The 288,358-nt window shown below is 43.5% G+C and overlaps 1 protein-coding gene across 4 annotated transcripts; it reads left to right on the top strand.

Moving 5' to 3' along the window:
- Positions 1–46,603: 46,603 nt before the first annotated feature.
- On the top strand, positions 46,604–218,555 carry sugct (succinyl-CoA:glutarate-CoA transferase). Of its 4 annotated transcripts, none has more exons than XM_046356278.1 (14): positions 46,605–46,795; positions 50,798–50,846; positions 51,042–51,115; positions 52,984–53,069; positions 56,400–56,450; positions 60,380–60,500; positions 64,553–64,644; positions 65,359–65,502; positions 79,607–79,702; positions 97,943–98,014; positions 98,219–98,316; positions 98,396–98,432; positions 190,339–190,402; positions 217,587–218,555. In XM_046356278.1, exons 1-14 carry the CDS (start codon positions 46,660–46,662, stop codon positions 217,748–217,750), a joined length of 1,284 nt encoding a protein of 427 aa, XP_046212234.1. In that variant the 5' UTR covers positions 46,605–46,659; the 3' UTR covers positions 217,751–218,555. The 4 variants fall into 4 exon arrangements, with proteins under 4 accessions (XP_046212235.1, XP_046212234.1, XP_046212236.1 ...); XM_046356277.1 differs by lacking the exon at positions 98,396–98,432 and adding an exon at positions 105,971–106,073 and having other exon boundaries at positions 46,606–46,795; XM_046356279.1 differs by lacking the exons at positions 98,396–98,432; positions 190,339–190,402; positions 217,587–218,555 and adding exons at positions 105,971–106,073; positions 135,084–135,395 and having other exon boundaries at positions 46,604–46,795.
- Positions 218,556–288,358: the final 69,803 nt, after the last annotated feature.

Here is a 288,358-nt window from a genome sequence, read left to right as displayed (position 1 = left end):
TGTTTCTCCTTTTCTATTGACGAAGCTTTTGTCCGGTTTAAATATTATTGATTATTTATGACAAAAACAACCTGAGGATTGATTTTAAACAATGTTTGACATGTATCTACAAACTTTTATTGTACATTTTGGACATTTTGTCTGGATGTTGAGAGCGCGCTTTGTGCCTTTGGATTAATGAACTAAACGTACCAACAAAACTGAGATTTTTGGACATAAAGAGGGACATTATCGGACAAAACAAACATTATTTTTTTTATTTCATCAATGTTTATGATGAGTATTTCTGTAATTTGATGTGGCTCTCTGAAATTGCACTGGATGTTTGTTTGAGACAATGATTACTGTACATAACGCGCCAATTTCAACTGAGGTTTTTGGACATACAGATGAACTTTATCGAACAAAACAACATGTATTATGTAACATGAAGTCCTGTGCATGCCATCTGATGAAGATCATCTAAGGTTAGTGATTCATTTAATCACAATTTCTGACTTTTGTGAGCCCTCTCCTTGGCTGGAAAATGGCTTTATGGTTTTCTGTGACTAGGCGCTGACCAAACATAATCACATGGTGTGCTTTCGCTGTAAAGTGGTTGGATTTACAATACATTTATCTTTAAAATGGTGTCTAATACTTGTATGTTTGAGGAATTTTAATTATGGGATTTCTGTTGTTTTGAATTTGGCGCCCTGCAACTTCACTGGCCGTTGTCGAAGTGGGACGCTACTGTCCCACTGGTACCAGAGAGGTTTTAAACCCCAACAACAACTGCTCTGTGGATATTTCACTTCAAAGGCAGCCTGGGAAATGTGCAAATAAATCTTTAAACCCTACAGCAAGACCACAATTCTGGTCCTATATGGCCAAAACATTTCTGGTTTTGGAAAAAAAAAATCCCATTTACGGTTCATCAGAGACCCTAAAATGGTTCCCCTATGGCATCGCTCTCAAGAACCTTACGGTATTTGGTTCCAACTTGCACCTTTATTTTTAAGAGTGTATGGAATAGACTGACCAGGTGAATCCAGGGAAAATCTATGATCCCTTATTGATGTCGCTTATTACATCTGCTTCAATCAGTGTAGATGAAGGGTTGGAGACAGGTTAAATAAGGATGTTTGAGACATGGATTGTGTGTGTGTGCCATTGAACAGGGTATGGTAGTAGCTGCCAGCTCAGCACTTTGTGTCAGGAACTACAACACTGCTGGGCTTTTCACACTCAACAGTTTCCCATGTGTATCAAGAATGGTCCACCACCCTAAGGACATCCAGCCAACTTGACACAACTGTGGGAAGCAGCGGAGCATCTCTGTGGAACACTTGACACCCTGTAGAGTCCATGACCCAATGAATTGAGGCTGTTCTGAGAGCAAAATGGGGAGGGGTGCAACTCAATATGAGGAAGGTTTGTTTTAATGTTTTGTACAATCAGTGTAGATATACTGTATTTACAGAAGTAACTTGAACTCACAGGTCCTTTGTTTTCCTCTAGCTACCCCATCCATTGGCCTTTCAATGTTAAAACTGTGATTACATCATTACTCCAGCAGCATAACACACACACACACCACCAGCTCCCTACATTAGCCTATCTAATAACATTTTAGGCAATCCACAAAAACAATGTTATGCTTCTGCACAAATGCACTCCGGTACAATACATCTGGTTCAAGTTTCTAGTGATTTACAGGGGAACAAGGCAGTTTTTATACCTTTTGAAGCCTCTCCAATTCATGGGAGTTTGTAATCTCTCCCTTCCTGAATTTGGTAATAATTGACATTCCTCCCTGCTGTGTTTCTTTGGGTACTGCGCTGCATCCCAAATGACACCCTACATAACAGAGCCCTATGGGTCCTGGTCAAAAGTAGTGCACTATTTAGGGTATAAGGTGCCATTTGGGACGCAGTCTTAACCATCAGCTTAGCTCAAGCTGGAAAACCTCAGCTAGGCTGATTACCTCTGGGTGGTGTGTGTGTGTGTGTGTGTGTGTGTGTGTGTGTGTGTGTGTGTGTGTGTGTGTGTGTGTGTGTGTGTGTGTGTGTGTGTGTGTGTGTGTGTGTGTGTGTGTGTGTGTGTGTGTGTGTGTGTGTGTGTGTGTGTGTGTGTGTGTGTGTGTACAAAAAATATCTAGTTAACAGAAGAAAGAAAGACAAAATAAGGACAAAAGAAGGACAGAAGAAAAAGGAAAAGAAAGAGGACCATAAAGTGAAACAGTCAGCACTTCTATTGCAACTTCGTATTTCGTCGTCCTAACGTAGTCTACACTGCTATCTGCCCAGCAGCTAGCCAGCTAGCAAACGTCCACCATCTACCGAATAGCAGCACTGTAGAAACTATTACACTCAACTGAACGACTTGATCAGTGTAGTGTTAGCTAGCTACATAGTTGTCTTTGCTGTCTTCGTATCCAAGATAATTGTGTAGTTTAGAGCGTGTAGTCTTAGAGTGATTATCTTAATTTACCGAGGTTAGCTAGCCAGCTATTTGTCGTCCTTAACGTAGGAGACACTGCTAGCTAGCCAACAGCTAGCCAACGTCTACTGAATAGAACTTCCGCACTCAACAACCCGGTCGCATTCCGCTTCGCTCCACAGGTAGTATCACATTTTCATTTCATTTCATTACAGCACAACGGTTTGATTTGTTTGATCGTAGCTTGCTACATAGCTAGCTACATAGCCGTCTGTGTATCAAAGATAATTGTGTAGTCTAGAGCGATTTTCTAGGTTAGCTAGCCAGTTATTGTCGTTCTTTTAACGCAACGTAACGTAATCAACACTGCTAGCTAGCCAGCTAGCCCCCGAATAGCAGCACTGTAGAAACTATTACACTCAACGGAACGACTTGATTAGTGTAGTGTCAACAACGCAGCCACTGCCAGCTAGCCTACAAAGTCAACAACGCAGCCACTGCCAGCTAGCCTACTTCAGCAGTACTGTATCATTTTAATCATTTTAGTCAATAAGATTCTTGCTACGTAAGCTTAACTTTCTGAACATTCGAGACGTGTAGTCCACTTGTCATTCCAATCTCCTTGCATTAGCGTAGCCTCTTCTGTAGCCTGTCAACTATGTGTCTGTCTATCCCTGTTCTCTTCTCTCTGCACAGACCATACAAACGCTCCACACTGCGTGGCCGCGGCCACCCTAATCTGGTGGTCCCAGCGCGCACGACCCACGTGGAGTTCCAGGTCTCCGGTAGCCTCTGGAACTGCCGATCTGCGGCCAACAAGGCAGAGTTCATCTCAGCCTATGCCTCCCTCCAGTCCCTCGACTTCTTGGCACTGACGGAAACATGGATCACCACAGATAACACTGTTACTCCTACTGCTCTCTCTTCGTCCGCCCACGTGTTCTCGCACACCCCGAGAGCTTCTGGTCAGCGGGGTGGTGGCACCGGGATCCTCATCTCTCCCAAGTGGTCATTCTCTCTTTCTCCCCTTACCCATCTGTCTATCGCCTCCTTTGAATTTCATGCTGTCACAGTTACCAGCCCTTTCAAGCTTAACATCCTTATCATTTATCGCCCTCCAGGTCCCCTCGGAGAGTTCATCAATGAGCTTGATGCCTTGATAAGCTCCTTTCCTGAGGACGGCTCACCTCTCACAGTTCTGGGCGACTTTAACCTCCCCACGTCTACCTTTGACTCATTCCTCTCTGCCTCCTTCTTTCCACTCCTCTCCTCTTTTGACCTCACCCTCTCACCTTCCCCCCCTACTCACAAGGCAGGCAATACGCTCGACCTCATCTTTACTAGATGCTGTTCTTCCACTAACCTCATTGCAACTCCCCTCCAAGTCTCCGACCACTACCTTGTATCCTTTTCCCTCTCGCTCTCATCCAACACTTCCCACACTGCCCCTACTCGGATGGTATTGCGCCGTCCCAACTTTCGCTCTCTCTCCCCCGCTACTCTCTACTCTTCCATCCTATCATCTCTTCCCTCTGCTCAAACCTTCTCCAACCTATCTCCTGATTCTGCCTCCTCAACCCTCCCCTCCACCCTCTCTGCATCCTTTGACTCTCTATGTCCCCTATTCTCCATGCCGGCTCGGTCCTCCCCTCCCGCTACGTGGCTCGACGACTCATTGCGAGCTCACAGAACAGGGCTCCGGGCAGCCGAGCGGAAATGGAGGAAAACTCGCCTCCCTGCGGACCTGGCATCCTTTCACTCCCTCCTCTCTACATTTTCCTCCTCTGTCTCTGCTGCTAAAGCCACTTTCTACCACTCTAAATTCCAAGCATCTGCCTCTAACCCTAGGAAGCTCTTTGCCACCTTCTCCTCCCTCCTGAATCCTCATCCCCCCCCCCACTCCTCCCTCTCTGCAGATGACTTCGTCAACCATTTTGAAAAGAAGGTCGACGACATCCGATCCTCGTTTGCTAAGTCAAACGACACCGCTGGTTCTGCTCACACTGCCCTACCCTGTGCTCTGACCTCTTTCTCCCCTCTCTCTCCAGATGAAATCTCGCGTCTTGTGACGGCCGGCCGCCCAACAACCTGCCCGCTCGACCCTATCCCCTCCTCTCTTCTCCAGACCATTTCCGGAGACCTTCTCCCTTACCTCACCTCGCTCATCAACTCATCCCTGACCGCTGGCTACGTCCCTTCCGTCTTCAAGAGAGCGAGAGTTGCACCCCTTCTGAAAAAAACTACACTCGATCCCTCCGATGTCAACAACTACAGACCAGTATCCCTTCTTTCTTTTCTCTCCAAAACTCTTGAACATGCCGTCCTTGGCCAGCTCTCCCGCTATCTCTCTCAGAATGACCTTCTTGATCCAAATCAGTCAGGTTTCAAGACTAGTCATTCAACTGAGACTGCTCTTCTCTGTATCACGGAGGCGCTCCGCACTGCTAAAGCTAACTCTCTCTCCTCTGCTCTCATCCTTCTAGACCTATCGGCTGCCTTCGATACTGTGAACCATCAGATCCTCCTCTCCACCCTCTCCGAGTTGGGCATCTCCGGTGCGGCCCACGCTTGGATTGCGTCCTACCTGACAGGTCGCTCCTACCAGGTGGGGTGGCGAGAATCTGTCTCCTCACCACGCGCTCTCACCACTGGTGTCCCCCAGGGCTCTGTTCTAGGCCCTCTCCTATTCTCGCTATACACCAAGTCACTTGGCTCTGTCATAACCTCACATGGTCTCTCCTATCATTGCTATGCAGACGACACACAATTAATCTTCTCCTTTCCCCCTTCTGATGACCAGGTGGCGAATCACATCTCTGCATGTCTGGCAGACATATCAGTGTGGATGACGGATCACCACCTCAAGCTGAACCTCGGCAAGACGGAGCTGCTCTTCCTCCCGACGAAGGACTGCCCGTTCCATGATCTCGCCATCACGGTTGACAACTCCATTGTGTCCTCCTCCCAGAGCGCTAAGAACCTTGGCGTGATCCTGGACAACTCCCTGTCGTTATCAACTAACATCAAGGCGGTGGCCCGTTCCTGTAGGTTCATGCTCTACAACATCCGCAGAGTACGACCCTGCCTCACACAGGAAGCGGCGCAGGTCCTAATCCAGGCACTTGTCATCTCCCGTCTGGATTACTGCAACTCGCTGTTGGCTGGGCTCCCTGCCTGTGCCATTAAACCCCTACAACTCATCCAGAACGCCGCAGCCCGTCTGGTGTTCAACCTTCCCAAGTTCTCTCACGTCACCCCACTCCTCCGCTCTCTCCACTGGCTTCCAGTTGAAGCTCGCATCCGCTACAAGACCATGGTGCTTGCCTACGGAGTTGTGAGGGGAACGGCACCTAAGTACCTCCAGGCTCTGATCAGGCCCTACACCCAAACAAGGGCACTGCGTTCATCCACCTCTGGCCTGCTCGCCTCCCTACCACTGAGGAAGTACAGTTCCCGCTCAGCCCAGTCAAAACTGTTCGCTGCTCTGGCCCCCCAATGGTGGATCAAACTCCCTCACGACGCCAGGACAGCGGAGTCAATCACCACCTTCCGGAGACACCTGAAACCCCACCTCTTTAAGGAATACCTAGGATAGGATAAAGTAATCCTTCTCACCCCCCCCTTAAAAGATTTAGATGCACTATTGTAAAGTGGCTGTTCCACTGGATGTCATAAGGTGAATGCACCAATTTGTAAGTCGCTCTGGATAAGAGCGTCTGCTAAATGACTTAAATGTAATGTAATGTAATGTGTGTGTGTGCGTGTCACGAACCGGCTCAAAGCCCGTAACAAAGGGAGACAACGTGGAGATAAGGAGTAGCAAAATATGTATTTATTAACTAAAGCAACTAAGTATAATATACAATGGTGTGTGTAATCAGTAATCAGTAGTGTAAGTGAGTGTTTTTGCATGCATGAATGTGATAATGCAGGGTGATGAAAGGTGCCAAAGCAAACAAACAAAAGGCCACCAAGAACCACAACACAATCTACAACGGGTGTCTGCATGGAGAGAGTCTCCTCCATGAATGTGGAAGAGGTCTATTTATCCTGGGAGACACCTGGCCCAGGTGTTTCCCATGTAGCTGACGACCCTCTCAACTCCGCCCACCGGCATCCTAATAAGGAAACAAGAACAAAGACAGAATACGGCAGACAGAGTGGGAGGGTCGTCACAGTGCGTGTGTGTGTATTTAGTCTCAGGTTTAGATGTAACTTAGTAAACTAAAATCCGAGACACTCAAATTAGTATGGTATTTTACTTTTGGTATGGTATGTATTATTTTGTGGATGTCCATGATATGTTATGAAGTACAATTGTTATGAAGTACAATTCTTATGATATGTTACGAATTGCAATTCGTACAGTATGTTACAAATTGTAATTCGTATTATATGTTACAGAGGGGTTAAGGCTAAGGTTTATGTTAGGAGTCAGGGAAAGGGTTAGCTAACATGCTGAAATGTCGGCTTTTTACTATTCATGTTTCCCCACATTAAATTTTCAATTTTCATAAACAGATAAAAATCCGGTATGCTATAGCCTATAGGTAATATTCTGCCCATATTAACACATTTATTTTAGGCCATATAAAGAACAGTTATGCATTAATTAATTAAAAGCTACATACAGACATTGAGCCTTTTATTAAACTCAACATATCTCGACGAATGAGCGAGGGGGGTCTGTGTGCCATATACAGTGTTTAATCCCAGGGTCCTTAGTTTAGTGATGAGCTTTGAGGGCACTATGGTATTGAATGCTTAGCTGTAGTCAATTAACAGCATTATCAAGGAGGTGTTCCTTTTGTCCAGGTGGTAAAGGGCATTGTGGAGTGCAATAGAGATTGCATCATCTGTGGATCTGTTGAGGCGGTATGCAAAGTGGAGAGGTTCCAGGGTGTCTGGGATGATGATGATGTTGATGTGAGCCATTCAAAGTATTTCATGGCTACAGATGTGAGTGCTACGTGCGATAGTAATTTAGATAGGGACTATGGGCACAGGGACTATGGAGGTTTGCTTGAAACATGTAGGTATTACAGACTGTCAGGGAGAGGTTGAAAATGTCATTCTATGAGATCAGGCTGGTGTGTGAAACTACTTCTGGGTGGGGGTAAGATGATCCAAGAGCAGCACTGAGCACATGCTGATGTTCCTGTGAACAGAGAAACCTAGTATGCTCCTGTGCCGGTGTACATCTTGCGGTAGTATACAGATGTGTACAGTATCATATGTGACCCAATTCAGGAAACTAGGCATATGTTGCAAGTCACGACTTCACAGGAGAGCCATTTGAACAAAAAATATTTTCTTAATCAAAATGCGTTTTTTGGCAGAAATGCCTTCTCGAACATGTGAACTTTCTTGTGCCTTAACAACAAACTTGTATGCCATCTGTAAATTCAAATAAAATGGTTAAATTACCAGCCTTCTTGGATAAGCCACAGAAAAAGCGAGCAACTGGATTGGATAATCCGGCGCCGACAGAGATGGCCGCCTCGTTTCGCATTCCTAGGAAACTATGCAGTATTTTGTTTTTTTTACGTGTTATTTCTTACATTGGTACCCTAGGTAATCTTAGGTTTTATTACATACAGTAGGGAGGAACTATTGGATATAAGAGCAATATCAACTCACCATCATTACGACCAGGAATACAACTTTCCCGAAAATGATTCTCTGTTTTGCCCACCACCCAGGACAATGGATCACATTCCAGCCGGCGAACCAAAACATTGACGCCTTAAAAGAGGCAGACAAAGCGGTCTTCTGGTCAGGCTCCGGAGATGGGCACATCGCGCACCACTCCCTAGCATACTACTTGCCAATGTCCAGTCTCTTGACAACAAGGTAGATGAAATCCGAGCAAGGGTAGCATTCCAGAGAGACATAAGAGACTGTAATTGGAGACAGTACAGCCAGCTGGTTTCTTCACGCATCGCTCCGACAGAGACAAGCATCTTTCTGGTAAGAAGAAGGGCGGGGGGGGTATGCCTTATGAGTAACGAGATGTAGTGTGATAATAACAACATCGAGGAACTCAAGTCCTTCTGTTCACCTGACTTAGAATTTCTCACAATCAAATGTTGACTGCATTATCTACCAAGAGAATTATCTTCGATTATAATCACAGCCGCATATATTCCCCCCCAAGCAGAAACATCGATGGCCCTGAACAGTTCACTCTATGTAAACTGGAAACCACACATCCTGAGGCTGCATTCATTGTAGCTGGGGATTTTAACAAGGCCAATCTGAAAACAAGACTCCCTAAATTCTAACAGCATATCGATTGTGCAACCAGGGCTGGTAAAACCCTGGATCATTGTTATTCTAACTTCCGCGATGCATATAAGGCCCTCCCATCCCTCCCTTCGGAAAAGCTGACCACGACTCTATTTTGTTGCTTCCAGCCTATAGACAGAGACTAAAACAGGAAGCTCCCGTGCTCAGGTCTGTTCAATGCTGGTCCGACCAATCTGATTCCACGCTTCAAGATTGCTTCGATCAAGTAGACTGGGATATGTTCCGCATTGCGTCAAACAACAACATTGACGAATACGCTGATTCGGTGAGCGAGTTTATTAGCAAGTGCATTGATGATGTCGTACCCACAGCAACTATTAAAACATTCCCAAACCAGAAAGCGTGGATTGATGGCAGCATTCGCGCAAAACTGAAAGTGCGAACCACTGCTTTTAATCAGGGCAAGGTGACCAGAAACATGACCGAATTCAAACAGTGTAGCTATACCCTCCGCAAGGCAATCAAACAAGCTAAGCGTCAGTATAGAGACAAAGCAGAGTCGCAATTCAACAGCTCAGACACAAGAGGTATGTGGCATGGTCTATAGTCTGCAAAAAGAAACCAGCCCCGTCGCGGACCAGGATGTCTTGCTCCCAGACAGACTAAACAACTTCTTTGCCGGCTTTGAGGACAATACAGTGCCACTGACATGGCCCGCTACCAAAACCTGTAGGCTCTCCTTCACTGCAGCTGACGTGAGTAAAACATTTAAACGTGTTAACCCTGGCAAGACTGCAGGCCCCGACGACATCCCCAGCCGCGTCCTCAGAGCATGCGCAGACCAGCTGGCTGGAGTGTTTACAGACATATTCAATCAATCCTTATCCCAGTCTGCTGTCACCACATGCTTCAAGAGGGCCACCATTGTTCCTGTTCCCAAGAAAGCTAAGGTAACTGAGCTAACCGACTACCGCCCCGTAGCACTCACTTCCGTCATCATGAAGTGTTTTGAGAGACTAGTCAAGGACCATATCACCTCCACCCTACCTGACACCCTAGACCCACTCCAATTTGCTTACCTCCCCAATAGGTCCACAGGCGGCGCAATCGCAACCACACTGCACACTGCCCTAACCCATCTGGACAAGAGGAATACCTATGTGAGAATGCTGTTCATCGACTACAGCTCAGCATTTAACACCATAGTACCCTACAAACTCGTCATCAAGCTCGAGACTCTGGGTCTCGACACCGCACTGTGCAACTGGGTACTGGACTTCCTGACGGGCCGCCCCCAGGTGGTGAGGGTAGGTAACAACATCTCCACTCTGCTGATCCTCAACACTGGGGCCCCACAAGGGTGCGTTCTGTACTCCCTGTTCGCCATGCACGCCTCCAACTCAATCATCAAGTTTGCGGCCTACAGGGAGGAAGTGAGGGCCCTCGGGGTGTGTTGTGGTGAAAATAACCTCACACTCCACGTCAACAAAACAAAGGAGATGATCGTGGACTATAGGAAACAGCAGAGTGAGCACCCCCCTATCCATATCAACGGGACAGTGTAGGTGCATCAAAGCAGGGACCGAGAGACTGAAAAACAGCTTCTATCTCAAAATTGAGTGGCTGCTGCCAACATACTGACTCCACTCGAGCCACTTTAACAATGGAAAAATGTATCACTAGCCACTTTAAACAATGCCACTTCATATATTGTTTACATACCCTACATTACTCATCTCATATGTATATACTGTACTCGATACCATCTACTGCATCTTGCCTATGCTGTTCTGTACCATCACTCATTGATATATTTTTATGTACATTTATGTATTCTTCATTCCTTTCCACTTGTGTGTATAAGGTAGTTGTTGTGAAATTAATAGGTTAGATTACTCGTTGGTTATTACTGCATTGTCGGAACTAGAAGCACAAGCATTTCGCTACACTCACATTAACTTCCGCTAACCATGTGTATGTGACAAATAAAATTAGATTTGATTATTTGACCTTCCCTCTATCCATGATTGGCTGAGATAATGAGTGGGCTGAACATGTCGAGTTCAGAGTTCGGATTGGTCTTCGGTATAGAAGTCTTCTGTCTATTTGAGCTTGTGTTGGTAATCCTGTTGAACACAGTTTTTTAAATGTTTTGGGTAGTGGAGCTTCATAAGTGTTGCTCTCCACTTTCTGGAGGATCAAGTTTTGAACCCAATGGAATTAGAGTATGTTTTCTGTAGAGATGGAGAAAACACCTGTCTTCGGTTACATCTTCAAAGTAAGGGCAACCGTAGTATGGCATTCCTGACAGAGAGACACATCCATCATGCATGATGATGTATACAGGTAAGATAGTCTAGCATTAGCTAGCTACATTTTAAGATATGACACGTTTCTAATTTTCATTTCAAGCTAAAGTGTAGTGTTAGCTAGCTAGTTAATGTTTGCTGGCTGGCTCCCTAGCTGACTTTATTATTCGTATCCCAGAGCTGTATTTCATGCAGGGTAGTAAAAACAAGGTTTGGCACTGTGTTCATTGTTGTTTAACTAGCTAACATTAGCTGGCTGGCTGGCGGAGGACAACATTGCCACTTGCTCCCATCTGCTAGCTCAGGGGGTTGTACAACTCTCACTGTGTAGATTTCTAAGTTGTGCGGGACACCATCAGAGCCATGCAAGACGAGTATCTTGTAGCCTAATTTGTTTGGTTTTGATGGCAGGTATTGGTTCAATCTATTTCTTCCCTTGAATGGGACCATTTGCTCACTGTCCTCATTGTCACTCTCCTCAAGCTCACTGCCCTCACTGTCAGAGGGAATGACCCTAACTGTTCGATTATGTTCCTTTAGCCCATAAAATGTTTTTGTGTCCAATTCCTTTAAGTATCAGTAGATAATATAGTAAAAACATTGACTACAGCTCTCCTAGTGGCCGGGGACTTTAATTCAGGCAAACTTAAATCAAATATTTACCAGCATATCACATGTGCAACCAAGAGGAAAAAATCATAGACCACCTTTACTCCACGCACAGAAGCATACAAAGCTCTCCCATGCCCAAAATTGCACTCCACACAGCCCTTTCTCACCTGGACAAAAGGAACACCTATGTGAGAATGCTGTTCATTAACTACAGCTCAGCGATCAACACTATAGAGCCCACAAAGCTCATCACTAAGCTAATGACTCTGGGATTAACCACCTCCCTCTGCAAATGGATCCTGGACTTGCTGACGGGCCGCCCAGGTGGTAAGAGCAGGCAACAACACGTCTGCCACGTTGATCCTTAACACTGAAGCCCCTCAGGGGTGTGTACTTGGTCCCCTCCTGTATTCCCTGTACACCCACGACTGCATGACCAAACACGACTCGAACACCATCATTAAGTTTGCTGATGATATAACAGTGGTAGGTCTGATCACCGACAACGATGAGACGGCCTATAGGAAAGAGGTCAGAGAACTGGCAGTGTGGTGCCAGGACAACAACCTCTCCCTCAACGTGATCAAGACAAAGGAGCTGATTGTGTACTAATGGAAAAGCCAGGCCGAACAGGCCCCCGTTAACATCGACGGGACTGTAGTGGAGCGGGTCGAGATTTTCAAGTTCCTTGGTGTCCACATCCCCAACGAACTATAATGGTCCAAACATACCAAGACAGTCGTGAAGAGGGCATGACAAAACATTTTCCCCCTCTGGAGACTGAAAATGGGTCCCCAGATCCTCAAAAGGTTCTACAGCTGCACCATCGAGAGTATCCTGACCGTTTGTATCACCGCCTGGTATGGCAAATGCTCGGCATCTTACCATAAGGCGCTACAGAGGGTAGTGCGAATGGCCCAAGTCACTGGGGCCAAGCTTCTCGCCATCCAGGACCTATATAATAGGACGTTTCAGAGGAAAGACCATAAAATTGTCAGAGACTCCAGTCACCCAAGTTATAGACTGTTCTCTCTGGTACCGCACAGCAAGCGGTACCGGAGCGCCATGTCTAGGACCAAAAGGCTCCTCAACAGCTTCTACCCCCAAGCCACAAGATTGCTGAACAATTAATAAAATTGTTACCGGACAATTTTCATTGACCGCTACCCCCCCTCCCCCCATTTGTACATTTGCTGTTTTTTTTGTTTGTTAGTTTTTAAATTTATTGAATATTCGAAACATACAATATACTTGCAATGAAGCCGCTCAACAACTCCATCATACCAGTCATCCGACAGATTCCCAATCAGAGCGAAGAAAAATAACAAATAAAATGTATTACATTCCCCACCCCCAAGAACCCCCCAATGCACCAACAACCAAGAGAATGAACTAAAGAGAAAAAGGGAAAAGATTGGGATAGGGATAAGGAAACAGCAAACAACAATGCAAAAAAATAAAAGAAAATAATATTTTTAAAACAAATGACATCAAGGACAACTAAAATAATAACAGCAATGCCAACTGTATATGCTTGTGTGCAAGTCTGGCACTATTACATGTACAGTATATGTGTTGTAAAAACACTGCCAATTAGTGTCATTCATTGTATGTTTATTTGGACTTTAAAAAAAAAATTTTTTTTTACTTTTATCTCCCACACAGCAACTCCACTCCCACATACCAACCTTCAGCTTCACTCGCTGTTTAAAAAAAACCAATATGCATAGTCACATAACAACAATAACAACCTATCCCTCAACGTAACAAAGACTAAGGAGATGATTGTGGACTACAGGAAAAGGAGGACCGAGCACACCCCCATTCTCATCAACAGGGCTGTAGTGGAGCAGGTTGAGAGCTTCAAGTTCCTTGGTGTCCACATCAACAACAAACTAGAATGGTCCAAACACACTAAGACAGCCGTGAAGAGGGCATGACAAAAGCCTAATTGTCAAAGACCCCAGCCACCCCAGTCAAAGACTGTTCTCTCTACTGCCGCATGGCGAGCGGTACCGGAGTGCCAAGTCTAAGACAAAAAGGCTGCTCAACAGTTTTTACCCCCAAGCCATAAGACTCCTGAACAGGTAATCAAATGGTTACCCGGACTATTTGCATTGTGTGCCTCCTCCCAACCCATCTTTTACGCTGCTGCTACTATCTGTTTATCATATATGCATAGTCACTTTAAATATACATTCATGTACATACTACCTCAATTGGGCCGACCATCCAGTACTCCCGCAGCACAGTGGCTAAACGGGCTCTCTGCATTGTGTCCCACCCACCACCCGCCAACCCCTCTTTTACGCTACTGCTACTCTCTGTTCATTAGATATGCATAGTCACTTTAACCATATCTACATGTACATACTACCTCAATCAGCCTGACTAACCGGTGTCTGTATGTAGCCTCGCTACTTTTATAGCCTCGCTACTGTATAAAGCCTGTCTTTTTACTGTTGTCTTATTTCTTTACCTACCTATTGTTCACCTAATACCTTTTTTACACTATTGGTTAGAGCCTGTAAGTAAGCATTTCACTGTTGTATTCAGCGCACGTGACAAATAAACTCAGATTTGATTCGATTTGCCCTCATCTACATGTACAGATTACCTCAACTAGCCTGTACCCCCGCACACAGACTCGGTACCGGTTCCCCCTGTATATAGCCTCGTTATTCTTATTGTGATACTTTTATTATTACTTTTTATTTTAGTCTACTTGGTAAATACTTTCTTCATCTTGAACTGCACTGTTGGTTAAGGGCTTGTAAGTAAGCATTTCACGGTAAAGTCTACACTTGTTGTCTTCGGTGCATGTGACAAATAAAATTTGATTTGATTTTGATTTGAATTAAGCATCCAAGCTTTAGCATCCATACCATAGCATGCTATTGCCCCAATAAAAGGGGTCTAACTGCCCTGAGGCAACGAACCAAAAAACACAGTTTTAGTATATAAATGAAACCAAAATAAGTCTTTAAACAATCAAACATACTTCTTTGCATACTCATGCATATCATTTTTAAAATATAAAGTCATTCCAATTTAAACATGTTAAAAAGTGATTTTATCTTACCAATTGGTGGCACTGTGTCCCATGTGGCTTTGCTTCCTGAAAGGACTGCTCCACCACCAGACAAAACGCCACACCCACTTACACCCCTCATTTCATTGGACACAGACATGTCAGGGGATATTTTATATATATATATATATATATATATATATATATATATTAAAGTATTAAAGGGGCGGTGTGAGGTCCAAAAAGGTAGTTTGTTGCCTGAGGGCAACACCATGCCATAGAGGATTAAGCTAAAGTGTACGGTTACGTTAGCTGGGTGGCTCCCTAGCTGACGTTATTATTCGTATCTCAGAGCCGTTTTCTTTTCTAGTTAGAGCCTAATGTTAGCTAGCTAACATTGAACATGGTTAGTTAATTCCCAGAACTGTGGCATTGTTGGCACTGTGTTCGTTGTTGTTTAACTAGCTAACGTTAGCTGGCTTGCGCATTAGCTAACGTTACGTGATGTGTGTACAACACCCGTTGAATATGGCCGGTGTCAGTAAACGTCTGCAAAAAGGCCTAATGAAATTGTTGCAACCATTTTGTAGCTCTGAGTCTCTACTTTTATTCAGTGTAAAAAACACCATTTCAAATTTTGATACATAAGACCGAATCCAGGTGGTACAGTATAAGTACGTACTGAAACATGAATCTCTGTATCCTGTACTGAAGACAGGTTATACAGTATAATATGATCGGTAGGTCCTCCAAACTAAATACTGTGCAGTTCTCCAAATGGCTTTTTTCTTTTTTAAATCCCTCTAAAAAACCAAGCAGTCTCTCTCGATCCCCCCCTCTATTTCTTTCTCTTTGTCTGTCTGTCTCTCCCCCTTCTCTCCATTACTAACCAATCCTGACTGCCCTATAAGTTATATGTCTACAGGTCTGAGAGGAACAGAGGGACACTTCATACAAACAAGGATCATTTGTCAAACGAAAGACAGTAAAGACTAAAAGCCCCAGGTATTAAAGACAGAACAACTGCCAAGCGAGGGAATGAAGGACTGAATTATCTGCTATGCGATCAGCACAGCTCTAGAGAAATGCTCAGCCTGCAGCTATACAGAGCTTGCGTCCAAAATGGCACCCTATTCCCTATATTGTGCACTACTTTGGACAGGGCTCTGGTCAAAAGTAGTACACTAGGTAGGGAATAGGGTGCTATTTGGGATGCATGCTCTGTATAGCTGCAGGCTGAGCATTTCTCTAGTGTTTTCTCCACCCCCATTGAGGATTGCACAGCCCTGGCCTGGCTACCCTGAGGGATCGTCTGAGACCAGCCACCAGGACAGCTGATGAAACTGTGGGTTTGCGCAACCAAAGAATTTCTGCACAAACATGTCAGGGAAGCTCATCTGCTTGGTCGAAAAATTACTGAGGATAATAGCGAACGATATTGCCACTCCTATTTGCTATATCTTCAATTTAAGCCTACTAGAAAGTGTGTGCCGCCAGGCCTGGAGGGTAGCTAAAGTAATTTCGCTACCTAAGAATAGTAAAGCCCCCTTTATTGGCTCAAATAGCCGACCAATCAGCCTGTTACCAACCCTTAGTAAAGTTTTGGAAAAAATGGTGTTTGACCAGGTAATGCTGTTTTACAGTAAACAAATTGGCCACTGACTTTCAGCACGCTTATATGGAAGGACCTTAAACAAGTACGTCACTTACACAAATGACTGATGATTGGCTGAGTGAGATCTGTCATAAAAATATTGTGGGGGCTGTTTTGTTAGACTTCAGTGCGGCTTTTGACATTATTGATCATAGTCTGCTGATAGGTGTTAAAACTTAGGTGTTATGGCTTTACACCCACTACTATATTGTGGATAAAGAGTTACCTGTCCAACAGAACAGAGGGTGTTCTTTAATGGAAGCCTCTCCAACACAAACCAGGTAGAATTAGGAATTCCTTAGGGCAGCTGCCAAGGCCCCTTACTTTTCTTATCTTTACTAATGAAATGCCACTGGCCTTGAGTAAAGCCAGTTTGTCTATGTATACAGATGACTCAACACTATACACGTCAGCTACTACAGCCAGTGAAATCACTGCAACACCTAAAAGAGATGCAGTTAGTTTCAGAATGGGTGGCAAGGAATAAGTTAGTCCTAAATATTTCAAAATCTAAAAGCATTGTATTTGGAATAAATCATTCACTAAACCCTAACTAAATCTTGTAATGAATCATGTGGAAATTGAACAAGTTGAGGTGACTAAACTGCGTGGAGTAACCCTGGATTGTAAACTGTCATGGTCAAAACATATTTATACAACAGTAGCTTAGATGGGGAGAGGACTGTCCATAATAAAGCGCTACTCTGCCTTCTTGACAACGCTATCAAGAAAGTAGGTCCTACAGGCTCAAGTTTTATCGCACCAGGACTACTGTTCAGTCATGTGGTCAGGTGCCACAAAGAAGGACTTAGGAAAATTGCAATTGGCTCAGAACAGGGGAGCACGGCTGGCCCTTGGATATACACAGAGAGCTAACAATAATATGCATGTCAATCTCTCTTGGCTCAAAGTGGAGTAGAGATTGTCTTAATCACAACTTGTATTTGAAAGGTATCGACAGGTTGAATGCACCGAGCTGTCTGTTTGAACTACTGGCACAGAGCTCGGACACCCATGCATACCCCACAAGACATGCCACCAGAGGTTTCCTCACAATCACCTAGTCGAGAACAGACTATGGAAGGCCTGCAGTACGACATAGACCCATGACTACATGGAGCTCTATTTCACATCAAGTAACTCATGCAAGCAGTAAAATTAGATTTAAAAAACAGATAAAAATACACTTTATGGAACAGCGGGGACTGGGAAGAGACACACATATGTACATGCGTATACACACACACGATAACATATGCACTATACAAACACATGTACACATAGATTTTGTGTTGTAGATATGTGGTAGTAGACTAGTGGCACACACTTAATATTTTGTGACTGTATTTTAATGTTAAAAAACATTTATAACTGTGTTCATTTTGCTGGACCCCAGGAAGTGTAGCTGCTACCTTAGCAATACAAATATAAACCTGTATGCTCGTCGTCCTCACCCGGGCCTTGACCTGACTGCAGTTCGGCGTCTTTACAATTTTTGACAATTGCTTACACATGATTTCTGAAACAATGTCTTTTTCTCTAGGCTCTACACACAAAACCCCAAAACATCACACATCTCTTGCAAAACCAAACACTTCATTCAAAACTATTTAAACTCTTGTCAAAATGGTGTTTTTGCATCAAAACTCTACACAAAAACCATCAAATGATTAGCTCTTATACACGCCAACAACACACGGATGTGACAAACGTAAAACACTACTATCTTGTGTCTTTTGCATGTTCAGTGGACTCCATGGCAGTTTGTCATAGCACTCACACGTACATGTATGTGCACAAATATACACAGTATGTATGCATATTCAGTATATATTTATACTATAAACAGAAATGTAAGGGGGGGAAATAAAATGTATTTCTTTCTGAAAACATATTTTCATCCAGTTTTCAGGATGAACAGAAACAGACAAAACAAATACAGTAGAAGATTAACAAATAGGCTTGTCCTTGTCCTCCTCCTTGCCCTCGTCCCCCTCTTACTCTCACTCCTCTTCCTCTAACTCTCCTTCAAATCAAATCAAATCAAATCAAATATTATTTGTCACATACACATGGTTAGCAGATGTTAATGCGAGCGTAGCGAAATGCTTGTGCTTCTAGTTCCGACAATGCAGTGATAACCAACAAGTAATCTAACTAACAATTCCAAAACTACTGTCTTATACACAGTGTAAGTGGATAAAGAATATGTACATAAGGATATATGAATGAGTGATGGTACAGAGCAGCATACAGTAGATGGTATCGAGTACAGGATATATACATATGAGATGAGTATGCAGACAAAGTAAACAAAGTGGCATAGTTAAAGTGGCTAGTGATACATGTATTACATAAGGATGCAGTCGATGATGTAGAGTACAGTATATACGTATGCATATGAGATGAATAATGTAGGGTAAGTAACATTATATAAGGTAGCATTGTTTAAAGTGGCTAGTGATATATTTACATAATTTCCCATCAATTCCCATTATCAAAGTGGCTGGAGTTGGGTCAGTGTCAATGACAGTGTGTTGGCAGCAGCCACTCAATGTTAGTGGTGGCTGTTTAACAGTCTGATGGCCTTGAGATAGAAGCTGTTTTTCAGTCTCTCGGTCCCAGCTTTGATGCACCTGTACTGATCTCGCCTTCTGGATGATAGCGGGGTGAACAGGCAGTGGTTCGGGTGGTTGATGTCCTTGATGATCTTTATGGCCTTCCTGTAACATCGGGTGGTGTAGGTGTCCTGGAGGGCAGGTAGTTTGCCCCCGGTGATGCGTTGTGCAGACCTCACTACCCTCTGGAGAGCCTTACGGTTGAGGGCGGAGCAGTTGCCGTACCAGGCGGTGATACAGCCCGCCAGGATGCTCTCGATTGTGCATCTGTAGAAGTTTGTGAGTGCTTTTGGTGACAAGCCAAATTTCTTCAGCCTCCTGAGGTTGAAGAGGTGCTGCTGCGCCTTCTTCACGACACTGTCAGTGTGAGTGGACCAATTCAGTTTGTCTGTGATGTGTATGCCGAGGAACTTAAAACTTGCTACCCTCTCCACTACTGTTCCATCGATGTGGATAGGGGGGTGTTCCCTCTGCTGTTTCCTGAAGTCCACAATCATCTCCTTAGTTTTGTTGACGTTGAGTGTGAGGTTATTTTCCTGACACCACACTCCGAGGGCCCTCACCTCCTCCCTGTAGGCCATCTCGTCGTTGTTGGTAATCAAGCCTACCATTGTTGTGTCGTCCGCAAACTTGATGATTGAGTTGGAGGCGTGCGTGGCCACGCAGTCGTGGGTGAACAGGGAGTACAGGAGAGGGCTCAGAACGCACCCTTGCGGGGCCCCCGTGTTGAGGATCAGCGGGGAGGAGATGTTGTTGCCTACCCTCACCACCTGGGGGCGGCCCGTCAGGAAGTCCAGTACCCAGTTGCACAGGGCGGGGTCGAGACCCAGGGTCTCGAGCTTGATGACGAGCTTGGAGGGTACTATGGTGTTGAATGCCGAGCTGTAGTCGATGAACAGCATTCTCACATAGGTATTCCTCTTGTCCAGGTGGGTTAGGGCAGTGTGCAGTGTGGTTGAGATTGCATCGTCTGTGGACCTATTTGGGCAGTAAGCAAATTGGAGTGGGTCTAGGGTGTCAGGTAGGGTGGAGGTGATATGGTCCTTGACTAGTCTCTCAAAGCACTTCATGATGACGGAAGTGAGTGCTACGGGGCGGTAGTCGTTTAGCTCATTTACCTTAGCTTTCTTGGGAACAGGAACAATGGTGGCCCTGTTGAAGCATGTGGGAACAGCAGACTGGTATAGGGATTGATTGAATATGTCCGTAAACACACCGGCCAGCTGGTCTGTGCATGCTCTGAGGGCGTGGCTGGGGATGCCGTCTGGGCCTGCAGCCCTGCGAGGGTTAACACGTTTAAATGTCTTACTCACCTCGGCTGCAGTGAAGGAGAGACCGCATGTTTTCGTTGCAGGCCGTGTCAGTGGCACTGTATTGTCCTCAAAGCGGGCAAAAAAGTTATTTAGTCTGCCTGGGAGCAAGACATCCTTGTCCGTGACTGGGCTGGGTTTCTTCTTGTAGTCCGTGATTGACTGTAGACCCTGCCACATGCCTCTTGTGTCTGAGCCATTGAATTGAGATTCCACTTTGTCTCTGTACTGACGCTTAGCTTGTTTGATAGCCTTGCCGAGGGAATAGTTACACTGTTTGTATTTGGTCATGTTTCCAGTCACCTTGCCCTGATTAAAAGCAGTGGTTCGCGCTTTCAGTTTCACGCGAATGCTGCCATCAATCCACGGTTTCTGGTTAGGGAATGTTTTTATCGTTGCTATGGGAACGACATCTTCGACGCACGTTCTAATGAACTCGCACACCGAATCAGCGTATTCATCAATATTTCCATCTGACGCAATACGAAACATGTCCCAGTCCACGTGATGGAAGCAGTCTTGGAGTGTGGAGTCAGCTTGGTCTGACCAGCGTTGGACAGACCTCAGCGTGGGAGCCTCTTGTTTTAGTTTCTGCCTGTAGGCAGGGATCAGCAAAATGGAGTCGTGGTCAGCTTTTCCGAAAGGGGGGGCGGGGCAGGGCCTTATATGCGTCACGGAAGTTAGAGTAACAATGATCCAAGGTTTTACCACCCCTGGTTTGGCCTCCATTGTTGTCCAAAACAAGAAAGCCAACATGAAGCATATTTATAGTGCTCAAGCTCTGATTTATAAGCGAAGAAATTAACTATGTGTTTTCACACGTCAGCACTGGGTGCAGGTAATCAGTAAATGAGTGAGGCATTTTGAATGGCAGTGTTTTCCAAACGAAACACAAGACCTGTTAGTTTTGAATGATGTGTCTAATGTAGATAACTGTGTTTAGTGTTTTGCAAAAAAAGTGTGTTTTACAATTGCAAACTGAGTGTGAAGCAGATAATGTTTCTTGAAGTTTTGCAGACTTGGTCTGAAGATTAGTTACATGAGTTAATGGTTTCACTGAGTTTTGCCTCAAGTGCCACTTTATATGTAAGCGATTGTAAAAAAAACTGTAAATTATTTGAGTGGGCAAATGCTCATCTTCGATGGCCACTTGCACGCTGGCGAAGTGTGCTCTTCATGGATGATTCTCGCTTTCAACTGTACCAGGTAGATGGCATTGTGTGGGCGAGTGGTTTGCTGATATAAACGTTAGGGTCATGCATTATGATGCTGAAACACGACGATGATAAAATGCAATTGTGTTCATTGTCCATAGTTTATGCCTGCCCATACGATAACCCCACCGCCACCATGGGGCACTCTGACGAGATCCTGAGGCCCATTGTCATGCCATTCATCTACCGCCATCCCTTCACATTTTAGCATGATAATGCACAGCCCCATGTTCCAAGGATCTGTACAAAATTCCTGGTAGCTGAAAATGTTCCAGTTCTTCCATGGCCTGCACACCTCACCAGACATGTCACCCATAGAGCATGTTTGGGACCACAACCCTACCTTTTTTTAAAGGTATCTGTGAACAACAGATGCTTATCTGTAATACCTGTCATGTGAAATCCATAGATTAGAGCCTGATTTCCTGGTGTGAATGTTTTAAAAATAAAAACCTATTGAAAATTGGGATGATTGTCTCTTTTTCCTTCTTTCTATCTGTTAAACGTGTGAAGACCTTGATGTTTTCCTGAGGGTGGTAAATCATTGAAAGTTTACAGCCTGGAGCTACAGAATATAAAGTAATTTTTGAATATAAAGCCAAAGTAAGATTCATGTCCTCCTGGCTGAGTTACAACCTTAGCATTTCCTGAAGTCATTCTGGCAGAGGAAGGCCCTTTTGAGTGACTTAATACATGTAGTCATTTATCGCATGGAATGTATGCCTCAAGTTGTCAAGCAGACACTCACATGCATGCGCGCACACACATAGTAATTTATCAACATCATACTCGAAGTTGTCACATTGCATGTAGTACAATCCTGGTTTCTGAAAGTCACCCTGACCCATCAACCAAGTCCTAACTTGTCCACACACACACACACACTTCCCAATTTTAGCTTTCTAGTGACGTTCGGTACATGCACTCTAAAAAATGCTGGGTTGTTTGGATGACCCAATTCCTGGATTGCAGGTATTGGGTCACTTAGTTGGTTTGTTTTCTTAAAACAAAACAAGGTTGGCTTGTTGAGGCTGGGTTATGGATGCTGGGTTACTGAGATATGACCCATCAGGTCAGATCAGAAGATTGGAGTTGTGGCTTAGTAGGGGTGTGTTTTTCTGATAATTCTTATTGGCTCAAGTTGAGAGTAAATATCATTCCAGTTAACTTGTTAAGGTTTAACACTGACATTTGTAGCTTTCCTGAGTGTATGAGTTGAAGATCCAATGCAAATGCAAATGTTGGGCTAATTATCACTGATACAATATGCAAACAATAGTTTTATTATTATATTAGAGTTTTGTAATGTTCTAAAATATTAAAGGAAAATGTCAATTTGCAGTGTACAAAGTTAAAGGTCCTGAACAGGCAATCTGAAAAGGAGTTTTTCTCGTGGCTAACTACCAGGAAGTTTATAAAGACAAACTGAGTGGGCGGGGAGCTTTTATTCATGAGCTCACATTGACTGACAGCACTTTGAAACACCTATGTCAATTAACGTGGATGCAGCGTTGCAGTACCAAAGCAACTCAAACATTGAAATTGCATCAGTTCTATATTTTTTTATGTCTCCCATTTGGATTGTGGTTCACAGCAGCACTGACGAATGTGTTGACTTAAAAACTGCATCGGAGTTCCTGTTCCATGCTGGCTGAAGACCTAGCTAGCCAGTAACCAGCTAACAACAGGCACAGATGAAAGGGGAAATGTATTATATTTGCAGACATGAGTAGAGTACATATGTATCGAACCACGCCTCTCTGCAAACACGCCTTCTCCGATGTTAGTTACAAGGTGGTACTTATTTAAATTAGGTAAGAGAATATCATGTTACCATGGGTGTATTAAAATGAAAGTTAAGTTGATGTCACCTTGTCCCCTGAATAATTAATCTAATTGTTTGACATGGGAGAGGGGACCAGTAACTTTATGATCAAACTTTACCAGCGTAAAAGCAACAGTAATTTTTCATACTTTGATTTATTATCTAATTTCATGAAAAACATGATTGACTGAACAGGAATTACGTTTACTCTCACGGGTGGCCAAAAATAACTAGCCCATAATAAGCCAAGCCTCGTGAAAATAACCTAAGGATTCCATTTAAAAAAAATACCCAGCTGCTGGGTCAACACGGTATGAAATCGAGCTAATGGTTAAATGAACCCATGTTTGGGTAATCCAAACCAACATTTTGGGTTATTCAAGCAACCCAACTGCCTGGGTCAAAATAACCCTGTGTGTGTTCTGTCCAATACGTTGATATTTTTCATAATGACTAAAAACACAGAAAATGTAGTGTTTCTCTATGTCAAACAGTTTTGCTTTATTTCAGTCTTCTGTGATTTTTATCAAGTGTAATATCGCAAAGCAAACTCAAAATTGAATACATTTCAACTATATTTGACATGGTACAGGTGTCCTTTTTTTCCAGGCCATAACCATGTGTGTGAGATATATATTATTTTGTTTCAAAGTAGATTTAAGACTACCAAGAAACACTGTGACCCTGATTTAGCCCACTACAGTAGAAGGTTAAGGAGAGAGTTCACTAAAATTACAAAATTACACTGTTTCCTTACCCTGTAGCCAGTCTATGGACAAGGTATCCACCAATGTGTTATTGTGTAATTTTGGTGAACTATCCCTTTAACACAAGCAATCTTCTATTCAGATCCCACTTCATCATCTTAGAGTGAGGGTGCACACACACACACACACCCACCGTCATCTCCGAGCAGCAGGAGTTGATGAGCGTCTAGAAACACTTGAACCGTGTGACACTCCACTCTGCCACTCTTGTGAGAAACGTCCCCGACCGACAGCTTGACAGAATCACTCTAAAAATGTATGGATCAAGGATAGATGTTCTTAAACCTCCTATGGGTTTTACACACCCCACTGCCCACAACACATGCCTGCATAAAAACAGAATGGGCCAAATGGCATCCTATTCCCTATTTAGTGCACTAAATTTGACCAAGTTGCATAAGGCTCTATGCTGGGGCATGGGGTGACATTTGGGATGAAAGCACTGCACACAGTGAAGGAAAATGATTTAAAGCAAGACACTTTCCCAAAGGTTCCCAATCAGGGTTGGCACTAGCTGTTTTTGGCACCCTGCTATGTGGAATCATGTGTGGCATGCACACATTAGTGTGACCCAAATGGCACCATATTCCCCATTTAGTGGAAAACTTTTGACCTGAACCCTCCACTATATAGGGGACAGGGATCCATTTGGGACACAACCAGTACCTCTGTTATACCACCAGGAGCATCAGACAGAAATACCAATTATTTCTAGCCACCCTTGAGAGCTAAACCCCCTTGAGAGCCAATCATATTCAAATTCACCCATCATGTACACTTCATAAAAATAAAAACAGTAGCCCGAGTGAGAATGCAGTCTGTCCGTTTGTGAGATATGAAATTTGAGACCATTGAGGATCTCGATCACTCTCTCCGCCTCTCTTCCCAACATCCCAACTCTGAGGGGAAATCATACCGTTCCACTGAAGAAGCCCAAACTTCCTCCCTGCCTGCACTGGGTTATGTTGTCAGATTTGTCAAAATAAACTTTCCACTCACCAGTCCCCAGACATAATTTGAAACTTGTTAAAAATATATATTTTTATGTAAACGATTTTTGTCTATGATTCCATTTCAAACGATGAACAAAAGTTGATCTTTCTTCTGTCTGAAGATGGGACATTGTGGTGCTGTTCTGGGAGGAAGACTCCATAAGGGGGCGATGAAGAGAAGAAAAGCATCTAAGGCTTGAGAAAAGAAATGAGAAGTTGGTCTTTCGCAAATTTGATTCCCTCATTTTAAGAACAGGTGACTCTAGGTGAAAGCTATAATCCCTTATTGATCCAATTCTTTCAATCCAATTCAATCAGTGTAGATGACGGGGAGGAGACAGAAGGATTTTTAAACCTTGAGACAATTGAGACATGGATTGTGTGTGTGCCATTCAGTGGATGAATGGGCAAGACAAAGAACTGAAGTGCACTCTTTGGAAAAAAAGGTGCTATCTAGAACCTAAAATCATTAAGCATGCACCAACCAATAATTAATTCAAATAACTGCAACTCTTCCAACTATGGAATTCTTTCACAACTGCCTCCAAAACATTCACAACAAAGATGAATAAATAAATGTGTAAAAAAATATAAAGGATATCTAATGCTGAAATCCTCATTAAACAATGGTATTCACCAAGTTGATGGTATATATTTAGAATAATATTTTACAGCTTTGTCATTCTATTACTTTTGCTTGAAACTCCTTTAATATATTTTACATGTGATTAGGTCACAGAGGGCCAAAGATAATCTGATGTACTGCAAAATGCCACTAGAAGTAATTGTATTATTTCTTACTTGAAAGTTACCAAAATTCAGGTAGTTTACTGGTAAACTTAGGAAGTTTCCAGTAATACGCTCTCCCTTTGCTACCCTAATTTGGGCCCTTGACTGTCCCAATCAACAAGCAAACAAAAACAAGCTCTGCACCAAGCATTGTAGTCAAGGGTTTATTGGACACAATAATATTTAATACATAGTACATATATTGTGAGCTTTAAAAGTTAATTTATAAAATGTGTAGAAGCTAATACATAAAAAGTGCATTCACGTCACTCTTGTGAAAACCACCATCTTGTCTTTCCTGTGAAGGAGGAAAACAGAAATGTTTCAATTTAACAAAAGTGTGGAACAGGTTGATGCCCACTGTTTGGTAAACATAGGAATGAGGCTGTTGACAGTATTCTACTGTTGTGACTTGGCTTTCATTAATCTGATGACTGTTATTTATTTAATCCACTAACCATGTTTAATTGTTACCCGATTAAATTACTCATGTAACAATTAACTCATTAGGAATTTGGGGCACCATGGAAGAAGTTTTTTTAACGATTACCATCTCCCAAATTAAACTCTAGAAGATATATGTTTTGTTTTTTTTGTGAATTTTACCCCTTTTTTCTCTCCAATTTCGTGGTATCCAATTGTTTTAGTAGCTATTATCTTGTCTCATCGCTACAACTCCCGTACGGGCTCGGGAGAGACGAAGGTTGAAAGTCATGCGTCCTTCGATACACAACCCAACCAAGCCGCACTGCTTCTTAACACAACGCCATCCAACCCGGAAGCCAGCCGCACCAATGTGTCGGAGGAAACACCGTGCACCTGGCAACCTTGGTTAGCGCGCACTGCGCCCGGCCTGCCACAGGAGTCGCTGGTGCGTGATGAGACAAGGATTTCCCTACCGGCCAAACCCTCCCTACAGTCCTCTCTAACCAGAGAGGAATTTGTTAAATGGCCCAAGCGTTATGAGTTCCCTGAGAGGTCAAGAGCATTTGCCTCCAACACAAATTTCCCTGGAGTCATTGGAGCCATACATGGCACAAACATCCCCATACCAGTACCAACAATTAAGATACATACATAGATACGTACATACATGATGAAAACAATGTGCTTCTTGGACATCTATACTAGCTGGCCAGGCTCAGTGCATGATGGAAGAGTTAACAGAAAAGTGCCTTCTTTACATCCACCTCAAACACACACAGTTTCACATCCTGGGCGATTCTGCATACTCTCTGAAAACATATCTCCTCACGCCATACCACAATAATGGGGCGGCAGGTAGCCTAGTGGTTAGAGCGCTGGACTAGTAACCGAATGGTTGTAAGATCGATTCCCTGAGCTGACAAGGTAAAAATATGTTGTGCTGCCCCTGAACAAGGCAGTTAACCCACTATTCCTAGGCCTTCATCGAATATAAGAATTTGTTCTTAACTGACTTGCCTAGTTATATAAAGGTATAATAATGGCCATCTAACTGCACAACAGGAAAAATACAACACAGTTCCACCCAGGTTATTATTGAGAAGGCCTTCCCTTGAGAAAACTATTGTCTTTAGAGCTGCATGCATTCTGCACAATTTCATCCTGAAGGAGGAAGCAGAAGACATGGATAAGGATGAATGGGGGTCAGAGCAAGCTCTCCCTGTTGCCCCAGAGAGAAGCGCACAGGCAAATAGTTTTTACCTGGGATTTGCCCCTTTCATATTTATTTTGGTCCTGACTAAACTCCCCAGTCCCTGCCAGTGACAAGCATACCAATAATATGATGGTGCCCTATCCATATATTCTAAACTTATATATTCTCATCCCATTCCTTTACTAGATTAGGTTTTGTTGTGGAATTGTTAGATGTTATCTGTTAGATACTGATGCACTGTCGGATCCAGAAGCATAAGCATTTCGCTACACTTGCAATAACATCTGCTAACCATGTGTATGTGGCCAATAACACTTGATTTGATTTAGATTTGATTTGAACCAAATCAAACCAAACCAGATTTTCTTTTTGCACAGACTTTCACTCTGTCCCACAGGCCACTAATGTGGAGTGAATGTGATGTTGTTGATCTATGCACAGTTTTCTCACAGCTCGAATTAACTCTGTGGCCGTTTTAAAATTATATTTGGCATCATAGTGATATTCTGAGCAGATTCCATGCTCTCCTGCAGCTCAGTTAGGAAGTATGGCCAAATCCTCGCAGTGCCAGGGTGATATGATACCCCATGAACAGATTCATTACCATACTTAACCATACACAGGGATATTCAGTGTCTTGGAATTATTTTGTAACCTCTGATCTGTGCCCATCTAGAAATGTATCTCTGACATGTTTTTAGTTAAATCTAATTTGTGGCTAGGAGGTCCAATTTAGGGACCTTACGGAGACAGGGGAGGTTATTATTAAATCCTGAGAAGCACTACTTTTACAAACAGATGGACGCCATTCAATAAATTGTGATTATAGGCTCAAAATTATAAGGTTCCACTGTTGAAGGTACATCCATCCTAATATTCAGGGTCCTCCCACTGTAATGTTGATACCAATTGTCTCACAAATTTGCGCCTTTACAATATCCAACCTTTCCCTCTGCACGTCTAGCATTGTCATTTGGCCTCTAAATTCTTCCAAATACTTATTAAACCACTTCAGAGGATGCTGGGATGGTCTTTTTCAGAGGGTGGATTGCCTAGAAAGTTGTATTTGTATTTAGTAAGGATCTCCATTAGCTGCTCCCACTCTTCGTGGGGTCCAGCAACGTTAAGGCAATTATGTACCATTTAAAATATGTGACATTTCATAACACTTTACGCAATACATGTACTGTATACCCTCAGGCCTCTGCTCCACTATCACATATTTACAATACAATACCCACATGTACGTGTGTGTAGATTGCATGTCTTATCATGTGTGTCTGTGCATGTGTGTGTCTCTTCACAGTCCCCGCTGTTCCATAAGGTGTATTTTTATCTGTTTTTAAAATCTGATTCTACTGCTTGCATCAGTTACCTGATGTGGAATAGAGCTCCATGTAGCCATGGCTCTATGTAGTACTGTGCGCCTGCTATAGTCTGTTCTTGACTTGGGGATTGTGAAGAGACCATTGGTGGCAAGTCTTGTGGGGTATGCATGGGTGTTCAAGCTGTGCCCCAATAGTTTAAACAGACACCTTGGTGCATTCAGCATGTCAACACTTCTTACAAAAACAAAAGGTTAGGACGATTCTATGGGCATATGACTGACAGGGGCCCTAAAAAATCATTAGAACATTAGGTAAAAAAATGTTTTTTAATTATTAACCTATCATCATTAATATAATAAAACGAATGGTTTATTTTTCTTTTCTTGTATTTTGGCAAACCCCCCACCCAAACCATTTTGCCATTTTGCAAGCTATTCATAGATCATAAATCAGTTGTCCCTGCCCGGTGCCAGGCCCCAACAGATGCAGCTTTAAGCTCAGCAGCCCTGTCTCCCTATCCCCATACCCCTGAACCAGCCCCACTCCCAACTGAAGAAGGAGGTGAGCAGCATTATGTTAAATTACATGTCAGTTGGCATAATTGTAGGGGGTCAGTGGGAATTTATTTTTTTATTATTATGAAATAAATTACATCATTAAATCCTTTTCAATTATAATATTTTATTTTTCTCCGCATAATGATCATTATATGAAACAAAACAGCCTATAGTCTGTATTGGATGCTGGACAGTTTGAAGCATTAACTGACTCAGTCTTCAGAAGTGACAGCCAATGTTAAAATAATACCTTCAAGTCATATGGCCAAGGTATGTCTCCATGGCTTTGATGCAGACTGAAATATGGTCATTTCCTGACATCTAGTGGTGGTGATACACAACTGCAGGTAATTTGGGTCAATATTCTGCAGGATTCAGTGGTGTTTCATTTTTTCTGTGGTGCATGCAGTTATTTTAAATCAACAAAATGGTAGTAACTGAAATACTGGTTATGATGTTATTACAAATGGTATTATATCACATATCACATGCGTCATATTCACTCTACAGAGATAGGACCCTCAAGTGATACAGTTTTGTCAGGGAGTGTGGAAGTTTTTTATTTTTATTTTTATTTTATTTCACCTTTATTTAACCAGGTCGGCTAGTTGAGAACAAGTTCTCATTTACAGCTGTGACCTGGCCAAGATAAAGCAAAGCAGTGTGACATAGACAACAACACAGAGTTACACGTGGAATAAACAAGGCAATAACACAATAAACAAGTCAATGACACAGTAGAAAAATAAATAAAGTCTATATACAGTCTGTGCAAAATGCATGAGGAGGTAGGCTATAAATAGGCCACAGGAGCGAATAATTACAATTTAGCAGATTAAAACTGGAGTGATAATGAGCAGATGATGATGTTCAAGTAGAGATACTGGTGTGCAAAAGAGCAGAAAAGTAAAAACTGTATGGGGATGAGGTAGGTAGATTGGGTGGGATATTTGCAGATGGACTATGTAGAACTGCAGCGATCGGTTAGCTGCTCAGATAGCTGATGTTTAAAGATGGTGAGGGAAATAAAAGTCTCAAACTTCAGCAATTTTTGCAATTCGTTCCAGTCACTGGAAGCAGAGAACCGGAAGGAAATGCGGCCAAATGAGGTGTTGGCTTTGGGAATGATCAGTGAGATATACCTGCTGGAACATGTGCTATGGGTGGGTGTTGTTATCGTTACCAGTTAACTGAGATAAGGCGGAGCTTTACGTAGCATAGACTTATAGATAACCTGGAGCCAGTGGGTCTGGCGATGAATATGTAGCGAGGGCCAGCCGACTAGAGGTCGCAGTGGTGGGTGGTATAAGGTGATTTGGTAACAAAATGGATGAGACTGTGATAGACTGCATCCAGTTTGCTGAGTAGAGTATTGGAAGTTATTTTGTAGATGACATCGCCGAAGTCGAGGATCGGTAGGATAGTCAGTTTTACTAGGGTAAGTTTGGCAGCGTGAGTGAAGGATGCTTTGTAGCGAAATAGAATGCCGATTCTAGATTTGATTTTGGATTGGAGATGTTTAATACAAGTCTGGAAGGAGCGTTTACAGTCTAACCAGACACCTAGGTATTTAAAGTTGTCCACATATTCTAGGTCGGAACCGTCCAGGGTGGTGATGCTAGTCGGGCAGACAGGTGCGGGCAGCGAACGGTTGAAAAGCATGCATTTGGTTATACTAGCGTTTAATCAAATCAAATCAAATGTATTTATATAGCCCTTCGTACATCAGCTGATATCTCAAAGTGCTGTACAGAAACCCAGCCTAAAACCCCAAACAGCAAGCAATGCAGGTGTAGAAGCACGGTGGCTAGGAAAAACTCCCTAGAAAGGCCAAAACCTAGGAAGAAACCTAGAGAGGAACCAGGCTATGTGGGGTGGCCAGTCCTCTTCTGGCTGTGCCGGGTGGAGATTATAACAGAACATGGCCAAGATGTTCAAATGTTCATAAATGACCAGCATGGTCGAATAATAATAAGGCAGAACAGTTGAAACTGGAGCAGCAGCACGGTCAGGTGGACTGGGGACAGCAAGGAGTCATCATGTCAGGTAGTCCTGGGGCACGGTCCTAGGGCTCAGGTCCTCCGAGCGAGAGAAAGAAAGAGAGAAGGAGAGAATTAGAGAACGCACACTTAGATTCACACAGGACACCGAATAGGACAGGAGAAGTACTCCAGATATAACAAACTGATCCTAGCCCCCCGACACAAACTGCTGCAGCATAAATACTGGAGGCTGAGACAGGAGGGGTCAGGAGACACTGTGGCCCCATCCGAGGACACCCCTGGACAGGGCCAAACAGGAAGGATATAACCCCACCCACTTTGCCAAAGCACAGCCCCCACACCACTAGAGGGATATCTTCAACCACCAACTTACCATCCTGAGACAAGGCTGAGTATAGCCCACAAAAGATCTCCGCCATGGCACAACCCAAGGGGGGGGGGTGCCAACCCAGACAGGATGACCACATCAGTGAATCAACCCACTCAGGTGACGCACCCCTTCCAGGGACGGCATGAGAGAGCCCCAGTAAGCCAGTGACTCAGCCCCTGTAATAGGGTTAGAGGTAGAGAATCCCAGTGGAAAGAGGGGAACCGGCCAAGCAGAGACAGCAAGGGCGATTCGTTGCTCCAGAGCCTTTCCATTAACCTTCCCGCTCCTGGGCCAGACTACACTCAATCATATGACCCACTGAAGAGATGAGTCTTCAGTAAAGACATAAAGTTTGAGACCGAGTTTGCGTCTCTGACATGGGTAGACAGACCTTTCCATAAAAATGGAGCTCTATAGGAGAAAGCCCTGCCTCCAGTTGTTTGCTTAGAAATTCTAGGGACAATTAGGAGGCCTGCGTCTACCGTAGCGTACGTGTAGGTATGTACGGCAGGACAAAATCAGAGAGATAGGTAGGAGCAAGCCCATGTAATGCTTTGTAGGTTAGCAGTAAAACCTTGAAATCAGTCCTTGCTTTGACAGGAAGCCAGTGTAGAGAGGCTAGTACTGGAGTAATATGATCAAATGTTTTGGTTCTAGTCAGGATTCTAGCAGCTGTATTTAGCACTAACTGAAGTTTATTTAGTGCTTTATCCGGGTAGCCAGAAAGTAGAGCATTGCAGTAGTCTAACCTAGAAGTGACAAAAGCATGGATTCATTTTTCTGCATCATTTTTGGACAGAAAGTTTCTGATTTTTGCAATGTTACGTAGATGGAAAAAAGCTGTCCTTGAAATGGTCTTGATATGTTCTTCAAAAGAGAGATCAGGGTCCAGAGTAACGCCGAGGTCCTTCACAGTTTTATTTGAGACGACTGTACAACCATTAAGATTAATTGTCAGATTCAACAGAAGATCTCTTTGTTTCTTGGGACCTAGAACAAGCATCTCTGTTTTGTCCGAGTTTAAAAGTAGAAAGTTTGCAGTCATCCACTTCCTTATGTCTGAAACACATGCTTCTAGCAAGGGCAATTTTGGGGCTTCACCATGTTTCATTGAAATGTACAGCTGTGTGTTATCCGCATAGCAGTGAAAGTTAACATTATGTTTTCGAATAACATCCCCAAGAGGTAAAATATATAGTGAAAACAATAGTGGTCCTAAAAGGGAACCTTGAGGTACACCGAAATTTACAGTTGATTTGTCAGAGGACAAACCATTCACAGAGACAAACTGATATCTTTCTGACAGATAAGATCTAAACCAGGCCAGAACTTGTCCGTGTAGACCAATTTGGGTTTCCAATCTCTCCAAAAGAATGTGGTGATCGATGGTATCAAAAGAAGCACTAAGGTCTAGGAGCACGAGGACAGATGCAGAGCCTCGGTCCGATGCCATTAAAATGTCACTTACCACCTTCACAAGTGCCGTCTCAGTGCTATGATGGGGTCTAAAACCAGGTTTTGCTTTTTCAAGAGAGGCTTTATTACTGCCACTTTTAGTGAGTTTGTACACATCCGGTGGATAGAGAGCAGTTTATTATGTTCAACATAGGAGGGCCAAGCACAGGAAGCAGCTCTTTCAGTAGTTTAGTTGGAATAGGGTCCAGTATGCAGCTTGAAGGTTTAGAGGCCATGATTATTGTCATTGTTGTGTCAAGAGATATAGTACTAAAACACTTGAGCGTCACTCTTGATCCTAGGTCCTGGCAGAGTTGTGCAGACTCAGGACAACTGAGCTTTGAAGGAATACGCAGATTTAAAGAGGAGTCCGTAATTTGCTTTCTAATAATCATAATATTTTCCTCAAAGTTCATGAATTTATCACTGCTAAAGTGAAAGTCATCCTCTCTTGGGGAATGCTGCTTTTTAGTTAGCTTTGTGACAGTGTCAAAAAGGAATTTCCGATTGTTCTTATTTTCCTCAATTAAGTTAGAAAAATAGGATGATCGAGCAGCAGTAAGGGCTCTTCGGTACTGCACGGTACTGTCTTTCCAAGCTAGTCGGAAGACTTCCAGTTTGGTGTGGCGCCATTTCCGTTCCAATTTTCTGGAAGCTTGCTTCAGAGCTCGGGTATTCTCTGTGTACCAGGGAGCTAGTTTCTTATGAGAAATGTTTTTAGTTTTTAGGGGTGCAACTGCATCTAGGGTATTGCGCAAGGTTAAATTGAGTTCCTCAGTTAGGTGGTTAACTGATTTTTGTCCTCTGGCGTCCTTGGGTAGACAGAGGGAATCTGGAAGGACATCAAGGAATCTTTGTGTTGTCTGTGAATTTATAGCACGACTTTTGATGTTCCTTGGTTGGGGTCTGAGCAGATTATTTGTTGAAATTGCAAACGTAATAAAATGGTGGTCCGAACATTAAGATCCACAACATTTATTCTATGGGACAAAACTAGGTCCAGCGTATGACTGTGACAGTGAGTGGGTCCAGAGACATGTTGGACAAAACCCACTGAGTCGATAATGGCTCCGAAAGCCTTTTGGAGTGGGTCTGTGGACTTTTCCATGTGAATATTAAAGTCACCAAAGATTAGAATATTATCTGCTATGACTACAAGGTCCGATATGAATTCAGGGAACTCAGTGAGAAATGCTGTATATGGCCCAGGATGCCTGTAAACAGTAGCTATAAAAAGTGATTGAGTAGGCTGCATAGATTTCATGACTAGAAGCTCAAAAGACGAAAACGTCATTTTTTTTTGTAAATTGAAATTTGCTATCGTAAATGTTAGCAACACCTCCGCCTTTGCGAGATGCAATGGGGGATATGGTCACTAGTGTAGCCAGGAGGTGAGGCCTCATTTAACACATTACATTCATCAGGCTTAAGCCATGTTTCAGTCAGGCCAATCACATCAAGATTATGATCAGTGATTAGTTCATTGACTATAATTGCCTTTGAAGTAAGGGATCTAACATTAAGTATCCCTATTTTGAGATGTGAGGTATCATGATCTCTTTCAATAATGACAGGAATGGAGGTGGTCTTTATCCTAGTGAGATTGCTAAGGCGAACACCGCCATGTTTAGTTTTGCCCAACCGAGGTCGAGGCACAGACACGGTCTCAATGGTGATAGCTGAGCTGACTACACTGACTGTGCTAGTGGCAGACTCCACTATGCTGGCAAGCTGGCTAACAGTCTGCTGCCTGGCCTGCACCCTATTTCATTGTGGAGCTAGAGGAGTTAGAGCCCTGTCTATGTTGGTAGATAAGATGAGATCACCCCTCCAGCTAGCATGGAGTCCGTCACTCCCCAGCAGGTCAGGCTTGGTCCTGTTTGTGGGTGAGTCCCAGAAAGAGGGCCAATTAGCTCATCACTCCCCCTAACTGGGAGGGGGCCAGAGACAATTACTCGATGCCGACACATCTTTCTAGCTGATTTACACGCAGAAGCTATGTTGCGCTTGGTGATCTCTGACTGTTTCATCCTAACATCGTTGGTGCCGACGTGGATAACAATATCTCTATACTCTCTACACTCTCTACACTCGCCAGTTTTAGCTTTAGCCAGCACCATCTTCAGATTAGCCTTAACGTCGGTAGCCCTGCCCCCTGGTAAACAGTGTATGATCGCTTGATGATTCGTTTTAAGTCTAATACTGCGGGTAATTGAGTCGCCAATGACTAGAGTTTTCAATTTGTCAGAGCTAATGGTGGGAAGCTTCGGCGTCTCAGACCCCGTAACGGGAGGAGTAGAGACCAGAGAAGACTCGGCCTCTGACTCCGACCCGCTGTTTAATGGGGAAAACCGGTTGAAAGTTTGTCGGCTGAATGAGCGACAGCATTTCCTTCCAGAAACCGTGAGAAAGTTGTCCGGCTGCGGGGACTGTGCCAGGGGATTTATACTACTATCTGTACTTACTGGTGGCACAGACGCTGTTTCATCCTTTCCTACACTGAAATTACCATTGCCTAACGATTGCGTCTGAAGCTGGGCTTGTAGCACAGCTATCCTCGTCATAAGGCGAGTACAGCGACTGCAATTAGAAGGCATCATGTTAATGTTACTACTTAGCTTCGGCTGTTGGAGGTCCTGACGAATCGTGTCCAGATAAAGCGTCCGGAGTGAAAAAGTTGAGGGGAAAAATATATATATATATAAACGGTAATTAAAAAGTAAAAACTGTCAAGATGTCAGGTAGCAAAATAGGTTGGCAACAAAACGCACAGCGACTCGAAAACAAGTCTGCAAGTTGTGACCGGAAATGACGCCAGGCCATAGTCATTACAGATGAGAGCAGTTGGAGGCCACGGAAGGAGTGTTGTATGGCATTGAAGCTCGTTTGGAAGTTAGTTAACACAGTGTCCAAGGAAGGGCCAGAAGTATACAGAATGGTGTAGTCTGCATAGAGGTGGATCAGGGAATCGCCTGCAGCAAGAGCTACATCATTGAGATATACAGAGAAAAGAGTCGGCCCAAGAATTGAACCATGTGGTACCCCCATAGAGACTACCAGAGGTACGGACAACATGCCCTCTGATTTGACACACTGAACTCTGTCTGCAAAATAGTTGCTGAACCAGGCGAGGCAGTCATTAGAAAAACCAAGGCTATTGAGTCTGCCGATAAGAATACGGTTATTGACAGAGTCGAAGCCTTGGCCAGGTCGATGAAGACGGCTGCACAGTACTGTCTTTTATCGATGGCGGTTATGATATCGTTCAGTACCTTGAGCGTGGGATTTGAAATGGTCAGTGATCTGTTTATTAACTTGGCTTTCGAAGACTTTAGATAGACAGGGCAGGATGGATATATGGGTCTGTAACAGTTTGGGTCTAGGGTGTCAACCACTTTGAAGAGGGGGATGACCGCGGCAGCTTTCCAATCTTTAGGGATCTCAGACGATACAAAAGAGATGTTGAACAGGCTGGTAATAGGGGTTTCAACAAAGGCGGTGGATAGTTTTAGAAAGAGAGGGTCCAGATTGTCTAGCCCAGCTGATTTGTACGGGTCCAGGTTTTGCAGCTCTTTCAGAACATCTGCTATCTTGATTTGGGTGAAGGAGAAGCTGGGGAGGCTTGGGCGAGTAGCTGCGGAGGAGATTGGAGTAGCCAGGAGAATGACATGGCCGGCCCTTGAGAAATGCTTCTTGAAATGTTCGATTATCATGGATTTATAGGTGGTGACCGTGTTACCTAGCCTCAGTGCAATGGGCAGCTGGGTGGAGGTGCTCTTGTTCTCCATGAACTTTACAGTGTCCCGAAACCTTTAAGATTTAGAGCTACAGGATGCAAATTTCTGCTTGGAAAAGCTAGCCTTTGCTTTCCTGACTGAAAGCGTGTATTGGTTCCTGACTTCCCTGAACAGTTGCATATGGCGGGGACTATTCAATGCTACTGCAGTCTGCCACAGGATGTTTTTGTGCTGGTCAAGGGCAGTCGGATCTGGAGTGAACCGGGGCATGCTTTTCTAAGATCAAATAACTTTTTATTTGTCACATACACATGGTTAGCAGATGTTAATGCGAGTGTAGCGAAATGCTTGTGCTTCTAGTTCCTACAATGCAGTAATAACCAACAAGTAATCTAGCTAACAATTCCAAAACTACTACCTTATAGACACAAGTGTAAGGGGATAAAGAATATGTACATAAAGATATATGAATGGGTGATGGTACAGAGCGGCATAGGCAAGATACAGTAGATGGTATTGAGTGCAGTATATACATATGAGATGAGTATGTAAACAAAGTGGCATAGTTAAAGTGGCTAGTGATACATGTATTGCATAAGGATGCAATAGATTATATAGAGTACAATATATACGTATACATATGAGATTAATAATGTAGGGTATGTAAACATTATATTAGGTAGCATTGTGAAGTGGCTAGTGATATATTTTATATAATTTCCCATCAATTCCCATTATTAAAGTGGCTGGAGTTGAGTCAGTGTGTTAGCAGCAGCCGCTCAATGTTAGTGGTGGCTGTTTAACAGTCTGATGGCCTTGAGATAGAAGCTGTTTTTCAGTCACTCGGTCCCAGCTTTGATGCACCTGTACTGACCTCGCCTTCTGGATGATAGCGGGGTGAACAGGCAGTGGCTCGGGTTGTTCTTGTCCTTGATGATCTTTATGGCCTTCCTGTGACATCCGGTAGTGTAGGTTTCCTGGAGGGCAGGTAGTTTGCCCCCGGTGATGCGTTGTGCAGACCTCACTACCCGCTGGAGAGCCTTACGGTTGTGGGCGGAGCAGTTGCCGTACTAGGCGGTGATACAGTCCGACAGGATGCTCTCGATTGTGTATCTGTAGAAGTTTGTGAGTGCTTGTGGTGACAAGCCAAATTTTTTCAGCCTCCTGAGGTTGAAGAGGCGCTGCTGCGCCTTCTTCACAATGCTGTCTGTGTGGGTGGACCAATTCAGGTTGTCTGTGATGTGTATGCCGAGGAACTTAAAACGTACTACCCTCTCCACTACTGTTCCATCGATGTGGATAGGGGGGTGTTCCCTCTGCTGTTTCCTGAAGTCCACAATCATCTCCTTAGTTTTGTTGACATTGAGTGTGAGGTTATTTTCCTGACACCACACTCCGAGGGCCCTCACCTCCTCCCTGTAGGCCGTCTCGTCGTTGTTGGTAATCAAGCCTACCACTGTTGTGTCGTCCGGAAACTTGATGATTGAGTTGGAGGCGTGCATGGCCACACAGTCGTGGGTGAACAGGGAGTACAGGAGAGGGCTCAGAACGCACCCTTGTGGGGGCAGTGTTGAGGATCAGCGGGGTGGAGATGTTGTTGCCTACCCTCACCACCTGGGGCCAGCCCGTCAGGAAGTCCAGTACCCAGTTGCACGGGGTCGAGACCCAGGGTCTCGAGCTTGATGACGAGCTTGATGACGAGCTTGGTGTTAAATGCCGAGCTTTAGTCGATGAACAGCATTCTCACATAGGTATTCCTCTTGACCAGATGGGTTAGGGCAGTGTGCAGTGTGGTTGAGATTGCATCGTCTGTGGACCTATTTGGGCGTAGGGTGGAGGTGATATGGTCCTTGACTAGTCTCTCAAAGCACTTCATGATGACGGAAGTGAGTGCTATTCGGTTAGCTCAGTTACCTTAGCTTTCTTGGGAACAGGAACAATGGTGGCCCTCTTGAAGCATGTGGGAACAGCAGACTGGGATAGGGATTGATTGAATATGTCCGTAAACACACCAGCCAGCTGGTCTGCGCATGCTCTGAGGGCGCGGCTGGGGATGCCGTCTGGGCCTGCAGCCTTGCGAGGGTTGACACCTTTAAATGTTTTCCTCACGTCGGCTGCAGTGAAGGAGAGTCTGCATGTTTTAGTTGCCGGCCGCGTCAGTGGCACTGTATTGTCCACAAAGCGGGCAAAAATGTATTTAGTCTGCCTGGGAGCAAGACATCCTGGTCCGTGACGGGGCTGTTTTTTTTTGTAATCCATGATTGACTGTAGACCCTGCCACATACCTCTTGTGTCTGAGCAGTTGAATTGAGATTCTACTTGGTCTCTATACTGACGCTTAGCTTGTTTGATTGCCTTGCGGAGGGAATAGTTACACTGTTTGTATTCGGTCATGTTTGCCGTCACTTTGCCCTGATTAAAAGCAGTGGATCGCGCTTTCAGTTCCACGTGAATGCTGCCATCAATCCACGGTTTCTGGTTTGGTTTCTGGTTTGGGAATGTTTTAATCGTTGCTATGGGAACGACATCTTCAACGCACGTTCTAATGAACTCGCTCACCGAATCAGCGTATTCGTCAATGTTGTTGTCTGACGGAGTGTGGAAACAGATTGGTCAGACAAGCGTTGAACAGACCTCATCGCGGGAGCTTCTTGTTTTAGTTTCTGTCTTTAGGCAGGGATCAACAAAATGGAGTCAGCTTTTCCGAAAGGAGAGCGGGGCAGGGCCTTATATGCGTCGCGGAAGTTGGAATAGCAATGATCCAAGGTTTTTCCATCCCTGATTGCGCAATCGATATGCTGATAAAATTTAGGGAGTCTTGTTTTCAGATTAGCCTTGTTAAAATCCCCAGCTACAATGAATGCAGCCTCCGGATATATGAATTCCAGTTCGCAAAGAGTCAAATAAAGTTTGTTCAGAGCCATCGATGTGTCTGCTTGGGGGGGAATATATACGGCTGTGATTATAATCGAAGAGAATTCCCTTGGTACATAATGCGGTCGACATTTGATTGTGAGGAATTCTAAATCAGGTGAACAGAAGGACTTGAGTTCCTGTATGTTGTTGTGTTCACACGTTAACCATGAAGCATACGCCCCCGCCCCTCTTCTTACCAGAAAGATGTTTGTTTCTGTCAGCGTGATGCGTGGAGAAACCAGCTGGCTGCACCGACTCCGATAGCGTCTCTCCATTGAGCCAGGTTTCCGTGAAGCAAAGAATGTTACAGTCTCTGAGTTCCCTCTGGAATGCTACCCTTGCTCGGATTTCATCAACCTTGTTGTCAAGAGACTGGACATTGGCGAGGAGAATGCTAGGGCGTGGTGCACGATGTGCCCGTCTCCGGAGTCTGACCAGAAGACAGCTTCATTTTCCCCTTTTACGAAGTCGTTTATTGGGGTCGCCGGCTGGGATCCATTCCGTTTTCCTGGGTGAAAGCAGAACACAGGATCCACTATGCGAAAGTCATATTCTTGGTCGTACTGATGGTGAGTTGACGCTGCTGAAACCTAAGATGACCTGGGGTACCAATGTAAGAAATAACACATAAAAAAACACAAAAAACTGCATAGTTTCCTAGAAACGCAAAGCGAGGCGGCCATCTCTGTCGGCGCCGGAGGATGGTGAGGAAATTACTATTAAAGAATGACCAGGTATCCTCGACTGATGGGACGAGGTCAATACCCTTCCAGGATACCCGGGCCAGGTCGATTAGAAAGGCCTGCTCGCAGACGTGTCTTAGGGAGCATTTGACAGTGATGAGGGGTGGTCGTTTGACTGCGGACCCATAGCGGATACAGGCAATGAGGCAGTGATCACTGAGATCCTGATTGAAAACAGCGGAGGTGTGTTTGGAGGGCAAGTTGGTCAGGATAATGTCAATGAGGGTGGCCATGTTTACGGATTTATGGTTGTATCTGGTGGGTTCCATGATGATTTGTGTGAGATTGAGGGCATCTAGCATAGATTGTAGGACTGCCGGGGTGTTAAGCATATCCCAGTTTAGGTCACCTAACCGAACGAACTCTGAAGTTAGATGGGGGGCGATCACTTCACAAATGGTGTCCAGGTCACAGTTGGGAGCAGAGGGGGGTCGATAGCAGGCGGAAACAGTGAGAGATTTATTTCTGGAGAGATTCATTTTTAAAATTATTAGTTCGAACTGTTTGGGTATTGACCTGGAAAGTATGACAGAACTGTTGTAGTTGGGTTTGGAAATCTCAGTATTTTTGGTGGTCTTCCCAAGCCAGGATTCAGACAAGACAAGGACATCAGGGCTGGCGGAGTGTGGTAAAGCAGTGAGTAAAACAAACTTAGGGAGAAGGCTTCTGATGTGAACATGCATGAAACCAAGGCTTTTTCCATCACAGAAGTCAACAAATGAGGGTGCCTGGGGATACGCAGGACCTGGGTTTACCTCCATTTCACGCGAGGAACAGAGGAGGAGTATGATGAGGGTACAGCTAAAGGCTATCAAAACTGGTCGCCTAGAGCGTTGAGGACAAAGAATAAAAGGAGCAGATTTCTGGGCGTGGTAGAATATATTCAGGGCATAATGTGCAGACAGTGGTATGGTGGGGTGCGGGTACAGTGGAGGTAAGCCCAGACATTGAGTGATGATAAGTGAGGTTGTATCTCTGGACATGCTGGTTGAAATTTGGTGAGGTCACCGCATGCGTGGGTGGTGGGACAAAGGAGGTATCAGAGGTATGATGAGAGAACTAGGGGCTCCATTGTAAACTAAAACAATGATAACTAACCTAAACAACAGTATACAAGGCATATTGACATTTGAGACATACAGCGAGGCATAAAGTAATCACAGGTGTTGATTGGGAGAGCTAACTAAGATAACAACGGGTAAGACAACAACAACTAATCAGCTAAAACAACAACAACAGGTAAAATGGCGATGAATGGGCAGAGAGGGTCGGTTAACTACACACAGAGACTGAGTTTGCGGCTGAGGCCGGCAGATAATCAAAAAAGTAAACAGAATGGAGTACTGTGATTAATGGACAGTCCAGCAGGTATCAGCTATGTAGCCAAGTGATCATAGGGTCCAGGGGGCTGCAATAGATGGAACAGGAAAGCTGCGGAGTAGTCGCTAATATGCTAGCATGCGGGCGACACAGCATTTAAAGTTAGTAGCCCGGGGATTGTAGAAGCGTCTGTCCGACGTCCGACGAAGGCCAGTTGAAGGCAGAACAGTCATGGTGGTGCGGCAGGGCGCCGTGTCGACAAAGGATCCAAGCCAGATGGCGAAAGAGGCATTGTAGTTGTAGTAATTTAGTTTGCTAGCTGGGAGATGCATCTGGCTCACGGCTAACTGGTGCTAGCTTCGGGGCAGGGACATTAGCCACTATAGCCACTCGGTAGCAGCGGTGATCCAGTGCCAAGGTCCAGAGCTTACGGCAAGGATCCGGTGCAGTAGTGGGTTCTAGCCGTGTTTGGGTGGAGTCCGGTTGAACAACTGAGTAGGCCGGGAGGTGGGCCTCAGGGATTGCTTCGGTACTGGGTAACTCGGTGGGTGCTAGCTAGCTGTGAAGGTCAGGAGTAATGGTCCAGGGATTACGGCAGGAATCCACATCATTTTTCTGCCTGATGATAAAATCTATTTTATGAAGTGCACCAGTCCCTCCTGCAGCAAAGCACCCCCACAACATGCTGCCACCCCTGTGCTTCACATTTGGGATGGTGTTCTTTGGCTTGCAAGCGTCCCTTTTTCCTCCAAACATAATGATGGTCATTATGGCCAAACAGTTCTGTTTTTGTTTCATCAGACCAGAGGACATTTCCCCAAAAAGTACAATCTTTGTCCCCATGTGCAGTTGCAAACTATAGTGTGGGTTTTTTATGCCGGTTGTGGAGCAGTGGCTTCTTCCTTGCTGAGTGGCCTTTCAGGTTATGTCGATATAGGACTCGTTTTACTGTGGATATAGATACTCTGTACCTGTTTCCTCCAGCATCTTCACAAGGTCCTTTGCTGTTGTTCTGTGATTGATTTGCACTTTTTGCACCAAAGTACGTTAAACTCTAGGAGACAGAACGGGTCTCCTTCCTGAGCGGTATGATGGCTGCGTGGTCCCATGGTGTTTATACTCGCGTACTGTTCTTTGTACAGATGAACGTGGTGCAATCAGGTGTTTGGAAATTGCTCCCAAGGATGAACCAGATGTCAAGCAAAGAGGCACTCAGTTTGAAGGTAGGCCTTGAAATACATCCACAGGTACACCACAGGTACATGTCAATTAGCCTATAAGAAGCTTCTAAAGCCTTGACATAATTTCTGGAATTTTCCAAGCTGTTTAAAGGCACAGTCAACTTAGTGTATGTAAACTTCTGACCCACTGGAATTGTTATAGAGTGAATTATAAGTGAAATAATAGTCTGTAAACAATTGTTGGAAAAATTACTTGTTTTATGCACAAAGTCGATGTCCTAACCGGCTTGCCAAAACTATAGTTTGTTTACAAGAAATTTGTGGAGTGGTTGAAAAACGAGTTTTAATGACTCCAACCTGAGTGTATGTAAACTTCCGATTTCAACTGTATATACACTTGTTCTGAAAGGCCCCAGAGTCTGCAACACCACTAAGCAAGGGGAACCACCAAGCAAGCGACACCATGAAGACCAAGGAGCTCTCCAAACAGGTCAGGGACAAAGTTGTGGAACAGGAATGGGATATAAAAAAGTATCAGAAATGTTGAACATCCCATGGAGCACCATTTTTCAAAGTTTTATTTATTTATTTATTTATTTATTTATTTAACCTTTATTTAACCAGGTAGGCTAGTTGAGAACAAGTTCTCATTTGCAACTGTGACCTGGCCAAGATAAAGCGTAGCAATTCGACACATACAACAACACAGAGTTACACATGGAATAAACAAAACATAGTCAATAATACAGTAGAACAAAATAAAACAAAAAGTCTATATACAGTGAGTGCAAATGAGGTAAGTTAAGGAAATAAATAGGCCATGGTGGCGAAGTAATTACAATATAGGAATTAAACACTGGAATGGTAGATCGATGAATGTGCAGGTAGAGATACTGGGGTGCAAAGGAGCCAAATAAATAAATAAATACCAGTATGGGGATGAGGTAGGTAGATAAATGGACTGTTTACAGATGGGCTATGTACAGGTGCAGTGATCTGTAAGCTGCTCTGACAGCTGGTGCTTAATGCTAGTGAGGGAGATGTGAGTCTCCATTAAACCCATTATAAAAAATTGAAAGAATGTGGCACCACAACAAACCTGACAGACAAGGCAAGGAGGGCATTAATCAGAGAGGCAACAAAGTGACAAAATAGGACCACTTTAAGTCGTACACTCCACAGAGCTGGGCTTTACGGAAGAGTGGCCAGAAAAAAATACATTGCTTTACTTCTTCGGGATAGGGGGCAGCATTTTCACTTTTGGATAAATAGTGTGCCCAATTTCAACTTCCTGCTCCTCATCCCCAGATTATAAAATAGAAAAAAAACATTGCTTATCGAAAAAAAAAGCATACACATTTGGTCTTCGCCAAAGCCATGTGGGAGACTCCCAAAACATATGGAAAAAGGTACTCTGGTCAGATGAGACTGAAATGTAGCATTTGGCCTACAAGGAAAACGCTATGTCTGGCGCAATCCCAACACCTCCTATCACCCCAACAACACCATCCCGGCAGGGACTGGGGAACTGGTCAGAATTGAAGGAATGATGGATGGCGCTATATACAGGGAAATTCTTGAGGGAAACCTGTTTCAGTCTTTCAGTGATTTGAGACTGGGACGGAGGTTCACCTTCAAGCAGGACAATGACCATACTGATAAAGCAACACTGGAGTGGTTTAAGGGGAAACATTTAAATGTCTTGGAATGGCCTAGTCAAAGCCCAGACCTCAATCCAATTGAGAATCTGTGGTGTGACTTAAAGATAGCTGTACACCAGCGGAACCAATCCAACTTGAAGGAGCTGGAGCAGTTTTGCCTTGAAGAATGGGCAAAAATCCCTGCAAAAGGTGGCTCTACAAAGTATTGACTTTGGAGTGGTGAATAGTTATTCACGCTCAAATTGTTTATTTGTCTTATTTCTTGTTTTAAAATATTTTGCATCTTCAAAGTCGTAGGCATGTTGTGTAAATCAAATGATTCAAACCCACAAAAGAATATATTTTAATTCCAGGTTTTAAGGCAACAACACAGGAAAAATGCCAAGTGGGATGGATACTTTTGCAAGCCACTGTTGGATGTTGGATGAGTGTTTTGGGGGCAGCTCGCCCCGGCCCCCTACTAGGAGGGCTAATTACCTGTTTATGGTTATGAATGTGTGTCTACCTGGCATTTAGACAATTTCTTACCCAGTTGGCGCTAGTTTATGCTAGCTTGTTAGCATAAGCTGCTTGGAGTGCTAGCTAGCCACCTTACTACCAGATCGTCTGAGGTAAAATATATAAAAAAGATAATGTAACTCAATTGCATTAGTAAATGTTTCCAGTAGTGACTGATATATTTAATGTTACTTTAAAGCCTTTTAGATATTTTAGACAGCATGTTATGTCATATAGCTAGATAGCTAGCTATGTTTTAAGAGAGCATTTCAATCGGCATCTCTCCCCGTTTTCAGTCACAGGTGGGGACTGGATTAGGTGTGAGCAGTGTAGAAGGTAGGCTCATGAGTTGTGCTCTAATTTTACTGGGGATAGTTTAATTTATTGGTGACCTATGTACAAATTAAAATCGTGCACGAGCATAAGAGAGTTGCCACATCAATGTTACACTGAATTAGTTACTTAAGTTATTGTTATTAAGTGTTATATTCCAATTGTATTTAATGTTATTAGTTATATTCCATTCCAATGTTATATTCCAATTCACATTTTTTTAAATTAATTAAAAACAACTATTGAAAACCTTTTGCTCCTGAATGTAATTTTAAAGACTGCTGGGATTTAAAATCTTGCATTATTGAAATAATATTTAGTGCAATTGTACATAATGGATGGTATTGAAAGGGAACAACAAACAAAGAACAAAGAGCATGCGAGTTAAAAAGAGGGACTTTTACATCACATCTCCTCATAGTGCAGATATTAATGGTGACATCTGCGACACCATTTCAGCCGAATATTTTATTTAAATAAGTAAAATTAAAAAAGCTTAGCTTTTAAGTATTTCTTACTAAATAATTTCTAAATAGAACGGATATAATTGATTTTAATACACTTGTGTGAAACCCTATGCCATAATCTTCTACCGGTACCTGGCACCTCCGGTACTTAAAATGATCTTCCCCTTTTCTAAAAACAACAGTTCATGAAAAAACAAAAAAAGTGTAAACTGTAGCCATTTATTTCCCTTTATAGTTTATTCGCCTATGCATGACCTTCATCCACCTACCATTTTTTTTCTCCAAACGTTGCTTTTTGTGTCAGCAATTAGACATTGTTCTTAGCTGGTTCTGTTACCCCGTATTACCCTATCCATGTGGGGGAAGCAGAACCAAGGCGTGGACCCCGAACTTTTCTTGCTGTCTGTGATTGTCTTCTACCTACAGCACTAGACATTACAAAAATGACTTAATTAAGAAATTAGACAATCTTTTTTTTTTTAACTGTCTGTTCAAATCACCACTTCAATATGCAATGGTATTGTGCCGGTAAGAGTAGAATGTGTATAGTGTGTCTTGAACGCACCCAAGAGGAGGCAGCGCTATTCAATGCCTTCTGATAGGCTAGTGTAGGCCTAACACTCCAACACGGACATCGCTCTGAATAAAGACTCCAAAAACATGTCGAAGATACCAACACGCGTCAAGTGCGGTGCATTTGTTCGACTCTTGGCTAGCGGGATTCAGCCCTGTATGTTTCGACAACATCAAAGTATTCGCACTAATCTCAGGCGGCTGCTTTCCAACACACAGCCAGGTATTTGAGCTGAAGTGTCGTTTTCTTGTCCTACACTTGCCTACAAGTACGATAGCGAATTAATGTGTCATTAAACTTGTCGCCGATAGTATGCTGCTATTCAGCAATTATCAAATAGTTGGATATCCTTATCTAAGTAGGGTCTAAACACCATGAACAAATATTTGATATTGTGTAGTGGACAAATACTGGTAGACTTTTCACTCATCAACATGTTGATGACCTAGGCATATGCATGGTTTTAATCAACACGCGACGTTTCAACAACCTAGCGTTTCTATTGGACAGGTTTAGTAAATAGGGCGGGACCTACCCGAATCTGTCCAATGGAAAACTGTTTGGAGTACCCATTACACCCCATGCCAAGAAGGTTAGTTACCCATAAAACCGACCATGCGCAGCTATCGGGCAAAACCAATGTTGTTTTTAAACCCTGGATTGCTGATGCTATGTATTGTCCATTGAGAGGCTTTGAAGCCACTGGTCGGACATATTTGCCCACCCTAGTAGGCGCAGTCCTCCATAGGAATTAATTTAATTCTACAGTATTACTATTACATGTTTTAAGGACAAAATTATGTATTAAAGTATTTTGCAGTATTGGGGACAGTAACATTAGTACTCAAAAAAAAAAAAAGGAAAATCTTTTTATATATATATATTTGTATGTTTAGCTTACATATTGTAATTTAAAAGTATACACTAAGTCTGTAATATAAACGTGTCAAATTATTGTAGACATTAATAAATGCATTTCTATAGCTTCCCAAATCTTTTTTTCTTTTTACAATTGAGGAGAACCAAGATGGATGTGTGGTGGCTTCAATACAGAGCTCCCTGTCAGTCATTGAGTTTATAGACCCTACTCCTATGTCTATCTGCAGACCACGTTCCCACCACCATTGAGGCTGCTAGCAAGCTACAGTAGGACACTGCACACAGTGTCCTTCGCCCCAGCCCTCCGAGCACTGCTTTCTCACAGTTATTTTAATGGTGCTACACAGGGTTTTTGGTTGTAATTTCAGGAAATGTACCTAAAATATATATGGTGCAAACAGTGGAATGATAGTGTTTCACAGTATTACTTACCTGCCAGTGTTGTGGTTGGCTGTGATATTTGCCTAATGATTTCTCCCGCCGGAGCAGCATCTGTTGTCAAAACTGGGAAAGCTGTTCGGCCTTTCTCTGTGTTATCTAGTGTCTGGGCTGATGAGACAGTGGATTGTGCAGTCAGATGGAACAGAGTAAATATTAATTTTAACGTCATAGATTTAGCTGGTGATAACTTGTGGAATAGACACCGGCTGGAACCAATTAGGATTGGACCCACATGTTGTATAAATTTAAAACAAAAAAATTGTCAGTTTCTCCTTAGCTGTGTTTGAATACTCATACTAACAGTACTATTTGTGATGTAAATTGAGTATGTAGTATGCTTATTGGTCATAGTATGGATATAGTTAGTATTCCAAAAGTTCACAGATGTTGTACTACATTTGCCAAAATACGAAGCATTACAAGCAGTGGACACTACTTACGGGCTTTTAGGGCCCATAATGCAATTCTTCATCAAATGGGCGTGGCTTCAACATTTTCAAATTTGAGGAAAATATGCAGCTGAATTCCAACGAGAGCGGATACCAAGTCATTGCTTTAACTAATTATGACAAAATGTTAAGAAAATGTTGAGCAATGTAATAAAGTAATGACATTTCAAATAGGTTACGTTACACGTTATGTTGGCTGACAATTTGTTAGTTATGCTATCTTTATGAACCGCATAGCATATAATTACACCAGTATGTACCGGTATGTTAGCTAGCTACCTAATGTTAGTGGGCTACTATTACGTTGAACTTTGCAGTATATTAACTATAAGCAATCTAACTACTCAACTTTTATTGACTTGATTATTCACGTCATTCTTAGCTAAGTGGTATAGTTGTTGTGTGTTCTCAATGGACATTGTGCATTCGGGTGCGTTTGCAAAAATTTGCTCTGGCTATCTACTCTGATTTCAGAGCATTCTCGTCTGTGTGCCAAAGCGCAGAATAGCTGTTGAATTTACAAACACACGTTGGCAAAAAAGCGTAATTAAATTGTTGCCAGCAGCACAGTCACCAACGCTCTCTGCTAGGGCGAGTAAAATGGTCAGAGTGTGGTGTTCTGTTATGTGTCTGGAAGTAGCTAGCCAACTTTAGCCAATTAGCTTGGGTGCTTGACTGCCGTTGTGAGGGAGGTCAGAAGGCTCTGATCAACCCTACTCCTCGGCCAGAGCGGGCAGTGTGCGCCCTGAACAGGCTGAATTTATGAACACCCATGCACACTCTGGCACTCCAGATTGAAATTACGAACACACCTAAAGTCGTAAAATGTCTAGCTAGTAATTTCTTATGCTAACAAGCTAGCAAGAGGTTGCGTAGCAACAGCAGCAACTTCTGGTAGACAGGCGAAGCTCTAGTACGCTCAACTGAAAGGATGTCATTTGTTTGCAGTATACTAAAATGAACTCAGAATTTATTATTTACTTTTAGCCAAAAGAGAGACTGGCATGCATAGTATTGAATTTGATATGAACCCTGTGATAGTGAAGAGCAAGACAACTGCTCAAACGTCCTGTTTTGAATGGTAAATGCCTAAATAACTTAAATCAATTTGTATTTGTCGCATGCGCCAAATACAACCGGTGTAGACTTTACCGTGAAATGCATGCTTACGAGTAATTTCCAACGATTGTTTAACATGAGGAATAAAATACACAAGAAAGGAGCAATGGACTACCATACAGCCTAGTCCCGATTTATCCAACCATTTGGATCAGTTATGGGTCTATTAAGGTCCATAAAGGTACTTTAGCAGGCTACACATATGGTATATTTTGATCTGTCTCTCTCTCTCTCTCTCAAAATTCAAGGGCATTATTGGAATGGGAAACATATGTTAACATTGCCAAAGCAAGTGAAGTAGATAATAAACAAAAGTGAAATAAACATTAACAGTGAGCATTACACTAACAGAAGTTCCAAAAGAATAAAGACATTTCAAATGTCATATTATGTCTATATACAGTGTTGTAACGATGTGCAAATAGTTAAAGTACAAAAGGGAAAATAAACATGGGTTGTATTTACAATGGTGTTTGTTCATCACTGGTTGTCTTATGGCAACAGGTCACACATATTGCTGCTGTGATGGCACACTGGTATTTCACCCAGTAGATATGGGAGTTTATCAAAATTGGGTTTGTTTTCAAATTCTTTGTGGATCTGTGTAATCTGAGGGAAATGTGTATCTCTATGGTCATACATTTGGCAGGAGGTTAGGAAGTGCAGCTCAGTTTCCACCTCAGTTTGTGGGCAGTGTGCACATAGGCAGACCTGGCTCTCAAGAGAAGATAGGCTATGGTGGCCTTTCTCAATAGCAAGGCTATGCTCACTGAGTCTACGTAGTCAAATCTTTGGGTCAGTCACAGTGGTCAGGTATTCTGCCACTGTGTACTCTCTGTTTAGGGCCAAATAGCACTCTAGTTTGCTGTTTTTTTTGTTAATTCTTTCCAATGTGTGAAGCAATGATATTTTTGTCATGATTTGGTTGGGACTAATTGTGTTGTTGTCCTGGGGCTCTGTGGGGTCTGTTTGTGATTGTGAACAGCACCCCAGGACCAGCTTTCTTAAGGGACTCTTCTCCAGGTTCATCTCTCTGTAGGTGATGGCTTTGTTATGGAAGGTTTGGGAATTGCTTCCTTTTAGGAGGTTGTAGAACTTAACGTCTCTCACACTCCTCCAACATCCGATTTTTAATCCATACATTTTTTACAGCATTGAGGAACCATCTCCTTTAGACTCCAAAATGCTGACATTTTGAATCCCGACATAAGTCTCAGGCCTACCTTGATGTCCTTTATGCTAATCAAGGCATATAGCCCACCAACAGGCTCTATTGTTGCAAGTTATTATGCACCCGGTGCTGTACTAGTCTAACCACTCTATTTGTCTGACGCAGGAGAGAATGTTCGACCACTGGAGGGTGTTAAAGTCCTAGACCTCACAAGGTATATTCACATAGCCTACTCTTTTTAAATTTTTTAATAAAAAAAATAAAAAAAATGTTCTCATTCAATTATCCTATATAATCTATTGTTCTTCGCTTGTTATCCATCAGCCTTGAGGTTAGGGAGATGGGCCGGAAATTGGTTGTCGTTGTGTGTGTGTGTGTGTGCGTGCATGATCTATTTTCTTTTTTTCAGGGTCCTGGCTGGCCCATTTGCCACAATGATACTGGGAGACCTGGGTGCTGAGATTATCAAAGTCGAGAGACCAGGCAAGTGATGAGATACATTCTGTGTTACATTCTGTAAGGTTTTGGAAAAATATTGATTGTTGTCAGTGGAAAATGTAAACGTGCAGTTACGAAAGGTGCTCACTTTGACACTATCCCAGACTAGAGTATTTGTTGACGTTGTTCTGTTTTCAGTGACTCTGACAATCAGCAGCCACATGGTGTCACTGCTGTGTAAGACTAAAGTGAACATATTTCATGAAGTTTTGTGAATATTTTTAAGGCTCTGTTGGATCGCATCCTTCCTCAAAGTAATCACTGCTGTAACATCATTTGATAGGCGTAAGCAAGGCTTCCACGGCGTTGTTTTCACCAATCATGAGTAGCCCTTTAAACTAGCTCCACATAATAAAGCATTTATAACGGATTACTATATAGTTTTTAAGAATTTCTTAATAATTTCTCCCACATATGTAAATGTTGGTAACCTAGTTATTTACACATATATAACAACTTTTAAATGATTTAATAATGATTCATAACATGTTTAACAACAGTACACAGTTAGTCACTCACCCATCTAGAGAACTTGAAACAGACTAACCAGATCTTGTGTTTTGAAGTCGCCTAGGCTAGCTAGTGCTAGCCAACTTCTTTCACCAAGTAGCTTCAACCAGCTGTTGTGGAACCATGGCAAAGTCGGTTTGACATTAGATAGCCTATCTCTGGGGCTAGTACCGTCAATAAATTGCACTGTAAATGGGACAATATTTAAATATTTCATTTTTTTTGTGGCCTCATTAAATGCTTTCAATATTTGTATATGCATTTCTACAATTGATAGTTGTTTTGAGGTTTTTAAGGCATTAGATTTGTAGCTATTGAATGAAAAAAAAACATTTTATCCTCATGTAGATTGTGTAATTTGCCCCTTAGGGATATCGAATGTCCAACCAAATTGACTGTGGGCGTTACGATGGTGTCACATGCAGCTGCACTCCGAATGTATGATTACTTGGGTGCTGCCAGATGTTGGGTTCATTTTAATCCTTCCCACACGAAGAAAACTGTTACATTACCCTTCATTCTGTAACATACTATTTGTTTCCTATCTCACAAATCTCAGTTTTGGACGAGACTGACTTTATTGCCACAATTCTATTTCCACTTTGCAGTACATTTTGACAATAGAATAAATGTTTCTGACTCATATCGATGCCACATACAGTAGGCCATTTTAAAAATGAGAAGTTGCTTTGTATGGGCAGTCGTTCTAACATCCTGTGGTGTGTGCATATTATTTTACCATTGAGGCTGTTTTGAGACATTAAAGAGCGTCAGGTACTGCTGGAAGGTCTATCAATGGCATGTCCATCTTTTTGTGAGAAATTACACTCAAAACATTTATAAAGTATAAAAGGCCCACACTTTAGATGAGGCCTGGTAGAAAGACTTAACAAATGATTAGTAAATTGTTTATAAGGACCTAATATTAAACGTATTATGAATGGAGTAATGATGAATAAATGATGAATAAACTATTTACTATTAAATCCATAAAATACTTTTATTACTTGGAGTTATTCTAAAGTGCTTCCCAATCATGTCAGATCAGCAACAACATAAAAGAAGGGTGGAAGGAATGATGTTTTAATTTAATTAAGAAGGTTTTAAGAAGGATATTGAACTTTCCTTAGCATAGGCAATGGTGATCATTGGCCAATGTTTCACTGACATCTTAATAATGTAATGACATGTAATTATAGTGAAATCCATCAGACCTGGGTTCAATTCAGTTTTGAAGCAATTTTTATATTGGTTCCATTGCACCAGGAAACCTCAATCAAGCTATAAAGTATTTAAAATGATTAGAAATAGTATTTTTTCTGATTAGTGATCATTTCCGACAGGTGCTGGGGACGACACCAGATCATGGGGACCTCCGTTTGTTGGTGATGAGAGTGCTTATTTTCTCAGTGTGAACAGAAACAAAAAGGTACAACCCTTGAATTTGATCCCATTTTGTTGTGTGACAAAGTTGAATTTTTAATGGATTTAGTTGTCATTCTATGTAATTGAGCTACACACAATACTCCATCATGTCATAGTGAAAAGACAATTCCACAAATGTTAATAAATTAAATAACAAATGTTGTTTCAAACGTATTCACCACTTTTTATTTTATTTTAGGCGAGCCTAAATCAGTTCAGGAGTGAAATGGATGTACCCCATGATGTGGCTTAACAAATCATATTTTATTTGACTAGGCAAGTCAGTTAAGAGCAAATTAGTATTTACAATGACGGCCTACCAAAGCCCTCCTGCGGGGACAGGATAAAAAAAAGATATAGGACAAAACACACATCAGGACAAGAGAGACAACACTACATAAATAGAGACCCACGACAACAAAATAGCAAGGCTAAAATAGCAAGGCTATTGGGCACAGACAACAGCACAAAGGGCAAGACGGTTGAGACAACAATACGTCACGCAAAGCAGACACAACTGTCAGTAAGAGTGTCCATGATTGAGTCTTTGAATGAAGAGATTGAGATAGGTGTCCAGTTTGAGTGTTTGTTGCAGCTCGCTCCAGTCGCTAGCTGCAGTGAACTGAAAAGACGAGCAATCCAGGGATGTGTGTGCTTTGGGGACCTTTAACAGAATGTGTCTGGCAGAATGGGTGTTGTATTTGGAGGATGAGGCCTGCAGTAGATATCTCAGATAGGGGGGAGTGAGGCCTAAGAGGGTTTTATAAATAAGTATCAACCAGTGGGTCTTACGACAGGTATACAGAGATGACCAGTTTACAGAGAACTATAGAGTGCAGTGTCCTGCATTGGTGGCAAATCTGATTACCGAATGGTAAGGAACATCTAGCCGCTCAAGAGCACCCTTACCTGCCGATATATAAATTACTTCTCTGTAATCTAGCATAGGTAGGATGGTCATCTGAATCAGGGTTAGTTTGGCTCCTGGGGTGAAAGAGGAGCGATTACGAATGAGGAAACCAAGTCTAGATTTAACTTTAGCCTGCAGCTTCGATGTGTTGAGAGAAGGACAGTGTACCGTCTAGCCATACTCCCAAGTATTGTATGAGGTGACTACCTCAAGCTCTAAACCCTCAAAGGTAGTAATCACATCGGTGGGGAGAGGGGCATTCTTCTTACCAAACCACACAGCCTTTGTTTTGGAGGTGTTCAGAACAAGGCTAAGGGCAGAGAAAGCTAATTGGACACTGAGAAGGATTTGATGTAGAGTGTTTAACACAAAATCCAGGGAGGGGCCAGCTGAGTATAAGACTGTATCATCTGCATATAAATGGTTGAGAGAGCTTCCTACTGCCTGAGCTATGTTGTTGATGTAAATTGAGAAGAGCATGGGGCCTAGGACCGAGCCACAATAATGGAATGGTCTATCGTTTTGAAAAGCTTTGGCCAAGTCAATACAAATGTCACCACCCCATTGCTTAGAACAAAGGGCAGTGGTGACACCATTTAGGACCTTTTACGTCACTTTGTAACTGTGTCCTTATTTTCAAGCATGGTGGTGGCTGCATCATGGTATGGGTATGCTTGACATCAGCAAACACTGGGGAGTTTTTCACTATGGCGCTAAGCACAGGCAAAATCCTAGAGGAAAACCTGCTTCAGTCTGCTTTTACACCAGACACTGGTAAAGGAATTCACCATTTAGCAGGACAATAACCTATAACACAAGGCCAGATCCACACTGGAGTTGCTTACCAAGAAGGGTGAATGTTCCTGAGTGGCCAAGTTACAGTTTTGACTGAAACCTGCTTCAAAATCTATGGCAAGACTTGAACATTGCTGTCTTGCCATGATCCCCAACACATTGACAGAGCTTGAATACTTTAGAAAAGAATAATGGAAAAATATTGCACAATCCAGGTGTGCAAAGCTCTTACGGACTTACGCAAGAAGACTCACCGCTAATCACTGCCAAAGGTGTTTCTAACATGTACAGTGAGCTCCAAAAGTGTTGGGACAGTGACAGTTTTGTTGTTTTGGCCCTGTACTCCAGTACTTTGGATTGTAAATTATACAATGACTGTGGTTAAAGTGCAGACTGTCAGCTTTAATTTGAGGGTATTTCCATCCATATTGGGTGAACCGTATAGAAATTACATCACTTTTTGTCCATAGTCAAAGAGTGAAATGAACACTCAGTGGTTCAAATCACCACATTATTAGTATTAATAACCAGAGTTATTGTTCTACTCTGTGGAGAGTAAAACATTCCCATCAAAATCACACCCATCATTATCCTATTTCCCATGGTCTACTACAGGAAGATTTTATTTTGGGGGGGGATTGTTTTTAATATCTGTTTTTGCATGTACATTGATTGTTTGGTTAATCTTAAAAGCCCAGTGCACAGGAGTTGTAGTAATACTGTGAAAATTATGATAATGCCCTTTTAGTGTAATAGGTGTTTGAAAAGACCTGTTTCAGCAAAATTCTTGCCAGTCCTAGCAGAATTCTTGCATGACAAATGTATCTTTGCTAAGAAGCTATTTTTGTTTCTTTTTGACCATTTGCAATTGCAAATAATTTCAGTGAGGTACTTAATTCTTACCCCAAAATTATTTGATATTGAGATAAAAACAGCTGCGTTGGACCTTTTCTTAAGCTACACAAAGATAAATAACATACCTTTTTCTAAACTAACCCAATCAGTTAGATTTATTGCACCTGTTACTGAAATGGTTCTTCCAGTTTAAATGGTTTAGGTCGTCTCCTTTTTCAATTGTCCTAACATTGACAGTCATTCTTAATGCAGGTTGTTGCAGGTGAATACAATTCCAACTGTTGGATTCTATTGGAACTCTGGATTCCAATAGATTCACCAATCACTTTGCAAGACAGCTTAATGTGACTTGCAGGCCTAATGTAGCCTGTAAACCAGGAAATTCCTAACACCCCTGTGTTAGGGTAAAACTAGGCCATCAAAGTAAGGCCTTATGATGTCCCGTATTGTCAAAGTTAGGTTTTTATGATAGCTTTCGCCTAGGAACTAGCTCGGTGAAGGCCACAGGACTTAAAATGGATCAAATTCAACAACCGTGTCTCTGTCACTAACAAATATGGTCGTGGGCGGTAACTCTACTAACTATACTACTACTAGTGTACACAGCTCACTAGATCACATCAGTTACATGTACAAGAAGCAGTGTCTAGTATTGTCACATTGAAAGTTGCTATTGTTTGCTTTACTTCACCATTCGCTTTATCTGATGTAATCTGAATTTTGCCTGAAAAATCTTTTATGTTTGTTTTAACAATGTATTGATTCTGTTTGTAGAGCGTTGCTGTAAATCTCAAAGACCCAAGAGGAGCCAAGATAATCTTAGAGGTAGGAAAATGATTGGGAATGTGCTATTTCTCAGAATGGTACATTTCATTTGAATTCCACACACATTGAATGGGCCGAAACAGGCTGCTGTTCTCAAGATCGTTATCAATAAAATGTTGCTAAGGTGCAGATCATTCCATTTGCCTCTTGGGGTGTAAAGGAGACCCGGGGTAGCTCCACCCACTGCGTGCCATTTTGAAAGGGATTGTTGAATAAATGATTGTAACATTGTTGTGTTCGAGACCAACTAAAGTGAGACCGATTCAAGACCATTATTGCAATTTTGTTAAGTCACCACAATAATAAAAGTTCAAAATGTCCAGTATTTCTGTGTTCATATTTCAAAACAACATATGGCTTCTTTGGACATTCAAAATGGTGAAGAAATACATGCCGAGAGGAAAATAAAGTTAGTTTGATTGTAATTGCCATTCTCAGCCTTAGTTATATCCGTCGTTTTTTTTTTGTCCAGAATATTGTGTCATTTAAACTGAAATAGTGTATCCCGAATGGAGGCTGCAAACAATGTACCAGGCCAGCTGTGATTTATAACGCGATGGCAATATTTTTGGACTACCAAGAAATGTATTGGTGAATTAAATGAATCATGCATTGAAATGCATCTGTCTATTCTGCCGAAAATGGCTTAGTGTACGTCACGGAACATTGAGTCAAATACAAACTTATTTTTAACACCTCTTATAAAGTTGGTTTTGTAGCACAAAGTGGGAATTTGAATTTTTTACTAATATTATGATTGTCTGTTTGTTTCATATCTGCAAATTAGTTCAAACGCAGTCAGTTACACATTAAACTTTAGGTCACCGGTTACTTTGTGTGCTAAACGTGAAATGTTTTTTTGGTTTGAGGAAGTAATAGTTATATATTTCAATTGGGAAATGCTTAATGGTTGTGTTTTTGATTGGGACCTACTGGCGTATTATGTCTGAGTTTATGTACTGCTTTAGCTTTAACATCATGCTGTGTGTGACTGCTGTCTTTCCATTGGCCCTATGCAGTGGTGTAGGGGTTCCTGGAGAAGTGTGTGTACAAACATTTTTCCAAAAAGTTCCCAAACGGCACGCCCATCGAAGGAAAGGCACCCTGCGAAGGAAAGGAACCCTTACGTTTAAAAAAATAAATCACGTTTTCCTATAGATTTTTCAGGTTTTCACTCTCAAAATCACACCCATTTTTCTTTTTTTTCTATACTACTTTTTAGTTTATTTTTACATAGTATTTTTTCTATGATTTGATGGTTTAAGTCCACAACACTACTTAAACCACACAACTGATTTGATCGACCTCGGGACCTGGCTCCCCAGTGGGTGGTCCTCCGACCACCCTGGCCCATGTCTATCCATGTCAATGCCCCTGATGTGAACAGTGCATGATGACATTTGCGCATCCCACGTAGCCTACTAACCAACACTTCAGACTAAACCTTTTCAATACCTGGTTTGCATACCCATTGTTGCCAGAGTTAGCATTAGATTTTACTGGTGGAAACTGCTTTCCTACCCTACCGGCTACTGATGTCATTCTTCTGTGAGATACTCCATGCCAAAACCAGTTGAGAGCTGCACACTTTTGCTGCCTGCAGATGATATTCCGATGACACTAGGCTATGTGTGCTGCACTCATGTGAATATATTTAACGTGCGTTGCAATTGTAAATCTAATTTTATTGGTCACAAGCACATGGTTAGCAGATGTTAATGCGAGTGTAGCGAAATGCTTGTGCTTCTAGTTCCGACCGTGCAGTGACATCTAACAAGTAATACAACAATTACATAACAACTACCTCATACTCACAAGTGTAAAGGAATGAATAGGAATATGTACATATAAATATATGGATGAGCGATGGCCGTGCGGCATAGGCAAGATGCAGTAGATGGTATAGAGTACAGTATATACCAATGAGATATATGAGTAATGTAGGATATGTAAACATTATATAAAGTGGCATTGTTTAAAGTGACTAGTGATACATTTATTACATCCAATTTTTTATTGCTGTGGCTAGAGATTTGAGTCAGTATGTTGGCAGCAGCCACTCAATGGTAGTGATTGCTGTTTAACAGTCTGATGGCCTTGAGATAGTGGCTGTTTTTCAGTCTCTCGGTTCCAGCTTTGATGCACCTGTACTGACCTCGCCTTCTGGATGATAGCAGGGTGAATAGGCAGTGGCTCGGGTGGTTGTTGTCCTTGATGATCTTTATGGCCATCTTGTGACATCAGGTGGTTTAGGTGTCATAGAGAGCAGGTAGTTTGCCCCCGGTAATTCCATTGTGCAGACCTCACTACCCTCTGGAGAGCCTTACGGTTGTGGGCGGAGCAGTTGCCGTACCAGGCGGTGATACAGCCCAACAGGTTGCTCTCGATTGTGCATCTGTAGAATTTGAGTGTTTTTGGTGATGAGCCAAATTTCTTCAGATTGTCTGTGTGGGTGGATCATTTCAGTTTGTCAGTGATGTGTACGCCGAGGACCTTAAACTTTCCACCTTCTCCATTACTGTCTTGTCGATGTGGATAGGGGGGTGCTCCCTCTGCTGTTTCCTGAAGTTCACGATCATCTCCTTTGTTTTGTTGACATGGAGTGTGAGGTTATTTTCCTGACACCAGGTTACTTTGTGCATTATTTCTCTATTGTACTTCATACTTGATAAGTCGTATAACTACACTACTTTGGGAAGTAGACCTAATGTACTTTTTTTCTTCAACCAATGTAGCTAGCGCACATCCCATTTTAAAACATGTTTGTTAATAAGTGTTTCACCGTTGCTGCTGACAGACATGATAGGCTACATTGATTGATGGACCATGTCAGTATTGCTAGTTATTAACAAGCTAACAGCCATCTAGTTTATCCCTGGAAATCTAAATATTGTTTGATTTGCTTTCCTATAGTGGTGATGGCGGTAGTCCGACTGACTATGTCTACCAGGATGAGGATTTGCCGACGTCAAGCTCTTTCGATGCCAATGTAGCTCTCTTTCAATTGGCATTGAACATCTTAAGACTCCTAGGAAGGTGGGGCGATACTGATAATCGATAATTGAGAAGAGAATTGTATTGGATTCAGCGTTTGTGTACCATGTCTCCTAGAGGTTTGATATCAGACCATTTCTTACATGAATGTGTCACTTTGATTTGTCTTGCCTTCCAGGTTACCCACTTGGTCATTTGGTAAATACATATGCTATTTTCTGGAACTACTACATGTACCTATCTCATTGTCGTAAAATGATTAGAGATACACAAATTGTTTTTGCACCCACCATGCGTCGTGTCCGCAATGGTCAGGTGTGATGAAACGTGTATATTTTCGAATGTGCATTGGGAGCTTTAACCGTGTGCGGGCATTCTTGTTCTATACCAATACACGTTTACTATCATGAAAATGCAGTTACTTGCTGTATAACTCATACAGTTCAGACTGTGATCGTCTTCCAGAGGTGACTATATTAAAACCAAAGAGTTATAGCTAACATTCATTTAACAATCCCTTGAAAACGAAACGCAGTTGTCAATGGTTTTAGCGCAGCTGGGGGTGTCCTTGCCCCCCCCCAGCAGCCAAATCAAACGCTCTGCACCGCATTGTGACTTTTTATTGATAATCATGCTAGAATGATATATATATATTATATATATATATGCCATTTAGCAGACGCTTTTATCCAAAGCGACTTACAGTCATGTGTGCATACATTGTACGTATGGGTGGTCCCGGGAATCGAACCCACTACCCTGGCGTTACAAGCGCCATGCTCTACCAACTGAGCTACAGAAGGACCAATGACCTTCGCATTCCATTCCAATCTTTCTCCCGATGATGATATGTGGGTGCATTGACATTTCGAATGACGATTTGGGTGACAATATACAGCACAGGAGAAACTGACGTAATGGGCTGTATTCCTCAGCTTGCAGGGATGTGTGATGTCCTTGTGGAAAACTATCTACCTGGAAAGCTTGATCAGATGGGCCTTGGCTACGACGATGTACACAAAGCAGCCCCGAGACTGGTGTATTGCTCTATTTCAGGTACCTACCCCTGGCTCTGTGCTCATTCCTCTCCACCCATCTTTCAAATTATTCCAGCATTATATTGAACCCCCACCTTTCTGCAACTCCATTTCTGTGATCAACATGTATGAAATATTTAGCATCAGAAAACCGAATAAAGTCTCTGAATCGTTTTGATTGGAATTCTGTTTCCACACCCTGAATGTAATGTATGGAAAGGGAATTGACCCCAACTCTGGGTTTTAGCTAGTCAACGTGTGTGTGTATGGTGTGGGAGAGCTCTAGTTTATGGCTTGCAAATCCTTAATTAAGGAAATGTAATGACTGGTTGACAATTTCTACTCCATTATGTTGATGCCTCTAAAGAGTGTTTTTTTGTTTGTTTTGTTTTGTATGCTGTCAATCTTTACTATCCATGTTTTCAATTAATTTTGAGACCTTGTGAAAAGGCCCATTTCAGTTTACTGTCTGCATTATTCACTCGTAAAGCAAGTGAGGCTTCATGCGAAAATTGCTCCGTTGCCACACTAATCTGTAACTGATGGCGTATGTCCCCACGCTAGAGATTGATTTTGCGTGTGGTCAAGCTGTAAATCCCGGAATCTTGTCACACTCTGTTCAAAAGCCCACGTCACCGTCTCCTGTGCAGTGATGTCGTGTCACCTTGGCATACCCTTCTGTGTTGAAGTGGTATTGCTATATATTATCATGGGCCTTTTGTGTCAAATCAGATCAAAGTAAATGCCTAAAGTTCTCATTGATGGTCACTAGAGGGAGCCTAACACCCTCGTAAACATGCATTTCTCTGGATTTCTAGTTTCTTCAAACACCACAGTGTCGAAATAAAGTGTCAACCATTAGTTCATACCTCCTGTCTTAGTACCCAGATACATCAGATGTGGTGAGTTGGTTTAAGATTTGCCATTTTATTCCCGGTGGTAAGGAAAGCAATGAATTGCAGATCGTTTTAATTTCCCCAAGTTTTGTTGGAAGGTGACTTATGTTGCCAAATTTCCAAGCCCGCTTTCTTGTTAAATGCTGGAAACATTACCCACGAGGCCTTGGTAAATTGTGGATGGTAAACACGACAGTGAAATTGGAAAGATTTACAATGCTCATGTTGAAATGTTTAATTTAGCTGGATTTAGACAACTTCCTTTTGTGAATCTGTAACTAATGTGTTTTGATTAGGTTCATGTGGCCTTTGCCTCATAAACCATTTGAGTTTTTTGATGTCTCCAGATATTTATAGAATAGATTTTTCAACCTTATTTATATCCATACACAATTTTCAATTTCAAAGTTGTTTTAAGTGTTCTGATCTTTAATTTGAGCAGACCTCCTAGCTCTTTCTTTCAGTATTAAGCCATTAAAGTTCCAGGATAAGACACACTTTTAGGAAAATATACATTTTATCCACCTCTGCAATCAAGTGAAAAGGAAACCATTTATGCCTGTGAAAAGGAAACCATTTATGCCTGTGAAACGGAAACCATTTATGCCTGTGACAGTGGAAAATACATTTTAGTTCACTTAATGAACGTGCTTGCTTTATGTGCAGTGAGCCTCTTGCAATGATGTCATCATTTGATTTATTTTTGCTTATTGGTTGATTGCCTTGGAGACATTTAGTGACCTCGTGGCAATTTTGAGTAGCCATATTTTATGATTTCTTTTTTAAAACGAAGCAATAACACATGGAGTATGATTGCTTATGTAATCTTTCAGATCCCAGTGATGGCGCATATCGGCAGGCCCGCTCATGGAAACAACTTAAGACAGAGTGCCCACTTTGCAAAAGACTCGGCAGTTTTAGTATTGGAAGTGGTAGAAATCTTCCAATATATTTAGCCTGCTGTTTCTAAAAACGACAAACTGTAGCCTTGCATGTTAAGTCCTTGCCAGTAACTTCAATGGTATTGTCACCCAAAAATATACACTTTTTCTTTTTCTTAAAAGGGTTATGCAGACACACATAGTCAAGCTATGTTGTGACCTCTGTACAGGATGCTTTGCTCCTTACAAAACATGGCTTAAACACTTTGTGGCCACACGTCTGCCCAGTTTTTTCCAATAATCTAATTCGAAGACCGTGAAATATGGTTCGATTTTTTTATTATTATTTTTCTCCCCCTGGAGTGCTTATTTTGATTGGGCTGCAGTGGCTATAGCGTAGTACACGTAAACACTCTTGATTTTCTTCTGCAATGTCTGTTTTTTGGCCTCAATCAAACAAGACCAATATTCCTTTTCCCTGTTTTAGTTAGTTCGTGTTATGTCTGCATAAGGTGGGACCTTGTAAGCTAAAAGTTACTTGCTATTATTGAATTAATTACGTCTTGAGCTGACACATCTTAGTCCCTGAAATCGGATAGTAGGCTGTTTATGGAAAAAAAATGATTTTGTTTTTATTGTACTATATAAAACTGTCAGAAATATAAGTATGACATATGGCTGGTTTCAGCTTGCCGCTGTGCTTCAAATTATGTGCATTATACTGTAGTACAGTGGATGTCAGCGATACTACATGACCTAGTTTCATAAGAATCCCTGCTAAATGTGTGATGCTCATGTGATTTCCATATTTCTGTGTCAGGCAGAGAGAAATGCAAGATAAAGTTTTACTCGTCTGTTCTGGGGGAATATAAAAACATGCATTTCGTCTCTGTAGAAATTTATATTTATTTACCCCCCAGACTTCTTGAAGGTAGATTCCGCTATATGGCGTATCTACTGTATCTATCTTTTTAAAATAATTTCATAATACATTTTAAAGGTATAAGACAAATAATCCGTCATGTCATGAACCCTCTGTTTGAAATAATATTTGTAAAGGATTTAAAGGGTGAAAATACTTTTTCATTCACATGAATAATTCATATATTTTTTTTAGTTGATACTTAAGATTTTTATAGAATTTTTTTAATCATTTGTTTCATGTATTTGAGCCTGTGCTGTGCCAATCCAGTAAGTCTTATACAAATATGGACTACAGCTCCCAAGCTTTCTGTAGATATAAGGGTTTACTAGTCTATTCTTTATGGCCCTCTCTATACTTCCCGGCAAATATTGGTTAAAATCAAAGGCTGTCAGCTCAAGATTATATTTGTCCAGTGTTGACAACAGAGTTGCAATTGTGTTTACTTTATGTAAAGGGGTTAATTATTTTGTGTGACTTTTCATAGGGGTTAATACCATGCTGCTGCTGTATAGTACAGAGGGGTTAGATGGTTTGTGTGTGTTTCACATTGGGGTAAAACATTTCTGCCATGATATAGAGGTGGAAAGGCTTCGTGCTGAGGCTACGATGTGACCTTTTTGGGGGCGACCAACCAAATTCACATAGACATGTGAATTATAGATATGTCATTATCATTGAAAGCAAGTCTAAGAAGCGGTAGATCTGTTCTATGTGTGCTATTTCTATGCTTTTAGTTATTAGTGGCAATATGTAACTTTTTGGGAGATGCTGACCAAATGCACATAGGAATGTAAAGTTATAGATCTACCATTCTACTTGAAACCAAGTCTAAGAAACAGTAGAGCTGTTCTATATGCACTATTTTTATGCTTCCCATTCTTAAGTTTAGTTTTCACTTCCTTTTATTTTCGGTTTTGTACACCAGCTTCAAACAGCTGAAAAAACAAAATTTCTGGTTATGGAAAATATATCTTTCACAGTGGTTTCGATGGTACAATGATTATCTACACTTGCTTATTTTGTCACATAAACTGTAATTAGGTGAACTATTAAAAGTTTTGGCAACCAGGAAATGGCAGAGTGATTTCTGCATAGTATACTTTAATAACCCATCACTTGTTAGTGTGCTTCTGTCTTAATCTATGAGCATGATCAGTTGGCTCTAGGATTCGAACTAGCAACCTTTTGGTTACTGGCCCAACGCTCTTAACCGCTAGGCTACCTGCCACCCTAATATTAGTAGAATTAAGCAATAAGGCGTGAGGTGCATGATTTATTGTAAATATTCCATAGCCTAGGGGTGTTCTTAGGCATGAAGCCAAAGTCCAGCTATGGGAAGGTCATAAAGTGTGTGTGTGTTGGTTCCAAGGCTATGGACAAACTGGGCCGCTGTCCCAGCGACCAGGGTATGACTCAATCGCCTCTGCTGTCTCTGGCATGATGCACATCACCGGCCCTGAGGTGAGTATGTTTCTCTCCCCGATATATACACAGTGTACAAAACATTAGGAACACCTTCCTAATATTGAGTCGCACCCCTTTTTCCCCTAGACACAGCCTCAATTTGTTTGGGCATGGACTCTACAAGGTGTCGAAAGCGTTCCACAGGGATGCTGGCCCATGCTGACTCCAATGCTTCCCACAGTTCTGTCAAGTTGGCTGGATGTCCTTTGAGTGGTGGAGCCAATCTTGATACACGCGGTAAACTGTTGAGCATTAAAAACCCAGTAGCGTTGCCGCTCTTGTTGTTTTGCACATTCACCACAATCCAGCACACATACACAATCCATGTATGAGTTGTTTCAAGGCTTCAAAATGATTATTTAACCCGTCTCCTCTTCATCTACACTGATTTAAAGTGGATTTAACAAGTGACATCAGTAATGCTAACCTGGTCAGTCTATGTCATGGAAAGAACAGGTGTTCGTAATGTTTTGTATGCTCGCTGTACGTTGTTTTCAACATACATATTTTACTTTTTACTTTGACATACGTGACTACATTGTTTATTTATAAAGTAATTATAACTCGCCGTGTCCTCACCTGGGATTTTAACTCACAACTCATCCATACGAAGATTTATACATTCACTACTGTAAGTTGCTTTGGATGGAAGTCTGCTTAATGGTTTCTCAATATATACGTATATATTTTTTTACTTGCTCTGATGCGCAGGATGGGGACCCAGTTAGGCCGGGCGTCGCAATGACTGACCTGGCCACAGGACTCTATGCCCACGGAGCCATCATGGCCGCCCTGCTGCAGTGTCACAGGACAGGAAGGGGCGTTCACATTGACTGCAACCTGCTTTCCACCCAGGTAACTCACGATTACCACCAGTCTGGTTGAATCCAGTCTCTTAATAATATAATGCTCTTGAATGATATGGCAAAATGAAGATTTCTGCCTAAATAGACATACCCAAAAGTAATAACTTGTAATGCTGCATATTTTGTCTAATTTGTTATACAGGTGTTTTTTTAATTTTTTTTTTATCTGTTTGAATTATGCTCTGCTCCACTTTCCCACTGTCACGTCTAGTCAAGGTGGGTGGAATCAGGCGCAGAGAGCAAATAGTGAATAGTAGTTTATTCTCCGGTGAACAAAAATAAACACGGACAACCCAAAATACAAACAGGGTGAAAATATCCAAAACAGGATAACAGACAAACCGGAGAATAAATAAACACAAAAACACGACAGACGAAACGAAATGACAAAAACAAACAATCCCGCACAAAACAAGGGCGGGACAACCTACATTATATACAGATACTAATTAACTAACACACAGGTGAAAACAATCAGACAAAACCAACAGATAACCGAAAAGGGATCGGTAGTGGCTAATAGGACGGTGACGACGACCGAGCACCGCCTGAACGGGCAGGAGAGCCAACCTCGGCGGAAGTCGTGACACCCACTTACAAACTCTGCCATTCAAAGCAGCCCTGCGTTAGGCTATCAAAGAACTGTCAATGAATAATCATATCAGTGTATGGAATACGTTAATTAATGGCTGCAGCAATCATTACATGGTTTGACAAGCTGCATTACAAAATTATTATTGGACAAAACAACAATTAAGTCGTTCAAATGAGATGACTTAGTATCTTTTATATATTATATATTCTATTTTTAACTAAGTTGTTCGAACAAGATACTAAGTTATTCAAATGAGAATTCCAAGAGTATATTTGTATTTATTTTTTGGCTTTTGATTTCAGGGCTTCTGTGAAAGGGATATTTGTTTCAATTCTACAAAATTATTTTGTGTGTTTTCTTTTTGAGAGCTATAAATCTGCCTGAGAACATCCCAGCAAAATGAAATTACTATTGTTACGTCTGCTACACTGTCCCATTTCATATGCACTATTGCAAGCACAGCTGTGAGTTTTGCAGGCATGATCCCTTAAAATAGCACATTTGAATCGTGACAACCAGCACTTTTAAGGAACAACACAACAGTAGAGGTAGTATGCATGGAAATAATTAACTGTATTTACAGTGCCTTCAGAAAATATTCACACCCCTTGACATTTTCCACATTTTGTGTTACAGCCTGAATTTAAAATGGTTTAAATTTAGATTTTTTTTGCATGGACTTACTCTGTGTGCAATAAGTGTTTTTAACATGATTTTTACATTTACATTACATTTAAGTCATTTAGCAGACGCTCTTATCCAGAGCGACTTACAAATTATGACATCCAGTGGAACAGTCACTTTACAATAGTGCATCTAAATCTTAAAGGGGGGGGGTGAGAGGGATTACTTTTCCTATCCTAGGTATTCCTTAAAGAGGTGGGGTTTCAGGTGTCTCCGGAATACTACCTCATCTCTGTACCTCTGTACACATATACAATAATCTTTAAGATTCTCAGTCGAGCAGTGAATTTCAAACACCGATTGAACCACAAAGACCAGGGAGGTTTTCCAATTCCTCGCAAATAAGGGAAGCTATTGGTACTACAAATTTTGAGGCGTATTTCCTAACTCAGTTGCCGGAGAGGAAGGAAACCACTCAGGGATTTCACCATGAGGCCAATGGTGACTTTAAAACAGTTGCAGAGTGTAATGGCTGTGATAGGAGAAAACTGAGTATGGATCAACAACACTGTAGTTTCTCCACAATACTAACCTGATTGACAGAGTGTAAACAAGGAAGCCTGTACAGAATACAATCAATTCTAAACATCCAACAAGGCACTAAAGCAATACTGCAATCAATTTGGCAAAGTAATTTAACTTAAATCTCTTTGAAAATCTATGTCAAGACCGGAAAAATGGTTGTTTAGCAATGATCAATAACCAATTGGACGGCGTTTGAAGAATTTAAAAAATAATAATGGGAAAATGTTGCACAATCCAGGTGTGGAAAGCTCTTAGACATACCCAAAGGTGATTCTAACATGTATTGACTCTGTGTTGAATACTTATCTCATTTTGATTTTTTCTTTGACAGATAATACAGATAGTCTCTAAGGTGCAGCTAGGATTAGCTGTTCAGCAGTCTGATAGCCTGGTGGTAGAAGTTGTCTTGGAGCCTTTTGGTCCGAGACCCAATGCACCGATACAGTCCGTGGTTCGGAATACTGGAGTCCTTGTCGATCTTTTGGGCCTTCCTCGCCTGGTGTAGATGTACTGGAAGCCAGACAGCTGCACCGCCCTCAACTGGAAGGCTCTACAGAGGGTGGTGCGGACGGCCTCAGTGATGTATTAGGCCGTCCGCACCACCCTCTGTAGAGCCTTCCAGTTGTGGGCGGTGCAGTTGCCGTACCAGGAAGTGATGCAGTCGGTCGAGATGATCTCGATTGTGCATCTGTAGAATTTGAATTTCTTCAGCTTCTGTTGCACCTTCTTCACCACAGAGAAGCATTTATCTTGGCACCACTCTGCCAGGGCCCTTCCTGTTGGCTGTCCCGACATTGTCGGCGATCAGGCCGACTACCTTCATGTCTGCAAACTTAAAAAAGCCCAAATGATGGTGTTTGAGTACATACAGTGCCTTCGGATATTCAGACCTCTTGACTTTTTCCACATTTTGTTATTTACATTTACATTTAAGTCATTTAGCAGGGAGTATCCAGGGTTGAATATTTTCCCTGACATCCAGTGTTCCATCCGTATTTTAGAAGAAATCACTTTTCTCCCAGGTAACCCGCTGTCCTGGCGTCGTGATTTTCCCCATTGGGGAGCCAAAAACAGCCCAAATGATTGTGGTAGGGAGACGAGCAGGCCAGTTATCCAATACATACAGTGCCTTCGGAAAGTATTCAGACCTCTTGACTTTTTCCACATTTTGTTATGTTACAGCCTTATTATAAAATGGATTAAATAGTTATTTTTCCTCTTCAATCTACACACAATACCCCATAATGCAATGATACAAAGCCAAAAAAACAGTGCCCTTATTTGTTCCCCTCAGGTACTGAGCGTTCCCCTCACAACTCATTAGAAGCACCATGGTCTTGAGCTTCAACTGGAAGTTTTTAGACATTTTTGTGAATGTATTGAAAACGGAATAATCACAGTTTACATAAGTATTCAAGCCCTTTACTCAGTACTGTGTTAAAGCACCTTTGACAGTAATTACAGCCTCTAGTCTTCTTGGGTATGACGCTACAAGCTTGGCACACCTGTATTTGGGGAGTTTCTCCCATTCTTCTCTACACTCTCAAGCTCTGTCAGGTTGGATGGGGAGCGTCACTGCACAGCTAATTTTCAGGTCTCTCCAGAGATGTTCGATTGGGTTCACGTCCGTGCTCTGGCTGTGCCACTCAAGGACATTCAGAGACTTGTCCCGAAGCCACTCTGTGTTATCTTCGCTGAGTGATTAGGGTCGTTGTCCTGTTGGAAGGTGAACCTTCACCCCAGTCTGTGGTCCTGAGTGCCATGGAGCAGATTTTCATCAAGGATCTCGCTGTACTTTGCTCCGTTCATCTTCCCTCAATCCTGACTAGTCTCCCAGTTCATACCGCTGTAAAATATCCCCACAGCATGATGCTGCCACCACCATACTTAACTGTAGGTATGGTGCCGAGTTTCCTCCAGGCGTGACGCTTGGCAGTCAGGCCAAAGAGTTCAATATTGGTTTCATCAGACAAGAGAATCTTGTTTCTCATGGTCCGTGTGCTTTTAGGTGTCTTTTGGCAATCTCCAAGCGGCTGTTATGTGACTTTTTACAGAGGAGTTGCTTCTCTGGCTACTCTGCCATAAAGGCCTGATTTGGTGGAGTGCTGCAGACGGTTGTCCATCTGGAAGGTTCTCCCATCTCCTCAGAGGAACTCTGGAGTTCTGTCAGAGTGACCTGGTTCTTGGTCACCTCCTTGACCAAGGCCCTTCTCCCCTGATTGCTCAGTTTGGCCAGGGGGATGGAGACCACTGTGTTCTTGGGCACCTTCAATGTTGCAGAAAGTTTTGGTACCCTTCCCCAAATCTGTGCATTTACACAATCCTGTCTAGTTGTTCTGCCGACAATTCCTTCGCCCTCATGGCTCTTTTGCTCTGACATGCACTGTCAACTGTGGGACCTTATATAGACAGGTGTGTGCCTTTCCAAATCATGTCCAATCAATTTCAATTTACCATAGGTGGACTCCAATCAAGTTGTAGAAACATCTCAAGGATGATCAATGGAAACAAAATGTGACTGAGCTCAATTTCAAGTCTCATAAAAAGGGTCTCAGTACTCATGTAAGTATTTGTTTTTTATTTGTAATACATTTGCAAACATTTCTTGACATGTTTTCGCTTTTTACATTATGGGGTATCATTTGTAGAATGATGAATTTAAAAAAAATCTATTTTAGAATAAGGCTGTAATGTTACAATGTGGGAAAAGTGTGTAGACAGCCGTGATACAAACTGATGTGAATTCTCTCGTGAGATAATGTGGTCAGCATTTGATCGTGATGTGTTCCAGGTCAGAGAACAGAATGTTTTAAAGGTTTTTACAATACTACCTTCACACCATGAGTTGTTGATTATGAAACATACCCCTCCTTTGCTCATGGTGGAATGAATCCATTCCCGCTAAGCATATAATTTGAGCCACAAGACCAAAGAAGAAAGCGATACTTGGGAACATACATAAATAATCTCTGAATGACTGTGTGAGGAAATCTTTTTTTGCTGTCTGACCATATGCTGTTTTATTTCATTGGATGTTTTTAGAGATCAAATCAATTTGTCACATGCGCCGAATACAATAGGTGTAGACCTTACAGTGAAATGCTTACTTACAAACCCTTAACCAACAATTCAGTTTTAAGAAAAATACCCCCCAAAATATTTTAAATAAAAGTAACATAATTAAAGAGCAGCAGTAAAATATCAATAGCGAGGCTAGATACAAGGGGTACTAGTACAGAGTCAATGTGCGTGGGCATAGAAGCCTCTTGGACCTAGACTTGGCACTCTGGTACGGCTTGCGGTGCGGTAGCAGAGAGAACAGTCTATGACTAGGGTGACTGGAATCTTTGACAATGTTTAGGGCCTTCCTCTGACACCGCCTGGTATAGAGCCCCTGGATGTCAGGAAGCTTGGCCCCAGTGATGTACTGGGCTGTACACACTACCCTCTGTAGTAGAGGTCGAACGATTTATGATTTTTTTAACGCCGATACCGATTTATTGGAGGACCAAAAAAAAGCTGATACCGATTAATCTGACAATTTATAAAAAATAAAAAAAAATAAAAAAAATGTATTTGAATGAATGCTTACGAGCCTGCTGCTGCCTACCACCGCTCAGTCACGCTGCTCTATCAAATATCAAACTAGAGACTTAATTATAACATAATAACACACAGAAATATGAGTCTTAGGTATTTAATATGTTAAAATCCAGAAACTATAAAATAAAATGTTTATTCTTTCAGTGAAATACGGAACCGTTCCGTATTTTATCTAACGGGTGGCATCCATAAGTCTAAATATTCCTGTTACATTGCACAACCTTCAATGTTATGTCATAATTACGTAAAATTCTGCCAAATTAGTTAGCAACGAGCCAGGCGGCCCAAACTGTTGCATATACCCTGACTCTGCGTACAATTAACGCAAGAGAAGTGACACAATTTCCCTAGTTTAATATTGCCTGCTAACATGAATTTCTTTTAACTATATATGCAGGTTTAAAAATATATACTTCTGCGTATTGATTTTAAGAAAGGCATTGATGTTTATGGTTAGGTACATTTGTACAACAATTTGCACACGCTTTTGTTAAATCATCACCCGGTTGGCGAAGTTGGCTGTCTTTGTTAGGAAGAAATAGTCTTCACAGTTGGAAACGAGCCAGGTGGCCCAAACTGCTGCATATACCCTGACTCTGTTGCACAGAATGCAAGAGAAGTGACACAATTTCCCTTGTTAAATGAAATTCAAATCAAATCAAAGTTTATTTGTCACATGCGCCAAATACAACAGGTGTAAACCTTACAGTGAAATGCTTACTTACAGGCTCTGACCAATGGTGCAAAAATAAGTATGTGTGTGTGTGTGTGTGTGTGTGTGTAGGTAAGTAAAGAAATCAAACAACAGTAAAAAAACATTTGAAAAAAGAGTATCAAGGCTATATACAGACACCTGTTAGTCAGGCTTATTGAGGTAGTATGTACATGTAGGTATCGTTAAAGTGACCATGCATATATTATGAACAGAGAGTAGCAGAAGCGTAAAAAGAGGGGTTGGCGGGTGGTGGGACACAATGCAGATAGCCCGGTTAGCCAATTTATGTAGTATGTACATGAATGTATAGTTAAAGTGACAATGCATATAAGATAAACAGAGAGTAGCAGCAGCGTAAAAGAGGGGTTGGGGGGGGTCACACAATGCAAATAGTCCGGGTAACCATTTGGTTACCTCTTCAGGAGTCTTATGACTTGGGGGTAAAAACTGTTGAGAAGCCTTTTTGCCCTAGACTTGGCACTCCGGTACCGCTTGCCATGCCGTAGCAGAGTAGAGAGAACAGTCTATGACTGGGATGGCTGGGGTCTTTAACAATTTATAGGGCCTTCCTCTGACACCGCCTGGTGTAGAGTTCCTGGATGGCAGGCAGCTTTGCCCCAGTGATGTACTGGGCCATTCGCACTTCCCTCTGAAGTGCCTTGCGGTCAGAGGCCGAGCAATTGCCGTACCAAGCAGTGATGCAACTGGTCAGGATGCTCTCGATGTTGCAGCTGTAGAACCTTTAAAGGATCTCAGGACCCATGCCAAATCATTTTAGTTTCCTGAGGGGGAAAGGCTTTGTCATGCCCTCTTCACGACTGTCTTAGTGTGGACCAATTTAGTTTGTTGTTGATGTGGACACCAAGGAATTTGAAGCTCTCAACCTGCTCCAATACAGCCCCGTCGATGAGAATGGGGATGTGCTCGGCGCTCCTTTTCCTGTTGACCACAATCATCTCCTTGGTCTTGGTTACGTTGAGGGATTGGTTGTTATTCTGGCACGACCTGGCCAGGTCTCTGAACTCCTCCCTAGGCTGTCTCATCGTTGTCGGTGATCAGGCCTACCACTGTTGTGTCGTCAGCAAACTTAATGATGGTGCCTGGCCATGCAGTCGTGGGTGAACAGGGAGTACAGGAGGGGACTGAGCAAGCACCCCTGTGGAGCTCCAGTGTTGAGGATCAGCGTGGCAGATGTGTTGCTGCCTACCCTCACCACCTGGGGGCGGCCCGTCAGGAAGTCCAGGATCCAGTTGCAGAGGGAGGTGTTTAGTCCCAGGATCCTTAGCTTGGTGATGAGCTTTGAGGGTACTATGGTGTTGAATACTGAGCTGTAGTCAATGAACAGCATTCTCACATAGGCGTTCCTTTTGTCCAGGCGGGAAAGGGCAGTGTGGAGTGCAATAGAGATTGCATCATCTGTGGATCTGTTTGGGCGGTATGCAAATTGGAGTGGGTCTAGGGTTTCTGGGATAATGGTGTTGATGTGAGCCATTACCACCCTTTCAAAGCACTTTATGGCTAAGGACGTGAGTGCTACAGGTCTGTAGTCATTTAGGCAGGTTGCCTTTGTGTTCTTGGGCACAGGGACTATGGTGGTCTGCTTGAAGCATGTTTTGTAGTAAATAAATTCATAATATTTCGTGAATATTTTTATACAAAATACATGGCATGTTTCTCCCCACAGGGAGAAGCAACATTAAGCTGCTCTTAAGCAGCTACACAGTAAGATTTGGCAATGCACAACCTTTGTTCCACCGTATTGTTAGTGCCCACAATCTTTCTGGTCCTATAGTTTCTGAGCAAAACTTTGGTTTTGCTGTTAGGATGACTGTCCATTAGACCCTGTCGCCACAATGCCTGAGATCTGAAAACACTCAGCATACACTAGACCTGATTCAGTGACTATCAATAGAGATTCTTTCTCCTGTTGAGAGCGGAGACCAGACCATTCCGGCGCCAAGAACGTAATTCCATTTAAATCAATGGAGTGTGAAGAACGTCCGCGTATACATGTCGGCCCGGCACTTTCTCTCCTGACAGCATGTTGCCGTGATCTCTCAGACAGGATGAGTTCAAAGCTGGATCATGTTAGGCTCCTTGGCTGCGTATTCATCTGAGGGATGACACTGTTGCTTTAGGAGAATGGTTTATGTCGTGCTCACGTTTCTCTCACATCGTAACATGGGACCCATGTGACAATTAAGCTTCATTCGGGTACATTGATAAGGCATGCAGAGTAATCGGTCTTAGAAGCAGGCTTTGTTTAAATAGAACTTGGTGCTTTTTAAAATTTCACAAGATGGATCGATTTAATGTAGGCTTAACTGACAGGCAATTAGTGAACTAATTATTCAACTGTCTTGACATTGCTGCAGGGTATCGGTAGATATTCGTTTTGTAGCAGTCTTTACACATTTTCATGGCTATGGTTGCTGTACCCTGGAGGCCCCACTGAAGTTAAGGATCCCAATCCTTCGAATGCGAGCGGTGTCACTTGCACTACTAGGCAAAGAGGACATTTGAGATTTACTGAAGCCTCTACAAATAAATGTCCTCCTGGAACAGTATGAGAGCACATCGTATCATCTTTGTGAAAAATATCTCTATTTTCCTCCCACCAACGCCTGAAACATTCCAGTGTAACCTTTTCTATTGTCTTATCGTGGCAGTTCGAGGGAAAAGTAAAGCTCAACAAATATTTGCGAGGCTGTTTTCTGCAGATTGCAGTTGGATTGAACCAAAATACACAAATTTAAGGGGTTCTTAGGGAACTAACCCTAATTCACCCCTTTCCCACAGCAGATCTGATGTCCTTGTTCTGTGCCATACATCACTTGGCCAGGGACTGTTAAGTCATACAATGCATTCAAAGTATTCACACCCCTTAACCTTTTCTACATTTTGTTGTGTTACAGACTGGAATGGATAAAAAAACAGATTAAATTGATATTTTGTCATTGGCCTACATACAATACCCCATAATGTCAAATTATTACAAATTAATTAAAAATGAAACTCAGAAATGTCTTGAGTCAACTATTCAACCCCTTTGTTATGGCAAGCCTAAATAAGTTCAGATGTAAACATTTGCTGTAAACATTTTAACAAGTCGCATAATAAGTTGCATGGACTCAATCTCTGTTCAATAATAATGTTTAACATTATTTTAGATTGACTACTTCATCTCTGTACCGCACACATACGATTAACCTAAAGGTCCCTCAGTCAAGCAGTTAATTTCAAACACAGATTCAACCATAAAGACCAGGGAGGTTTTCCAATGGGTAAAAATAAAAAGACATTAAATATCCCTTTGAGCATGGTGAAGTTACTAATTACACTTTGGATGCTGTATCAATACACCCAGTCACTACAAAGGTACAGGCCACCTTCCTAACTCAGTTGCCAGAGAGGAAGGAAACCGCTCATGGATTTTGCCATGAGACAGGTTAGAGTTAAACGGCTGTGATAAAACTGAGGATGGATCAACATTGTAGTTACTCCACAATACTAACCTAAATGACAGATTGAAAAGGAAGCCTGTACATAATAAAAATATTCCAAAACATGCATCCTGTTTTGAAACAAGGCACTAAAGGAAAACTGCAAACAACGTGGCAAAGAAATTGACTTTGAGGCCTGAATACAAAGCGTTATGTTTGGCGAAAACACAACACTGAGTACCACTCTTAATATTTTCTAGCATGGTGGTGGCTGTATCATGTTATGGGTATTTTTTTAACCTTTATTTATGCTTGTCATTGGCAAGCGCGAGGGAGGTTTTTTTTTTGGCGTGAAAAGAAACGGAATAGAGCTAAGCACAGGCAAAATCGTAGAGGAAAACCTTGTCTGCTTTCCAATAGACACTGGGAGACATTCACCTTTCAGCAGGACAGTAACTTAAAAAAAATGCCAAATCTAGACTGGATTTGCTTAGCAAGACGACATTGAATGTTCCTGAGTGGCTTAGTTACAGTTTTGACATAAATTGGCTTGAAAATCTATGGCAATACTTAAAAAATGGCTGTCTACAACAACTTGACAGAGCTTGAATAATTATTTAAAATAATAATTTGCAAATATTGTACAATCCAGATGTGTACAGCTCTTAGAGACTTACCCAGAAAGACTCACAGCAGTAATCACTGCCAAATGTGATTCTAACATGTATTGACTCAGGGGTGTGATTTACTTATGTAAATGAGATATTTCTGTATTTCATTTTCAATAGATTTGCAAAAAATATATAAAAACATTCTTTCACTTTGTCATTATGGGGTATTGTGTGTCGATGGGGGAGAAAAAGTATACATTTAATCCATTTGAATTCAGGCTGTAACAACACTATGGAAGAGGTGAAGGGGTGTGAATACTTTCTAAAGGCCCTGTACATCTCTAAATTAACGGTAGGTTTTCCACGTAATACACTTCTGAGGTACAAGATAAGGAGGTATATATACATCAAATGCAGGTATCAGATTAAGTTCATATATGTGTGCTAGGGAGTGCAGCTTTCACGCAATCAGATGTCATAGAATCATAAATTGGCTATCTACCCACAGTATAAAAACTGCAGTATGCCTGTTTTATAAATAGTTTTTAGCTTTTATAAATAAATAAAAAGGGGCTATTATTTAAAAATATTTAGTTTTGAACTATTACATTTTAACAGTGTACATTTCAATTTTCAAAACTGCATTTAGATTTAAACAATTTGTTCCTGCTGAATTTTTTGGGGGATTTTGACTCTGATTGTTGATTCCCGCAATTTGGATTTAGTTCAATAGGGGCTTTGATTATTTCCAGGAATCTATGTTAGAAAGTTGACTTGTATTGCCCATCCTCGCTTGTGAGCCTTCATATTGTATCAGACCATGTTGCAGAAATAACCATTCAGACTCTGTGTCCTTGGATGATACAAATTCCCACAAAGGATGTGGTTTTGGGAGGTAGCTCCAATAATACAATTGTTTGTATCCCTATGTTTTGGGTCAGGGAATTCTTCCTTGGAAGTTTTTATCCACCCTTCATACATTTCTAAATGTATGGTGTTGTGTGTGGATTGTGGTCGATGCATAAAGTCACATCTGAGGCTTTTAGGTCATGGTTGCTGTGGTCGACCCCTGGGCTGCCAGAGATAAATATATGACCCATCCCCTCCATGTCCAATTGTGCATTCCTACTGATGTCTTGTGGCCACAGTAATCTAACCTCTGAGCAATTTGATGGTGGCTGGACACAAACGAGCATAAAGGGATGGCCAATCCAGATGACCTTTTATTCCCAATCCATTGGCGAAAAGGGTTGCAAGATGCATAATTATCAAACATATTTTTAAAACCTTTATTTTAAAATCATTTTTTGCAACATTTCCACCTGCATGTAGCGCCAACTGTCAATTACATACCAGTAGTAGCAAAGGATTGGAAATCCACGAGGGAACGTTTTAGAACGCAGCGTGATACTGCAAATTACTTTTTTTTCCCCCCCGTGACTAATCGGTCCAACTATTGTTTTGTGTACAACTTTGTATATTATGATAGGTTCCCATTCTTGATATCAAAAATGTTAGCAACACAATTTTGGATCATTATATGAAGGTTAGAAGCAGCACTAAGACATTTCAGGTTGTTCTAAGCAGTGTCTTAAAAAAGAAAATGACATTTAAGTTATGGCTAAAATATTACTTATTGCTCCTTTTAATATATATGCATTATATAACTTTTGCATTTATATATAGTGTATTTCCAAATTGAAATGAGACACTTCTGCAATTGGCTATCAGAGTTCGGTGTATATTAAACCAGCGGGTTAAATTTGCCATGTAACATATTATAATTATGTGATTTTCTGGTTGTTAACTGATTTTGTGGTTGAGAAGAAGACGTTTTCCTAAAAATACAAACAAATATTATGCAACCATTGTTCAACCTGAGCATGACTGTCATTGCAACCAGTTTACCACTGTTTGTCACAATATCAAGTGGTTCTTTAAAAATCAGAAACAAATCCTTTCGAAATAACATCTGTTAATACTCTGAGGTTAATGTAAGGATGAGCCTTTTACAATCGTGGTTTGGAATAAAGACACGCACATGAAATGTGTAACCATGATTGCAGGATTGGCTTTTTGAGTGCAAACAGTTCTCATGATATAAATGTAAATGTAAATGATATGGAGATGTCAGTGCCAAGGCAATGCAGCCTTGAATCTGCTCACAATAGGGATATTTAATTCTATGAAACATTTGAACACACATCTGAGTATATTCTTAAGGTTACAGAATCGAGACTTTATTTGATATAGTTCTCCAACCATGTTTTGATTTCTATGGATGGATACGTCAAATAATCCAACTCTATGATTTAAGTAGGAACATGTCATGCAGGATGCTGAACTATGTGGATGCAATGTGAGCAGAGGGACAGTTGGCTCTGGAAGAGCTCTTGTGCGATATCCCTGACAGGCCTAAGTGGCTGGGAGAGTGACTGCTGTTCTGGGACCACATTTCTGTTTCAGCCAGTAAGGGTGAACTCTTTATGGCTTACACTTTGTGGGACAATTACAGGACTTGAACCACACCAGCGGATAGTGGAATCGGACCAAAATTGGGACCAGTGGAGGACTAAGACTGACCTATCAGAATGGAGTGCAGGCACAGGGAGGGACACAAGCTCAGCTTTTTAAAGGCTTGTTTCTATTTGACCTCATTGCCTCGACTTCAGTAATTGACTCCCTTGTAGACCATTTTTTAAAATTTGGTATCGTCATCATGGCCGCCTTGTGGTTTCTGTCAGGGAAATTCATACCCTTCCAATCTAAATTAGGATAGCTCCTGGCAGGCAAGTAGCTCAAATAAATACAAGTTAGAATGAATAGCTTAGAGAAGTCGAAAATTAACAGAGCTGAAGTCATGGCTGTCTGAAAAGCGTACAGTAATTTATTCTTCTGCCAAAAAGCAACAGTGTGGAGCAAATGATAGGCATTGGAATTGCTACTTGGTTCTTGTCCTGTGGAGTAGTCTTGCGGTTCTTGGCATGAATGACCACCCCCCATCCGAACGAAGTCCCGACACAAGACACAGTATAAACTTGAGACATTTGGATTTAATTGTAATCCAATGCTAATCCAATGCTATTCATATGGCATCCTCTATTGTCATAATCGATCTTGCTATTATTACCAATTTACACAGATGTTTACACACTTTCAGGTGTGATTGTTTAACTTTGTTGAGAGTCCGTTAAAGAACAAACTATAGAAGTCAAGAAGTTGACCAGTGTTATTTAAACACGAAGAGAGACAGTATGTTCCAAAATTGTGCAAACAGTGGACAATTACCTGAAAGTAGAAGCTGTTGGAGATGGATAGGCCCGACTCATGGCTGTGTGCCAGGCCAGGCTTGCTGTGGAAGTTGGAATGGGGCTTAGAGGAAGAATGCAGATGCTGTGTGGAGACCCTCTATCCCATTTCTGATATTAAATCATCACTACAGGGCTTTGATCTTGGCAAACTCGCCGAATGTTCCTTTAAACATTTGCGTCAACAGCTTCTAAAAGCATCAGTGTTTACATAGCTAAATATTGTCTCAGCTGCAGAGCCTCTCAAATGAGGTTTCATCTGGGCATTGTCAACTCACCCCGGGAGTCTGCCATTGACACAACAGGAGATACTGAAATGCTACTCTTAGTGCTTAAAACCTTCAAAATGTCTAATATATATCAGCTGACAATAGACAGTTGCTATTTAGTGAATGATAAATCGAAAATGAAAAGTAGAGGTGAAGCATGTTGCAAGACGTGGTAGAGCTGTTGCTTGTTTTCACAACAAAGTGCTGTGAAGGTTTGAGTTAACTGGACTCACTAAGCAGCGGGGTATAATGAGCTTGCTGACAGGTCATAGATTTCAAGCTCGGCTCTCACTGTGCCCTTCTCTTGCTCTCTCTCTCTCTCTCTTGCTCTCTCTCTCAGGTGGCTTGTCTCACACACATTGCTGCAAATTACCTCAATGCTGGGAAGGAAGCCAGGAGATGGGGAACAGCCCATGAGAGCATCGTTCCATATCAGGTGCAGTGCAACTAGCGTGCTTTCCACTTTACCAGGTTTCCTTCATTTATACCCTTCAGTCTGATACAGTAGCATTACCTGTGTCTTTGAGACCGGTGGCTTGATCGGTTGCAAAGGTTTCCAATATGCATAGAAAATGGATATGCATGGCCTCGTGACACAATGGTGAAATGTCAACACAACTGGATACACCCGTCATTTTTGACAGGTTATAATTGATACGGCAACGCTACAGTACCAAGCAAAAGAGTGTTGAAACGATTGCTAACTTACTGTAAACAATTTTAGCTTGCTAGCTAAGCATCTTAGCTAATTGTGAGGCTAAACAATTAACTTATTTAGCATTAATTTGCCACTGCAAATGTCAGTGCTAGCTAGCGCGACGGTGTCTCCTAAACGTACATTTTTTAACGTTCTATGAGGTCTCCACTTTCCAAGCACATTAGATACTGGAGGACCGGTCTTGGTCTCAGGCCAAAATGTTAACAACTAATGTTCAGAGGTAAAATCAGGTGTGGAGAATATTTTTTCACATTTCTACAATTTAAATGATTTGATACCTACCGTAGAAGAACGTTTTAATTGCATAATTGTTGAATTTGAAAACCTCTCAGTAAAAACAGCTCAGTAGTTTGGCTGGGAGAAAGTGCTTATGAGGAGATTTGAAGAAAGAGCTCACCAGCCTTCCAAACGGGACACAACAAACTATTTAGTGTGATTTACAGTAGATTCTGTTATTGAAGTAGATCATGTGGTTAGGAACTCAACTGAAGTTTATGACGTGTCATGCCACTAAACCAGACTGCCCCCAAGCTGGTTTCAACTGTCACTCTCAGTTGGATTCTAATCACCATTACTTTTCAGTAAAGCAGAGGGCCCTTCTCAATCCACGTTTTCGTTATTGTGCACTGCAATAATATCCGTTTTGGATTTGTTTGAAAGCAATGTTAACTGTGGCAATGTGGCTCAGGTAGTTCAACAACCTCACACTTTGAACATTGTACTAACTTATGTTTCTCCTTCCACTTAAGCCGATTCATTCTTCACCACTTAGTGCATTCATGAAACTGTTCCTGTTTGGACCCTGTTCATGCGACCATCATTCATACCACATTAAATGTATTGGTCACATACACGTATTTAGCAGATGTTATGGCCTGTGTAGCGAAATGCTTGTGTTTCTACCTCCAACAATGCAGTAATATCTAACAATTTAACAACAATACACACAAGTCTAAAGTAAAGTAAAGGAATGGAATTAAGAATATATACAGTTGAAGTCAGAAGTTTACATACACTAAGTTGACTGTGCCTTGGAAAATTCCAGAAAATGATGTCATGGCTTTAGAAGCTTCTGATGGGTTAATTGGCATTATGTAAGTCAATTGGAGGTGTACCTGTGTATGTATTTCATGGCCGATCTTCAAACTCAGTGCCTCTTTGCTTGACATCATGGGAAAATCAAAAGAAATCAGCCAAGACCTCAGAAATGTTCTTTTAGACCTCCACAAGTCTGGTTCATCCTTGGGAATAATGTCCAAACTCCTGAAGGTACCACGTTCATCTGTACAAAGAATAGTACGCAAGCATAAACACCACGGGACCACGCAGCTGTCATACCGCTCAGGAAGGAGACGCGTTCTGTCTCCTAGAGATGAACGTCCTTTGGTGCAAAAATTGCAAATCAATCCCAGAACAACAGCAAAGGACCTTGTGAAGATGCTGGAGGAAACGGATGCAAAAGTATCTATATCCACAGTAAAATGAGTCTTATATCAACATAACCTGAAAGGTCGCTCAGCAAGGAAGAAGCACCTGCTCCAAAACTGCCATACAAAGCCAGTCTACGGTTTGCAACTGCACATTGCGACAAAGATCGTACATTTTTGAGAAATGTCCTCTGGTCTGATGAAACAAAAATAGAACTGTTTCGCCATAATGACCATCGTTATGTTTGGAGGAAAAAGGGGGATGCTTGCAAGCCGAAGAACACCATCACAACCGTGAAGCACGGGGGTGGCAGCATCATGTTGTGGGGGTGCTTTGCTGCAGGAAGGACTGTTGCACTTCACAAAATAGATGGCATCGTGAGGCTGGAAAATTATGTGGATATATTGAAGCAACGTCTCAAAACATCAGTCAGGAAGTTAAATGGTTAAATTGGTCTCAAATGGTTCTTCCAACTGGACAATAACCACAAGCATACTTCCAAAGTTGTGGCAAAATGGCTTAAGGACAACAAAGTCAAGGTATTGGAGTTGCCATCACAAAGCCCTGACCTCAATCCTATAGAAAATGTGTGGGCAGAACTGAAAAAGAGAGTGAGAGCAAGGAAGCCTACAAACCTGACTCAGTTACGCCAGCTCTGTCAGGAGGAATGGGCCAGAACTTATTGTGGGAATTTACCCGAAACGTTTGACCCAAGTTAAACAATTTAAAGGCAATGCCAAATACTAATTGAGGTATGTAAACTTCTGACAACCTGGGAATGTGATGAAAGACATACACGCTGAAATAAATAATTCTCTCTGCTATTATTCTGACATTTCACATTCTTAAAATAAAGTGGTGATCCTAACTGACCTAAAACAAGGATTTTTTTACTAGGCTTAAATGTCAGGAATTGTGAAAAACTGAATTTAAATGTATGTAAACCTCTGACTTCAACTGTAAATATTTGTTTGAGCATTGTCATAGACTAAGATACAGTATATACATATGAGATGTGTAATGCAAAATATGTAAACATTATTAAAGTGGCTAGTGTTCCATTATTTAAGTGGCCAGTGATTTCAATCCATGTATATAGGGCAGCAGCCTCGAATGTGCTAGTGATGGCTATTTAACAATTTGATGGCCTTGAGATAGAAGCTGTTTTTCAGTCTCTCGGTCCCAGCTTTGATGCACCTGTACTGACCTGGCCTTCTGGATGATAGCTGGGTGAACAGGCAGTGGCTCGGGTGGTTGTTGCCCTTGATGATCTTTTTGGCCTTCTTGTGACTTCAGGTGCTGTAGGTGACCTGGAGGGCAGGTAGTTTCCCCATGTGATGCTTTGGGAAGACCGCACCACCCTCTGGAGAGCCCTGCGGTTGCGGGCGTGCAGTTGCCGTACCAGGCGGTGATACAGCCCGACAGGATGGTCTCAATTGTGCATCTGTAGAAGTTTGAGGGTTTTAGGTGACAAGCCAAAATTCTTCAGCCTCCTGAGGTTGAAGAGGCGCTGTTGCGCCTTCTTCACCACTCTGTCTGTGTGGGTGGACCATTTCAGTTTGGCAGTGATGTGTACGCCAAGGAACTTGAATCTTTCCACCTTCTCCACTGCGGTCCTGTCTATGTACACTACTACAAAAAATAAAGGGAACACTTAAACAACACAATGTAACTCCAAGTCAATCACACTTCTGTGAAATCAAACTGTCCACTTAGGAAGCAACACTGATTGACAATAAATTTCACATGCTGTTGTGCAAATGGAATAGACAACAGGTGGAAATTATAGGCAATTAGCAAGACACCCCCAATAATGGAGTGGTTCTACAGGTGGGGACCACAGACCACTTCTCAGTTCCTATGCTTCCTGGCTGATGTTTTGGTCACTTTTGAATGCTGCCGGTGCTTTCACTCTAGTGGTAGCATGAGACGGAGTCTACAACCCACACAATTGGTCAGGTAGTGCAGCTCATACAGGATGGCACATCAATGCGAGCTGTGGCAAGAAGGTTTGCTGTGTCTGTCAGCGTAGTGTCCAGAGCATGGAGGCGCTACCAGGAGACAGGCCAGTACATCAGGAGATGTGGAGGAGGCCGTAGGAGGGCAACAACCCAGCAGCAGGACCGCTACCTCCGCCTTGGTGCAAGGAGGAGCAGGAGGAGCACTGCCAGAGCCCTGCAAAATGACCTCCAGCAGGCCACAAATGTGCATGTGTCTGCTCAAACGGTAAGAAACAGACTCCATGAGGGTGGTATGAGGGCCCGACGTCCACAGGTGGGGGTTATGCTTACAGCCCAACACCGTGCAGGACGTTTTTAATTTGCCAGAGAACACCAAGATTGGCAAATTCGCCACTGGCATCCTGTGCTCTTCACAGATGAAAGCAGGTTCACACTGAGCACGTGACAGACGTGACAGTCTGGAGACGCCGTGGAGAACGTTCTGCTGCCTGCAACATCCTCCAGCATGACCGGTTTGGCGGTGGGTCAGTCATGGTGTGGGGTGGCATTTCTTTGGGTGGCCGCACAGCCCTCCATGTGCTCGCCTGACGTAGCCTGACTGCCATTAGGTACCGAGATGAGATCCTCAGACCCCTTGTGAGATCATATGCTGGTGCGGTTGGCCCTGGGTTCCTCCTAATGCAAGACAATGCTAGACCAAGAGGAAGGCATTGATGCTATGGACTGGCCCGCCCGTTCCCCAGACCTGAATCCAATTGAGCATATCTTGGACATCATGTCTCGCTCCATCCACCTATGCCACATTGCACCACAGACTATCCAGGAGTTGGCTGATGCTTTAGTCCAGGTCTGGGAGGAGATCCCTCAGGAGACCATCCGCCACCTCATCAGGAGCATTCCCAGGCGTTGTAGGGAGGTCATACAGGCATGCAGAGGCCACACACACTACTGAGCCTAATTTTGACTTGTTTTAAGGACATTACATCAAAGTTGGATCAGCCTGTAGTGTGGTTTTCCACTTAAATTTTGAGTATGACTTCCAGCTGGTCTGCGCATGCTCTGAGGACATTGCTAGGGATGTCGTATGGGCTGGCAGCCTTACGAGGGTTTACATGCTTAAATGACTTGCTCACGTCGGCCACGGAGAAGAAGGCCGCGTTGGTGGCAATGTGTGTTAACCTTGTCCGGAAGCAAGACGACAGTGTCCACAACGTGGCTGGTTTTCCCTTTATAGTCCGCGATTGACCCTACCATATATGTCTCGTGTCTGAGCCGTTGAATTGTGACTCCACTTTGTCTCTATACTGTTTGATTGCCTTACGGAGGGAATAACTACATTTGTTTGTATTCTGACATATTCCCAGTCACCTTGCCATGGTTAAATGCGGTGGTTCGCGATTTCAGTTTTATTCGAATGCTGCCATCGATCCACGTTTTCTGTTTAGGGTAGGTTTTAATAATCACAGAGGTTACAAGATCTCCAGATAAACTCAGTCACCATATCAGTGTATTCGTCAATGTTATTCTCGTAGGCTACCCGGAACATATCCCAGTCCGTGTGATCAAAACAATCTTGAAGTGTGGATTCCAATTGGTCAGGTATAATTTATCTACAGTGAGCTCCAAAAGTATTGGGACAGTGACAAATATGTTGTTGTTTTTGATCCATTCAGACAAGGCTTACTGCTTGAACTTTCATACCTACATTAGATTGAGACATGTATACCTCTAATAATGCCACTTTGTTTTGGGGTTTGTTTTCTTTCAAATACTGACATAGCAACCTCATATGGGAGTAATTGTATTTACCTCCCCAGGTTGTTCTTAACAGTGCATTTTGTCTTATTTATACATTCCAATATTTGTCACATCTATTGTGCTAAACATTCCATGCACTTACTTAAACGTTACTATGAAGTTGCAAACGCTTGGCCTTGCAGGCTCAGCAGTAGTTTTAAAGTCTGTTGGCAGCATGTGCTGGTTTGCTAACCCACTGAATGCAAAGTTACGTGCCAAGCAGTGATGAATTGGGTCCCATTTTACAGTCTTTGGTATGACTTGGCCAGGGATCAAACTCCCAACCTTCTGATCTCATGACAGACACTAACCACAAGGCCACTGAGTTGGTACTGATCAAGGCCCACTCATTAATTTGAGAAACAACAAAATGGCAGACTCGGCACTTGATTAGTATTAGTACACTATTAGGTCTACCTCCTACTATCACTTGTTTTGATGTTTGATTCTCATACAAAACTACACCTGAAAGAAGAAACTTCACCACCCTATTTTGATATTGGTCTTATTTATTTTCTATTCATATTTCACCTTTATTTTAGCAGGGGAATGCCCATTGAGACCAAAGTCGCGCCTAGTCTTTTTGTCTCACTAAATCAAGATGCGTTATTTGTTTTGTTGCACTAGAAAACAGCCCCTCCAACTCTTGAGTCCATTCGAAATTCATTTGAATGGGTTCAAGAGGGAGCTTGGCCTTGGTTCAGGTTGCTTGCAGGGGAAGCTTGAGTGAGCTCTCATACTGCTCTTTTTATTAAGCAAAGACACTGGGAGGAACGGCGCACTCCATTTTGATCTCAATAAATATTTTTTTTTACACTGCACCTCATAGAGATTTATGCAATCGGCGAAGTCATTTTTTAAAATGTTGTCTCATTTTGATTATAGTGTTTTATGTTAGAGTGTTATTTAGACAATTATCATAAAACCTAACTAGTAAACCAATCAGAGACTACCATCGGATAGATAAAGGAGGTAGATGCGTCATGTAAAAAACAATTGAACATTGAGGGTAGATTTCAATCACAAAATATTAGTGTGAATTACTTTTGTCCTTGCGTTATTTTTGTGGGAAAAAAATTGCTATTTTGCTTGAGGTGTAGTTTTTCCCCTGATTTCCTGTACTTAGCCGTTATTGTACTTACAATTTCGATTACATTTAGAATGGGGGCAATAAAGAGGTGTTTTGTTCCTCATCCAAATCAATGTTGTCATTTTTATTATACATTGAGCTGAGCAGCGTATTTATATTATTCTGTCCCATCTGCTTTTTGAGCAATCTGGGTTACACTGTGTGTTGGTAAGCGGTAGAGTGTCCCTGTCAAAAGTTTGGACACACCTTCTCATTCAAGGGTTTTCCTTTATTTTTAATCTTTTCTACATTGTAGAATAGTAGTGAAGACATAAAAAAATTGAAATAAGACATTTGGAATCATGTAGTAACCAAAAAATTATATTTTATATTTGAGATTCTTCAAAGTAGCCACCCTTTGCCTTGATGACAGCTTTGCACACTCTTAGCATTCTCTCAACCAGCGTCACCTGGAATGCTTATCCAACAGTCTTGAAGGAGTTCCCACATATGCTGAGCACTTGTTGGCTGCGTTTCCTTCACTCTGCGGTCCAACTTATCCCAAACCATCTCAATTGGGTTGAGGTCAGGTGATTGTGGAGGTCAGGTGATTGTGGAGGCCAGGTCACCTGATGCAACACTCTCATCACTCTCCTTCAAATAGCCAATACACAGCCCGGAGGTGTGTTGGGTCATTGTCCTGTTGAAAAAGAAATGATAGTCCCACTAAGAGCAAACCAGATGGGATGGCGTATTGCTGTGGTAGCTGTGCTGGTTAAGTATGCCTTGGATTCTAAAGAAATCACAGACATTGTCACCAGCAAAGCACCCCCACACCATCACATCTCCTCCATGCTTCACAGTGGGAACCACACATGTAGGGATCATCTGTTCACCTTACTCTGTGTCTCACGAAGACACGGCGGTTTGAATAAAAAATCTCAAATTTGGAATCATCAGACAAAAGGACAGATTTCACCTGGTCTAATGTCAACTGCTCGTGTTTCCTTACCCAAGAAAGTCTCTTTTTCTTATTGGTGTCCGTTAGTAGTGGGTTCTTTGCAGCAATTCAACCATGAAGGCCTGATTTCATGCAGCCTCCTCTGAACAGTTGATGTTGAGATGTGTCTGTTACTTAAAATCTGACACATTTTTTTTAGCTTCAATTTCTGAGGCTGGTAACTCAAATGAACGTATCCTTTGCAACAGAGGTAACTCTGGATCTTACTTTCCTGTGGCGGTACTCATGAGAGCCAGTTTCATCATAGCGCTTGATGGTTTTTGCGACTGCACTTGAAGAAACGTTCAAAGTTCTTGAAATGTTTCCGGATTGACTGACCTTCATGTCTTAAAGGAATGATGGACTGTCATTTCTCTTTGCTTATTTGAGCTGTTCTTGCTAAAATATGGACTTGGTATTTTACTAAATAGGTCTATCTTCTGTATACCACCCCAACCTGTCACAATACAACTGATTGTCTCAAACGCATTAAGAAGGAATGAAATTCCACAAATGAACTTTTAACAAGGCACACCTGTTAATTGACATGCATTCCAGGTGACTACCTCATGAAGCTGGTTGAGAGAATGCCGAGAGAATTCCAAAAGTGTGCAAAGCTGTCATCAAGGCAAAGGGTGGCTACTTTGAAGAATCTCAAATATATTTTGATTTGTTTAATAGCTTTTTGGTTACTCCATGATTACATATGTGTTATTTCATAGTTTTGATGTCTTCACTATTATTTTACAATGTAGAAAATAGTAAAAATAAAATAAAAACCAAACGTTTGACTGGTATTGCATAATGTTTTTATAATGACTGATATGTTGGAGATGCGTGAATGGATTCATATAAATGTCATCCAGCCAGGCCAGTTCAGCTTTGATTTCTGTTTCTTTCGGTTTCCTTTTTGCTGTTGTGATTACTCTTGGGGAGATTAACTTCAGATAGAAGGGTGGAGAATTGGTCCAAACCTTGCCACTTGTCTGGTAAATTTTTCTGGATTTTGAGCCTTTAGTGGTAATACATATATTCCTGCACTATAGGTCAAGTCTTGCCCAGACACAGCAAATAACCGATGTCTCTTTTTGAAACATATCTCATGTGTTTGACTGTGTCCATGTATGAGAGCAAAGCAATATTGTCAAGTACTGTAGGAAGAATTGTTTTTTATCCATGTAGATTTTTTTTAATGCATTTTCAGACTAAACTGATTAATAAACCCACATAGGCATGCAAAATGTGCTAAAATGACATAATTGCGGTGCGTTTTATGTAGTTGTGGTCAGCCGCGGTCTTTCCCCTGATGTCTTAATCTTGTCATGAAAAATACATCTTTATCTGCTTGTAACAGACCAGTTGGTCGTAATATGCTTATATGAGGTCTTCTCAACTAGAACACCCATTTACAAACCGAAAAGGACGTTGTGCCAAATTAAGTCAGCCGTGTATTTTATTATGGCACAAGAGGGATCATGCGGTTTGTTTTAATTCTGGTATTGGAGTTTGTTTAAGTGCCTGGGCCCACAAAATAGGGCATATCTGTGGACGGAAAGATTTTTGGTTTATCAGAAAATTAATCATGTGGGTTTCCCCATCTGACATTTACATGTAATTCGATAGCTGTGTTTTACTCGCCGCAAGTAGGCCTACTGTGGGAATGGCCGTAATTTATATTTTTCCTATAACCGTTTGGTCTCTGTATTGGGATAGAATAATAAAATAGAGAACATATATATCAATGTGGTGTGTTAGTGTGTGGGAATATGCATGACTGTTGTGATTCTGTATGTTTAAATGAGTAAATGTTATGGATTTGTTTCTGTGTACATATTTTCAAATGCTTCTGTGCATGTCTTACATGCATATATTGCCAGTTTGAGAATTGATTTGAACTATATTATTTTCTTTGAATGTCAGTGTTGATATCCAGTACATGTTTAGTTTATGTCCCCGCACATCTGTTTTTAGTAGGAGGAAGAATGTACATTCATTGGGTTGGGTCTTATTGGGTGAACATGATATTAAGGCCAGTACTTTGGTCCAATGAGTGGCCCTTGTAGCGGCTCTCCCTAAGTGTACACTCTACCCACAATGCCATTCTCTCTTGGGCCTGGGATGAAACCGTGGCTTTGGTTTGGATTATGGTTGGGCTGTGTTATGTGCAGTGCGGCCAGTTCCGGTCCACACAAGAGAGGGGATGCGGCCTGCTTAACAGGGTATCCGGTTTTAGGATCAAGGAGACGGGTTCTCCTCTTGTTTTTAACTCTTTGCCCCGTAGCTGTGTGTATCATTGACTAGTGACTTTTATGGAGGGGGAGGAGAGACATTAAACTCGTTCCACAGAAGTGGGAGACTTTAGAAGGACCTTCATAGGAAACAGTTTCTGCAGACTTCTCTTTCATCTGGTGCTCTTTGTCTGCACACAGTTCACAATCTGATGTAAAGTGATGACCTCTTCTGCTTTACTTCCGTATTCAGTCCCATACTGTTATGAATTGGCTTCAAGATTATATCATCATTATAGTTTTGATTTGCATCTTAACCCAGATAATTCATGCAGTGGATGATTTGACAGTCCATTGTTGTACTAGTGAAAACAGAATATTGTCAAATTTGATTACATTGTAAGTGGCAGGCTGTTGCAGATATTGTCCTGGAAAAACCTTGCATCTAAATTGCAGTTATTTTCAATTCATTACAATAATGTGTCATGACTCTAATGCCAATCAAAGTAATTTAGGTCTTACATAGAGGTTTCACATATCGTCAGCATCCTGGAAAAACCTATTTTCCAAAACTTTTTCAGGTGTAGAGAAAACTGTAAAACAAATTTGGCCCCAGCCTTTGTCAGAGACTGAGCTTGCCTCAGACTGCTCATGAGTCATTTGAGAAGATGACCTGGAAGTAAAGCAAGCAGGGTGATGTTCCCAAGCCTTGTGGCCTTCTTGTTTCAGCTCAGCTCCAAACCTTAATGGTTAGATACTGTTACCTCTATATCTAGTCACAGCTGCCATAGTCTCTCACTTTCAAATAACCAGACTACTAGACTCACTGATGCCTCAGGGATTAAAAAAATAATAAGCGTAGACTCTTGAATTACCTCATTTGTTTTTTACCTTAACGTACCTCAACGTAAGTTGTTGGAACAACTTTGTATCTCAGTCGACCGACTTTGTATCGCAGACAAACAACTTTATCTCGTTTGAATAACTTCTTACTTAGTCCTTCAAATGAGATACTAAGTTGTTCAAACAAGATACTAAGTCGTTTGAACAACTTATTATCTCATTTGAACGACTTAATTTGTATTTTGTCTAATAGGCCTCATTTGCAGCTTGTCAGACCGTGTAATGGTTGCTACAGCCTTTTCATTTTTAGAGCACATTTCCCACACTCAATGCACAGGTGAAGCTTGTTGGTGCTTGCTTCTTTGCACAAATCATTTGGCCGCTGCAGTTTGAGTTTATTTATTCCTTTTTATTTATGAAAATAAATTAATACTGGCCTTTTATTATTTACAATTTACTTAAGATGTTTTTAGCTTAATTGATTTATATTATGGTGTTACTATTCCAATATTTTTTTTAAATATACATTACAGTAGCCTATGTATTGCATACCTAAAACCTCTGTTAATACATTTGAAGTCCTTCAAAATAGAAACTACATATCCTAATGTTAGAAAGTAGAATATAAATTAGATTTAGATACTGTGGGTGGGGTAGGCTAAATAATTACAAACTAATAGGCTTAATTAAAATAATGGAAGGAAAGGAAAAATGAAAAGGAAATTAAAGGAAATGAAAAATCTTAGACAAAGCATTCCCAGAGCTTGTTGCTGAGCGTTACCAGAGCACAATTGGAATGGGAGAGAAGGCCAACACCATTTTTTAAAAATCTGCTCAAATTATTCTCAATTATATGCTCCTGGCATACAAAATAAGCCCTGCTTTAGGCTATCAAAGAACTGTCCCTGAATATTCATATCAATGGATGGAATCAGTAAATGCATGGCTGAAACTATCATTACATGGTTTGACAAGCTGCAAAACAAATGAGACCTAATTTGACAAAATAACAATTAAGTCGTTCAAACGAGATACTAAGTCATTCGAATGAGATAACACCAAGAGTCTAGTTCATTGTTTTTTTTGGGTGGGGGGGTGCTTGGGCTTCAGGTTACTTAGCAAAATTCACAAAATCAAACACTCAGGTAATTGAATGTTTTACCTATATATGATGTAGCATGGGGATTATGGGACTGGAGGATTATTTTGTGTTATGGCCCATTCAGAGGGATAATACATTTTGTCAGGGAAACTAGTTGTTGGAATGTGAAAAGTTGTCCAGGTTTAAATATTTCATAATTCATTATTATCATGAAAACCAAACTATTGGGCTGTTCTGTGAGTGAAGTGAGTTTAGCCTATTGTCCAATGAGCCAGCCACGGAAACGGACGACTCCATTTGAACACTGTTGTTCCTCGCTTCATGCCAGCATGTGAGGTGCCCTGGTGGGAGGACAATCGAGGGAACTTGCATTAGGTCAGAGAGGCATCAAACTGGGCCTGTCTGTCTACAAAGCTGTCTGAGTCTAAAGTGTTCCAGAGCAGTTTAAAGGGCGATTGTCTGGGCCCAGTGGGAAACTGGTTTGTCTCCCCTCTCTTTTCTGCCACAGTCCTCCACCATCGCTCCCCTTCCTTAATTTGAAATAATTTGATCTGATGGCTAAAAGTTTGTCAAAACAAAATCTCATTAACCACTGTCTGTGCACTTTGTTCCCTAGTACCCTTTGTGCCACTGGCTGGCAAGGAAGATGAGCTGCAAAAATGTGGGGGCTAAAAGGGGATAGCAACATGAATTGAAGCTTTGTTTTAAGGTGTATCACCCCAGACAAACAATGAAGCATGTCTTGATTTACTCCAGAGTGAGGGAGGGTTGAAAAAACTTGAGGGGTTGCCGGGTGGTTGCAAGGTTATGCCTTTTAAATCACTCCCCGTCGAGACAGCACTGTCAACAAATGCAAGACAGAAAGCGGGAAGTTGATGACTGTTTTGTCTCTTGAAGTAGTGTATGGGAATTGGGAAAGAAACTACTGGATCTCCACCGAACTCTCAAGGACGTTTCGGTTCAAGGGTCAGAGGTTCCTTGTTGTCATCTGTTGTTTTGTCCTCCATACATGTTACCACATCATTGTCTCTGTGATTTAGCGAACCAAGTAATGTCCAGATCAGTAGCCTGATTGGTTCCCCCGAGAACATCTGGATGGTGAACTCATGGTCTCTTGCTCTGGATCTGTACGGAACCTTTAGAGGGGTTACTAAACCTTAAAGGGGTGTTCCACTCAAAATACAACATAACTATAACTAAACGGGAAAAAAATGAATTCAACATGTAAAGTGTTGGCTCCATGTTTCAGTAGTTGAAATAAAAGATACCAGAAATGTTCCATATGCACAAAAGGCATATTTCCCTAAAATGTTGTGCACAAATTAGTTTACATCCCTGTTAGTGAGTATTTCTTCTTTGCTAAAATAATCCATCCACCTGGCAGGTGTGGCATATCAAGAAGCTGGTTAAACAGCATGCTCATTACACAGGTGCACCTTGTGCTGGGGACAATAAAATGCCACTAGAATGTGCATTTTTGTCACCTAACACAGATGTCTCAAGTTTTGAGGGAGCCTGCAATTGGCTGCTGACTGCAGGAATGTCCACCAGAGCTGTTGTCAGAGAATTTAATGTTCAGTTCTCTGCCATAAGCCGCCTCCAACGTCATTTTAGATAATTTTTCTGGATATTCCAACCAGCCTCACAACCGCTGACCATGTGTATGGTGTCGTTTGGGTGAGCTGTTTGCTGATTTCAACATTGTGAACAGAGTGCCTCATGGTGGGTTATGGTATGGGCAGGCATGAGCTACGGATAATGACACCAATTGCATTTTATCAATGGCAATTTGAATGCAAAGAGATACTGTGACGAGATCCTGAGGTCCATTGTTGTGCCATTCATCCGCCGCCATCACCTCATGTTTCAGCATGACAATGCTCTAGTTAAATAATCATCTCCTTACAACGAACATTGTTGCATAAAATAAATGTTGCCCTTAGTCGATGACTGAACAAACCGGGATTTAACCAAAGCAATCATTTTAAAACAAAATAACCACTCTCTCTGCTTCTCCGCCATAGTTTATTTGTCTATTACAGATCAGTCTCTCCAAATTATTGCTCCTTAAACTACACTACATGACCAAAAGTATGAGGACACCTGCTTGTCGAACATCTTATTCCAAAATCATTGGCATTAATATATGTTTGGTCCCCTTTTGCTGCTATAACACCGTCCATTCTTCTGGGAAGGCTTTCCACTAGATGTTGGAACATTGCAGCGGGGACTTGCTTCTATTCAGCCAACAGCATTATTGAGGTCGGGGACTGATGTTGGGCGATTAGTCCTAGCTCGCAGTCGGCGTTCCAATTCATCCCAAGAGTGTGCGATGGGGTTGAGGTCTGGGCTCTGTGCAGGCCAGTCAAGTTCTTGCACACCGATCTCGACAAACCATTTCTGTATGGACCTCGCTTTGTGCATGGGGTCATTGTCATGCGGAAACGGGAAAGGGCCTTTCTGCAAACTGTTGCCACAAAGTTGGAAGCACAGAATCGTCTAGAACATCATTGTGTTCGGCAGCATTAAAATGTCCCTTTACTGAAACTGAGGGACCTAGCCCGAACCATGAAAAACAATCCCAGACCATTATTTCTCCTCCACCTAACTTTACAGTTGCGCTGTACATAGGGGTAGGTAGTGTTCTCCTGGCACCCGCCAAACCAAGATTTGTCCGTTGGACTGCCAGATGGTGAAGTGTGATTCATCACTCAAGAGAAGGTTTTTCCACTGCTCCTGACGAACAGTTCTTGTGCTGACTTTGCTTCTAGAGGCACTTTGGAACTCGGTGAGTGCTGCAACCGAGGACAAACGATTTTTACGCACTTCAACGGTCCCATTTTGTGAGCTTGTGTGGCCTACCACTTCGCGACTGAGCCATTGTTCCTCCTAGACGTTTCCACTTCACAATAGCCTACTGGGGAACAGTGAGTTAATTGCCTTGTTCAGGGGAAGAACGACAGCTTTTTAGCTTGACAGCTCAGGGATTCGATCCAGCAACCTTTTGGTTACTGGCATAATGCTCTAACCACTAGGCTACTTGCCGCCCCTCTTACAGTTGACTGGGGCAGCTCTAGCAGGACAGAAATTTGATAAGGCCATTCTAATGCCAATGTTTGCATGGCTGTATGCTCGATTGTTATACAGCTGTCAGCAACGGGTGTGGCTGAAATAACGAAATCCACTAATTTGAACGGGTGTTCACATACTTGTTGTATATACCATGATTTCGAAAGGTATTCAGACTTTTTCCACATTTTGTTACGTTACAGCCTTATTCTAAAATGGATTAAATCAATTAACATCCTCAGCAATCTACACACAATTCCCCAGAAAGAAAAAGCATCAACAGGGTTTTTAGATTTTTTTTGCATATGTATAAAAATGAAAAACAGGTACCTTATTTACATAAGTATTCAGACCCTTTGCTATGAGACTTGAAATTGACCTCAGGTGCATCCTGTTTCCATTGATCATCCTTGATGTTTCTACAACTTGGAAGAGTGGTCAGACGGAAGCCACTCCTCAGTAAAAGGCACATGTCGGCCCGATTGGAGTTTGCTAAACGGCGCCTTAAACTATCAGACCACGAGAGACAAGTTTCTCTGGTCGATTGAAACCAAGATTGAACTCTTTGGCCTAAATGCCAAGCATCACTTCTGGAGGAAACCTGGCACCATCCCCAAGGTGAAGCATGGTGGTGGCAACATCATGCTGTGGGGATGGTTTTCATTGACTGGGACTGAACATCTCTGGAGAGACCTGAAAATAGCTGTGCAGCAATGCTCCCCATCCAAACTGACAGAGATTGATAGGTTCTGCAGAGAAGAATGGTAGAAACTCCCCAGGTACAGCTGTGCCAAGCTTGTAGCATCATAACCAAGAACACTTGATACCAAAGGTGCTTCAAGAAAGTACTGAGTAAAGGGTCTGAATACTTATGGAAATGTGATATTTCAGTTTTTATTTATTTATAAATGATCAAAAATGTAATTTTTTTTTGCTTTGTCATTATGGGTTATTACAGTTGGGCAAAAAGTATTTAGTCAGCCAACAATTGTGCAAGTTCACCCACTTAAAAAAGATGAGAGAGGCCTGTAATTTTCATCATAGGTATACTTCAACTATGTCAGACAAAATTAGAAGAAAAAACTCAAGAAAATCACATTGTAGGATTTTTTATGAATTAATTAGCAAATTATGTTGGAAAATAAGTATTTGGTCAATAACAAAAGTTTATCTCAATACTTTGTTATATACCCTTTGCTGGCAATGACAGAGGTCAAACGTTTTCTGTAATTCTTCACAAGGTTTTCACACACTGTTGCTGGTATTTTGGCCCATTCCTCCATGCAGATCTCCTCTAGAGCAGTGATGTTTTGGGTCTGTTGCTGGGCAACACAGACTTTCAACTCCCTCCAAACATTTTCTATGGGGTTGAGATCTGGAGACTGGCTAGGCCACTCCAGGACCTTGAAATGCTTCTTACGAAGCCACTCCTTCGTTGCCCAGGCGGTGTGTTTGGGATCATTGTCATGCTGAAAGACCCAGCCACGTTTCATCTTCAATGCCCTTGCTAATGGTAGGCTTTGTTACTTTGGTCCCAGCTCTCTGCAGGTCATTCACTAGGTCCCCCCGTGTGGTTCTGGGATTTTTGCTCACCGTTCTTGTGATCATTTTGACCCCACGGGGTGAGATCTTGCGTGGAGCCTCAGATAGAGGGAGATTATCAGTGGTCTTGTATGTCTTCCATTTCCTAATAATTGCTCCCACAGTTGATTTCTTCAAACCAAGCTGCATACCTATTGCAGATTCAGTCTTCCCAGCCTGGTGCAGGTCTACCATTTTGTTTCTGGTGTCCTTTGAAAGCTCTTTGGTCTTGGCCATAGTGGAGTTCGGAGTGTGACTGTTTGAGGTTGTGGACAGGTGTCTTTTATACTGATAACAAGTTCAAACAGGTGCCATTAATACAGGTAACGAGTGGAGGACAGAGGAGCCTCTTAAAGAAGTTGTTACAGGTCTGTGAGAGCCAGAAATCTTGCTTGTTTGTAGGTGACCAAATACTTATTTTCCACCATTATTTGCAAATAAATTCATTTAAAAAACTACAATGTGATTTTCTGGAATTTGTTTTCTCATTTTGTCTGTCATAGATGAAGTGTACCTATGATGCAAATTACAGGCCTCTCTCATCTTTTTAAGTGGGAGAACTTGCACAAGTGGTGGCTGACTAAATACTTTTTTGCCCCACTGTATGTGTAGATTGATGAGGGGAAGGAAACAATTTAATATGTTTCAGAATAAAGCTTTAACCTAAGAAAATGTGGATGAAGTCAATGGGTCTGAATACTTTTCGAAGGCACTGTGTGTGTGATAGATATATACGCTACCATTCAAAAGTTTGGGATCACTTAGAAATGTCCTTGTTTTTGTCCATTAATAACATACGATCAAAGTGATCAGAAATACAGTGTAGACTTTAATGTTGTAAATGGCTATTTTAGTTGGAAACGGCAGATTTTTTTATATTTTTATGGAATATCTTACACAGGCCCATTATCAGCATGAGTGTTCCAATTGAACATTGTGTTAGCTAATCCAAGTTGATCATTTTAAAAGGCTAATTGATCATTAGAAAACCCTTTTGCAATTATGTTAGCACAACTGAAAACTGTTGTGCTGATTTAAAGAAGCAATAAAACTGGCCTTCTTTAGACAAGTTGAGTATCTGGACCATCAGCATTTGTGGGTTCGATTATGGCCAAAAACAAAGACCTTTCTTCTGAAACTCGTCAGTCTATTCTTGTTCTGAGAAATGAAGGGTATCCCATGTGAGAAATTGTCAAGAAACTGAACATCTCCTACCATGCTGTGTACTACTCCCTTCACAGAACTGTGCAAACTGACTCTAACCAGAATAGAAAGAGTGTGAGGCCCCGGCACAACTGAGCAAGAGGACAAGCACATTAGGGGGGTAGTTTGAGAGACCGACACCTCACAAGTCCTCAACTGTCAGCTACATTAAATAGTACCCTCAAAACACTAGTCTCAACGTCAACAGTGAAGTTACGACTCCGGGATGCTGGCCTTCTAGGCATGATGGTCTGTCATTTCTCTTTGCTTATTTGAGCTGTTCTTGCCATGATATGGACTCGGTCTTTTAACAAATAGGGCTATCTTCTGTATACCCCCCCATATTGTCACAAAACAACCTATCAGCTCAAACGCATTAGGAAGAAAAGACAATTCCACAAATTAACTTTTAACAAGGCACACCTGTTTACTTGAAATCATTCCAGGTCTACCTTATGAAGCTGGTTGAGAGAATGCCAAGAGTGTGCAAAGTTGTCATCAAGGCAAAGGGTGGCCATTTTGACGAATCTCAAATATAAAATACATTTTGGTTTGTTTATCACTTTTTTTTAGTTACTACATGATTGCATATATGTGTTATTTCATAGTTTGTCTTCACTATTCTACAATGTAGAAAATTGTAAAAAATAATGAAATGCCTTGAATCTTGTTTTCAGGGTTTCAGAACCAAAGATGGATACCTGGTTGTGGCTGCGGGCAACGACAAGCAGTTTATCAAAGTGTGCAAAGTAAGTAGCATGACCCTTCATGCATTATCAAACAGCATAAAATAAATAATCTTGCAATTTCATATTGGGCTTAAATGTTACTTTTAGTTAATCTTTTCTGTCGAAGTTTGCTATTCGGGTTAGTATTTCACAGTGCTACTAGTATCACTGAACTGTCACCCAGAGTCCCTTCCAAGTGACTTAGTATAGACTTTGTGTTTCCAGATGCTAGGCCTGAATCATCTGTCTGACGAGCCCAAGTACAAAAGCAACACACTCAGAGTGCAGCATCGCCAAGAGCTGCTTCACATCCTCTCCCAGAGGTAAAGCCTCCCTCTTCACAGTAAACAAAGTTTTTTTATTTTTAAATCGGACTTATGGCAATTATTACTTTTTTTTTAGCTGGAGGCCTTCCTCATCTATATTCATGTGTTGTTTGGTAAGTCTGCAAGTTCTCAGTTTGGCCAGAGAGCCTGTAACGGATGTGGCGTAGAGAAAAGGCAACAGGACACAGAGACCACTCACACAGATGTTTTCATCTGCCCTCCCTTCTAGTCGCTTTGTCATGAAAAAGCACTCGTTGGGCCCCAGGCCCAGTCGGCTGTTTCCTCTCTAAGGGGTCAAGGGGCGTGATGGGATCGGAGGCATTTAACAATGGGACGTTATCTAACACCACCGGAGGAGGGTGACTCGTCGCATGACACTGAGCGTGTCCGAAATCTGGCTTGTCTACTACTTGTTTAAACTGCATACTGTGTACTCAGTTGACTGCATACTATGTAGAATGTACTGTTAAGTAAAAACTAATGAAGTAAGCAACAAATAACATTCCAGTCTCATGCTACTTAGAATGTGTCAGCTAAGGCACAATTGTGTTGATTCCCGCCAATCGTTAATTTTGGTACAAGTGCATCCCCAGAGCTGATTGTCAGCTGTGGTCAGACACACATGGGTCTCAAAATACAATTCTCTACCTTAATATGTCCAGCTAATTGTACTGGATCAAAAGTATGACATCCTGGCATTTAAAGCATACACATTCTTTTCAATTTCACTTACTATAAAAAATAAAAAAAATGTGAAAATGGCTGCTATTTAGAACGCTGGTATGGGTATTTGGACATGACCTTATCAGACAGCAGTGTAAAATCAAATCAAATTCTATTTGTCACATACACATGGTTAGCAGATGTTAATACGAGTGCTTCTAGTTCCGACAATGCAGTAATAACCAACGAGTAATCTAACCTAACAATTCCACAACAACTACCTTATACACACAAGTGTAAAGGGATGAAGAATATGTACCTAAAAATATATGGAGGAGTGATGGTACAGAACGGCATAGGCAAGATGCAGTAGATGGTATATACATATGAGATGAGTAATGTAGGGTATGTAAACATTATATTAAGTGGCATTGTTTAAAGTGGCTAGTGATACTTTTTTACACAGGTTTTTCCATTATTAAAGTGGCTGGAATTGAGTCAGTATGATGGCAGCAGCCACTCAAATGTTAGTGGTGGCTGTTTAACAGTCTGATGGCCTTGAGATAGAAGCTGTTTTTCAGTCTCTCGGTCCCTGCTTTGATGTACCTGTACTGACCTCACCTTCTGGATGATAGCGGGGTGAACAGGCAGTGGCTTGGGTGGTTGTTGTCCTTGATGATCTTTATGGCCTTCCTGTGACATCGGGTGGTGTAGGTGTCCTGGAGGGGAAGGTAGTTTGCCCCCGGTGATGCGTTGTGCAGACCTCACTACCCTCTGGAGAGTCTTACGGTTGTGGGCGGAGCAGTTTCCTTACCAGGCGGTGATACAGCCCGACAGGATGCTCTCGATTGTGCATCTGTAAAAGTTTGTGAGTGCTTTTGCTGACAAGCCGAATTTCTTCAGCTTCCTGTCTGTGTGGGTGGACCAATTCAGTTTGTCCGTGATGTGTACGCCAAGGAACTTAACTTACTACCTTCCCCACTACTGTCCCGTCGATGTGGATGGGGGGGGGTCCACGATCATCTCCTTTGTTTTGTTGACATTTACATTTACATTACATTTAACCTGTTAAGACTCTAGGGGCAGTATTTCATTTTTGGATAAAAAGACAGACGTGCCCGTTTTAAGCGCAATATTTTGTCACGAAAAGATGCTCGACTATGCTTGGAATTGATAGTTTTGGAAAGAAGACACTCTGACGTTTCCAGAACTGCAAAGATTTTCACTGTGAGTGCCATAGAACAAAATCTACAGGCAAAACCAAGATGTTTGAGTGACCAGGAAATCAACAGGATTTCTGGAGGCACGTTTTCCATGATCTCCTTATATGGCTGTGAATGCGACAGGAATGAACGGACACTTCCTATTGTTTCCCCCAGGTGTCTGCAGCATTGTGACGTATTTGTAGGCATATCATTGGAAGATTGACCATAAGAGCCTACAATTACCAAGTGTCCCGCACGGTGTCTGCGTGGAAATTGGTGCGCAAAAGTCAGGTACCAGTATTTTTCCATCCGAATCAGAGAAGAATGCACGCTTCCAGGGAAGGGATTTCAATGAAGAGATATATGACAAAACACCTTGAGGATTGATTCAAACAACGTTTTCCATGTTTCAGTCGATATTATGGAGTTAATTCGGAAAAAAGTTTGACGTTTAGGTGACTGAATTTTCGGTTAGTTTCGGTAGCCAAATGCATAGTAACAAAACGGAACGTTGTGTCCTACACAAGCATCTTTCAGGAAAAACTGGACATCTGCTATGTAACTGAGAGTCTCCTCATTGAAACATCTGAAGTTCTTCAAAGGTAAATTATTTTATTTGATCCCTTTGCTGGTTTTTGTGAATGTTGCGTGCTAAATGCTAACGCTAAATGCTAAGCTAGCTATCACCACTCTTACACAAATTATTGATTTTCTCTGGTTCTAAAGCATATTTTGAAAATCGGAGACGACAGGATTGTTAAGAAAAGCATAAGCTTGAGGACAGGCATATTTATTTCATTTAATTTGCAATTTTCAGAAATCGCTAATTTTGCGTTATGGTAATGAGCTTGAGGCTGTAGTCACGATCCCGGATCCGGGATGGGGCGGACTAAGAGGTTGTCATTTAGCAGACGCTCTTATCCAGAGCGACTTACAAATTGGTGCATTCACCTTATGACATCCAGTGGAACAGTCACTTTACAATAGTACATCTAAATCTTAAAGGGGGGGGGGGGGGTGAGAGGGATTACTTATCCTATCCTAGGTATTCCTTAAAGAGGTGGGGTTTCACGTGTCTCCGGAAGGTGGTGATTGACTCCGCTGTCCTGGCGTCGTGAGGGAGTTTGTTCCACCATTGGGGGGGCCAGAGCAGCGAACAGTTTTGACTGGGCTGAGCGGGAGCTGTACTTCCTCAGTGGTAGGGAGGCGAGCAGGCCAGAGGTGGATGAACGCAGTGCCCTTGTTTGGGTGTAGGGCCTGATCAGAGCCTGGAGGTACTGAGGTGCCGTTCCCCTCACAGCTCCGTAGGCAAGCACCATGGTCTTGTAGCGGATGCGAGCTTCAACTGGAAGCCAGTGGAGAGAACGGAGGAGCGGGGTGACGTGAGAGAACTTGGGAAGGTTGAACACCAGACGGGCTGCGGCGTTCTGGATGAGTTGAAGGGGTTTAATGGCACAGGCAGGGAGCCCGGCCAACAGCGAGTTGCAGTAATCCAGACGGGAGATGACAAGTGCCTGGATTAGGACCTGCGCCGCTTCCTGTGTGAGGCAGGGTCGTACTCTGCGGATGTTGTAGAGCATGAACCTACAGGAACGGGCCACCGCCTTGATGTTGGTTGAGAACGACAGGGTGTTGTCCAGGATCACGCCAAGGTTCTTAGCGCTCTGGGAGGAGGACACAATGGAGTTGTCAACCGTGATGGCGAGATCATGGAACGGGCAGTCCTTCCCCGGGAGGAAGAGCAGCTCCGTCTTGCCGAGGTTCAGCTTGAGGTGGTGATCCGTCATCCACACTGATATGTCTGCCAGACATGCAGAGATGCGATTCGCCACCTGGTCATCAGAAGGGGGAAAGGAGAAGATTAGTTGTGTGTCGTCTGCATAGCAACGATAGAAGAGACCATGTGAGGTTATGACAGAGCCAAGTGACTTGGTGTATAGCGAGAATAGGAGAGGGCCTAGAACAGAGCCCTGGGGGACACCAGTGGTGAGAGCGCGTGGTGAGGAGACAGATTCTCGCCACGCCACCTGGTAGGAGCGACCTGTCAGGTAGGACGCAATCCAAGCGTGGGCCGCGCCGGAGATGCCCAACTCGGAGAGGGTGGAGAGGAGGATCTGATGGTTCACAGTATCGAAGGCAGCCGATAGATCTAGAAGGATGAGAGCAGAGGAGAGAGAGTTAGCTTTAGCAGTGGATACAGAGGAGAGCAGTCTCAGTTGAATGACTAGTCTTGAAACCTGACTGATTTGGATCAAGAAGGTCATTCAGAGAGAGATAGCGGGAGAGCTGGCCAAGGACGGCACGTTCAAGAGTTTTGGAGAGAAAAGAAAGAAGGGATACTGGTCTGTAATTGTTGACATCGGAGGGATCGAGTGTAGGTTTTTTCAGAAGGGGTGCAACTCTCGCTCTCTTGAAGACGGAAGGGACGTAGCCAGCGGTCAGGGATGAGTTGATGAGCGAGGTGAGGTAAGGGAGAAGGTCCCTGGAAATGGTCTGGAGAAGAGAGGAGGGGATAGGGTCAAGCGGGCAGGTTGTTGGGCGGCCGGCCGTCACAAGACGCGAGATTTCATCTGGAGAGAGAGGGGAGAAAGAGGTCAGAGCACAGGGTAGGGCAGTGTGAGCAGAACCAGCGGTGTCGTTTGACTTAGCAAACGAGGATCGGATGTCGTCAACCTTCTTTTCAAAATGGTTGACGAAGTCATCTGCAGAGAGGGAGGAGGGGGAGGGGGAGGAGGATTCAGGAGGGAGGAGAAGGTGGCAAAGAGCTTCCTAGGGTTAGAGGCAGATGCTTGGAATTTAGCGTGGTAGAAAGTGGCTTTAGCAGCAGAGACAGAGGAGGAAAATGTAGAGAGGAGGGAGTGAAAGGATGCCAGGTCCGCAGGGAGGCGAGTTTTCCTCCATTTCCGCTCGGCTGCCCGGAGCCCTGTTCTGTGAGCTCGCAATGAGTCATCGAGCCACGGAGCGGGAGGGGAGGACCGAGCCGGCCTGGAGGATAGGGGACATAGAGAGTCAAAGGATGCAGAGAGGGAGGAGAGGAGGGTTGAGGAGGCAGAATCAGGAGATAGGTTGGAGAAGGTTTGAGCGGAGGGAAGAGATGATAGGATGGAAGAGGAGAGAGTAGCGGGGGAGAGAGAGCGAAGGTTGGGACGGCGCGATACCATCCGAGTAGGGGCAGTGTGGGAGGTGTTGGATGAGAGCGAGAGGGAAAAGGATACAAGGTAGTGGTCGGAGACTTGGAGGGGAGTTGCAATGAGGTTAGTGGAAGAACAGCATCTAGTAAAGATGAGGTCGAGCATATTGCCTGCCTTGTGAGTAGGGGGGGGAGGTGAGAGGGTGAGGTCAAAAGAGGAGAGGAGTGGAAAGAAGGAGGCAGAGAGGAATGAGTCAACGGTAGACGTGGGGAGGTTAAAGTCGCCCAGAACTGTGAGAGGTGAGCCGTCCTCAGGAAAGGAGATTATCAAGGCATCATGCTCATTGATGAACTCTCCGAGGGAACCTGGAGGGCGATAAATGATAAGGATGTTAAGCTTGAAAGGGCTGGTAACTGTGACAGCATGGAATTCAAAGGAGGCGATAGACGGATGGGTAAGGGGAGAAAGAGAGAATGACCACTTGGGAGAGATGAGGATCCCGGTGCCACCACCCCGCTGACCAGAAGCTCTCGGGGTGTGCGAGAACACGTGGGCGGACGAAGAGAGAGCAGTAGGAGTAGCAGTGTTGTCTGTGGTGATCCATGTTTCCGTCAGTGCCAAGAAGTCGAGGGACTGGAGGGAGGCATAGGCTGAGATGAACTCTGCCTTGTTGACAGCAGATTGGCAGTTCCAGAGGCTACCGGAGACCTGGAACTCCACGTGGGTCGTGCGCGCTGGGACCACCAGATTAGGGTGGCCACGGCCACGCGGTGTGGAGCGTTTGTATGGTCTGTGCAGAGAGGAGAGAACAGGGATAAACAGACACATAGTTGACAGGCTACAGAAGAGGCTACGCTAATGCAAAGGAGATTGGAATGACAAGTGGACTACACGTCTCGAATGTTCAGAAAGTTAAGCTACGTAGCAAGAATCTTATTGACTAAAATGATTAAAATGATACAGTACTGCTGAAGTAGGCTAGCTGGCAGTGGGTGCATTGTTGACACTACACTAATCAAGTTCTAGACATGCTGACGATGAGTGTGAGGTTACATTCCTGACACCACACTCCGAGGGCCCTCACCTCCTCCCTGCAGGCCGTCTTGTCGTTGTTGGTAATCAAGCCTACCACTGTTGTCGTCTGCAAACTTGATGATGAAGTTGGAGGCGTGCATGGCCACGCATTCGTGGGTGAACAGGGAGTACAGGAGAGGGCTCAGAACGCACCCTTGTGGGGCCCCAGTGTTGAGGATCAGCGGGGTGGAGATGTTGTTACCTACCCTCACCACCTGAGGGTGGCCCGTCAGGACTTCCAGTACCCAGTTGCACGGGGTGGGATCGAAACCCAGGGTATCGAGCTTGATGATGAGTTTGGAGGGTGCTATGGTGTTAAATGCTGAGCTGTAGTCGATGAACAGCATTGTCACATAGGTATTCCTCTTGTCCAGATGGGTTTGTGCAGTGTGGTTGCGATTGCGTCGTCTGTGGACCTATTTGCGTGGTAAGCAAATTGGAGTGGGTCTAGGGTGTCAGGTAGGGTGGAGGTGATATGGCCCTTGACTAGTCTCTCAAAGCACTTCATGATGACGGAAGTGAGTGCTACGGGGCGGTAGTCATTTAGCTCAGTTATCTTAGCTTTCTTGGGAACAGGAGCAATGGTGGCCCTCTTGAAGCATGTGGGGACAGCAGACTGGGATATGGATTGATTTAATATTTCCGTAAGCACACCAGCCAGCTGGTCTGCGCATAGCTGGGGATGCCATCTGGGCCTGCATCCTTGCGAGGGTTAACACGTTTAAATGTTTTAGTCACATCGGCTGCAGTGAAGGAGAGTTCACAGGTTTTGGTAGCGGGCCCGTGTCAGTGGCACTGTATTGTCCTCAAAGCGAGCAAAGAAGTTGTTTCAGTCTGTCTGGGAGCAAGACATCCTGGTCCGCGATGGGGCCGGTTTTCTTTTTGTAGTCCGTGAGCCGTTGAATTGTGACTCTACCTTGTCTTTATACTGACGCATAACTTATTTGATTGCCTTGTGGAGGGAATAGCTACACTGTTTGTATTCGGTCATGTTTCCGGACACTGGTTAAAAGCAGTGGTTCTCGCTTTCAGTTTTGCGCAAATGCTGCCATCAATCCACGGTTTCTGGTTTGGGAATGTTTTTAATAGTTGCTGTGGGTAGGACATCGCTGATCCACTTGCTAATAGACTCGCTCACCGAATCAGCGTATTCCATCAATGTTGGTGTTTGACGCAGTGCGTATTTGTTTTGGGTTGCGTATTTTTCTTTCTGGATTCATAAAAGGCAAATCAGGCAAGTGTTTCTTTATCCCGAAGTCCATGTGTGTAGGCGAGTATGCACGCCTGTGTGTGTGGTGAGTGTACAACTGCTGGGGATTGTGGGTGAAGAGAGAGCAAGTGCGAGAGAGAGTGCCTCACTCTTGCCATCTTAGGATATTCTGCGATCGAGGGCAAGGCAGTAAGCTGAGTGCAGGGTCTACATATGACCACATACACTTGCTGGAGTTGTTGTGTCTCTGGAACAGCTCAGGCTGTGGCCTCCGACTACTCGTCCCCTGCTGTAATTTTGAAAGCTTCACTTTGCGGTCTCTTCAAACCACAACCCTCCCCCCTTTCTTCTTCCTCCCTGGCTCCCAGGTTCTTGGAAGAGTTGACAGGCGAGTGGCTGAGGAGGTTTGAGGGGACAGGCGTGCCCTGCGGCCCCATCAACAACATCCAGCAGGTGTTCTCCGAACCACAGGTCAGTCCCCACAGTGCTTTGGCTCACATGGCCTCCGAGTCAGTTTCATCTGAGACTCACCCCCTCCTCTTTGTTATTTTAATTTGATTAAATGTTAATCAATACAGGTAAGTGAATTAAGAACAGATATATTTTTTTGCAATGATGACCTGTCAGGAGGCGAGCACAGCAGGTAGGGCAGGGTCTTACAGTTGATCTCTGTAATGACCATGGGTCGCGGGTTCCAAATTCTTCTATTGATGTACACAAATAGCTATTGATTGGAAAAGCGAGCACATTATTCTCATATTTGGATTAGGTAGGTGCCAGAGGGAGTTGTGAAAATGAAAAACCACTTGCTTGATATCTCGTTATCACCACAGCTCCTCAACCTGGTTTTTGTTATGAGAGATCTTCAAAATAGTTACCCCCGACATCTTTAAATGGATCTCTATGCTAAATGAGAGTGGGTAAAAAATAAGTGATTGAAAGAGATTACTGCGGACAGTGTTTCTATGATGACAGAAAAACATATATTTGATCTGTCACAGACATTAATTAAAAGCTTAAATGCTTAAAAGAGTGTAGAAAACTAATGACAAACAAGGTATTATTGTGGATCTTCTGTCCAGGCTGTCATTGTAAATGTAAAATTAGTTCTTAATTGACTTGCCTGGTTCAATAAAGGTTAACAAAATATATACACACTACCCTTTGGGGTCACTTAGAATTTTATTTTGTTGTCCATTTTTAAAATAACATCAAATTGATCAGAAATACAGTGTAGACATTGTTAATGTTATAAATTACTATTGTAGCTGGAAACGGCGATATATCTTTTTTTATGGAAAATCTACATAGGCGTACCATTAACAGCAACCATCACTCCTGTGTTCCAATGGCACGTTGTGTTAGCTAATCCAAGTTGATAATTTTAAAAGGCTAATTGATCATTAGAAAACCTTTTTACAATTATGTTAGCACAGTTGAAAACTGTTGTGCTGGTTTAAATAAGCAATAAAACTGGCCGCCTTTAGACTAGTTGAGTATCTGGAGCATCATGATTTGCGGGTTTGATTACAGGCTCAAAATGGCCAGAAACAAAGACCTTTCTTCTGAAACTCATCAGTCTATTCTTGTTTTGAGAAATTAAGCCTATTCCATGCGAGAAATTGTCATCAAACTGAAGCTCTCGTACAACGCTGTGTACTACTCACTTCACAGGACAGCGCAAACGGACTCTAACCAGAATAGAAAGAGTGGGAGGCCCCGGTGCACAACTGAGCAATATGTCATTCCTGGACCAATAGAGAAATTATAAGTTTTGAATCCGGCATTGCTTTGCGTATCAGTTCATAAACAATGTGCCATGAAATCGGTACATCGAAAATCTCTTCCAAACTATTTTGCAATCTATATGGCACAGCTCTAAATGTTTTGGTCCTTAAATTAAACTGTGATACTTTTTTATTCATTTATTTTATTATTATTTTTGTACCAATTATGGTCTTTAATGCAGGGTCGACAGAAAAGCTCCTTACTTTTTCCCCCTTCCACTATCCTCTCCATTTTTGCTGTAATGCTGCAATTAGTTGGTTGTAATATTTGGTAGAGCCGACATTTCCATATATTTTTGTTAGCTGCATGTGTGACATACAGTGGGGCAAAAAAGTATTTAGTCAGCCACCAATTGTGCAAGTTCTCCCACTTAAAAAGATGAGAGAGGCCTGTAATTTTCATCATAGATACACTTCAACTATGACAGACAAAATGAGAAAAAATAATCTAGAAAATAATAATACAAAAAATCTAAACAGTATTAATAATTTTGTAATGGCATAAGCAAAGCCTTTCAATTACATTGTGTCTTCTTTCGAGGACTACATTCCCAATTATGACAAAGCACCAAGACGGAGAGCATTTGTGAGAGCCGGATTGAGTAAAACACACATGAAAACTTTCACACTGGAACATTGCAATATATCTCTGTCCTCCTACTTTTTCTTTTTCCCAAACAAAAGCAAACACGCCTGATTAACATGGTAACAAGCCAGCCTGGCGGAGATGGCAAACCTGCTCCTCATCCAGTCCAGTCAGCTGACATGATAGATTGATCTCCTCACTTTTGCCAGCCTATTACACTGAAGTGGTATGTTTTGTCCCTGCCCTCCAAGTGTAGCAGTTAAGATGCTCCGCGATTCATCTGTTTTCATTGGCTTTCTGTGCCAACTGTTAGATTGATCCAGTTTGGATTGGATCAAAGTGTTACTTAGGGTTTGGGAGCAGCAGCTTTGTCACCACCTGGCCCGCAATGAAATGTCATATTCAGAAGACGTCCATTATATGACTCGTTGACATGTTTCTCCGAGGGCTGTGCGTGCTGTGAACCGTCTGAGAAAGTCATATTGCCTTGTGCTTTGAGTCACAATGTTACCTAAGCTGCTCGTTGACCGGCCTGCGTCTCCATCTTGTTGTTCTTTGAAACGTCCATAGAGAGCAGATCGGGCTGTGGCTTTCCCAGGCTGCCGCAACGCCTCTTTGTCGCGGCGTGTAGACCACATCCCCCAGACAATGCCCCAGAACATTCACCACCACAACAAAGACGACTTTGGAATGCTGCTTTGCCGAATTGACACTGGAACCGAGCCTCCGGGGAAAGGCTGCATCGGTTTCACAGTGTAATACCACGCCTTGTCGGAGAGCACACGTGTGCCGGAAACCCAGGCTATAGGCCAACAGAGAACAATACAGCGAGTCTCTCTGTGAATAATGTATAGACATGGAACCACAGCACCATAACAAAGTGGCACACCGCCGTGCCTACATCTGCTGATTGACCGTTGACACCAAATAGTGCATCTGGACCATATAACTGCCAGAGAGAGGTACAGTGTATCTCTCTATTACTATATTCCCCTGCAGAGAAAACTCCAACATCCTAATTCACTTTTGAAATCGGTGGTAGCCATCTGCTCAGACAAAGAAAAGACCCGGTCAGAGGGCGAAGAAGAGTGATTAGCTGACAGGAGAGGGGATTGTTTAGGCGAGAGTGCAATTGAATAAAAGAGACTGCAAAAAAATAAGAAAAAAGATGGAATAGAAGAGAGGGAATGCAAAGAGAAGACACAGAGAGAGTGGATTGAATGAGTGGGAGAGGTTAGTATGAGGAAAGCAGATTTGGGGTGGGGGCGACCTGATGAAAGTTGTGCGAAGCCCTTCAGGTTGATGAAGGGACAATCTTGGGCAGAGACAAAACAAGTCCTGATCTGTCCACAGAAATGTAGGCCAACATAGTGCCTACATAATCAATCAATCCCTCATGGAGAAACCTCATGAATGTCACGTGATAACATGTGACAACATGTGAAGCAACATATGATGACATAGAACTCCACACGTGACAACATGTGAGAACATGAACTCATGAAATTAATGTGAAATAAATGTGTAAACACAGGGATACAACATGTGATTCTGTGAAATTACATGTGACAACAGTTGAGCACATGTGAAAGCCCAGGTGTCAAATGTAATTTAGAATATTTTACTTTAAAAGGCATAATTTAAACAGACATGTTTCCATGCAGGTATTGTCTAGTTCCCGGTTTATTCCAGGGATGTCCCCAAAGGTGTTTTTAGGATGTTCTCCGAATGTTGTGTCATCGTCCCATGGAGGTTTTTGTCTAGTTGCGTTGAAAATATGGTAAATTTACAACAAGTTACTCTAATTTTACAGCTAAATGAAGGTGTTAATGTGAATGGACAGTATACTACCATATGCTGATTACTTGGGACTCAACCTCACTTGGAGTTTGAGCTCACAACCTCTTGGTTGCTAGCTACCTAAAGTTCCTGCTGGACCACCAGGTATGTGGACATAATGGATATTGGATATATATTTATTGACAAAAATACATTTCTGCACTTTTTCTAAAGTTGCAGTAAAAAAATAAAGTAAACATATACAACTTGGTGTTATTTCTATAAAATGACAGTATGCTGCCTTATTCTGATTTCAATTACTTTAAAATATTGTAGAATTTTGTACTGTGGCCACAATTGGGACTCTGCAGCTACACCACCAGGTCTGAGAGCATATATGAGAGATGGCTACAGACTTATTGGCAATAACACATTTCTGCACTTTACAAAAAGCTGCCCACGATAAAGTAAATAATTGTCCAATTATCACCACCAACATTACATCAATGTAAAACTATCAGTGCTCAAGGACACTTGACTTAGAGTATACATTACTGACTCTCTTGCACTGTCTCTGCACACTCAATATACTCGACCCACACACTCACACATGCTACACTGACTCTCCAACACACGCACTACATATGCTCACACACACATGCATATTGACACACACACACACACACACACACACACACACACACACACACACACACACACACACACACACACACACACACACACACACACACACACACACACACACACACACACACACACACACACACACACACACACACACACACACATAGTCACACTTCACATATACTGCTACTACTTTTACCCCTTCCTACATGTACAGTGTATTCAGAACCCTTGACTTTTTCCGTACTTCGTTACATTGCAGCTTTATTCTAAAATTGATTAAATTGTTGTTTTACTCATCAATCGACACACAATACCCATAATGACAAAGCAAAAACTATTTTATATGTATAAAAAAAACAACCGATGTGACATTTACATAAGTATTCAGACCCTTTACTCAGTACTTTGTTTAAGCACCGTAGGCAGCGATTACAGCCTTGAGTCTTCTTGGGTATGACGCTATAAGATTGGCACACCTGTATTTGAGGAGTTGCTCCCATTATTCTCTGCAGATCCTCTTAAGCTCTGTCACGTTGGATGGGAACAACTATTTTCAGGTTTCCAGAGATGTTCGATTGGGTTCAAGTCCGGGCTCTGGCTGGGCCACTCAAGGACATTGTCCACTCCTGCGGCGTCTTGGCTGTTTGCTTAGGGTCATTGTCCTGTTGGAAGGAGAACCTTTGCCCCTGCCTGAGGTCTTGAGCACTCTGGAGTAGGTTTTCATCAAGGATCTCTCTGTACTTTGTGCTGTTCATCTTTCCCTTGATCCTGACTAGCCTCCCTATCCCTGCCACTGAAAATGCTGCCACCACCATGCTTCACTGTAGGGATGGAGCTTGGCATTCAGGCCAAAGAGTTCATTCTTGGTTTCATCAGACCAGAGAATATGTTTTTCTCATGGTCTGAGTCATTTAGGTTCTGAATACTTATGTAAATAAGGTATTTCTGTTTTATATTTTCAATACAATTGAAAAATAAATCTAAACTTGTTTTTGCTTTGTCATTGTAGGGTATTGTGTGTTGATTGATGAGGGAAAAAAAACATCTGTTTATCCATTTGAGAAAAAGTCTGTAATGTAAGAAAATGTGGATAAAGTGAAGGGGTCTGAATGAATACTTTCCGAATGCACTGTAGTCCCATGATGCTTGTGGGGGTCATCAATCAAAACAGATTACACCATCTTGTTCGTGAGAGCCATCTTTCCATAATGTTTGTTTGCAACACCATTCGGAATCTACAGACACTTTTGTGAGAAGACCGATTTTCGGGATGTCTCATGGTTTGACAAACACCGCTCTTCCACCTTTCACCGCAGGTGGGGGGCGTCGACATTGGTGGATGCAGTGGATTGAGACGCAGCCCATGCAAATAATATCTCTGGCTTAAACTGACAGATTTAAATCATTTAAATTATTACGCTAATTACATTTCTAGAGGCTAAGATAAGTGCATGTGATATTTAATTTATACCTAGTCACCATGTTATTGTAATACTAATGTTCTTCCTAGACCATCAGTTCAGTGAGTATGACGGATTGGCAACAGTAAGTTACTGTGACTTGTACAATAACCCACCTGCAACTACTTCACAGTAAGCTATTGAAAATTAAACATTTTACTTTCCCTGTGGCCCAGCTACCATTAAGCTACTGGAAAATACACAGTAACATCTTAACATTGCAGTTCTTACAAAGCGATTGCAGAGCTGACAGTGTCAAAAGAGGTGCTCAACCTTCATCAACATAATGATAAAACAACTTAAACTGGTACAACATTTCCACTGACAGTTGGCACAAATACAACACATTTTAAACCATACAGCAAATACAACATATTCCAGGACATTGCCCCTGACAGCTGTAGAAATACATTCAAAGTTGTTCCACTATTTTCATCACTACTCAGTAGCTTGTAGTTTCCTGTAAAATTCTATGATTATTTTTTTTAATCCAAATAATTTTTATGCAATATCAAGTGAGGCATGCCAAGCTAATTGGCAGACATTAAACATACAGTACCAGTCAAAGGTTTGGACACACCTACTCATTCAAGGGTTTTTCTTTATTTGCACTATTTTCTACATTGTAGAATAATAGTGAAAAAATCAAAACTGTGAAATAATATGGAATCATGTCGTAACCAAAAACATGTTAAATTAGCCACCCTTGCCATTGACATTTTTGCACAGACTTTGCATTCCCTCAACCAGCTTCATCTGGAATGCTTTTCCAACCGTCTTGAAGGAGTTCCTACATATGTGACCGACCACCTTGGTTTGGTCTTATGTAGCAACATTTTAATATATCTTTTTTTTTTTACAATTGTTAAAAGCAAAGATACAGAGCTACACAATGGTATATTTTACACTGTATTTGAGGATCAATGGGAAAGTTAATTTTGCTTTGAAAGTTAATAAACTTGTCACCTCACTTTTGAGAAAATTGACTTTTGAATGTTTTGGTACTTACTGGAAAGCTATTCATTGTCTACACCCATTCAGCATCGTTCACACCCTCTTAAGCTTTAGCCCCACCCATCTCTTTAAGGGTTGATCTGCACGTTCTGTCCCAACAACAGTGAAGCACCCAAGCTAATGTTGGCTAGCTTGCAAGCTACTTCCAGACACAAATGAGAGAACAGCTAACTGACCATTTTACTCGCATTAGCTGAGCTGGTAAGGCTTTTTTTATGGTATCCAGAGCATTGGTGACTGCAAGAGTGCTGCTGGCAATAATTTATTATTTTTTGCCAAGGTTTACTGACACCGGCCATATTCAATGGGTGTTGATTATTTGTAAATTTGTCAGTTATTCTGCGCTCTGGCACTCTCAGACGAGAGTGCTCTGATATCTGAGTAGATAGCCAGAGCAAATTTACCAGCTACGTCTATCAACAGCTGTCTTGGTGACATTCTATTGAAATGCTTACTTGCATAGTGGGGTCTTTTTTCTAAGACATGTAGCTAGCTAGCTAGCTAGGTAAACAATGAACCATAATCACAACTCATGACGTTACCTCCCTGCATGAATCTGCATAGTAGACTATTTTAAGTATTACTTTCCGATACATTTTTGTTTTTAAAGCAGCGTTAGACAGGATAACCTACACATACTAACCAGCTCAAATAGACAGAATCATGCTATATGGCAGATCAATCCAAACTCATATCTTGGCATGTCCAGCCCACTCATTATCTCAGCCAATCATGGCTAGCGGCAAGGTTGCAGATTTTTTCTGTGGCTTAACCAACTAGGCTCGTAAATTAACAATTGAATTAGTATTTACAGATGGCATACAAGTTTGTTATTAAGGAACATGAAAGTTCACATGTTCTAAGAGGCATTACGTTCTAACGGCTCTCCTGTGATGCAGTGTCCTTCGACTTACGCCTAGTTTCCTGAAACAGGTCACATATGCTGAGCACTTATTGGCTGCTTTTCCTTCACCTTGCGGTCCAACTCATCCCATCTCATTGGGTTGAGGTCGGGTGACTGTGGAGGCCAGGTCATCTGATGCAGCACTCCATCACTCTCCTTCTTGGTCAAATAGCCCTTACACAGCCTGGAGGTGTATTGGGTCATTATCCTGTTCAAAATCAAATGGCAGTCCCACTAAGCTCAAATCAGATGGGATGGCATATCACTGTAGAACGCTGTGGTAGCCATGCTGGTTAAGTGTGCCTTGTATCCTAAATAAATCACTGACAGTGTCACCAGAAAAGCACCATCACACTACCTCCTTCATGCCTCTCGGTGGAAACCACACATGCGGAGATCATCCATTCATCTACTCTGCGTATCACAAAGACACAGTGGTTGGAACCCAAAATTAAACATTTGGACTCATCAGACCAAAGGACAGATTTATACCGGTCTAATGTCAATTGCTCAAGTTTTTGGGCCCAAGTCTTTTCTTCTTATTTGTATCCTTTAGTAGTAGTTTCTTTGCAGCAATTTGACCATGAAGGCCTGATTCACACGTCTCCTCTGAACAGTTGATGTTGAGATGTCTGTTACTTGAACTCTGTGAAGCATTTATTTGAACTGCAATTTGAGGCTGGTAACTCTACTGAACCTATCCTCTGCAGCAGAGGTAACTCTGGGTCTTCCTTTCCTGTGGTGGTCCTCATGAGAGCCAGTTTCATCACAGTGCTTGATGGTTTTTTGCGACTGCATTGAAGAAACTTTCGAAGTTCTTGGAATTTTCCGGTTCGAATGACCTTCCTGTTTTAAAGTAATTATGGACTGTCGTTTCTCTTTGCTTATTTGAGCTGTTCTTTCCATAATAGGGACTTGGTCTTTTACCAAATAGGACCACAAATTATTGGCTCAAATGCATTAAGGAGGAAAGAAATTCCACAAATTAACTTTTAACAAGGCGCACCTGTTAATTGAAATGCAGGTGACTACCTCATGGTAGCTGGTAGGGAGAATGCCAAGAATACAAAGCTGTCATCAAGGCAAAGGGTGGCAGCTTTGAAGAATCTGAAATATAAACTTTTGTTGATTTGTTGAACACTTTTTTTGGTTACTACATGATTCCAATTGTGCTATTTCATAGTTTTGATGTCTTCACTATTATTGTACAGTATAGAAATTAGTCACAAAAAAAAATACATGTAAAATGTTTTAACACATGCTGCTTTACATGTCACGTTATCACATTAACTTCACAAAATCAAACCATTATAATTGAAGTAATAAAATTGTATGGGGATTTTAAATTAAATGGTACACTGTTCAGCTAAAATATGACCCCGTCTGGGATTTGAACGCTCAACCTCTGGATTGTGATACATTGCTCTTTCTGCTGTGGTACAAAGTCTAACATTTCCCTGCACATTCATGACTTATACTTTGGCACTCTTTTTCTATGTGCAAATTGCTAATTTAGTTATCAGTTGTTCTGAATATTCTCTCATCATTTAATTAATCTACTTATTTCAGCAAGCTCGATTATGGTGATATGTAAACTATGAACATGTATCTTACGTTCTATGAGTACCAAAGCGGTTTTCACAGTTTTCATGTTTGGTCACCTTCGCCTTTGGACAGAGAATATCATATCAAAAGAACTAGCTGGAGACATACCCAAAGTACAAAATACACAAAGTACAAAATGTGAGTTTGGAGTGCTCAGTTTACTCGTTCCAACCATCAGTTTTAAAACGACAGCCAAACGTTTCACACTTAAGTTCCTCCCGATGTAGCATGTGTGCGATATCACATTGCTCATGTTCCATCTCGATAAGTCATACATATGGCACTATGTTTAGGTATGGAAAAATGCCTGGCTATTGCGAGCTCAGTGGAACGTGGGCTGCTCTTACCTCTTCCACCAAAAGTCAGTGTTTCAAAGTGAAGCTGGTTGTCGACCGACTCCCTGCCAGGACCAACACCAGGTTCCAGTCCTGGACAATATTTGATATTTCCTATGCACTGGCTCCATCGCATCAGGCTGCAGGCCTAGATGTTGGACATTCACAAAATGGCTACCAGATGTGTGAATGGATGGAAAATGGGGTATTCTCATGCACGCAAGCAGACAAAAAGGGAAGGCTGACTTTTTTTTAATGCTTTTGTTTCACTAGGACTTTTTTTTATGATGCTCAACTCATTTGGGCTGTAAGCCCTGTCTGATTTATCCTCTCAGCAGCTCTTTCTGGACTGTGTTACGAGAAGAACAATCCATCAATCCATATTGACGTGTGTAGGCTTGCAGTAAAGGTCCAGACAACGCCGCATTGTACTGTAGTCATTACATGTCTTATATCCAACTGTCTAGAGAGCGAGTTTTTCATATATTTGATTCTACACACACCAGCCATTTGCTAGTTCCCCCCACCCCAAGCTGGAAAACATGTTTTCCACCACTTGCCACCTATCCCGTAAGCCCCACCCTCCCAAAACTTTCGAAGTTGCTCCCGCCATCTAAGGGCCAACATATTTTTTTTGTGGCCGTGCTGCCTGCCAACAGTAATCGTCTGATCGATTGACAGATTCAAAGAGCTATCATCTTGAAGTAACATAGTAGATTCAACGCAATTAATATTTACAGTGCATTCGGAAAGTATTCAGACCCCTTCATTTTTTCCACATTTTGGTACATTAGCCGTATTTTAAAATGTATTCAATAATTTATCCTCAACCTACACATAATACCCCATAATTAAAAAGCACATTTATTAAAAATAAGCAAAAATACCTTATTTACTGAAGTATTCAAACCATTTGCTATGAGACTCGAAATTGAGCACAGGTGCTGTCACGTTCTGACCTTAGTTCCTTTGTTATGTCTTTGTTTTAGGTTGGTCAGAGCGTGAGTTGGGGTGGGTAGTCCATGTTCTTTTTTCTATGTTTTTGGCCTAGTCTCTCAATCAGAGGCAGGTGTCGTTCGTTGTCTCTGATTGAGAATCATACTCAGGTAGCCTGTTTTCCCCATTTTGGTTGTGGGTGTTTAATTTTCTGTTTAGTGATTTTCTGCACCTTACAGGACTTTCGTTTTTTTTAGTTTAGTCACGTTGTTGTTTTGTATTTCAGTGTTCCATTATTAAGATCATGAACATGTACCACGCTGCGCTTTGGTTCACACCTTCTTCCACCTACAACAGCCGTTACAGAAACACCCACCAACCAAGAACCAAGCAGCGTGGTATCGACCAGGAGCAGAGGGTTCTGGACTCCTGGACATGGGAGGAGATTTTGGACGGAAACGGACCCAGGGCACAGGCTGGGGAATATCGCCGCCACAAGGCAGAGCTGGAGGCAACGAAAGCTGAGCGGCGGCGATATGAGGAAGTAGCACGGCAGCGCTAGAGGCAGCCCCAAAACTCTTTTGGGTGGGCCACACGGGGAGTGTGGCAGAGTCAGGATGGAGAAATGAGCCCACTCCTCGTGCTTACCAGAAGAAGCGCAGTACTGGTCAGGCACCGTGTTATGCGGTCAAGCGCACGGTGTCGCCAGTACGCGCTCATAGCTCGGTGGGCTATAGGCCAGCCCCCCACAAGTGCCATTCGAGAGTGGGCATCCAGCAAGGGCATGTTGAGCTGGCCCAGCGTGTTTGGTCTCCAGTATGCTGTTTCGGCCCAGGGTATCCTGCGCCGGCTCTGCATGCTGTGTCTCCGAGGCGCTGGGAGGGTGCAGTGCGTCTTATTGAGCCTAAGGGAGAGGTGCTGGTATGCACCAGATCTCCAGTGCTCACCCACAGCCCGGTTCAACCTGTGCCTGCACTCTGGAGGGTCCGGGCTAAAATGGCGATCCAGCCGGGAAGAGTGGTGCCAAGGCTGCGCACCAGGGCTCCAGTGCTCCCCCACAGCCCGGTCCATCCGGTGGCAGCCCCACGCACCAAGCTGTCTCTCCGTCTCCTCCCTTCAGAGCCGCCCGTCTGTCCTGAGCTGCCAAAGCCGCCCGTCTGTCCTTAGCTGCCAGAGCACTGAAATACAAAACGTGAATAAACGAAAAAAACGAAACAGTCCTGTAAGGTGCAGAAAAACACTAAACAGTCAGGAGCTGCCGGAGCCACCCGTCTGTCCTGAGCTGCCGGAGCCACCCGTCTGTCCTGAGCTGCCGGAGCCCCCCGTCTGTCCTGGGCTGCTGGAGCCCCCCGTCTGTCAGGAGCAGCCGGAGCCGCCCATCACTCCAGCGATGTCGGAATCTCCCGTCCAATCTCCCGCGGCAAGGGTCCCCAGTCCGAAGTCGGCCGCTCCCAAGACGCCACTTAAATGGGCCGAGACTATGGTGGAGTGGGGTCCAAGTCCCGCGCCAGAGCCGCCACCGCAGACAGAGGCCCACCCAGACCGTCCCCTATAGGTTCAGGTTTTGTGGCCGGAGTCCGCACCATTGGGGGGGGGGGTACTGTCACATTCTGACCTTAGTTCCTTTGTTATGTCTTTGTTTGAGGTTGGTCATGGCGTGAGTTAGGGTGGGTAGTCTGTTATTTTTTCTATGTGTTAGGCCTAGTGAGAATATTCATATAATTGACAGCTTAGGATAGAAAACACTCTAACAGTTTCCAAAACTGTTGTCTGTGAGTATTTTATTTTTTACCTTTATTTAACGAGGCAAGTGAGTTAAGGACAAATTCTTATTTTCAATGACGGCCTAGGAACAGTAGGTTAACTGCCTGTTCAGGAGCAGAATGACAGATTTGTACCTTGTCAGCTCGGGGGTTTGAACTTGCAACCTTCCGGTTACTACTCCAACACTCTAACCACTAGGCTACCCTGTCGCTCCGTATAAGATAAATGATATTGCAGGTGAAAGCCTGAGTAAAATCCAATCAGGAAGTGACTCTTCTTTTGATTCCCCTGTCTTTCTATGCATCCCTATTGCCAATTGAAAGGGTTATCAACCAGATTCATTTTTCTATGGCTTCCCTAAGGTGTCAACAGCCTTTAGACATAGTTTCAGGCTTTTATTTTGAGGAATGAGCGTGAACGACCACATTGCGTAAGTGGACAAGTGGAGGCTCTCAGAGTGATTTGTGTGCAAAAGAGCGAGGTGGCCATTGTTACACCTGGTCCTAGTGAAAAGCCAACTGTCCCAATTGATATATTATCGAATAAATATTTGAAAAACACCTTGAGGATTGATTATAAAAAACGTTTGACATGTTTCTGTGTACATTATTCGATATAATTTGTAATTTTTGTCTGCGTTGTCGTGACCGCTCTTTCCGGTGGATTCCTGGGCATAATTGCACCAAACTAACGGAGGTATTTGGATATAAAAAATATCTTTATGGAACAAAAGGAACATTTGTTTTCTAACTGGGAGTCTCGTGAGTGAAAACATCCGAAGATCATCAAAGGTAAATGATTAATTTGATTGCTTTTCTGATTTTCGTGAGCAAGTTACCTGATGCTAGGTGTACTTATTGTTTTATTGTGCTATCGATAAACTTACACAAACACTTGTATTGCTTTCACTGTAAAGCATAATTTCAAAATCTGAGACGACAGGGTGATTAACAAAAGGCTACGCTGTGTTTCGCTATATTTCACTTGTGATTTCATGAATATGAATATTTTCTAGTATTATTATTTGACTGTTGCACTATGCTATTCTGCGTTGCTAATGACAAATATACCGGATCCGGGATGGGTGGTTCTAGTTAACAGCTTCTACCCCCCAAGCCATAGAACTCCTGATAAGCTAATCAAATGTCTTCCCGGACTATTTGCATTGTCCCCCCCACCCCCATACGCTGCTGCTACTCTCTGTTATTATCTATGCAAAGTCACTCTACCTACATGTACACATTACCTCAAATACCTCAACGAACTTGTGCCCTTGCTCATTGACTCTGTACCGGTACTTATTGTACAGTTGAAGTCGGAAGTTTACATACACCTTAGCCAAAAACATTTAAACTCAGTTTTTCACAATTCCTGACATTTCATCCTAGTAAAAATTCCCTGTCTTAGGTCAGTTAGGATCACCACTTTTATTTTAGAATCTGAAATATCAGAATAATAGTAGAGGGAATTATTTATTTCATATTTGATTTCTTTCATCACATTCAGAAGTTTACATACACTCAATTAGTATTTGGTAGCATTGTCTTTAAATTGTTTAACTTTGGTTAAACATTTCGGGTAGCCTTCCACAAGCTTCCCACAATACATTGGGTGAATGTTGGCCCATTCCTCCTCCTCTTGACATTGCTGGTGTAACTGAGTCAGGTTTGTAGACCTTGCTCGCACACGCCTTTTCAGTTCTGCCCACAAATTTTCTATAGGATTGAGGTCAGGGCTTTGTGATGGCCTCTCCAATACCTTGACTTTGTTGTCCTTAAGCCATTTTGCCAAAACTTTGGAAGTATGCTTATGGTCATTGTCCATTTGGAAGACCCGTTTGCGACCAAGCTTTAACTTTAACTTTAACTTTAACTGATATCTTGAGATGTTGCTTCAATATATCCACATAATTGCCCCTACTCATGATACCATCTATTTTGTGAAGTGCACCAGTCCCTCCTGCAGCAAAGCACCCCCACAAGATGATGCTGCCACACCCGTGCTTCACGGTTGGGATGGTGTTCTTTGGCTTGCATGCCTCCCCCTTTTTCCTCCAAACATAAGGATGGTCCTTATGGCCAAACAGTTCTATTTTTGTTTCATCAGACCAGAGGACATTTCTCCAAAAAGTATGATCTTTGTCCCCATGTGCAGTTGCCAACCGTAGTCTGGCTTTTATTATGGCGGTTTTGAAGCAGTGGCTTCTTCCTTGCTGAGTGGCCTTTCAGGTTATGTCGATATAGTACTAATTTTACTTTGAATATAGATATTTTTGTACCTGTTTCCTCCAGCATCTTCACAAGGTCCTTTGCTGTTGTTCTGGGATTGATTTGCACTTTTTGCACCAAAGTACGTTCATCTCTAGCAGACAGAACGCATCTCCTTCCTGAGCGGTATGACAGCTGCATGGTTCCTTGGTGTTTATACTTACGGACTATTGTTTGTACAGATGATCGTGGTACCTTCAGGCATTTGCAAATTTCTCCCAAGGATGAACCAGACTTGTGGAGGTCTACCATTTTTTTCTGAGGTTTTGCCTGATTTCCTTTGATTTTCCGCATGATGTCAAGCAAAGAGGCACTGAGTTTGAAGGTAGGCCTAGAAATAAATCCACAGGTACAATCAGAAGCTTCTAAAGCCATGACATAATTTTCTGGAATTTTCCAAACTGATTAAAGGCACAGTCAACTTAGTGTATTTAACCTTTTGTTGGAAAAATGACTTGTGTGTCATGCACAAAGTAGATGTCCTAGCCGACTTGCCAAAACTGTAGTTTGTTAACAAGAAATTTGTGTAGTGGTTGAAAAACAGCCTCGCTACTTTTATTTTATTGTTGCTCTTTAATTATTTGTTATTTTTTCTGTTTATTTTAGCAAATACTTTCTTAAAACTTATTTTTCTTATCTGCATTGTTGGTTAAGGGCTTGTAAGTAAGTATTTCATTGTAAGGTCGACACCGGTTGCATTCGGTGCATGTGACAAATAAAATGTGATTTGATATGATTTTAGATGGCTCATGTTCAAGCCTTACCATAGAGTAGCATGGCTGTATGTTGCATGTAGGCGACAAGGCTAACATTAAGAGATATCGTTGTGCTGCTAGGACTCTATTACCGATTAATAGAGCTTGTGTAGTGCCTACACAATGTCACCGTGAACATTATTTCACAGTCTTTTTCCTCCTACAGAGAAAGCTGTTCGTGAGTGCAAGTGTCCTTGGCAATAGTACCTTTCCGTCCACAATTTGTTTTTTATTGGGCTGGGAACTTTTGTGTCACCTGTCAACCCTAGTTAGCTATCACTGAGAGATCATTTTTATTTTATAAAATACATTTATTTAAGGGACATGGTTAATCTTTCTGTGATGTTGTGTTAGAATACAATAATTATATTCCTCCAGTACATCCGAATGTACATATTTTCCCCTTGGGTAGGAGGTGGCATCAACTGTATAACTAGTGTATACCATGAGTGTCAAGGAATTTACCGTCTTAAAGCAGATCTTGGGAAACAACATTAGTCCTTCATTGAATGGGTTAAAAGCTCCCGTATATCACCTTTCAACTGCAACGTCAGTATTTTACTGCCATTTGTGGTGCTTTGTGGGCCATAGTTACAGGAGGAAACAAGTTCACAATGATCCGTTTGAAGAATGTCTCATATGAGTAGCACACATGAGTAATGACTTCAGAATCTTTTGGGCTTCTGCTCGTATTTGTTTTGAAAGGAGCTGTGAAAATAAAGTGTAACTTTGACCATGCAAATGTGTCTTTTAGCTGTATACACAAGGCTTTGTATCATTGTTATGGTTCTCATTCTCTGCTATGAAAGGATAACCTGCGTGCTTGGTAACTCAATATGACTGCCCGTTCACCGTTACGATATAAGCCCTATGGATTGTCTTGACCTCTTGCTCACATTGCTCCGCATTTTGTATGACCTAATGCCTACAGTGCCTTCAGAAAGTATTCATACCCCTTGACTTATTACACATTTTGTTGTGTTACAGCCCAAATTCAAAATGGATTTTAAAAAAATGCTCTAGACACAATACCCCATAATGACAAAGGGGAAAAAAATATTGAAATGTTAGCAAATTTATTGAAAATTAAAAACATTTCTAATTTAAATAAGTATTCACAAATTCACCATGCTCAACTTTTCATTTTTAAAAATGGTATTGTTTTTTACCCATCTACACTAGGTACCCTTCTTTTTGAGACATTGGAAGACCTCCTTGGTCTTTGTGGTTGAATCTGTGTTTGAAATGAACATTTTTACTGAGGGAACTCACTGATAATTGTATGTGTGGGGTACAGAGATGAGGTAGTCTTTTAAAAATAATGTTAAACTATTATTTTACACAGAGTGAGTCCATGGAACTTATGTGAGTTGTTACGCACATTTTTGCTCCTGAACTTATTTAGACTTGCCATAACAAAGGGGTTGAGTACTTATTGACTCAAGACATTTCAGCATGGGGTATTGTGTGTAGGCCAATAATGAAAACATTATACAATTATTCTATTTTAAATTCAGACTGTAACACAACAAATTGTGGAGAAAGTCAAGGGGTGTGAATACGTTCCGAAGGCACTGTATGTTTCGGTTCACAAGCATAAAGAACAACACAGGGAGTCATTTGTGTATTATCCAAACAGCTGAAACTGACCCGATTAATGACACTAATGATGGACATCAATGCGTTGAGTAACAAGCCGCAACCAGTCATTCTTGCTGCCAAGATCGGTGTTGGACCTCACAGGATTTGTCTTCAAGCTTTGAAAATCAGCCATTCTGTTTGTACAAACGGATAACCAAGCTTTGTTTTTTCTCTCTAGCCCTGCAGCAAATGTGGCCAAAATAATGAAACCCAAACGCTAATAATAAAAAGAAAAACAATCCAATTGCTTTGAATGTGTTACAGTCAATATATCTCAGGCAAATAACCTGAATGGCACGGCTCCCAGGGTGTTAGCTTTCGACATGATGTGTTGTTTTAGGACATGGCCACTTGAAGGATTTGAAGCACAGACAGGGAGTGATGGGAGTTTTTGGGGAAAGCAGCGATGCATCAGGGAAGGGTCTGGTGTGAATTAAACAGGAATTCCCGAGAACTGGATTTTCCAAAAACCAAAACCAAATCCAAAGTCCTGACACTGATATTGTTGTATCGGGTTGCTTTTGATGAACTTAAAAATATAGATAAGGGCCACAATCAATCAGCAAAGGCTTATAGTGATAAGAATAAGGGAATCTGTTGAAGTAATTTGCAATGGAAATGTTATCTCGTCATGTTTTGTTGAACGTAAAAAGTAAGAAAGTAAGCCCAGGAACTGACACTTTGAATTGGATTTTGAAGGTATAGTTTTTCTTATTGTGTTTGACAAGATGGAGTGCTTGAACCCTCGTTCATTGTTTCACACTCTGTTATTCCTTGAGTCTCTGAGAGTATGTGAATGAGTGCCTCGTCGGTTCCAAACATTTGCTGTGATGGCTTTGAGCTTTAATACTGCTGGCTCCAGTGGCTGAAAGCTGGAGTGAATTAGATTGCAGTCAAGGGACCGTCCACTCGGCCAGCCTTCCATTCTCTTCCTCTCTCTGTGAGTCACCGTGCGAAAGACTCTTACCGGCCCTGAGAAGATAATTTGCCTGACGCCTCGCCGGAATATATATCCTCAGGATTTCCAGGAGAGGAAGAGACGAGGATGAGCAAATGAATGAAAGCATTAGAAAGGGAAAGGGGAAGATTTGACTTGTGTGCAACACAATGGAATCCACCCTGTGGTCATCCTTAATTAGCCCAAGCAGCTGCCTCCAGTAAAAAGAGTAACAGTTGTCTAATGGTTTTGTACTGGATAAAAAAAAAGATAACTTCAATGTTCACTGCCACATTCTAGTAGTTTACAGGAACTGCAATGCGAAAGACCCTTTGCTTTTCATTCAAAGCACTGAGCAGACCATTGTTTACAATTTTGGCTGGCCAGACATGGGTGCTTCTAACTCGACTGAGACAGGATTACAAAAGAAAAAGCATCTGCAAACAATAGAAATGCCTTATTAAGGATACTTGGAATTTACACAGTGACCACCTCCCCGATACGGAAATAATTTATAACCACTTTCTTGTGGTGGGACATTTTATATGTCCAAGTAGTCCTGAAATCTCCCAGAAACCCGCTGGGGGAAAGGAGGGAAACGGTAAACTGTGCCCTGGAAGTAGACTTTGTGTGTCATACCGGTGCTGTAAGTGTCAAACCTCGGGGTGGAAGTCACACACATGCAAGCCCCGTGAGTGCTTTTACGCCTGCATTGAAAGACACAGGGATGCCCCTCTCTAATGGTTTTGCCCGCCCGTGCCTCCCCCCACAAACACACGCTTGTCTTTCCCCTGTAGTGGAGGAAGGCTTTGCTTTAATGATCAAGGGTCGCTGGCTGTGGCAGGGGCTTGTACAGCTGTGTGGGGTGGCCTTGCCATGAGCTACAGGTGAAGGCCATTCACCTGGGTCTCTCCCCTATCTTGGCAGCTTCCCTCCCATTCCTTCCTGTTCTCTCCCTACCTAAACATGGGTTCTCCTCCAGGTCAGCCACAGAGACACTTCCTGATCAATGCTCTGTGTGTGTGGGAAGCATCTTCATGAGAGATTACGACGGGGAGAAGTCCAAAGGAGGGAGGCTGTTGCCTTTCGGAGGACATGAGCAAGATCAACGTATTGTGTGTGTCCCTGTCCCGTCCCTCTCACAGCTGGGTCACAGCACAGGACAGACGGAAGCCGAGACCCCTAAGGGAAGGGATTGAGAACAAACACTCATACACGCACGCGAGATAGGATGGTCATGGTCACAGCGGCGGGGGCTTAATGATGCCCTGTGTGAATGCTAAGGGTTAGTTGGCTAACCTCTATGGCATGGTCAGTGGTGGGAGGGAAACCATTGACGAGGTCTTTAAGGTCTCAAGATCATTAGCATTTTAGTGCTCATCAGAACTGATTTCAGACTGAAAGGCATGGTCATGAAGCTGTAGTCATTCCAAAATGGGAAATGAAAGGGACGTCTCTCTGTCTGTTGGTCTGTCCGTTTGCCTAGCTCGCTCACTCACTCACTCACTCACTCACTCACTCACTCACTCACTCACTCACTCACTCACTCACTCACTCACTCACTCACTCACTCACTCAAAAGGTTATTCTGCTGTCCCCATAGGATATCCCTTTTTGGTTCCAGATAGAGCCCTTTTGGGTTCCATGTAGAACCCTCTGTGGAAAGGGTTCTACACTATATATACAAAGGTCTGTGGATACTTCTTCAAATTAGTTGATTTGGCTAGTTCAGCCACTCCAGCATTCTCTGGAGTGATGAATCCCGTTTCACCATCTGACAGTCAGACGGGCAAATCTGGGTTTGACAGGCAAATCTGGGTTTGGCGGATGCCAAAACTCCATCAAATACTTTTGGGATTAATTGAAACGCTGACTGTGAGCCAGGCCTAATTGTCCAACATCAGTGCTCGACCTCACTAATGCTCTTGTGGCTGAACGGAAGAGGCGAAATGAGACTTCTCCACTCTGGTGTTCGTGAGAGCTGTCCTTGAACGACCTTCAGACGTCATTTCCTTGCCATCGCTTGTTATTTCATGACTGTTGTTTTTTTTAAAACCTTTATTTAACCAGGCAAGTCAGTTAAGAACAAGTTCTTATTTTCAATGACAGACTAGGAACAGTGGGTTAACTGCCTGTTCAGGGGCAGAAAGACAGATTGTCAGCTCGGGGGTTTGAACTTGCAACCTTCCGGTTACTAGTCCAACGCTCTAACCACTAGGCTACCCTGCCGCCCCAGGCGAGATGAGATGTGCCAACATCTAATGGAAAACTTTCCCAGAAGAGTGGAGGACCAACTCCATATTTTTTACTATAATTTTGGTGTTGATGTTCAACGAGCAGGTGTACACATACTTTTGGTCATCAACTGTAAATGGAACCAAAAAGGGCAATCAAAATATTTTTTTCTAGGAGTGCAGGCAAGTTCAAATCATATCAAATCAAACTTTATTTGTCACACGAATACAACTAGTGTAGACCTTACCGTGAAATGCTTATTTTCAAGCCTTTTACTGACAGTGCAGTTCAAGAAGAAGTTGAATGCGCAAGTTGTTTTTTAAGCACTCAAAGATGTTTAGACCATGCATGTGTAAGCAATGGTTAAGTGCCAGTGTATTATGGACTGTTGCAGAGGGCATTTGTTTATAAATGGGCTTCTCCGCTCTGGTGTTCATGAGAGCTGTCCTTGAACGACCTTCAGACGTCATTTCCTTGCCATCGCTTGTTATTTTTCATGACTGTTGTTCAGGGCACCTGGGAAACATTTGGCAGCTCCAACAAACATCTGTTTGAATTTTTTGGGGAAAAAACATCCCTCTTTTGGAAGTACTCCTCGGCTTCAGACATCAAAACAGTTAGGGAGTGACGTGGAATTTTATTGACTCGTATCACAGTTTTCTCCTTCCACTGTGAGAATCTGATGCTCGGCTGTTTTTTTCCTCCCACCTGGCTGGCTTTGATATGGTTTTCAGGAAAGTGTGGTGGCTACATTTTAGGGAAACATTTTTGAGGATTCCAAAAGTGTAGCTCTCATTAAATATGCTCAATAGTTCACATGACATTCACTGCATTTTGAGACAAGTTTGGAATGCAACAGTGTAGTGGGTTGCTTCAAGAGACTTACATTTCCACAGTACAGCTGCATTCAGCCCACATGAGTTATTGCTGTCTTTGCATGGACGTTTAAATATACAATGCCTTCAGAAAGTATTCACACCCTTGGAATTTTTACATTTTTTGTTGTGACAGCTTGAATTTAAAATGGATTAAATTGAGATTTTGTGTCACTGGCAAAGTGGAATTATGTTTTTATTTATTTATTTTTATTATAAAAAATGTCTCGTGTCAATATTAAATATTCAATCCCTTTGTTATGGCAAGCCCCCCAAAAATATAGAGTAAAAATGTGCTTAACAATTCACATAATAAGTTGTATTTAATGTGATTTTTGAATGACTAATTTATCTGTAAGTTCTCTCAGTCGAGCAGTGAATTTCAAACACAGATTCAACCACAAAGAACAGGGAGATTTTCCAATGCCTCTCAAAGAAGGACATCTATTGGTAGATGGGTAGACATTTTGAAAGCAGACATTGAATACAGTGCATCCGTTTTTCCACATTTTGTTACATTACAGCCATATTCTAAAATGGATTAAATAAATAAAACATTTCTCATCAATCTACACACAATACCCTATAATGACAAAGCAAAACAGGTTTTTAGACATTTTTGAAAATGTATTAAAAGTAAAAAAAAAAACAGATACCTTATTTACATAAGTATTCAGACCCTTTGCTTCGAAATTGAGCTCAGGTGCATCCTGTTTGCATTGATCGTCCTTGATGTATCTACAACTTCATTGGTGTCCACCTGTGGTAAATTCAGTTGATTGGACATGATTTGGAAAGGCAAACACCTGTCTATATAAGGTCCCGCAGTGGACAGTGCATGTCAGAGCAAAAACCAAGCTTTGAGGTCGAAGGAATTGTCTGTAGATCTCTGAGGCAGGATTGTGTCGAGGCACAGATCTGGGGAAGGGTACCACAACATTTATGCAGCATTGAAGATCCACAAGGACACAGTGGCCTCCATCATTCTTAAATGGAATATGTTCGGAACCACAAAGACTCTGCCTAGCTGGCTTCCCAGCCAAACTGAGCAATCTGGGGAGAAGAGCCTTGGTCAGGGAAACCCAATGGTCACTCCTAATTGTCACTCCTGGTTCTCCTATCTCCACAGAGCTCCAGAGTTCCTCTGTGGAGATAGGATAACTTTCCATAAGGCCAACCATCTCTGCAGCACTCCAGTAATCAGGCATTTATGGTAGAGTGGACAGACAGAAGCAACTCCTCATTAAAAGGCACATTACAGCCTGCTTGAAGTTTGCCAAAATGCACCTAAAATCCCTTACCGCGAAAATAGATTCTCTGGTCTGATGAAACCAAGATTGAAAGTTTTGGCCTGAATGCCAAGCATCACGTCTGGAGGAAACCTGGTACCATCTCTACGGTAAAGAATGTTTTTTTAGCGGCAGAGACTAGGGGACTAGTCAGGATCGAGGGAAAGATGAACAGAGCAAAGTACAGAGAAATCTTGGATGAAAAATTCCTCCAGAGCATTTACATTACATTTAACATTTACATTTAAGTCATTTAGCAGACGCTCTTATCCAGAGCGACTTACAAATTGGTGCATTCACCTTATGACATCCAGTGGAACAGTCACTTTACAATAGTGCATCTAAATCTTAAGGGGGGTGAGAGGGATTACTTATCCTATCCTAGGTATTCCTTAAAGAGGTGGGGTTTCAGGTGTCTCCGGAAGGTGGTGATTGACTCCGCTGTCCTGGCGTCGTGAGGGAGTTTGTTCCACCATTGGGGGCCAGAGCAGCGAACAGTTTTGACTGGGCTGAGCGGGAGCTGTACTTCCTCAGTGGTAGGGAGGCGAGCAGGCCAGAGGTGGATGAACGCAGTGCCCTTGTTTGGGTGTAGGGCCTGATCAGAGCCTGGAGGTACTGAGGTGCCGTTCCCCTCACAGCTCCGTAGGCAAGCACCATGGTCTTATAGCGGATGCGAGCTTCAACTGGAAGCCAGTGGAGAGAACGGAGGAGCGGGGTGACGTGAGAGAACTTGGGAAGGTTGAACACCAGACGGGCTGCGGCGTTCTGGATGAGTTGAAGGGGTTTAATGGCACAGGCAGGGAGCCCAGCCAACAGCGAGTTGCAGTAATCCAGACGGGAGATGACAAGTGCCTGGATTAGGACCTGCGCCGCTTCCTGTGTGAGGCAGGGTCGTACTCTGCGGATGTTGTAGAGCATGAACCTACAGGAACGGGCCACCGCCTTGATGTTGGTTGAGAACGACAGGGTGTTGTCCAGGATCACGCCAAGGTTCTTGGCGCTCTGGGAGGAGGACACAATGGAGTTGTCAACCGTGATGGCGAGATCATGGAACGGGCAGTCCTTCCCGGGAGGAAGAGCAGCTCCGTCTTGCCGAGGTTCAGCTTGAGGTGGTGATCCGTCATCCACACTGATATGTCTGCCAGACATGCAGAGATGCGATTCGCCACCTGGTCATCAGAAGGGGGAAAGGAGAAGATTAATTGTGTGTCGTCTGCATAGCAATGATAAGAGAGACCATGTGAGGTTATGACAGAGCCAAGTGACTTGGTGTATAGCGAGAATAGGAGAGGGCCAAGAACAGAGCCCTGGGGGACACCAGTGGTGAGAGCGCGTGGTGAGGAGACAGATTCTCGCCACGCCACCTGGTAGGAGCGACCTGTCAGGTAGGACGCAATCCAAACGTGGGCCGCGCCGGAGATGCCCAACTCGGAGAGGGTGGAGAGGAGGATCTGATGGTTCACAGTATCGAAGGCAGCCGATAGATCTAGAAGGATGAGAGCAGAGGAGAGAGAGTTAGCTTTAGCAGTGCTGAGCGCCTCCGTGATACAGAGGAGAGCAGTCTCAGTTGAATGACTAGTCTTGAAACCTGACTGATTTGGATCAAGAAGGTCATTCAGAGAGAGATAGCGGGAGAGCTGGCCAAGGACGGCACGTTCAAGAGTTTTGGAGAGAAAAGAAAGAAGGGATACTGGTCTGTAATTGTTTTCATCAGAGGGATCGAGTGTAGGTTTTTTCAGAAGGGGTGCAACTCTCGCTCTCTTGAAGACGGAAGGGACGTAGCCAGCGGTCAGGGATGAGTTGATGAGCGAGGTGAGGTAAGGGAGAAGGTCTCCGGAAATGGTCTGGAGAAGAGAGGAGGGGATAGGGTCAAGCGGGCAGGTTGTTGGGCGGCCGGCCGTCACAAGACGCGAGATTTCATCTGGAGAGAGAGGGGAGAAAGAGGTCAGAGCACAGGGTAGGGCAGTGTGAGCAGAACCAGCGGTGTCGTTTGACTTAGCAAACGAGGATCGGATGTCGTCGACCTTCTTTTCAAAATGGTTGACGAAGTCATCTGCAGAGAGGGAGGAGGGGGGAGGGAGGGGGAGGAGGATTCAGGAGGGAGGAGAAGGTGGCAAAGAGCTTCCTAGGGTTAGAGGCAGATGCTTGGAATTTAGCGTGGTAGAAAGTGGCTTTAGCAGCAGAGACAGAGGAGGAAAATGTAGAGAGGAGGGAGTGAAAGGATGCCAGGTCCGCAGGGAGGCGAGTTTTCCTCCATTTCCGCTCGGCTGCCCGGAGCCCTGTTCTGTGAGCTCGCAATGAGTCATCGAGCCACGGAGCGGGAGGGGAGGACCGAGCCGGCCTGGAGGATAGGGGACATAGAGAGTCAAGGGATGCAGAGAGGGAGGAGAGGAGGGTTGAGGAGGCAGAATCAGGAGATAGGTGGGAGAAGGTTTGAGCGGAGGGAAGAGATGATAGGATGGAAGAGGAGAGAGTAGCGGGGGAGAGAGAGCGAAGGTTGGGACGGCACGATACCATCCGAGTAGGGGCAGTGTGGGAGGTGTTGGATGAGAGCGAGAGGGAAAAGGATACAAGGTAGTGGTCGGAGACTTGGAGGGAGTTGCAATGAGGTTAGTGGAAGAACAGCATCTAGTAAAGATGAGGTCGAGCGTATTGCCTGCCTTGTGAGTAGGGGGAAGGTGAGAGGGTGAGGTCAAAAGAGGAGAGGAGTGGAAAGAAGGAGGCAGAGAGGAAAGAGTCAAAGGTAGACGTGGGGAGGTTAAAGTCGCCCAGAACTGTGAGAGGTGAGCCGTCCTCAGGAAAGGAGCTTATCAAGGCATCAAGCTCATTGATGAACTCTCCGAGGGAACCTGGAGGGATAAGGATGTTAAGCGATAAATGATAAGGATGTTAAGCTTGAAAGGGCTAGTAACTGTGACAGCATGGAATTCAAAGGAGGCGATAGACAGATGGGTAAGGGAGAAAGAGAGAATGACCACTTGGGAGAGATGAGGATCCCGGTGCCACCACCCCAAAGCTGACCAGAAGCTCTCGGGTGTGCGAGAACACGTGGGCGGACGAAGAGAGAGCAGTAGGAGTAGCAGTGTTGTCTGTGGTGATCCATGTTTCCGTCAGTGCCAAGAAGTCGAGGGACTGGAGGGAGGCATAGGCTGAGATGAACTCTGCCTTGTTGACCGCAGATTGGCAGTTCCAGAGGCTACCGGAGACCTGGAACTCCACGTGGGTCGTGCGCGCTGGGACCACCAGAGTAGGGTGGCCACGGCCACGCAGTGTGGAGCGTTTGTATGGTCTGTGCAGAGAGGAGAGAACAGGGATAAACAGACACATAGTTGACAGGCTACAGAAGAGGCTACGCTAATGCAAAGGAGATGTAATGAAATGAAGAAAATGTGATACAGAAATGAAGACGTTGGCTAGCGTTAGCTAGAGAGTCTCCTATGCTTGGCTGCTTACCTCGGTATGACAAGTAACCAACGAGTAATCTAAATCCTAAAAATGTCACAACAACTCAGAAAGTAAAGGGATGAAGAATATGTACGTAGAAATATATGAATGTGTTGGTATGACAAGTGGACTACACGTCTCGAATGTTCAGAAAGTTAAGCTGCTCTCGACTCTGTAGCAAGAATCTTATTGACTAAAATGATTAAAATGATACAGTACTGCTGAAGTAGGCCAGCTGGCAGTGGGTGCGTTGTTGACACTACACTAATCAAGTCGTTCCGTTGAGTGTAATAGTTTCTGCAGTGTTGCTATTCGGGGGCTAGCTGGCTAGCTAGCAGTGTTGTTTACGTTACGTTGCGTTAAAAGAACGACAATAGCTGGCTAGCGAACCTAGAAAATCGCTCTAGACTACACAATTATCTTTGATACAAAGACGGCTATGTAGCTAGCTATGTTAATCCTCTGTTCTGTCTCCTTCTCCCGTGGCTTCTAACTCTGATTCAGATCCTAATAGTTCCAACCCTCATCAGACCATGAGGCTGCCTTGAGAGACTTGCCCATTCATCATCCAGTGGATACTGCAGCCTGCTTTAGTCCACCGGGCGCCATCGCCCTCCTGTCCTTGAGGGGTTTGCGAGGCAAAATAACCTCCTCAGGCATTGCACCAGCTGTCGTCATCGGCAGCTCTTTTGTAAGGAACAACTTGGTTCCTGGGGCAAAAACCCTGTGCTACCCAGGAGCACGAGTACAGGACATTACAAGGCTGCTTCCGACCGTTCCACAACAGGGAGATAATGCTGTCATAGTTCATGTGGGGTCAAACAACCTCAGGACTGCTAGCTCATAACTGAAAATTGATTTTAAAGAACTGATTCTAGAACTGAAAGAATCCAAAAAATGGCCAACCATTTCCAGTCCTGTTCCATCGTTGGGTTTGTGATCATGGAATATTGTGTGTAAATGGTGAAAAAAGTCATATATGTAATCCATTTTTAATTCAAATGTGGGATATTTCAAGGGGTATTATTACTTTCTGAAGGCACTGCAAATGTCAATATTAAACAGTTGTGCTCTGGAATGATAGTATTCAATATTTATATACAATTGAAGTTGGAAGTTTACACACACTTAGGTTGGAGTCATTAAAACTTGTTTTTCATCCACTCCACAAATTTCTTGTTAACAAACTTTAGTTTTGGAAAGTCAGTCAGGACATCTACTTTGTGCATGACACAAGTAATTTTTCCAACAATTGTTGACAGAGTGATTCATTCACTGTATCACAATTCCAGTAGTAGTTTACATTCACTAAGTTGACTGTGCCTTCAAACAGCTTGGACAATTCCAGAAATTAATGTCATGGATTTATGTTTGAGTCAATTGGAGGTGTATCTGTGGATGTATTTCAAGGCCTACCTTCAAACTTAGTGCCTCTTTGCTTGACATCATGGGAAAATCAAAGGAAATCAGCCAAGACCTCAGAAAAAAATCTGTAGACCTCGATAAGTCTGGTTCATCCTTGGGAGCAATTTCCAAATGCCTGAAGGTACCACGTTAATCTGTACAAACAATATAATGCAAGTACAATCACCATGGGACCACACAGCCGTCATAGCGCTCAGGAAGGAGACGCATTCTGTCTCCTACAGATGAACGTACTTTGGTGCGAAAAGTGCAAATCAATACTAGAACAACAGCAAAGGACCTTGTGAAGATGCTGGAGGAAACAGGTACAAAAGTATCTATATCCACAGTAAAACTAGTCCTATATCGACATAACCTGAAAGGCCACTCAGCAAGGAAGATGCCACTGCTCCAAAACCGCTTTAAATAAAAGCCAGTCTACAGTTGGCAACTGCACATGGGGACAAAGATTGTACTTTTTGGAGAAATGTGCTCTGGTCTGATGAAACAAAAATAGAACTGTTTGGCCATAATGACCTACCTTATGTTTGGAGGAAAAAGGGGGATGCTTGCAAGCCGAAGAACACTATCCCAACCGTGAGGCACGGGGGTGCGGACTGGTGCACTTCACAAAATAGATGGCATCATGAGGAGGGAAAATTATGTGGAGCTATGAAAGCAATATCTCAAGACATCAGTCAGGAATATAAAGCCAAATGGACATTGACCCAAAGCATACTTCCAAAGTTGTGGCAAAATGGCTTAAGGACAATAAAGTCAAGGTGTTGGAGTTCTCATTTCAAACCCTGACCTCAATCCTGTGGGCAGAACTGAAAAAGTGTGCCCGAGCAGGGAGGCCTATAAACCTGACTCAGTTACACCAGCTCTGTCAAGAGAAATGAGACAAAATTATTGTGGAAGCTTGTGGAAGGCTACCTGAAACGTTTGACCCAAGTTAAACAATTTAAAGGCAATGCTACCAAGTACTAATTGAGTGTATGTAAACTTCTGACTCACTGGAAATGTGATGAAAGAAATAAAAGCTGAAATAAATCATTCTCTCTACTATTATTCTGACATTTCACATTCTTAAATTAAAGTGGTGATCCTAACTGACCTAAGACAGGGACATTTTTACTAGGATTAAATGTCAGGGATTTGAAAAAACTGAGTTTAAATATATTTGGCAAAGGTGTATGTAAACTTCCAACTTATGTATTTGGTGAATGTAGAATCTCCTCTGGGTCAGTTTAAAGCATTATTCATTAACAAGTGCAAATGTTTTTTGTGCTTTGGAAATTCCTCCCCAAGAGCAATATCGAACACACACTGATTCAATAGTCCAAGTGTGAATAAACTCAACACTTTTAGAAAAAAAGGTGCCATCTAGAACCCAAAAGGGTTCTTTGGCTGTCCACCCTTTGAAGAACCCCTTTTGGTTCCAGGTATAACCCTTTCCACAGAGGGTTTTACCTGGAACCATGAAGGGTTATTTTATGTGGACAGCAAAAGAACCCTTTTGGAACCCTTTTTTCTAAGAGTGTAGGCTACAATATGACTGGATAAATGACTACTCCTCTTGGTAGTCAATACATTATTCAAGTTGTTTATCATCCCCCAGGATCAAATACATTCTAAATCAAAGTATCGCTATCCCATTGTTTTTCTTAGACAATGTAATTATGCAATTTTAACCACTGCTGGTCCGGGTCCCATATTCTGATCCACTCTGCTGGTAAATGGGAAGTGACTGAGCTGGTTGTTTTTCTTTGAAACATAGTCGATATTTAGATGCAATCTGTCTTCCTGTCCATAGAGGTCCCCTGTGCTCCTGCGGATGAAGCTTTTTCCCAATGGAGCTGCAATCAGAATGGGTGCAACTGCTCAGTGACGTGTAAAAGGAAAAGGTTGCAATGCAGAATATTGGCTATAACAAGGACATTTATGCTTTTGATTATTGTATTATTTTATGGCCATGCAGATGCATTGACAGTTATAGATTTTGTGTGACACTTTTGCAGTGGTGAAGCAGATTTACGTTCTTTCCGGTACAAGGCTTCTACGTTTTGTACATTTTTCAGTGGGTCTAATCATGGAATTACATAGAATCCCTGTTAATTTAGAATGATCTCCGTGGTCTATTAGGCCTAGTAAAGATCTGTCGTATAACTGTTATTATGTGTTATCTTTTTAATGTGACACAAACACAACTACACTGTGGTGGTGGCGTAGCCTAGTGGTTAGAGTGTTTGACTAGTAACCAAAAGGTTGCAAGATCAAATCCCGAGCTGACAAGGTAAAAATCTGTCATTCTGCCCCTGAACAAGGCAGATAACCCACTGTTCCTAGGCCTTAACTGACTTGCCTAGTTAAATAAAGGTTAAAAAAAAATTTAATCAGTCATGATGTTTTCATCTGACTGACAAATAATCACTTCAAAAGGCTCTCCTGTTGGCTGACTGCGCACATTTGGCCACTAACAAATTCCAGCATCCAAACAGCACAACTTGATGAATGGAAATGGACATCTATAAAAGAGTAATGGCATTTGGTGATTGTCATTTGGCCCACGACACTTTTAGCCAGAATTGATGCACATCTCCGCCTTGGCAAAAGTTTGTCTAGTTTTGATTTAGATTTGGTTGAGTTATCAACTAACGTGAAATCAACCAACAATTTCACCCTGTCATTGGATTTAAGTTAAAAATATTACATTTCCTTACGTTCATGACTTTTTGCTAAATCAATCAGTTTTCCACGTTGATTCAACATCATCACATAGTTTTTTTTTGATGAAATGACATGAAAACAATGTTGATTCAACCAGTTTTTACCCAGTGGAATGTTAGTGTTCTCGTTGAACCACAATGCAATTTGGAGGGTAATACCACCCATTTTCAAGTCAATTTGCAAATTTTCATGCAGCTGACATATGGCAATTTTAAATAATGGAAAAATGTGTTTTCTTGCCATTTGTTTTAATTATTGTGATTGGCACACATTTTCCAAGTACGCCGTACCGCCACTATTTATTTTGCCAGGTGCCGGACCGGACCATTCCGGTTTACTTTCACCCTTGCACTTATCCAAACTTTCCCAGGGTCATAATTTGGCATGAGCAGCAGGAATGCAGAGTCCAATTAAGGCTGACACTGGTGGTGGTGCCAGAGACGGTCAAAACTTCCAGAGAGCTCTGGAACAACATATCTATGGCCTGTCTCGGCCCTCTTTGATCGGCCGCCCATCCATGCCCTCGCTTAATCGAATGTTAACCGTAACCTCCGCCAATCACGTTCGGTACATCTGTCCCCATGAACCTCAGAACAGCCCCTAAAAGGGCTACCTCCCTACTGTGGCTTATGATGATTAGGGACCACCAATTCCCTTGCTTTAAGACTACTCCTCAATTACTGATGTTGTTTCTGGACACCAAATCATAAAATTGTTAATGATGAGGATCTCAACAGTCATGCACCGATAAAGGAGTCTGAGGAGAAGGGTTGTCTCTTTTTGTTATGACTAATAGAACACACCAAACAACACAAGTCTACTCATGACAAAAACAAAGTGTGCAGGAAAGGGAACTTCCCAGGAGGTTGGTTGAGGGTTGTCAATGAATAATGGTGTTGTGTCATGTTGTTTATGCATAACAATGCACCAGAGAGAAATGGGAGAAGACTTGAGATGAGGTAAATGTAGTAACCTCACAACACTAATAGATTCAGCAACAAGTAAAGATTCCGTCAAATAGCAAAAAAGAGACGGACGTATTGTGTTGGTACAAACCTACATTTGAGATTTTTCTGTGACCCAGCAAAAGAGGGTTGTTAAAACTTAAGAATTGACCCAAGATGAATTGCAGACACACCAATGGGTCCAGAGGCACCATTTGGAAAACTGAAACAAATGACAGGAATGAATATGAGAAATCGGAGCCATAAAATTGTCCTATGAAGTGTGTCCATCCAGTGGCAGTGAGAAGACTGGGAGGTGTGGTGGCACGTTCCCACTCCGAATGACCTGACTGGCATTCCTCCCTTCATCTGATTGGTTGGTTAATCTGATTGGTTGGAGAAGAGCTGGATTGCACGTCTGAGGGAATCCCTCTTCGAGCTGCCTGTGGCGCCCTGTGGACCATCCTCAACACTGGGATTGTATTTTAATATCTTTATTTATTAATGTAATATCATCCAGACTACAGGAATCACAATACAATAAAATCCCACATTTGAACCAAAATTAAACATTTTCGGTGGCCACTGGAAATGGTATTGTTTTGTCAAATTATCTTGATCGTGTACAGTTGTTAGTTTGATTGTTGCAAAACATTGCATCCAGCTTTTTGCAGGGCTGTGTTTTACAGGTGTAAATCACAAGAGGTATAATCTGAAAATTTTAATTTGAAAATTAGGGGGGTTTGACTGAAGGATAACATCTTGAGATGTCATTTAGGCTAGTGTGTTTTGTGAAGCTTGGTGGCACTTCAATGCTCTCCTCTAAGTATTGATGTGTAAAGGCACGTTGCATGTTGTGGGTTTAAAGGGTTGGTGGAAAAATCAAACCATGTAGAGAGTGGGTTGAAATCAGTTATCAATAAATAGACTTGTGAAGTGTTGCTGCATTAGAACAGCAATGTAACTATTTAGTATCTGTAAAACATGAAACAACAATAATGCAGTGTTTATTTTTGCCTCGTGACCCTTTCATAATGATTTTTTAAATTTTTTGCCTCCGATCCACTGAGCTATATTTCAACAACAAGAACGATAATGCCACAGTGCACCACAGTACATTGTCACAATGAAATTTTAACCATGTGTAATGGAAGAAAGAGCACAGTTATGTTTAGATGAATAAATTATATTCAATCAATTATTGAACGACGACAGTGAAGTATTCATAACTAAGTTACAGATCCTAAAAATGAAGTGTTAAATGTGTATGTGTTTCTTGGCACATTCCAAACCTATATACTGCAGTTTCCCATCTGTCCTTGTAGTCATCTTCAGACTAAGCCACACTCTCTCTGTCCTTAATGTGTGCGATCTGGGGGATGAATCTTACACGAGCCACGAGCACTTAGAAGCCTGGCACGTGTGCCTTCCGCATCCCATGGGATCTGATCAGTCTGCTCTGAGAGACTGAGGCCAACTCGCCTACTCACAGGTCTCGTCAGGTCAATGTCCTTTCACTCAGTGGCACCACACAGACAACGTTCTGTGACCAGACGATGCAGCACTTCTCCTCGCGTACCTCTGAGTTCAAGCAGACACACCTGCATATTTTGACTGTACAGATGTAGGATTCATTTTAGCCAGCTTGCTGCAGCAGGAACATAATCATGCAGCAACAGCAAATGTGAATTATTATGTGGATTATAATTAATGGTCATTTTTATAGGGGTAGATTCATTTTCTGTAAGGGAAAATCAAGTCTACAATTTCAATGTGGAATTACAAACTTCCGAAGCCTTTTTAAACCTCAAATACACTACAAGTTTTAAATGTCCTGCATTGCAGGAAAGTTCTCCTGCAACAGGGTGATCAAATTAAGATCCTACATCTGCACATTATGTTATTGTGGTGGCTGGTGGCATTGGAGGATGTAAATGGAGGGAATGACTTTGAAGAGGTCATTTAAGTATACACTTGAGGGCAATGCTTTAGAATAAGTTACTCGATATTGTGTAACTTAATTGGTAGGAGTGGAGTAGCATAGCTAGCTACCTACTACGGAGTCCAGTGGCAACGGAGCTCAAACTTCATCTCTTGAGTCCTACTACAGAGAAGCCATAGACGACGGGAATGGTGAATGCACAAGATACTATGCTACCTACCTGCCCCAAGACCTTAACTGCATTTTATCATAATTATCTCTCTCTGCGTTGGTTGGTGGAGAGCTTTGCCATGGTGTGGGCACTGAGGCGGACACCCATTGAGAGAGGAACAATCGGAGGCCCCCAGAACGACGGGACAGGACAAGAAAAGAAGTGGAGGGTCTGGATCTATTTTCAGAGCAGGAACAGAGGCTCCCCTGTCACAAGCTCCTCCATGCGGACAGCAACATTGAAACGGGTCCCTGAGCAAACAGTGACAGAAGTGTGGTCAGTCTCCCCGCCAGAGCCATGTGTATCTCTCTCTCTCTCTCTCTCTCTCTCTCTCTCTCTCTCGTCAGCCATGGTACTGCTCATTCTGGAAGGCATTAAGAGCTTTTATAAATACCAGAAAGAGAAGTTGGACAAATGAGCCTTGTAACAACAGTTAATGTAATAACTTTTTCAAATGTACAGTACCAGTCAAAAGCTTGGACAAACCTACTCATTCAATAGTTTTTCTTTATTTCTACATGGTAGAATACTAGTGAATACATCAAAACTTTGAAATAACACATATAGAAACATGTAGTAACCAAAGAACTGTTAAACAAATCAAAATACATTTTATATTCTTCAAAGTAGCCACTCTGTGCCTTTGCACACTCTTGGCATTCTCTCAACCAGCTTGACCTGGAATTATTTTCCAACAGTATTGAAGGAGTTCCCACATATGCTGAGCACTTGTTGGCTGCTTTGAAGTTAGGAGAGTGAAGCACTGCATCACTCTCCTTCTTGGTCAATTAGCCCTTACACAGTCTGGCGGTGTTTTTGGTCATTGTCCTGTTGAAAAACAAATGATAGTCCCACGAAGCACAAACTAGATGGGATGGAGTATCGCTGCAGAATGCTGTGATGAACATGCTGGTTAAGTGTGACTTGAATTCTAAAAAAATCACTGACAGTATCACCAGCAAAGCACCATCACACCTCCTCCACCATGCTTCACGGTGGGAACCTCACATGCGGAGATCATCCATTCACCTACTCTGCATTTCACAAGGACAGTGTGGTTGTCAAAGGACAGATTTCCACCGTTCTAATGACCATTGTTTCTTGGCCCAAGCAAGTCTCTTCTTCGTATTGGTGTCCTTTAGTAGTGGTTTCTTTGCAGCATTTCGACCATGAAGGCCTGATTCACGCAGTCTCCTCTGAACAGTTGATGTTGAGATGTGTCTGTTTACTTGAACTCTGTGAAACATTTATTTGGGCTGCAATCTGAGGTGCAGATAACTGTAATGAACTTATCCTCTGCAGCAGAGGTAACTCTGGCGGTCCTCATGAGAGCCAATTTCATCATAGCGCTTGATGGTTTTTGCGACTGCAGTTGAAGAAACTTTCATTGTTACTGAAATGTTCTGGATTGACTGACTTTCATGCCTTAAAGTAATGATGGACTGACATTTCTCTTTGCTTATTTGAGCTGTTCTTGCCAAAATATGGACTTGGTCTTCTGTATACCACCCCTACCTTGTCACAACACAACTGATTGGCTCAAACACATTAAGATGGAAACAAATTCCACAAATGAACTTTTAACAAGGCACACCTGTTAATTGAAATGCATTCCAGGTGACTACCTCATGAAGCTGGTTGAGATAATGCTAAGAGTGTGCAAAGCTGTCATCAAAGCAATGGGTGTCTACTTTGAAGAATCTGAAATATAAAATATATTTTTTATTTAACACTTTTTTTGTTAAAACATGATTACATATATGTATTCACTATTATTCTACAATGTAGAAAATAGTAAAAATAAATACAAATCCTTGAATGAGTAGGTGTGTCCAAACTTTTGACTGGTACTGTAATAACTTTTAGATTTTTTGATGTAATTAAACCTGTTAATGTATTAACTTGCCGGTTAACGTGATAAAATGTTGAATGGTTAATGCAATACTTTATTACAATAAGCACACATGACCACACATGCACATAATATGTTATTACATTAACCGGTGGTTATTACATTATCAGGTGAGTAATAACTTGTTTTTAATTAATACATTAACCGGTGTTATCATATCTACTGTTGTCTAATTTATCTAATTTTCACCAGACAACCAGTTTGATATCAGTGGGTGTTCTAGTGTTGCCGTTCTGTTATTCCAAGATAATTCCTCACTCCAAATGGAAGTGGCAGCAGAGCAGTCTTGCCAATATACCAGTAAGCTCGTAAAAATTCTAAATGTATTCATGACGGTGAACACTTCTCACATTGTAACTTTTTGAGTTCAAGTGAATATCAAACCATAACATAATGCTGTTGGGACAGCCTTTTCCTTTAATCCTTAACCACAAGCACACACTCAATTTCAAAGAGCGAGCCCGGGGAAGCACGTTGTGCAACGCTATAGTTCCCCACACTGGGTTTTCTTGGGGCATTGCCGAAACCGAGGGAGGGCTATGCGATAAAAGTACAAGTTTGGGGAATTTATCCACGGCCTTGAATATTAGGCACTCCTGATATAGCATTTAGCCTTTGCGCTATAGGTGCAGTTCTTTTTCATCAAACTGTGTGCTGTGCAACAGATGTGGGTCTCGACTCGACTGCCAACAACCGATCTTCCCTCCAGGCCCTCTGGTTGCACTCCAACTGATCCTGGAGATTTCTGAAGTCGTTATTCAATCATCGTTAATGGCACTTCAAAAGATATAACAGAAAAGTATCTCCACTATATCTGAATCAAGATCAGATCTTACATCTGGTGCAATTAGTTATGTTTGATTGATCTGTGCACCGGACTTGTAGTATTTTGTAACATATCGTGAACGCGTACAGGATCAGCTAATGCAAATGTGAAACAAAGCGTGAGTGTGTCACCCAGAGCCAACTGAGTGAAGCAGGTCTCGACGTGAGGGGACAGCTCCTGCCCGAGGGGCCCTTCATTCACAGGGAGTCGGTAACTGACAGTGTGTCCACCTGTGACACAATACTCTCAAAGTCGAGCGTCATACCAGACCCAGGCTGTCCGCGAACACCCATTTTGTCCAAAAAGGCATGGTTTATATGAGGATAAACGTCTAATAATATAATAATAATAATAATAATATAATAATATAATATATGCCATTTAGCAGACGCTTTTATCCAAAGCGACTTACAGTCATGCGTGCATACATTCTACGTATGGGTGGTCCCGGGGATCGAACCCACTACCCTGCCGTTACAAACACCATGCTCTACCAACTGAGCTACACAGGACCACGTCTCAGCATACATTCATTCAAAAAGGTCATCCATTCATGGTGCATCAAAGCTCTCTCCTGGTGATAGACTTTACTTAACTTTCAACTCTGGGAGCTTCTCTATACAGGGATTGGCAGTGGTGTCCACATTGTTTTTACAGGCAGGTGAAATATGCAAGAATTTCAAAACATGGTTATCCTCCGGTGAGGTCAGACAAGGAGGAGGAGACTCCAGGCGAGCGACATTGAGCTATAGTTTCAAACAGAGCTCTGAACCGTATCTGGTTCATTTTCATCTCCTGTCCTCACCTCACCTCCACAAACCGCCTCACCATCCCTTGCTCAATCGATCCATTAAATGGGCTATTGACTTGAGCCAGGATGCGGCACAAATAATAAGGTCTGTGCGTGTGTTTCTGTGTGTGTTTATGGGGCTGGTCGATACTGGTTGTGTGTGCGTGAGTGCGTGCATGCGTGCAATTGTGTGAGAGAATGAGTGAGTGTGAAACCGTTTTCTCTGAAAGATTGATGTTTTGCTGTGAGTTTGCCAGATATGAAGGGCAGGCTTTCCGGAGGCCTTCTATGTTTATGTGCAGAGACAAACGAAGACATACCGCTCGGACAGCATTCTGTTCTCACTTAGACTTAATCTGAGTTGACCACAGAGTTTTGCTCTGTCCACAGTCAAGCCACAGGAATTTGAGAAATTATTGTGGATTACGAGCATAACATGATCCATGAGAATTATTTTGGTGGCAGAAGTCAAAAGGCTTCTCATGGATATACACTACCCTCCATATGTATTTGGACAGTGAAGCTAAAAAAAAAAAAAATTTGTCTCATATATTTCCAGTTGCGTGTATTCATGGTTGCCAATGGAAGCCAGGCTTCGCCAAAATATTGACCCAGAAAAAAAGAAAAAAACATTGAATAATTTATCTTTTGTCTCTCTGTTTCATAAATGTCCTTAAATTCGCAAGACGTTAGAATGTATATCAGCGGAGAAAGCATCTGAGCAAACGAAACAGCACCCTTCTGTCTCTGTATGTGTAGTGTATCTATCTGGTGCTGGCTGGTCAGAAAGAGTATGAGATTATTGCCGCCCGTAGCATTGAATGCAAGGGAAGGCAGTGAGCATTTGGCATCCCTTGATAAAATGTTTTTAAAATGTTTAAAAAATAATAGCCAATCAGCATTGAGCTAAACTGAGTGAGGTCAGCTGTGAATGGTCCTGGCACAACAACAAAAAAGTTTCAAGGGAAGCCCGTTTGGATTTGGCTTCAGACCAATCACATCATAAGACAAACATCATTATTGACTGAAAAGAACTTGAGATGTTGCATTTCGTTGTGTTGTCCTCCGAAGGCTAGCTTGCTAGCTAAAATGGTCCCTTTGCTAAATTCGCCATGGAAGGAGATAGGGATTTCGACTTGGTTTTACTTAATTCTCCTTACTGGCCAATGGTTATAATGGTGATTCTGATCCAACCATAAATTCATAAACGGTGCCCCTGGTCTGAAAGGATGGAAGTTCAACATGTAGCTAGATGTAGTATGCTTAGCTAGCTGGCCTGGCATATCGTTGCCTATGAAAGGAAGATAGGCTAGCGAGCAAGTATTTTAGCCAGGTAACCTAGGACAACAAAACTCAAAAGTGACATAAATGGTTTAGGCAACATGAAAGAGTGGAGGATGGCATGTTTTTTCTACTTGCAGGCACACACACACAAAGAAATCAGTACAATGGACTGGCACATTATATTTAGTTTACATTGATTGGACTAAATATATTTTGGGGTATCTTTTAGTTGTCACTGTATTAGATTCAGCATAGCTGATTAGATGTGCTTCTAAATAAAAAGTTGTTTTGTAGTCCAAAAATGTCGGAATCAATACCTTGCTTAACGATGCTGTTGGTGGTGTAGCTGTTTTCGGGCTGACCCCAATTAGTTGACTGGTCGATTGTTTAGTCGTTAGGCTGTTGGTCGACCAAGATGGTTTTAGTCAAGCAGTAACAAATATATATTAGAGTACCAGTCAAAAGTTTGGACACACCTACTCATTCAAGGGTTTTTCTTAATTTTTTTACCTTTTTCTACATTGTGGAATCATAGTGAAGACATCAAAACTTTGAAATAACATGTAGTAACCAAAAAAGTGTTAAACAAATCCTAATATATTTTATATTTCAGATTCTTCAAAGTAGCCATCCTTTGCCTTGATGACAGCTTTGCACACTCTTGGCATTCTCTCAACCAGCTTCATGAGGTAGTTACCTGGAATGCATTTCAATTAACAGGTGTGCCTTGTTAAAAGTTCATTTGTGGAATTGTGTTCCTTAATGAGTTTGAGCCAATCAGTTGTGTTGTGACAAGGTAGGGGTGGTATACAGAAGATAGCCCTATTTGGTAAAAGACCAAGTCCATATTATGTCAAGAACAGCTCAAATAAGCAAAGAGAAACAACAGTCCATCATCACTATAAGACATGGTCAGTCAATATGGAACGTTTCAAGTACTTTGAACGTTTCTTCAAGTGCAGTCGCAAAAACCATCAAGCGCTATGATGAAACTGGCTCTCATGAGGACCGCCGGAGGAAACGAAGACCCAGAGTTACATCTGCTGCAGAGGATAAGTTCAGTAGAGTTACCAGCCTCAGAAATTGCAGCCCAAATAAATGATTCACAGAGTTCAAGTAACAGACACATCTCAACATCAAGACTGCGTGAATCAGGCCTTCATGGTCGAATTACTGCAAAGAAGCCACAACTAAAGGACACCAATAATAAGAAGAGACTTGCTTGGGCCAAGAAACACAAGCAATGGACATTAGACTGGTGGAAATCTGTCCTTCGGTCTGATGAGTCCAAATTTGAGATTTTTTGTTCCAATCATTGTGTCTTTGTGATACGCAGAGTAGGTGAATGGATGATTTCCTCATGTGTGGTTCCCAAGGTGAAACATGGAAAAATGGAGGAGGTGTGATGGTGTGGGGTGCTTTGCTGGTGACACTGTCAGTGATTTATTTAGAGTTCAAGTCATACTTAACCAGCATGGTCACCACAGCATTCTGCAGCGATACACCATCCCATCTGGTTTGCCCTTAGTCCCACTATCATTTGTTTTTCAACAGGACAATGACCCAAAACACAACTCCAAGCTGTGTAAGGGCTATTAGACCCAGAAGGAGAGTGATGGAGTGCTGCATCAGATGACTTGGCCTGTACAATCACCCAACCTCAACCCAATTGAGATGCTTTGGGATGAATTGGACTGCAGAGTGAAAGGAAAAGCAGCCAACAAGTGCCCAGCATATGTGGGAACTCCTTCAAGACTGTTAGAAAAGCATTCCAGGTGAAGCTGGTTGAGAGAATGCCACCCACCCACAAGGATGCGTTCTGAGCCCTCTCCTGTACTCCCTGTTCACCCACGACTGCGTGGCCACGCACGCCTCCAACTCAGGCGTGCGCCTCCAACTCAATCATCAAGTTTGCGGACGACACAACATTGGTAGGCTTGATTACCAACAACGACGAGACGGCCTACAGGGAGGAGGTGAGGGCCCTCGGAGTGTGGTGTCAGGAAAATAACCTCACACTCAACGTCAACAAAACTAAGGAGATGATTGTGGACTTCAGGAAACAGCAGAGGGAACACCCCCCTATCCACATCGATGGAACAGTAGTGGAGAGGGCAGTAAGTTTTAAGTTCCTCGGCATACACATCACAGACAAACTGAATTGGTCCACTCACACTGACAGCGTCGTGAAGAAGGTGTAGCAGCGCCTCTTCAACCTCAGAAAGGCTGAATAAATTTGTCTTGTCAACAAAAGCACTCACAAACTTCTACAGATGCACAATCGAGAGTATCCTGGCGGGCTGTATCACCGCCTGGAACGGCAACTGCTCCGCCCACAACCGTAAGGCTCTCCAGAGGGTAGTGAGGTCTGCACAATGCATCAACGGGGGCAAACTACCTGCCCTTCAGGACACCTACACCACCCGATGTTACAGGAAGGCCATAAAGATCATCAAGGACAACAACCACCCGAGCCACTGCCTGTTCACCCCGCTATCATCCAGAAGGCGAAGTCAGTACAGGTGCATTAAAGCTGGGACCGAGAGACTGAAAAACAGCTTCTATCTCAAGGCCATCAGACTGTTAAACAGCCACCACTAACATTGAGTGGCTGCTGCCAACACACTGTCATTGACACTGACCCAACTCCAGCCACTTTAATAATGGGAATTGATGGGAAATTATGTAAAATATATCACTAGCCACTTTAAACAATGCTACCTAATATAATGTTTACATACCCTACATTATTCATCTCATAGGTATATGTATATACTGTACTCTATATCATCTACTGCATCTTTATGTAACACATGTATCACTAGCCACTTTAACTACACCACTTTGTTTAAATACTCATCTCATATGTATATACTGTACTCGATACCATCTACTGTATCTTGCCTATGCTGCTCTGTACCATCACTCATTCATATATCTTTATGTGCATATTCTTTATCCCCCTACACTTGTGTGTATAAGACAGTAGTTTTGGAATTGTTAGTTAGATTACTTGTTGGTTATTACTGCATTGTCGGAACTAGAAGCACAAGCATTTCGCTACACTCGCATTAACATCTGCTAACCATGTGTATGTGAGAAATAAAATTTGATTTGATTTGAGTGTGCAAGGCTGTCATCAAGGCAAAGCGTGGCTACTTTGAAGAATCTCAAATATAAATATATTTTGATTTGTTTAGCTCTTTTTGGTTACTACGTGATTCCATATGTGTTTTTTCATAGTTTTGATATCTTCACTATTATTCTACAATGTAAAAAATAGGTATATATTTTTATCAGAATATTTCCCTGCCTGCAGGCTACAATGTTTTTATTTATTGGCTTCATGTAGGCTATTTTTATGTAGTTGGCAATGGCAGTAGAATATAGTTTTTAGGTTTGTATCATTTTCTTTTAGATTTGGGTAGAATTTTGATTCATCACATGAAAATGATTGTGAGATATGAAGACGTTATTATAAATTAAATTAAACTGTTTAATGTAAATTTACATATGAAAACCATAACTAGTACACAGATCGGTAGAAATAAGAAGATAAATTGGTATTCCGCATGAGACTCCTCCTGTAGCCTATTACCGGAAACTTTAGGAGAGTAATGACAGAATCCTTAAATTGATTAAATAGTCCCCCCCCCCCCGCATCCATACACACAATACCCAAAAATGACAAGAGCAAAAGAACAGTTTTATTATTTTTTAACCCTGAAATGTCACATTTACGTAAGCATTCAGACCCTTTACTAAGTACTTTGTTGAAGCACCTTTGGCAGTGATTATAGCCTCGAGTCTTCTTGGGTATTATGCTACAAGCTTGGCTCACATGCATTTGGGGAGTTTCTCCCATTGTTCTCTGCAGATCCTCTCAAGCTCTGCCAGCTTGGTTTCGGAGCATCGGTGCACAGGTATTTTCAGGTCTCTCCAGAGATGTTCGTTCGAGTTCAAGTCCGGGCTCAGGATGTGCGACTCAAAGATATTCAGAGACTTGTCCCGAAGCCTCTCCTGCGTTATCTTGGCTATGTGCTTAGGGTCGTTGTCCTTTTGGAAGGTGAACCTTCACCCCAGTCTGAGGTGCTGAGTGCTCTGGAGCAGGTTTTCATCAAGGATCTCTCTCTACTTTGCTCCATTCATCTTTCCCTCAAATCTGACTTGTCTCCCAGTCCCTGCCTCTGATAAACATCCCCACAGCATGATGCTGCCACCACTATGCTTCACCGTAGGGATGGTGCCAGGTTTCCTCCAGACATGATGCTTGGCATTCAGGCCAAAGAGTTCATTCTTGGTTTCATCAGACCAGAGAAGCTTGTTTATCATGGTCTGAAAGTCTTTCAGTTACCTTTTGGCCTGTCATGTGCCTTTTACTGAGGAGTGACGTCCTTCTGGCCACTCAACCATAAAGGCCGGATTGGTGGATGCTGCAGAGATGGTTGTCCTTCTGGAAGGTTCTCCCAACTCCACAGAGGAACTCTGTATCTCTGTCAAAGTGAGCATTGCGTTCTTGGTCACCTCCCTGACCAGCTTCTGACCAGCTCTAGGAAGAGACTTGGTTGTTCCAAACTCTTCCATTTAAGAATGATGAGGGCCATTGTGTTCTTGAGGACCTTCAATACTGCAGAAATGTTTTGGTACCCTTCCCCAGATCTGTGCCTCGACTCAATCCTGTCTCTGAGCTCTATGGACAATTATTTCAACCTCATGGCTCGGTTTTTGCTCGGACAATGCCTTTCCAAATCATGTCCAACCAATTGAATTTACCCCAGCTGGGCTCCAAATAAGTTGTAGAAACATGTCAAGGATAGTCATTGGAAACAGGATGCCCCGAAGCTCAATTTCGAGTCTAATAGCAAAGGGTAAGGCCCAAAATGTGGAAAAAGTTAAGGGCTCTGAATACTTTCCAAAAGGACTGAATATGTATTTTGCCACACTATGTGGTTGGAATAATACTGTGAAATTATGCAAATAATGATGATGCCCTTTTAGTGTATTAGCTGTTTGAAAAGTACCTGAATTTTCAGCCTGTTTTGGTCGGATGGAGTTTTTGCCTGCCTAATGACATCACCAGGTGGTAAGTTAGTTAATACACCAATAAGAAAGAGAGTTCCAAACCTCTCTGCCAATAATAGCTAGTTTTCCCCTCCTCACTCAGACTACCCCGAGACAGTCAGAGTAAAATTATTGCATGAAATTATTGCATTTAGATCCATTTTGTTTCAATTATGGCCATTAGATTACTTTTTAACTGTGATTTTGCTACAGACTTTGCCCCATGACATAAAAAGTACCATTCCAGACTCGATCACAAGCCCAGAGGATCGTTTGATTGTACTGCCACAAAACCAACACTAAAATCAAAGCACATCAGCCATGTAAGTGTTATGTATGTTTCAATGACAAGCTTAGGATCAGACATAAGGATATACATATTACAGACTCCTCTGAGCAACATGGCTACCCACCTGCTAATCAGAAACAGTGTTAACCCAAACGCCCTCTCTCTTCGGTGTGGATTCATTTATTTTATTTGATTTTACCTTTGTTTATCTAGGCAAGTCAGTTAAGAACAAATTCTTATTTTCAATGACGGCCTAGGAACAGTGGGTATAGCTGTCTGTTCAGGGGCAGAACGACAGATTTGTACCTTGTCAGCTCTGGGTTTTGAACTTGCAACCTTCCGGTTACTAGTCCAACGCTCTAACCACTAGTACTTCCAAATGCAGGAAGACGCTGACATTAGAAATCAAATAAATGTCTTTCATGTAATGTTTGGAGGTCCGTTAAAAGAGGTTGCTGATTGGGTCCTTAATCTCCAAATGATGTTCATGTGCTCACCTGCATTGAGTGTTTCGGGAAAATGTTGTTTGTTTTGACTACAGTAATGACTGATTTTAATAAGCCCTGTAAATCTAAATAATTTTTGGGTGAACCTTTCCACGGACTTAACTATACAACAACATGCCTCCTTACATGGTAAAGTACAGTAAATGTAAAACCCAGGTGAATGGAATATACTGTTCTCGTAATTCATTTGTTCTTATTGTCTTATAGTATGTCAAAGCTCTGTTGAAGGATGACAGTGGAAGGAAAGTGACCGAGAGGATAATCGGGTATTTGTCTGTGTGAACGGATCTGTACTTAGTATAATTGGAGACCCACAATAGCAGCTTGACAGGCTCAATTACAGGAGGGTCCTCTCCTCCGCGGGTTCCTTGTCTTGTAGTCTCTCTCTTTCACACACTCCAATACACGCCGGGGTCTTAGTGTGACATGGTCTTTTGCTCTTAGCCAATGCACATACGCTCACACACAACGATGTGACTGAGGTTATGACAACCAAAAATGACAAACCAAAATAGCCAGTGTGTTTAGCCTGTCAGAATTTGGTCTCCACCACTAATGTAGATTTATATTGTCACAAATATTAAAAAAAAAATGTATTCCACACAAGCTTAGGTTCAGGCAGTCTAAAAAAACATGTCTTTCATCAAATCCAATGTTATTTGTCACATGCGCCAAATACAACCTTACAGTGAAATGCTTACTTGCAAGCTCTTAACCAACAATGCAGTTTTAAGAAAAATACCACTCAAAATAAGTAATAATAGTAACAAATAATTAAAGAGCAGCAGTAAAATATCAATAGGGAGGCTATATATAGGGTGTACCGGTACAGAGTAAAGGTGCGGGGGCACCGGTTGTCGAGGTAATTGAGGTAATATGTACATGTAGGTAGAGTTATTAAAGTGGCTATGCATTGATAATATCAGAGTAGCAGCAGCGTAAAGGGGGGTGCAATGCAAAAAGTCTTGGTAGCCATTTGATTAGATGTTCAGGAGTATTATGGGTTAGGGGTCGAAGCTGTATAAAAGCCTCTTGGACCTAGACTTGGCGCTCCGGTACCCTTGCCATGGGTTAGCAGAGAGAACAGTCTATGACTAGGGTGGCAATTTTTAAGGCCTTCCACTGACACCGCCTGGTATAGAGGTCTTGGATGGCAGGAAGCTTGTCCACAGGGATGTACTGGGCCATACACACTACCCTCTGTAGTGCCTTGCATTCGGAGGGCGAGCAGTTGCCATACCAGGTGGTGATGCAACACGTCAAGATGCTCTCGATGGTGCAGCTGGAGAACCTATTGAGGATCTGAGGACCCATGCCAAATCTTGTCAGTCTCCTGAGGGGGAATAGGTTTTGTCGTGCCCTCTTCACGACTGTCTTGATTGAGGGAGAGGTTTCTTGTCCCTGCACCACACGGGCAGGTATATGACCTCCTCCCTATAGGCTGTTTCATTGTTGTTGGTGATCAGGCCTACCATTGTTGTGTCATCAACAAACTTAATGATGGTTTTGGAGTCGTGCCTGGCTGTGCAGTCATGAGTGACATCAGGAGTGGACTGAGCACGCACCCCTGAGGGGCCCTGACGCTTTGCCTGGTTGATGGTTCGTCAGAGGGCATCGCGGGATTTCTTTTAAGCTTCCGGGTTAGAGTCCCGCTCCTTGAAAGCAGCAGCTCTACCCTTTACCTCAATGTGGATGTTGCCTGTAATTGATGGCTTCTGGTGTCGGTATGTATGTACAGTCACTGTGGGAACAATATCATCAATGCACGTATTAATGAAGCCAGTGACTGATGTGGTGTACTCCTCAATACCATTGGAAGAATCTCGGAACATATTCCAGTCTGTGCTAGCAAAACTGTCCTTTAGCTTAGCATCTGTTTCATCTGACCACTTTTTTATTGACTGAGTCACTGGTTTTATCAATAAGTACATTGATGGCAAGTTGCAATAGATGGTATAAAATACAGCAAATCCATATGAGATGTGTATTGCAAGATATGTAAACATTATTCAAGTAGCATTATTTAAGTGACTAGTGATCAATTTATTTAAAGGGGCCAATGATTTCAAGTATGTATGTAGGAAACAGCCTCATTGTGTTAGTGATGGCTGTTTAACAGTCTGATGTCCTTGAGATAAAAACTGTTTTTCAGTCTCTCGGTCCCAGCTTTGATGCACCTGAACTGACCTTGCCTTCTGGATGGTAGCGGGGTGAACAGGCAGTGGCTCGGGAGGTTGTTGTCCTTGATAATCGTTTTGGCCTTCCCATGACATCGGTTGGTGGCGTAGGTGTCCTAGGGGCAGGTAGTTTTCCCCCGGTGATGCGTTGTACAGACTGCACCACCCTCTGGAGAGCCTTGCGGTTGTGGACAGTGCAGTTGCCATACCAGGCAGTGATGCAGCCCGACAGGATGCTCTCAATTATGCTTCTGTAAAGGTTTGTGAGGGTTTTAGGTGACAAGCCACATTTCTTCAGCCTCCTTAGGTTGACGAGGCGTTGTTGCGCCTTCTACACCACACTGTCTGTGTCAGTGGACCACTTCAGTTTGTCCTTGATGTGTACGCCGAGGAACTTAAAACTTTCCACCTTCTCCACTGCTGTCCCATCGATGTGGATACGGGGGTGCCCCCTCTGCTGTATCCCGAAGTCCACTATCATCTCCTTTGTTTTGTTGACATGTTTTTAGTTTGTCCAATTACTTATCCAGCGTTTGTTCATTGGCCAGTAGTACCGATGGCAAAGACAGGTTAGCCATTCGTTGCCGGATCCTCACAAGGCACCCCAATCTCCTTCCGCAAAACCTCTGTCTCTTTCTCCTGCGAATGACAGGGATGAGGGTCTGTTCAGGTATCTATTGTAAATCCCTCTCGTCCGACTCATTAAAGAAAAATTATTAGTCCAATTTAAGGTAGATAATCACTGTTCTGATGTCCAGAAGCTCTTTTTGGTAAGAAGAGACGGTAGCAGCAACATTATGTACAAAATAAGTTACAAAAAAACAAAATAGCATGGTTGGTTAAGAGCCCATAAAACAGCAGCCATCCCCTCCGACGCCATTATCCTCAAATGAGGACACGTGTTACAGTTACATGCGATTACTCCGTTGTCAGAACACTTTTGTTGAGGATAGGGAAGGATTTAAAAAGAACAATCACTAGAGACTGAGGAGGCAGGGTTTTTGTGAATGATAAAAGTGAGGGAAATATCTTGTCTGGCTTAAACAAGTTATGCAATTTCATGCACCTGTTTGCCCTGAGCTCTGCTGTCAAGTGAGTCATCTGACCAGAGTGCCTTTCCCTCTCAGGGATGGTCAAAAAATATTACCAAATGGCAAAGTGTAATGTAGTTCGTCTGTTGTTTGAAGAGAGTCAGACCGAAATGCAGCGTGTAGGTTACTCATGACTTTTAATGAAGAATAATGCGGTACATGAAATAACTGAAAATACAAAAACAACAAACGAGTGAAACTAATACAGCCTATCTGGTGACTAACACTAAGACAGGTACAATCACCCACGAAATACAACGCGCACTCAGGCTGCCTAAATACGGTTCCCAATCCGAGACAACGAGAATCAGCTGACTCCAATTAGGAATCGCCTCAGGCAGCCAAGCCTAACTAGACACACCCCTAATAATACACACTCCCAATTAATACAAACCCCAATACGAAATACAACATATAAACCCATGTCACACCCTGGCCTACCCAAACATATAACAAAAACACAAGATACAATGACCAAGGCGTGACAGAACCCCCCCCCCCCCCTAAGGTGCGGACTCCGGGACGCACCTCAAGAGCATAGGGAGGGTCCGGGTGGGCGTCTGTCCATGGTGGCGGTTCTGGCTCGGGACGTGGACCCCACTCCATAAATGTCCTAGTTCCTCCCCTTCGCGTCCTAGGATAATCCACCTTCTCCGCCGACCATGGCCTAATAGTCCTCACCCTGATCCCCACATAACTGAGGGGCAGCTCGGGACCGAGGGGCAGCTCGGGACCGAGGGGCAGCTCGGGACAGAGGGGCAGCTCGGGACAGAGGGGCAGCTCGGGACAGAGGGGCAGCTCCAGAGGGGCAGCTCGGGACAGAGGGGCAGCTCAGGATAGAGGGGCATCTCAGGACAGCAGGGCAGCTCAGGACAGAGGGGCATCTCGGGACAGAGGGGCAGCCCGGGACAGAGGGGCAGCCCAGTACAGAGAGGAAGCCTAGTACTGAGAGGAAGCTCAGTATTGAGAGGAAGCTCAGGCAGGTAGTACTCTCCGGTAAATCCTGGCTGGCTGGTGGACCTGGATGATTCAGGTTGTCTGGCCGATCTAGAAGATCTTGGCAGACTGGCACTTCTGGCGGATCCTGGCAGACTGGCACTTCTGGCGGATCCTGGCAGACTGGCACTTCTGGCGGATCCTGGCAGACTGGTGACGCTGGGCCGACTGGCGGCGCTGGGCAGACAGGAGACTCCAGCAGCGCAGGAGAGGAGAAAGGCTCTGGCTGAGCTGAACAGGCGAGGCGCACTGGACGCGCTGGGCCGACTGGTAGCACTGGTGGCGCTGGACAGACAGGAGACTCCGGCAGCGCAAGAGAGGAGAAAGGCTCTGGCTGCACTAAACAGGCGGGAGACTCTGATAGCGCAGGAGAAGAGAACAGCTCTGGTTGCACTAAACAAGCGGGAGACTCCGGCAGCGCAGGAGGGGAGAAAAGCACTGGCTGCGCTGAACAGGCGAGGCGCACTGGAGGCCTGGTGCGTGGTGCTGGAACTGGTGGTACTGGCGCGAGGACACGCACAGGAAGCCTGGTGCGGGGAGCTGCTACCGGAGGACTGGTGTGTAGAGGTGGCTCTGGATAGACCGGACCGTGTAGGCGCACTGGAGCTCTTGAGCACCGAGCCTGCCCAAGCTTACCTGGCTCGATGCCCACTCTAGCCCGGCCAATAGGAAGAGCTGGTATGTGCCTCACCGGGCTATGCTCCCGCACTGAAAACACTGTGCGCTCCATAGCATAACACGGTGCCTGCCCGGTCTCTCTAGCCCAACGGTGAGCACAGGGAGTATGCGCAGGTCTCCTACCTAGCATAACTATTCTCCCTTCTAGCTCCCCCCCAATAATTTTTTTGGGCTGTTTTTCCGGTTTCCTTGCCAACCGTGTTCCCTCGTATCGTCGCTCCTATCTCCCGCTGCCTCTGCTCTCCTTAGTGCCTCCACCTGTTCCCATGGGAGGCGATCTCTTCCGGCCAATATCTCCTCCCAAGTGTAACAACCTTTACCATCCAACACGTCTTCCCATGTCCATTCTCCAAATAATTCATTCTCCCTTTGCTGCTCCAGCTGTCGCTGCCTGTTTAAACCAGCGCCTCTCCGTTTTTCCGGCGTGTCTTTTTCGTTGATTCGATTCCCCTGTAGCCCTCCTCGCATTGCTGTAGGGAATCCCAGGCGGGCTCCTGCACTCGCTCTCTGTCGGCCGCCCACCTGTCGATTTCTTCCCACGTAGTATACTCCTTGCTTCTGCCGTCCATAACGTCCTCCTTTAGATCCTGCCAGTTCACACGCTGCTCGGTCTGTGAATGGTGGTGGGTGATTCTGTAATGTAGTTCGTCTGTTGTTTGAAGAGAGTCAGACCGAAATGCAGCGTGTAGGTTACTCATGACTTTTAATGAAGAATAATGCGGTACATGAAATAACTGAAAATACAAAAACAACAAACGAGTGAAACTAATACAGCCTATCTGGTGACTAACACTAAGACAGGTACAATCACCCACGAAATACAACGCACACTCAGGCTGCCTAAATACGGTTCCCAATCCGAGACAACGAGAATCAGCTGACTCCAATTAGGAATCGCCTCAGGCAGCCAAGCCTAACTAGACACACCCCTAATAATACACACTCCCAATTAATACAAACCCCAATACGAAATACAACATATAAACCCATGTCACACCCTGGCCTACCCAAACATATAACAAAAACACAAGATACAATGACCAAGGCGTGACACAAAGACATTCTGATTCTATCATAGACAGGTCAGGAAGGACATTTTAGCTTATCAACCTCCAACCCTGATCCATCAGTGTTTTCACAATTTACCCCGAACCTCCAAGAGCCAGCAGCTTCTCCCATTGTTTTTTAGCCTGTGCCTGTCCCATCAGAACAGGGAGGACTGGGGATCCTGTTCACTGCCTTTATCACCTCTCCTCCATCCCTTTCTCTCATTCCCTCCTCCTTTTACTCTCGTATCATTCTCTTTCCAGACTGAGCCTCCCTCTGCCAGTTGTATGGCTGTATTGTGTACAAGCCCACCTGCATACACAGAAGGTAGACGCTGTCTGTCTGTGCTCGGCGTCTTGGCCATACGGAGCCGTTTTGTTTTCTTGGGCAAGTTGAATCCAGAGTTGCCTCTTGATGGAAGTGTTTAACCCCCCCTCCCTTCCCTTGAGCCACCTTTTGTTTTGTTCCTCTTACCCAAGGGCCAACCAAGTCAGGGAATCTCCCATATTTTCAACACTGCTGGCTACAGAAAATACAGTAAATTGTTATGTTTGAACCCAACTGAACCATTGAATGACTCACTTAACCTCTTTATTTCCCAAGCGTTTCTCTGTCTGTGAGAATCTGGGCGGCTTTCCTCTTATATTACTGCCAGATAGATCTAGGCTGATTTTGAGGATGTGGCGCCCTTCTAGAGAACCCTAAAAATGAATAATTTGCCCCTGACAATCAGATGGCAGGCTTACGCTCTAATCAGTGAAATGTGCTGCTGTGGAGTTCAAATATTTACACAAAATACATTCTACATCCACATGGGTTTCTGGGGATAGAGATTGGGATCCACGAATATGGATTTTTATCCCTAAAATATACTGGTAAAGCGTTTCTATACACATATGGTGTCAAAGCAGTCACTCCCATTTTGAATTTTACTCTCACGTTAGATGTCATGTTTTCATCAGCTGTGATCCACAGCATAACTTATTTTATCACCAGGGAGGTAAATGAGTTTGGGTGGTCTTGTAGCTTGTTGTTTTTTGGGGGGACTGCGAATGTCACTACTCGGCACACTGTGTGGGGAATCGGGGTTTATCAAAGTTAGATACTGTATGTGTTGTAGTAACACTGAATGCTTCGAGAGTCTCTTTTCTCCAAATGACTTAGGGGTCCATAATAGGGGAGGGTTGTCTAACTTTGTTTTTGCTTTGGGGAGGGTTGTGTGTTTTTTTATTTCGGCACAGGGGATGGAAGTGTGTGTTTTCCATGGTTTACATTCACCACTCTGCAGGTTTTACTATACACTTTCTTTAATTTTAGACATTCCCTAATCTGCTTTCTTACGCCCCCTATCAAGGTGTTTTGGTACTTTCCTTATGCACTACACTTTTCCCTTCACTTATTATACCACAGGTCAATATAATCTACCAGTCTAACTGTCTATCCTTCTCTCTATCCGCCATGCATAGTGACAATAGTAGTAGATGGATTGTTTTTCCAGATCTGCAATATAATAACTAGTAATCATACCACACATAAAATCATTCAAACTGCACTTTTTTATATACAGTGCCTTGCAAAAGTATTAATCTCCCTTGGTGTTTTTCCTATTTTGTTGCATTACAACCTGTCATTTAAATGGATTTTTAATTGGATTTCATGTAATGGACATACACAAAATAGTCCAAATTGGTGAAGTGAAATAAAAAAAATTACTTGCCCCCCTGGGAAAAAAACTAACAGAAAGTGGTGCGTGCATATGTATTCACCCCCCTTTGCAATGAAGCCCCTGAATAAGATCTGGTGCAACCAACTACCTTCAGAAGTCACATAATTTGTTAAATATAGTTCACCTGTCTGCAATCTAAGTGTCACATGATCTCAGTATATATACACCTGTTCTGAAAGGCCCCAGAGGCTGCAACACCACTAAGCAAGGGGCACCACCAAGCAAGCGGCACCATGAAGACCAAGGAGCTCTCCAAACAGGTCATGGACAAAGTTGTGGAGAAGTACAGATCAGGGTTGGGTTATAAAAAAATATCCAAAACTTTGAACATCCAACGGAGCACCAATTTAAATTAATTATTAAATAATGGAAAGAATATGGCACCACAAGAAACCTGCCAAGAGAGGGCCACCCACTAAAACTCACAGACCAGGCAAGGAGGGCATTAATCAGAGAGCCAACAAAGAGACCAAAGATAACCCTGAAGGAGCTACAAAGCTTTGAAGACCACTTTAAGCCGTACACTCCGCAGAGCTGGGCTTTACGGAAGAGTGGCCAGAAAAAACATTGCTTAAAGAAAAAAACAAGCGAACACCTTTGGGGTTCGCCAAAAGGCATGTGGGAGACTCACCAAACATATGGAAGAAGGTTCTCTGGTCAGATGAGACTAAAATTTAGCTTTTTTTGCCATCAAGGAAAACCCTTTGTCTGGCACAAACCCAACACTTCCCATCACCCCGAGAACACCATCCCCACAGTGAAGCATGGCGGTGGCAGCAGCATGCTGTGGGGACATTTTTAATCGTCAAGGACTGGGAAACTGGTCAGAATTGAAGGAATTTTAGGTGGCACTAAATACTGGGAAATTCCTCGGAGAAACCTGTTTCAGTCTTCCAGAGATTTGAGACTGGGACAGAGGTTCACCTTCCAACAGTACAATTACCCTAAGCATACTGCTAAAGCAACACTTGAGTGGTTTAAGGGGAAACATTTAAATGTCTTGGAATGGCCTAGTCAAAGCCCAGACCTCAATCCAATTGAGAATCTGTGGTATGACTTAAAGATGGCTGTACAAGGGGGGTGAATACTTTCGCAAGCCACTGTAAATCCACAAGAACATAGAGGAATAGCTGATAGGCAGCGGAGAGCCCAGGTGCGTCATTGCATGTGAAAGAACAGCTAATACATGAGACTTGCAGCTCAAAAGCTCACCTATTGATCTTGTTCAGGGACAAAACAATTATCCGGTAACGATTTACTTTGACTGCATATCCATAGCACATTTATTACACATCTATAAGCAGGTTAATGAATGTGTTATAACAGGTTATAACATAGCACATTCATGTCATGCTCATATTTAGGTATCTTAATAGATGCATTATTACAATGACAGCCTGGTGTCATCAATATGGCTGTTCTCAAAAGTGTGCTTTTGTCATACCAATGTTAGTGAATATGCCAAAAAGCCAAACCATGTTTGGAAAATGATGCTGATATATAACCTGTACTGGCCCCATTTCCCCTCCTGGTCTTTATAGACCTGTGACTTACCTTCTTCTCACTGAGTTCAATGGTGCATGAATATCTCCACAGGATTGAATCCTCAGGGTAAATTTGACGTATCAGATCGTCTCATTGAGTGTCATATCATAACTCTTTTGTAACTCATTAAAAGCCCTTCTTCCACATTGCAATTAGGCCTAATTTGATCATACTGGTCTATAACACACACATAAAGAGTCTATGTATGAAAAGTCAAATCTAATTTCCCATTCATAAAGCATTTATAGCTAAGACCTTCATGGTAATTAACTGTGCGCGTTGCCATCTGATCTATAACACCAGCATTAAAGGTATATGTATGAATTCTATGCAGTCATTGTGCTGTCATTTCTATTTTGCATTCTTAAAGCATTTACAGTGCATTCGGAATATATTCAGACCCCTTCACTTTTCCCACATTTTGTTACGTTACAGCCTTATTCTAAAATTGAATTAACAATTGAATCTATCTACAGACAATACCCCATAATGGCAATGCAAAAACAGGTTTAAATATAGCATCAACATTTTGAAAATCTGATATCCCCCTAGCTGATCATTGTCTGCAGCTGGCTCTGATCGTAAAGTAATGAGATAAGCAGGTATTCTCCTCCGTGGTGATTTGCGAACCCTCAACTTTCTGGCCCGTAGCCCTGCGTGGCATTGATTATGCCACAAAAGTCGATATCCACGTTTATAAACACAGGGTCGCTACTGTTATTGTTTTTTGTGGTCGTAATCATACTTTTTTTGTTAATTCAATGTGGGGGAGCGTGATTTTATTGTATTTTTTTACAGTATAACGGGAAGGTTATGTGAAAATATGTTTAAGTTTGGGGAGGATGTGCATTCAATTTTTTTTATACATAAATACATTTCAAACGGTCCCTTAAACCACGTCATCACTGTCCACTCTTTTCCAGCTAGATCCGCAACAGTGGTTAGGCCTTTAACCCACTTTGTCTCCCAGCTGTCCATATGGTCAGAGTATCGCTACAAAACACACATTCGGTAGTCAGCTCCTGGTGTCAAGGGAGGAAAGCTGTGAGGCACTCGATCCTGTCCTTCGTGGACCGGGAAAGTCGTGAGTCAACAGAAAGGGTCACGACTGAGGTCTCGGAGCAGTTAGCACTGTTGTCATTCTGAAATGAAAAACTCCATAATATGTCTAGTGTTTAGGATATTGAACCACAGGGGTGATATTTGAGCATGGCTTGGGCAGCCCTATCTAGATCTGTACCGTGCTGTACCTGTATCGACTCGCCGTCCGAGACCTAATTGAAGTATTAGTTACGGTGTGAGTTTACTGAAGAAACCAGGCACGACAATGCATATCCTCTTGCAACGAGGAAACTGGTTTGGATTCTTTAGCCAGCTCTTATGAAAGAGTAAACCATTTTTCATCATCATTTTGCAAACCATTGAATTTGGCCATCAATACCCAGTTGGCAAAATTTGAAAATACGTCATTCTGACTGACCATGTTGCGGTGAAAAAATGCATTTACATATTTATGAGAACATTGAACAAATCTTTCCCAGCCTCTTTGATGTTGTCATGAAAAGGGCAACTTTACTTGGTTGTAATTTGCTTGTTATACACCAGAGACATCCATACATCAAACAGAGCTGAAGTAGAAAATTCTATCAGGCCCCCACACAACCCTGCTTTACCTAGTGTAGTCATGTGCAGGGCCATTTGATGTGCAGTGAAGTTGCGTTATGGGTTGGAAGTGATTGGGCTTGTGCATTGTGCTGCTAGTGGCAGGAAGGGCAGTGCCTCTCCTGTGAGCTGGTTGATAAGGCTAATACAAGTCCTCAGACTTCTTCGCAAAGAGATAGGAAGAGAAACAGTGTATTAAATGGCCACACAGCAGGATGCTGGTGTGACCCCAGCGAAGTCTGCGAGGCCGCTGCAAAACGTTCATCTCCCTTTCAGTTTTCATCGACGGCACGGAGGACTTTTCGGTGACCCCGGCGTAGCCGCAGGTGTCACCAGCTCCTTCCGGAAAGAAGAGTGCGAGATCGCCTGCAATGGGCATCAAAGCCAACTAGCTGAGAGGTTTAGGAGACTTGCTTAAATTAAAGCACTGAATTGAAATTCAGCCTGTCAGATTGAAATAACAATGGGGGGGAGATTGTTGTGAGCCTTTCTTTCGTTGATCAAATACAAATGTTATTGCACACTCTCCCCCCAGAACCTGTTTCGGCAGAGTATTTTATGTTCTCCTACCACTTGTCAGAGTCCTTGCTTAATTTGTACATATATAGAATGGGAACCAGCGTTTATGTATTTTGGATTCATCTTAAATGCTCTCAGGACCAATAATGCATTGTTTTATATAAGCTGACTCAAAATAAAGAAAAATGAATACCATCTTGGCATTCGGAAGAATTTAGACCTTCACTTTTTCCACATTTTGTTGTAACGTATACAGCCTTGTTCTAAAATGAATTGAATCGTTTTTTTCTCCCTCATCAATCTTGTAATGATCTTCGTCTGTTGTTAGAAGAGAGGCAGACCGAAATGCAGCGTGTAGGTTACTCATGACCTTTAATAAAGATAAAGCGGTACATGAAATAATTGAAAATACAAAAACAACAAACAAGTGAAACAAATTGCAGCCTATCTGGTGACTAACACAAAGACAGGTACAATCACCCACAAAATACAACGCGCACTCAGGCTACCTAAATACGGTTCCCAATCCGAGACAACTAGAATCAGCTGACTCCAATTAGGAATCACCTCAGGCAGCCAAGCCTGTCATGTTTGTCATTTATTATCATGTCTTGTCCCTGTGCTCCCCATGCTATTCGTTTCCCTCTGCTGGTCTTATTTGGTTCTTTCCCTCCTTCTAGCCCTCTCTCTCCCCCTCCCTCTCTCACTCTCTCGCTCTCTCTTCTCTCTATCGTTCCGTTCCTGCTCCCAGCTGTTCCTATTCCCCTAATCATCATTTAGTCTTCCCACACCTGTTCCCGATCCTTTCCCCTGATTAGAGTCCCTATTTATTCCTTTGTGTTCCGTTCCTGTCCCGTCGGTTCCTTGTATTGTATTCACCATGCTGTGATTGCGTTTCGCCCTGTCCTGTCGTGTTTTTGCCGTGATTGTGTATCGCCCTGTCCTGTCGTGTTTTTTTGCCTTCATCAGATGCTGCGTGTGAGCAGGTGTCTCTGTCGACTACGGCCTGCGCCTACCCGAAGCGACCTGCAGTCTGTGGCCGCTTCTCCAGTTGTTTCCCCTCTACGAGTCTAGAGGATTTCTGTTATTCCGTTTTGGACTGAAATAAACTCTGTTTCTGTTAAGTCGCTTTTGGGTCCTCTTTCACCTGCATGACAGAAGGAACCGACCAAGGAATGGACCCAGCGACTTCAGACGCTCGTTACACTGCCGTCGAGATCCAAGGAGCCATGCTCGGCAGACACGAGCAGGAATTGTCCGCTGCTCGCCATGCCGTGGAGAACCTGGCCGCTCAGGTTTCCGACCTCTCTGGACAGTTCCAGAGTCTACGTCTCGTGCCACCTGTTACTTCCTGGCCTGCCGAGCCTCCAGAACCTAGGGTTAATAACCCACCTTGCTACTCCGGGCAGCCCACTGAGTGCCGCTCCTTTCTCACGCAGTGTGAGATTGTGTTCTCTCTCCAACCCAACACATACTCTAGAGAGAGAGCTCGGGTTGCTTACGTCATTTCACTCCTTACTGGCCGGGCTCGAGAATGGGGCACAGCTATCTGGGAGGCAAGGGCTGATTGCTCTAACAAGTTCCAGAACTTTAAAGAGGAGATGATTCGGGTTTTTGACCGTTCAGTTTTTGGTGGGGAGGCTTCTAGGGCCCTGGCTTCCTTATGCCAAGGTGAACGGTCTATAACGGATTATTCCATTGAGTTTCGCACTCTTGCTGCCTCTAGTGAGTGGAACGAGCCGGCGCTGCTCGCTCGTTTTCTGGAGGGACTTCACGCAGTGGTTAAGGATGAGATTCTCTCCCGGGAGGTTCCTTCAGATGTGGACTCTTTGATTGCTCTCGCCATCCGCATAGAACGACGGGTAGATCTTCGTCACCGGGCTCGTGGAAGAGAGCTCGCATCAACGGTGTTTCCCTGCTCCGCATCGCAACCATCTCCCTCCTCTGGCTTTGAGACTGAGCCCATGCAGCTGGGAGGGATTCGCATCTCGAATAAGGAGAGGGAACGGAGGATCACCAACCGCCTGTGCCTCTATTGCGGAGTTGCTGGACATTTTGTTAATTCATGTCCAGTAAAAGCCAGAGCTCATCTGTAAGCGGAGGGCTACAGGTGAGCGCAACTACTCAAGTCTCTCCATCAAGGTCCTGTACTACTTTGTCGGTCCACCTACGCTGGACCGGTTCGGGTGCTACATGTAGTGCCTTGATAGACTCTGGGGCTGAGGGTTGTTTCATGGACGAAGCATGGGTTCGGAAACATGACATTCCTTTCAGAGAGTTAGATAAGCCTACGCCCATGTTCGCCTTAGATGGTAGTCATCTTCCCAGTATCAGATTTGAGACACTACCTTTAACCCTCACAGTATCTGGTAACCACAGTGAGACTATTTCTTTTTGATTTTCCGTTCACCGTTTACACCTGTTGTTTTGGGTCATCCCTGGCTAGTATGTCATAATCCTTCTATTAATTGGTCTAGTAATTCTATCCTATCCTGGAACGTTTCTTGTCATGTGAAGTGTTTAATGTCTGCCATCCCTCCCGTTTCTTCTGTCCCTACTTCTCAGGAGGAACCTGGCGATTTGACAGGAGTGCCGGAGGAATATCATGATCTGCGCACGGTCTTCAGTCGGTCCCGAGCCAACTCCCTTCCTCCTCACCGGTCGTATGATTGTAGTATTGATCTCCTTCCGGGGACCACTCCTCCTCGAGGTAGACTATACTCTCTGTCGGCTCCCGAACGTAAGGCTCTCGAGGATTATTTGTCTGTGTCTCTTGACGCCGGTACCATAGTGCCTTCTTCTTCTCCGGCCGGGGCGGGGTTCTTTTTGTTAAGAAGAAGGACGGTACTCTGCGCCCCTGCGTGGATTATCGAGGGCTGAATGACATAACGGTTAAGAATCGTTATCCGCTTCCCCTTATGTCATCAGCCTTCGAGATTCTGCAGGGAGCCAGGTGCTTTACTAAGTTGGACCTTCGTAACGCTTACCATCTCGTGCGCATCAGAGAGGGGGACGAGTGGAAAACGGCGTTTAACACTCCGTTAGGGCATTTTGAGTACCGGGTTCTGCCGTTCGGTCTCGCCAATGCGCCAGCTGTTTTTCAGGCATTAGTTAATGATGTTCTGAGAGACATGCTGAACATTTTTGTTTTTGTCTATCTTGACGATATCCTGATTTTTTCTCCGTCACTCGAGATTCATGTTCAGCACGTTCGACGTGTTCTACAGCGCCTTTTAGAGAATTGTCTCTACGTAAAGGCTGAGAAGTGCTCTTTTCATGTCTCCTCCGTTACTTTTCTCGGTTCCGTTATTTCCGCTGAAGGCATTCAGATGGATTCCGCTAAGGTCCAAGCTGTCAGTGATTGGCCCGTTCCAAGGTCACGTGTCGAGTTGCAGCGCTTTTTAGGTTTCGCTAATTTCTATCGGCGTTTCATTCGAAATTTCGGTCAAGTTGCTGCCCCTCTCACAGCTCTTACTTCTGTCAAGACGTGTTTTAAGTGGTCCGGTTCCGCCCAGGAGCTTTTGATCTTCTAAAAGAACGTTTTACGTCCGCTCCTATCCTCGTTACTCCTGACGTCACTAGACAATTCATTGTCGAGGTTGACGCTTCAGAGGTAGGCGTGGGAGCCATTCTATCCCAGCGCTTCCAGTCTGACGATAAGGTTCATCCTTGCGCTTATTTTTCTCATCGCCTGTCGCCATCTGAGCGCAACTATGATGTGGGTAACCGTGAACTGCTCGCCATCCGCTTAGCCCTAGGCGAATGGCGACAGTGGTTGGAGGGGGCGACCGTTCCTTTTGTCGTTTGGACAGACCATAAGAACCTTGAGTACATCCGTTCTGCCAAACGACTTAATGCCCGTCAAGCTCGTTGGGCGTTGTTTTTCGCTCGTTTCGAGTTTGTGATTTCTTACCGTCCGGGTAGCAAGAACACCAAGCCTGATGCCTTATCCCGTCTGTTTAGTTCTTCTGTGGCTTCTACTGATCCCGAGGGGATTCTTCCTTATGGGCGTGTTGTCGGGTTAACAGTCTGGGGAATTGAAAGACAGGTTAAGCAAGCACTCACACACACTGCGTCGCCGCGCGCTTGTCCTAGTAACCTCCTTTTCGTTCCTGTTTCCACTCGTCTGGCTGTTCTTCAGTGGGCTCACTCTGCCAAGTTAGCTGGTCATCCCGGTGTTCGAGGCACTCTTGCGTCTATTCGCCAGCGCTTTTGGTGGCCGACTCAGGAGCGTGACACGCGCCGTTTCGTGGCTGCTTGTTCGGACTGCGCGCAGACTAAGTCGGGTAACTCTCCTCCTGCCGGTCGTCTCAGACCGCTCCCCATTCCTTCTCGACCATGGTCTCACATTGCCTTAGACTTCATTACCGGTCTGCCGTTGTCTGCGGGGAAGACTGTGATTCTGACGGTTGTCGATAGGTTCTCTAAGGCGGCACATTTCATTCCCCTCGCTAAACTTCCTTCCGCTAAGGAGACGGCACAAATCATTATTGAGAATGTATTCAGAATTCATGGCCTCCCGTTAGACGCCGTTTCAGACAGAGGCCCGCAATTCACGTCACAGTTTTGGAGGGAGTTCTGTCGTTTGATTGGTGCGTCCGTCAGTCTCTCTTCCGGGTTTCATCCCCAGTCTAACGGTCAAGCAGAGAGGGCCAATCAGACGATTGGTCGCATACTACGCAGCCTTTCTTTCAGAAACCCTGCGTCTTGGGCAGAACAGCTCCCCTGGGCAGAATACGCTCACAATTCGCTTCCTTCGTCTGCTACCGGGTTATCTCCGTTTCAGAGTAGTCTGGGTTACCAGCCTCCTCTGTTCTCATCCCAGCTTGCCGAGTCCAGCGTTCCCTCCGCTCAAGCGTTTGTCCAACGTTGTGAGCGCACCTGGAGGAGGGTGAGGTCTGCACTTTGCCGTTACAGGGCACAGACGGTGAGAGCCGCCAATAAACGCAGGATTAAGAATCCAAGGTATTGTTGCGGCCAGAGAGTGTGGCTTTCCACTCGCAACCTTCCTCTTACGACAGCTTCTCGTAAGTTGACTCCGCGGTTCATTGGTCCGTTCCGTGTCTCCCAGGTCGTCAATCCTGTCGCTGTGCGACTGCTTCTTCCGCGACATCTTCGTCGCGTCCATCCTGTCTTCCATGTCTCCTGTGTTAAGCCCTTTCTTCGCACCCCCGTTCGTCTTCCCTCCCCCTCCCGTCCTTGTCGAGAGCGCACCTATTTACAAGGTACATAAGATCATGGACATGCGTTCTCGGGGACGGGGTCACCAATACCTAGTGGATTGGGAGGGTTACGGTCCTGAGGAGAGGAGTTGGGTTCCGTCTCGGGACGTGCTGGACCGTTCACTCATCGATGATTTCCTCCGTTGCCGCCAGGATTCCTCCTCGAGTGCGCCAGGAGGCGCTCGGTGAGTGGGGGGGTACTGTCATGTTTGTCATTTATTATCATGTCTTGTCCCTGTGCTCCCCATGCTATTCGTTTCCCTCTGCTGGTCTTATTTGGTTCTTTCCCTCCTTCTAGCCCTCTCTCTCCCCCTCCCTCTCTCACTCTCTCGCTCTCTCTTCTCTCTATCGTTCCGTTCCTGCTCCCAGCTGTTCCTATTCCCCTAATCATCATTTAGTCTTCCCACACCTGTTCCCGATCCTTTCCCCTGATTAGAGTCCCTATTTATTCCTTTGTGTTCCGTTCCTGTCCCGTCGGTTCCTTGTATTGTATTCACCATGCTGTGATTGCGTTTCGCCCTGTCCTGTCGTGTTTTTGCCGTGATTGTGTATCGCCCTGTCCTGTCGTGTTTTTTGCCTTCATCAGATGCTGCGTGTGAGCAGGTGTCTCTGTCGACTACGGCCTGCGCCTACCCGAAGCGACCTGCAGTCTGTGGCCGCTTCTCCAGTTGTTTCCCCTCTACGAGTCTAGAGGATTTCTGTTATTCCGTTTTGGACTGAAATAAACTCTGTTTCTGTTAAGTCGCTTTTGGGTCCTCTTTCACCTGCATGACAAAGCCTAACTAGACACACCCCTACTAATACACACTCCTAATTAATACAAACCGCAATACGAAATATAACATATAAACCCATGTCACACCCTGGCCTACCCAAACATATAACAAAACACAAGATACAATGACCAAGGCGTGACAAATCTACACATAATACCCCATAATGACAAAGCAAAACAGGGTTTCTAGAAATATTTGCAAATGAAAAAAGTATAATAATAATGAAATATCACATTTACGTAAGTATTCAGAGCCTTTACTCAGTACTTCGTTGAAGCACCTTTGGCAGCAATTACAGCCTCAAGTCTTCTTGGGTATGATGCTACAAGCTTGGCACACCTGTATTTATGGAGTTTCTCCCATTCTTCTCTGCAGATCCTCTCAAGCTCTGTCAGGTTGGATGGGGAATGTCTCTGCACAGCTATTTTCAGGTCTCTCCAGAGGTGTTAGATCAAGTTCAAGTCCGGGCTCTGGCTGGGCCACTCACAGACATTCAGTGACTTGTCCCATGCTGTCTTGGGTGTGTGCTTAAGTCTTGAGTGCTCTGGTGCAGTTTTTCATCAAGGATCTCTCTGTACTTTGCTCCGTTCATCTTTCCCTCGATCCTAACTAGTCTCCCCAGTCCCTGCCGCTGAAAAACATCCTCACAGCAAGATGCTGCCACCACCATGTTTCACCTAAGGGATGTTGCCAGGTTTTCTCTTGGCATTCAGGCCAAAGCGTTCAATCTTGGTTTCATCAGACCAGAGATTCTTGTTTATCATCGTCAGAGAGTCTTTTAGATGCCTTTTGGCAAACTCCAAGCTGGCTTTCATGTGCCTTTTTACTGGGGAGTCGTTTCCGTATGGCCACTTTACAGCACTAGGAAGGGTATTGGTGGTTCCAAACTTCTTCCAGTTATGAATGATGGAGGCCACTGTGTTCTTGGCGACCTTCAATGCCACAGACAATTCCTTCAACCTCATGGCTTTGATTTTGCTCTGACATGCACTGTCAGCTGTGGGACCTTATATAGACAGGTGTGTGCCTTCCCATATCCAATCAATTGAATTTACCACAGGTGGACTCCAATCAAGTTGTAGATACATCTCAAAGGTGATCAATGGAAACAGGATGCATCTGAGGTCAATTTCGAGTCTCATAGCCAAGGTTCTGAATACTTATGTAAATAAGATATTTCTGTTTTTTATTTTGAATACATTTGCAAACATTTCTAAAAACCTGTTTTTGCTACCGCTTAGTCATTATGGGGTATTGTGTGTAGACAGATGAGGATTTTAGAATAAAGCTGTAACGTAACAAAGTCACGGGGTCTGAACACTTTCCGAATGCACTGTATGCAGAGATGGAAAATTAAAGCAAGGAAGGGGAAAGAGAGATTGTAAACAGTCAAAGAGACTGAGGAGGAGAGTAAGCCACAGGAACATATTGTTCTCATCACCGGGTTATCTTTTGATCAAGCCCTGTGTCGGAACGAATACTGAGGTGGCTTCAAACATTAAAGCACATGTGATTCAGGGCTGGATTAAAGCATACTTGTTTTTTTATATGTATTTTTTTACTTTCCCTAATGTTCAAATGGTAAGTCAGTATTATTCTTTAAGTTTTTCCCCATACACAATACTACATATGCCAGACAGGTAAGGATCTTGAGTCTTTTTGCCACATATGCATAACATTTTGATTGGCCAGGATACGGTGAAATTATATGGCCCAAATGCAATCAATGTAAAATATTATGACCAAAAGTAATGGCATATGAGGATGGTTAGAATACATATCAGGAGGCAATCACAATTGCAAACATTATTGCTTATACTCATTAGAGTGATTAACATTTTGAAGATATACAAAAACAAATCACTAATCAAATCCAAGCATCGTGATGAGCATTTCAAGGAAACATTATCCTAGAGGGGGTTTGTACAGTAGGTCTTGTCAATCTTCAGGTGAGGGATGCTGTTGTAAGGTTAGTTGGTTGTAAGGCAACGGGCAGCCAACTCCTAATCCTGATTTGTAAAGAAAATGATATACAAACACTTTGTTCCATCCCATCCCACTGTAGTTGTATCGGTTCACTGGCAGAGATAATTTGTCGACATTGCCCTCGTTAGCTGGGCATTTACAACTCCTGCTGTTCTGTGATTGCCTTGGGCGGAATGAGAAACCAGCAATGTGGCTGTTTAGGTTAATGCTGACTATGCACTTCCACGTTGGATTTTTATCGCATTTCAAGTCTTCCATGTCATCAGTAAAACTGGATTATGGGTATTCAAAACAATGTTTTTGCTCAATTCTGACATTCAGAATGGGGCATAGAAGGATGTTTAGGTGAATCAATTTGATAGGTAAACGGAATGAGATGCAGTAATGGCAAAGTAGGCTCCCTGAATGCAACGTTGGCACATCTGGGTTATATAAGATTTTTATTTATAAGAAGTATGGTCTAGAAACAGCTATCAGTTCAGCTTCACTGGACTTATCACTCCAGCTATTGGAGATGCTCTGTGACATTTTAGATGTAACCTGCTCCTTTGCATTGGCAGTGTCATCTCATTTCACCCTTGTGGTAACAATTTATTTAAAGTTATGCAATGGGTGGTTAAAACCACATTCCAGCCGGTGTCTATTCCACAAGTTACCACCGGCTAAATCTATGACATTGAAATGTCTATTTCATCTGTTCCATCTGACTGCGCAATCCACTGTCTCATCAGCCCAGCCAGGCAATTTATAAAATTGAACTCCACTATTAAAATCTAGACATTATCTCACGTTTCTTTTTGACGAACATTTTGTTTTCAACAGCGGAGATTTGTGTAAACCTTGCTGTCTGTCTCTCTGACATTTGCAACATTGTTTCAATATTCAAATTCGATCTCAAGCAGTCCCATAGTAATGAACATGTCGGGGGTCGGGATGAGACAGACAGGAAAGCAACTTTTCTCAGCCAGTTGAAATCATGAATCAGCATAATTTTTATGGATATATACAAAAACCTATCAATAGAAAACAAGTAAAACAAAACAAAGTGCAGCTAGTTTGCTGTCTTTCCAGCTTCAGTTTGAAGTGATTATGTCAGCTGTGTTGTTGGCTAAGCTCCTCTGAAAAACATTGTCCTGACGAGAGAGCACATTTTCTACGGCAGGCGAAATTGTAGCTCATTGTAATGGATCCAAATAAATGTAATTTGAAAATTGCTTTAAAAAATGCAAATACAGCTACTTTGCTGTTATTCTGGCTGCAAAGTTTGACGTGACTGTAAGTTCGCTGTAGTTAGCTAGCAAGCAAGGGATATGAATGTTGTCAGCCAGCATGGCAATGGAACATTTAGAATGAATGACTGGGTTGCGTCCATATATACAGAATGAAAAGACTGGGTCATGTCTCTGGCAACCAAACTGATTGCACAAACGACTAACCAGCTTAGGTAGCAACCCTAGATTTGTGTCAGGACTATATTTTGTGGAAAGATTCATTACTATGAATATTTGTTTTATGAAAATATGTAAATCATTATTTTAATATGTTTTTAACCCGTTGTAGATCCCAGAAATATTCCATACGAACAAAAAGCTTATTTTTTCAAATATTGTGGACAACGTTGTTTAAGTAGATTGTGTTATTAATTTGTAATGTACTTACATTTTGAGCCCCTCGAAGCCGGTGTTTGGAGGATATATTGGCACGGTTTGCCGTACAACACCCGACTATATATCCTCCAAACACCGGCTTCTTGGGCATTATCACTTTAAAATATAATGACTTAATAACACTGTCACGTTCTGACCTTAGTTATTTTATTATGCCTTTGTTTTAGTATGGTCGGGGCGTGAGTTGGGTGGTTTGTCTATGTTCCTTTTTCTATGTTTTGGGATTTCTGTGTTTGGCCTGGTATGGTTCTCAATCAGAGGCAGCTGTTTATCGTTGTCCCTGATTGAGAACCATATTTAGGTAGCCTGGTTTCACTTCTGAGTTGTGGGTGATTATTTTCCTTGTTAGTGTGTTACCACACGGGACCGTTTTGTTTGTTTCACTTTGTTATTTTGTATTTTTGAAGTGTTCAGTTTGTCTGATTAAAATGGACACTTACCACGCTGCAAATTGGTCCGATCTCTCTTACTCCTCATCAGAGGAAGACGACGAACGTTACAAACACACAATCTACGTAATTGCAAACTCCACTTAAAGCATGTTTGGTCAATGCTTTAATTACCACTATAGTATGTAGGAAATTTGTTGTCAATATTTAATAACTCAACAACCATGGTGACACAAATGTCTGACAATTTGTCTGGAAACAATGCCTGGTGTCCAAGTGGATAATATTACAGTACATGGATTTAATTATTTAAAAATAATAATATACTAATATATTATAATAATTCATATACTAAACATACATTTTACTGATACATGCAACAATTTCAATTTGTTTTACTGAATTACAGGTCATATACAGTGGGGCAAAAAAGTATTTAGTCAGCCACCAATTGTGCAAGTTCTCCCACTTTAAAAGAGGGGGAGGCCTGTAATTTACATCATAGGTACACTTCAACTATGTCATACAAAATGAGAAAAAAAATCCAGAAAATCACATTGTTGGATTTTTAATGAATTTAATTGCAAATTATGGTGGAAAATAAGTTTTTGGTCACCTACAAACAAACAAGATTTCTGGCTCTCAGACCTGTAACTTCTTCTTTAAGAGGCTCCTCTGTCCTCCACTCGTTACCTGTATTAATGGCACCTGTTTGAACTTGTTATCAGTATACCTGTCCACAACCTCAAACAGTCACACTCCAAACTCCACTATGGCCAAGACCAAAGAGCTGTCAAAGGACACCAGAAACAAAATGGTAGACCTGCACCAGGCTGGGAAGACTGAATCTGCAATAGGTATGCAGCTTGGTTTGAAGAAATCAACTGTGGGAACAATTATTAGGAAATGGAAGACATACAAGACCACTGATAATCTTCCTCGATCTGGGGCTCCACGCAAGATCTCACCCCGTGGGGTCAAAATGATCACAAGAACGGTGAGCAAAAATCCCAGAACCACACGGGGGGACCTAGTGAATGACCTGCAGAGAGCTGGGACCAAAGTAACAAAGCCTACCATCAGTAACATACTACGCCGCCAGGCACTCAAATCCTGCAGTGCCAGATGTGTCCCCCTGCTTAAGCCAGTACATGTCCAGGCCCGTCTGAAGTTTTCTAGAGAGCATTTGGATGATCCAGAAGAAGATTGGGAGAATGTCATATGGTCAAATGAAACCCAAATATAACTTTTTGGTAAAAACTCAACTCGTCGTGTTTGGAGGACAAAGAATGCCGAGTTGCATCCAAAGAACACCATACCTACTGTGAAGCATGGGGGTGGAAACATCATGCTTTGGGGCTGTTTTTCTGCAAAGGGACCAGGACTACTGATCCGTGTAAAGGAAAGAATGAATGGGGCCATGTATCGTGAGATTTTGAGTGAAAACCTCCTTCCATCAGCAAGGGCATTGAAGATGAAACGTGGCTGGGTCTTTCAGCATGACAATGATACCAAACACACCACCCGGGCAACGAAGGAGTGGCTTCGTAAGAAGGTCCTTGAGTGGCCTAGCCAGTTTCCAGATCTCAACCCCATAGAAAATCTTTGGAAGTCCGTGTTGCCAAGCAACAGCCCCAAAACATCACTGCTCTAGAGGAGATCTGCATGGAGGAATGGGCCAAAATACCAGCAGCAGTGTGTGAAAACCTTGTGAAGACTTACAGAAAATGTTTGACCTCTGTCATTGCCAACATAGTTTTGAGATAAACTTTTGTTATTGACCAAATCCTTATTTTCCACCATCATTTGCAAATAAATTCATTAAAAACCTACAATGTGATTTTCTGGATTTCTTTTTCTCATTTTGTCTGTCATAGTTGAAGTGTACCTATGATGAAAATTACAGGCCTCTCTCATCTTTTTAAGTGTGAGAACTTGCACAATTGGTGGCTGACTAAATACTTTTTTTGCCCCACTGTAAGTAAATCAGTGAATTTAAATAAATTACTTCGGCCCTAGTCTATGGATTTCACATGACTGGGCAGTGGCTTAGCCATGGGTTGGCCTTGGAGGGCATAGGCCCACCCACTGGTGAGCCAGGCACAGCCAATCAACACTTATTTTTCCCCACAAAAGGGCTTTAATACAGACAGAAATACTCCTCAGTTTCATCAGCTGTCTGGGTGGCTGGTCTCAGATGATGTGGGCTGGCGTGGTTACATGTGGTCGGAAGGTTGTTAGGCCAGTTGGACATACTGCCAAATTCTCTAAAATGACGTTGACGGCGACTTGTGGTCGAGAAATGAACAATCAATTCTCTGGCAACAGCTCTAGATGAAATTCCTGCAGTCCGCATGCCAATTTCACGCTCCCTCAAAACTTGAGACATCTGTGACATTGTGTTGTGTGACAAAACTGCATAATTTAGAGAGGCTGTTATTGTCCCCAGCACAAGGTGCACCTGTTTAATGATCATGTTGTATAATCAGCTTATTGTTGTGCCACACCTGTCAGGTGGATGGATTATCTTGGCAATGGAGAAATGCTCACACACAGGGATTTAAAGACATTTGTCCACAAAATTTGAGAGAAATAAGCTTTTTGTGCGTATGGAACATTTCTGTGATATTTTATTTCAGCTCATGAAACATGGGACCAACACTTTATATGTTGTGTTTATATTTTTATTCAGTATAGATAAAACTCTAGTAACACAAAGCACGACAGCAGAATTTCCCCCCCAATGTCAGGCTTTTACGGGCTTCTAACATTAAGATTACCAAGCATACTGCTTGCTAGCCTACCAACTGAGGGATGTGGGCCATTGTAAGTTCATACATTTGATCTCCCATTGTAAGGCCAATATCATAAGCAGTTGTTGCAATATGATAGGAATGCGCTTAGCAGTGTGGTTTTGTGCCACCCCATATTCATTCCCTTCTTTACCTTTGATCTTTAGAGAGCAGCATGTTTGCTTTGACATAAATCCTCTCATATTGCACCCAAAAAGTCCAGTCCCACTCTGACTTGATGCTCCATACATCTCACAAAGGGATGCCCATACTAGCCAAATTCCAACCCGCTTGCTCCTTTCAATTGTTATCAATAGCTGGACTTGTTTTTGGAACAGTTCGCAGTGACATTTCACACGTGAAAACGTGTTTTTTAACATTCGCATGTGACATTTCAATGTGAAAATGTGTTTTTGGAACACATCACGTGTGACATTTCACATGTGAATTAATGTGCAAGTTAAATTTCACATGTAAAATCATATGCAAATACTTGTTTTTTGAACACTTCACGTGATAACTTTTTGCTTACATGTTTTAACATGGGCAGTTTCACAAGTGGAGGCTCCTCAGAGGAGGAAGGGGAGGACCATTCTCCTCACTGAATTTCATAAGAATTCTAATTGTAAAACATTTAAAAGTTTTCCTTTTTAGAAAAAACTATACTAAATATAATCACGCCACCAAATAATTGATTAAAACATACTATTTTGCAAAGGTCTATAGTAGCCTCAACAGCACTCTGTAGGGTAGCACCATGGTGTAGCCAGAGGACAGCTTCTGTCCTTCATCCTTCTGGGTACATTGACTTCTGGTCACCCCCTTCCATAGACTTGTGTGGTCCTGTGTAGCTCAGTTGGTAGAGCATGGCGCTTGTAACGCCAGGGTAGTGGGTTCGATCCCCGGGACCACCCATACGTAGAATGTATGCACACATGACTGTAAGTCGCTTTGGATAAAAGCGTCTGCTAAATGGCATATATTATTATTATATTATTAGACTTACACAGTAATTTTGACAACTTCCAGAGGACGTCCTCCAGCCTATCAGAGCTCCTGCAGCATGAACTGACATGTTGTCCACCCAATCAAAGGATCAGAAAATTAATCTAGTACTGAAAGCATAAGCTACAGCTAGCTAGCAAGCACTGCAGTGTATAAAATGTGACCGACCGGCTCAAATTGGTCTTATGTAGCATGTAGCATGTATGTAGGTCTGAACAAACAACAGCAGTCAAGCACCCAAGCTAACTTGCTAGCCACTTCTCGACACAAATGAGAGAACAGCTCACTGAACATTACTTGCCCGAGCAGAGCTGGTTAGGCTGTTATGCTATCCAGTTGGTGACTGCAGCTGTGCTGTCAGATTGTCTGTTTGTAAATTCAGAGCGTTTTACTCTCGGGGCGTTCAGAGCGCACACCGGACACTCTGGCCAATGAATAGGGTTGATCTGAACCCTCTGACCTCACAACTGCAGTCAAACACCCAAGCTAACTGGCTAACATTGTTAGCTTGCAAGCTACTTCCAGATACAAATGAAAGAACATCCAACTCTGACCATTTTACTCGCACTAGCAGAGCTGGTTAGGCTGTTTTCATGTTATCCAGAGTGTTGGTGACTGTAACTGTGCTGCTGGCAACATTTTAATTGCTCCTTTTTGCCGATATTCACTGACACTGGCCATATTCAATGAATGTTGAGCGTTCGTGAATTCATCAGTCATTCTGCGCTCTGGCACACTCAGACAAGAGTCTTTTGTTAAGACATGCAGCTAGCTAACTACCAACCAGGTTCAATGTCAGCTAGCTAAGATTAAGCTATAATTAGTCAAGCAAATGGCTCTGAGAAACAAATAACAAGATCATACACATGACGTTAGCTAGCGAGCCAGCCAGCTAACTTTAGCTAGCTAACAGTATGCTTTAACTTGAAATGAAACCACTTTCTGTCAAAATTTGAAATGTGTAGTATCTGAAAATGTAGCTAGCTAGACTCTCTTACTCATAATCATCATGGATGGACGCATATCCTGTCGGATGCCATGGTTGACCTTAGTTTGAAGATGTAATTTATAGACAGGTGTTTTCTCCATCTCCTTATCTATCATACAAAGTTAACTGTGTTTGAGCGTGATCAGCGGTGTATTCATTCCACCGATTCTGTTGAAAAATATTTCTTTAGCCTTTTTGGGATAGGGGACAGCATTTTCACTTTTGGATGAATAGCGTGCCCAGAGTGAACTGCTACTCTGTCCCAGATGCTAATATATGCATATTATTATTAGAATTGGATAGAAAACACTCTGAAGTTTCTAAAACTGTTTGAATGATGTCTAACAGAATGAGTATAACAGAACTCACATGGCAGGCGAAAACCTGAGGAAATCCAAGGTTTGTAGTTATTCAAAGCTTGGCCTACCGAATACACATTCAGATATGGATAACGTTGCACTTCCTTCGGATTCCACTAGATGTCAAACGTCTTTAGAAACTTGAACGAGGATTATACTATAAAAGAGGGGCTCATGAGACCTCTTTGAGTAAGTGGTCTGGCAGAGTGCCTTGGTCTCATGACGTGCGCTCCCGACAAAGTTACCTCTCGTTCCAGGGCTTTTCTGAAGACAAAGGAATTGTCCGGTTTTATGTTAAAAACATCCTAAAGATTGATTCCATACATCCTTTGACATGTTTCTAAAGGACTGTAACGGAACCTTTCGAGTTTTTGTCTGGACGAAGTGCCTGTGCCTCATGAAGATGGATTACTGGGCTGAACATGCTAACAACAAGTGGCTATTTGGACATAAATGATGGACTTCATGGAACTTTATGGAACAAATCAGTCATTTATTGTTGAACTGGGATTCCTGGGAGAGCCTTCTGATGAAGATCATCAAAAGTAAGTGAATATTTATGGTGTTGTTTCTAACTTTGTTGACTCCAAAATGGCGGATATTTCTCTGGCTGTTTTGGGTTCTGAGCGCCGTTCTCAGATTATGCTTTTTCCGTAAAGTCTTTTTGAAATCTGACATAGCGGTTGTATTAATGAGAAGTCTATCTTTAATTCTGTGAATAACACTTGTATCTTTTATCAATGTTTATTATGATTATTTCTCCAAAATCACCAGATGTTTTGGAATCAAAACATGACTGCACATAAGGTGCCAATGTAAACTGAGATTGTATTGTGTAACATGATGTCCTATGAATGTCATCTGATGAAGATCATCAAAGGTTAGTGATTAATTTAGTGATTAATTTTATTTTAATTTTATTTTTACCCTCTTCTCCCCAATTTCGTGGTATCCAATTGTTAGTAGTTACTATCTTGTCTCATCGCTACAACTCCAGTACAGGCTCGGGAGAGACGAAGGTCGAAAGCCATGTGTCCTCCGAAACACAACCCAACCAAGCCACACTGCTTCTTAACACAGCGCGCATTCAACCCGGAAGTCAGCGTCACCAATGTGTCAGAGGAAACACCGTGCACCTGGCGACCTGGTTAGCGCGCACTGCGGCCGGTCCGCCACAGGAGTTACTAGTGCGCGATGAGACAAGGGTATCTCTACCGGCCAAACCCTCTGTCATGTATTGTCATGTCTTGTCCCTGTGCTTTCTCTTCTCTTCGTTTCCCCCTGCTGGTCTTATTAGGTTTCTTTCTCTCTCTCTATCTCTCTCTCTCTCTATCGTTCCGTTCCTGCTCCCAGCTGTTCCTCATTCTCCTAACGACCTCGTTTACTCTCTCACACCTGTCCCCTCTTTTGCCCTCTGATTAGGTCTCTATTTCTCTCTCTGTTTCTGCTTCTGTCCTTGTCGGATTCTTGTTTGCTTTGCCCTTGTTCCGTCCTGTCGTGTTCTGCCTCTTCTTCAGATGCTGCGTGTGAGCAGGTGTCTCTGTCCTCTACGGCCCGCGCCTACCCGAAGGGACCTGCAGTCTGTTGCTGCTAGTCCTGCAATTCTCCTCTACAACTAGAGGATTTATGTTTTCCCTGTTTGGACATCTCCTGTAAAGATTGAGGATTTATGTTTTCCCTGTTTGGACATTAATAAACTCAGTTTCTGTTAAGTCGCTTTTGGGTCCTCACTCACCTGCATAACACCCTCCCTAACCCGGACGACGCTAGGCCAATTGTGCGTCGCCCCACGGACCTCCCGGTCGCCGCCGGCTGTGTGACTTCTATCTTTGGCTGGGAAAATGGCTGTGTGTTTTTTCGACTGGGCTATGACCTAACATAATCATATGTTGTATGTATGAATCATATGTTGTAAAGCATTTATGAAATCGGACACGATCGGTAGATTAACAAGATGTTTATCTTTCATTTGCTGTATTGGTCTTATTTCTAAAAAATATTTTTGAATTTCACACCCTGCCTTTTCAGCGCAATGTCGAGAACCCCTGCCATAGAAAGGTTAACAGAAGCAAACAGAACAAAATGAGGATAACATACCTGAATTTATCCAATTGAATCTTTGCAACTGTTGGACTAATGATTACAGCCTTTATCAGCTAGATGCAGGCCATTTTTTATTTTTTTATTTCACCTTTATTGAACCAGGTATGCTAGTTGAGAACAAGTTCTCATTTACAACTGTGACCTGGCCAAGATAAAGCAAAGCATTGCGACACAAACAACAACACAGAGTTACACATGGGATAAACAAACATACAGTCAATAACACAATAGAAAAAAGTGTAGATACAGTGTGTGCAAATGAGGTAAAATAAAGGAGGTAAGGAAATAAATAGGCTATAGTAGCGAAATAATTACAATTTAGCAATTAAATACTGGAGTGATAGATGTACAGAAGATAAATGTGCAAGTAGAGATACTGGGGCGCAAAGGAGCACATTTTTTAAAATAACAGTATGGGGATAGTTGGATGGGCTATTTACAGATGGGCTATATACAGGTGCAGTGATCTGTGAGCTGCTCTGACAGCTGGTGCTTAAAAGGAAGTGAGTCTCCAGCTTCAGTGATTTTTGCAATTTGTTCCAGTCATTGACAGCAGAGAACTGGAAGGAAAGGCGGCCAAAGGAGGAATTGGCTTTGGGGGGTGGTAACCAGTGAAATATACCTGCTAGAGCGCGTGATACGCGTGGTTGCTGCTATGGTGACCAGTGAGCTGAGATAAGGCAGGGCTTTACCTAGCATAGACTTATAGATGACCTGGAGCCAGTGGGTTTGGCGACGAATATGAAGCGAAGGCCTGCCAACGAGAGCATACAGGTCGCAATGGTGGGTAGTATATGGGTCTTTGGTGAAGAAAACGGATGGCACTGTGATAGACTGCATCCAATTTGTTGCGTGGAGTGTTGGAGGCTATTTTGTAAATGACATCGCCAAAGTCAAGGATCAGTAGGATAGTGAGTTTTACAAGGGTATGTTTGGCGGCATGAGTGAGGGATGCTTTGTTGCGAAATAGGAAGCCAATTCTAGATTTAATTTTGGATTGGAGATGTGAGATGCTTAATATGAATCTTTAAGGAGAGTTTACAGTCTAACCAGACACTGAGGAATTTGTAGATGTCCACATATTCTAAGTCAGAACCGTCCAGAGTAGTGATGCTGGAAGGGCGGGAGGGTGCTGGTAGCAATCAGATGAAGAGCATGCATTTAGTTTTACTTGCATTTAAGAGCAGTTGGAGAGGTTGAACAGAATTGTTATAGGGGTTGCAACAATTTTGGCTGATAATTTTAGAAAGAGAGGGTCCAGATTGTCTAGCCCTGCTGATTTCTAGGGGTCCAGATTTTGCAGCTCTTTTAGAACACCAGCTATCTGGATTTGGGCGAAGGAGCAATGGGGAGGATTGGGCAAGTTGCTGTGAGGGGTGCAGGGCTGTTGAACGTGGTAGGGGTGGCCAGGTGCAAAGCCTGGCCAGGCGTAGAAAAATGCTTCTTGAAATTCTCAATTATCGTGGATTTATCGGTGGTGACAGTCTTTCCTAGCCTCAGTGCAGTGGGCAGCTGGGAGGAGGTGCTCTTATTCTCTAGTGTCCCAGAACTTTTGGGAGTTTGTTCTGCAGGATGCAAATTTCTGTTTGAAAAAGCTAGCCTTTGCTTTCTTTGCTTGCAAGAGTGTGCAAGGCGGGATTGAATGTAACTGTCTATCCATGTGTCACTCTTATTTGTCTCTTGACCTGTGTGCACCTACAGTCGAAGTCGGAAGTTTACATACACTTTGTCACGATCGTCGTAAGAAGCGGACCAAAGCGCAGCGTGAATGCATCATTTTAATGGATAACGAAAACACAAAAGAACACAAAAGAACTATGGTGACAGTACCCCCCCCCCCCCCGCGCGGTGATGGCTCTGGCGCTGGACGTGGACCCCACTCCATCATTGTCTTTGTCCACCTCCTTAGCGTCCTTTTAGTGGCGACCCTCTCCGCCGACCTTGGCCTAGGAACCCTAACAAAGGGCCCCACTGGACTGAGGGGCAGCTCCGGACTGAGGGGCAGCTCGGGACTGAGGGGTAGCTCAGGACTGAGGGGTAGCTCAGGACTAAGGGGTAGCTCAGGGGTAGCTCAGGGTAGCTCAGGACTGAGGGGTAGCTCAGGACTGAGGGGTAGCTCAGGACTGAGGGGAAGCTCAGGACTGAGAGATAGCTCAGGCTGGTTGACGGCTCTGGCAGACTCTGTCTGACTGATGGCTCTGGCAGCTCCTAGCTGACTGGCGGCTCTGGCAGATCCTTGCTGAATGGCGGCTCTGGCAGATCCTGGCTGACTGGCGGCTCTGGAAGATCCTGGCTGTCTGGTGGCTCTGGAAGATCCTGGCTGACTGGCGGCTCTGGAAGAACCTGGCTAACTGGCGGCTCTGGCAGCTCCTTGCAAACTGGCGGCTCATGACAGGCGGGAGATTCTAGCAGATCTGGACAGGCGGGAGACTCTAGCAGCTCTGGACAGACGGGAGACTCTAGCAGCTCTGGACAGGCGGGAGACTAGCAGCTCTGAACAGACGGGAGACTAGCAGCTCTGGACAGATGGGAGACTCTAGCAGCTCTGGACAGGCGGGAGACTCTAGCAGCTCTGGACAGACGGGAGACTCTAGCAGCGCTGGACAGGCGGGAGCACCTGTAGGGCTGAAACGGAGAGACAGCCTGGTGCGGGGGGCTGCCACCGGAGGGCTGGTGCGTGGAGGTGGTACTGGATAAACCGGACCGTGCAGGCGCACTGGAGCTCTTGAGCAACGAGCCTGCCCAACCTTACCTGGTTGAATGCTCCCAGTCGCCCTGCCAGTGCGGCGAGGTGGAATAGCCCGCACTGGGCTGTGCTGGCGAACCAGGGAACCGGGGTCTCCTACCTGGCTTCGCCACACTTCCTGTGTACCACTTCCTGGTTATTTTTGGGGCTGACTCTCGGGCTTCCATCCACGCCGCCGTGCTGACTCCTCATTCCAGCGCCTCTCCACCTTCGCTGCCTCCAGCTCCTACTTGGGGTGGCGATATTCTCCTGGCTGTGCCCAGGGACCTTTACCGTCCAATTCGTCCTCCCATGTCCATTCCTCCTTGCCCTGCTCCTGCTGCCGCTGCCTGTCACCACGCCACTTGGTCCTGTTGTGGTGGGTGATTCTGTCACGATCGCCGTAAGAAGCAGACCAAAGCGCAGCGTGGTGTGAATGCATCATTTTAATGGATGACGAAAACAAAAAATAACTATGGTCAGAACGTGACACACTTAGGTTGGATTCATTAAAACTAGTTTTTCAATCACTTCTTGTTAACAAACTATAGTTTTGGCAAGTCGGTTAGGACATCTACTTTGTGCATGACACAAGTCATTTTTCCAACAATTGTTTACAGAATGATTATTTAACTTATAATACACTGTATCAAAATTCCAGTGGGTCAGAAGTTTACATACACTAAGTTGACTGTGCCTTTAATAAACAGCTTGGAAAATTCCATAAAATTATCTCATGGCTTTAGAATCTTCTGATGAGCTAATTGACATCATTTGAGTCAATTGGAGGTGTACCTGTGGATGTATTTCAAGGCCTAACTTTAAACTCAGTGCCTCTTTGCTTGACATCATGGGAAAATCAAAAGAACTCACCAGGACCTCAGAAAAACATTGTAGACCTCCACAAGTCTGGTTCATCCTTGGGAGCAATTTCCAAACGCCTGAAGATGCCACGTTCCTCTGTACAAACAACAATACGCAAGTATAAACAACATGGGACCAAGCAGCTGTCACACCGCTCAGGAAGGAGACGTGTTTTGTTTAGAGATTAACGTACTTTGGTGCAAAAAGTGCAAATCAATCCCAGAACAACAGCAAAGGACCTTGTGAAGATGCTGGAGGAAACAGGTACAAAAGTATCTATATCAACATTAAAACAAGTCCTATATTGACATAACCTGAAAGGCTGCTCAGCAAGGAAGAAGCCACTGCTCAAAACCCGCCATAAAAAGCCAGACTTTGGTTTGCAACTGCACATGGGGACAGAGATCGTACTTTTTGGAGAAATGTCCTCTGGTCTAATGAAACATAAATAGAACTGTTTGGCCATAATGACCATCCTTATGTTTGGAGGAAAAAGGGGGAGGCTTGCAAGCCGAAGAACACCATCCCAACTGTGAAGCACAGGGGTGGCAGCATCATGGTGTGGGGGTGCTTTGCTGCAGGAGGGACTGTTTCCCTTCACAAAATAGATGGCATCATGAGGGACGAAAATGATGCCTTGATGACAGCTTTGCACACTCTTGGCATTATTTCAAACAGCTCCTGAGGTTGAAGAGGCGCTGCTGCTCCTTCTTCACCACGCTGTCTGTGTGGGTGTGGGTGGAACACTACTGTCCCGTCGATGTGGGTGTGGGGTGGTCCCTTTGCTGTTTCCTCCATTGTGTATCGCTGCAAAATGCTGTGGTAGCCATGCTGGTTAATTGTGCCTTGAATTCTAAATTTATCAGACAGTTCCACCAGCAAAGCACCCCCAAACCATTACACCTCCTCCTCCATGCTTCACAGTGGGAACCACACATGCTGAGATCATTCGTTCACCTACTCTGCGTTTCATAAAGTCTGTTGGAACAAAAAATAAAAAATGTGGACTCATCAAACCAAAGGACAGATTTCCACAGGTCTAATGTCCATTGCTCGTGTTTCTTTGCCCAAGCAAGTATCTTCTTATTAGTTGTGTCTTATTTGTGTTTGGTGGTGGGTTCTTGAATGCCTGATTCACGCAGTCTCCTCTGAACAGTTGATGTTGACATATGTCTGTTACTTAAACTCTTTGAAGCATTTATTTGTGCTGCAATTTCTGAGGCTGGTACCTCTAATGAACTTATCCTCCGCAGCAGAGGTAACTCTGGGTCTTCCTTTTCTGTGACGGTCCTCATGAGAGCCAATTTTATTAGAGCGCTTGATGGTTTTTGGTTCTTGACATTTTCTGGATTGACTGACCTTCGTGTCTTAAAGTAATGATGGACTGTCATTTCTCTTTGCTTGTTTGAGCAGCTGTTCTTGCCAGACTATTATATGGACTTTGGTTTTTTAACAAGTAGAAGAAGAAGGAAAGAAATTCCACAAATGAACTTTTAACAAGGCGCACCTGTTAATTGAAATGCCTTCCAGGTGAGTAGCTCATGAAGCTGGTTGAGAGAATTCCAAGAGTGTGCAAAGCTGTCATCAAGGAAAAAGGTGGCTACTTTGAATAATTTCAAATATTAAATATATTTTGATTTTTTTAACACTTTGTTGTTTACTACATGATTCCATATGTGTAATTTCATAGGTTTGATGTATTCACTATTATTCTACAATGTAGAAAATAGTACAAATAAAGAAAAACCCTTGCATGAGTAGGTGTGTCTAAACTTTTGGCTGGTACTGTTTATGTTGGGAAAATAACATATTTGAATGCACAAAACAATCATATATATATATGATATGATAATTACATATATATATGTAATTATTATGTTTAAACTAAAGCATTGGATCAATGTTGATCCATATAAATGTTTTCCCCTCTCATGTAGTTCTCTCACGTCACCCCGCTCCTCCGCTCTCTCCACTGGCTTCCAGTTGAAGTTCGCATCCGCTACAAGACCATGGTGCTTGCCTACGGAGCTGTGAGGGGAACGGCACCTCAGTACCTCCAGGCTCTGATCAGGCCCTACACCCAAATAAGGGCACTGCGTTCATCCACCTCTGGCCTGCTCGCCTCCCTACCACTGAGGAAGTACAGTTCCCGCTCAGCTCAGTCAAAACTGTTCGCTGCTCTGGCTCCCCAATGGTGGAACAAACTCCCTCACGACGCCAGGACAGCGGAGTCAATCACCACCTTCCGGAGACACCTGAAACCCCACCTCTTTAAGGAACACCTAGGATAGGATAAAGTAATCCTTCTCACCCCCTCCCCCCTTAAAATATTTAGATGCACTATTGTAAAGTGGTTGTTCCACTGGATGTCATAAGGTGAATGCACCAATTTGTAAGTCGCTCTGGATAAGAGCGTCTGCTAAATGACTTAAATGTAAATGTAAATGTAATGTAACCACAGAGCTTCCCAAGCAGATACTTGTGAAGAGTGTGACAGTAGAGGAGACAGTGAGGCCTGGTTCGATGAAAGGAGGCACATAAATCAAATGAAAAATGAGAGACACATAAATAAACAGGGCTTTTACTGCCTGCTGACACAGGCATAAAGTGAACCCTGTTTGAAGTGTGTATCGGGGGAAATGGGAGATGCATGTGGCGCTCATGTACCACCTTTTCATTTCCACAATTGTGTTTTTGATTATCTGTCAAATCCTTGTAAGGAGGGGGCAGCTGTCAAGTTCAATATCAGCATATGGATAAGCTGGGAATTGAAATGTTTATTTTCCTATCGCTCCCTCACTTAATCATGCATTTAGGAGATTGACTGTCTTGGATTACTGTTTGGAGGATGATAAGGTTTTTTAAGCTACCGTTTTATCTTTCGTTCTCTAAACAGTTTTCCCAGTCATTGTTACAACACGCCATGATGGCGCTGTGTCAAGTGTTTACCCTTTACAATATTGTAGAACATTTCTCAAGAAGTTCAGATCTCTTGGCATAAAGACGAACATGTAGGGTTGACACAGTTGCTGGACCTGGCTTTTGGTCTCAGGCCAGGCTACCCCATATTTACTGCAATATTATGATTCATGATGTGATTCATACAAACCAATAAAAAGTACCAAACATTTTCATTGAGGTCTTTGGAAGAGCAGTATAAAAGTTCTGTTGAGCATGTGGCCACCTGGCTATTCATATGCAGTTTTCATTTCAGACTGCAAATCTTATTTCCACATTTTTATGAAGTTGCTGGATAAGTTTATAAGGTAGAAGTCCAACTCTGGTCTCAATTCAATCAAACAATCAATGTTTCACACGCCTTATATCCTGGGGCCAAATGGGAAGGTTCTGGGCACTCAAAATAACAGATGGTTTCCTCTCAAAGTTGGATGCTTAATTTCATTTAGTTTCCATGTGAGACAGAATTTGTTAACAAAGATGGCAGGTTTTATTGAATCAGTCCCATAGTCAACTCCAGCCTTCTCCAGGTAGCTGTCAACCACAAGGTCAACCATGTTTCTTACTGAATGAAACAAACAAGAGTGAGATATGAGGCAGGCCAATATTCCTGGAGAATCTGAACTCTATCAGGTCATCTTGCTCTTGTTCAAGGTCAGGGTGGATTAGAGACTGGGAAGGAAAAGCCATCGTCTTTCATGGCTGTCTCATAGACCTGCCATTTGCAGGAAAAAATGTGAGATGGACAGAGCTACGGTCATGGCTCCCCCTGTTAAAGGAAGTACACACCATTCCACGATTCATCTTAAGGGAGAGACTCATCATTCTGTCCTTTGAGTAAGGAATTCTCGTCTTTAATCTTTGTCCTACATATTGGGATTAATGGGTTTATGGGCCTCAAATGAGAATTCAGAGCCAGAATAACTTTTTTGTGTAGCAGCAGTTGGAAGAGTAAACTGCCTAAAATTAGATATACACTTCCGTTCAAAAGTTTGGGGTCATTTAGAAATGTCCTTGTTTTTTAAAGAAAAGCCCATTTTTGGTCCATTAAAGTAACATAAAATTGATAAAAAATTTAGTGTAGACATTGTGAAGGTTGTGAATGACTATTGCAGCTGGAAATGGCAGATTTCTTATGGTATATCTACATAGGCGTACAAAGGCCCATTATCAAGAACCACCAACTGGCAGCTTCATTAAATAGTACCCGCAAAACACCAGTCTCAACATCAACAGTGAAGAAGCAACTCCAGGATGCTGGCCTTCTAGGCAGAGTTCCTCTGTCCAGTGTCTGTGTTCTCTTGCCCATCTTAATATTTTATTTTTATTGACCAGTCTGAGATATGGCTTTTTATTTGCAACTCTGCCTAGAAGGTCAGCATCCCGGAGTCACCTCTTCACTGTTGACATTGAGACTGGTGTTTGCGGGTACTATTTAATGAAGCTGCCAGTTGAGGACTTGTGAGGCGTCTGTTTCTCAAACTAGACACCCTAATGTACTTGTCCTCTTGCACAGTTGTGCACCGGGGCCTCCTACTCCTCTTTCTATTCTGGTTAGAGTCGGTTTGTGCTGTTCTGTGAAGGGAGCAGTACACAGCATTGTACGAGATCTTCAGTTTCTTGGCATTTTTTTGCATGGAATAGCCATTTCTCAGAACAAGAATAAACTGACGTGTTTCAGAAGAAAGCTCTTTGTTTCTGGCCATTTTGAGCCTTTAATTGAACCCACATATGCTGATGCTTCAGATACTCAACTAGTCTAAAGAATGCCAGTTTTATTGCTTTTTTAATCAGGACAGTTTTCAGCTGTGCTAACATAATTGCAAAAGTGTTTTCTAATGATCAATTAGCCTTTTTAAAATGATAGACTTGGATTAGCTAACACAACGTCACATTGGAACACAGGATAGATGGTTGCAGATAATGGGCCTCTGTACGCCTATGTAGATATTCCATAGAAAATCTGCCGTTTCAGGCTGCAATAGTCATTCACAACATTCGGCTGCAATAGTCAGCCGACTATTAACAATGTCAACACTGTATTTCTGATCAATTTGATGTTGTTTTAATGGACACAAAACGTGCTTTTCTTTCCAAAACAAGGACATTTCTAAGTGACCCCAAACTTTTGAACGATAGTGTACATTTCTAGATACTCACTGATTCTACTGTCTAAAGAGCCAGCTGCAATCCGTTTCATATTCATAAGACATACACACAAGAAGTTGGAACCAAATGTGGGAAAGTGATCTCCTTTGCAGCACCTCCGAAAGTGCAACAACGCATGGAAAGTATGGTGTGGTGACTCTGCTGTACATTATCCTAAAGTTAGCCTGTCATGACCTCCGTGAGTAGGGACCAGGCTGCTGTTTTCAAGCCTGCTTCACACATCGGCCTCACTTGTTTATAAGGGACTTATTCTTACCTGAAAAGTGAGACCGGGAGATCCATTGTTATACATAAAAATAGTACCAGAGGCCAGAGATATCTACCAGTTAGTACTCCATAAAAATCTCCTTCATTCTCTCTCTCTCGTTCTCACTCATGTATTAAATGTGCCATAGACTATGGCGGTCTGGAAGCATTTGCATTTCAAGAACCAACAAGCGAGTGTATTTTGTTTTTATCTGTTCAAAACATTAATAGAGAGAGAGTCATCAATGATGCATAAACTGTGCCTGAAGACAAATACATAACACCCTTGTGTGCAAGAACAGTGCGATAATTGGAACCCTGTTCAATCAAACTTGGCAAACAGGTCTTCAGAATAAACTATTGCCCCCTTGAGCTTCAAGTAAGCATTTGGAGTTGTACTAATCAAACCCATGGTTTCAATGTGCAACAAGAAGAGACTGCATATTAAAGATGCAATTGGCAATATTTACTGTAATTTCAATGAATTATATAACTTGATCATGTTGATCTTGTGGACTGTCAATCCTTGTATCCATAGCTCCTGCTATGCATTTGAGAATGGTTACATTTCCCCAGCTCCATCCTTCACTGTCATATAGCAAACCAAGTGGTAAAGCTGCTGCTGACTGAAAAACAAATTAAGAATTGCGTCAAATTTATGTTCATTCTCTGTGCAAGGGCTATGAGTATTTTTTACTTTAAGTGCAATAAGCTGGGGTTCTGTTAACTCCACAACCCTGGCATTCAAAGCATCAGCAAACTTACGCTGAACTATGGCTGGTGGTGAACACACAGAGTTGCTGCAGTGTCAGTTGTGTGTGTGTGTGACTCTAATGCTGTGCAAAAAAATGTCCAATCCGTATAACGACCAGTCGGCATAACTGGACAAGAAAGCAAGAAAGAACCATCAAAAGCAAGCCAGCATAACTGTATGTGTTGCTATGGTGATTTCGGTACAAAAGCAATGCTACGGCAGACAGTAAAAGTTTAAAATATTATAACTTTGAGGGGAAGCCCCGTCTACCGTGGCGGCTGACGTCATTCACTGGGAGCCACAACGCCATTTGTGGCTCGGTGTGGAATGACATCCATTTTGCCGTCTACCTCGTACCATGTAAACGCGCCGTAAGTGGGCTCTTGTGTGCATGACCTCCCTCGACATGAAGAACGCAGATACCAGTGGGAAAGGAGTAGACAGAGACAGAGACTCACGTCTGGGCAGACTGACGCGAAACCCAACTTTTTTATTTCACCTTTATTTAACCAGGTAGGCCAGTTGAGAACAAGTTCTCATTTACAACTGCGACCTGGCCAAGGTGAAGTGCACATATTGGCTGTCCCGTAGAGAGAGGAGAGAGAGGTGCCACGTGAATCACCACCATGCAGCCTCTAAATATAACATGACGGAGAGGCGCACTCTCTCGACGCTGTCGCTGTGGTAATATGCTCCGAGGGTCAGCGAGTCCATGTCGATGAGAGACCGAGAGTGTCACACATGTCTGGTGGTCTGACTCTTCGTCCTTATGTAACTGTCTGAGTCTGACTTCAGCTTGCCCACACTCTGATGTATAGCGCTAATTATCCTAAGTTATTTAAACAGGCCGGATAGGCAGCCTTTTGATTCAACTGTGGGCGATGTGGACGTTTCGAGTGCAGGTGGTTTATGATATTAAAATGCATAGTGTATAGAACAGACTACAGATCCCCCCGGTGAAGGGGGTTCTAGGCTAGAGCACTATCTAGCTCTTGAGCACTTTTCTGTCGGACTGCCAGATGGTGAAGCGTGATTCTTCACTCCAGAGAATGCGTTTCCACTGCTACGGAGTCCAATGGCGGCGATCTTTACACGACTCCATCTGGCGCTTGGCTTTGCTCATGGTGATCTTAGGCATGTGTGCGGCTGCTCGGGCATAGAAACGCATTTCATGAAGTGCCCAACAAACATTTCTTGTGCTGACGTTGCTTCCAGGTGCAGTTTGGAACTTGGTAATGGGTATTGCAACTGAGGACAGACCATTTTTACACGCGCCTCAGCACTTGGCAGTCCCATTTTGTGAGCTTGTGTGGCCTACCACTTCACAGCTGACCCGTTGAATGTAATGTAATGTTGTTGCTCCAATTGACTGGGGCAGCTCTAACAGGGCAGACATTTGATGAACTGACTTGTTGGAAAGGTGGCATGATGGTGCCATGTTGAAAGTCACTGAGCTCTCAGTAAGGCCATTCCACTGTGAATGTTTGTCTATGGAGATTGCATGGCTGCGTGCTCAATATTATACTCCTGTCAGCAACGAGTGTGACTGAAATTGCCGAATCCACTCATTTGAAGCGGTTTCCACATACACTATACAGTATATACAAAAGTATGTGTCACGTTCTGAACTTTTATTTCCTTTGTTTTGTCATTATTTAGTATGGTCAGGGCGTGAGTTGGGGTGGGCAGTCTATGTTTGTTTTTCTATGATTTGGGGATTTCTATGTTTCGGCCTAGCATATGGTTCTCAATCAGAGGCAGGTGTCATTAGTTGTCTCTGATTGAGAATCATACTTAGGTAGCCTCGGTTGCACTGTTTGTTTGTGGGTGATTGTCTATGTTGATTGCTTGTTTCAGCGCAGTTCGCATTAGCTCCATGGTTGTTATTTCGTTTATTGTTTTTTGTATAGGGTTTCAGTGTTTGCTTTATTAAAATTAACGATGAACACATACCACGCCGCATTTTGGTCCTCCGATCCATCTCGCCTCTCCTCTTCAGATGAAGATGAGGACGACCGTGACAGTATGTCTGTTTTATGACAGAGTTCTTTAGCCCTTATGGCCACGTGTTAATGAAATAAGTTGATAAAGAAGAGTGAATGGTTCTTCATCTTTTGTATATTTTTGTTCAGGTTGCAAACAATGGCCTTATACTGGAGATGAACCACCCAACAGCTGGAAAGATTGCAGTACCAGGTAAGAGCCTGAGCCCTACAGGGATACTTGTGACAATAGATTGTTTCTCTCTATTTAAACAAATTACAACGTATAAAGTCATACCAAAGACTGTAAAAGTGGGACCCGATGCATATCTGCTTGACACATTAAGCATTAAGGAGATCGATTGGGGGTAAGGCCCTGCAATAGACTAGCCTCCTGTCCAGAGGGTGTACATCAAGCTGTGTCACACTACAGAAACAGGATATAGGCTCCTGCTCCTATGAGCCCTTGTGGCTCGCACAGAAAAATTAATCATATTTAGATGAACAAAAGTTTTTTGAAAACAAAATAATAATTTTATGACTGAATATTTGGCAATCAAGGACCAAAAATTACAACAGTTTAATTTGTGTAAATATATTACCATTAGCACATGGTTTGGAGGGCTGTACAATTAATGTTTATATACAGCCTATAATTATATAGGCTATATAATAATTATAATACTTAATGTTTAGCATGTTTAAATGTATTCTAAAATCATTAACATTTATCGATCAAAATAATGGAAAGTAATAAAAATGTACAGTTATACAACTTTTTTTATACCCCTAACCAAACAGATGTTGCTTTATTTTTTTTAAACATTTATTTGCATTGAGGTAAATATAGCTAATATAACTAATGGCCTGGGACATAGACATTGTTTGGCCTGAAAACATCTGAATGTCCCTTTCAGGCATTTAGCTAGATCTAAGCAACAGTGAGAGACATGGGCTAATCTTAACATTTGAATAAAACACTTTTGCAGTTTCAAAATGACTGAGAAAGAAGTAATTGACAAAATAAAGGAAATATCAACATGAAGTGTCTTAATACGAGTTGGGCCACCATTTACCAGAACAGCATCAGTGTACCATGGCGATCGGGAATCAAGCTAAGACCCAAGTGCAGACTGTGTGAAGTAACAATGTTTATTGTAATCACAGGGGCGGGCAAATGACAGGTCAAGGCAGGCGGGGTCTTTAATCCAGAGCAGAGGCCAAGGTACAGGGCGGCAGGCAGGCTCAGGGTCAGGTCAGGCAGAGGCCGGTAATCCAGAGGTGGAGCAAAGGTAGAGGATGGCAGGCAGGCAGGCTCAGAGACAGGCAGTGGTCAGGCCGGCGGGTACAGGGTCAGGACAGGCAAAGGTCAAACACCAGGAGGCCGAGAAAAAGAGAAACTAGGGAAACCTAGGAGCTGAGACAAAATGCTGGTAGGCTTGAACAAACAAGTCAAACTGGCAACAGACAGACAGAAAACACAGGTGTAAATACACAGGGGATAATGGGGAAGATGGGCGACACCTGGAGGGGGGTGCCCTCATTTACTCCCAAGTGATTCCATTATTTTGTCAGTTACCTGTACATTTTCATAATCTGTGAGACTTAAGGTAATACAGTATCACTTGACATCAAGTTCTTATACATCTTTAGTAACTGATTACTACAATAGCAAAATTGTTACATAGGACTTTAGAAATTGCTTCATGTTAAGTGTTACTGAGAATAACAGTAACAACATATGGCTAGTAAGTGTTTAATATAACTAAATATCGTAGGGTTAGCTGTTCAGCATTCTGATGGCCTGATGGTAGTAGCTGTAACTTGATTATCTACACATGGGGCCTGTTCAGGAAAATGGAAATGTCAAATCAAATTTTATTGGTCACATACACATGGTTAGCAGATGTTATTGCGAGGTGTAGGGAAATGTACAGTATGTTCAGATGTAAATGCATTGTGCAGATCAAGTATGATCTACTGTCAGATTGGAATAGTATAGGAAATTGTGTGCTCTATTCATTATATTTCTATCTGCAACATGAAGTTTGAAATGCAGACTTTTGACATTAGTTGATGTCAGCCAATCCAACAGTTTCTGAAAAGTAGTCACTTCCTGAGATATGTATTTAAATAGTTGTAAAAAAAGTAGTTGTTTCTCAGATCTGCATTCATATAGTTTACAATGTAGTTGCTTTCTGAGATCTGTATTCAAATAGTTTTTAAAAAGTAGACACTTCTGATCTGTATTAAATTGTTTTAAAAAGTAGTTATTTTGAGGGATCTGTCATCAAACAGTTGTAGTCACCTCCAAAGTAACTACATATTTAAAACTATAGTTATCCCAGGTCTGCTACAGTATGTACTGCACCAAGGAAGTCTGATCTGTAGTGCACATTTTTTGCACAAATATTGTATTTTTTTAATGAACTTGAAATGTGTTGTTCTATTCTGAGCTCACTGCTGGAACAGGTATGTTTAGAAGCTGATTTCTCAATTAATTCTAAATGGGTGATATATCCTCCCCCCCCCCCCGACAATCAGTGGTGGGCTTTGATGTTTTCAATGTGGTGTTTACCATTGTGTATCCTGAACATTGATGTGCCAATCCAAGCCAAATCAAGGATAATTGTGAAGAATGATCCACAAAGACAGGAAAACCACAACAGACACCTAGTACCATGTCACGGGCCCCTGACCAAGCATCTTTCCAACATATACATTACATCTCTGAGTACTTCTATTCTCTCTAATCTTCCCCCTGTGATTTGCATAAAACCAAACTTCGACCAAAGAAGGGGTTATTTTGGGGGAGTTGGGCAGGGAAGGGTCCTAGTGCATCGGAAGTTCAGACCCATTTAACTTGCGGAAGACGGCCTGCTTTTCTGTCTGTGCACTTGCAAATTCGCCACAGTAATTGTATTTTTTTGCCGTTTCATGAGTGAAAAAGTCAGAATAGGGCACAATAATTGTGCCTATATGGCCTCAACCTGTCTTGGGTGAATGGCGATGAAAATATGCATGGCTAAAGAACACAATGAAGAGCAATTAATGGAATGACAGCAAGATAAAGCGCAAAATTGGCAATTAGCTGAGTTGGAAGGGGGTGGGGCTTTTGGGTCTGAGACTAGTCCCTTTAAATGGATGTCCAGAACAGTCAAACAAAAGGGGATGATTAACCTCTGATGGGAAGTAAGTCAGTTCAAGAAACCACTCTGATGAGTCCTGATTCCACATTCCACCATTCTTCAATGATGGTCTTTGTCTGTCTTGCACATATCAGTGATGGAGAATAGGCTTCGAATAGGTTTTTGTGCCTTTGATTGTGAGAAGCTGCCTCATTAGAGATTGTGCAGAACTGTTTATTGTGTGGCATTCCCCATGGGGATCCTTTTAGCTGGACCAGCGGCATGCCTTTGAAGTTCACAACTAAAATGGACACAGCTGATCCTGGACTGACGGGATGTTCCTTATACAGATTTTTAATGAATGTATTTGCAAATTATAGTGGAAAATAAGTATTTGGTCAATAACAAAAGTTTCTCAATACTTTGTTATATACCCTTTGTTGTCAATGACAGAGGTCAAACGTTTTCTGTAAGTCTTCCCAAGATTTTCACATACTATTGCTGGTATTTTGGCCCATTCCTCCATGAAAGTCCGTGTTGCCCAGCAACAGCCCCAAAACATCACTGCTCTAGAGGAGATCTTCAACTCCCTCCAAAGATTTTCTATGGGGTTGAGATCTGGAGACAGGCTAGGCCACTCCAGGACCTTGAAATGCTTCTTACGAAGCCACTCCTTCGTTGCCCGGGTGATGTGTTTGGGATAATTGTCATACTGAAAGACCCAGTGACGTTTCATCTTCATTGCCCTTGCTGATGGAAGGAGGTTTTCACTCAAAATCTCACGATACATGGCCCCATTCTTTCCTTAACACGGATCAGTCGTCCTGGTCCCTTTGCAGAAAAACAGCCCCAAAGCATGATGTTTCCACCCCCATGCTTCACAGTAGGTATGGTGTTCTTTGGATGCAACTCAGCATTCTTTGTCCTCCAAACACGACGAGTTGAGTTTTTACAAAAAGTTATATTTTAGTTTCATCTGACCATATGACATTCTCCCAATCTTCTTCTGGATCATCCAAATGGTCTCTAGCAAACTTCAGACGGGCCTGGACATGTACTGGCTTAAGCAGGGGGACACGTCTGGCACTGCAGGATTTGAGTCCCTGACGGCATAGTGTGTTACTGATGGTAGGCTTTGTTACTTTGGTCCCAGATCTCTGCAGGTCATTCAATAGGTCCCCCCGTGTGGTTATGGGATTTTTGCTCACCGTTCTTGTGATCATTTTGACCCCCCGGGGTAAGATCTTGTATGGAGCCCCAGATTGAGGGAGATTATCAGTGGTCTTGTATGTCTTCCATTTCCTAGTAATTGCTCCCACAGTTGATTTCTTCAAACCAAGATGCTTACCTATTGCAGATTCAGTCTTCCCAGCCTGGTGCAGGTCTCCAATTTTGTTTCTGGTGTCCTTTGACAGCTCTTTGGTCTTGGCCATAGTGGAGTTTGGAGTGTGACTGTTTGAGGTTGTGGACAGGTGTCTTTTATACTGATAACAAATTCAAACAGGTGCCATTAATACAGGTAACGAGTGGAGAACAGAGGAGCCTCTTAAAGAAGTTACAGGTCTGTGAGAGCAAGACATCTTACTTGTTTGTAGGTGACCAAATACTTATTTTCCACCATAATTTACAAATAAATTCATAAAACATCCTACAATGTGATTTTCCTGATTTTTTTCTCATTTTGTCTATCATAGTTGAAGTGTACCTATGATGAAAATTACAGGCCTCTCATCTTTTAAGTGGGAGAACTTGCACAATTGGTGGCTGACTAAATACGTTTTTGCCCCACTGTATTCTGCAACCAAATTTCTATTCTCGAATATTAACAAACGATTCAGTCATGTAATTAAATTTGGCTAAAATATGCATGTCATTATGCTACAGTTGGTATCATAAATATTCACTAACCTTTGGATTTTTTTCAGATTTTGTTGCATTAAAAAGTGGGATTGAAATAGATTTAATTGTTTTTTTTGTCATTGATTTAGAAAATGTTTTAAGGAATACATTTCTTGAGGCTCTTGGACACATCATCAGTGATGAAACCTGGGGTCATAGGGTGTTTTGGGTCTTACAAGATCAGACACCCTCGCCCAGGCGACCCAGACAAGGTTGATCAGACCCTGACTTGTATCCAGGTGACATTACTCTGCTCTCCATGCGTCTCCTCTTTTGATCTAGGTCCATCTTGAGGCTTTTTCGTCTGCCTTGATGGTGTTGTTGATGTCTCTCCTCTTCGCTCCATTGATACAGTGTGCTTTAGACTCTGTAGAGGGATTGCCCAGAAACTCCTGCAGCCTTCCAGCAGGCTATGACTAGTCCCTCGTACTTGGCCCTCTTCCTCTTGTACTCTTCCTCAATGCAATCTTCCCAAGGGACTGTGAACCTCAGAATAATTATGGTATTTGTGGACTCTGGGACCAGGGTTATGCCTTTTCTCAAGGTTGTCTTGACAACATGCTGCGGGAACTTGAGCTGCTTCTCCAGGTCTGTCTGTCATCTGCATGTCCTGACCAGTAGCTAGGATCCCTGCTGGTGGTTTGGATTTTGAGCCTAGCTGCTCTCCAGCTCAAGTGAAAGTGATCTTCTGACTGGTGGGCCGAGCTTTCTTGCTCTTGCCGACAACCTGTGCAGGTTGTTTCTGCGATGGTCTTGAGAACCTGGTCATGGTGCCAGTGATAACGGCCCCCTCCTAGAGCTTTAGGACAGCAGCTTAGGAGCGTAGCGGGCACGCAAGAGACTCCACTTTGCCAAAGCAGAACCGGTTTGTGTGGCTGGGTAGGACATCATACACCGCCTGGATCAGGAACTTGATGCAGTGTGGTCCGCCTTTTTCTCCCCAATTTTGTGATATCTAATTGCGATCCAATTACGATCTTGTCTCATCACTGCAACTCCCAAACGAGCTCTGGAGAGCGAAGGTCGAGTCGTGCGCCCTCTGAAACATGACCCGGCTAACCATGCCTCTAAAAACCCACCCGCTTAACCCAGAAGCCAGCTGCACTAATGTGATCGGATGAACCACAGTTCAACTGACGACCGAAGTCAGCCTGCAGGCGGCCGGCCTGCCACAAGAGTTGCTACAGCACGATGAGCCAAGTAAAGCCCCCCCCGGCCAAACCCTCCCCCAACCTGGATGACGCTGGGCCAATTGTGTGCCACCCTATGGAACTCCCGGTCACGCCGGTTGTGACACAGCCTAAGATCGAACCCGGGTCTTTTTATACCACAATACTTTTCTGTCCACCGCTTGCTCCCACCTCATCCAGGCTCCTAGTAGTCTCATTCTCATTGCTCTGCTGGACCTGTCGTCTTCACAGCTACTCTCACTTCCCCCTGAACCAGCCTGTGTTTCTCCTTCCCCTTGGCAATGTCTTATCGGGTAGTTGAGAACATTCCCAGACCAGCTCTTCCCGAGACTCAGCCTGCAGCCCGGCTTCCTCCGCTCTCCATTTCCACCCGGTCCTGACCGCTGTCCCCCCTTGGGCCACTTTTGGGTTGCTTGACTCCCTGTATTACATCACTTCCCGTGCCCAAGTCACCTTGAACCCTCTCTTTTAGGAACTTCAGGGGCATCCTCAACTTTTGCTGTTCCCATAGAGGGCAATGCTGTTCAGGCTCCCGAGCAACCCCAGCCACATTTGAAGATAGCTACTGACCTTCCTAATCCATGTTCTCGACAGTGGAGATGGGGACGTCGTAGAGTATCCTCGGGAGGATGCCATGCTGATACATCCACACCTTGAACCTGCCGGGCAGTCCTTACCGGTCAACCGCTCTCAGCCAGCTCTCCAGCTCCTGACAGGTGGCATAGATTGATGTTGTGTCCTTCCGGCTGCTGTCAAAAACCTTGCCATAGCTCTTCAATGGAATTTCCAAGATGGTTGGAATCAGTGTTGCTGCAATGATGAAGCGGAATCTGTCCACGACCTTTCCCTTCTTCAACACCATCGACCTCAATTTTGTTTGCTTGAAGCTCATTCTCACCCATCCAATCAGCTTTTCCAGCCCTTGCAGAATCCACCTGCTTCCTGGCACTGACTGTGGTGACTGTCAGGTCTTCCATACAGGCCCCGATTTGTGATTGTCGCACCCCAGATTTGGTTCGAGGTCCCCTGCACTCATTTTCAGTAGACTTCACTATCATGTTCATTGCCAGGGCAAACATGATCACGGAGATAGAGCAGCCTGTGATGATTCCCAACTTCAGTCTGTGCCACTCTGCTGTTACTGACCCTGATAAGACTCCCATGCTGAACCTATCATAGTAGTCCAGGATGAGGTCTGCCACTTTGTCTGTGACATTGTGTTTTGTCATTATAGTTTGCACCAGCTTGTGAGGGATCGAACCATAGGCGTTAGAAGATCAAACCAGAGCACTGCCAGGTCACCATTGATCTGGCGTGCTTCTCTGATGAGCTGGGTCACCACTGCTGTGTGCCCCAGACACCAGGTATTTTTGGGATGCCTCCCTTTTGGACCAACGTGTTGATGTAGCCGTTCTTAGAGGAAGTATGCCAGCCGCCTAACTACAATGCTGAAAAAGATCTTCCCTTCGACACTTAGCAAGGAGATGATCCTGAACTGGAATTCCTTCGAAATCTAAACACCTTTGGCGAATCTCCACTGCTGTGCAACCTTTCCTCTCCAGATGACCTTCAGGATGTTCCAGAGCCAATTGAGTAACAGCTGTTCTTGTAGACCTTGTACGAGACTTCGCTTGGTCTAGGCGCTGAGATACACCTTGCCAACTTCGCCATATCCTGTACTTCTTTCAAGAATGGCTCCCTGTAGTTGATCTCTGTGACCGGTGCTGGTAGGTCTATCAAGATGTTGCACTGACCCAACTCCTACTAATTGTCGGGGTCAATGAACGTGATCTGGTTTTGTGCTGGTCAATCTCCTCTTTGGAACAAGCCAAATTCCCGCTGCGCTTCTACCCTAGTAGCTGCTTTGTGAAGCCAAAGTGATTGGCTATAAAGGCAGTTCGCTTCCTGGCTCTTTCTTTCCTCCGTCTTCTGTGCCATTCAGCCCTACACAGTCAAGAGCTCCTTTCTCAGGATGCTCCGTAGCTCTGCCAAGGGTGGTTGTTGCCCCTGATCTGTAGATTTTCGCAGCAGTGGTGTACAGCGTTGTGGCAGGCCTCTGCTCCACTGCCCCAAACCTTTCCGCTGCTTGGCTAACTAACATTGTCACCATAGTTTGTAGCCTCCTGTCAGTGTCTCCCATTGCTGTTGCTTCCAGCACCTTTTCTGCATTCTCGTCAAACTGTTGCCACACTGTCAACTTGCAGGCTTAGGGCCATTTGATTCAACATTTGCGACACGTAGAGGCTCTGAGATCTGTGAGGTGACTCCGGGCCTGGCAGGAGTATAGGGTTCTGGACTTGGGAGGAGATACTGGAAGGCAAGGGACCCTGGGCACAAGCTGGGGAATATCGCAGCCCCAAGGAAGAAGGCAGTGAAAGCTGAGCGGTGGCGATATGAGGTAAGGCGGCACAGCAGGCACGAGAGGCACCCCCCCCCCCCCAAAAAAGAAGCACAGTACTGGTCAGTACCGTGTTATGCGGTCAAGTGCACGGTGTCACCAGTACGCACTCATAGCCCAGTGCGCCATAAGCCAGCCCCCCGCAAGTGCCATGCGAGAGTGTGCATCCAGCCAGGGCGCATTGTGCCGGCCCAGCGTGTTTGGTCTCCGGTACGCAGTTTCGGCCCAGGGTATCCTGCGCCGAATCTGCGTGCTGTGTCTCCGGGGCGCTGGGAGGGTGCAGTGTGTCCTATGCCTGCACCCCGCCCGTGCCAGGCGAATGTAGGCATTGAGCCTAAGAAGAGGTGCGAGTGGTATGCACCAGATCTCCAGTGCTCCCCCACGGCTCGGTTCAACTTGTGCCTGCACTCTGGATGGTCCGGGCTAGGGTGGTCATCCAGCCTGGAGGAGTGGTGCCAAGGCTGGGCACCAAGCTCCAGTGCTCCCCAACAGCCCGTTCCATCCGGTGCTTCCTCCACGCACCAGGCCTTCTGTAGGTCTCCCCAGCCTGGTGGGACCTGTGGCAGCCCCACGCACCAGGCTGTCTCCTCCCTCCAGGTTCTCCCTCCTGTCCGGAGCTGCCAGAGCCGCCCGTCAGTCAGGAGCTGCCAGAGCCGCCCGTCAGTCAGGAGCTGCCAGAGCCGCCCGTCAGTCAGGAGCTGCCAGAGCCGGAGAACCGTTACAGCCTTGTTGAAAGCGGTGCACATTCTTGGCATTCTCTCAACCAGCTTCACCAGGAATGCTTTTCCAACAGTCTTGAAGAAGTTCTCACATATGCTGAGCACTTAGCTGCTTTTCCTTCACTCTGCGGTCCAACTCATCCCAGACCATCTCATTTGGGTTGAGGTTGGGTGATTGTGGAGGCCAAGTCATCTGATGCAGCAGTCCATCACTCTACTTGGTCAAATAGCCCTTACACAGCCTGGAGATGTGTTGGGTCATTGTCCTGTTGAAAAACAAATGATAGTCACACTAAGCACAATCCAGATGGGATAGCGTATCACTGCAGAATGCTGTGGTACCTATGCTGGTTAAGTGTGCCTTGAATTCTAAATAAATCACTGACCGTGTCACCAGCAAAGCACCATCATACCGCCTCCATGATTCATAGTGGGAACCACACATGCGGAGGTCCTCCGTTCAGCTACTCTGCATATCACAAAGACAATCTAAAATTTGGAAATTTGGACACACCAAAGGATAGATTTCCACTGGTCTAATGTCCATTGCTCGTGTTTCCTGACCCAAACAAGTATCCTCTTCTTATTCATGTCCTTTACGAGTGGTTTCTTTGTTTCTTTGCAGCATGAAGGTCTGATTCACAGTCTCCTCTGAACCGTGTGACGCATTTATTTGGGCTTCAATTTCTGAGGCTGGTAACTCAAATTAACTTATCCTCTGCAGCAGAGGTAACTCTGGGTCTTTCTTTCCTGTGATGGGAAAGGCAGTTTCATCATAGCGCTTGATGGTTTTTGCGACTGCACTTGAAGAAACGTTCAAAGTTCTTGAAATGTTCCATATTGACTGACCTTCATGTCTTAAAGTGATGGACTGTTGTTTCTCTTTGCTTATTTGAGCTGTTATTGCCATAATATGGACTTGGTCTTTTACCAAATAGGTCTATCTTCTGTATACCACCCCTACCTTGTCACAACACAACTGATTGGCTCAAAGGCATTAAGAAGGAAAGAAATCTCACAAACAAACTTTTAACAAGGCCCACCTGTTAATTGAAATGCATTTCAGGTGACTACCTCACAGCTTAGAACCCCCCCCCCCCCTCTGTTCCTTTATCACAATAAAAAAAAGTGATGTTACTTGTTATTCAAATCCAGCAGATGATTCAGAATTCATCATGTTTTCTTAGTATTAGTCTATATCTAATGTATCAGATGGAACGTCCCATGTATTTAAGGAAAATAACATAGGCCTCATAAATAATGTCAGACATATTCCATTTACTGCAACCGTGACCAGGCCAGGCAGTTTTATGGTAAAGATTGAGAGCCCAAATACTTTTCTCAGCGAAACTGTTGTGGAAATAACATTTCTAGTCTTACAATGTTTATTGTGTCCCTTTGGGGAAATGTGTTTTCCATCTCATGTCAAACAAATACATGTGTAGGTAGGTTCACCTCGATAAAATGGAGATAGACCTTTGGAAATGGGAGGAATAGGATATAGCCTAGAGAATTTTGTGGTTATGCATATAATATACTGAACAAAATATATGCAACTTGCAACCATTTCAACAATTTTACTGAGTTACAGTTCATATAAGTAAAACAGTCAATTGAAATAAATTATTTATGGCCTAATCTATGGATGTCACATGACTGGACAGAGGGTCCTGGGCCTGGGAGGGCATAGGACCACCGACTTGGGAGCCAGGCCCAGCCAATCACAATTTGTTTTTCGCCACAAGGGCTTTATTACAGACAAATACTCTTCAGTTTTATCAGCTGTCTGGGTTTCTGGTCTCAAACGATCCCGCAGGTGAAGAAGCCGGATGTGGATGTCCTTGGCTGTTATGGTTCCACGTGGTCTGCGGGTTGTGAATCCTGTTGGACGTACTACCAAATTCGCCAAAACGATGTTGGAGGTGGCTTATGGTAGAGAAATTAACATTAAATGATCTGGCAACAGCTCTGGTGGGAATTATTGCAGTCACCATGCCAATTGTACGTTCCCTCAACTTGAGACGTGGCAATGTGTTGTGTGACAACTACACATTTTAGAGTGGCCTTTTATTGTCCCCAGCACAAGGTGCACCTGTGTAATGACCATGTTTAATCAGCTTCTTGACATGCCACTAAAAGAGATGTAAACAAATTTGTGCACAAAATGTGAGAAATAAGCTTTTTGTGTGTATGGAAAAATCCTGGGATCTTTGATTTCAGCTCATGAAACATGAGGCTAACACTTTACATCTATATTTTTGTTCAGTATATATTAATATTATATAAGTCTCTAATGCAATGTTTCCCATGGAATTGTATCTCCAAGACAATGTCTCCTAGTGCAGATGCCAAAGTTATTTTATTTTATTTTATCTGATTTTAAATGCAGGCTTACCTCATCCTAGAAGCACCTTCAACATCTGACAGTTATGTTAATAAATCTTTTCAAAGCATTTATGGTGAAAAATGAAGAATACGAGTTGAAACTTGAATAATACGAGTTATCACGGGTTGTGAATAGATTTGATAACTCACACATTTAATGAACCACGCTTAAACCTCATCTAAGCAAAATTAGAAAGGCTTAATTAAAATGAGTGTCATTTGAAACAGTAATTAATCAGATCATCCATGCAACTTTTAAGATTTAGATGCACTATTGTAAAGTGACTGTTCCACTGGATGTCATAAGGTGAATGCACCAATTTGTAAGTCGCTCTGGATAAGAGCGTCTGCTAAATGACTTAAATGTAAATGTAAATGCAACTGAAGGAGATTGATGGAGATGATGATATACAGTGCATTCGGAAAGTATGTAGACCCCTTGACCTGTTCAACATTTGGTACGTTACAGCCTCATTCTCAACATTTGTTTATATATAATTTTCCCTCATCAATCTACACACACTACACTATAATGACAAAGCAAAAACAGTTTTCTAGAATGTCTTTATGCACATTTATTACAAATATAATACGGAAGTATCACATTTACATAAGTATTCAGACCCTTTACTGAGTACATTGTTGAAGCACCGTTTGCAGCGGTTACAGCCTTGAGTCTTCTTGGCTATGATATTTGGGGAGATTCTCCCATTCTTCTCTGCAGATCTTCTCAATCTCTGACAGGTTGGATGGGGAGCGTTGCTGCACAGCTATTTTCAGGTTTTTCCAGAGATGTTAGACTGGGTTCAAATCCGGGCTCTGGCTGGGCCACTCAAGGACATTCAAAAACTTGTCCGAAGCCACTCCTGTGTTGTCTCGGCTGTGTGTTTAGGATTATTGTCCTGATGGAAGGTGAACGTTCGCCCCAGTGTGTGATCCTGAGCTCTCTGGAGCAGGTTTTCATCACTGATCTCTCTGTACTTTGTTCCGTTCATCTTCCCCTCGATCCTGACTATTCTCTCAGTCTCTGCCGCTCAAAAACATCCTGACAGCATGATGTTGCCACCACCATCCTTCACCGTAGGGATGGTGCCAGGTTTCCTCCAGATATGATGCTTGGCATTCAGGCCAAAGTGTTTGAATCTTGGTTTCATCAGACCAGAGAATCTTGTTTGTCATGGTCTGAAAGTCCTTTAGGGGCTGTCATGTGCCTTTTACTGAGGAGTGGCTTCCGTCTGGCCACTCGACCATAAAGGCCTGATTGGTGGAGTGCTGCAGAGATGGTTGTCCTTCTGAAAAGTTCTGAAACTCCCATTTCCACTGACGAACTCTGGAGCTCTGTCAGAGAGTGACCATCGGGTTCTTGGTCACCTCCCTGTCCAAGGAGGGGGTTCTTGGTCACCTCCCCTGATTGCTCAGTTTGTCTGGGCGGCCAGCTCTAAGAAGAGTCTTTGGTGGTTCCAAACTTCTTCCATTTTAAGAACGATAGAGCCCACTGTGTTATTAGGGACTTTCAATGCTGCAGACATTTTTTGGGTCCCTTTCCCAGATCTTTGCCTCGACACAATCCTGTCTTGGCTTGGCTTTTGCTCTGACATGCACTGTCAACTGTGAAACCTTATAAAACAGGTGTGTGCCTTTCCAAAGCATGTCCAAGGAGGCACCTGAGTCTCATACAAAAGGGTTTGAATACTTTGGTAAATCAGGTATTTACATTTTTTTATATACATTTCCAAAATGTAAAAAAATATTTAAAAAATTAACGGTTTTCACTTTTTCATTATGGAGTATTGTGTGTATATTCATGAGGACCCTTTTTTATTTAATCCATTTTCGGATAAGGCTGTAACGCAACAACAAGTGGAAAAATTCAAGGGGTCTGAATACTTTCCGAATCGGTATATTACCGATTTATTTTATAACTGTTTTTGTTTGAACCCTGAATGCTGATTGGCTGTCAGCTGTGGTATATCAGACCGTATGCCATGGGTATGAGACAACATTTATTTTTACTGCTCTAATTATGTTAACCATTTTATAATAGCAATAAGGCACCTCAGGGGTTTGTGGTATATGACCAGTGTACACTACATGGCCAAAAGTATGTGGACACCTGCATGTTGAACATCTCATTCCAAAATCATGGGCATTAATATGGAGTTGGTCCCTCCTTTGCTGCTATAACAGCCTCCACTCTTCTGGGAAGGCTTTCCACTATACTTTGGAACATTGCTTCCATTCAGCAACAAGAGCATTATTGAGATCAGGCACTGATGTTAGGCGATTAGGCCTGGCCTGCAGTCGGGGTTCCAATTAATCCCAAAGGAGTTCGTTGAGGTTAGGGCTCTGTGCAGTCGTGTCAAGTTCTTCCGCACCAATCAGGACAAACCATTTCTGTATGGACCTCGCTTTGTGCACGGGGTATCGTCATGCTTGAACAGGAAAGGGCCTTCCCCAAACTTGTGCCAGAAAGTTGGAAGCACAGAATTGTTGAGAATGTCATTGTATGCTGTAGCGTTAACATTTCCCTTCACTGGAACTAATGGGCCTAGTCCGAACCATGAAAAACAGCCCTAGACCAGAATGCTTTACAGTTGGCACTATGCATTGGGGCAGTTAGCGTTCTCCTGGCCAAACCCAGATTTGTCTGTCGGACTGCCAGATGTTGAAGAGTGATTCAGAACCTGTTTCCACTGCTCCAAATATCAATGGCGGCGAGCTTTACACCATTCCATTTCAGATGATGATCTTAGGCTTGCATGCGCGGCTGCTCGGCCGTAGAAACCCATTTCATGAGGATCCTGACGAGCAGTTTTAGTGCTGACGTCGCCTCCAGAGGCAGTTTGGAACTCTGTAGTAATTGTTGCAACCGAGGATAGACGCTATGCGCTTTAGCACTTGTATGTCCATTCTGTGAGCTTTTTTGGCCTACAACTTTGTGGCTGAGCCGTTGTTGTTTCCACTTCACAGTAAAAGCACTTACAGTTGACCGGGGCAGCTCTAGCAGGGAAATAAATGGACAAACTGACTTGTTAGGAAGGTGGCACCCTACGACAGTGCCACGTTGAAAGTCAATGAGCTCTTCAGTACCGGCCATTCTACTGCCAATGTTTGTCTTTGGAGATTGCACAGCTGGGTACTCGCTTTTATACAACGGGTGTGGCTGAAATAGCCGAATCCACTAATTTGAAGGGGTGTCCATAAACATACCAACAGGCTAAGTGCTGTATCTAGGCAATCAGCATTGCATTGTGCATAAGAATATACCACACCCCCTCGGGGCTTATTGCTTAATTATAATATGTAACAATGGAAAACTCCCTTACTCGCTTATTACACCAGCTCTGTACACACTCCTGCATTTGTTTTTTGTTTTCTACCATGTTTTTACTCCTGAATGGAAATGGCATCTCCTTTTTCATTCCCAGAGGCAAGAATTAAGCACAGACAGGAAGAGCAGGGTTGCGGTATGGGTTCAACTGATTCAACAATATAGATCAAAACTCCAATGTGTCAAACCCAAGCATGTTTTCAGATTAAATAGGCACCTCACTGGGTACAGGAATGACAGTACAAGGTTCTTGTTATCTACAAACAGTCTGCCACTCGGTACACTCGGGCAGCTATTGACGTTAATGGGAGGGTCCCAGCGTGAGTTGCCCAGGCTGAAACATCTCTATCTCCTCCCCACTGCAAACCCACCGAAGCACTCGCTCTCAAAGAGCTGCTTGGGTGCTGAGGGAACCACCAGGCCTCTTAACTCTGACATCAATGTTCTATAAGCAGCATTTCCTCCTCAGGCTATTTTATCTTACATAGCATTTAGGTCACTGTCTGCTGGATGTAGATCCCTCAATGAAGAATTTGTTGTAAAATACACTTTTGTTTTCTTAAACTCTATGGTAGAATCGTGATGCAACAAAGTCATGGCGTGGGTGCGTGCGTGCGCGCACATGGCTACATAAAGTACATGCATGTATACAGTCGGGGTGTGTTTTTAAAAATTGTATGGCAATAATCAGGGAGGAGAAAAAGTTTTCTGTGAGATCAAAAATGTGACTTTTTCATCCAGACCACTCTGTATCTATTTCTCAGAAGAGAAATGCCCATGAAACATGTATTCCACCATTCAAGGTAAGCCAGGGAGGCTGATAAAAGAGACTGAAAAGGGGTGACTTGTTGCGTGGGTTCAAAGTGCAGAGGATGAAGATGTACTTCAACCGACAGCTCTGCTGTGGAGCTTCATGCTGTGAATGAGTGTGTCGCCCCCCCCCCATCTCTCCTCTCTCCATCATTTTCTTTGAAACTGGAATAAGAGCCAAAGAGAGTAACAATTGCAAGAGAGAGGGACACAGTGTCCTGTTCTTTTTAATATAATGAGCAATACTTTGTCACGATACATCAGAAAGTATTCTCTTCTCATAGCCCTACTTCATCTGACTGCTTTATTAAAGATCTACATTCTGATTCTCCCTCGCACATATTTTATTTTCCTTGATCAAACAGATGCGAAAGAAAAGTGTTTGATACATGGTAGCGAGGGGCAAAAACAGAAGATTGGCTGGGACGTGTCTCAAACCCCTGTCGTCAGGGGTTATGTGTGGTCCGGAGCTGGCAGCACTATCACTAGACCAGATTCTGACGGACTGTTTCAGAGTTTGAACCCCTCTCACTTAATCTTTGTCCCGGATGTGCCAGACCACCCCGCGCAGACCACCCCGCGCAACCAGCAGGGACCAAGAACCTCAAGGGCATAGGACTGCACATGAGCACCGCTCTTTTGTCCCGTTCTTGGCCCTTTTGTGCCAACCCACTGGGCAGACAGTCTTTTTAAATTCTTTATCTCAATCGTCTGTCGTTTCACAGGGTAACGTCAGGAATGGGCCATACAGAGAGCTCCAGTATGTGTTGACTCACCGCTTATTTAGGTATTTATCAAATTCTCTGGACTTTTCCACACATGTCCTGGGGGCTTGTGGGTCTGTTGGCTGACTCATGGACCACTGAGCACTGAAACCTCAGGCTCGGCGGCATGCTATTTCCTCAGGAGGCCAGGAAGCCCCGATGCCCTCTGTCTCACTGGCTTAGTCTCCCTGTCTCTCTCCATCCGTGTCCCCCAAAAGGGTGCTTCCTAAATGGGACTGTCTGCATCGGACCGATCCATCCCATTTACAATACTCTGGAGCTGAGCCATGGCCAGTAATGAGTTGGCACCGACTATGGAACTGCTTGGCACATAATGTGGGTGGGTGGGTGTGTGTGTGTATGTACATGCATATTTCAATAGAGGGATAAATCCCTTTGCTTTACGATGAGGCCTTGAGTTTTTCACCTGATGAATTGATCTCCAATAGAAATGAAAGCAGGTTGGGATAGACTCTAGAAAGAGGGAGAGAGAATCAGTCTGTAAGACCCAGCGAAGGACTAGAAAAGGAACGATAGAAAGACCCAAACAGAACAGAGAGCTTTTTGTGGTGAGACTATGAGGAGCATCTTCCTCCGATAACGGAACAGTGTGGGAAAGCAGATGTGGCCTTGCGGCCGCCCATCGTATCGAAGGAGAGGGGGAGGAAATGGAGGATGTGGTGAGGGCATCGTTCATAACTGCTGAGCCATCGAAAGACAGAGGGAAACCGCACGTGTCCTCACACACGCACACAGCCATGTTCAGGGTCCTGTTCTCCCTTTCTTTCTTTCCCTCCCATCTTTGCTTTTCATTCTGATCTCACATTTTACGGCCTGGCCTCATCTTTCATTGAAAACAGCCTCAGTCCTTTGGTGCGTTCTCTCAGTTTTGTAGTTAACCTTCCGTCTGAAAAGTTGGTACAGAGATTTGGGTGTCATATGGGGCATTGGTTTCAGTCCAGCCCTTGTGGTTTATTTGGAAAAGCATTGTATGGCTCTTATTTTTCAATATTCTCTACATCTAAACTGTCTCTCATAACGCAGTATGTCATGGTTCCAGCAAACAGTCATTAGATCAACAGATTTATTTACACAGTGGCAGAGAGAAATTACAAACTGGAATTTTATGGCAGCGCCCACCAATTTAAAAATCCCTATTTCCAGTCTGCATTTCTGTAGAGGACATACCTTTTTGACAGTCATAGAAAGCGTCAGGAAATGGTTATAGAATGTTCAGACCTTGATCGGATCCCTCTGAGGATGTGGAGATGTGGCCCTTTATCCTCAAATGGCTTGTGTTTGTCTGACATCCCCCGCGAGTCTCCAAAGCTATTGAAAAGCGCAGCGATTGATATGTGGTGTAAATGCCAGATGACAGACTTTACTGCATACCAAAACTCTGCTTTCGGGTTGCTTTACCGCAATGTCGGTGTCCTTGTGTTGCATTACCCACAATTGTTTAACTTCTGGGGTTGGATATTGTTCGTCAAACAGTAAGGGACCTTTATTTGAAATTCACTGTTTGATAGTCAATGAAAAGCTTTTGTATACATGGCATAGATTTTGACCAAGAGGGGGATTGTACAGGATACTCATCAGTTTATGTTAAGTTGAGCAGCACAGAGGAACCCAAGAGCAGACTCAGACCAGGAAACGGGGATGAATGAACCAAGATTTTTATTGTAACACAGGGAGAGATGAAGTGCAGATCCAGGGAAGCTTGGATGAGTTGTAGGAAACCAGATGTGGAGGCTGAGGTTGTATTGAGCTGAGTTGGGACAGGGTAAACAGGTCTAGAGGGGAATCCAAGGGAGTGATGAGTTTAATCCAGAACAGGGTAGCAGGGTGGTGAGATGTGGAACAGGAGACAGGAACCAGAGTCAGAGCGGCAAAACTGCAGTGAGGAGGAGAAACTGCGTGATGCAAAGAAATAGGCACAGCAGGATACATGATCTTATATAACAAATGGCTAGAAGCATGACTGAATGAACAGTGATTACGATCCGGCAGAGTGAAAGTGGCAGGACTGAGTATTTGTAGAGGTCTTGATTATGGAACGGATTACAGCTGGTGAGGATCCGCTCTGGCTCCAGCACACCCATCTCCACTCCCTTTCTCTTTGTGTGTGGTTGGAGAGAGAGAGTCTACTGGAGGAGTGGCTGCAGGTTAAGGAGACACCGGATGTCCACTAGGGGTTGTGGCAGGAGCAGATGTGCAAGTACACCCCCCCTACGGGCGCACTACCTGGCTTGTCAGGGTGTGAGGAATGGAAATCCTGTAGGAGGGATGGGTCAGGGCACCCAGCAGCGCTCCTCAGGCCCGTATCCCTCCCAGTCCACCAAAATACTAGCAACCGTGACCCTAATGGAGTATTTCCAAAAGCCGCTGGACAGTATAGGCAGGATGGTCATCGATGAGCCGAGGGGGTGGAGGAGCAGCTGCAGGGGGAGACAGGTGACTGGAGCAGACTGGTTTAATTAAAGACACATGGATTTAGAGAGAGTTTGGGAGTCTTAGATGCACAGCAGAGGGCTTAATGACATTATCAATCTCAAATGGACCAATGAATCGGGGCGCTAGTTTTCTGGGCAAGTTTTCAAGGGCAAGTCCTTAGACGAGAGTTATCCCCTTTGGACTGGAGCTGAAGCACGTCGACAGTTAGCTTGAGATTGGGTCCTGGTGGAGGCACGAAAAGCAGCCCGGGCCCTCCTCCAGGTGTGATGACAACGGCGCATGTGGTCCTGGACTGAGGGCACCTCGACCTCTTGGGCAGGGAACAAGTTGCGTTGGAAACCCAGGGAACACTCAAAGGGTGACATATCTGATGAGGTGTTGATGAGGGTATTGTGGGCATATTCCACCCAGGTTAACTGGGCACTCCAGGAGGAAGGGTTAGCCGAAGTCACAGCATAGGGCAGTCTCCAACTACTGATTGGCCCGCTTGGTCTGGCCATTGGTCTGGGGGTGATATCCAGATGAAAGGCTAACCTTAATACCAAGTGCTGTGCAGAAGGCTCTCCATACCTGGGAAGTAAACTGGGGTCCCCTGTCAGAAACTATATCAATAGGGATGCCATGCAGCCACAACACATGGGATACCAGTAGGTCCGTAGTCTCCCTGGAGGAAGGAAGCTTGGAGGGGAATGAAGTGAGCTGCTTTGGAAAATGGGTCAATAATAGTGAGGATGACTGAGTTACCGTTAGATGGAGGAAGGCCAGTAACGAAGTTCAGAGTTGTGTGTGTGACCATGGGCGACTGGGTATGGGAAGAGGGCGAAGCAGGCCGGACGTAGGTTTGGTGGATGTTTTATTCCGGGCACAGACCAAGCCAGCTGAGATGATTTTCCGAGCGTCTTTTTAAAAGTTTTAACCATGGATGACCCGGAAGCAGGGGAGAGTTGGGACTGTTAATTATGTGGAAACTGATCTTTTCCTGGTGATTACCAGAGAGACGTAGGATGACTGGAACGGTTTTCTCACAGACACGGAAGGGAAGCTTGGCATCGAGAGGGGCGTTAAGTGGAATGGTGTCCAGGCCCAACTTTTATTGGACAAAGGGAACAAGTGGAGCCCAGGTGGCCAACCTGGCCACAGTATAGACACGCCGCTGCTTCTCCTCTGCTTCTCCTCTGGAGACTGGTCCGGCCGAGCTGCATTGGTTCAGGCTTAGAACATGCCTGGGGTAAGGATGCAGTCGGAGGAGAAGGGAAAGGCACTGAAGCAGATGTTAAGGAACTTGCAACCCTACCTACCCCCTGACGCACCCTGGAGGCAGTTGTCAATGCGGATATTGAGAGAAAGGAGTTCAGCAAGATCAGTATCCTTCCATGGATGCCAACTCACCTTGAGGCTCAGTGAGTGAGTTCCGGATAGCTCCCTGAAGAGCCTCTTCATTTCAGCCACTCTCTGCGGCGAGGGTGCCATTTCAGCAACACTCTGGGCTCCTTGACGGAGGGACAGGAGTCGTTTAGCAGCATCCTTTCCGCAGATTGGGTGGTCAAAGACCTTCCTCCTCAGTGAATCTGCTATAGGAGAAGCCAATGGGTGACAGTCTCTCCCACACAGCAGTGGCCCAGGAAAGCGCTGCACCACAGAGGCAACCAATCAAAAACAAAATATTGGCTCTTTCACTAGCATAAGAGCTGGGCTGTTGCTCAAATACTAGTGAACATTGTACTAGAAAAGCTCTGCAAGCTCCGAGATTTCCATCGTAGCACTCTGGAGTAGGAACAGGTTGTGAGCTTTGGGCGAAGGTTTGACTCTGTAGAATAGACAGGTTCAGTGAAAACTCATGTGGGGATGAATGAACCAAGATATTTATTGTAACACAGGGAGGGATGAAGTGCAGATCCAGGGAAGCTTGGATGAGTTGTAGGAAACCAAATGTGGAGGCGGAGGTTGGAGTGAGCTGGGTTGGGACAGGGTAAACAGGTCTAGAGGGGAATCCAAGGGAGTGATGAGTTGAATCCAGAAAAGGGTAGTAAGATGTGGAACAGGAGACCGGAACCAGAGTCAGAGCGGCAAAACTGCAGTGAGAGGAGAAACGGCGTCAGGCAAAGAAATAGGCAGAGCAGGAGACAGGATCTTAAATAACAACAAATAGCTAGAAGCATGACTGAACAGAGATTACGATCCAGCAGAGTGGAAGTGGCAGGACTGGGTATTTGTAGAGGTCTTGATTATGGAACGGGTTGCAGCTAGTGGGGATCAGCTCTGGCTCCAGCACACTTGTGTCCAACCACACAAACAGAAAGGGAGCACCCCTATCTGGGGCCTCGCAAAGAAGGGCCCCTATCTGTATATAAAAAAATAAACAGACATTGAATATCCCTTTGAGCATGGTGAAGTTATTATTACACTTTGAATGGTGTACCAATACACCCTGTCACTACAAAGATACAGGTGTCCTTCCTAACTCAGTTGCTGGAGAGGAAGGAAACTGCTCTTGGATTTTATCATGAAGCCAATGGTGACTTTAAAACAGTTGGGGAGTTTAATGAAAACAAAGTGTTATGTTTGGGGAAAAGTACATTACTGAGTACCACTCTCCATATTTTTAAGCATAGTGGTGGCTACATGAGGTTATAGGTATGCTTGTAATCAGTGGCGATTTTAGCATGTAAATCTTGGTGGGGCAAAAAATATATAATTGTGTAATACATGCCAGTAAAGCCACTACACAACACAACACTAAACAATACACAAATTGCACTATATGCCCACTAACTGTTAGGGCCTACATAAATCTGTCCCAACAGCAGTCCCAACATCTTACCACTGCTAAACCTGGCTATCAGCAGAGCCTTGTCTGGCAGCGAAACGGTTAATTCAACAATTCATTTGCTGCCTTTAAAAAAACAGCTGATATGGCTGACTTGCTTAAACAGATGTGGTTTCTAATGACAGTTGATATGTACAAACTATGGCATAAGGGGACGACAAGCAGATAAGAGACAATCCGTCATTCCGATTAAGACAATGAGCGAGCTAGGATGGACGTAATATTAGTTCTAAACTATTTGTTTAGCACTTTTGAAATGTACAGCAATAGTGCTCTCCCTGTACACCAAGTTAAACCATAGGATAGATAAAGGGGGCATAAAAGCAGACAATGAAAGCTCTTACAATATTCGGTGATTACATTTCTCTAAAACAGGTTATAGGCTACAGTAGAACAGTCAGAACAGTAAGTGAAATTAAGATGGGTAAATAGATCACGTTATTAGGGTGAGGCACATGGGCTACTAACATCTTACTGCACAACATACACATAGTATTACTTTCTTAGCTACAGTATACATATCTCCCTGGCATATTACATAATTTATGAAGCAGCATACAATACATTTTTGGACTCACATTGTTGTGCTCGGCTCGCTTGAACAAGAAGGTGGAGCGGCGCTCCTACGACTTAACATTTTGTTTTGAGCGCGGCACAAATCTTGCTTCATTAACAGCATGGCCAATGTTGAATGTATCTTTTTAAACGTGGAAAATAGCCCCATAAGCCCAGATTTGGGACCACACAGCCACTGGAACTGATTCCTTTCAAACCACTCATTGAATTTGGGATTTCCAATTTGTGTAATTTTTATGTCCAATGAGCACCGATACGTTTTATAGATAATTTCTCTTAATTACTTATCTTCTTATGACAACGATTAAAAAGGATTTGCTAGTAAATTTTGTCGACTTGATTCATGATGATGACTGCTAGCTAAAATTGTGAAAGTATCAGTCCAATCAAAGTTACTATGCATATAACGTGATTGATGTCATTTTTTTTCTGTGGCCAATGACCTTGAGCCTTCTTGGATGGGCACTTCTATGGCAGCAGCCGAAGGGCTAGAATTTTCAATGTCTCCTCTTACGCTTAGCAGTGACGTAAAGTCCCCATAAATGACAGAACACTGAGACAATCACAGGTGAAAACACCATATTTTTTGCTGGCTTGCCCCACCACCACAGAAAGCAATGAGCTAGGCTGAAACACCTTCATTTTGTAGTTGCCTTACTCTAGAAAACAAAAAAGAGACCATGTTTGTATGCGGCTTTATTAACTCAAAGATATATTAGTTTTACATTGTTTGCTAACTGATATGTGACACAGGCAAGCACCCCAAGAAAATGACAGGTCGCCACTGCTTGTAATCATTACGGACTGGGGAGGACCGATAGCATCTCACCTGGCCAACATCCAGTGAAATTGCAGAGCTCCAAATTCAAATACAGAAATACTCATTATAAAAATTCAGAAAACATACAAGTATTTTACATAGGTTTAAAGATTACTTCTTGTGAATCCAACCACGGTGTCAGATTTTAAAAAAATCAAAAGCATACCTTACGATTATTTGAGAACATCGCCCAGCAGAGAAATCATTACAAAAAGTAACCTGCCAATTAGAAGAGTTATACAAGTCAGAAATAGAGAGAGAATTAATCACTTACCTTTGATGATCTTCATATGGTTGCACTCAGAAGACATTGATTTACTCAATAAATGTTTGTTTTGTTCGATAAAGTCTCTATATCCAAAAACCTCAGTTTTGTTTGCACGTTTTCTTCAGTAATCCACAGGCTCAAACGCAGTCAAAACAGGCAGATAAAAATCCAAATTACATCAGTAAAGTTCATAAAAACATGTCAAACGATGTTTATATTAAATTCCCAGGTTGTTTTTGGCCTAAATAATTGATAATATTTCCACTGGACAATAACGTTGTCAATATAAAAGGTAAACAAGAATAGCACTCTCTCGGTCGCGCGCATGAGAAAGCTCATACTGCAGAGTCCACTCATTCAGACTGCTCTTACTCCCTCATTTTTTAGAATACAAGCCTGAAACAATTTCTAAAGACTGTTGACATCTAGTGGAAGGCATAGCAACTGCAATTTGAGTCCTAAGTCAATGGACACTGTAATGGCATTGAATAGAAAACTACAAAACAAAACAAAATCCTACTTCCTGAATGGATTTTTCTCAGGTTTTCACCTGCCAAATCAGTTCTCTTATACTCTATTATACTGTATTTTTTTTTAATTTGGCCCCTTTTTCTCCCCAATATCGTGGTATCCAATTGTTTTAGTAGCTACTATCTTGTCTCATCGCTACAACTCCCGTACGGGCTCGGGAGAGACAAAGGTTGAAAGTTAGCATCCTCCGATACACAAACCAACCAAGCCGCACTGCTTCTTAACACAGCGCGCATCCAACCCGGAAGCCAGCCACACCAATGTGTTGGAGTAAACACCGTGCACCTGGCAACCTTGGTTAGCGCGCACTGCGCCCGGGCTGCCACAGGAGTCACTGGTGCGCGATGAGACAAGGACATCCCTACCGGCCAAGACCTCCCTAACTCGGACGACGCTAGGCCAATTGTGCGCCACCCCACGGACCTCCCGGTCGCGGCTGGTTACGACAGAGCCTGGGCGCGAACCCGCTTTCTAAAGAATAATGGGCAAATGTTGCACAATCCAGGTGTGGAAAGCTCTTAGAGACTTACTCAGAAAGACTCATAGCTGTGATCACTGCCATAAGGTGCTTCTACAAATTATTGACTCTGGTGTAAATACTTATTTAAATAGGAAATTTCTATTGGTTCTCAATCAGGGACAGCTGTCTATCGTTGTCTCTGAGAACCATACGTAGGTACCCTTTTCCCCCACCTGTTTTGTGGGAAGTTAACTTTGTAGTTGTTCAGGGCACATAGCCCAAAGCTTCACGGTTGTATTTTTGTTCTTCGTTTTGTCGGCGTCATTTTTAAATGGTCCAGTCCTTCAGCCAGCTGTGACAGCCATTCTGCACATAAAGGCTTAATGATGTAAAAACAAATGTATTAACACTTAGGGAATTATCACTAACAGCTGAAACAAATAAAGACATGTTTAAACCATTCATTTCCTTATATTTTACATTTTTAAAACAATTCAAATACATTAACTTTCAAAGTCCAGCAATGCAATTAAATTGAACATTGCAAAGGGCTGTGAATAGTTTAGCTATACCCTGAGCTGGCAGACAAATGGTCCTCTGCCTGCTGGATGTACTGCATGTTGGTTCCAACCTTAAGTAACAACAAAGAAAGGTAGCATGTCTGTTAAGAAATGCTTATGTCACACCATCTGGATAAGGCATTTCTGTGCTGTGCCAGGAACTCGAAATGGGGAGATGTAGAAACTCCATTTGATTCGTATTATTATATTCCTCTTTAATTTACAAATCTCATGATGTGCCCATGAGACGTGGCTGTATTTAGAGGGATTTTTATATAGCTGAGCCTGCTAGCTAGCTACATTTAGGCGAGTTAGCAATTGCTGTGAAGTCACCAAAAGTATTTGAAATAACAATTGAGGTAGCTACAATGTAATCTAACTCAACTACTACAAACTACATTGAACAAAAACATAAACGCAAAGTATGTAAAGTATTGGTCCCATGTCACTTGAGCTGTAATGAAAAAATCCCAGAAATGTGCAATATGCACAAAAAGCTTATTTGTCTCTAATGTTGTGTACAAATTTGTTTTCATCCCCATTCGTATGAAATTCACCTTTGCCAATATAATCTCTTGTGTAACCACGTCAGCCCAGGAACTTCACATCCGGCTTCTTCACCTACAGGATGGCTGAGCCTGTCTCCCGAGTGGGTGAGCCTGGCTGCCGAGTGGATGGGCCTATGCCCTCCCAGGCCCACCCATGGCTGCACCACTGCCCAGTCATGTGAAATCCATAGATTAAGGCCTAATAAAAAAAAACAGTTGACTGATTTCTTTATATATACAGTAACTCAGTTAAATCTTTGAAATTGTTCCATGTTGTATTTATTTTTGTGTTCAGCATTATTTAAATAAGGGTAAGTCAATTGTTGTTCATTTTCCATTGGCACCACAAGTGTGCATTTGATTTTGCGAACTCGCCATATGATCAGCGTCAAGTCAGCAACTCTAAAAAAGTTAGATTTCTCAAATTACCTAAATAAAAGTCCCCCACGTAATAGTAAAAACGTGTCAATAACCTGTATTTATTTATTCATGATATATATGAAACAATTTATCTAAACATTAACAATGATTGATATTTGTTCATATTTAAGTGACATTTGCTTTAAATGTTGGTTTTAAGATATTCCAAGGTCAAATAAATGCCCCCATTGCGAATCACTGTATATGGAATAGATATTAGCATAGAGCGAGTACTATTCTGGGTGCCGCAGTAAAAGTATTGTAGAGAATACTCAGTAGGGTCTGTAGATTGTAAATATAGTGTCATTTCATGGGGCTCTGAATAATACGAAGTGTTGCTGGCTTTTTACTCCACCCATTCCATAGCGGCCACAATGCGAATCACTGTATATGGAATAAATAATCATCATATGCAATTACTGCTCTACAGAAAACCTGCTAACCAAACAACATTCATGCTCACTGAATTAAATGGAAACAACACAAAAATATCAACATTTAATAGATTTTTCCCAAACCTCAAAAGTCTACCCCTGATGTGGTGATGCATTGTTGTGAAGACAGAAAATTACATTTGGTTGTTTTAATTTTTTTATTTTTAAGTGTGAACAAAATGGGAACCTGAAAGAATGGGGGAAATCCGAAACTTGGAAAAACCGAACCGAGAGAATCTAATTTCGGGGATACATTTTTTATTTTTTATTAAAAGGCTGTAGAGCATTTCGGAGAAGGTTAAGGTCAGGTCCAATATTGACAATGCACCCAAGAGGGAAAGAGGTTGGGCCATCCTATACATGTTTTAGAGTAATATAATAAATTATATATATATCTATATATCTAAATATCTATATATATATATATATATATATATCTCTCAGGCGCTTTTATCCAAAGTGACTTAGTCATGTGTGAATAAATTATTATGCGTGGATGGTCCCGGGAATCAAACCCACTATCCTGGCATTGCAGTGCTCTACCAAGATGCATGGCATGGTTATAAATGCTTTGTGAATCCCCAATAATATGATTTATAAGGCCTTTATTAAAAGGTGCTAATGCCACCTTTGATAAAGCACAGGTTTATGTCATATTTGACATAGTGGGTTATGTCACATTTGACATGGGTGGTTATGTCACACAGTTATGCCACATTTATGAACCCTTTATAAAGCATTACATACGGTTATAGATTATGTGTAACACATGTAGTGTTTATGAAGGCTTTATGAAGCATTTATAAGCTGCACCAAAAGTCAGAAGTTGTAGTTTGTTTTTAGTGTAACCAATTTGTATCTACTCTTTTTCCACAGGGCCAGCGGTCCGATTCAGCACCTTTGAGAGCAGGGAGCCGATGCCCCCTCCCGTGATTGGTCAACACACTGTGCAAGTTCTCAGAGACAGCCTGTCCTATAATGATGATTTCATCAATCAGCTGCTGGCATCCGGGACAGTTGCCCAGAACGAAGTGCATTGAGATCTGTGCTCTATCTCAATAACTACATAAGCACCACATAAAGGAGGTGAAGAGAGCGGACGCAAAGAATCTATAAAATAATAATTGAGTATATGAGCAATTTGCACACCCTGGATGGAGCACAACTGTTAACCAATGAAGACCTTCATGTTCCACCTAGGGTTGCAAAATGCTGGTAACTTTCCCAAAATTCCTAGGTTTTCCAGATATCTCAGGGATTTCCACCTAAGCCCTGTTTGGACCACTCTGCATGATTTTTTTGTGTTACTTCCTTGATACCAAGGTTTTGCTTTTGTAAACCATGAATAACCATCAGCGAGCAAAATTAAACCACCAACGTAGCAATAATGACATAATGATGTATGTACACACCCTTTCATAAGCCAACTAGCATTTTATTTGCATCTCTCCTAGGTCTCAATGGCATCACTTTGTGATTCACACATGATTGATCAATATGACACACTCTACCGTAGGTCTGACATTTCACTCAGGCCAGTGAAATAAGGAAAACATTTCAGCATTTGGAAGGATATCGCTTAATGCTATCTTGATGGTCAGTCATCACTCATTACTGCACTCAAATCCTTTATATCATATCCAGAGTTGATCCATGTTCAGCCAAGTGCACGTTTGTGCTGGAGATGCATACAACATTTCTTTTAAGGAACTTATAAATTATCTTCGTAATGAAATGTGCTTTACACATGTAATAAATTATTATCAACCAGTGAGATCCAACTAGGTGAATTGTAATTGTTAACCTGACATTCATTAGCAACAAATAAAATGGTTCTGAACATTGTTCTGGTTATTTCATTGGACTATTTGTCTTGTGACCATTAGCAATGTTTTGCCTCTTAGCTATTGCAAGTAAACATTTCTGATGGTTCAAACCACTCAAATGAAAAGATTAATCAGCACTTTTTTTTTTTATCCGTAAGATATTTAAAATGGACGTGTCCTTCTAACTAATGTTGCAAAAAGGAATCTGAATCTCAAAAAGGATGGGAAATGTAACTATCTTGTCTGCAATGTCTTTGGTGGGATGGATATATAGTGGATGTTACAGATCACAATGTCCCATGTAATGGGGCAATTCCACAGTAATGGAATTACTCTTTGAATCAGACTTTTCACTTGAAAATGTTTGCCAAATAATAACCATTGATATCAAAGTTTAATGAACCATACAACTCTATGCACAAGGACTATTTTAAACAATTTACACAGAATATGTCACAAACACATTTACTGGAAGAACTTTACAGATACAAAGTTTGGTAACAGAATTACAGTCAAATTCACCCTCAGCTTTTTTTTTAATGTGACCACTATTTCCAAAAAGCTCTGTTAAATATTTGTTCCGAATTAAGATTCCAAGAGTGGGGTGTCAGCTATGACATGACACCTTGAGTTTGAACAAATATATTTGTGTTAGTAAACTACACTAGGTGAAGGAATTACGGTAACGGAATTACAGCATGGGTCCCTGATCTGTACTATACCGAAATGCATATGAATATCATTCTCTTCATGGTGATGTATCCTGAATAGGTATACAACTGTAAAACTGTCTAATATCCTTATTTGGCATATTTGGGTATTATTCTTGTAACGGGAATTCTTCGTCCTCCTCTGACGAGGAGTAAGAAATGTCGGACCAATGCGCAGCGTGGTATGTGTTCATGGTGTTTATTGACTGAACACTGAAAATACAAAAATAACAACGTGAAATTAACGAAAACCGAAACAGTCCTGAAAAGTGCAGAAAACACTAGACAGAAAATAAACACCAACGAAACGCAAGTGGGAAAAGGCTACCTAAGTATGATTCTCAGTCAGAGACAACTAACGACACCTGTCTCTGATTGAGAACCATACCAGGCCAAACGCAAAACACAACATAGAAAACGGAACATAGACAACCCACCCAACTCACGCCCTAACCATACTAAAACAAAGACACAACAAAGGAACTAAGGTCAGAAAGTGACAATTCTACACACGGGCTATAATGGTAATGAGCTCTGACCCCAAACAAGATCACATTTGGTTGGTAAAGGACCATAACAAAACTGAAACAATCATAGACGTCTTTGTTTCATAAGTTTGGACATCACAGCACAGTACAGTAAAGTAGATATCTTTAGTACGGTACATTATGCTGTACCCTACTTTGCTGTACATTACTGTACTTTAATATACTGTACTGTGCTGTCCAAACTTGTGAAACATAGACTTCTGAGATTGTTTCCGGCCAGGGGCAGAGAGAAGAAGAGTGAGAGGAAGGTGTTGCCCAAACTGTTTTCACAGTCTTGCTTTGACCACCAAATGACAGAAAGAGGGGAAAAAAAGTTATTTAGCTGAACATAACCGTGTGGTAGTGTCAGAGTCATGTGTATAGGTGGTAGGGAAGTCAGGCGCAGGAGAATCAAACTGAGTGTAATGGAGTTATTTAATAACAATGAACGAAACATACTCCAAACAGTAAATGTAACAAATAACAAAAATGGGTACGAGGACCCGACGTGCACCAATACAAAAATATATACAACACTGACATAACAAACAATCTCTGACGAAGACATGAGGGGAACAGAGGGTTAAATACACAACAGGTAATGTGAATGGGATTGAAACCAGGTGTGTAGGAAGACAAGACAAAACCAATGGAAAATGAAAAATGGATAAATGATGACGAGAAGACCGGTGACGTCGACCGCCGAGCACCGCCCGAACAAGGAGAGGCTTCGACTTAGAAGTCGTGACAGGTAGTATAAGGGAGGACAGTAACAAGTGATCCAACTGTGGTTTGTGACTACTATGATTCCCCATTGTAGACACTTCAATTGCAATAATTCCATTATGGGTTTTTCAGTAATTCCATTACCAATTTCGTATATAATTAATAAAGTTCATAGTTTTATCACTATATAATTCATAAACAAACTTGATATCTGTAAATACACTATAACTATTGATATTTAAGCCTTTACTTGTTACTTCTGTGAACTTTCATTATCCTTCCTCCTCATGAGGGGGACATTAGAAAATATCTTAAAGATTTGTTGGTTTTCGGTAACGGAACTACAAGGCACAAGGAAATGTTTCTTAAACTTACACAAGGCAATTAATTTCTCCAAACGAAATATAAGTGTTGATATTAGTTGGTAGGGGTCTTTACTTCAACATTAACGTGTTTTAATGTATTTCTAATACCCTTTAAGACTTTTTCTGGTATATGTCATCTGAGACCCCTTTTCCATCTGCTTGACCAGAAATCAAAGCATTTGCTTATTCCTAATTTTAGGATGGAAGATTGTTGAAAAATGTATATATGTCTTAATAAAATTAAAATAAATATATAGACTCATCTTTCATTTGACACCCAATTTGACATGCTCCCAATATGACATGCACATGGGTCCTTTTGGATGGATAAACCAATGGCTATAGAGTACCACAGTATCAGTCATAATACCCATGAAACCTAGCGGTCATGCAGGGAAATGTTTGCAATTGTTTTTCCACCATTCATTTTTCCCATAGGGGATTTTAGAAACACTTAAAATAATGGCTGTTTCGAATAGGCTTACCCTGGCGTGACATTTTGATAACTGTGTAAATCTCTCTAGGACAAGGTGCTCTTTTATCAATATATTCACTTGTACAATCCTTTCGGAAAGTATTCAGACCCTTTGAAATTTTGCACATTACGTTACAGCCTTATTCTAAAACTGATTAAATCATTTTTTTCCCGCACCAATCTACACACAATAACCAATAATGACAAAGCAAAAACAGGCATTTAGATATTTTTGCAAATGTATTATAAATAAAAAAAGAAATATCTGATTTACATAAGTATTCAGACCCTTTACTCAGTGCTTTGTTGAAGCATCTTTGGCAGCGATTACAGCCTTAAGTCAAATCAAATCAAATTGTATTTGTCACATGCACCGAAAACAGTGAAATGCTTACTTACAAGCCCTTACCCCCCCAAAAAGAAAGAAAGAAAAGTAACAAATACTTAAAAAGCAGCAGTAAAATAACAATAGCGAGGCTATATACAGGGGGTACCGGTACAGAGTCAATGTGGGGGGCACCGATTAGTCAAAGTAATTGAGGTAGTATGTACGTGCAGGTAGTGTTATTAAAGTGACTATGCAGAGATAATAAACAGAATAGCTGCAGTGTAAAAGAGGGGAGGGGGGGGGGGGGGCAATGAAAATAGTCTGGGTAGCCATTTGATTAGATGTTCAGGAGTCTCATGGCTTGGGGGTAGAAGCTGTTTAGAAGCCTCTTGGACCTATGCCTCTTGGACCAGGAGCTGCTGCTCCAGTTGCAACTGCTCTGCCTGCGGCTATGGAACACTGACCTGTTCACCGGACATGCTACCTGTCCCAGACCTGCTGTTTTCAACTCTCTAGAAACTGCAGGAGCGGTAGAGATACTCTTAATGATCGGCTATGAAAAGCCAACTGGCATTTACTCCTGAGGTGCTGACTTGCTGCACCCTCGACAACTACTGTGATTATTATTATTTGACCATGCTGGTCATTTATGAACATTTGAACATCTTGGCCATGTTCTGTTATAATCTCCACCCGGCACAGCCAGCAGAGGACTGGTTGCACATTTAAATTGCTTTGGTAAAACGGCTTTAAGTTTCCCTTGCATCAAAGTCCCCAGCCACTAGGCGGGACGCCTCTGGTTGAGCGTTTTCCTGTTTGCTTATGGTGGTATACAGCTCATTGAGTGCGGTCTTATTGCCAGCATCGGTCTGTGGTAGTATGTCGCTAAGAAAATACAGATGAAAACTCTCTTGGTAGATAGTGTGGTCTGCAGCTTATCATGACATACTTACTTACTTACTTACTTACTTACTTACTTACTTACTTACTTACTGACTTTATTGTCCCCATGGAGAAATGTTGTTGCAGTACTCTACCTCAGGCGAGTGTAACCTCCAGCTTCCTTAGATATCATGCACCAGCTGTTGTTTACAAATATACAAGGACTGCCACCCCTTGTCTTACCAGAGGTTGCTGTTATATCCTGCCGATACAGTTTAAAACCCACCAGCTGTATGTTACTAATGTCGTCATTCAGCCACGAGAAGGTGAAGAATAAGATATTACAGTTTTTAATGTCCCATTGGTAGTTTTCTTGTTCGTAGGTCAACGATTTACAGTATTTTCCAATGATTGCACTTTGGCAAATAGAACGGATGGCAGTGGGGAATTACTCGCTTGCCTACGAATTCTCAGAAGCCAGGCCGACCTCTGCCCCCCTTTTCTCTGTCTTCTCTTCACTCAAATGACAGGGATTTGGGCCTATTCCTGGGAAAGCAGTATATCCTTCACGTCGGACTCATTAATTAATGCAACCACTGTGTCAGATTTCAAAAAACCTTTACGGAAAAAACATAATCTGAGAACGGAGCTCAGAGCCCAAAACAGCCAGAGAAATATCTGCCATTTTGTAGTCAACAGAAGTTAGAAATAACACCATAAATATTCACTTACATTTGATGATCTTCATCAAAAGGCACTCCCAGGAATCCCAGTTCTACAATAAATGACTGATTTGTTCCATAAAGTCCATAATTTATGTCCAAATAGTTAATTGTTGTTAGCGTGTTCAGCCCACTAATTCATCTTCATGAGGCGCAAGCACTTCGTCCAGAAAAAAACTCAAAAAGTTCCGTTACAGTCCTTTAGAAACATGTCAAACGATGTATGGAATCAATCGTTAGGATGTTTTTAACATAAAACATCAATAATGTTCCAACCGGAGAATTCCAATGTATGAAGAAAAGGACTGAAACGAGAGGTAACTCTGTCGGGAGCGTGCGTCATGAGACCAAGGCACTCTGCCAGACCACTGACTCAAAGAGGTCTCATGAGCCCCTCCTTTATAGTAGAATCCTCATTCAAGTTTCTAAAGATGGCTGACATCTAGTGGAAGCCGTAGGAAGTGCAACTTGACTCCATAGACACTGTGTATTCGGTAGGCCAAGCTTTGAAAAACTACAAACCTCAGATGTCCCACTTCCTGGTTGGATATTTCTCAGGTTTTCGCCTGCCATATGAGTTCTGTTATGATCACAGACATCATTCTAACAGTTGTAGAAACTTTGTAGAAACTGTTTTCTATGCAATACTACTAATAATATATGCATGCATATATTAGCATCTGGGACAGAGTTGGAGGCAGTTCACTCTGGGCACGCTATTCATCCAAAAGTGAAAATGCTGCCCCCTATCCTAAAAAGGTTAATAACCTCTTGGAACTACCCCTCCCGGATCCGGGAGAATTGTCATCAACTACACTAATTAGCATAACGCAACAGACAAAAAATCTTACTAGAAAATATTCATGTTCATGAAATCACAAGTGAAATATAGTGAAACACAGCTTAGCCTTTTGTTAATCACCCTGTCATCTCAAATTTTGAAATTATATTATACTTTACAGACAAAGCAAGACAAGGATTTGTGTAAGTTTATCGATAGTCTAGCATAGCATTTCGTCCAGCTAGCAGCAGGAACCTTGGTCACGAAAATCAGAAAAGCAATCAAGTTAAATCGTTTACCTTTGATGAGCTTCGGATGTTTTCACTCACGAGACTCCCAGTTAGACGGCAAATGTTCCTTTTGTTCCATAAAGATTATTTGTATAGCCGAAATACCTCCGTTTCTTGTCCACGTTTTGTTGAGAAATCCACCGGATCCATAATATCGACAGAAACATGGCAAAGTTTTTTATAATAAATCCTCAAGGTGTTTTTCAAATATCTATTCGATAATATATCAACCGGTACAATTGGCTTTTCATTAGGAGCGAGAGGAACAAGGGATAACAACTGTCTATTATGCACAAATCACTCTGAGAGCCACCACCTGACCACTGACGCAATGTTGTCATTCACGCTCAGTTTTCGAAATAAAAGCCTGAAAATATTAGTGGCTGTAGACACATTAGGGAAGCCATATAAAAGGGAATCTTGTTGATATCCCTTTCAATAGGGATGCATAACAACACATGGGTGCCAAAATAAGAGTCACTTCCTGATTGGATTTTTCTCAGGCTTTCGCCTGCAATATCAGTTCTGCTATACTCACAGACAATATTTTTACAGTTTTGGAAACTTTAGATTGTTTTCTATCCTAAATTGTAAATTGTATGCATATTCTAGCATCTGGTCCTGAGAAATAGCCTGTTTACTTTGGGAACGTTATTTTTCCAAAAATGAAAATAGTGCCCCCTAGCCTTAAGAGGTTTTAAGGAGAAGTATATCTTTAATTCTGTGAATAACACTTGTATCTTTTGTCAATGTTTATTATGATTATTTCTGCAAAATCACTCAATGTTTTGGAATCAAAACATTACTGCATGTAAGGCGTCAATGTAAACCGAGATTTTTGGATATAAATATGCCCATTATCGAACAAAACAATCATATATTGTGTAACATGATGTCCTATGAGTGTCATCGGATGACGATCATCAAAGGTTAGTGATTCATTTGATCTATATTTCTACTTTTTGTGACTCCTATCTTTGGCTGGAAAAAATGGCTGTGTTTTTTATAACCAGTTGATGCTAGGGGGGCGCTATTTCATTATTGGATAAAAAACGTGCCCGTTTTAAGCGCAATATTTTGTCACGAAAAGATGCTCGACTATGCATGGAATTGACAGCCTTGGAAAGACAAACCTCTGACGTCTCCAAAACTGCAAAGATATTATCTGTGAGCACCCCAGAACTAATGCTACAGGCGAAACCAAGATGCAACGTCAAACAGGAAATGAGCAGGATTTTTGAGTCTCTGTTTTCCATTGTCTTCTTATATGGCTGTGAATATGCTGTGAACGAGCTTATGCGCTCTGCCGTTCGTCCAAGATGTCTGCAGCATTGTGGCGTATTTGTAGACATATCATTGGAAGATTGGCCATAAGAGACTACATTTGCCAGGGGGCCGTCCTGTGTCCTTTGTCTACGTTGGTGCGTAATTCTCAGTGGCAATACTTTTACTATGCTATACAGACAGAGAAGTATCGTTCCTGGAAGTGTGCATCATTGAAGAGATATGTGAAAAACACCTTGAGGATTGGTTCTAAACAACGTTTGCCATGTTTCAGTCATTTGGATAACTGAATTTTCGGGGTTTTTTGGTAGCCAAACGTGACGCACCAAACGGACCGATTTCTCCTGCACAAAAAATCTTTCAGGAAAAACTGAACATTGCTATCTAACTGAGAGTCTCCTCATTGAAAACATCCGAAGTTCTTCAAAGGTAAATGATTTATTTGAATGTTTTTGCTGGTTTTTGTGAAAATGTTTCCTGCTGATGCTAATGCTAAATGATACGCTAGCTATCAGTACTGTTACACAAATGCTAGTTTGCTATGCTTGAGAAGCATACTTTTGAAAATCTGAGATGACAGTGTTGTTAACAAAAGGCTAAGCTTGAGAGCAAATAGATTAATTTCATTTCATTTGCGATTTTCATGAATAGTTAACGTTGCGTTATGGTATTGAGCTTGAGGCTATGATTACGCTACCGGATCCGGCAATGCTCCATGCAAGAAGTTAACTTACGACCTAACATAATCATATGTTGTGCTTTCACTGTAAAGCAGTTTTGAAATTGGACATGATTAGTAGATTAACAAGATGTTTATCTTTCATTTGCTGTATTGGATTTGTTAATCTGTGAAAATGACATATTTAAAAAAATATATGTTTTTGAATTTCGCGCACTGCCTTTTCAGCTGAATGTTGTCGAGTGGTTCCGCTAGCAGAACACCTGCATTAGAAAGGTTAAGTACCTTTCGGACTCTGCTCTGGCCTACTCAACTCTGCCTGCCCTTGACTTGTCGTTTGCCTACCCCCCTGTTTTTGCTATTAACATTTGTTACTTTGAAACTGTCTGCATCTGGGTCTTCTCCTAAGCCTTGACAGTACAAACTGGCCATGATGGACCCAGCAGACTCGGACCAGCTTCGCAAAGCTGTCTCCTCCCAAACTGACGCCGTTTCTCACACAGTGTTCTATCATCATCGAGCAGCAGCCCTCTTCCTTCCCCTCAGACTGCTCGAAGATAGCTTACTGGGAGGGCTCTCACCTGGGATTCGTCCATGTGGGAACAACAGTTGCACATATGCTTCAGTCTGGAGGAGTGCGTAGTTTTTGATTCTCCATTGTCCAGGAGAGAGACTGCCCAGAAGTTACTCCAGCTTCGGTAAGACTCCCGCAATGTGGCAGACTAGGCTGTGGATTTTCGGACATTGGCAGCTGAGAGTGCCTGGAACCCGGAATCACTGTTCGACACGTTCCTGCACAAAGTATCGTAGGAGGTTATGGACAAACTAGCAGCCCGGTAACTACGGATGGATCTCGACTCACTCATTGCCTTTACCATCCAAATCAAGGGGTGGCTACGGGAACGCGGGAAGGAGAGGGGATCCGATTCCACTAGCCCGCCAAACAATTCCACCTCGTATCCGAGGTATCCCGGACGTCCCGACATCTCCATTGCCGAGAGGACTCGAGGCTACCAGAATTCCCCCGAGAGTCTCCGAAGTCTGCAGAATCATCTCTTCTCAGCCGATGCAACTAGGCAGAGCTAGACTGTCCCCATCCGAACATCTACACCGGATTCACTTGTAGAGGTGCCTGTATTGCGGGACTGCTGGTCATTACGTGTCCTCCTGTCCACTAGAAGACCAGGCTCACCAGTAGGGGTGAGTACTTTGGGAATGAGACAAAATCTCTCTGGGTACTCATAGACTCTGGGGCAGATGAGAATTTTATGGACGCTACCCTGGCGTCCGAGCTAGCCATCCCCACTCAGCCCTTCTCCATTCCCATGGAAGTTGGAGCGCTGGATGGGCACTCTCTAGGCTGGGTCTCCCACAATACCACTCCCATCGAGTGTCAGGGTACCACAGTGAGGCTATCCAATTCATGCTATTTAAGTCTCCTCAGGTTCCTGTGGTATTGGGATTCTCTTGGCTCCAGCGACACCATTCCCTTTTTGACTGGACTGCTGGTGCCATCATGGGCTGGAGCCCATTCTGCCATGCCCATTGTCTGAAGTCAGTGCAACCTCCCTGCCATTCCCGCGGAGTACCAGGACCACAGGGAGGATTTCAGTAAGGCCCGGACCACTTCACTTCTTCCACACTGACCCTATGACTGCGGGATCAACCTTCTCCCAGGTATCACACAGCCCCAGGTCCGTAGACCAAGGCTATGGAGACCTACATCGAGGACTCCCTAGCTGCAGGGTGTATCTGTCCTTCTGCCTCCCACGCCAGCGCAGGCATTTTCTTTGTGGAGAAGAAGAACAAAACCCTGCGTTTGTGCATTGACTACCGGGGCCTCAATGACATCATGGTTAAGAACCGCTACCCACTACCACTCATCGCCTCGGCCTTCGAGCCACTCCAGGGGGCCAACTTTTTCTCCGATTTGCCTACAATCTGCCTACAATCTGGTGCGGATACGGGAGGGGGACGAGAGGAAGACTGCCATCACCATGGCGAGCGGTCACTACGAATATCTGGTCATGCCATTTGTCCTTACCAACGCCCCAGCAGTGTTCCAGGCCCTGGTCAATGACGTTCTCTACGACATGTTGAATCGGTTCATCTTTGTCTACCATGACAACATCCTCGTTTTCTTCCACTCAGCCCAAGAACACGTGCTCCACATCCAACAGGTCCTCCAGCGCATCCTGGAGAACCAGCTTCACATGAATGTGGAGAAATGTGAATGCCATCGCTCCATCTTCCCCTTTCTTGGTTACATCATTGCTGCAGGGATTGTACAGATGGATCCCGGGAAGGAGAGAGCAGTGGTGGATTGGCCCCAGCCTACGTCCAGAGTGCAGCTGCAACGTTGCCTGGGATTTTCCAACTTTTATCCCCGCTTTATCTGGGGCTACAGCACCCTGGCTTCCCCCCTGTCTGCACTCACCTCTCCCAAGGTTCCGTTCATGAGGTCCCCAGTTGCTGACCAGTTCATCTTGACCCGTCCTGTTAGTTCGTGGGTAGGCTGATGCTTCGGATGTCGGAGTGGGGTCTGTCCTGTCCCAGCATTCTGACCTCAAGTTACATACCTGCGCCTTTTTCTCCCATCGCCACAGAGAGGAATTACGATGTGGGAAATTGTGAGCTTCTCGTGGTGAAGATGGTGTTGGAGGAGCGGAGACACTGGTTGGAGGAGGCGGAACATCCGTTCATTGTGTGGACAGATCACAAGAACCTGGAATATCTCCACACCGCCAAGCATCTCAATTCCAGGCAAGCTAGGTGGGCACTGCTTTTCACCCTGTTTAACTTCTTTGGGATAGGGGGTGGTATTTTGACGTCCAGATGAAAAGCGTGCCCAAAGTAAACTGCCTGCTACTCAGACCGAGAAGCTAGGATATGCATATAATTGGTAGATTTGGATAGAAAACACTAAAGTTTCTAAAACTGTTAAAATTATGTCTGGTGAGGCACCTGGTTGCAGTTCCTATGGCTTCCACTAGATGTCAACAGTCTTTAGAAATTGGTTGATGTTTTTCCTTTGAAAAATGAAGAAGTATGGCTATTCAGAATGAGTGTCAAGCCAAGTGGACTCTTTTGTTTGGGGCGCGCAACCTGTAGCTCTCTCCGCTCTGATTTTATCCGCTATTGAACACAATATATTCTGTCTTAAATTGTATTTATTATTTACATTTTAGGATACCTAAGAATGGATTAGGAAAGTTGTTTGAAATGTTTGGACAAAGTTTACAGGTAACTTATTAGATCATTTGTAGTCATGTTGGGCGATTTGGAACCAGTGTTTTTCTGAATCAAACGCGCCACATAAATGGACATTTTGGGGATATAAAAGAGTTTATCGAACAAAAGGACCATTTGTGATGTTTCTGGGACATATTGGAGTGCCAACAGAAGAAGATCCTCAAAGATAAAACATGAATTATATCGTTTTTTCTGACTTTTGTGTCGCCACCTGCCTGGTTGAAAATGATTGTTATGCACATGTATTGTGGGGTGCTGTCCTCAGATAATCGCATGGTTTGCTTCCGCCTTAAAGTCTTTTTAAAATCTGAGACCGCGGCTGGATTAACAAGAAGGTAAGCTTTATTTTGACATATTGCATGTGTATTTTCAAGAAGGTTAAATGTTTACAATTCTGTGGTTTGTATTTGGCGCCCTGCACTTTCACTGGATGTTGGTCAGGAGGGACGCTACCGTCCCACCTAGCCTAGAGAATTGAACTTCTCCCTCTCCTATTGACCGTGTTGCAAGAATATCAAGCCAGAAGCGCTGTCATGCCACTATAGCCCCGCTACACTCTCGCACCCCAAGACCATCCTTCCCACCTCGTGCCTGATGACGGCACTCAGCTGGGAAATAGCGAAGCAGGTCCGTGAGGCGCTGTGTTCCCAGCCGAACCCCAGGGGGGCCCAGATAACCGGATGTTTGTTCCTAACGCTGTCCTCTCCTCGGTCCTGGAGTGGGCCGAGGAGCAGCTGTATACTGCTGTTTTAAACATAATCCCTCTGATCATAACCCGAAATGTGGTGGTCTTGAGCAACTTCAGTCACTCCTATGCTATTACGTGCTCTAATTCTCATGAGTTACAGTGATGCTTCTGCAACTGAAACAAACATTTCTTATTGGATAAGCCCAGGTTAGTCCCTCCCAGTTTCGGCCTGTTTGCTTCCATTTGGTTCATGGTGAATACACCTCAGGAATACACAGCCATTGTTAATTTTGATCCACATAAGACTATGAACAATCCTGAACTAGGCCCTGTTCAAATACTCTTCAAGTGCATCCTTCCTTCATCGCCTCTTTAAAGTCACTAATCTGACAAGACATAAATGGTGAAAGCCTTGCAATGGAAAGCTATTTTACCCCAATCTAGTCATGACAAAACATTGATTATTCAAGGAATGGAGGAAGTAAGGGGCTGATTAAATCTGTATCGTGGAAATCCATGGTGTAGCGTGATTTAAATGTAAAGGTAATTTCCGAATGAGCCGACATATGCAGTGTTTACCGTGAATGCAGTCTGCGAATGCAGACTATGACATGCATCTTCCACGATTGAAGATTGAGTCGAGCTCTAATGATGACGATTATACAGTAGGGATGCTGGTGTTTTGGGAAATATATCTGATAAACATTCATTGTTCAGAATTCGGTTGCAAATAGGTGAATAAAAGAGGAGCAATGCACGAAATACCAAAGATAAACGAGAAATGGTCCAAAGTTCAAGCAATGTTGTTTTTATGTAATATTTTATATAAGACATCATCTCATTTTGAGCACATTGATATGAAGTCTGAGGAGAGCTGTGGAAAAGACTTCCTGTTTTCCGTATGCAGTCTGCTGACGCTTTAAGGGGACGGACCGATTATCCAGCTGGGGCAGCTGTTCATGACATTACCTTTCCCCCCACGGCCCACGCTGCACTGCCCTGGCCTCAGCCAATGGGAACTGAACCGCATCACCATCACTTCCAGTTTCATGTGTGTACCCCATTTCCATAGCAGCAATTGATTCCCACCCCTACCCCATATTTTCTAAAGAAATAACATGCAATGAGATTAAATAACCAGACCAAAGACGAATCTATGGTTTTAACTGAAGTGCTGGGGAAGGACAGGAGAGGTTGAATGCATAACACATCTGTGTGGCTGCCTGAGGAATATGGAAGTATTTTATATTTTAGCTTTCTTTATTTCATATGGCGAGCAGTTCAATTCACTGGTACTACGGAAAGAAAATACTTATTATCAAGTAATATCAATAACCCTCCTTTATTATCATTGACTGAGCTAAGTGTAAATTAAAATCAAATCAAGTGTTTCTTATTGGACAGATGGTACCTCCCAGTTTTACTGATTTCCAGAGTGTTTTCTTCTGTTAACTTCCTACCAAATATGACTACAAAAATGTGTGTTGTTTAGCAACAAAACTGATGTGTGTGTGCAAGTGTGGAGCACAACAGGCGAGGTTGGCTAAGAATCAAAGGATTGTTGACAACATGTCAACTATATTTCCTTTCCAAATCTTTATTGAAAATATAAATACATTTGCACAAAGAGAACTTGCTATCTCTCAAATACATTGTTACAGTTTTTTTCCCCCCAATTTCAAGATATTCAGTTGGTAGTTATAGTCTTGTCTCATTGCTGCAACTCCTGTATAGACTCGGAAGGCCAAGAGCTGTGCGTCCTCTGAAACACAACCCAACCAAGCCACACTGCTTCTTGACACAATGCCCACTTAACAAAGAGCCCAGCCACACCAATGTGTCAGAGGAAACACCATACACCTGGCAACCATGTCAGCGTACACTGAGCCCGGCCCGCCACAGGAGTTGTTTGTGTGTGGTGGGACAAGGACATCCCAGCTGGCAAACCCTCCCCTAACCCAGACGACGCTGGACCAGTTGTGCGCCGCCCCATTGGTCTCCCTGTTGAAGCCGGCTGCGACAGAGCCTGGACTCAAACCCAGAAACTCTAGTGGCTAGCACTGCAATGCAATGCCAAGACCACTGCACCAATTGGGAGGCATACATCGTTACAGTTGTTGGTTAGCTAGCTTTTGAATTTTAGCCATATTAGCATACACGTGACGAATCAAAACACCTCAAAACATGGTACCAATAACAAGATACAACAAGCTGAAACGAGCCACAAATGATTCCCCACATTGCAGCTTCTTGTCATGGTTGCTAGCTATCTTGAAAATCCATTTTCGTGAAGTTGTCTATACCATTTGGGACAATATCGTGACAGGCAGGAAGGAGTCGATCGATCAGCAAGAACGCGAAGCAAGTCGACTAATTTAAGTTTTCAAATACCTGGTCTTCAATCCACATTAAAGGTTGGCATAGGAGTGAATAGTCAAGCCAACTCTGGGTAAGTGCAAGGGCTGAGCAGCAGCAAGCTGAGAAGTTTCTATGGCTACTCACAAGCAGAGCGGCTGTATTGCATTAGTGGAATTAGTTGTCAGGTCATATCTGCCGGATATAGCTAGCAGAAGTGGCATTTCGTAGCAGATAGGAGAATTGGGAAAATTAGCGTGGTAGGTTAGGATAATTAGGTTAAGGTTAGGAAAGGGGTTAGGATTAAAATTGTCCCTGACATGACTCAAATATATCTGGGTACAACAAGGCTTGCCCTGAGAACAGTCTTGGTTTCCACTAATGCGATTGTGCCGCAGAGTGGGGACAGAAAGATTAGCAACTGGGAGGAAGTTGTTTTTGATTTTTGTGTGTAAAAATGAGCACTGGAAGGGACGGGAGTGATGTTTATCAGAATGGGACAGGAAAGTTCTAGGTTATGGAAATGTTCCAGGCTAAGGAACTGTTGCGGGATCAGGCAAGTATGGGAAACTATTTGACAAGACGGGACAGGAATGAATATTCACTCCCTTGTCAACTTCTACTGTCCTGTCTTGTCTCGAACTTGACTCGAGAACTTGACTCCCATTCTTGCTCGAATCCCGCGGGACCCACAAGACCTGCAGGAGTCCTGTCCCATGTCAACCTCTATTCCACATACCACAGCCTTAAGCAATTTCTCTCATTTGTTGATGTCTTCCATTATCCATCTTTTCGTCCATTTAATGTCGGATTTATTGTGATAACATGCATTGTGTCCTTGTTGTGGCTTCCCCTTCATAGGGTAATGATTTAAGTATGTATTCTTTGAAGAGGACACTGTGCCCTGCCTGCCTGTTGCGGCTTGTCCTGTCTTTCCCCTTCCTCTCCTGTGCTCGTCAAATGGAAATCAAATAAATACCACAATTTCCACCCGAATATAAATAGTTTCAGCTGCATGCTGAATCCTTACCCATCCTGGGTGTATTGAACTCTGTTCCCCCAAGGGGTCACAAAGGGTTCATGGTTTGAGGTAGCAGGAAGCGGACCTTAAACTCTGACAATGGCACGCTCCCCATACATACTTACTGGGTTCCCATGCCTGCCCAGCCTATGGTTGACTTCTTCTTTGGTGAAAACATAACAAAGAGATATGGCAAAGGGCCCCTGAGAATTCAATTCAGATGGTTTTGGGCTGGTGGGTTCATTTTCAGGGGTGGGAGTAACACCAGCCAACAGTAAAATAATGGTAGATTTTGCCATTGGCTGGTAGAATGTCTTCTCACTCACTCAACCATCAAATACTAAATGGGGAGTGTCAGGGCACACTTTACATACCAAAATGATTATATGTCAATTAAGCTCTGGAACATCATGGAAATAAAAATGAATGAGCAAACCCCCTGAAATAGAGAAGGAGCTTTGGATTTTGCATTAGATAAACTACAAACTATATATAGGCTACATGTACAGAATACATTAGGTTATGTAGTGTTCCCTGAGCAAAAACAGAGGAGTTCTGTTCTAACGCCTCTTCTCTGAATCTGCTGCTCAGTTTCAGCAGGCGTTGATTTTCAAATGAATCGAGTCTATCCTGGCTCACTTTGCAGTGAAGAACAGTCCAAAGCTAAAAAGACACTCATAGGTGGCAGAGGCAGGCAGGCCTGTGTTCAGTTTGTGTGACAGCATTTTGTCTGACACACAGGAAAGGTATCATCCATCTCCCCTGTTTTCTTGTGACCTTTTGGGCGGATTGTCATGGCTAGCCGCCATGCATGAAATGCCGTAGGATGAATCTGCAGGTAGCTAAATCTAGCCAACTAGGTTCAATGTTAGCTAGCTAGCTAACGTTAGGCTATAACTAGCTATGCAAATCGCTTTCTGAGATACAAATATTAATACTACACAGATCATACACGCAATGTTAGCAAGCGAGCCAGCATGCTAAAGTTTGCTAGCTAGCTAACAGTAATCTTTAACTTGCAAGGAAAACATCTTTCTGCCAAAATTAGAAATTTGTAATATCAGAAAATATACTGTAGCTAGACTCTTACCCGTATACAGTGCCTTCGGAAAGTATTCAGTCCCCTTGATATTTTCCACATTTTGTTACGTTACAGCCTTATTCTAAAATTGATTAAACAGTTTCTACCCTCATCAATCTACATACAATGCCCCATAATGACAAAGCAAAAACAGGTTTGTTGAAATGTTTGCAAAAATATGACATTTACATAAGTATTCAGACCCTTCACTCAGTACTTTGTGGAAGCACCTTTGGCAGCGATAACACCCTAGAGTCTTCTTGGGTATGACGCTACAAGCTTGGTGCACCTGTAATTGGGGAGTTTCTCCCATTCTCCTCTGCAGATTCTCTCAAACTCTGTCAGGTTGGATGGGTGTGTCGCTGCAGAGACTGGATTATGGATTAAAAATGGATTTTTAAAAAACATTTCTCACCCATCTACACACAGTAGCTCATAATGACAAAATGAAAACATATTTTTAGAAAATGTAATGAAAATTAAATAAAGAAATATCTAATTTACTTACAGTACCAGTCAAAAGTTTCGTTGCTCCACTAAAGGTTTTGCGGTTATGCTGCTGGATTTAGATTTGTGGTTTAGTACGGTACTCTGTCACTCTTCATTGCTCCAGACCAGCGCAAGGGGGAGTTAGAGCAGTGTCCCAAGATGCTACTGTTTCTCTAAATGACAATGAATGGGCGACATAAACCTAAATAGAAACTGATAATTGTGCACAACTTCAGTATTACTTACTAAAACTGTTGTTACACTAAGGGTGTGGAAATGTTAGGATTCATTTGCTCTTACTTTAGTAGTGTAGCCTACTCCCGACTGGTCACTTTGTACAGCACCTGAGTGGCGAAATCATTTCCAAAATATTGTACATTTTTTTAAACAAAGCGATTATTATTATTAGTATTCATTCAGAATGATATAAAAGCCCCTTGGATATTCTCACAGATATATTATTAACCGTGTTATTAGCAGGACAATATATATTGGTCATGGCTCCCTAGTGGCACACAATGGGATTGCCTTACAGTTCTCCAGCTGTAGCCACTGAAATAGCAGTGGGTGCGCGAGGTTCAAGGCACTAGGGCAGGAGCCGCACACAGAAGACGGACCTAGCCCATGGGGAAGGGAGGAAGTGGAAGGAGGAGTGGACCCCCGCCCCACTGGGTAGCACAGAGCAACACTTTAAGGGGCACTGCACTAATAATGGCGCTGACTAGGGAAATGTACACGCCTTTCTTAGTGCCAGTCTGCACTTTCAAACTAAAACAATGTAAATAATAATGATATGAAAAATGCCCCTTAGATATGAATTCAGAGGGCAGATGTTATTAAATATAACATTTTATTTACAGTAGTGATGGACAGCTGGTGGCATTTTGAAAACAGTTTTTCAAACACTTGTGGCACCAATTAGCAGCATAATCAAAAGTGAGGACAATCGGCGATCTGCTGTATACCTATGGCCTGTTGTAAACTAAAAGTCACACCTTTCCAGAACTCCTCACCCCACCCCAATATCCACCCTTACTTAACACAGTTACCATTAAAAAACGAGCTGTTTATCTAAAAAAAATGACATTGCAACCAAAGAGAACAGACGAAATGGACATTGTTTTCATCAAGCCAGCTGCTTTCTATGGTGCTACCCATTCCAGGGTTAGGATTTTAACCACTTGAAAATGAGCCGGAACTGAGAGGATCACCAAAACTAAAGGTATTTTGGTTTCTTAAAAAATATGTATATAGCCTATCAATGTGTAGGCATACTGTGTAAAAAAATCAGCAATTAAATAAAGGTTAAATAAAAATTATTGAGTTCTAAAAACGTGAATGTGTTTTTGCAGAGCATACAACCATGCCGACAACCATCCGTGGAGATCAGTGGACAAAGGGCTGGTGTCACGGCCTTCAAAAGGAGGAGACCAAGGAGCAGTGTGGTATGCATGTATTCTTCTTTATTACAAGAATGAACACTGAACAAAACTAACAAAACGAACCGTGACGCTATACAAATGAGTGCTGAACAGGCAACTACACATAGACAAGAACACACAAATATCCAAGGGAAAATGGCTACCTAAATATGGTCTCCAATCAGAAACAACGATAAACAGCTGCCTCTGATTGGGAACCATATCAGGCCACCAGAGACAAAAATATACCTAGAACTACAATACCCCTAGATATAAAAAAAAACTAGACAAGGAAAAACTAGCATACCCACCCTAGTCAAACCATGACCTACCCAAAATAATAAAGAAAACATAGATAACTAAGGTCAGGGCGTGAGTTGATGAATGAAGTGAGGAATGGGAGAAGGTCTCCAGAGATGGTCTGGAGAAGGGAGGAGGGAATGGGGTCGAGTGGGCAGGTTGACGGGCGGCCAGACCTCACTAGTCGCAGGATGTCATCTGGAGAGAGAGGGAAGAAAGAGGTCAAGGTGTATGGTAGTTATATGTGAGTGAGACCGGTGGACTTAGTAAGCTGAATGAGTAGCAGATGTTCTCAACCTTCTCTTCAAAGTGGTTGACAAAGTTGTCGGCAGAGAGGGAGGGAGGGTGGAGGATTAAGGAGGGAGGAGAAGGTGGAAAAGAGTTTCCTGTGGTAGAAAGTGGCTTTAGCAGTGGATACAGAGGAAGAGAAGGTAGAGAGAAGGAAGTTAAAGGATGATAGGTCCTCTGGAAGTTGAGTTTTCCTCCATTTTTGCTCATATGTCTGCAGCACTGTTCTGTAAGCTTGCAATAAGTCCCTTGGCCACGGAGCAGGAGGGGAGTGCCAAGCCGGCCGGGAGGAAAGGACAGTGCTAGTCATAGGATGCGTAATGGGAGGAGATTACGGTGGAAGGGGCAGAATCAGGAGACAGGAAGGAAAAGGATTAGCAGAAGGGAGAGATGATAGCATAGAAGAGGAGAGAGTAGTGGGATAGAGAGAGTGAAGATTTTGACAGCACATCACCATCTGGGTAGGGGCTGAGTGTTTAGGGTTGGAGGAAAGGGAAAAAGAAAAGGAAACAAAGTAGTGATCAGAGACCTGGGGAGGGGGTAGGGGGGGGTCGCAATGAGATTAGTAGGCCAGCATCCTCGAGTAAAGAGTATTGCTTGACCTCTACTGTCCACAACTACTGACCACAAGTACTGACCACGTCCATACCGTAGGGCCCAAAGAACCTGCAACACAACGACACAACTACCAACCACAACTACTGACCAGAAATACTGCTCTTGTCTGCACTAGCTCTGGTCCAGCAGTGGTCTTCACTATACATTATAACTAATTAAATAAATAGGCATAAATTAGCATATAATACCCACCAACAGTAATTGTAACTCTTGAACCGTTCAAGCCAAACCAACTTTCATTTCATCTACCTACATGTACAACTATAACGAGTTACCACCATTACTACTGCAGACACTACCACCAACTTTCACATACATGTTTAGGCTATCCTACCTTCAAATTCGGTAAAATGTTTATCAGCTATAGGTATATCAATTTGTATACATTTCAATAAAATAACCCATCAACAGTAACTCTTGAACCATTCAAGCTAGTTACACCAAACCAACTTTCGTATGTTCAACTTTTCATATACCTACTTTTTCAACTATAACCAGTCACCATCATTACCACTGCAGATACTACTACTACTATAGCGTATTTCTAAACCATACATACTTTTAAACAAGCTAGCAAACACAACACATTTTCTTCAAGAAATGTACTTTTAGCCTAGAGTTGATGTATTAGATAGAACTACAGCTAGCTATCAGTAGGCCTACAAACCTATTCTACATAGTTCTTCAACTACTGTAGTTTAGACATTTTTGTGATCTAACTGCCCCACAAGCCAAATTAATACGGTTGATATAGTAGTCTATAAACGTATTCAGACTAGATATTTTACTACATTTAACTTTGACTGTTTTGCTTTACATGGTAAAGGTCAAAATTATTTTTTAACCTTCTACCACAAAAAAAAATGCTTTTAAGGAGTAAATTACCATCTAGTTTATAAATCTCTATTCATTACATAGAGAATCTCAAAGACACTGTGAAAACAAACAAAAACAAACTTGCGTGATGGTCTTCCACAGCTTGACATGATAAGGTGTTGTTCAGATAGGCAGTTCAGAAAGGCTAGGCAGTATCTTAAGTGTAGGGACCTTCGATGGCATGGAGCTTTTCCATCAGGTACCTCGTTCATTGTCTTCTTCTCCTCTGTAGGTAGGTTGGATAGTCTTATGTAATCAAATAAAGCGTGCATGTTCAAGATAGCATGTATAGGTTGTCGCAGGTCTATAGAGAACTTCACAATAGCTGTAAGAATCGGTGCACAATCGTGAACTGCATAGATCACTTTTAATGTAATCTCAACTGAAATCCAGTTTGGTTCTGCGATTAGATGAAGCACTGTGATAACACATTAATCTGTTGTATAAATTAACAAAATATCTCTACTATGCTTTTAAATGGTGGAAAGCACAGTGATAACACATAGGAAATTCAACTAACCTTTGGTTGTCTTTTTGAGTGGGTGAATTTAGGTTGCAATCTCATTGATAAATATCTGCCTAGAAGAAATGTAATTTATCAGACCCAAAACCCATGTGGGGTGTTCTCGGGTGCCCCGGCTGCTTTGGTGACTCTAGATAACCTCGAGCCGATCGCGCGCCCTTTGTGGCGATTATGTCTCATTCGAATGTCTGCCCTATCAACTTTCTATGGTACTTTTTGTGCCTACCATGGCGACCACGGGTAATGGGGAATCAGGCTTCAATTTCAGAGAGGGAGCCTGAGAAATGGCTACCACATCCAAGGAAGGCAGTAGGCTTGCAAATTATCCACTCCCAACTCGGGGAGGGAGTGACGAAAAATAACAATACAGGACTCTTTCGAGGCCCTGTAATTGGAATGAGTACATTTTCAATCCTTTAACGAGGATCGATTGGAGGGCAAGTTCGGCTGCTATCGTCATTTACAACATTAAAAATGTCCACACTGTATTTCTGATCAATTTGATGTTATTTTAATGGGAAAAATGCATTTTCTTTCAAAAACAAGGACATTTCTAAGTACTGCCACGCCCTGACCATAAATTGCCTTTGTTTTTATATGGTATAGTAGGTCAGGGCGTGACTGGGGGGTTTTCTAGTTATTATTTTCTATGTGGGGTTCTAGTTTAGTTTTTCTATGTTGGTGTTTGGTTTGATTCCCAATTAGAGGCAGCTGGCTATCGTTGTCTCTAATTGGGGATCATATTTAAGTAGAATTTCTTTCCACCTGTGATTTATGGGATATTGTGATACAAACAACAACACAGAGTTACACATGGAATAAACAAGCGTACAGTCAATAACACAATAGAAAAAAATAAAGTGTATATACAGTCTGTGCAAAAGGCAATAAATAGGCCATAGTACCAAAGTAATTACAATTTAGCAAATTAACACTGGAGTGACAGATGTGCAGATGATGATGTGCTGGTAGAAATATTGGTGTGCAAAAGAGCAGAAAGGTAAATAAAAACAATATGTGGATAAGGTAGGTAGATTGGATGGGCTATTTACAGATGGGCTATGTACAGCTGCAACGATCAGTTAGCTGCTCATATAGCTGATGTTTAAAGTTTGTGACGGAAATATAAGTCTACAGCTTCAGAGATTTTTTCAATTCGTTCCAGTCATTGGCAGCACAGAACTGGAATGAAAGGCGGCCAAAGCAGGTGTTGGCTTTGGGGATGACCAGTGAGATAAACCTGCTGGAGCGCGTGCTTTGTCGTGACAAGTGAGCTGAGATAAGGCGGAGCTTTACCCAGCAAGGACTTGGAGCCAGCAGATGACCTGAAGCCAGTGGGTCTGGCAATGAATATGTAGCGAGGGCCAGCCTACGAGAGCCTATAGGTCGCAGTGGTGTGTTGTGTATGGGGCTTTGGTGACAAAATCGATGGCACTGTGAATGACTGCATCCAGTTTTCAGAGTAGAGTGTTGGAGGCTATTTTGAAAATGACATCGACAAAGTCAAGGATCGGTAGGATAGTCAGTTTTACGAGGGTTATGTTTGGCGGCATGAGTAAAGGAGGCTTTGTTGCGAAAGCTCGTTTGGAGTTTTGTTACCACAGTATCCAAAGAAGGGCCAGATGTATACAGAATGGTATCATCTGCGTAGAGGTGGATCAGGGAATCACCCGCAGAAAGAGCGACATTGTTGATAATATATACAGAGAAAAGAGTTGGCCCTAGAATTGAACCCTGTGGCACCCCCATAGAAACTGTCAGAGGTCCGGACAACAGGCCCTCCGATTTTACATACTGAACTCTATCTGAGAAGAAGTTGGTTAACCAGACGAGGCAGTCATTTCAGAAACCAAGGCTGTTGAGTCTGCCTGATAAGAATACGGTGATTGACAGAGTCGAAAGCCTTGGACAGGTCGATGAAGACGGCTGCACAGTACTGTCTTTTATCGATGGCAGTTATGATATTGTTTAGTACCATGAGCGTGGCTGAGGTGCACCCGTGACCAGCTCGGAAACTGGATTGCACAGCGGAGAAGGTATGGTGGGATTCGAAATGGTCGGTGATCTGTTTATTGACTTGGCTTTCGAAGACTTTAGAAAGGCAGGGCAGGATGGATATAGGTATGTAACAGTTTGGGTCTAGAGTGCCACCCCCTTTGAAGAGGGGGATGACCGCAGCAGCTTTGCAATCTTTAGGGATCTTGGATGATACGAAAGAGAGTTTGAACAGACTTGTAATAGGGGTTGCAACAATGGCGGCGGATAATTTTAGAAAGAGAGGGTCCAGATTGTCTAGCCCAGCTGATTTGTATGGGTCCATGTTTTGCAGCTCTTTCAGAAGATCTGCTATCTGGTTTTTGGTGAAGGAGAAGCTGGGGAGGCTTGGGCAAGTAGCTGCAAGTGTTGCTGAGCTGTTGGCCAGGGTTGGGGTAGCCAGGATGAAAGCATGGCCAGCCATAGAGAAATGCTTCTTGACATTCTCGATTATTGTGGATTTATCGGTGGTGACAGTGTTACCTAGCCTCAGTGCAGTTGTCAGTTGGGAGGAGATGCTCTTATTCTCCATTTTATTTATTTATTTCACCTTTATTTAATTAACCAGATAGGCAAGTTGAGAAGTTCTCATTTACAATTGCGAGCTGGCCAAGATAAAGCAAAGCAGTTCGACACATACAACGACACAGAGTTACACATGGAGTAAAACAAACACACAGTTAATAATACAGTATAAACAAGTCTATATACGATGTGAGCCAATGAGGTGAGATAAGGGAGGTAAAGGCAAAAAAAGCCATGGTGGCAAAGTAAATACAATATAGCAAGTAAAACACTGGAATGGTAGATTTGCAATGGAAGAATATGCAAAGTAGAAATAAAAATAATGGGGTGCAAAGGAGCAAAATAAATAAATAAATTAAATACAGTAGGGCAAGAGGTAGTTGTTTGGGCTAAATTATAGGTGGGTTATGTACAGGTGCAGTAATCTGTGAGCTGCTCTGACAGTTGGTGTTTAAAGCTAGTGAGGGAGATAAGTGTTTCCAGTTTCAGAGATTTTTGTAGTTCGTTCCAGTCATTGGCAGCAGAGAACTGGAAGGAAAGGCGGCCAAAGAAATAATTGGTTTTGGGGGTGACTAGAGAGATATACCTGCTGGAGCGTGTGCTACAGGTGGGAGATGCTATGGTGACCAGCGAGCTGAGATAAGGGGGGACTTTACCTAGCAGCGTCTTGTAGATGACATGGAGCCAGTAGATTTGGCGATGAGTATGAAGCAAGGGCCAGCCAACGAGAGCGTACAGGTCGCAATGGTGGGTAGTATATGGGGCTTTGGTGACAAAACGGATTGCACTGTGATAGACTGCATCCAATTTGTTGAGTAGGATATTGGAGGCTATTTTGTAAATGACATCGCCAAAGTCGAGGATTGGTAGGATGGTCCGTTTTACAAGGGTATGTTTGGCAGCATGAGTGAAGGATGCTTTTTTGCGAAATAGGAAGCCAATTCTAGATTTAACTTTGGATTGGAGATGTTTGATATGGGTCTGGAAGAAGAGTTTACAGTATAACCAGACACCTAAGTATTTGTAGTTGTCCCAAAACCTTTTGAAGTTAGAGCTACAGGATGCAAATTTCTGTTTGAAAAAGCTAGCCTGACTGCGTGTATTGGTAACTCTCTTCCCTGAAAAGTTGCTTATCGCGGGGACTATTCGATGCTAGTGCAGTCCGTTTTTGTGCTGGTATAGGGCAGTCAGGTCTGGAGTGAACCAAGGGCTATATCTGTTCTTAGTTCTGCATTTTTGAAATAGGGGCATGCTTATTTGAGATGGTGAGGAAATTACTTTTAAAGAATGACCACTCATCCTCGAACAGAAGGGATGAGGTCAATATCCTTCCGGGATACCCGGGCCAGGTCGATTAGAAAGGCCTGCTTGCAGAAGTGTTTTAGGAAGCGTTTGACAATAATGAGGGGTGGTCGTTTGACCGCGAACCCATAGCGGATGCAGGCAATGAGGCAGTGACCACTGATGAAAACAGCAGAGGTGTATTTGGAGGGCAAGTTGGTCAGGATAATATCTATGAGGGTGCCCATGTTTACGGATTTAGGGTTGTACCTGGTGGGTTCCTTGAAAATATTTGTGAGATTAAGGGCATCTATCTTAGATTGTAGGACTGCCGGGGTGTTAAAAACAGTTATGCATTAGGGGGGCGCTATTAAAATGTTTGGATGAAAAACGTTCCCGTTTTAAACAAGATATTTTGTCACGAAAAGATGCTCGACTATGCATATAATTGACAGCTTTGGAAGGAAAACACTCTGACGTTTCCAAAACTGCAAAAATATTGTCTGTGAGTGCCACAGAACTGATGTTACAGGCGAAACCCAGATAAAAGTCCAACCAGGAAGTGCAGCATTTTTTGAAACCGCCTCATGCCAATGACTCCTTATATGGCTGTGAATGAGCTACGAATGAGCTTACCTTTTCCACGTATTCCCCAAGGTGTCTACAGCATTGTGACGTCTTTTTAGGCATTTCCATTGAAGAATGGCCGTAAGGGACCATATATAGCATGTGGTCACATGGTGTCTCCCTCAGAAAATCTTGCCTAAAATACTGAGGTGGCCATTTTTCCAATCGCTTCTTATGAGAAACCAATTGCCTTATATTATCGAATATATATCTTAAAAACACCTTGAGGATGGATCCTAAACAACGTTTGCCGTGTTTCTGTCGATATTATGGAGGAGATTTTGAAAAACGTTTGCCGTTATAGTTGCAGTCGATTTCTCAGCCAAACATGATGAAGAAACGGGAGCTATTTCGCCTACAAAAATAATATTTTTGGAAAAAAGGAACATTTGCTATCTAACTGGGAGTCTCCTGAGTGAAAGCATCCGAAGTTCTTCAAAGGTAAATTATTTAATTTGGTTGCTTTTCTTATTTTCGTGAAAATGTTGCCTGCTGCCAGCAGAGCTAGCATAGCATTATGCCATGCTAAACTTACACAAATGCTTGTCTAGTGTTGGCTGTAACGCATATTTTGAAAATCTGAGATGACAGTGTTGTTATTAACAAAAGGCTAAGCTTGTGTTTGAATATATTTAATTAATTTCATTTGCGATTTTCATGAATAGGAAAAGTATTTATGTCCGCTGCGTCATGCAAATTAGTTTGAGGCTATGATTACGCTCCCGGATCCGGGATTGCTCGTCGCACGAGGTTTTAAGCATATCCCAGTTTAGGTCAGCTAACAGTACAAACTCTGAAAATAGATGGGGGGGCAATCAATTCACATATGGTGTCCAGGGCACAGCTGGGAGCTGAGGGGGTCTATAACAGGTGGCAACAGTGAGAGACGTATTTCTGGAAAGATTAATATTTTTAATTAGAAGCTGGAACTGTTTGGGCATAGACCTGGAAAGTATGACAGAACTTTGCAGGCTATCACTGCAGTAGATTGCAACTCCTTGTCATGGCCGTTGAAAGAAGAGGATCAAGGTGCAGAGTGGTGAGCTTACATATTCTCTTTATTTGGAAAATGATGCCAAACAAAACAATAAATACTACAGAAACAAACCGTGAAGGTAAAGGTTGTGTGCCATAAACAAAGTCAACTTCCCACAAACACAGGTGGGAAAAAGCGCAGCCAAAGTATGGTTCTCAATCGGAGACAACAATAGACAGCTGTCCCTGAATGAGAACCCTACCCGGCCAAAACATAGAACTACACAACATAGAACATAGAATACCCCAACTCACTCCTCCCTGTTTGGCAGGTTCTATCTTGACGTAAAATGTTGTAGTTGGGGATGGAAACCTCTGAATTTTTGGTGGCCTTCCTAAGCCAGGATTCAGACACGGCAAAGACATCAGGGTTGGCGGAGTGTGCTAAAGCAGTGAGTAAAACAAACTTAGGGAGGAGGCTTCTGATGTTAACATGCATGAAACCAAGGATTTTTCGGTTACAGAAGTCAACAAATGAGAGCGCCTGGGGACACGCGGGGCCTGGGTTAACCTCCACATCACCCAAGGAACAGAGGAGGAGTAGGATGAGGGTACGGCTGAAGGCTATCAAAACTGGTCATCTAGTACGTTGGGGACAGAGAATAAAAGGAGCAGATTTCTGGGCGTGGTAGAATGGATTCAGGGCATAATGTACAGACAGGGGTATGGTAGGGTGCGGGTACAGTGGAGTTAAACCCAGGCAATGAGTGACGATAAGAGAGGTTGCATCTCTGGACGGAGTTATGCTGGGTGAGGACACCCCATGTGTGGGAGGTGGGCCAAAAGAGGTATCTGTGGCATGAGTGGGAATTTGGGGTTCCGCAGTAAACTAAAACAATGAGAAGTATCCTAAACAACAGTATACAAGGCATATTGACATTTGAGAGCGACATAAAGCGAGGCATAAAGCGATCACAGGTGTTGATTGGGAGAGTTAGCTAAGACAACAACAGGTAAGACAACAACAGCTAATCAGCTTAGACAACAACAGCAGGTAAAATGGTGATGAATGTGCAGAGAGGGTAAGTTAACTACACACAGGGCCTGAGTTCGAGGCTGGGGCCGACAAATAAACAAAAAATAAACAAAATGGAGAACAGTGATTAATGAACAGTCCAGCAGGCATCAGCTATGTAGCCAAGTGATCATAGGGCCAAGTGATCATAGATTGGGTAACATGTATGTGTAAATTATATTATTTTGTGACGCAAGCAGTGTGGTCAGCATGTTAGGTTTGCCTTTTTAATTAAGCCAATAGTGGTTAACCAGGTGTGGAATAATGTCAATGTTGCGTTGATTAGATAGTAGCTGGGAGCTTGTGTAACAGCTGTCCAGCGAAGACAAGAAGACTGGTCTCGGCACTAGAGTAACAGGTGTGATCGTACTTCTCTTGCATTGTGTTTAAAAAAAAGTACTGTCCAGCCACCGATCCCAGTCGATTGGTGTTTATTCTGATGATAGACACAAGGAAGACAGTAGGCCCTCCATGGAATGAGTTTGACACCCCTGACCTAACCATTGTCCCAATAAGATATATATTGTGTAGATCAAAAACAACTTGATAGATGTAAGCAATAGGGTTATGCACTTTGAAGTAAATATCAGCTCTCTTAAAAGTACACTCAAGAAAAACCTTTATCTATCATAGTGATTCAAGAGTATCATTAAAACAGGTTAATATGTCCCAGCAACATGAGACAACTATACAAAAAGCCCTTAAATTGTTGATGAGAGAATCAATGATGAGAGAATAGTCAAGTTATCTGATAACTGACACAGACAAGGTGGCATAGCAGGAATCTCTGAATGCTGTGAACCAACAGGTTGTGATGTTCAAATCCCAGGTGAGGACATGTTGAATACTAATTACTTTATAACTCAACATGTACATCGTAATCAATTGTGTCAAATATGTAAGTTGAAAGAATTGTGTGTCACCCTAACCTTGCCAACAGACAAAAAGAGCTGTACATGGATCAGTGGTTCATCAATCAGGGCTTTGAGGGGCTTGGCAACCGTGACAATGTGTAACAGGTGACATCCTGACAACTGAAACACAGAAAAGTTCTTGCAATGTTTCCATGAAGTGTGTCAAGAACATTAATATTGTATATTCTGAGAGCATGGCAGCCATGTCCTGTGTATGTTTGATGGAATATTCTCATGATCTTCACAAAACTGGATGCATTAATATTCTTGTAATGTCCCCATAAATCCTGTCTAGAACATTGTTGTATATTCTGAGAACTTTGTAACCACGTTTTACACTGAACAAAAATATTCATGAAACATGCAACAATTTCTAAGATTTTACTGAGTTACATACAGTTCATATAAGGAAATCAGTCTATTTAAATAAATAAATTGGGCCATAATCTATTTATTTCACATGACTGGGAATACAGATATGCATCTGTTGGTCATAGAAACTACCTTTAAATAAAGGTAGGGGCGTGGATAAGAAAACCAGTCAGTATGTGGTGTGACCACCATTTGCCTCATAGAGCGCGACACATCTCCTTCGCATAGAGTTTATCAGGCTGCTGATAGTGGCTTATGGAATATTTTCCCACTCCTCTTCAATGGCTGTACGAAGTTGTGGATATTGGCGGGAACTAGAACACGATCCACGGCATCCCAAACATGCTCAATTGTGTACAAATGGGGCTAACATTATCATGCTGAAACACGAGGTAATGGCAGCAGATGAATGGCACAACAATGGGCCTCAGGATTATAACCCCACTGCCACCATGGGGCACTCTGTTCACAACGTTGACATCAGAAAATTGCTTGCCCGCTGGGCACCATGCCATCTGCCTGGTACACTAGAAACCGGGACCCATCCGCGAAGAGCACACTTCTCCAGCGTGCCACTGGCCATCGGAGGAGAGCATTTGCCCACTGAAGTTGGTCACGACGCAGAAATGCAGTCAGGTCAAGACCCTAGTGAGGATGCAGATGAGCGTCCCTGAGATGGTTTCTGACAGTTTGTGCAGAAATGTTTCGGTTATGCACACCCACAGTTTCATCAGCTGTCTGGGTAGCTGGTCTCAGACGATCCCGCAGGTGAAGAAGTCGGATGTGCAGGTCCTGGGCTGGCATGGTTACACGTGGTCTGCAGTTGTGAGGCCGGTTGGATCTACTGATAAATTCTCTAAAACGGCATTGGAGGTGGCTTATGGAAGTGAAATGAACATTCCATTATCTGGCAACTTGAGACTTGGCATTGTGTTGTGTGACAAAACTGTACATTTTAGAGTGTGCTTTTAAAGTCCCCAGCACAAGGTGCATCTGTCTAATGATCATGCTGTTTAATCTGCTTCTTGATATGCCACACCTGCCAGAAGGATGGATTATCTTGGCAAACATTATCACTGACAGAGATGTAAACAAATTTGTGCACAAAAGTTGAGAGAAATAAGCTTTTTGTGCTTATGAAACATTTCTGGGATATTTCATTTCAGCTCATGAAACACAGGACCAACACTTTCCATGTTGAATTTATATTTTTGTTCAGTGTAGATAAGTTCTGCTTGACATTAAGGGAATGTTCTCCTAACTTTAACACAAAAACATGCTATAAAGGACCTCAGAAGGTTTTTGCTAACATAGATAGAACGTTCCCCTAACTAACAGAAAACTGGACACTCAGAAATTAGGGGAACATTATGGGTAACATTACAAAAACATTCTATCTCCATATAATATTTACCTGGGTCATCCTCTCTCTCTGCTTTTATGTAATTATTTCCCCCCCTCTCCTCCCCTTGTCTCTCTCTCTCTCTCTCTGAGTGCTTGGTTGCCCTGTTACTGTAGGGACAGGACAGTGAGCGATAGCTGAGGCTTCTGCTGAGAGAGTGATCACTCATGGTTACACAGACGTGTCCCAGATGTTCTTCCCAGGCAGCCTGCCCCAGTTATGGCCCCATCACATGGGGGTGGGATGATACCGAGGTGGGGCTGAGAGGGAAACGGAGATGACAGATCGCAGTGGAGAAGAAATATCCCAAAAACACATTCCCATTCGCACACCCAGTTCTCCCCCGACGCAGTAGCATATCAAACAGAGGGCCTTGTGTGGGCTTCCAAGAGTCACACAATATTCAATTACGTCAACCTCTTTTCATTCATGCTTTATTTTCTTTGCTAAGAAAACACTCATAACAGTTCAACATTGGTGGCAAAGCACCATGGCTGAAACCTCTTGCAAACAGTATTAATTGAAGGCAATGGATGACATGGTAGAATTCTATTGAAAGGTGTTGATGAGAAAACTGACCTCTGTTTACACCCCAAGCTACACCTCTGCCCCTCTGTTAAAGTAAACCCAATTGGCTTGTACTGTAAACATATTTTAGGACGGCGGCTGCAAATGTACCATGACCAAGATGTCAGTCTTGTATGTTAATACAACAGGCTGCAGCTTTTCCAAATTCTGTGTAGCTTTCTGAACTTGTTTTGTTCTTTAAAAAAAAAATGTCCACCACCTCAGACATTAAACAGAAAAAAACTATTGCATCAAATCTGGTGTCTGAGCAGCGATAGAGGACCTCACACGGCATCATGGCCCATATAAGCCTCCATTTCCCACATGCCTATGCAGTGCAGTGCTGGAAGTGCAACTGTCTGCCGTCCCTTCTGAAGTCTTGCCATGGGCGTGCTCTGTTTACTGGGAGCTCTGGGAAATGAGGGGTGGGGAGGCAGGTCCAGTCTAAACAGCCAGTCCAGCTGTTACTCAGAGGTGCGTGGGCCTATAAAAAAAAGCCTGATGCTCCTCCCTTTCATCACATTCAGAGGGCCCTGGTTCCAGCTTCGCTACCTATGGAGTTCGCTCTGTTCGATGCTCCGACAAGTTTGCGGCCTAATCCGTAGGCGCCTGTTGTTCACTCTACTTTCTCACTACTGTAGAGTGTGTCATCACGTTGAGTGGAAAATGGCAAACGTTTTCTGCAAATACAAGACGCAACTGTTGACCCCCTCTTGAACTCTGAGAGTGAGAGTGAGAGAGAGAGAGAGAGAGAGAGAGAGAGAGAGAGAGAGAGAGAGAGAGAGAGAGAGAGAGAGAGAGAGAGAGAGAGAGAGAGAGAGAGAGAGAGAGAGAGAGAGAGAGTCTACAGTCTCCTTCAGGGATTTTCTTTTCCGGAGAGTTCACTTTGGGAGAAAGTTCAGTCCAATGAAATGGCGGGGGGGATGGGCTTCCACTCTTGACCCATGCAACACAAAGGAAGTGTACGTTTTTCCAATCACATGAACAGGCTCAGTCCTGCCCTGACCAAACACCCCCTGAATGCTTTAGCAGAAAGAAGGGCTGTGAAAGGGCGAGGACCTAACTGTTTCTGTCAGCCAAAGACACATCCTATGATCACTTGTATTACTTCTAGTACGACAAAAGGAACTTTCTTCCTGGACCTTGATAATTTCCTTTGGAGTCCTGATCTCTCTTGTTACAACACAAAGCGTCCCAAGACAGCTGAAGCGCTGCCTTACTTTTCAAGTTTTCACATACAACTGGGTCAGACCTCAGATAATACGTGATTTTACAGGTCAATTTGGTATTGAAGATCCATGTGTTATTTTTTTGGTACTCTAGAGTCAAATAATCTAATGAGGCACTTATACAGTGGTAAAAATGTAATAATGAAGCCCGCCCATGAGTGTTGGTGCAATACATAGCATAGAAGGGACAATGCAAGTGCATCTGTCACCTTGGCATCTTTGCGGTGGAAGTTTCTATCAAAGTTCAAAGGTGAGTTCTCTTACTCTATCAATTTGTCCTAGTTGAGGTCACAATCCCAATTGGTGAGAGAGCAGCAGCAGATTTTCTCCCAGCGTTTACACACGTGTCAAAGATCTCCCTGTTTAAACCAGTGAACTGGGTCAGGTGTTCTGTTGTTTTCCAGTTGTTTTCTCCTGTTGTTTTCCATGCTCTTTGCTTCCTTGGTGTAGTCTTTCTCTCTGTGCTTCCTCCAATCCCCGCTCCTCCTCATACCCCACTGTGACTGTCCCCCCATGAGGTTGCCGCAAGCAAACCCTACACAAGCCACACAGCAGGGCTTTGAATGACAGTTCTGCCTACACCCCCACTGTCTCATAGAGTACACATCTCTAGATTAACCTGCGTCAGTAATGGCTCATGATTGGAGCCCGGAGAGCTCTCCATCTCACCCAGTTCTTAGACTGTATTCTCGGCTTTGCTTTTTTAGTTCAGTTCTTTACTTGATTATTTCAACCATTTAAAAAAAACAAGCACACATAAAACTTGAAAAAGCCATAGATGCACATGAGTAAAATCATTGAAGATAACACACAGTAAAGTCTGGGACTTATTTCCATTGTGGTCCTCTTGAGACAAGATGGCTAGGCAAGATCGAACACAGTTAAACACAGTATGGCATGGAGATAATAATAATAATCAAAACAAAGAAGAAGAACATCTATCTCATCATTGCAGTTACATCATAGGGGTTATTTATATGGGCACAGAAGACAGCAAACATATTTTTTTCTATATTTTTAAAGCTGCCCAGAGACGACGTTGTTTTTATGGGCAGAGGCAACTCATTCCATTCTGCGGCTCCAGCATACAAGAAAGTACCTTTCGCAGCATTACTCCTGAACCTGTATAGTCACACATCAGCAACACCTGATCTGGTGCTGTGATTGTGTGCATACCTAACACAAGGAAAGTAATCAGTTAGATATCTGGGGGCAGAACCATAAATACTCTTGTAAACCAAACCATGTCTAATCTGGGACACCCTAGCCTCAACAGGTTTAGTTCCCGAAAGCAGCTCCTGCCTATGTGAGTATGTGGACTCACCTTCAATACTACCCTGATCAGCTTATTCTGCGCTATCTGGAGCTTCTCCTTCATAAGTTTAGATAAGCCCCCAAACCAGAATGTACTAGCGTAGTCAAAATGGCATTGAATGAGGGCAGTGGCTAGCACTTTCATGGAGTTCTTATCAAGCAGCTTGGACTTTCTAGCCAAAAGCGTAGTCCTGGCATTAACCTTCCCTCGCACTTTATTGGCCATGCTCACACCTCCCAAGCACCTCATCCCCTAACTCAACTCTGATTTCATAGGACGTATTCAATTTAGGTCTGGATCCAAAAATAATTGCCTCGGTTTTCCCTAAGTGCAGAGATAGCTTATTATTTTACCTCCAAGCCATTTGCTAATGTTAGTAAGCTCTGTGCTAAGTATGCTCTCCAACATAGTTTTACTATTGTGAGACACCAGAAATCAAGTAAAGTAGACATGAATTAGTGGAGTGGTTTTTTAAAAACTTTGTTTGTTGACATATTCATGCATTTGCTCATGTACAACTCTCTCCAGGATCTTTGCTTGTACCATGTCCCCGGGAAAGATGCCTTGTTCAAGAGAGAGATTCACGATATGCGTAATACAAGGGCCAATTTGCTCAGCAGAATCTATAAGAAACATTGCAGGAGTATTATCCAGGCCTGTGGTTTTGGAGCATTTAAGCTCTGCTAGCAAACTGACTATTTTTTGCTGTTGCTACTTTTGCAAAAGAAAAAGGGTTTGGCTGGACCCCTAACTCTGCATAATACTTATTGGTTGTTTCCATACAAATTAGAACTGGTGGGCAGCTTGCTATCCAGCTTGCTTTCAACAGAAGTAAAACAATTGTTGAATTAATTGGCAACCTCTGTTTTTTCATATAGCATCTCCCTTGATGTTCAGTCCAAAACTGTTTAGTTTGTTTTTGGTAGTAATACTGCAGCCTAGCTCCTTAAAAGATCTCCAAAGCTTTTTAGGGTCATTTTTGTTCTCAATTATATTCTCAGCAAAGTAAACCCGCTTAGCTTCATCCATCCTGCTCTGTGCTTCGTTTCTGTGATGTTAAACTCTCTAGGATATTCAGGACGCAAGCGTCCCACCTCAACAACAGCCAGTGAACTTGCTTTACGACGAAAGCACAACAAACGATTATGTTAGGTCAGTACCTATTCACAGAAAAACACAGCCATTATTCCAGCCAAAGAGAGGAGTCACAAAAGGCAAAATAGAGATAAAATTTACCACTAACCTTTGATGATCTTCATCAGATGATACTCATAGGACTTCATGTTACACAATCCATGTATGTTTTGTTTGTTAAAGTCTCAGTTTACATTGGAGCGTTATGTTCAGTAGTTCCAAAATATCTGGTGATTTTGCAGAGAGCCGTATCAATTTACAGAAATACACATAATAAACATTGCTAAAAGATACAAGTGTTATGCATGGAATTTAGAGATACACTTTTCCTTAATGCAACCGCTGTGTCAGATTTAAAAAAAGCTTTACCGAAAAAGCACACAATGCAATAATCTGAGTACAGCGCTAAGACACTAAAACAAGCCTTACAGATATCCGCCATGTTGTGGAGTAAATACTCACTTACCTTTGATGATCTACATCAGAATGCACTCCCAGGAATCCCAGTTCCACAATAAATGTTTGATTTGTTCGATAAAGACCATCATTTATGTCCAAATACCTCATTTTTGTGCGCACGTTTAGTACACAATCCAAACTCAGGAGGCGCGGGCAAGTCCAGGCGAAAGTTCAGACGAAAAGTTATATATCAGTTCATAGAAACATGTCAAACTAAGTATAGAATCTTCAGGATGTTTTAAAAATAAATCTTCAATATTGTTTCAACCGGAGTATTACTTTGTCTGTAGAAATGCGATGGAACGCAGTTAACACTCACGTGAGGGCATGTGATCAGCTCATGGCACTCTGCCAGACCCATGACTCATTCAGCTCTCATTCCTCCCTCCTTCACAGTAGAAGCATGAAACAAGGTTCTAAAGACTTGACATCTAGTGGAAGTCTTAGGAAGTGCAATATGACCCCATAGACACTGTATATTCGATAGGCAATGAAAAACTACAAACCTCAGATTTCCCACTTCCTGGTTGTATTTCTTCTCAGGTTTTTGCCTGCCATATGAGTTCTGTTATACTTCACAGACATCATTCAATCAGTTTTAGAAATGTCAGAGTGTGTTCTATCCAAATCTACTATATGCATATTTTAGCTTTTAGGACTGAGTAGCAGGCAGTTTACTTTGGGCACCATTTTATCCAAGCTTCTCAATACTGCCCCCCAGTCCCAAAGAAGTTAACATAGGACAAAATCAGACTGCTCATGAGAGTTCTAATATTTCTGAACACTTGTGTTGTCTTAAGGCTAAAACATGACCCACCACTATGTTTAACAGCAGAGAAATCCCCCGAAATTATATTTTTCAACTTAAAATGTGATTACTTTTCCTAGAGTGACCCCAACATTAGAAAAAGTGAAACATCGCCTTTGTTAGTATTTCCCTCGAAAGCTGTACACCACAAGGTTATAAAGATTGTCTTAAGGTCATTTTTGACCCAGCAGTTATAAAATAATTCTCTCTCTCACACACACACACACACACACACACACACACACACACACACACACACACACACACACACACACACACACACACACACACACACACACACACACACACACACACACACACACACACACACACACACACAAGGTGTCATGTTTTGTCATTGATTATCATGTCTTGTCCCTGTGCTTCCCCTTCTATTCGTTTCCCTCTGCTGGTCTTATTAGGTTCTTTCCCTCTTTCTATCCCTCTCTCTCCCCCTCCCTCTCTCACTCTCTCGCTCTCTCTTCTCTCTATCGTTCCGTTCCTGCTCCCAGCTGTTCCTATTCCCCTAATCAATCATTTAGTCTTCCCACACCTGTTCCTTATCTTTTCCCCTGATTAGAGTCCCTATTTCTTCCCTTGTTTTCCGTTCCTGCCCTGTCGGATCCTTGTCTATAATTCACCGTGCTGTGTCTATGTATTGCCCTGTCGTGTCGTGTTTCCCTCAGATGCTGCGTGGTGAGCAGGTGTCTGAGTCTGCTACGTTCAAGTGCCTTCCCGAGGCAACCTGCAGTTCTTGATCGAGTCTCCAGTCTGTTCTCGTCATTACGAGTAGTATTATGCCTTTTGTTTGTAAAGTAACTTTACTGGATTAAAAACTTTGTTTTCGCCAAGTTGCTTTTGGGTCCTCATTCACCTGCATAACAGAAGGATCCGACCAAGGAATGGACCCAGCGACTACAGATGCTCGTAACACTGCCGTCGAGATCCAAGGAGCCATGCTCGGCAGACACGAGCAGGAATTGTCTGCTGCTCGCCATGCCGTGGAGAACCTGGCCGCTCAGGTTTCCGACCTCTCTGGACAGTTCCAGAGTCTTCGTCTCGTGCCACCTGTTACTTCCTGGCCTGCCGAGCCTCCGGAACCTAGGGTTAATAACCCACCTTGCTACTCCGGGCAGCCCACGGAGTGCCGCTCCTTTCTCACCCAGTGTGATATTGTGTTCTCTCTCCAACCCAACACATACTCTAGCGAGAGAGCTCGGGTTGCTTACGTCATTTCACTCCTTACTGGCCGGGCTCGAGAGTGGGGCACAGCTATCTGGGAGGCAAGGGCTGATTGTTCTAACAATTACCAGAACTTTAAAGAGGAGATGATTCGGGTTTTTGACCGTTCAGTTTTTGGTAGGGAGGCTTCTAGGGCCCTGGCTTCCCTATGCCAAGGTGATCGATCCATAAACGGATTACTCTATAGAGTTTCGCACTCTTGCTGCCTCTAGTGACTGGAACGAGCCGGCGCTGCTCGCTCGTTTTCTGGAGGGACTCCACGCAGTGGTCAAGGATGAGATTCTCTCTCGGGAGGTTCCTTCCAGTGTGGACTCTTTGATTGCTCTCGCCATCCGCATAGAACGACGGGTAGATCTTCGTCACCAAGCTCGTGGAAGAGAGCTCGCGTCAACGGTGTTTCCCTGCTCCGCATCGCAACCATCTCCCTCCTCTGGCTCAGAGACTGAGCCCATGCAGCTGGGAGGTATTCGCATCTCGACCAAGGAGAGGGAACGGAGGATCACCAACCGCCTGTGCCTCTATTGCGGATTTGATGGACATTTTGTCAATTCATGTCCAGTAAAGGCCAGAGCTCATCAGTAAGCGGAGGGCTACTGGTGAGCGCTACTACTCAGGTCTCTTCATCTAGATCCTGTACTACTATGTCGGTCCATCTACGCTGGACCGGTTCGGGTGCTACATGCAGTGCCTTGATTGACTCTGGGGCTGAGGGTTGTTTCATGGACGAAGCATGGGCTCGGAAACATGACATTCCTTTCAGACAGTTAGACAAGCCTACGCCCATGTTTGCCTTAGATGGTAGTCATCTTCCCAGTATCAGATTTGAGACACTACCTTTAACTCTCACATTATCTGGTAACCACAGTGAGACTATTTCTTTTTTGATTTTTCGTTCACCTTTTACACCTGTTGTTTTGGGTCATCCCTGGCTAGTATGTCATAATCCTTCTATTAATTGGTCTAGTAATTCTATCCTATCCTGGAACGTTTCTTGTCATGTGAAGTGTTTAATGTCTGCCATCCCTCCCATTTCTTCTGTCCCCACTTCTCAGGAGGAACCTGGTGATTTGACAGGAGTGCCGGAGGAATATCATGATCTGCGCACGGTCTTCAGTCGGTCCCGAGCCAACTCCCTTCCTCCTCACCGGTCGTATGATTGTAGTATTGATCTCCTTCCGGGGACCACTCCTCCTCGGGGTAGACTATACTCTCTGTCGGCTCCCGAACGTAAGGCTCTCGAGGATTATTTATCTGTGTCTCTTGACGCCGGTACCATAGTGCCTTCTTCCTCTCCGGCCGGGGCGGGGTTCTTTTTGTTAAGAAGAAGGACGGTACTCTGCGCCCCTGCGTGGATTATCGAGGGCTGAATGACATAACGGTTAAGAATCGTTATCCGCTTCCCCTTATGTCATCAGCCTTCGAGATTCTGCAGGGAGCCAGGTGCTTTACTAAGTTGGACCTTCGTAACGCTTACCATCTCGTGCGCATCAGAGAGGGGGACGAGTGGAAAACGGCGTTTAACACTCCGTTAGGGCATTTTGAGTACCGGGTTCTGCCGTTTGGTCTCGCCAATGCGCCAGCTGTTTTTCAGGCATTAGTTAATGATGTTCTGAGAGACATGCTGAACATCTTTGTTTTTGTCTATCTTGACGATATCCTGATTTTTTCACCGTCACTCGAGATTCATGTTCAGCACGTTCGACGTGTTCTACAGCGCCTTTTAGAGAATTGTCTCTACGTAAAGGCTGAGAAGTGCTCTTTTCATGTCTCCTCCGTTACTTTTCTCGGTTCCGTTATTTCCGCTGAAGGCATTCAGATGGATTCCGCTAAGGTCCAAACTGTCAGTGATTGGCCCGTTCCAAGGTCACGTGTCGAGTTGCAGCGCTTTTTAGGTTTCGCTAATTTCTATCGGCGTTTCATTCGTAATTTCGGTCAAGTTGCTGCCCCTCTCACAGCTCTTACTTCTGTCAAGACGTGTTTTAAGTGGTCCGGTTCCGCCCAGGGAGCTTTTGATCTTCTAAAAGAACGTTTTACGTCCGCTCCTATCCTCGTTACTCCTGACGTCACTAGACAATTCATTGTCGAGGTTGACGCTTCAGAGGTAGGCGTGGGAGCCATTCTATCCCAGCGCTTCCAGTCTGACGATAAGGTTCATCCTTGCGCTTATTTTTCTCATCGCCTGTCGCCATCTGAGCGCAACTATGATGTGGGTAACCGTGAACTGCTCGCCATCCGCTTAGCCCTAGGCGAATGGCGACAGTGGTTGGAGGGGGCGACCGTTCCTTTTGTCGTTTGGACAGACCATAAGAACCTTGAGTACATCCGTTCTGCCAAACGACTTAATGCCCGTCAAGCTCGTTGGGCGTTGTTTTTCGCTCGTTTCGAGTTTGTGATTTCTTACCGTCCGGGTAGCAAAAACACCAAGCCTGATGCCTTATCCCGTCTGTTTAGTTCTTCTGTGGCTTCTACTGATCCCGAGGGGATTCTTCCTTATGGGCGTGTTGTCGGGTTGACAGTCTGGGGAATTGAAAGACAGGTTAAGCAAGCACTCACGCACACTGCGTCGCCGCGCGCTTGTCCTAGTAACCTCCTTTTCGTTCCTGTTTCCACTCGTCTGGCTGTTCTTCAGTGGGCTCACTCTGCCAAGTTAGCTGGTCATCCCGGTGTTCGAGGCACTCTTGCGTCTATTCGCCAGCGCTTTTGGTGGCCGACTCAGGAGCGTGACACGCGCCGTTTCGTGGCTGCTTGTTCGGACTGCGCGCAGACTAAGTCGGGTAACTCTCCTCCTGCCGGTCGTCTCAGACCGCTCCCCATTCCTTCTCGACCATGGTCTCACATCGCCCTAGACTTCATTACCGGTCTGCCTTTGTCTGCGGGGAAGACTGTGATTCTTACGGTTGTCGATAGGTTTTCTAAGGCGGCACATTTCATTCCCCTCACTAAACTTCCTTCCGCTAAGGAGACGGCACAAATCATCATCGAGAATGTGTTCAGAATTCATGGCCTCCCGTTAGACGCCGTTTCAGACAGAGGCCCGCAATTCACGTCACAGTTTTGGAGGGAGTTCTGTCGTTTGATTGGTGCGTCCGTCAGTCTCTCTTCCGGGTTTCATCCCCAGTCTAACGGTCAAGCAGAGAGGGCCAATCAGACGATTGGTCGCATACTACGCAGCCTTTCTTTCAGAAACCCTGCGTCTTGGGCAGAACAGCTCCCCTGGGCAGAATACGCTCACAACTCGCTTCCTTCGTCTGCTACCGGGTTATCTCCGTTTCAGAGTAGTCTGGGTTACCAGCCTCCTCTGTTCTCATCCCAGCTTGCCGAGTCCAGCGTTCCCTCCGCTCAAGCGTTTGTCCAACGTTGTGAGCGCACCTGGAGGAGGGTGAGGTCTGCACTTTGCCGTTACAGGGCACAGACTGTGAGAGCCGCCAATAAACGCAGGATTAAGAGTCCAAGGTATTGTTGCGGCCAGAGAGTGTGGCTTTCCACTCGCAACCTTCCTCTTACGACAGCTTCTCGTAAGTTGACTCCGCGGTTCATTGGTCCGTTCCGTGTCTCCCAGGTCGTCAATCCTGTCGCTGTGCGACTGCTTCTTCCGCGACATCTTCGTCGCGTCCATCCTGTCTTCCATGTCTCCTGTGTCAAGCCCTTTCTTCGCACCCCCGTTCGTCTTCCCTCCCCCCTCCCGTCCTTGTCGAGAGCGCACCTATTTACAAGGTACGTAAGATCATGGACATGCGTTCTCGGGGACGGGGTCACCAATACTTAGTGGATTGGGAGGGTTACGGTCCTGAGGAGAGGAGTTGGGTTCCGTCTCGGGACGTGCTGGACCGTTCACTTATTGATGATTTCCTCCGTTGCCGCCAGGATTCCTCCTCGAGTGCGCCAGGAGGCGCTCGGTGAGTGGGGGGGTACTGTCATGTTTTGTCATTGATTATCATGTCTTGTCCCTGTGCTTCCCCTTCTATTCGTTTCCCTCTGCTGGTCTTATTAGGTTCTTTCCCTCTTTCTATCCCTCTCTCTCCCCCTCCCTCTCTCACTCTCTCGCTCTCTCTTCTCTCTATCGTTCCGTTCCTGCTCCCAGCTGTTCCTATTCCCCTAATCAATCATTTAGTCTTCCCACACCTGTTCCTTATCTTTTCCCCTGATTAGTGTCCCTATTTCTTCCCTTGTTTTCCGTTCCTGCCCTGTCGGATCCTTGTCTATAATTCACCGTGCTGTGTCTATGTATTGCCCTGTCGTGTCGTGTTTCCCTCAGATGCTGCGTGGTGAGCAGGTGTCTGAGTCTGCTACGTTCAAGTGCCTTCCCGAGGCAACCTGCAGTTCTTGATCGAGTCTCCAGTCTGTTCTCGTCATTACGAGTAGTATTATGCCTTTTGTTTGTAAAGTAACTTTACTGGATTAAAAACTCTGTTTTCGCCAAGTCGCTTTTGGGTCCTCATTCACCTGCATAACACAAGGGGGAGAGAGACCTTCTTATCAAAGTTTGCCTTCACCCCCACCACCACTCTAGTTTCTTACCACCCAAAGAGGAACACGAATGTGGTCCTCCTGAGCACACTGCACGAAACGGCTGAGATCAGTGATTGTGAGGACAGAAAGCCAGCCATCATTCTGGACTACAACCACAAGAAAGGAGGCGTGGACAACCTGGACAAGGTGATTGGAACTTACAGCTGCAGGAGGATGGCTGCCCGCTGGCCCCTGGTCATCTTCCATAACATTGTTGATGTGTCCTCATAGAATGCCTTTGTGATATGGAACAAGATCAAACTTACCTGGATATCTGATAAGTGGAACAAGAGGAGGGTGTTCCTGGAACAGCTGGGAAAGGCACTTGTAACCCCACACATTCAAAGAAGGGAGCACCTCCCCCCCGCAGCCTCTGCAGCGCTCGTGAACGCTGTTCTGGGGGCTAAATCTTGTCCTGATCCACCTGGGGCTGCAGCTGGGGCAGGTAAGAGGAGGAGATGCCAATTCTGACCCTCAAAGAAGGACTGTAAAACAAATACTATGTGCTGCACATGTGAGAAATACACCTGCAAAGTCTATGCATGCACACTTGCAGACTGTCCTACTTTTGCTAATTAGAGTTGATTGATTTATGTTCTTCACCTTTTTGTTTTGTATGTATTATTTTATTTTATTATTATTTATTGTTGTTGTTTATACACCTTGTGGGCAATGGTTAAAACATGTGAGAATACTAGTATTTTGTAGTTGAATTCCTCATTGTACAATATATATGAACATATCACTATTTTGCCAAAACTGTTCAAGACTGTTATTGTTTCCCTTAAATAAAATGCATTCAAACTGCTTCTGCACATTTCTGATACTTCCTAAGGCTATACAAGTGCTATCTCTTACTAAAAAACATGTTTACACCTATGCAGTACCTTTAGCAATAATAATAATAGTAATAAGCCTCTCCTTTAGTAAAGAAAACAATTATGACAGGGTGTGTTGAAATAAAAACGAGTGGTGTCCACTGATTAAATGCAGTGTTTCTGCATTGTAAAGAGGGGAAACCCAGATATCACAAAGTTTGTGATGAATGACAGGTTGTGTCTTCGTGCAAAATAGATTTGGGGTTTAAATTTCAATTAAGATGCTTTATTTTAGGGGTTTAGTGAAGGTGGGTCATTTTTTATCCTTAGGACAAGGGGAGTACACAGAATGTTAAGACAACACAAGGGTTAAATGCCTTATTCCTTGCTTGGATAGATTCTAGAATCTCATTATTAAACCAAGGGCTAGATCTCTGCTTTACCCTGACCAGTCAAATGGGAGCCATCACATTCACCACATCAAGGAATCTACATTTAAAGACTTCCCAGGTGACCTGTCAATTTTACCCACGTCCTCCCTAAACATTTCAACACAGTATTTTTTGAGTCCTATGATTCTAACGTTTTAACGTCCCTGCGGACCTGGCATCCTTTCGCTCCCTCCTCTCTACATTTTCCTCCTCTGTCTCTGCTGCTAAAACCACTTTCTACCACTCTAAATTTCAAGCATCTGCCTCTAACCCTAGGAAGCTCTTTGCCACCTTCTCCTCTCTCCTGAATCCTCCTCCCCCTACCCCCTCCTCCTCTCTGCAGATGACTTCGTCAACCATTTTGAAAAGAAGGTCGACGACATCCGATCCTCGTTTGCTAAGTCAAACGACACTGCTGGTTCTGCTCACACTGCCCTACCCTGTGCTCTGACCTCTTTCTCCCCTCTCTCTCCAGATGAAATCTCGCGTCTTGTGACGGCCGGCCGCCCAACAACCTGCCCGCTCGACCCTATCCCCTCCTCTCTTCTCCAGACCATTTCCGGAGACCTTCTCCCTTACCTCACCTCGCTCATCAACTTATCCCTGACCGCTGGCTACGTCCCTTCCGTCTTCAAGAGAGCGAGAGTTGCACCCCTTCTGAAAAAACCTACAATCGATCCCTCCGATGTTAACAACTACAGACCAGTATCCCTTCTTTCTTTTCTCTCCAAAACTCTTGAACGTGCCGTCCTTGGTCAGCTCTCCCGCTATCTCTCTCAGAATGACCTTCTTGATCCAAATCAGTCAGGTTTCAAGACTAGTCATTCAACTGAGACTGCTCTTCTCTGTATCACGGAGGCGCTCCGCACCGCTAAAGCTAACTCTCTCTCCTCTGCTCTCATCCTTCTAGACCTATCGGCTGCCTTCGATACTGTGAACCATCAGATCCTCCTCTCCACCCTCTCCGAGTTGGGCATCTCTGGCGCGGCCCACGCTTGGATTGCGTCCTACCTGACAGGTCGCTCCTACCAGGTGGCGTGGCGAGAATCTGTCTCCTCACCACGCGCTCTCACCACTGGTGTCCCCCAGGGCTCTGTTCTAGGCCCTCTCCTATTCTCGCTATACACCAAGTCACTTGGCTCTGTCATAACCTCACATGGTCTCTCCTATCATTGCTATGCAGACGACACACAATTAATCTTCTCCTTTCCCCCTTCTGATGACCAGGTGGCGAATCGCATCTCTGCATGTCTAGCAGACATATCAGTGTGGATGACGGATCACCATCTCAAGCTGAACTTCGGCAAGACGGAGCTGCTCTTCCTCCCGGGGAAGGACTGCCCGTTCCATGATCTCGCCATCACGGTTGACAACTCCATTGTGTCCTCCTCCCAGAGCGCTAAGAACCTTGGCGTGATCCTGGACAACACCCTGTCGTTCTCAACTAACATCAAGGCGGTGGCCCGTTCCTGTAGGTTCATGCTCTACAACATCCGCAGAGTACGACCTTGCCTCACACAGGAAGCGGCGCAGGTCCTAATCCAGGCACTTGTCATCTCCCGTCTGGATTACTGCAACTCGCTGTTGGCTGGGCTCCCTGCCTGTGCCATTAAACCCTACAACTCATCCAGAACGCCGCAGCCCGTCTAGTGTTCAACCTTCCCAAGTTCTCTCACGTCACCCCGCTCCTCCGCTCTCTCCACTGGCTTCCAGTTGAAGCTCGCATCCGCTACAAGACCATGGTGCTTGCCTACGGAGCTGTGAGGGGAACGGCACCTCAGTACCTCCAGGCTCTGATCAGGCCCTACACCCAAATAAGGGCACTGCGTTCATCCACCTCTGGCCTGCTCGTCTCCCTACCACTGAGGAAGTACAGTTCCCGCTCAGCCCAGTCAAAACTGTTCGCTGCTCTGGCTCCCCAATGGTGGAACAAACTCCCTCACGACGCCAGGACAGCGGAGTCAATCACCACCTTCCGGAGACACCTGAAACCCCACCTCTTTAAGGAATACTTAGGATAGGATAAAGTAATCCTTCTCACCCCCTCCCCCTTAAAATATTTAGATGCACTATTGTAAAGTGGCTGTTCCACTGGATGTCATAAGGTGAATGCACCAATTTGTAAGTCGCTCTGGATAAGAGCGTCTGCTAAATGACTTAAATGTATGTATGTATGTATGTTTTTGTGACACTTACAGTTGACGTCGGAACTTTACATACACCTTAGACAAATACATTTCAACTCAATTTTTCGCAATTCCTGACATTTAATCCAAGTTAAAATTCCCAGTCTTAGGTCAGTTCGGATCACATCTTTATTTTAAGAATGTGAAATGTCAAAATAATAGTAGAGAGAATTATTTATTTAAGCTTTTATTTCTTTCATCACGTTCCCAGTGGGTCAGAAGTTTACATACACTCAATTAGTATTTGGTAGCAATGACTTTACATTATTTAACTTGGGTTAAACATTTTGAGTAGCCTTCCACAAGATTCCCACAATAAGTTGGGTGAATTTTGGCCCATTCCTCCTGACAGAGCTGGTGTAACGGTGTCAGGTTTGTAGGCCTCCTTGCTCGCACACGCTTTTTCAGTTCTGCCCACAACTTTTCAATAGGATTGAGGTCAGGGCTTTGTGATGGCCACTCCAATACCTTGAATATGTTGTCCTTAAGCCATTTGCCATAACTTGGGAAGTATGCTTGGGGTCATCAAGACCCATTTGCGACCAAGCTTTAACTTCCTTGCTGATGTCTTGAGATGTTGCTTCAATATATCCACATCATTTTCCTACCTCATGATGCCATCTATTTTCTGAAGTGCACCAGTCCCTCCTGCAGAAAAGCACCCCCACAACATGATGCTGCCCACCGATGCTTCACAGCTGGGATGTTCCTCTTCGGCTTGCAAGCCTCACCCTTTTTCCTCCAAGTATAACGATGGTCATTAAGGTCTAATGGTTCTATTTTTGTTTAACCGACTTGCCAAAACTATAGGTTCACAAGAATTTTCTGGAGTGGTTGAAAAACGAGTTTTAATGACTCCAACCTAAGTGTATGTAAACTTCCGACTTCAACTGTAAAGATATCTTTAAAAATCCTTGTTGTGAAAAATGTAATAAAATTATCACTGATTCCATATACTATTACTCCATTCTGCGATATTTTGGATTTATCAGACACCAATATTAAGTCAATCGTACTTTGCACTGTTTCATATATCCTGGTGGGATCTTTTATCATTTGGGTCAGAGCAAGTGATCTACAGAAGTGAATAAATTTATTGTGGGTTGGGCGATACTTTTTGCAGACATCGGTATTGAAATCCCCTAACATAATTATTTCCTTCACCAAGGAATTAATACAGCTTGACAACACAATTTTGAGACCTTCATAGAATGCATTCTGCTTGGCCGGCCTGTAACACACCCCCAACAAAATCAACTTGGTTTTGGGAAGGCAGATATTACATTTACATTTAAGTCATTTAGCAGACGCTCTTATCCAGAGCGACTTACAAATTGGTATCCAGCCAGACAATCTCCAGATCAATGCTTAAACACGATCTGACGTTAAAAGCTATGCCTGATCTTACAAATGCACATATCGCCCCATCATTCCAATTCCGATCCTTCCTGACAACAGACTAATTACCTTTCTCAATTTCTGAGTCACAAACAGTAAAACATACGACACCCACCTCTGATTTGCAAACCAACAGACGTGTCTCATCAATCTTCGGTAGTAGGCTTCGGATGTTTAAGTGCACAAAATGTATACCCTTCTTTCCAAAGGCCTCACTGAATTTCCCATCCACTTGTAACTCGCCTCCCACTGCACTACCATCTTCCCGCTGTACTGCCTCAGGTGACCTCTCTGACGCCATGGAGCACCCCTCCCCAGGTGCTGCTCCATCGTCCTCCCCACCGAGTCCCCTGTCACTCGCCTCTGGTGGCCTCTCTGACGCCATGGAGCACCCCTCCCCAGGTGCTGCTCCATCGTCCTCCCCACCGAGTCCCCTGTCACTCGCCTCTGGTGGCCTCTCTGACGCCATGGAGCACCCCTCCCCAGGTGCTGCTCCATCGTCCTACCCACCGAGTCCCCTGTCACTCGCCTCTGGTGGCCTCTCTGACGCCATGGAGCACCCCTCCCCAGGTGCTGCTCCATCGTCCTCCCCACCGAGTCCCCTGTCACTCGCCTCTGGTGACCTCTCTGACGCCATGGAGCACCCCTCCCCAGGTGCTGCTCCATCGTCCTCCCCACCGAGTCCCCTGTCACTCGCCTCTGGTGGTCTCTCTGACGCCATGGAGCACCCCTCCCCAGGTGCTGCTCCATCGTCCTCCCCACCGAGTCCCCTGTCACTCGCCTCTGGTGGCCTCTCTGACGCCATGGAGCACCCCTCCCCAGGTGCTGCTCCATCGTCCTCCCCACCGAGTCCCCTGTCACTCACCTCTGGTGGTCTCTCTGACGCCATGGAGCACCCCTCCCCAGGTGCTGCTCCATCGTCCTCCCCACCGAGTCCCCTGTCACTCGCCTCTGGTGGCCTTCGGCCGCTGTGGACCCCCCTCCTCCGGTGCACTCTCCACCATCAGTATGTCCTCTGGTCCCACTCCACCTTCAATGCTCACACAGCCCACAGGTACAGCACACAGACAGCAAAGGTAAGCTTCATTGACCCCATGCCCAAAGCTAGCATCGCTGCATTTAAGATGAATCCACTGCACGCATTCCAAACATACCAAAGCTTTGCTGTTACTCTTTATCCAATGAGGAGCATGGGTGCATAGGCCGTTTGATGGTGTTCGTGATAAACTGAGGTCCAGATATTCAGATATCACCCGATAAGAGAAGACATAGAGTTATTATAAGATCTCCACCATTAATTTGACATTTCAGACTGATGATCGTTTTGGTTTGTGCCAAGTTGCTAAGAAAGTTTGATATATAACATGCCTTCCAAATCTGAAGTGCTGGATGCCATCAAAAGAGTTTGCATGACTTGAGAGGTTGCTGACAATTATTTACTATTCTTTAATCTAGATTGCAGATGCACTTTTTTCCAGTGACATTTAAAACAAACATATAAAATGTGTGAACTTGCCGGTCACCATTTTTCAACCCAATTCCGTGCTACACCTGATGTGTCATGCAGGTGAAAGAGGACCCAAAAGCGACTTGGCGAAAACAGAGTCTTTAATCCAGTAAAGTTAACACAATCAAAAAAACACAACTTTCACTCGAAATGACGAGGACAAACTGGAGACTCGATCTTGAACAGCAGGTGAACAGCAGGTTGCCTCGGGAAGGCACTTGAACCAGACAGACTCAGACACCTGCTCACCACGCAGCATCTGAGGAAAACACGACACGACAGGGCGATACACAAACACAGCACGGTGAATACTAAACAAGGAACCGACAGGACAGGAACGGAACACAAAGGAAGAAATAGGGACTCTAATCAGGGGAAAGGATCGGGAACAGGTGTGGGAAGACTAAATGATTGATTAGGGAATAGGAACAGCTGGGAGCAGGAACGGAACGATAGAGAGAAGAGAGAGCGAGAGAGTGAGAGAGGGAGGGGGAGAGAGAGGGATAGAAAAAGGGAAAGAACCTAATAAGACCAGCAGAGGGAAACGAATAGAATGGGAAGCACAGGGACAAGACAAGATAATAAATGACAAAACATGACAGTACCCCCCACTCACCGGCGCCTCCTGGCGCACTCGAGGAGGAATCCTGGCGGCAACGGAGGAAATCATCAATGAGTGAACGGTCCAGCACGTCCCGAGACGGAACCCAACTCCTCTCCTCAGGACCGTAACCCTCCCAATCCACTAAGTATTGGTGACCCCGTCTCCGAGAACGCATGTCCATGATCTTATGTACCTTGTAAATAGGTGCGCTCTCGACAAGGACGGGAGGGGGAGGGAAGACGAACGGGGGTGCGAAGAAAGGGCTTAACACAGGAGACATGGAAGACAGGATGGACGCGACGAAGATGTCGCGGAAGAAGCAGTCGCACAGCGACAGGATTGACGACCTGGGAGACACGGAACGGACCAATGAACCGCGGAGTCAACTTACGAGAAGCTGTCGTAAGAGGAAGGTTGCGAGTGGAAAGCCACACTCTCTGGCCGCAACAATACCTTGGACTCTTAATCCTGCGTTTATTGGCGGCTCTCACAGTCTGTGCCTTGTAACGGCAAAGTGCAGACCTCACCCTCCTCCAGGTGCGCTCACAACGTTGGACAAACGCTTGAGCGGAGGGAACGCTGGACTCGGCAAGCTGGGATGAGAACAGAGGAGGCTGGTAACCCAGACTACTCTGAAACGGAGATAACCCGGTAGCAGACGAAGGAAGCGAATTGTGAGCGTATTCTGCCCAGGGAGCTGTTCTGCCCAAGACGCAGGGTTTCTGAAAGAAAGGCTGCGTAGTATGCGACCAATCGTCTGATTGGCCCTCTCTGCTTGACCGTTAGACTGGGGATGAAACCCGAAGAGAGACTGACGGACGCACCAATCAAACGACAGAACTCCCTCCAAAACTGTGACGTGAATTGCGGGCCTCTGTCTGAAACGGCATCTAACGGGAGGCCATGAATTCTGAATACATTCTCGATAATGATTTGTGCCGTCTCCTTAGCGGAAGGAAGTTTAGCGAGGGGAATGAAATGTGCCGCCTTAGAGAACCTATCGACAACCGTAAGAATCACAGTCTTCCCCGCAGACAAAGGCAGAACGGTAATGAAGTCTAAGGCGATGTGAGACCATGGTCGAGAAGGAATGGGGAGCGGTCTGAGACGACCGGCAGGAGGAGAGTTACCCGACTTAGTCTGCGCGCAGTCCGAACAAGCAGCCACGAAACGGCGCGTGTCACGCTCCTGAGTCGGCCACCAAAAGCGCTGGCGAATAGACGCAAGAGTGCCTCGAACACCGGGATGACCAGCTAACTTGGCAGAGTGAGCCCACTGAAGAACAGCCAGACGAGTGGAAACAGGAACGAAAAGGAGGTTACTAGGACAAGCGCGCGGCGACGCAGTGTGCGTGAGTGCTTGCTTAACCTGTCTTTCAATTCCCCAGACTGTTAACCCGACAACACGCCCATAAGGAAGAATCCCCTCGGGATCAGTAGAAGCCACAGAAGAAATAAACAGACGGGATAAGGCATCAGGCTTGGTGTTCTTGCTACCCGGACGGTAAGAAATCACAAACTCGAAACGAGCGAAAAACAACGCCCAACGAGCTTGACGGGCATTAAGTCGTTTGGCAGAACGGATGTACTCAAGGTTCTTATGGTCTGTCCAAACGACAAAAGGAACGGTCGCCCCCTCCAACCACTGTCGCCATTCGCCTAGGGCTAAGCGGATGGCGAGCAGTTCACGGTTACCCACATCATAGTTGCGCTCAGATGGCGACAGGCGATGAGAAAAATAAGCGCAAGGATGAACCTTATCGTCAGACTGGAAGCGCTGGGATAGAATGGCTCCCACGCCTACCTCTGAAGGTCAACCTCGACAATGAATTGTCTAGTGACGTCAGGAGTAACGAGGATAGGAGCGGACGTAAAACGTTCTTTTAGAAGATCAAAAGCTCCCTGGGCGGAACCGGACCACTTAAAACACGTCTTGACAGAAGTAAGAGCTGTGAGAGGGGCAGCAACTTGACCGAAATTACGAATGAAACGCCGATAGAAATTAGCGAAACCTAAAAAGCGCTGCAACTCGACACGTGACCTTGGAACGGGCCAATCACTGACAGCTTGGACCTTAGCGGAATCCATCTGAATGCCTTCAGCGGAAATAACGGAACCGAGAAAAGTAACGGAGGAGACATGAAAAGAACACTTCTCAGCCTTTACGTAGAGACAATTCTCTAAAAGGCGCTGTAGAACACGTCGAACGTGCTGAACATGAATCTCGAGTGACGGAGAAAAAAATCAGGATATCGTCAAGATAGACAAAAACAAAGATGTTCAGCATGTCTCTCAGAACATCATTAACTAATGCCTGAAAAACAGCTGGCGCATTGGCGAGACCGAACGGCAGAACCCGGTACTCAAAATGCCCTAACGGAGTGTTAAACGCCGTTTTCCACTCGTCCCCCTCTCTGATGCGCACGAGATGGTAAGCGTTACGAAGGTCCAACTTAGTAAAGCACCTGGCTCCCTGCAGAATCTCGAAGGCTGATGACATAAGGGGAAGCGGATAACGATTCTTAACCGTTATGTCATTCAGCCCTCGATAATCCACGCAGGGGCGCAGAGTACCGTCCTTCTTCTTAACAAAAAGAACCCCGCCCCGGCCGGAGAGGAAGAAGGCACTATGGTACCGGCGTCAAGAGACACAGACAAATAATCCTCGAGAGCCTTACGTTCGGGAGCCGACAGAGAGTATAGTCTACCCCGAGGAGGAGTGGTCCCCGGAAGGAGATCAATACTACAATCATACGACCGGTGAGGAGGAAGGGAGTTGGCTCGGGACCGACTGAAGACCGTGCGCAGATCATGATATTCCTCCGGCACTCCTGTCAAATCGCCAGGTTCCTCCTGAGAAGTAGGGACAGAAGAAACGGGAGGGATGGCAGACATTAAACACTTCACATGACAAGAAACGTTCCAGGATAGGATAGAATTACTAGACCAATTAATAGAAGGATTATGACATACTAGCCAGGGATGACCCAAAACAACAGGTGTAAACGGTGAACGGAAAATCAAAAAAGAAATAGTCTCACTGTGGTTACCAGATACTGTGAGGGTTAAAGGTAGTGTCTCAAATCTGATACTGGGAAGATGACTACCATCTAAGGCGAACATGGGCGTAGGCTTCTCTAACTCTCTGAAAGGAATGTCATGTTTCCGAACCCATGCTTCATCCATGAAACAACCCTCAGCCCCAGAGTCTATCAAGGCACTACATGTAGCACCCGAACCGGTCCAGCTGTCATGTTTGTCATTTATTATCATGTCTTGTCCCTGTGCTCCCCATTCTATTCGTTTCCCTCTGCTGGTCTTATTTGGTTCTATCCCTCTCTCTCCCCCTCCCTCTCTCACTCTCTCGCTCTCTCTTCTCTCTATCGTTCCGTTCCTGCTCCCAGCTGTTCCTATTCCCCTAATCATCATTTAGTCTTCCCACACCTGTTCCCGATCCTTTCCCCTGATTAGAGTCCCTATTTATTCCTTTGTGTTCCGTTCCTGTCCCGTCGGTTCCTTGTATTGTATTCACCATGCTGTGATTGCGTTTCGCCCTGTCCTGTCGTGTTTTTGCTGTGATTGTGTATCGCCCTGTCCTGTCGTGTTTTTTTGCCTTCATCAGATGCTGCGTGTGAGCAGGTGTCTCTGTCGACTACGGCCTGCGCCTACCCGAAGCGACCTGCAGTCTGTGGCCGCTTCTCCAGTTATTTCCCCTCTACAAGTCTAGAGGATTTCTGTTATTCCCTGTTTGGACTTTAATAAACTCTGTTTCTGTTAAGTCGCTTTTGGGTCCTCTTTCACCTGCATGACACCAGCGTAGATGGACCGACAAAGTAGTACAGGATTTTGATGGAGAGACTTGAGTAGTTGCGCTCACCTGTAGCCCTCCGCTTACAGATGAGCTCTGGCTTTTACTGGACATGAATTAACAAAATGTCCAGCAACTCCGCAATAGAGGCACAGGCGGTTGGTGATCCTCCGTTCCCTCTCCTTAGTCGAGATGCGAATCCCTCCCAGCTGCATGGGCTCAGTCTCTGAGCCAGAGGAGGGAGATGGTTGCGATGCGGAGCAGGGAAACACCGTTGATGCGAGCTCTCTTCCACGAGCCCGGTGACGAAGATCTACCCGTCGTTCTATGCGGATGGCGAGAGCAATCAAAGAGTCCACATCTGAAGGAACCTCCCGGGAGAGAATCTCATCCTTAACCACTGCGTGGAGTCCCTCCAGAAAACGAGCGAGCAGCGCCGGCTCGTTCCACTCACTAGAGGCAGCAAGAGTGCGAAACTCAATAGAATAATCCGTTATGGACCGTTCACCTTGGCATAAGGAAGCCAGGGCCCTAGAAGCCTCCCTACCAAAAACTGAACGGTCAAAAACCCGAATCATCTCCTCTTTAAAGTTCTGGAACTTGTTAGAGCAATCAGCCCTTGCCTCCCAGATAGCTGTGCCCCATTCTCGAGCCCGGCCAGTAAGGAGTGAAATGACGTAAGCAACCCGAGCTCTCTCTCTAGAGTATGTGTTGGGTTGGAGAGAGAACACAATCTCACACTGCGTGAGAAAGGAGCGGCACTCAGTGGGCTGCCCGGAGTAGCAAGGTGGGTTATTAACCCTAGGTTCTGGAGGCTCGGCAGGCCAGGAAGTAACAGGTGGCACGAGACGTAGACTCTGGAACTGTCCAGAGAGATCGGAAACCTGAGCGGCCAGGTTCTCCACGGCATGGCGAGCAGCAGACAATTCCTGCTCGTGTCTGCCGAGCATGGCTCCTTGGATCTCGACGGCAGTGTAACGAGCGTCTGAAGTCGCTGGGTCCATTCCTTGGTCGGTTCCTTCTGTCATGCAGGTGAAAGAGGACCCAAAAGCGACTTGGCGAAACAGAGTCTTTAATCCAGTAAAGTTAACACAATCAAAAAACACAACTTTCACTCGAAATGACGAGGACAAACTGGAGACTCGATCTTGAACAGCAGGTGAACAGCAGGTTGCCTCGGGAAGGCACTTGAACCAGACAGACTCAGACACCTGCTCACCACGCAGCATCTGAGGAAAACACGACACGACAGGGCGATACACAAACACAGCACGGTGAATACTAAACAAGGAACCGACAGGACAGGAACGGAACACAAAGGAAGAAATAGGGACTCTAATCAGGGGAAAGGATCGGGAACAGGTGTGGGAAGACTAAATGATTGATTAGGGGAATAGGAACAGCTGGGAGCAGGAACGGAACGATAGAGAGAAGAGAGAGCGAGAGAGTGAGAGAGGGAGGGGGAGAGAGAGGGATAGAAAGAGGGAAAGAACCTAATAAGACCAGCAGAGGGAAACGAATAGAATGGGAAGCACAGGGACAAGACAAGATAATAAATGACAAAACATGACATGATGACCAGGAAACACAATGAATTGAGCTGCATGAGCATTTTCACTTCCCTTGGGCCACACACATATTATGTTTTGTAACTGCCATGGCAGAGATTATTGTGACAATACTTAAAACATTAAGTGTTAGCTTTGGACTGTCACCAATAGTGACCCCCCTCACATTTCAAACAAACACACTGGACAAACTGAATGAAACAACATTGTTTTCAATTTGACCTTTTATTTAACTAAGCAAGTCAGTTAAGAACAAGTTCTTATTTACAATGACAGAGAAACGTCCATGCATCCATCTGAGACAAATCTCGTGTGACGATGTAACATGCATATTTTTTACCTTTATTTAAATAAGCAAGGCAGTTAAGAACAAATTCGTATTTACAATTACAGCCTACTCCGGCCAAACCCAGATAATGCTGGGCCAATTGTGTACCGCCCTATGGGACTCCCAAACACAGCCAGTTGTGATACAATCTGGATTTGAACCAGGGTGTCTGTAGTGATGCCTCTAGCACTGAGATGCAGTGCCTTATATGACTGCTCCACTCAGGAGCCCCCCAAAAATGAAAAAAAAAATGCTAGCTAATTTGTCCTGGGATATAAACATTGAGTTGTTATTTTACCTGAAATGCACAAGGTCCTCTACTCCGACAATTATTCCACACAAAACAATCAACCGAATCGTTTCTAGTCATCTCTCCTCCTTCCAGGCTTTTTCCATCTCTGAACTTATATGGTGATTGGCATCTAAACTTTCATAGTATTACCATGACAACCAGCAACACAGTTCGTCTTTCAATCGCCCATGAGGGTATAACCAATGAGGAGATGACACGTGGGTACCTGCTTCTATAAACCAATGAGGAGATGGGAGAGGCAGGACTTGCAGCTCGATCTGCATCAGAAATAGAAAGGACTTCTATTTTAGCCCTTGACGCGTGTGAGCAGTGTGGGTGCAATAATTGAATAACATAGATTCCTAAATTTATTTTGCGACGTGAGCGGTGTAGTCAGGGTATAAAGAAGGCCAGTTTTATTGCCTCTTTAATCAGCACAACAGTTTTCAGCTGTGCTAACATAATTGCAAAAGGGTTTTCTAATGATCAATAAGCCTTTTAAAATGATAAACTTGGATTAGCTAACACATTTACATTTACATTTAAGTCATTTAGCAGACGCTCTTATCCAGAGCGACTAACGTGCCATTGGAACACAGGAGTGATGGTTGCTGATATTGGGCTTTTGTACACCTATGTACAGTAGATATTCCATAGAGTCTGCCGTTGTCAGCTACAATAGTCATTTACAACATTAACAATGTCTACACTGTATTTTTGATCAATTTGATGTTATTTTAATGGACAAAGAATGTGTTTTTATTTTAAAACAAGTACATTTCTAAGTGACCCCAAACTTTTAAACGGTAGTGTACATTTTCATTGTGTTTGAGAGATCATTTGGGTATAAGTATGTTTCATTTCTTTGTTTCATCTAATGTTTGGACGTGTGACTCAAAGCTTGCAGGCAAGTCTAGCAGAGACACTAATTGCCTAATTAGGTGGAGTGTGGTAGTGGAGTGGCTGCTTTAGTGTCGTTGTCACAGAGCCACAGAGGGGGTGACAGTCATTGTGTGCCTGTCTTTGGGTAGCTCTTCATCAGTGTGCAGATGCAGCCCCCATCTCACTGCCAATCAAGGTGAACAGGTTAATCATTATATTATATTTTAGATTTGCAGCTGGTGTTTGATTGTAATGGATGCATCATATACGGCTAAGAGAGAGTAACAGAAAGGGGGGGGTGAGGCGGTGAGCGGTTGGCGAGCTGAAAAAGTTAGATGGTGAAAAAGTGGGGCAGATATATTTTAAGTTCAACTTGAGAAACGCTCATATTTTACCGAATTGCAAAATTCCCAAATTTACATGCAATCGCGACAGGTTTAGATTTAGTCATGGTATTGGTTGGGTAAGGTTGGGTAAGTGGTAGGGTAAGGTTAAGTTGAGACATGCAAGCGAGTGGTTACCAATTAATTGTATTTTATACTTCATTGTGATAACAGTCAGATTAATTAGTGGGATGCATAGATGAACAGACTGTACTCAGACAGACTGACACGAGCTGCCTATTTTGAGTGTAACAAAGGAATTGAGTAAAAGTTCTCCATTGATTGGCGAGTTGTGCCTCCCACACCTCTGATGAATTGTGGGTTTGTGACTCACAGCTGTGAGTGGAGGCACCTGGCCCTGTCCAGCCCAGGGGAACGAGGAGTGTAGATAAAGGTCATTGCAGATAGTTCATCCAGGAGCAGCACACTTCACAAGCCGGAGCTCTCTCTGCCCATGCCACCCTTGTCTATCCATCACATCATTAGGAACCAAATGAGGACAGGTTACATTAAAGAAAATAGATCTTACAGGGCATTTTACGGAGCTCCTCTTGAACAAGACGGCGCCCTCTTGAACTTTACCTCCCTATTATATTTCTACATGCTCACCCATACAAACAAAAAAACACAGTGCCTCAGACAAAGCATTTGTCTCGGAGATACCTCTGAGAATCCTCAAGCGCACTGAACAACAAGTCCCCGTGTGTTTTAATGAGAGCTCTGTTTTAGACAGTGTTGAGTGGAGATGCCTCAGTGCACTCGGCCCCCATGATAAACCCGGAACAGCGGATACTGGGGTGCAGTCAAACCTTCACCGCCTGCCCCTCACTGCTCTAGTATATGAGACTGGAGAAACACTGTCTTTCCTGTGTGTTGCCATGGTGTATATTAATCATCACATGCATGGAACATTACAAGGAGCCTTTCTCTGTCCGCTCGGGGATAGCATTTATTGGCCATGTAAGAGGGCAGGGCTATAGCTTCTGTCACATAAATAAAAACCCTGAAAATATTGTTATATAAAATGATCGGAATTGTGTGCTGACTAGGAACTCAACACTACAGCATGCATTGTTTGGCCTCGCTACATAAACCAAGTGGGTAGCGTATTTCCACTTCTCAACTAACTGTCATGTAATGGCCACCCCTTTGCTTTTACTGGCTCGTCCAATGGAACAATGTTTGTTAGTCTTGTGTGACATAGATTTTACTGTATTTGCTCCTACCTTTCTGTCCAATGGAAATGTCCCTGTCGGTTCCGTTTCTCTACATGCCCGGTGCAAAGGAGGAATTGCGAAACAGATTATCGAAGCCTTGGGTTAAATGATGACCTCCTTTCTTTCTGTAGCCTGTCCCTTTAGAGGGGAACCTACGTTTAAAATGAAGCTGCGAAAGTGGACGTGGGATATGAATAAAGCCATTGTAAGTGAATACATTTGTCTTGCTGCTGAACTCTCCTTCATTTCCCTACTGCAGAGGGAGACTAAAAGGGGGCGCCTCACTGTTTTGAGGTTAGTGGCGCCAAGCTGGAGAGGCACAACAAGCTTGCCTGGGGGGGCGGAGTGTAACCAGTGAGGGCAGGGGTCATGATGATGTGGAACACTCAAGTAACGATTCAATCGGCATAACATAAATAGTTCTTCCAAGTACATGGAGTGACTCATCAAGGTGAGTTTGAAGTGTATGAGAGAGCGTTACGTAAAAGGCACTTGCAGGTCCTTGTGTTTTTGTAAGAAGCAGTTCACATGAATATCAATCAGTCCAACCTAACAAGGATAATAAAATGTATTTGCCCCCTTTTTAGTCATGATCATACAGTACATTTTCATGCATGTTCACATTAGCCCTTCTAATACCAGTACAGTTTATCTTCACTGTAAACCCCAAACTTTTGAGGAAACCCATTGCTCTTATTATATAGTAGTCATTACTCAAACTAATAGTCACTGTGACCCTATAGGGGGTCCTGATTTAAGTTGTATCAGTTTTTTATGTAACGCCACCACTATGCCACGACTCCAATATAAAGTCCCAGTGTGCCTTGCCTTTTTGAGTGAATTGTAGAGTTTCCACCAAAGACTGTATTTGTTAATGACAGAGGCATGGTTGTTGAATTCGTTGATTTTCAGTCCTGCGACATTCACCAAGTGAGTTCATAGGTGAATATTATCATTAAACGCTTTATGACAATACATTACATATCTCATAAGACCAAATGTTGAGGCCTAGCTTTATCCTAATACAGCTGTCTGAAACTCATGGTTTTACAGGCCACATTAGGCCTGCAAGTAGGGTTGCAAAATTCCAGTAACTTTTCCCAGATTTTTGTCATTGTAACGATTTTCGTTGGTGGAAGAAGGAGTAGACCAAAGCGCAGGGTGGTACGTGTTCATGATGCCTTTTATAAACTGAACACTGAATACAAACAAACAAAATAATAAAGGGTAACCGAAACAGTCCCGTATGGTGAAAACACTGAAATGGAAAATAATCACCCACAACTCAAAATGGGAAAACAGGCTACCTAAGTATGGCTCTCAATCAGAGACAACGATAGACAGCTGCCTCTGATTGAGAACCATACCAGGCCAAACACATACGTAGAAAAAGGAAACCTAGACCTACAACATAGAATACCCACCCACATCACACCCTGACCAAATTAAAAATAGAAACATACAAAGCAATCTACGGTCAGGGCGTGACAGTCATCCAACCAGGATTTGTGGAAAACCTGGTAAATGTACCAGATTTTGCAACCATAGCTGCAAGTCACATTATGCTGGCATAAGTGATGTGTATTTCCTATTGGAATCCAGCCAGAGTTAGACCATCAAACAGTTGGAATTTTTATTAATCCACAACCTGCCTTCAAAATGACTGTCAGGGTTAGAAACAGTGTGAGGAGACTACCTAGGCCATTTAAAGGAACAACCATGTCAGTAACGGGTGCAAAAAAAAGTGTGTTAGAAAAATGTATGTTATTTATTTTCGTGTAGCATAAGATTAATCAATCAATCACTCAATGTACCTGCAAATACACAGATCAACCTGCAGTAGACCATGTTTGGTAAAAAGTTCATTTGTTATGACTTTTTAAACATGTGTTGATGTGACTTGAGTCAGTACCACATACATTTTTTTGTGCATTTTACCCCGTTTCTACCCAATTTCGATCTTGTCTCTTGTTGCAACTCCCCAACGGGCTCAGCCAATTGTGCATCATCCTATTGGACTCCCGATCACGGCCGGTTGTGATACACCCCAGATCGAACCCGGGTCTGTAGTGACGCCGCTAGCACTGAAGTGCAGTGCCTTAGACCGCTGCACCACTCGGGAGGCCCCACATAAACATTTTAAGTAATTATGGCTTTTCATTGACTTTGAGTTTTACTTACAAGAGGAATTTGAGTAAAAAATACACTGCATTGTTGTATGGAAAAAGTGATACACCAATATTAGTTTTCAATGTATTCCATAAAACAATGTCATTCAGTCCCATAGGGCGGCGCACAAATCGTCCAGCGTTGTCCGGGTTTGGCCGGTGTAGGCCGTCATTGTAAATAAGAATTTGTTCTTAACTGACTTACCTAGTTAAATAAAGGTAAAAAATCAATGTAAAATATTCACGTTATCTCGCTGGTGTAGGCTTTATTAATCTTTCGTATCTTTTATCTGTTACATCGTCACAGGAGATTTGTCTCAGATGGACGCATATTTTTCTCGCAGACTCTGGATTTCAAATGACAGGCCCTCTGGCTCCCTGTGTGTAGGTTGCAATCTGGGATTAATCTGTGGAATCCGGAGATGACGTTCACCTGTCACTTCCAATTCCTTGCCCAGGCCCACCGCTCCAGGCACCTGAAGGCATAACCCAGGCAGACTTCTCTGGCTCCTATATTCATATATGACATTTAGACAAGCTAGGCTTCGATTCAGAGCAACTCGAGGGCGAGGACATTGAAGCCGTAAGTAAAAGTTGAAAGGATAGAATCTTTACATGCGGGTCAAACTGGTTGCTGTGACATCAGGATGTTGTCTTTTGTGACGTCACTGTCAGGTTGTACTGGTTGTAAAAGGACCTTGACATCAGAAAGTGAAATCATTATGACATTCAGAGTAGAGAGAGGGCTCTTATTTTGAAACACCAGTACCACAAAATCAAATCAAAGTTTATTTGTCACGTGCGCTGAATACAACAGGTGTAGTAGACCTTACAGTGAAATGCTTACTTACGAGCTCTAACCAATGGTGCGGGGAAAAAAGGCGCGTGTGTGTGTGTGTGTGTGTGTGTGTGTGTGTGTGTGTGTGTGTGTGTGTGTGTGTGTGTGTGTGTGTGTGTGTGTGTGTGTGTGTGTGTGTGTGTGTGTGTGTGTGTGTGTGTGTGTGTGTGTGTGTGTGTGTAGTAAAGAAGTAAAGTAAAGAAATAAAACAACAGTAAAAGACATTTGAAAAAGAGTAGCAAGGCTATATACAGACACCTGTTAGTCAGGCAAATAAATTCATTAAAAATCCTACAATGTGATTTTATGGATTTTCTTTCTCATTTTGTCTGTCATAGTTGAAGTGTACCTATAATGAAAATTACAGGCCTCTCTCATCTTTTTTAAGTGGGAGAACTTGCACAATAGCCAATGTGCGGGAGCACTGGTTGGTCGGGCCAATTTAGGTAGTATGTATATGAATAAGATAAACAGAGAGGGGGGCACACAATGCAAGTCCGTGATCAGTAAGTTGCACCTATTATACAAATCAGGGCCGTCATGCCTATTGAGATAAATCATGCCCCCTCAAATCCATCCAATGGTGACTTCAAGATACAGCACGTTATTGATATTAATAGCGTTATACTGAAATTTAAACCTAGACAGCAAAGTTTGTCATCAGTGCTTCTGTATTCGGTTGCATGACGCCTTCAATGTGTGTCACCCAAGTTCCTGATCTGCATCCTTCCACGAGGACCCTCTCTGATCTTTGCCTATACTCACAGTTGTGAAAGCCGACTGACTGAATCCACTGATGACATGAGGACACAAAGCCGTGATCCGGTGTGTGCGTTTGTGTTTGCTGTGTCTATTATTGGAACTAGAACAACAGTCGTTCGAACGATAACAGAAACAACAGAGAGCATCTCATCCGTTGTTTTGATGACATTAATCACAGTCATCCTGACACAAAGTATAACCTAGGCAAGCTATGTTTGCGATCATTGGCTGACCTAAACAACAGTTTCTCTCATGAAATGTGTAAAGTCTGTTGTCATTGGCTGACACCAGCTGTCATGACTGTTTGGTTATGACACCTGTTGCATCATGATTATGACAGCTTTATGGGGCCCTTATGACAGTATTATGGAGACTTTATCACGGAGGGTTCAAGTATAGTGCTACAGTTTTTTGCCAGTTGAGGATGTGGGCATTCTTCTTCCGTCTCTGATATTCACATGGCAGCACTCATCAACAAACATCCACTCCCCGCTCACAACCCATGATCCTCAAGCAGCAGCTTCAGGGGGCGAGCATAATCCAATGCATCTGGTTCAGGATACCCATGTGCCCCCTGTGCCACCGCAAATTGGGATTGGCTGTGTAATCGTGTTCCCTCTCATCAATGGCGCTGTCATTCAACAACTGCTCCGTCATCGAACCTAGCTAATGTCCTAGATATGGGGCAGCCACATTTGCGTCACTGGCTGCTGTGCCTTATGCCAAGCAGTGACTCATCCCATCTGAAGCCCTGGATAGTTGGAGATGGCCCGAATGTATCATCGAATGCATCTATGATTATAGATAATCAAGCCTGGTCCCAGATCTATTGTCGCTGAAAGATTAGTGGAATCTGTGTGGGTTGCTGGACAGGTAGGATGACTGACAGTGAAGGTGAACAGGTGGTCACGTGTCAGGTGACAGAGGAATGTATGAGACTGAGGCAGGAATTCCTTTAACCATAAAGTGGTATATTTACTGGTAGTGTGGATTCATGGACGCACAGAACTTCTGGATCAGATGGATTTAGGGAAGAGAAAGCAGCGAGATCAGGCGATGGCAATTTCCTCCTTTTATGGAGTTGAGATCTGTAGGACATTTCCACCTGACCTAATTAAAGCGCCCCTGGCCCAGCTGAGTAAATGGCAATGAATTAAAGGAGTATTCCACCAACTCCATGGGCCTTTTCTACAGCCACCCCGGAAATTTGTTAATTTCCACATTCCTCAAAAAGGCTCATTGCTCCCCGTCCTCTGTCATCTCAGGGAGAGGAATCAGTCGGGCAACTGGCCGGATATATGTCCGGTTCTTCACCTGGATTTCCACTGATCTAACACGACCATCGGTCCCAGGCATTGTCTTAGTTATACGGCCCACCGGCCAGGAGGCTCGAGGCAGCTGAGGGTCCACCATCATTACTACTTGGCCAGTTTCCAGGCTGGCCATTTCTCTCCGCCATTTCCCTCTGTGCTGTAGACTTGGTAGGTAATCCCGAATGAATCGGGCCCAAAAATCGTCAGCTAAGATTTGGTTGTGTCGCCACCGGCGTCTGCCTACGAGGTTGGTATCAGCATACATGGCTTGAGGAAGTGACGCATCTCGGCGTCCCATCAAGAGCATATTCGGTGTAACCGGATCGGGGTCAGCGATGTCTGCAGAGAGATATCCCAAGGGTTTGGAGTTCAGAATCCTTTCCACCTCTATCAGGACAGTCCTTAAGACAGTTTCAGTGACAGTTTTGTCCCCTAGTACGACTCGTAAGGCCGTCTTTACAGATTTGATCTCTCGCTCCCATGTTCCTCCAAAATGAGGAGCGCCTGGAGGGTTAAATTTGAATGAGATTTGTTGGTCCATCAGCTGATCCTGGAGGCTGGGTTCCATGGCTTGGAAGGCTTCCTCCAACCTGGCTTCTCCTGCCTTGAAGTTCGTACCTCTGTCAGCCAGGATCTCGTAGGGTTTCCCCCGTCGGGAGATAAACCGCCGTAGGGCCATGAGGAAGGCTTCCGTATCCAAACTCTCCAGTAGGTCCAGGTGGACACATCTGGTTGTCAAACACTTGAATAGAATGCCCCAGCGCTTTTCCACACGACGACCTAACTTGATCATCAAGGGGCCAAAGCAATCTACTCCTGTTGACCAGGAGGGTGGTTTAAGGAGGCGCAAGCGAGAAGAGGGTAAATCTGCCATTTTGGGCACCGTACCTCCGGCCCGCCATCTCTGACATTCTACGCAGGCGTATTGGTGCTTACGAATGGCTCCTCGTCCTCCAATTATCCAGTACTTCCGCCTCATCTCCCCATAGACCCTCTCTGGCCCTGGGTGGAGAAGCCGCTCATCATAACTCTTGATGAGGAGCCTGGTAAGAGGGTGTCTGGAGTCAAGGATAATTGGGTGGATAGCATCTGGGTCCAAAACCTCCGCTTGGCGCAGCCTCCTCCGACTCTGATCACTCCAAGGATTGGATCATATTCTGGGGCAAGAGAGAGAAGACGGCTGTCCTTAGCCACTTCCCTACCGGCTTTCAGAGCTTTTAACTCCTCAGGGAAGCTAACTGCTTGTGCTTGCTGGAGGAGTAGTGTCTCTGCCGCGAGGGAGGTAGGTATAGAAGCCACCCCATCTGAGGTCTGGTTTGTGGCGGTGATCAGATCCGGCAGTGTTTGGGATTGTGTTAGGTCAGGGAGAGCAGTTGTTGGTTCCGTAGAAATGCTGTAGCATTGGGCGGACTTCCTTAACTCATGAGCTTCAGTTGGTTGCGGAGGGGCCGCACGCCTGGGGGCTGTCGGCCACTCGTTCTCTGGTTGGGACAAGAATGGTGGTCCCAAGCTCCAGCGATGGGGTTTAGCCAATTCCTTAAGGGTTTTACCTCTAGTAATGTAATCAGCAGGATTGTTTATGCTATCAACATACCTCCAGTCCTGGACTTCTGTTAGGTCTTGGATTTCAGCGATGTGAGTTCCGACGAACACCTTATGCCTGCAGGACTCCGACTTGAGCCAGGTCAATACAGTGGTCGAATCACTCCAGTAGATGACCCGTTGGATTGACAAGGTGAGCTCGGCTCGCAAGGTAGAGGCCAACTGGGCTCCGGAAAGGGCAGCACTGAGTTCCAGCCTAGGCATTGACAACTGCTTCTTGGGTGCGACCCTGGACCTGGCCATGACAAAAGAGACATGGGTGTAGCCTGCCTCCATAAGGTTATGAATCTCTCGGTTATGAACTTCTGCAAACTCAGGATTCTTCACCAGGCGTCGCTCTGTTCCACGCAGTAGTGGGAGTACAGCCCGTGTCGTGGTTGCCAGAGGAGGATGGTTGGGCACCCGTAGCAGTGGGGTTGCATACCTGCGAACGCCATCCATTTCAGTGGTGGTGGTGCTCTTCTCCAGAAGGTCAAATGCATAGGAGTCATTTTTCGAGCGAGTGACCTCCTGTAGCTTCCGGTTGGAGAAGGTGTCCATCTTCCAGAGCCTCTCAACATTCCGAAGGAGGTCAGTGGCTGCATCTGGATTGCTTCTGGTGAAGAGGACTTGCTGTGACTGTACAGCTTGGGTGGAGAGAAGTAGATGGGATGGACCTTGCACAGCCCAACCCAAGGATGTATGGACAGCAATGGGTCCTCCTTCTGGTCCAGCTCGTATAGGCTCAGTCGGGGTGACGAGATGTGGGTGGTCTGACCCAATCAGGATAAGTGGCGCTACTCTGGCCAGGTTAGGAAGAGGCAATCCTCGTAGATGAGGATATTGTTTCTGTAGAACACTTACCGGGCAGGAGTGCTCTGCGAGATTCAAGCCATCTGCCGTGAAGGCATTGGTGATGTTATAGGCCACGTCCCTGTTTCCTGAAGGTGAAATGCTAAAGGTTACAGCAGAGCCTTTCATTCGGATAACATCATGTCGCACCGTTCTGAGATTAAGGGTCTCGGGGGTCCCTTCCAGGTTAAGCTGACGGGTGGCCGCTGTGAGAATGATTGTTCTTTCTGACCCATCATCTAGAACGGCGAATGTATCAATGCTTCTCCCTTCACTTTGCAGAGTGACCTTGACCACCTTCAACATGACCCTTGGAGACCGGTTCTGCTGGTCGAGATACAGCTCCTTTGCAGCTCCTACCATGAGCATACTCTGCTCCTTCTTTGCTTGGGGAAATAGATCATGCAACACGGTGAGATGGATTTCTTTACAACGGTTGCAGGGTTTCCTCAATGTGCAGGTCTCCACCTTATGGCTACGGGCACACTTGTAGCATCGCTCGCCTGAAGTGATCCAGGCCTTCAATTGAGTTTGAGTGAGCTTTTTTACTCTGGGGCATGAGCCAAGGAAGTGCCCCTTACTATTGCAATATGGGCAGTAAGGCTGGAATTTGATGTTCTTGCTCTTGAGAGGGGTCTTCTTCCCGGGTTCCTCCCCGGCCTCACTATTTAAGTACATGGTAGTGGGATTTGGTCTTTTCTGTCCCTGCTGGCGTTCAAACTCCTTCCTTCCCCCTATGGCTATGGCGGAGATTGTGGCCTGGTGAGCGATGCTCTTCGCCTTTGCCTTCACCTCCAACCATGTGGCCAGGTCTCTGAGAGCATAGGTGCTTCTCGAGCCCTCTTTCAGGATGCCCTTATTCAAACAATGTTCAATGAAACTGTCTCTGAGGTACACTGGAAGTTTGCTGAGAAGCCTGTCCACGTGGGAGCCACATTTAAGCTCGTTCCCGTCTTCTCCTTCAACGGATTGGAGCATAGAGGTCAGGGATTGGACAGCCAGGGAGAATTCTTGGAATGCAGCATGGTCTCCCATTTTAATTGGAGACGTGTTCAGGATGTTGTTTAGTTCATTCTGGACTAGCTGACGTGGCTCACCATATCTCGCCTTCAGGGCCTGGAGAGCTGCAGTGTATGGTGTTGCGGAGTGCATAAAGGATTGGGCCAGCCTGTATGCACTGGGAAACCGCAAATGATCCATTAGTACTTGGTATTTGTAGCGTTCTGACAGATGACCGTGAATACCCAGTAGGCTCTCCAATGCCATTTCCAAAAGGACAAATTCACTCTCCTTTCCGTTTTCAAAGTATGGCAGTTTGGGTCTGGGAATTCCATAGGCTGAGGCTACTAGAAGTTTCATAATGTTGGCTCCCTCTTCTGGTTGCGTGAAGGATAAACCCGGGACTTCTGATGAGCCCACTGTGGCCTCATTGGGCCGGTCACCTACTGTCCCAGACCCACCATTTGTGGCAGCCGGAATTGGGCGAGAGCCCTCCGACCTGTTGTTTGAGGACTGGCCTGGCCCTGGATGAAAGGAACGATTTGCCTTGGTTGGTAATTGGCGGAAAGGCGAAGGAGTGATGCTTTGTCCAGATGGAGGAATGCTAACTTGTGTCACTGGCATAGAGGGCGTTGGCGGAGCGGCCCGTCTCCCGTGCTCCGTGCTGGCTGTTGACCCCGGAGCCTCCGAGGACTGTGTGCCATGCTGTACCAGAGGGGCAGATTGGGAAAGAAAGGCAGACAGTTCAGGTCTATGTGGAGGGGTGGTCAGGTCAACTCCCTGTTCGTTCCTCTCCAGGAAGGATGAGACCATCCGTGCCTCCTCTAATTCCCTTCTGGCTTGACGGTGCCGTCGCTGCTGTGCCAGGTCCTTGGCAATGAATTCCCTTTCCTGTAGAGCTCTACGGGCCTGCACATCCAATTGGTGACATCGTTCGTCAGCCTGTCGTTCCTCCTCAATCTGATGCTCAATTTCCTCCAAAGCTAATAGTTTCATCCTCTCTTGTAGGACATCGTTCTGTGAATTGCTGAGGGCTAGTGAATGGCGGCTGCCATGGCCACTTCCAAAGGGGTATCCACTGGTCGAACTCCCACTCCGTCTAGAGTGCTTCGACGATTTCCCATTAGTTAAGGGGTGAGCGGAGCCTGCCTCTGGAAGCTGGTCGACCTGTGCAGTGGGAGTTACCTCTTCCATAGGTTCCTCACGTAGACCACTTTCCTGCTCCAAAGCAGTTTCCGGTCCTTGGCTCAGAGGGGATGGTTGATGGCTGAAACATATAGTTGATCCATCAACTCTTTGAGCTCTGGTGGGCTTGCCCTTTGATGTCGGAACCTCGACCACATAGTCCTTAAGATAACCAGGTGCTTGCCTGGTTCTTCTGGTGCTGCTGGTGGTTGAGGATGAAGCCTTTGTTGCTTTAGGCTTAGCTCCTGGATATTTCCTTTGTTCCAAGACCTTTCCCTCAGCTGCTCTCTCCTCCTCTCTTCTTCCTTCAAGTGGAGACAATTCTTCCCTCTCCGCCTCCATTTCCTTTTCATCTGTCTTTGGTTCAGTCATCATCCGGCTCAAAGGACCATTGAAAGATTAGTGGAATCTGTGTGGGTTGCTGGACAGGTAGGATGACTGACAGTGAAGGTGAACAGGTGGTCACGTGTCAGGTGACAGAGGAATGTATGAGACTGAGGCAGGAATTCCTTTAACCATAAAGTGGTATATTTACTGGTAGTGTGGATTCATGGACGCACAGAACTTCTGGATCAGATGGATTTAGGGAAGAGAAAGCAGCGAGATCAGGCGATGGCAAGTTCCTCCTTTTATGGAGTTGAGATCTGTAGGACATTTCCACCTGACCTAATTAAAGCGCCCCTGGCCCAGCTGAGTAAATGGCAATGAATTAAAGGAGTATTCCACCAACTCCATGGGCCTTTTCTACAGTCGCTGTCGAGCAGTTGACAAGACAGCACAAACCTATCTGTGACCAGGCTATTGTTAATCCCCTGCTCTCTAACAAAATGTTAGGTATCTGTTTTGGCTTCCTGGTTACGTTTTTTTGTGTCTTTTATCTTTAGGGGGTGAATTCATGGCAGGACAATAAAAGTGGGAGAATGACTGACAACTGGAACATCTCAGTTTCAGATCCTAGGTACCATCCAGTGCCGTTGTGCCCTTGAGCAAGACAATTAACCTCTAAGCCTTGCTCCAGGGTTGCTGCAATGCGGCTGACCTTGTGCTAATCGCAACTGGGTGCTGTGCATTTGTGTTGTCTGGGGAGCATATTCTATCATTTTATATTTTGTTCATTGGGAATGTCTAAATGGTTCTTACATACAGTGGATAAGCTTCGTGTAAACATTGGAGGCCACTGCAAATAAAAGGAAAACAAGAGAAAGTACTTGTTCGGGGGAACAATAGCTTCTTTACATTCATTTCTAACAGCTGTAAGTCTGTCTGGAAAGTGACACAAGCTGTAGCTATAAGAGTAGACTTGTAACCCAACATCCCTTATCAGCAAGGAGAATCATAATTCAAAACCCCTTGACTTTTTTTCCTTCCACAAACACATCGGTGTCTCCTCAATAACTAATGAATTTACTAAATGCACTGTTTGCTCTCCCAAGGCTCACATTATGTAAATAACGAACTCGGGTTTACAGATCAGTTTCGGTGGCCCTCTGCTTCCTCCAGCTACAGTGATCTATAAACCATATGCTTCCATTCATTCAGATGTGATGGGGAGGCTGGACACAAACAAGGCAGAGCAGTGAAAGCGAAGTTGGCAACACGCTGTATTTATGATAGTGTCTTACATGACTGTGCAGAGTGACCTCAAGTGAACCCTCTTTCCCTTCAATCGAGTGAAATAAAAAATGCCATTTATTTATTTTTTGCTCTGAAAATCCCGAAACAGAGTTCCCAGAAACTGTTTAAGGGGGGAAAACAACACAGTCAAATAATGGTCATTGGAGGCCAGGAATGTGTTGTGTGTCTATTCGTGAACATGCACTGGGCTCTCGTGTTATTTTTTTGTCCATTTATCATGCTGCATTAAATCAACATATGGATTAGCTTAAAAGAACAAAAAAAAGTGTTAAATCAACACTGAACGTGTTGTGTCTGTGGACCAATATAGATGCCCATATAGATGCCAGAACAGTGTTTACATTCCAGGTAGCAGATAATGGACCTTATCAGATATTTATGTAGTTGGTGCTGTATATTAACTAACAATAACTAATATACATGGGTTCTAACTTAAAACATTCTTTGTAAGTTTACAATTAATTGCACAACTTATTCTCCCCACATATAAAAACAATGAAAACTGCCTGAAAGCCACAAAGGCAATATATTCTATATTTCTATGACTCACACGGTGGAGGAACATTTTGCCAGTAAACTGTAAACTGTCAACTGTAAACTGTACACTAGTGCGCATCAAAGTGGTACTTCACTTTTTACGATGGAAAATAGTTGTGAGGATCTTTCAACAATATTCACAACATATTGGCACAATTACAATCTTTAATCAGTTACATGTGAACAAATGTATTTGAGTGAACATTAGGAAGCCAGCAGCAGATGAAACAGAAAGTGAATTCTCCTCCCTCTTCATCCGGTTTTAACTTGTGGCTCTGACTTTCTAACTAGCTAGGTTTTAGATATTATATAAGTTGGAAGAGGATAGCTATAGCAAGCTTACATTATCTCCTGCCCCTTAAATAAATTACATTATATATATATAATTGATATATATATATATGTGTGTGTAAGAAACCAAATTAAAGCTACACTTGTTGTGAATCCAGCCAACATGTCAGATTTCAAAAAGGCTTTTCGGCGAAAGCAAACAATGTTATTATCTGAGGATAGCACCTACGCAAACAAATAGAGAAAGCATATTTCAACCCTGCAGGCGTGACACAAAATGCAAAAATAAACATTTAAATCATGCCTTAGCTTTGACAAGCTTCTTTTGTTGGCACTCCAATATGTCCCATAAACACCACAAATGGTCCTTTTGTTCGATTAATTCTGTCGATATATATCCAAAATGTCCATTTATTTGGCGCGTTTGATCCATAAAAACAGCGGTTCTTAATTGCGCAACGTGACTACAAAATATCTCAAATGTTACCTGTAAACTTTTCCAAAACATTTCAAACTACTTTTGTAATACAACTTTATGTATTTTTTAAAGTAAATAATCGATAAAAATGAATACGGGATGATCTGTGTTCAACACAGGAAGAAAACAAACTGACGCTACCTTTCTGTTCACACACCTCTATCTGATAGTACACTTGAAGAGACCCTCATTTTGAAGAGGGCTACTTCTTCATTACACAAAGGAAAAACCTCAACCAATTTCTAAAGACTGGTGACATCCAGTGGAAGCGGTAGGAACTGCAAGAAGGTCCCTTAGAGATCTGGATTCCCAATGAAAACCCATTGAAAGAGAGTGACCTCAAAACAAAAAATATCTGAATGGTTTGTCCTCGGGGTTTCGCCTCCTACATAAGCTATGTTATACTCACAGACATGATTCAAACAGTTTTAGAAACCTCAGTGTGTTTTCTATCCAAATCTACTAATAATATGCATATCTCATCTTCTGGGGATGAGTAGCAGGCAGTTGAATTTGTCATGCATTTCATCCGGACGTGAAAATATTGTCACCCTGTCACCAAGAAGTTAAAACTGCACAATTTTCTTTGCACCCTTGATACAATCTGTAGAAT

Source organism: Oncorhynchus gorbuscha, linkage group LG07 (assembly GCF_021184085.1).
Source record: "Oncorhynchus gorbuscha isolate QuinsamMale2020 ecotype Even-year linkage group LG07, OgorEven_v1.0, whole genome shotgun sequence".
NCBI lineage: Eukaryota > Metazoa > Chordata > Actinopteri > Salmoniformes > Salmonidae > Oncorhynchus > Oncorhynchus gorbuscha.
This window is presented reverse-complemented; position numbering and strand designations above follow the sequence as displayed.

Bases quoted from the DNA above. Each gene is read 5' to 3' on its own strand.
- sugct (XM_046356277.1), top strand. From the start codon at position 46,660: ATGTCGAAGATACCAACACGCGTCAAGTGCGGTGCATTTGTTCGACTC. The intron at 46,796-50,797 runs GTATTTGAGCTG...TGTCTGACGCAG, and splicing joins GCTTTCCAACACACAGCCAG to GAGAGAATGTTCGACCACTG. The intron at 79,703-97,942 runs GTGCAGTGCAAC...TCTTGTTTTCAG, and splicing joins AGAGCATCGTTCCATATCAG to GGTTTCAGAACCAAAGATGG.